The sequence below is a fragment of the Giraffa tippelskirchi genome, chromosome 9, assembly GCF_054371585.1.
Source record: "Giraffa tippelskirchi isolate mGirTip1 chromosome 9, T2T-mGirTip1v1.2.pri, whole genome shotgun sequence".
In the NCBI taxonomy this organism is placed as follows: domain Eukaryota; kingdom Metazoa; phylum Chordata; class Mammalia; order Artiodactyla; family Giraffidae; genus Giraffa; species Giraffa tippelskirchi.
In genome coordinates this window covers 126,428,658-126,717,015 of record NC_137283.1, presented here as the reverse complement: position 1 = coordinate 126,717,015, position 288,358 = coordinate 126,428,658, and the positions used below count along the sequence as shown (strand labels likewise).

Below are 288,358 nucleotides of genomic sequence, written 5' to 3'. Positions count from 1 at the left end.
GAGCACAGAGTCTCAGCATCTGGACCACCAAGGAAGACCCACCAACTTTCTAGTTTTGAAAGCTGCATGTCTAGGGCTATACTGGGCCGCACAAGGACCAAAAAGCCTGTCCCCACTCCCTCCCCCACAGGCAGAGAGCAGTGGAAGCACCAGGCTAGGTAGAGGGCTTTACGCAGAACATGCAGGCTCCAACTCTCACCCCCTACACAAACCCCCACCTCACTGCCTCAAGAAGGAAGTGGCAACTCTTCCACTCTGTGGGGTGTCGTTTTGTCAAAACAGCCACGGTGGTCCTGCGTGCGTGCTTAGTCACTCAGTCACGTCTGACTCTTTGCAACCCCATGGACTGTATAGCCCACCAGGCTCCTCTGTCCATGGGATTCTCCAGGCAAGAATACTGGTATGGGTTGCCACTCCCTTCTCCAGGGGATCTTCTTGACCCAGGGATCAGACCCAGGTCTCTTGCATTGCAGGCAGATTCTTTACCATCTGAGCCACCAGAGAAGCCACAGTGGCCCTACTCTCCCCCTGAATCTCAGCCCCAAGAATGATACAGGGAGCTTTAAATCTTCCCTGAGGTATAGGATCAAGTCTAGTTGCCCAGTTTCAAAATTATGAATAACCATGATCTCTGTTAAACACTGTGGAAAAAGATACATAAATGAAAGGTATGAAACAGAACCCGTGTCTCTATTAGAGCTCTTCCTATTTTCTCCATCAAATAAAACTTTTCTATTCTCCCAATTTTCAGTCGCCGTCATTTGTAACTTTAACTATCAGAAAATCTTTCTTTCAATTGTGAAAATAATTACAAGTTACAAGTCCTTGCTCTGTCCCTAATTACTCTGGAAGAATAACTCTCTCCAAGCCTTGGTTTTCCCATCTACAAAATGAGAAGGCTGTGTATAGCTTCCCAGCTAAGGTCCCATTCAGCACCAATATTCTGGAAATCTGTGAGAAATGTGATTATAAGTTATACTAATTTAGCCACAAGAGAGTATAGTCCTTACAAACTTGAAGTTCCAATTATTTGTATCTAACTTGACAGAACAAAATTAAACTTGGCTTGCCATGGGGGAAAACCATCATCTATACTAATTCTATTTTCTCTTTTGGAGGACTTAATGGTCCATTCATTTATCAGATTTTGGTAAGTGTTTATTCAGTTCACTTCAGTTCAGTCGCTCAGTTGTGTCCGACTCTTTGCAGCCCAATAGACTGCAGCATGCCAGGCTTCTCTATCCATCAGCAGCTCCTGGAGCCTACTCAAACTCATGTCCATCGCGTCAGTGATGCCATCCAACCATCTCATCCTCTGTTGTCCCCTTCTCCTCCCACCTTCAATCTTTCCCAGCATCAGGGTCTTTTCAAATGAGTCGGTTCTTCACATCAGGTGAACAAAGTATTGGAGTTTCAGCTTCAGCTCAGTCCTTCCAATGAATATTCAGGACTGATTTCCTTTAGGATAGACGGGTTGGATCTCCTTGCTGTCCAAGGGACTCTTAAGAGTCTTCTCCAGCACCACAGCTCAAAAGCATCAATTCTTTGGCATTCAGCTTTCTTTATAGTCCAACTCTCACATCTGTACATGACTACTGGAAAAACTATAGCTTTGACTAGACAGACCTTTGTTGGTAAAGTGATGTCTCTGCTTTTTAATATGCTGTGTAGGTTGGTCATAGCTTTTCTCCCAAGGAGCAAGCATCTTTTAATTTCATGGCTGCAGTCACCATCTGCAGTGATTTTGAAGCCCAAGAAAATAAAGTCTGTCACTGTTTCCATTGTTTCCCCATCTATTTGCCATGAAACGACGGGACCGGATGCCATGATCTTAGTTTTCTGAATGTTGAGCTTTAAGCCAACTTTTTCACTATCCTCTTTCACGTCCATCAAGAAGCTCTTTATGTGCCAGGAACTCTGCCAACCACTGTTATCATCTTCACAACACATGCCCATGTTTCTAGGATTGGTGCATTAGTTGAGGTAAAGCTAGCTGCTGCAACAGATAAACCCACAGCTATCAGTGGCTTGCAATGAGATATTTGTTTCTCACTCACTTGAAGTCCCAAATGGGTATTCCTAACTGGGGTGGAGGGAAATGTTCTTCAAAGTAATGATTCTGGGGCTAAGGCTCCCCAATCTTCGGTCTCTGCTACCTTCCAGACATGGCTTATTAGTCACAGTTCTCAACTACCTTAATCTGGCAGAGGGGTGAAAAGCATGGAGGTTTTCTTAAGGGCTACTATTGTAAATGGTCCTCATAACTCCTGCTTGTATTCCTTTGAGTCTCCTCAGTCACATGATCATGCATCACTCCAGCAGGGAGGCTATTTGCCCAGGAGGAAGAGGAACAGCTTGCTCATCACCTGTCATTCTTTGCCTCAACAGGCATTAGTTCCATTTTGAAGATGAGAAAACTGAGGCTCAGCGAGCAAGTGGCAGCTTCAATTTTTAAACCCTAAACCCTTGAAGTGAAGTGAAGTGAAGTGAAGTCGCTCAGTCATGTCCGACTCTTTGCGACCCCATGGACTGTAGCCTACCAGGTTCCTCCATCTATGGGATTTTCCAGGCAAGAGTACTAGAGTGGGTTGCCATTTCCTTCTCCAGAGGATCTTCTCGACCCAGGGATCGAACCCAGGTCTCCCGCATCGTAAGCAAGACGCTTTACCGTCTGAGCCACCAGGGAAGTCCAAACCCTTGACTACAATACAAATGCCACATTCACATAAACGCAAGGGTATTATACTTGTGAATGCTGTGATAGTGAAACCAGAAAGAGAAATTGATAAAGCACCTTGTTAGGGAGGGAGATTAACCTTGCCTATTGGAGGACGTGGGGGCTTCCCAAGTGGCTCAGGTGGGAAAGAACCCACCTGCCAATGCAGGAGACACAGTTTCTATCCCTAAGTCAGGAAGATCCCCTGGAGGAGGAAATGGCAACCCACTCCACTATTCTTGCCTGGAAAAATCCCATCGACAGAGGAGCTTGGCAGGCTATAGTCCATGGGATCGCAAAGAGTCGGACACAACTGAGTGACTTAGAACAGCATTGGAGGATGTGAGGGTCAGAGGATCAGAGAAGTTATTAATAGTAAACCAGTAAGACCAGCCAACCAGGCAATGGCTAAGCTGGGACTCCAAGCCCAAGTCCTCTTTCTGCTATGCTCCCAGATTGCCTTACATTCCATCTTGAATGACAGAAAGGTGTTTGTGGGCCCACAAGAAGAGGCAGGGCACTGCAGGCGGTAGAATGGCATGGATAAAAGTCTGCAGGCAAGATAAAGCCTCCAGAGACAGAGCCAGTTATTTCGTGTGGTCAGTTATCTGTTACTAAGGCAATCAAACTGTCTATAGCCAGCCCCAAAGTAGATAACGTCTGTGGAATATTATTTCTTGGATAGCCCAACTGTTATATCGTCTGTCATTTTTTTATATTTGCATAAAATTGAACTTTATGGTTCTATGATAATAAAATCCTTTCATTTATACTGTGTTCCTACCCACTAAGCTTTCACTAAGATGTACTCTTTTATGTTACAGCTATATACTTGGATTAAAGCAGTTACAGGTCCATCTAATTCCACATTCAAATAACTGCCGTGATCAATTTTTATTTTCCACACTTTCCCTTTTGACCCATTATCTCATTTCTCCAAATGGCTCTACGATCATTTGCAATGCCTGGCATTTGGCTCTATGTATAGGTGCTGACCTATACGTTTAATAGTTGTGCACATCAGCCTGGCTTAATCTGTGCTATTCATCATTATTTGCAGCCTGATTAAAGTCATGAATCTCTAAAGTATAACTATGTTTTCAAGATTGTCATCTAAATTATGTAAATAACAAGCCCCATAATTAGCTCTCTTCTGATGAGTTTCCGTTCAGGTTCAAAGTATGTTCATCTATATTTATCACGTTCAAGGTGTGCCTGTCTCCCAGACAGCAAGCCTGTGAAGGAGGTGAGCCTCTCAGGTAAGAGTGATGCCAGCACCCTGACCAATACAGCCTGCCCACCATCCCTCCTCTTCATGTCAGCTCACACACTTGCCAGTCCTCAAGGCTGGAGATTCTTTAAGGCGTGAAAATAGCTGAATCCCTATTTCTCCTAACAACTTTTCAGGATCTTAAGGTTGACCACCATGTTTCTTTTGCCATATTGTTTCTATTTCTAACAGGGATAGCTTTTCAGATCCTTCTAGAGAAATTCTTTTGTATTTTTCACCTTCACTCGGAGATAAGAAGAAAACCAAGCAACATCCCTTTAACAATCAGGGGTTATTGGAGCTTCCCTGGTGGTTCAGTGGTAAAGAATCCTCCTGCCAATGCGGGAGACAGGGGTTTGATCCCTGATCCTGGAAGATCAAACATGCCAAGGAGCCACTAAGTCCATAAGCCATAACTATTGAGCCGGTGCTCAAGAGCCTAGGAGCCACAACTACTGAGCCCACATGCTGCAATGACTGAAGCCCCAGTGCCCTAGAGCCAGTGCTTGGCACCAAGAGAAGCCATCTTAATGTGAAGCCCACACACTGCAACTGGAGAGTAGCCCCCACCCACCACAACCAGAGAAAAGCTCGTGCAGTCAAGAAGACGCAGCACAGCAATAAATAAATGAAATTATTTTAAAAAACCATAGGCTGTTCTTTCCAGCAGGATGGGAGTAGGCTTCCGAGCTGACCTTTGGCAATCCAATCATTGGTATTGTTCTCGGCAGCCCCGTGGAATGAGTACATGTAACCTGGGTTCGAATCCTGACTCTGCCACCTATGAGCTGCATGACAGGTCATCTCTCTGAGCATCAGGTTCCTTACCTGGAAAATAAGGTAATTACAGTCACCTTCCAGAGTTGTCATGAGATATAAGGGAGATTAATGTATATCACATGTCCTGGCAGTGCTCCCCCAGAGAAGCCGTGTTACACAGTGGTTACACACCTAGATTCTGGACCAGAATCCCACTCCACTACTTTCAGTGACCTTGAAAAACTTAATCAATTCTTCTGGGTCTCAGTGTCTTCACCTCTAAAATGGGCATTATGATAGCATCTATCTCATCAAATTGTTTTAGAATTAAATGTTTTGAGATTTAAATGCTTTCATCCACACAAAGCATCCTTTGAGGCCCAGGACAGATCAGTCAACAAACCATATTGACTCCATGACACTGTCTACTAAGTGCTGGCCTGGTATGGTGTGGTATGGTAGCATCTGCGTCGCAAAGTTCTTCTGCCAAAGATGAACTGCCCTGCAGTTCACAGTTGGGATTGGCTCCACAGCCAAGGGGAAAGGGTGATGATTAGACAACTGGACCAGAGAGGAAATGAGGGACTGCTTCCTGGAGAAAGAGACTCTTGAGCTGGACTTTAAAGCAGGATTTAAAACACCTGAGGGGCAAGGGGTAGGGGCTCTATCCATAGTGGCTGTTGGGTTTTCAAGCCAAATTTCTCACATTTAATAATGGAGCTCTATAATAAAGGCAGAAAATAGATTAGTGGTTGCCAGGGATGGGAAATGGAGTGTGACTGCTTATGGATATGGAGTTGCTTTGAGAGGGTAATGAAAACATTCTAAAATTAAATAGTGGTAGTGGTTGCACAACTCTGCAAATATACTAAAAGCCAGTGACTTGTATACTTTGAAAGGGTGGATTTTATGGTATGCAAATTAAATCTCAATAAAGCTGTTATTTACAAAATAGAAGAAAAATGAAATACTAATAAGATCCTATCTGTTCTGCCTGTCCCCCCTCCAGCCTTGGGAACTGCCAGGAAGCAGATGTGTTCCTGACACAATGCCACAAACCATGAGGACAAGCACAAATATTAACTGATGATAACATTTTTTCATCTAGCTCAGTAATTTTCAGCCATGTGTAATTTTGTCCCAAGGGACATTTGGCAATGTCTGGAGACATCTTTAGTTGTCACGACTTGGGGGTGGGGGTGGGATGCTGCTGGCAGTTAATGGGTAGAGGCCAGGGATGATACTAAACACCGCACAGGGTACCAGGCAACCCCCCCATCACTACAACAGAGAATGATCTAGCCCAAACTGTCAACAGCGCCGAGACTGAGAAATTGGATGGATAAAGCCAAAATTCTACAGATTCTTTTTACCATCTCTTTTCAAATGTAAGTTTATTTTTAAGACACAGAAATGAATATCTAAAGCAATTCAAAAATTCTCTCTCCAAAGAATTTTTCCCTATATATGATTGTAGCCATAATATCCCGGTTTCAGTTTGTTCTAGATTCATAAGGAAAATGGGCTTTTTCTGTAATTTCCTAGTTTATTCCTCTCTTGAAAGCAAAACTAGGTAATATCTTTATAGGAATATGATATTTTCACTATATAAAAAGTTTGTATGTTCGATTCAATTAGTCATCCAAGTTTCCTAGGTATTTCTCTGGGCACAAAAGCACTTTTTACTTAACAACAAGAACAACAAAATGTCGCTTTTCCCCTTAAAATGAAATTTAGAAGAAAAATATCTTATTGGGAAAATGGAAGTGTGTGTTCATCTTGAGGGAGGTGTCAGAGACAGATGGGTGAAGAGAAAGGGAAAGAAGCTAAGTCTGACTGAGTCTGACTCAGCCAAGTGGTCCTAGGCAGGTCACTGTTCTCACTAAACCTCAGTTTTGTGTGCGTGGGTGCTAAGTCTCTTCAGTCGTATCCGACTCTTTGCAACCCTGTAGCCCTGTAGCCCACCAGGCTCCTCTGTCCACGGAATTTTCCAGGCAGGACTACTGGAGTGGGTTGCCATGCCCTCCTCCAGGGAAACTTGCCAACCCAGGGATCAAACCCTCGTTGCTTACGTCTCCTGCATTGTCAGGTGGATTCTTTAACACTGAGCCACCCGGGAAGCCCCACCCTTCTGGGTTACTATGAGTCAAATGAGATCATGCATTTCGGCACTAAGCCCATGCTCAGGGATGTGCCCCACACCCCCATGCAGCCCTTGCTTTGGGCCAGTCTGGACCACCTGCCTCACCCCCAACACACCACTACCCCTCCACACTCATATTAGTAAATACAGGACCCATTGCTACTTAGCCAGCACTAGTGGTAGTTTCTAGAAATGGCATTAAGGAAATAAGTTTGCCACCAGGGATGGCTCTCTCTATTGTCTGGCCTGGAGTAGGGCTGTTAGGCGACAGCAACTGTTACCTCCAAGGTGAGTGTCTGGGGACCCCACTCCCACCCCGTCTGCTCTGAACTCACAGGCAGTGCATCTCTAGAACCCTTCCTTTGAATGCCAGGTCTGCTGAGAAGCACCTAAGGGTGGGAGAGGGGGCGGCAAGGGGATGTCATTCATGCTTATGGAGCATCTACCAAGAGCTTGCCCTGTGCTAGGCACTTCCCATCATCCTCTCATGCGACTCTTTGCAGTGAGTAACCATGGTCATGATCAGGACCTGTAATGATTGCTAGATTACATGCTCAGCACTTCACATGTACTGACACATCTTAATTTTACAACAAACATATGTAGAAAATAATGTCCCCATTTTATAGGCGAGAAAAATGAGGCACAAATGGGTGAAATAACTTGCCTGGAGACACAGGAGAGGTGAGTCAGACTTGTACCTTGTACACCAAGGGATTTCACACCACACCACAAGCATCTGCTCCCCTTCTCCTGACCCACTTTACTCTAAACTGGCTCCTTTCTGTTTAACAGTGACCTACTTCCAAGGTGAGAGTTATAATGACAGGCTAGCATGGCTGGAGTACTGTCCACAGTTCTGAAGTTACAGGACTAAGTCTGCCTGTCTCTAGATGGACTGTGGAATGCCAAGAGTTAATTGTAGGGGGCTCAAACTTAGATGCCAAATCCAACCTAAGTCAAAAACATACTTAAAATTGGAAAATACTACAGTCTTAGCCTTTAAAGTACGTTTAATTTTTAAATGAGTCAATCATACTGGCTTTCCATTCTTTCGAAGGTAGAGAAAATTTTATAGTCCTTCATAAGCCAGTTTACCCCTAGGTTAAAAAAATTCACCATAGCTTTCTCTGCATATCACTAGAGCCCTTGAGCATCCTGATCTGTACCCCACTATCCAGGAGAGTTCTAAACCTAGGTTTGTATTCAAGTGGACCCAGGGGCCCTTTTCTACTTAGATCCATTTTCTTTTTTTCAGTAAGTTGTGTTTTCATGGACAATCCTAGATTCAATATGGTGCCTCCATACATGCCAGGCCAAGAAATGATCACCTCTTAGGACACCTCTGGGCTGTAATTGATTCCCATGGTCAATACAGTCCAGACCCTGAACCCAGAAATGACCTTTGAGAAAATGGAATGTAGATAATAGAATGTACCAAATAGCCCAATATTTCATCACATGTCACAGGACTAAAAATAAGTGCAGTAAATGATACATCACTAATGAATCATCCATCAGAGATCCACCCAAATGACATCTTCCCTCTGCTTAGAGTGCCTGTTCCTTTTCCCTCTCATCTTCATCTTACTCAGGATTCAAGAGATACAGCTCAAATGCTTTTTACCTTTGGGGAAATCTTCCTATACACCCACTGAATTAATTGTTCCCCTTTCTGGATTCTGAAGCACTCTGTACTGACAGCAACACCTACTGTACCTTGAAATTACCTGTGTAGGTCTGTCTTCTCTACCAATGAGCTTAGGGGGGACCCTGTGTTGGCTTATCTTGGAGGCCCCCTGCCTGTCAGTACCTGAAGTAGAGAAGCTAGTGAAGACCTTTGGGAGGAAGTGGAAATAGAGAAAGGAAGAAAGAAGAAAGTATGTAAGGGGAAAGAGAGAGATAGAATCCAGGAACATGGAGTCCATACAAGTAGGAGTTTTCCACAATGAGAGGATGGTGAGATGGAGATTGTATTAGCGTCCCAAGGCTGCCACAACATATTACTACAAATGTGGAAAGTTAACACAGAAGAAATTTTTTCATTACCAGTTTATGAGGCCAGATCTCCAAAATCAAAGTGATAGCAAGGCCACATCCTCCCCAGGCTTTAGGGGACAATCCCTTCTTGCATTTTCCAGCTGCTGGTGGCTCCTGGGGCTCCTAGGCTTGTGTCACAGCTTCAGTCTCTGCCTCTGTTTCCTGTGACCTTCTTTCCTGTTTGTGTCAAATCTCCTTTTCTCTTATAAGGACACCAATCACTGAATTTCAGGTCCACCCTAAATCCAGGATGATATCATCTAAAGATCCATAACTTAATTACATCTGCAAAGACTTGATTTCCAAAGAAAGCCACACTCATAGGTCCCAGGTGTTAGAATGTAGACATATCTTTTGAGGGGGCCTAATCCAACCCATCTGCTCTGAAACTCCACATCTTCAACACCCCCAACTCCCACCACCACCCAGGGGTTCCCAGAGGAACACATTCTATTCCCAGACTTCCCAACTTGGTTCACTGCCCCACACATACAGAAATGGTATTTCAGCATCACACTGGAGCAGAGATGCAGCCGCTCATGGCCTGAGGCCACCACCAAAAAGATTTGGCTGCCCCCAGGCCAGCTCCATGGCTCTGAGCTGAGGGTATCATTATCTCGGCAACCCTGTGACCCATTTCCAGCCCAGCGGCAATGCTCTGTAAATACGTAAGAGTCACAAAACACAGAGTCACCACCTCCAATCTCCTAACATCTAAAGCTGACAGGAAGCACAAAAGCAACATTTCCCTCCTGGGAGCCCCCTGCTTCTTTTTCTTCTCCTTCCTCTTCTTCTTCTTTGGCATCCACCCACCAGTATTTCTTGCTCTCCTGTCTTGGCCTCTGAACGGAAGAGAGGAAGCAGGCCGGTCTCCCCCTTCGACTGTGAAATATCAGAAGGGGTCAGGAGACACCCCCTCTTCCCTGTGAACTTTCCCCTCCCAAGTGGCATAGATCTTGCCTTTGTGGCTCCAAGCATAGTTTCAAGCTTATCTTTCACCTTCTCTCATTATGCCCACCAGGTTGGTAAGGGTGTGCAGGGCATGCCCAAGACCAACAGCAGATGGGTGTTCTTTATTCTTTCACCTCTGTGTGTGTATGGGATGGGGGCAGTTATGTGGAGAAGAAGGTATGATTTTCCTTTTGGTGGAACCATTCTATCCAGCCCCAATATGGGATTCAGAAAAAGGCCTTTCCTAGATAGAATTCACTTCACATCTTTATTTTGTATTCTGACAGTGAATGGAGAGTAATCTGTCCTTCCTGAAACACCCTAATCAACTAACTTGGCCAAGTTCTTTCCTAAACAAACCCTGTGCAGCTTCCAGTACTTTTTCTGCAAGAAATACAAAATTAGCTGCTTTGTGGTTTGCTGGTGAGCTCTGAGACCTTTATTTCATTATTAGGCACTCCCTGGCCTACAGGAAGAACTGCCTGGAATAGCTAAAACTGTGTATTGTTGAAGTTCATTTTATTTCATTTCTGTGCTTGCTTCCGTTGGTGATCTCGAACATGGGCTGTGTACCAAAACGTTACCAGAGGGGGAGAAACACATGAATAAGATGATTACGATGGCAAAAGAACCCAATTCATTTAAAATACCCCACATTGCTTTTCAGATTTAATCATTCATTCTTTCATCCGTACAAGGGTGGTAGTCAGTGTTGGCTGATCTTAAGGATAATCAGTGAAATTTTCTGGGAATATATTCTCAAACATGCTGCAAAATATATGTGGCTTAGCATTCCATATTCAAGTGGGAAGGTAGTTTTCATAAAAGCAATTTTTACAGAAAATATTCAGGCCCTCATTTACAGAGCTGGGGAGGTCATTTTGGTGAGTCAAGTCAGTCTGCTCTTGCTGGGCTCTTGTCTCAGCAAGGACCCTGACAACCCTAGGAATTTGACAGGGCTCATTTGCAGCTTCAAAGACAGGAACTATTTAAATACACAGCGTTCACAGCAGCTGGAGGTAAGGAATTGCAATGATGCTGACACTTTGCCCCTTAACTCAGCTGTGAGTCAGAGCACAAACTATCACAGTGCCAAAATTTTCAAGGGATGACTTTAATGTTCCTCCCTGGATTAAAATGGACTGTGCATATGCTTGTCCTACTGCCCAATACCCCCCTGGAGTAACTATATAATTTATCATCCAAAAGTGAACACCTCTGAGAATGAAAGGGGCCTCAGTTTTAGCAATTTATCAGGAAAAAAAGGCATAAAATCAAGACTATCCCAGGCAAACTGGGAAGGACAGTCAATCCTGCTTCTCTCTCTCCCCCTAGTCCTGATTTCATCCCTGGACATTTACCCTTCATCCTCCCACCCCCAGTGACCTTTTTGATAGCAGTGGAGGTGATGTGGGGGGATATTGGTGGCAGCCATCTCCACAGCCTCTCTCCTCAACCTCACACTCAGATCCTGCCATTGTCAGTATATGAGATGCCATCTATTGATACCATTGTCAATACATGAAGATGGCTGAATAGTATGTATGGAATATATGTACACAGGAAGATATGCAACTCCCAAATGTATGTGAGGAAACCGCTCTGTATCTTCACTCTACTCCTCAGTTGCCAGCACCTGCCTCCTTGCAGGACTAACCACCTCACCACCACCAGCTCCTTCAAGTCACTCATATCATGGAAGCTAGAAGCACCCAAACTTGCACTAAGCAAACAATACTTAGAAAGTCTTCCAGTTCTCCAACATCTAGCCTTGATGACAGAAATGGATTTAGAATCATAGACTTGGAAGAACCCTGGAGAACGTGGCTACCCCATCCACTCATCTTAAAGGAAATGGTTTCAGTCACAAAAGAAGACATTTTGTTGCTAGAATTTGTCTAGAGATGGAGCTTCCAAAGTCTAGTTCAACAAGCCTGTTCTCATATTTGCCGACGTAAGCAACCGGCATCTCCTGTTTCATATGCTCTGCAATTTAGGGAGCAGTTTCATGCATATGCTCTTGTCTGCCAACCTAAAGGATTCTTTGTAGGACAACCCCTTCTCTGCTCTTTTCTTTCTAGCCTTTGTCTTTCTTGTTCCAATTGGTTTCATAATTATCTTTGGTTAGATAAACTGTCCAAGAGAGGATTTAGGAGGGGTGGTTTTCCTATCTGATATTTCTAGACCCTGGATCTCTGACTGATAATGACATCATAATGTTCATGGTTTTCCATCTAAATGCTATTCCTCCTCACTTGGCCATAGACACCCCTTTACCACTTATTTTAAAATATGGATTTTATATCTAGAGCGTTCAATGTTATCATGTCCTGGGGTTTTATCCTACTTGGTCTTTGACTTCTAACCACTCCTTGGTGTAGCAAGGACATTTGGATTCAATATTATCTCACTCTGCCTTAATTAAATCAATCAAAGAAAAAGATATCAGAAAGCTAGTTACAAGCAGAAAGGATCTATAAGAGCTTTGTCTTGGGAGATCACATGATGCTTTTCACTTGCTGGGCATTCAATACATTTGCTGAACTGAGTTAATTTCAAACCCAAAGTGTACTTTTTAAAAAATGTTGAAACATATCTGTAGTGTCTCCAGTGAGAAGAACCTTACCCGAGAGAGACTGGGTGCATTTCATCATTAGGAAAATTTTGCTTTGTGGTTACTCTTATGAGATGTTGGACAAAGCTCTTGACTAGAGGCCAAGGTCTGTGACCTTAAAAAAAAAATCACTTCACCCCTCTGGCTTTGGTGTCTTCATTCAAAAATTGCAGAATATAAACTCACACTCTAATTTCTCAAGTCATAAATTCCATGATCCTACTCTTCTACTCAGGTAAATAATGCATTTCCTTAAATTCTTTTTTACTTTTTAAAATTTTTATTGGATTATAGTTGATTTACAATGTTGCATTAGTTTCAGGTGTACAGCAAAGTGAATCAGTTCTACATACACATATATCCTCTCTTTTTTAGATTCTTTTCCCATATAGTCCACTATAGAGTATTGAGTAGAGTTCTCTGACTATACAGTAAGTTCTTATTAGTTATCTGTTTTATATATAGTAGTGTGTATATGTTGATCCCAATCTCCCAATCTATCCCTCCCTCCCTTTACCCCTGGTAACCATAATTTTGTTACCTACCTCTGTAACTCTATTTCTGTTTTGTAGATAAGCTCATTTGTAACCTTATTTTATAGTCCATGTGTAAGCAATATCATACAATATTTGTCATTCTCTGTCTGACTTAACTTCACTCATATGATAATCTCTAGGTCCATCCATGTTGCTATAAATGGCATTATTTTGTTCTTTCTTATGGCCAAGTAATATTGCATTGTATATATGTATCACATCTTCTTTATCCATTCCTCCATTGATGGATGTTTAGGTTGCTTCCATGTTTTGGCTACTATAAATAGTGGTGCTATGAACATTGGGGGGCATGCATGTATCTTTTTTGAATTACAGTTTTCTCCAGATATATGCCCAGGAGTGAGATTGTTGGATCATAAGGTAGCTCTTAAATTCTTTTTTTAAAAAATAGTGTCCATGTGAAACACCTATAGAACATGTAAAATTGCAAGCAACAACATAAATTTACCATCCACCCATATTTAACACGTCTTAAAATTTTTCCATATTTACATAAAATTTGCTCTTTAAAAAAGAAAACAAGAAATAAAACAAGATAAATCCATTTGAGGTGCTGTTTGAAGACTTTCCTGATCCTTTTCCACCCCATCTCCCTAAGAGCTTAACACTGTCTTAAGACTAGCGTTTTTTTCCCCCATCATTGTTTTTATGCTTCCATGATACATGCACTATCTCACATTTCAAATCCCTACCCTCACTAATCATTTTTGTTTTTCTCTTGGGAGTTCATTTTGATTGATAGCCAACTTCATTTATCTATTTGCCCTTCCTTGTCACTATCCAAAAGTATATATTCTTGAAAGGGAAAGAAAAACTTCATTCAAAATTCCATAACTTAACTATTAAATTAGAATAACGTTATGGAGAAAATTATACCACTTTGCAGTGCAGTTTCTCTAAAGAATCCTTAACAACTTCTGCTAGTTGCCCTTGTCCAATGGAGAAACAATTTCTACAGAATGTAAAATAAAGAATAATGGTTTCATTTCATTTATAACCAGTGTCCTTTGGGAAAGCTCACAAAAAGACTTGGTAAATACTTAGATGGACTGGTAAATTTCTCATGCTTATTCATCAACCTTGTCTCTCCTACAAGGTAAGCACTGGGGAAACCTCTGTCTTTCAGAGTGTCATCAAAAATACCAGCATGTAATAAAAGTTCTGGAGCAATAGCAATGACAGTCCCTGCTCTGGATATAAGGCACTGGGGAAAAGAGGACCAAGGCAAATCAAGACAAACATTAACCTTTCCTTGGACTAGAACCACATACCCTATGATTATGCAACAAAAAGAAAATTAGAGTCAGCATTATTATATACCCTTCAGCTAAAAATGGTTGAGGGTGATAATGATCACTTATTTTGGAACATCTTACATTAATATTAGCATACAAAGCAATATTCCAATGTCCAATGGAAATTGTAGCTTTCTGCATTTTATCAATATTGCTGCTGTGGGGTACTGAGAGTCCAAGTTATTTGATAAAATTATGTAAGTCAATGAATGGTCAAGCTAGGATATGAACTCTGATGGGGAGAATAATATTAACCATTCAAAGAAGATCTTACTTTTAGGCAACAGAAAATATTTCTAAAGCAAATGAATTACTATGCATCTGAAATAATGAGCAAATTAATTCCCCATTTGGGGAACATCTGCCAAATTGGTAGACAGCCACCTGGGAAAATGGTCCCTGTCTAAGATCCTAAGAGACTGGAGCCATGTGAGGAAACTCAGATTAGTATCCAATGAAGTGTGTCAGACTGAAGCGTCTTGTTGTGAGGATGTTAAACTATGTGCTTTTTTCCATTTGAGACTCCAACATCAAAATCCAAAAAGAAAAGCCTCTTTGAATACCTTCCCCATCTTACTAAGAAGGTATGACAAAACACCTGGGGAAATCAGAGATGATGAAGGGAATTTCGTGAGCATGAAAAAACAATCTTTGCCCATGAGGCACCGTTACCGATCTAGAAAATAGCAAAGGAAAATTCCAACATCAAATGCAGAACTTGGTATATTTTCCTCCTACTTTCCCTGTTCTCCTGCACAAAACAAGCATCTCACCACTATTCTTAACAGTTGGGGAAACTATCACTTAAAATATTTAACTATGATATTGATTTCATCTCTTTCTGCCATCATTTTAAGAAGAGCTAATATTTATTGAGTAATTCCTTCATGGAAGGCACTGTGTTAAGCACTTCATATGCATTTTTCCCTATGATCTTTATAACTTGTGTTAAGTGGTGTTTGAGGGATGGATAGATAACCCAGTAAAACTCCCTCTAAGTAAAACTGCATAAAGTAAAAGACCACATAACAAGAAGCCCAAGGCTGGATTTAGGTAAGGCTCAATTCAAGGCTCAGTGCAGGGCCCACTGTCTTCTCTCACCATTCCTTCACTTTCTCTGGATCAGCCCTATTCTCCACTTGGCTTGTATCTCACAATTTCAAGATGGTAGCCAGTAGCTCCAAAACTTTCTTCCTCTCAAATTCTGATCTAGTGGAGAAGTGTCTACCTCTAATCCTGAATTCTCAGCAGAAGTCTCTGAGTTTTGAGTGGGACACTTGCTGATCCCTGCATCAGTTGCTGAGGCCAGGGAAAGCAGACACTATTCTTTTAGGCCCAGTATCATGATGCATCTCTGAGTAGTAAAGAGAAATCCCACCCAGAGCCCCTAGGCTGAGAGCAGGAGAAGGAGTAGTTCCTTGAGGAAAATTCCAGAAGAAGGAGTAAACGCAGACTGGAAAAATACCTGGTGTATATAGAATTTATAAGATAGGATAGAAAGATTGAAAATATTCTAGGAGGAGAGACATGGCATGATGCAAAAGTGTAGAGGGAAATAAATGTGGTTTGTGTCTAAGGAGACAGAGTTCATTATCTCAGCAGAATTCAGCAACTGAGCAGTGGAGAAAACACCAGAAAAGCAGGACACATCTGAAGTGTGGAAAGCTTTTGATTAGACCTTGGATTAGATGGATGTTTAGGTTTGACTCAATAGGCAACAGAGTCATTGTATAGACTTGGAGAAATAAGATAAAAAGTAATTGTGAGGACATGGGTTTTCTGGAATACCAGGAAATTGGACACAGAAATGTGATTCAGAAACACCTAGGTATTAACTCTGCTTTCATTTATGCTCCATTCTGAAGTCTTGGCCTTATTGATGCCAAGTTTTGCTTAAGGACAAGAAGAACATCAAGGATGTATATAAACATTCCCTTAAGTGGAAACTCTCTGATACTTTGGCCACCTGATGCAGTGAGCTGATTCATTGGAAAAGACCCTGATACTGTGAAACATTGAGGGCAGGAGGAGAAGAGGATGAAAGAGGATGAGATGATTGGATGGCATCATCAACTCAGTGAACATGAGTGAGCAAATTCCCGGAGTTGGTGAAGGACAGGGAAGCCTGCTGTGCTGCAGTCCATGGGGTTGCAAAGAGTCAGACATGACTGAAACTGAACAACATAAACTATTAGTGTGAATTTTTCTGACCATTGATACAATGTTTGAGATTAAAAGAGCTAAGTCTTAGTAGAAAACAAACTATGGTTACCAAAAGGAAAAGGGGGATGGATAAATTAGAAGTTTGGGATTAAAAACATATACATACTACTACATATAAGATAAAAAAACAAGGACATACTGTATTATAGTAGAGGGAACTCTACTCAGTATCTTGTAATAACCTATAATGAAAATAATCTGGAAAAGAACATATAATATATATATATAGATAGCTAAATCACTTTGCTGTACACCTGAAACTAACACAACATTGTAAATAAACTACACTTCAATTTTAAGAAAAGAGCAAGGTCTTAGCAACAATTGTGTTTTCATGATCTAGGAAGAACTAGACAATATTGCTGGTGACTTCAGGGCACCATTAAGTATTTCAGGGACCAAGAGAAGCTGCACTGATGTATGCTTTACGTGTTCTTCCCCGGCGTGGCCTCAACGATTGCAATAAAATTGTTTATCTATTTAATAGAGGAACTTAATGTAACTTCACACCTGGGGGTAGTGTGGGGAAGTCTGTGACAGGGGAATGTATGCATATATGAGGAGGGGCTTTCTCCACCAATCCACACCCTCACAGAGCCATCACAGTTTGTGTCAAAAGTAGGATTAGCACAGAGACTCTCCTGTTCCCATGTTGGTCACTGGAAGGGATGCTGAGAGGTTAAAGGAAGGAAATCAGAGCAAAAATACCTGGATACAGACTGCCTAGTTCTTAATAAGAGACTGTGAATTTTTGAGGGATATTTTGAAGAAGAGGTGTATTATTAAATCCATCTATTTCTTTACATTCAACAGGACAGCCCCAGTGGATCATTTTAAAAGTCATTTCTAAGGGCAAGATAACCCAGAGCATCATTCTCTGGCTTCTCCTAAATACGCCAGTCCTGGCATTGGGGAGGAGTGAAGATCCCCAAGGATAAGGAAAGACTGTGAACCTGGAGGGTTTCTCAACTCGGTCATCTGGGAACATAGCCTGAAGGATCCTCATTTCCACTAAGCAGAAGTTGGAAACTGGTTTTGGAAGTATGAAGGGGAGCACATGGGACTGAAAGGTACTTTAGCTCACTTCAAGCTACAGGGAGCGGGGGGAGTGCCCAAACTAGGGCAGATTAAGACGATTCAAAGCATTTCAAAAAAGACTTCCCTGGGTGGTCCAGTGGTTAAGAATCTGTCTACCAATGCAGGGGTCACTGCTTGGATCTCTAGTCCTGGAAGATTTCACATGCCGAGAGGCAACAAAGCCAGTGCTCCACAACAGGAGAAGCCTCCACGTTGAGAGGCCTGAGTACCTCAACAAAGAGAAACCCCAACTCCCTGCAACTAGAGAAAGCCCGCCTGCAGCAATGAAGATGAAGCGCAGACAAAAATAAATAAATAAAATTTGTTTTAAAAATGCTTTAAAAAATATCTTTACTGACCTTCTCCCCCACCAAAAAAAAAAAAAAAAAGTGGTCAAGGAGAACACTGTCTCTGATTTTAAAATCTTCACTGTAAGCTTCTTCAAGTGTTTGCAGATAGCTCCCGCAGCATGCAAATCTACCTCAGGCCGAATTTGAACTAATGTTCTAGGAACTGATTGGATTAAATTTTGTATTACGAAGTTTCACATTTTTCTTAAAGAAGGACACAGCATTTTTAGTAGTGAAAAAGTGAGCTGCTGCTTTCTGAAATTTGTACCTGAAACGAGGATGCACAGGTAACCTGATGCAGTGACATATTTGTGTGTCTGGGGAAACATAGGAGAAGAAAGGGACAGAAAGCATCATTTTCAGGATGTTCATGGTTTCCAGTGATACCAAATTTACATGGTTTCAAGGTCTTCCCTTGTGGCTCAGCTGGTAAAGAATCCACCTGCAAAGTGGGAGACGTGGGTTCGATCCCTGGGTTGGGAAGATCCCCTGGAGACTGGAAGGGCTACCCACTCCAGTATTCTGTCCTGGAGAATTCCATGAACTGTATAGTCCATGGGGTCGCAAAGAGTCAGACACGACTGAGTGACTTTCACTTTAGACTTTCCCTTGTAGCTGAGTTGGTAAAGAATCTGCCTGCAATGCAGGAGACCTGGGTTCAATTCCTGGGTCAGTAAGATCCCCTGGAGAAGGAAATAGAACCCACTCCAGTATTCTGGCCTGGAGAATCCCCTGGATAGAGGAGCCTGGCGGGCTACAGTCCATGGGGCCGCAAGATTTGGACACGACTTGGTGAGTAAACCACTACCACCACCAAGACAATTCAGCTAAAGCATTAAGTACAACTTCTATGTTTTAAATGTGTTTCCATTTGGGTTGGGCTTCCCTGGTGGCTCAGCAGTAAAGAATATGCCTGTAATGCAGGAGACTCATGAAATGTGGGTTCAACTCTTGAGTAGGAAGATCTCCTGGAGGAAGAAGTCCATAGGGTGGCAAAGAATTGGACATGACTAACCACGACACTTTGGCCACCTCATGCGAAGAATTGACTCATTGGAAAAGACCCTAATGCTGGGAAGGATTGGGGGCAGGAGGAGAAGGGGACAACAGAGGATGAGATGGTTGGATGGCATCACTGATTGATGGACATGTGTTTGGGTAAACTCCGGGAGTTGGTGATGGACAGGGAGGCCTGGTGTGCTGCGATTCACAGGGTCGCAAAGAGTCAGACACGACTGAGCGACTGAACTGAACTGAACTGAACTGAACTGAACTGAAGCACGACACAGCATTTGGGTCATTCCTCAGGTCCTTCATTTAGTCCAGCATTTGCTGGACTAAAGTCAAAGGTGATAAAAGGAGAATCTGGCACTGTGCCTAGAATCTCCAAAGAAGGAAATCTTAGAAGAGCTTTTCCTTCCTTTGGGGTCACCTTAGAATCTTGGCTTGAGGCAACAGTCTCTTTGGAAGGTAAAGGGGTGATGTACAAGAGCTTCTCTCTTCTTCCTTCAGGAAAATGTAGGGAAATGCAGTGGGAACTGAATAGTGTGGAAGTTGCTGAGGTGGGAGGTGAGACATGGATACAACTGAGCACTGGGAGAGGAAAACACCAGTGTCTTTATTAGAAAATAAGTCTTTTGGGAGAGAAAAACCAAAGGGAGTTGGGGCATAGAGACCCACTGGAAAGATTGTGTGCGGTTACTTGCAACACTAGCAGGAGGGACAGAGCCAGATAGATAGGGCAACAGGGGGTTGTGGGTGGGGAGAGGCCCTGGCCAGTTGCTCCAGGAGAACCCCTATCCACCCATCTCCCCATCCCAGAGAAATCAAGATGGCAGCTCACACCCAGCCCTGACCTAAACAAACTGGAGGAGCCAAGCAGGGAGATGAAATGAAGTCCACTGAGACTTGACTAGAAGAAGATGAAGAACTCCTCAGTTTTTGAACAGAGAGGATAGGAGACAAAACTGCATGCTTCCACTGTACTGTTCTCAAACCTGGGTGAAACGAGCCCATAGGGGCCCACACTTTAGAGGGCTCCATATGCTGGTTCACTGATGCATTTTCTGGTACACATTGTCTGATAACAACAAAGGCAAAAACAAATAACTGGTTAGCTACCTAGGATCAAGAGGTGCACTTCAGTCAAATAGATTTGTAATCAAGTCTTCAGATCAAAGTATTAAAACACCTCAAAGAAAACAGGAATACACTCATAGTCAGAGGGTGGCCCGCCCCATGACCCTGAAAGACTGGAGGCAAGAACATTCAGGGGCCCCAAGGCCTTGACTCTGTTCTAGAAGACAGTGGTCTTCCAGAGTAAATGCGACTATTCTTCAAGTGGAAATGCATGGCTGCTTGAGTGACACCTTCTGGAACGGTGATGTGAGCTCAGGTCTGAGGTTTATGCAGCAGTAAGAATTGATGGGTGTGTGGATGGTGTCACCAGCAGCTGTGTGTCCCACAAGGAACCTGGGGCCACAGAAAGCCACCCAGAGATGGACCATTTCTTCTGCCCTGTGTCCCCTCCCATCACTTAAGACTTTGTATTCTTGGCTGATCAAACCAGGAAGCTACTAGAACCTCACTGTGAATGTGAGTGTGTTGGGGGTGAGGGATCTCTTTAGCCCATCTCTAGTTCTCTTGAAACATTATATATGTTCCCTTAAACAATGTTACCTGAGCAAAATGACTGTAATTTCTGGAGCAAGAAGTTAGAAATCTCTCTGATTCACCCTCTAGTTGTTTCAAACATAATGCTATTCACCACTACCTAAAGTGCTTCTGTTTCTCTGACTAAAAAGTAAAGCAGAGCTTACAAATATTTTTCCCTTCCATCTCAAAGGAGGCTGTGAAATTTAACTAGAAGAAATTTATGATCTCTGATTAAAGGTACTCATTAAGTATAATTGTTATCATTACCTGAGTCTATTTCTACTTTCCTCATTTTTTATATTTAGAGATGGCATGACATGGTCCACAAGCACACCAGGGTTAGCATCCTTACTTACTTGCCTGCATACCTGGGCCTGTCCTGGGCTAGACGGTGGATATTTCAAAGCCTTGGGTCTCTGGGCACTGGGGCTCACAGCAGCCCTAGATCCCAAGCTCCTCTCAGTGGAACTTTCTGACAAGCATCAAGTTCCGTTCCAAAACAAATGTACCAATAGTTGGCTTGCTGTGGGTACAATTAGTCACTTTCTCGGAATGAGGAGCAAAGGGCTAATTGTTCTGCAAGTGGACAATTGCTGCTGTAATTATTAGCCCCTGTAATTTTTCATCCATACATAATTGCACATGCAGATGAGGAGCGCCTGGGCCGTCTTCTTGCAATTCCACCCATGAGGCCGCTCATTGTTATGCTCCGGGTTTTTTTCCACTTGTATCGGTCACAGTTGGTTGTGCTTCTCCGTGATTGTCTTTTCTTACTCGGTAAAATATCAATGCAAAAGCAGTTTTTAAAAAGTTTTTCCAGAACAATTTAAATACTGAATCAGCCCTCTAGTCACTGGGTTTCTGTTAAATGTAACAAGTATTTACAAAAGCAAGTTTCTGGCTGAAGTTTATGGAATCACAGAAAAAAATGATTCCCCCCAGCTCCCAGTATCTGCTCCCCCATGCAGTCTCAGGCCTTCTCAAAGTCTTCAAGAAAAGGAAAGTCACAGTCTGTCTTTGGATCTTCAATTCAGTGTACAACACTCTAAAATATCCAAGTCTTGTGTGTTCCCAAACTGAACTCAGGAGTTCTAAGATCATCATGGCAGTGGTAAGTTCACTGTTAGTTTTTTGGAGCATAATGGACCAAATTTGTTATACCTACGTTTTTAGCCAGAAACCATCTATATTAGGTTTTCCATGTGAAGTTTTAAAGAAAACGCTTTTGAAAGTAGCTGATCTTTCTCCTGAGGCACTTGGCCAACATCCACCTAGCTTCATTTCACTGCATCCACTAACCCTCTGCCCATGGCAGAAATGTATCCAGGTGATAGAGGAAGTTGTGGATAAGACTTACCTCCTTCCAATTTGCAAAGTTGTTTGAGAACTCCTTGTACCGAAGGGCATCCCACTGTCCCCTGTTCCTGGAGCATGGCTGGAGGTCTGAGACAAACACGTTTCCCCAGCACCCACAGTGTGGCAGGCTTCTCTTCAGATGAAAGCTCTGAATACTCAGGAAAATTCTTTTTAGCTCTGTGAACTCTCCTAATGCAAGAAGTCACAAAGCATGGTAATTCTGGGAAAGGCAAGATTGATTTAAAGGATTTGGGGAGAATCATGCCATTAGGCAATGCTTTTGATTTTTCTTTTTCCTATTCTTTCACTGGTTCCAAATGAAAATGAAACTCTCTGAAAGATATAATATCCACCTGCTGAAGTTGAGAAATAGGCTCCGGTGAAATCATTTGCTATTAAGGTAAACCTGCCTGTACCTAGACAGCAGATGTGCACCTATCTGCCTGCAGAATCTTCTGGAAGTCTCAAAATAACATTCAACTGCTCCCTACCTCAAGACCCCTAAAAGCCGTGACCTGAATCACCCCCCACAACCATCTAAGAATGTTGATAACCACTGCCAAGATCATGCACTGCATTTCCAGCACCCAAATCCCCCTTGTCTCCTCCTCAAAGGGGATCCCAAATGCATCACATTTGGTTTTTTTATGAGGCTACATTTGCCAGTCAGCTTCAATGCAAGCCCAAGTGCTTCAACAGCATTAATAAAGGGGTGGTAATCTCAAGAGCCTTATTTTTGTCCCTACTGTTCACCCCAAAAGGAAATGTGCTTCTTACTAATAATACAGGACGTGACCAGAGCATTCAGGATATTTATCTGTTCCTAGTTCATTTGCCAAGGTTGATGTTTCCCGTCAGAGCTCTTTTAGAAAGGCTCAAACCATTAACCTCTTTCTCACTTGCCCTGATGAATGTCAAGGTCTGGCAATTTTTGTTCAGGAGATTAAACCAAAGACCAGACCCTCCTCCCCCAATACACAAACCAAATTAACACATAATGATGATGAACGCTAACATTTACTGAGCCGGGTGCCAGGCACTGTTCAGTCCTTTACACCTGTTAACTCATTTAATATTCACAATGACCCTGTGAGGTAGATCCCATTCCAATCCCCACTCATCCTTGTGGACACTGAGATTTTTATCATTTCAGTCGGTCAGTCGTGTCCAACTCTTTTGTGATCCCACGGACTGTAGCCCCCCAGGCTCCTCTGTCCATGAGATTTCCCAAGCAAGAATGCTGGAAGGGGTTGCCATTTCCTTCTACAGGGTGGACACTGAGATACAGAAGAGCTAAATAACTCACCCGAGGTCACATAGCTGGTCAGGACGCAGCTCTAGAGTCACTGCTCTTCCTGTTGTTGTTGCTCCATCACTAAGTCAAGTCCAACTCTTTGTGACTCCATGGACTGTAGCATGCCAGGCTTCCCTGTCCTTCACTTTCTCCTGGAGTTTGCTCAAACCCATGTCTATTGTGTCGATGATAACATCCAACCATCTCATCCTCTGTCCCACCTTCTCCTCCTGCCTTCAATCTTTCCCTGCAACAGGGTCTTTTACAATGAGTTGGCTCTTTGCATCAGATAGTCAAAGTATTGGGGCTTCAGCTTCAGCATCAGTCCTTCCAATGAATATTCAGGGTTGATATCCTTTAGGATTGACTGGTTTGATCTCCTTGCTATCTGAGGGACTCTCAAGACTCTTCTCCAGCACCACGGTTTGAAAGCATCAATTCTTCAGCATTCAGTGTTCTTTACGGTCCAACTGCACCTCCGGGTGGATGCTGTTTTATGTTTTAAGGTGATGTAGACTGACCCATGGGCTTCCCAGGTAGCTCAGCTGGTAAAGAATCTGCCTGAAATGCAGGAGACCCAAGTTCAATTCCTGGATTGGGAAGATCCCCTGGAAAACAGGATGGCACCCCACCTCAGTATTCTTTCCTGGAGAAACCTCATGAACAGAGGAGCCTGGTGGGCTACAGTCCGTGGGGTTGCAAAGAGCCAGACAAGCACAGCACAGCACAAGCTGATCCATTGTCCTCCAGTTGGTATCAAGGACCACAAGGCTAAGACAGGGCCATCCTGGCTTCCCCTTATTCCTTAAGACCCATGATCCCCTTCTGCCTCCTCTATAATTTAGCTCATTTATGGTTTGGCTGAATTCTGACTTCTAAATCAGAAGTGCTAAAAAAAAAAAACTCTTGGGCTCTGGTCCAATATAGATTCTTCCAGATTCACTTAGAAGTCTCTGAGTCAGTTTACAATAGAGCACATGTATTAGACAGACAAGCTCATTATCAGATTGCATGTCTAAAGAAATAACAAGTAGCACACAAGAGCCCATCACATTATATTTATCACCATCAGGCATTTGTCAACCGTAGTCACCAAGTCACTGGTAATCTTCCATGAACCATGCAATGTAGCAAGCAGGAAGGCAGCTAGATAAGCCTTGCTGCCATGTACTTCAATCTCTTGTGACTTGACCCATCTCCATATACCATATATTACTGACTTTTTTCATTAATCTATCATTTAAAATTAGTTTTCAAAAACTCTTAGCCCTTGTAATAATCTAATGAACACTCATTTGTTACAGTTTTGTTTGTTTTTCAAACAAAAGCTACATTTTAAAAATTGTTTTACTCCTTTTTACTTTTTATTTTATATTGGAGAGTAGCTGACTAACAATGTTGTGACAGTTTCAGGTAGACAACAAAGGGACTCAGTTTTATATATATACTTGTATCCATTCTCCCCCAAATTCCCCTCCTATCCAGGCTGCCACATGACATTGAGCAGAGTTCCCTGTGCTATATAGTAGGTCCTTGTTGGTTATCCATTTTAAACATAGCAGTGTGTACATGTCAATCCCAAACTCCCTAACTGTCCCTTCCCCCCACACCCTTCCCCTCTCAGTAACCATGAGTTCTATCCTGATAAAAAACTTATGCCCTCATTTTTAATGCCTTCAGTAAGCTCTGTAGATGACAAGGAGCTGAAAATAGAGTTTGGCACCGAACAACATTCTATAACATGAAAATGCTTCCCTTGTGTAAAAAAAAAAAAATTGTCACAGGCAACTTTCTCTACATTCAGTTTGATAACTAAAGCCCAAGAAAATACAAAAAGGGATGCAGATTTCTGTTCCTCGTGTTTTCCTGGATGCGTGTCCCCATCACAGTCCCTGTCTTCCTGCTGTCAGTAAAGCCCTAGCCTGGCTGATGCCCACCCACCCACTCACCTCCCAGCTCAAAATCTGATCCAAAGGAGGGGTGGGCTCAGGAAGACCTACACTCGGAGTGAAGAACAGCATCACTCCGGGGACTTCCCTAGTGGTCCAGTGGTGAAGACCCCGCACTTCCAGGGTGGGGGACACGGGTTTGATTCCTAGTCCGAGGAGATCCCACGTGCCTCAGAGCAGCTAGGCCCGTGTGCCACAACTACTGAGCCTGTGTGCTGCAGCTACTGAAGGCTGAATGCTCTGGAGCTGTGCTCTGCAACGGGAGAAACCACTGCAATGAGAAGCTCATGCACTGCAACTAGAGAAAGCCCACAGGCAGCAACGAAGACCCGACAACCAAAAATAAATAAATAATTTTAAAAAAACAAAAAAAACCCAGCATCACTCTGGGTTGAATTCATAGTGAAGAGAAAGTCACTCAGTCGTGTCCTACTCTTTGCAACCCCATGAACTACACAGCCCGTGGAATTCTCAGAATAATGGAGTGTGTAGCCATTCCCCAACCCAGGGATCAAACCCAGAATTCATAGTAGTTTTTTTTTTAATTCATTTTTTTATTGAAGGATAATTGTTTTACAGAATTTTGTTGTTTTCTGTCGAATCTCAACATGAATCAGCCATAAGTTACATATATCCCCTTCCTTTTAATAGTGAGCTAGTTCACTGTATTTTTTAGGTCACAGAATGTTTTCCACCTTAGAAACTTTTAAGCAATATGTAAAACATCTTTCTGGGTCCTTAGCCTATAGCCTTCCAAGTTTTCTTCTCATAACTGGTACTGTTTCTCCTCAGAGTCATTAATTCAAGGAGAAACCAGCAATCTGCCTTTAGTTTAACCTTGCTGGTTTCCAACTGAAAACAAAAGGAGAAGAATCCAATGTTTGGCCAATGTCCCTTGCCAGGAGAGTTTTCAACAGGTATGGCCACTCTCTGAAGGCCAAGAGATGTAAATTTCAAGCAACAAAACGGTTTTCCTCCTGCCTTGGGCTCCCCTCTGGGTCCTGAAATGACTGTTTAACCAGAGACTTACATATCAGAGTAGATGGTTTTTTTCCTACACTCCAGGCCAAAAAAAAAAAAGAAGCTCCACCTCAGGTTTATCAAAAAGGCAATTTCCAGCAGTACTTTAATTAAATGTTAACCTTTCTGTGAAGAATTATAAATCGCATTGGCACATAAACGTCAACCGACGACATCTGAGACCTACACTGAACTTATGTAATGTTGCCAATAATAAGTGTGTCTATTTCAGATGTCAGTTAAAAGTTCAAAACCTTGATCTGTGGGCGCCATCAAAAAGAATGGTGAGAGCTCTACACTAGGGTCCTTGGGGAGAATTTCCAGAAAGGTGACAGATTTTGACCAGAATTGAAGCAGACTTCTAGCCTAAAGATCTGTTTTCTTTCTGTTCTCCTGGGCTTCCCAGATGCTTGGTGAAATCTTAATAATACCAGACATGTTTACAAGTCAGACTCAGTCCATTTTAGAGTCAAGATTTATAATGCCCTTTTCTCTTTCTTAACAAGCTGACACCGTTCACCTTAGAGTGATGCGATTGCTGGTTCTAATCTTCCAAATTCCTCCCAGTCTGCTGACTAGTAAGAAATGGCTTTCCCTTCCATCCGACTGACAGATGCCATAAACTGCACATGATTTTGTCAGCTCTGAAGTCAGGGCATCGATAACTTCCATGGGGACAAAGCTGATAATCATCTCTCAGTATAAAATTGTCTTTTAGAGAATATATAAATGTGAAACTTTCCACGATGTCAAGAACAGCATTCAAGACCACCTCCCCCATTCTGACAGAGTGTGACAGTCTGGCGTGGACATTTGTTTTCAGGCCTGTGCCTCCCGCAACCTGTCTCCCTCTGCCTCATTGCAGGCAAGAAACGGGGCTGCACGAAGTGCTGGTTGGCTGTCCTCTTAAACCCCGGGGCATCATCCTGCCCTGGGAGCAAGGCCTGCCTCTCCAGATCGGGCCTTCACATCCTGCCCTCAAATCTGCTGACTCCGAGGAATAAATTATTCATCTCTCTCTGGCCCTATCTGTTTTTACAGAGATTTCTGTGACAGAGCCTTGACAGGAGTAATGTTCACTGTGGTGGTTTGTCCACAGAAATAAAGGGGAGGCCTGAGGAGGACAGAGGGAAGCCCCAGCATGACTCCAGAAAAGCATTCCACGCCATCAGCAACATCAACGTAGGGAAATATTCTAACAAAGGAAATAAACAGAGCTGTAGGGTGTCTGTACTGGCTGGAAGTTGCTGGAAGAGTCTGTTTTCCCTGGTCTAAGGCTTGGACAGGACCACGTCCTGGCTTGTCAGCAGAGATCCTGGCCCTCTAGACATTCTTTCAGCTGGTCCCATCAGCAGAGAGCCTGGACTACTTGCCCTTTTTGTTTTTTTGTTGTTTTTTGCATTTTCTCCTCGCAGCACACCTCTGCTCTTCCTGTTTCTTTTAGCTTAGGCAGAGCAGACTACTAGAGGATTACTCTGAGTGAGGAGTGTAACTCCATCCCAGGTCCGGGTGCAAGCAGGCCGAGCTACCCAACTCCTTGGCAGGGGAAGGGAGCAAAAACTACCAACATCTTTGAAAAAGATATCCATAACAACCCTTACCCAGGTAGAAAATAAGGCTTGCATTAGGTGAATGAATACATCCCATTCGTTGTGGGGTATAGAGGGGAAAGGCTAGTTTTTCTTGGAAACTATCAGGGCTGCCTGTGCAGGCACCAAAATAATCAGTAAAATCCTGAGTATCATCAGAGCGACCCCCTGGCTCACCCCTTGGCTGTGACGTGTGCTCCGAGAAGCATCGTAGCCAAGAAGCGTGGATGTGACAGGGATGCAGGAAAGGAGGTTTGGCCATAGAGGCCAAGGAGAAAACGCAAACAAAAAAAAGGGGGGGTGGGCGGCAGCGAGAAGGCCAGGTTCTCTCTTGATAGGACCAGCTGACAGAATGTCTAGAAGGCCAGGATCTCTGTTGACAAACAGGGAATGAATTCAGAAGCTTGAGTTTTTCTCAGCCCAACTCCCTCCTGGAAGCTCTGACCGTGAGATGAGGGAAGACGCCGCTGGCCCTGGATAGGTTACATCCAGGAGGCCCCTGGCCCTAGGTTTGCTTATTCTTGTTTGTCTTTGGGTCATAAGGGCACAGAAAAGGGAGGGGATGGGGGTGGACACTTGGAGCTCTGCTCTTGGGTCTTAAAGAGTCTTTGTGGCGTTTCTCTGTGACACCTGGGTCAGGATGTGGCTGGACTCCCAAGATATATTAAACCCCACAAGCCGTTCTAACCAAACCTGGCCCTAGCTCGTGGGTCCACAGCTGCTGGGTGAGGGGTCCTAGACTGAGCTCGGGGCGATGTGGAAGGGGGTCATTCTCAGGATCTGGCATTTGAGATATTTTTACTGGAATTTCTAAAATCAAAGTGATGCCTCTGCCTCCTGAAACAAGAATATCAGGTAAGGAAAGTGATGGAACCTGTGATCTGGGTGTCACTGGGTCCATGTGTCAGGATCACAACCAAGTGCTCAGAAGCAGGGCTTCCCTGGCCCCCAGATCTGGCACAGGAGCCCCGCATAGCCCTGATCCAGGCCCAGGCCCCAAGCTCGGTGTTGGGTGGCCTCACTCCAGGCACCCAAGGACCACTCTGACCTGTACTCAGCTCCCAGGTAAGGGGCTACTCTTGACCTGGGCAGAATGCGTGTTGAGGGGAAGGGGACTCCATTTTGGGGAAAGAGGGGAGTGAGGAGGTAGGAGAACATGAGGGACTACTAGGGAGTGAGGAATGCATATTGTGGAGGAAAAAGCACTAGGCAGCCAGTCAAGCTCCCTTAGTGATTGTAGTGACTGATGGGGGGCCCAGCACAGTCGTGCGGCTCCCGCAGTGCACAATGGCACCACCCCCCCAGCCCCCAGAGGCTGGGGTGGAGGTGGAGCTGCAGAGGCTGCTTGCCTGGGCCTCTGTCCTCCACCCTGCCCAGGACTGTGTCCACCAGGAAGATAGGGACCCATTCGTATTCACACAAAGATGCAGCAAACACAGATGGACAGCCCTGGGCTTCTCAAAAAAGGACACTCAGGACATGTCACAGGAGTGACTGTGAAACAGCTGATGAAAGCACACGCCATCTCCTTCCTCTGGGGAACACGGGGTAGCACACAATAAGCTGCACCTCTGCCTGGGTTTCACTGGCCCAGCACTGGCTCCGCAAAGCCACATCCTTGGCTGGCCATGGGGGAGAGCACCTTCCATGTGCTGGGCTTCTTATCCACAGGGCAGGGACCCACCTGATGGGGCTGGGCATCAGACCCTTGCCTTCCTCCCAGTCTCACTGAACAGGACCAGTGCCTGCAGAAGAGAGCATCATTTGCCTGACCAGGGCAGCCCGCCCCCTTCTCTCCCCACCCATAGGCATAAGAATCTCCCCCTGCCATTAAGCAGCAGGCTCCCAGGGGACAGGGGGTAATCCCCTCCCTGTGGCCGCTCCGCAGGGATGACATCTAAGAACCATCCAAAGTGCAAGGGGATTGACCCCACTCTGCAGTGTGCTTTCTGCTTAATAGGAACAGCTGGTCAGTGAAGTGTTTGCTAGCAATTTAACAAGGCTCAAACAGCAAGAGGCATCTGCCGATAAATCAAAAGGGAGCGCCCGGCTAAATGAGGTTTAATTTAAATTCCTATCTCGAGCCGAGAGAGGAGCGTGATTGTGTCTTCCAGTTGTATTAGTAGCAACAAGGCCCGGGCCAGATCCGCATCAACGGGAGCTCGCCCCGGGCCTCCTTGGGGTGTGATGGCCCCAACGAGACTAAGTTGTAAACCCAAGCCAACTGTCGAGGGGGAGAGGGAGGGCGAGAGGAAGGAGATGAGGTGTCATTTCTTCTCTCACAGAAACAGAACAAGCTTCGCTGCATTCAGAAGCCATAAAACTCATCATGGCCAGAAGCACGTACACTGTGGTCGCCCCATCAAAGCAGAGGGCAGGGGCCCCAGAGCAAGGGGGCAAATGAGCCTGGCAGGGAAGGGGGCTCATTCCAGGGAAATGTCACCAGTTAGGGCTGTGGTGACACTCAGTCTCTTCCTTCTCATTGTTTCCTGGCACATCGACTCTGTAACCTACACACACGTCCTCCTCCACCTTGAGCTGTGCTCAGCCTTGCACGTCCACCTGTGAACCCCCAGCTCCCAACAGACTTCACTCTCCCCTCCCTACACATCCCATTTCCCTTTAAAATTAGAACCTCGACTTCACATTAGGCAAAAAGCTGGCTGCTGCCTAACTCTCTGCCATAGCCTCAGGAAGTCAAACCATGGGTCTCTGAAGATTTGTCCTTCGAGGAGTCTTATCCTGGCCACCCTGCTCCCACGTTTCATTTCATGGGGGCCAGAGAAGCCCTCCCCATGGACGGGGTCCGTGGGTGTGCTACGAGCTCTGTCCCCAGGACCTATTAGACAGGAAGAAAGGACTGGGATGAAGGAGCACGTGGCCCCCTGCTCGCTGATGCTAATAGTACAGCTTCAAGTTCTCCATTCAATCCTCATGCCTTCATGTTTCCCAAGGCAAAATCTATCCTCTTCCTCTGCTCCTTGCTCCTCTCAGTTATACTTCCTTATTTTGCTCTTCAAACACATCAGCCCCTGTTCTCTTGAAATCAACACATGTTCAGTGGGGACAGGGCACCTGCCATAGCAATCTCGTTCCCTTTTGTAATAGGTCCCAAGACTGACAGGCCAGGGCAGTGCTTCACACAAAAGGGCATCATTTAGAAATTGTGTTTGGCAAGTAGTAATGTATTTTTTCTCTCACATTAAAGTTCACAGATGGCAGTCCTGGGCTGGCATGGCCATGCACATCAGGAATGAAGACTCCTTCAATTTCTTGGTTCTGTATCTTTTTTTTTTTTTTATTAAACTATAGTTGATTTTTACAATATTGTTGTTAGTTTCAAGTGTTCAACTTCAGGTTCTTTTCTATTATAGGATATCACAAAATATTGAATATAGTTCCCAGTGCTATAAGTAAATCCTTAGCGTTTATCTATTCTATAGACAGTGGTGTGTATCTGTTAATCCCATACTCCTAATTTATTCTTCCCCCTCCCCTTTCCCCATTGGTAACCATAAATTTGTTTTCTGTGTCAGTGAATCTGTTTCCGTTTGCAAATAAATTGATTTGTATTATATTTTTAGATTCCATATATAAGCAATATCATATAATATTTGTCTTTCTCTGCCTAATTTATTTCACTTAGTATGATCATCTATGGCTTCCCTGGTAGCTCAGCAGTTAAGAACCTGCCTGCAATGCAGGAGGTGAGGGTTCAATCCCTGGGTCAGGAAGATCCCCTGGAGAAGGAAATGGCAACCCACTCCAGGATTCTTGCCTGGGAAATCCCATGGAGAGAAGAGCCTGGCAGGCTTCAGTCCATAAGGTTGCAAAAGAGTCAGACATGACTGAGCGACTAAACAACAACAGCAACATGATCTCTAGGTCCATCCATGTTGCTGCAAATGCCTGGTTCTGTATCTTTAACCTCTGGCCTTCCTTCCTGAAGGTCCTCTCATGAGCAAACATTGATACTGGAACACCAATGATCACATTTGAATTCTGCCCCCAGCCTAGGGGCTGAAGAAAGAGGAAAAGACTATTGTCTTTTTTTCAAAAGGCATTTCACAATTGCCTGTTTTATAAGTTTTCCCAGAAGTCTCATTCAATAACCCTTCTGTGTATCTCATTGGCTAAAACTTAGTCACATCACTCCACCTAGATACATAGGAAGCTGGGACATGTGGTCTGTTAGTCAAGCACATTGCCACCTCCTACATCAACAGGGTTGCTTTTACAAAGAAATGTAAAAGGATTTGGGCTGGCATTAGTAGCCTCTGCCACCATGGACAGCACCTGGATTTCACCTTACCAGCTGACAAGTCTTCCTATGAGGTTCTACGGTTGAAGTGGTAACACTGGGATTTGGTGACCAGACAGTCTGGGTGGATTCTGTCTAAGCAGCCTCTCAAAGTATGTTGTGACTATGCCAGCTGGGATGGAAGTCTAGACACCATCACAAGACCCAGCCTGATTGCAGATGTTAACAATGGTTTGGCTGCAGTTCTCCAGAAGACAGGATCTTTGCCTCTTGGGCAAGTCCACCTGGAACATCTCTCAGCAGCTTGGAGTCCAGCCTTCAAGTTGCTCAACTTGGTGGTCTCTTTTTAAGGAGTCTGTCGGTATGGTGTTATACCCCTGAAGTCATGTCTCTGTAAGTTACTCCTTCCGTTCCTGTGATTCATGTTGGCAAACAAATATCTAAAGTAACACTCTTCATTTATCCCTCTAAGGGTCTCACAGTCCTACGTCAGACATTTCAGAACAACTGATATGGAAATTTACATTGGCCACTTTGACTCCACTTTGAGCTACTTAACACAATTCAAAATAGCTTAAATCCTAAAAGTTTCACACAAGGTGAAGAGGAATGATAACACAAGAGAAATCACCTCATAACATATACTTTCTCGTGATACTGGACGGGGCAGTGAGCTGCCCTCCCAGTCAGCCATACCACATGAGGATCAACACTTGATACACTTACAACCATCCTGTACCCAGACAATTCTGCTTTTTCACTTTCAATACAGTGTTCAATGTCATTAATACATGAGATAGTCAACACTTTTATTGTAAAATAGGCTTTGCATTAGATAGTTTTCTCCAACTGGAGCCTAATGTGAGCGTTCTGAGCACATTTAAGGGAAGCAAGGCTAAGCCATGATGATCAGTAAATTAGGTGCATTAAACACATTTTTTTTTACTTAGAAGATTTTCGACTTTGATGGGTTTAATCTGGATGTAGCCCAGTCATAAGTTGAGGAAGATCTCTACATTGTTTTACTGTCAAGGTAAATGAGTTCTTGATATATTCTAAATTGTAAGTTCTCTGTCAGATATAGAATTTGCAAACATATGCCCACTTTCACCACTTTTATCCAACATAGTACTAGTAGTGCTAGTCAGACCAATTAGGCAATAAAAAGGAAAAAAAGGCATTCAAATTAGAAAGTAGAAAGTAAAATTATCTCTGTTTGCAGATAATATGATTTTTATGTAGAAAACCCTGTAAAGATTCCACATACACACACACTCACTGTTAGAACTAATAAATGAATTCATCAAAGCAGCAGGATGCAAAGGCAGCATGCAAAAATCAGTTGCATTTGTATATGCAAACAAGGAACAAGCTGAAAAGGCAATGGTGAGCAAAACTAAATCAGCAAGAGCAGAAAGAGGAGGAAGTGAGTCCCTTCATCCCTGCAGATTTGTGGGGAAGGAGAGTGGTTTGAACAGCTCGGCCCAGGACTGACCATCGCCACAAAGCCAGCTCTTCATGAGGCCGTCTGGGTAAAGACACCCAGCCTTCAGGAGACCAAACCTTCTGCCAAAGCACAGCCACCTTCCTGAACAGCCAGGCACACCCTACAGAGTAAACACATGGTGGCAGCCGAGTGGCCTGACTTGCTGCTCGAAGGAGAGGTGGTTTCTCTCCTCTCCTTCTGCATTAGCAAGTGGATTCGCATTTCCACTGTTTATGTGTCTTGAAAGCCAACATGTTCAGTGTGTTTTGAGTGTGGAAAATGATCAGCCCACAATTGGCACGGTGAGATTATTTCTCAGCGAAGCATTTCCTCCAAGACTGAGCTGCCGTTTGTACAGTTTTGTTACCGAAGACCACACGTTACTTGGCTGCTGGGGAACAGAACAGAAGTAAACTGATGAACTTTCTCAGGGACGTGAGAACCAGTCTCAGTGCCTGGTGAGAAGGAAAGCTGGCAGAGAACACCCACCTGCTTCCCTGTTCCCCAGGCTCCACCCACGTCTGCGCCCCGGCAGGGGTGAGGCTTAGGGTGACTGCCACTCACACACGTGCCCCTTCACCCTCTGTCTGCTCCCCAAAAGGCCTTTCTGCTCCTACTCCAGCTCAGAGTGGAAGGGCAGAAAATGGCCTTTTTCTGAAGCAGATCCCAAAGGAGTCTAAACTGTGCAAAATATGTGGGCGTATCCTGTTTTAGTTACCCTAGGAGGGGTTCAGCTCCTCCCACACATTCCTGGTGCCTCTCCCCTTCCCTTCTTCCATCTTCCTGGTCTTAGAATGTTTTCCTGAGGGTTAGGCAGTAAGCTTAAAAGGACACACACACACAGTAGTGAAAGAAACATAATTGGCGTGCATAAGCTGCAAAGTGAACTTTTGTGTGATATTTGGTGATTACGACCCCATGGGTAAAGGCTTGGACTCAGGGTACTGGGGGATTTTTACACAAAAGGGGTAGATAGATGGCACCTACCCATCTGGGTGAGTATATGGGTAGATGAATGACTGGGTGGATGGATAGCTGGGTGGGTGGATGGATGAATGCAAGCATGAATGAATGGATGGGTGGATGGATGAGTGGACAGATTTGATAACTGGGTGGGTGGTAGATGGATAGATAGATGAGTGAATGGATGGGTAGTTGGGTAGGTGAGTAGATGGATGGATGGGTAGGTGGGTGGATGAATGGATCAATGAGTGAATGGATGGGTGGGTAGGTGGATGGATGGGTGGATGAAGTAAAAAGAGAGCCACAGCAAGCTCCATGGCCCTGTCCAGTGAGTGGGTTAGGGGAGACCGACAAGCTTTTCTGTCTCCAGTATCCTGTAGGAAAATCTGGTTCCTCCCTGGCCGGGCTTGGAGCACCCTTGCCCACACTGACATCTGTGTCTCTCCCTTAGCAAGGGCATGGTCTCTCCCAAGGAAAGAAGATAGTGATAGGAAAAGGCCCTCAGCTGATTAAAGACACAGAGCTATTCAGTTTCAAAGCCAACATCAACCAACTATCCGTATTCTTACTTCAAAAGTAACTCATCAGAATAGAAAGAAATTCTATGTCCTGGCCCTGCAGCATCTCTCCCAGTTCCCAGCAAGGACGGAACTCCAGTGACAGATCCGCATGTCAGGCACCAACAAGGACAGAACTCAGGTGACAGAACCGCGTGTCAGGCAGAGCCCCTTCCCATCGCAGGACAGCATCTTTGCTCTCTTCTCACACCCTGGCACCTGCTGGGCTTCCCAGAGGACGGGAGCCAGGCTGGGATCTGGGGTCTGTTTCCAGGCCCCCAACCCGAGGTCACTGGTTCTGAGGCATCAGCCAGCAGGACCCTTGATGGGATCGGAGTCATGCAGGAAAGAGCTGGATGGCACGAGCTCTGGACAGGGCCCGTTGTCCTCACCCCGGTTCACCAGGGAGCCCTTCAGGCTTCAGGTCAACTCTCCTCCCAGTCTTCTTCCAGGTTATGAGCTGGTAGGTGAGGTGGGCTCATGTTCCCAGGGGGCTGGCCACTGTGTCCTGTGGGGTCTTCTGGGGAGGAGCTCCCACGCGTTTCCTTTTCCTTCCTCCTCTTTCCATTAGTTCTCCAATCTTACACTCTTGTCTTAATTCCTTCCCTCTTTCCAGCATCTGCTGGATGGTGGGGATGGGGCCAATCTTCCCTGTGAAACTTCCTTGCCTGCCCTTCCATGCTCCCAGCATCCCATTGCTGGGCCCGGCTTCCTCCTCTGCAAAGAAGTGACTGGGCCAGATGCTGTCTGAGCTTCCTCCCAGCCCTAATGTGTTCTTTTAAAGGGTGAGTTCTTCCACAGATCCTCAGAGCAGAGATTGTGCTGCTAACCTCTTCTAGGTCCCATGGAGACCCCAGACTGGAAACAGAACCATCCATCCAGCTCCACGCATGGGAGCCATCAGCCACCAGCTCTGGACATTCTCATTTAAAGTAATTAAATTTACATAAAACTTAACATTCTGTATTTCAAATAATCTGAAAAAGTATATATATATATATATATATATACACACATATATATATATATATATATTCACACACACACATATATAGCTGAATCACTTTGCTATATACTTGAAACATTGTAAATCAACAATACTTCAACAGAAAAAAATTTTGGAACAAACTTTTTTTTTAATTCCATATTTCAGTTGTGCTACCCACTTGTCAGCTACCGAGTAGCTATGTGTGGCTGGTGGCTACTATATGGGATGGTGCAGAAAAGCATTTTGTCAGCAGAGGAAGTTTCTCCCAAACAGTCCTAGGAGGCAGGCAGGCAGCCTGTGTGGAGGCCAGGCGAGAAGCTGAATTGGACTGACCTCTACTGCACTGTATTCATTAGGAGTTAGTCACCCAGGCAAGTCCGTATTCAAGACAGGAATAGTGTTCAAGAATTGTTGGGCATGTTTTAAAATCTGTACAAAAGGTAACTCTGGCAGGGCCAATACACAGAATCTGACATCTACTCCTGCTATGATCTTTTGTTTTAATTTTTATTGGAGTATAGTTGACTTACAACATTGTGTTAGTTTTAGGTGTACAGCAAACTGAATCAGTTATATATATACATATATCCACACATTTTTTTTTTAAGATTCTTTTCCCATATAGGTCATTACAGAATACTGAGTAGAGTTCCCTATGCTATACAGTAGCTTCTTATTAGTTACCTATTTTATATATAGTAATGTGTAATTGTCAATCCCAATCTCCCAATTTATCCCTCCTCCTTACCCCTCCAGTAACCATAGTTTGTTTTCTATATCTGTGACTCTACTTCTGTTTTGTAAATAAGTCCATTTGTACCTTTTTTAGATTCCACATATAAGCGGTATAATATGATATTTGTCTTTGTCTGACTTACTTCATTTAGTACGACAATCTCTAGGTCCATTCATGTTGCTGCAAATGGCATTATTTCGTTCTTTTTTATGGCTGAGTAATATTCCATTGTGTATATGTACTAAATCTTCTTTATCCATTCCTCCATCATTGCTTCCATGTCCTGGCTATTGTAAACAGTGCTGCAATGAACTTTGGGGAACACGTATCTTTTCAGATTATGGTTTTCTCCTGATATATGCACAGGAGTAGGATTGCTGGGTCATATGGTAGCTCTATTTTTAGTTTTTCTGAGGAACCTCCACACTGTTTTCCACCTGTACCAATTTTCATTCCCCCTGACAGTGTAGGAAGGTTCCCTTTTCTCTACACCCTCTCAGGCATTTGTCATTCTAGGTTTCTTGACAATGCCCACTGCCACCTCGATCTACATCCTTCACACTATCCTGGGTCCTCAAGGTAGAGATGAGAGCATCTGTCAAGACCCTGTTCATCTCACACCCACATGGCACCAGGCCCTGTTGACTCAGCCTCTCGAATTTCTTTCAGATTCCTCAGTTCCTCTTTGTCCCTCCTGTTACTGCTTCTGAATCACTGCTAATCTCTTTCCTCCTTCCCTGGAGTACGGAGGCCACCATTGGAATACAACTCAGACTGTGCCATGGCCCTTTACTTACCATGGGGCCTTGGAGACAAAGGCAGGCTAGAACACAGGACTATTGGCCCCTGGGGCTGGACACCTTCCACTGCCCTCACAGCCTGGAGGGTAAATCTCTGGATGTTCTTGGAAGGCATTCTCCCCCAAGAGGCCTGGGACAGAGTCTCTCTGCCTCTTTACTGCAAGGCTCCAAATATGGTCTCTATTGCTGGATTTTTGCAAACAAATTGTTGCTAGAGAAATAAATGGCCACTTTTATTATTTTCTTAATTTAAATTCACCATTTAAATAGGCTTTGCCAGATTTCTGGTTGTCATCATCTCATGAAGGAACTATTCTTGCTCTTAAGGAACTTCCGTTCTAAAATTATACAAGACACAGACAGGGAAGATAGACACACACAGAGAGACACTAGGCTTTTCTTTTTTTGGTAAGGGCTGGGGGGAGAGCAGGGAAGGGAGAGAAAATAGAAAAGGATAGAGAAAGATCAGCGACTGTTTGGTGGATGAAAATAGCAGGAGAGACAGCAATGAACTTGATGGGCTCTGTCCCCGAGAAGAAGGGATTTCGAAGCTGCGTGGCTATTTATTTATTTTTGCATACAGAATCAGCCATTTTATGCAACTGATAAAATCAAGGACAATTAGACCAAATTGAGCTTTAATTTTGGATTGAAAGTGTGATTCTTCCACCAAGAACTCCCTCCCACAACATCTGAAATTACTAACTAGCTGTGGAAGGCACCGGGAGCCATCACCCCAGATCAGTGTGGGCTTCTGGCTTGTCAAAGATGTAGACACTGATAAGATCCACGTGCTCCTGCAGGGGCATTAGAAAGTCTAGACGGCATGCAGATTAAGGGCACACTTCAGGGAGCATTATTTAAACCACTTGCTTATTTACAGTTGATTTCATTTTTCAATCAAAGAAGAAAAAGTGACCCCAGAACTCCTGGAGTATCGGGCTGCTGGTTGTGGGTTTGGGAGGAATGAGGGGGTAGGGATGCTGGTGGCAGACACTCCAATCAAAAGCTAGATTTCCCTTACAATTTCATTCTTCAAAATGTACTGAGCTTCCCTTAACCTTAAAACCAACAGAAAAGAACAAAAACAAACAAAAAAACAGAACCATGCTATCACCTCTTTTCTCTCCCCTACGTATCTGTTCCTTTGTTAACCTGGGCCATGGAAATACAACATCCAAGTTAAAAGTTCGGAATCTTTGACGTCAGATGGTCCGGGGGTGACCTCTCTCTTCACATGTCAAGTGAGTTCTCTCTGACCCTCGGCCTATGGCTGCTAAGTGCCAGGCGATGATGTTCTCGATTTCGCAGTGTGTGGACAGGATAATTAGATGATGTGTGGAAGGCGTTTGACTGGCACAAAGTTGGGGTTCAGAAATCATTTGCCATCATTATATTTATTCCAGTGGTCATACAGCCTCTAGGCTCCTTTCTGCTAATGATTTCCCCCATCTTGAGGAGACTGCCCTTCCGAAGGCTTGGTCCCCATCAGAAAACTGAGAGATAGGGTCAGGGTGGGTGTTCCCACTGTGAGGAGAGGGGGACCCCACCCCATGCATGGGCCCTCTAGGCCAGGGAAAGGGAAAGACCCCAAGTGCTGCAAGCAAGGCTGGGGGTGGGGGACAGAATTCATCTCTGGCTTGTCCCTTGGATGGGGATGCTGATGCGTGAGATGTAAGGCTTGCGACTTCCTGGAAGGGCTCGGGGACCACAAGAGCCTGCAACATGAGAGACTCCTGAGCAGCGGATGCACAGCCAGGCCTTCAGAGTCCGCTCTAGGCTGGTGTCTGGGCTCAAAACTCGTGACCAAACCCAATTTCAACTTTCCCTCCATCCTCTTTGAGATGCCTCTGACTCTCCATCAGTCCTTGGGTTTCCCTCTTTCCTGCAGGGGAGGGCAGGGCAGGGGGTGAGTGAGCTCCTGGTGAGGACACTGGACAGATGTTGAAAGGAACTGGACAGAGGGAGGGAAAGGAAGACGCTGGAGGATTTGTGCTCAGCCTTCAGAGGGCTCCCAGAGGGGTCGAATTCTTTTGTGCAACTTTTATAGGGCACAGCTCCTGCACAGAGGGGCCCATGAAGAGGGGGAGGAGGGGGTTCTAGTTAATGAGAGACATGGACACAGGCTGTACTGGGAGCCCACCAAAGGAAGGGTCAGTAAAGGCCTCAGGAGAAGGCAAGGTCTGGACCAGAATCGGGGTTTTCTCAAGGAGGCGATGGGAAGCCCCACAATATGTTGAACCCAGTGAGTGCCACAGCAGGATTGCCTTTCAGACCCGCCAACGCCGCTGCCTCACTCCCAGGATGCCCACCGGGGCCTCTCTGCTCACATACCCGCTGCCACGTCTCTGCTTCGCAGAATTGAGGAGACTCAAGGCAACATTTTTTGTTGCTGTTCATGCCTTTTCTTAGCAATAGAAGCAAAACAGACTCATCTTCCATGTGACCCGGGGTCCTTTAAAATGTAGTTTTATTTTTAATCAAAGTGGCATTTCTCCATAGATTAGGAAAGCCGGACGTGGACACAAGGTGTGTGATAGAAAACAGCTGTCCTACTCCCTCTGCCTCCCTCCCAGTTCTCATTCCTCAAATGCAACAAATACAATTCCTCCTTCTTCTGCTCTCCACCTCCCTGTTTGCAGACAGCATACATAGAATGCTTTTTATTTTCTTTTTTAATATTTATTTTATTTGACTGCATTGGGTCTTAGTTGCAGAGTAAGTGGGATTTAGTTCCCTGACCAATGATTGAACCCAGGCCCCCTGCATTAGGAGTGCAGCGTCTTGGCCACTGGACCACCAGGGAAGTCCGCTTTTTCATTTTCTTCAGTTTTAGATTCATTGTGGAAGGTTGTGCCGTTGAGACAGCCTGACACCCAGGACCTGGGATCCTTTTGAGGCACCTGGACAAACATGTCCTTGAGCAACAAAATGCAAAGAAACTATAAGGGATCAAAAATAACTGCTTGCATGGGCATGCACAGTTGGGGCAAATTATGGACAAAAAGATACAAAGAGACCAAAAAACCCAAACTGCTACTTCTGAAGAACCTGGAGGAAGAATAGGGTATTGCACATGGCTCTGCACACACCACCACCAAAGGGGTGGGCAAACCACCTAAGCTACCCCTCCAGCCCAACCCTGGACACACCCTTACCCTCACCCCATGTAAGGAACTAGTCCCCCCAACCCCGTGTAGCAGCAGGGCCCCCAAAAAGCCTTGCCTGAATTTCATGTCTGGCCTCTTTGTCTATTGATTAAGGAGGCCAAGAACCCTGGTGGGTAGCACCATCCCTCCCAAACACATAATCTGCCTCCTCTCCATTTCCTCAATATAGTGATGTCACGCTTTTAGCTAAATTAATGACTAGTTTAGTGTTTCCAGCACAGCTGAGCCACTTTGTAAACTAGAACAACATTTTCTTTTGTTTCGCTTTTTGTTTTCCTGGAATTAGTCATTGCCAGTTGGCTTGATTTTCCCGTTAACTAAAGAATTCACCTGCCAATTCAGGAAGTGTAAGAGAAGCAGGTGTGATCCTTGGGTCAGGAAGATCCTCTAGAGTAGGAAATGGCAGTCCTCTCCAGTATTCTTGCCTGGAGAATCCCATGGACAGAGGAACCTGGTGGGCCACAGTCCAGGGGGTCGCAAAGAGTCAGACACAACTGAGCACATGTGTATTATTAAATCACTGATTCATTCCCAGCCTCTTCAGTTGAACACCAGTTTCCTTAGTACCTTCAAGCAAAGCAAGCCTTCTGTGGGACCCTTTCTGCCAAGCCCTCTTTCTTTCTGGACCCTCCCTCTCCTGCTAGGGTGGAAGACACCGCTCTCTAGGCAGCTGCCCAGGTGGCACGTAGGGGCTTCTCATTCATTCTCCACCTGAAAAATCCCTTTGCCTTCAGAGGGCCTCTTGGAGACGATTATGGGATGCTTCCTCCGGTAGAAGAAGCTACACAAAACTTTTTTAAAAACTGGAACAATTTTGAATTCCCCCTGTAACTACACTAGAAACTACTCTTAGCCACACGCATGCCTTGGCTTTCTGAGGCTGCAAAATGGAATCCCCTCTTCAGTTTTAAATCCACTAAAGTCTCTGCTCTGCCAGTCTGATTGCTGCAAGGGCATAGAACATATGCTGCTGGCATTTTTTTCCAGGTGCACACATGGTAATTTAACTGAATGCTATCATAGACTTTCTAGGTGAAAAAGCCTCCTGGGCTTGTTTTAATGAATAGATAAAGCTCATTTGTAATTAGTACATTTAGTCGTTAATATGTAAATGAGGCCTGCTGGTATCTGTAATTAGCACCAAATTCTTGACAGGGAAGGATGCTGCCAAAATATTGTGTTGACCAAAAAGTTCGTTCGGGTTTTTCTGTGCAGCTGTACAGAAAAAAACCAAATGAAATTTTTGGCCAATACAATACTTAGGAAAGTCTGTAATCTTCAAAGTCTCCAGCCACTTGAGGGAGGACCTCCCAGACCTCATCTCCAGCCCAGCCTCCTCCTCTAGGCTCCCCTGCCCGTGTCCAGCTGCCTGCCAGACCCTCCTCTTTGTATTCCAGGAGCATCTTGAATTAGTCCATCGCTAAACTCAAGTTCTGTTCCCTCCCTACCCTTGCAGCCCTTTCTAAGAAGCCCAGTCCTGGGTTACAGCCATTGTCCTCCCCTCACAGTCATCCCACCCAGCAGGCTCCCCTCATTGGGAGCCCCCGCTCCAGAAATACAGGCCTCCTCTGAGCTCACTGCTGCCAGGGGCTGAGGGGGTGGTCGGGGAGGGAGAGGGTGGAAAGGGCCACCGTGTCTTTCCACGGTCTCCCCACCTCCTTTCTCGAGAGTCCCATTCATTTCCCAGGTTTCAGCCAAGCATGATTTTTCCAAATCACCTTTTTACAGCTTTCAGGTCTGAGGTTTCAACTCAGCATAACCTGAGGACATGCCAAGATTCCCCACTCCCCAAATCCAATGTAAGCACCATGCCCCACCAGCCTCCTCCAGACCCCAGACTATCCCCTTGTAGTGTTTAAGCACTCAGCAAGGTGTTTGCTTGTTCATTTGTCCACCTCCCTTCTTAGGAACATGGATGTGTTGCTACCCTCATCAACTAACACACAGTAGATCATCAGCAAATACTCTCAAAAGAATGACTGAGTGAGTGTTCTCAGATTATTTTTTTAATTTCTCCATCAATTCTTGTTATTTGATTATTTTGCCTGCAAACCGACACCCACCCTCTGCATGCAAGGGAAACCTTTGTCTTAATCTTGTTTGATTGATCTTGAGCCGCAAGCTCTAGTATCTGGTCTTATTGCCGCTGCCACCCTGACCCCACTCCCCGCCCCCTTCCGCAGGTACACGCACAGCTCTGGGAACCTGGGTGGGACGGGGGCTGGGCCCCTGCCCAGGGTCAGGAGGGTGAGATCTTCCCCTCTCTGGGGCTGTGACACCTGGGACCAACCGGCCCCCCTGGCCGGCCCGGGTGGCTTTGGAGCTGAAGCCAGAGCCTGCCTTCCTGGCCCCCCACCCCCCAGCTCTGCCACACTGTGTATGATTTTGTTGCCTCCATCACTCACATCTGCAGCCACCGGCCCCCAATGCAGATTAAGTCCTTTGAAGGCAGGCTCTGAAAGCCCGAGGAAGATATTCTCTTTGGTAGGAACATTTGAAATAACATCTTTTCAAGTGTGTGGAAGATTGGAATATGAATAGGATGGGGGTGTGGTAGGAAGGGGTTGTGAAAGCAGGGGGCTGGGGCCTGCAGCTTGGTCTATTCTGAAAGGGGTGGCCCTGAAGCTGGCTTTCTTTTCTCTGCAAAATGACAAAATCACTGTGGGGACATTTACAGCCTGTATCTCTGACATTTTTAAATCTCCGACATCATCACAAAACACCATAGCATGTGCATTGGCAAGGGAAAGGCTTTGTGTGTGGGGTTGTCTGGAAGATACCAACGGAGTCGGGTTAGCTCTGTCAAGACTGCTCTCTGAGTTTCTGGGTCACCAAGACATTGGTTATAGCCTTCTGGGCGGCATCTGAATCATGTGGAAGGGGGTCGGGGGTGGGTGGAGAGGACCAAGTGCTTCCTCACAAGTCACTCCAGACGTGGCCAGCATGTCAGGCTCATTTTGTCTGTCCCTCTTGGGAGGGACAGGAAAGGACAGCAGTGGAAGTCTTCCAGGTGCAGGATGCTGTCATGGACTGAACCCAACCTTCACGGTAAATGAAGGGGCCTCCATTTTTCATGCGCTAGGAATACAGTCCAGCAACCCCGGGGGCTCCTGGAGCCTTTGGCTCTGCTCCTTATATCCCCTAGCTCCTTGGGGTGGTGACTCAATGGACAAAGCTCATGAACAAGCACTTGGCCTGGAAGGCAAAGGAACAATAACCCCAAAGTCCCAGTGAGGAATCATTTGGACACCTGTAAATAAATCACCCTCCTTCCCCATTGTCTACACGACAGCCATCATGATATCAGCCTCAATGTTTGTTGCCCAGTCAATACTTCTTTAGGAGCCAGTGTGATGCCAAAGTCTAGCGGTCCACACACATTTAACAACAACGCCCAGCAAAGATGCCAATCACAGGATGCCTTCCGTCTTGCTGAATATGCTATTCCTTGCACAGAAGAAGCAAAAAGGAGGAAGAAAAGAGGCTGGAGCCCTGCAACAGGATTAGCCAAGCTGGAGTCTAAAACAGACTCTTCAGCACAGGGCAATCCTAGACTGTGTCCTCTAGGAAGACCACATCACTGGCTGGTTCTGGGATAGAAGTTTTAAACCAGCTACGCTGTAGCTTTGTACCGACAGATGCATCACCTCCACATCCAAGAGGGATGCTGAGTGGTAAAACCCTAAGTGATGTGTGTGGGTTGCTCTTCCATTTGGAAACAGGAGACAGAGCCAGCTTTGTATCCAGGATTGCTTCTCCGTCATCTTTACAAATACACACAAACAGGTCTGACAACTTGTTTGGTGCCAAGCATAAGGGAGGATATTTTGTGTCAGTTACCCATGTAAGGGACAGTTACATGACCTCTGGTACAAGTATGCACGAATACCCCAAACTTGTCCCCAGACTGCTTCGGTCCTTAAGCTTTTTGGTTTGTAGAACTCTTTGAGTATTAATTAGGTAGAATCTCTGAACTCTCGTTCCAGAAATAATGTTCAGTTCAGTTCAGTCGCTCAGTTGTGTCCGACTCTTTGCGACCCCATGAATCGCAGCATGCCAGGCCTCCCTGTCCATCACCAACTCTCGGAGTTTACCCAAACCCATGTCCATCGAGTTAGTGATGCCATCCAACCATCTCATCCTCTGTCGTCCTCTTCTCCTCCTGCCCCCAATCCTTCCCAGCATTAGGGTCTTTTCCAATAAGTCAACTCTTCACATGAGGTGGCCAAAGTATTGGAGTTTCAGCTTCAGCATCAGTCCTTCCAATGAACACCCAGGACTGATCTCCTTTAGGATGGACTGGTTGGATCTCCTTGCAGTCCAAGGGACTCTCAAGAGTCTTCTCCAACACCACAGTTCAAAAGCATCAATTCTGCGGCGCTGAGTTTTCTTCATCATCCAACTCTCACATCCATACGTGACCACTGGAAAAACCATAGCCTTGACTAGATGGACCTTTGTTGGCAAAGTAATGTCTCTGCTTTTAAATATGCTATCTAGGTTGGTTATAACCTTCCTTCCAAAGAGTAAGCGTCTTTTAATTTCATGGCTGCAATCACCATCAGCAGTGATTTTGGAGCCCCAAAAAATAAAGTCTGACACTCTTTCCACTGTTTCCCCGTCTATTTCCCATGAAGTGAGGGGACCAGATGCCATGATCTTAGTTTTCTGAACGTTGAACTTTAAGCCAACTTCTTCACTCTCCTCTTTCACTTTCATCAAGAAGCTCTTTAGTTCTTCACTTTCTGCCGTAAGGGTGGTGTCATCTTCATATCTGAGAAATAATGTACCTATACACAAATTTTGCTATAATTTTTCCTATAATTTCTCTGGAAACCAGGGATCTTTGGAGCTCATTTATAGACTTCAGGTAAAGATCCTGGGTTAGGAGTTGACAAAAGTCCCTCCAAAGAGAAGATTCTTCACTGAAACTGGATAAATATTGAGTTCTCTCTGAAAACATTATAAACACATTATAAATGATTGGTTTTATTAAAATTCAAATTATTGACTTCTCAGAAATGTCTCTGCTGATAAAGTAAGATATACCTGGGGCATGAAGGAGGAAGGCGGTCTCCAGGGAGCAGGCTGGAAGGAACTGTTTTTCTCCAGAACACACAGTCCCAGTTGCCTCCAGAGACTGTCTGAGCTAGAATGCATCACTGATATTTTCTTGGGTGTCTCGTCTGCTTCTGATAATTTATCTGAGCAGTGTGCATCAAGGGTGTGTTTAGTGACAGTGTTGGTGACAGATTTCGTGCAGATTCATTCACCCGGGTGTGATTTATTGCCCACTGGCTGTGCTGTGATTTCGTGCAGCTGAAATGATTCTGGGGGTGGGTAGGGGCTGGCTCCTGGTCTCCATCTGTTTGGTTGCCACCTTTCCCTTCCCCAACACCCCAGATGCACTCTTCAGGGTGGTCACCAGAACTGGAGGTTTTAGAAATCACAGTCTAATCCAAATTCTTAGCTGGGATGTGGAAGGGCTGGGTTTTCTCATTTCTCCCAGGGCAGCTAAAACAGCGAGCTGCTTTCCAGGGTATTGGCTGGCTCCAGGGAGAGCTGAGAAGGGGGAACCAGGCCACCCCGTTGGTGGGCAGTTGGTGGCCTGCTGGAGTGGGAGAGACGCTGAGAGCCAGTGCAGTCTTGGCTTTGCAAACTCTACAGGAAGGCAGTTTTTCTTTTCTTTTAAAAATATTTTATTTAGGGACTTCCCTGGTGGGCCAGTGGCTAAGACTCTGTGCTTCCAATGCAGGGAGTGCTGGTTCAATCCCTTGTCAGGGAACTAAGATTTCGCATACCTTACTGTATCGCCAAAAGACAAAAAATTACATAAATTAAAAATTTAAAAATACTTTATTTATATTTTATTTCATTTTTGCCCCTGCCATGCGACATGTGTGATCTTAGTTCTCCAACCGGATACTGAACTCATGCCCCCTACACTGGAAGCACACAGTCTTAAGCACTGGGACTGCCAGAGAAGTCCTAGGAGGCAATCTTCCTAATGTCCACAGAGGCACCGAATGGGTGAGCAGGGTCCTAAAAATGAACCCTTCCTGATGGGTATGATGGTGGGCCCAGCTCAGGGTGGAGGAGGAGGTCCTGGGAGTGGATCCCTATCTGACAGCTGCCCAGGACTGAGGAGCCACTGTGTAGACAGACAGGAGAGGGTCCCGCCATCTGCTCGGCGCTGGTATTTGGGACAGAGGTTTGCTGTAGCATCAACAGGACTCTGGCCTCTCCGGGGAAGGCACTACTTCTCTCTAGGACTACTGGAGTTGGTGGCAGATGTAATCAATAATCTTTCTACTTACAAGTTGCCACGAATCATTTTCCAGGGATTTCCTATTGGGCACCTTGTCTTCTCAACTGAGGGGCAAGTTCCAGAAGAAGAATTGTGTCTTTTGTTTTTTAAGGTCCACCTACGGCTTCATGGACAGAGTCCCTGGGATTGCAAAGAGTAGGACGTGACGGCGGCTAACACTCTCACTTTCACTATGGCTCCAAGGCTGGCCCTGAACTTGTGGAATTCAGGTTCTCTGGCCACATGCCTTCGCTCATTCAGTCTTGAGTCCCCCTAAAATGCAACTCTGTTCACCAGCGAAATCTGAAGTGACCAGAGTACACACCACCATGAAGACCCACATTGAATGGGTCTTTTCCACAAGGTCATGTGGAAAAAAACAATGAGGGATCAAGTCCCAGCTAGACCTCCTCTGGATCACATGACCTTGGACAAGTCACTCAGTTTCTCTGAGTCTACTCCCCTGAGCAATGGGAGTGATGATAACAGTTCCCCACAGCTGCTGTCAGGGTTCAATCATGGGTTAGATGTGGGTTTTGTTGTTGTTTAGTCGCCAAATTGTGTCCGACTCTTTTGTGACCCCATGGACTGTAGCCTGCCAGGTCCTCTGTCCATGGGATTCTTCAGGTAAGAGTACTGGAGTGGGTAGCCATTTCCTTCTCCAGGGGATCTTCCCAACCCAGGGATCAAACTCGTGTCTCCTGCATTGGCAGGAGGATTCTCTACCTGGGAAGCCCAAGACTCACTAGAAACTTCTCATCAGTGTTCACTCTAGACTATGGCCTTTCCACCAGGAAGCAGCTTCCCAAAGCCAACCCAGAGAACCTCAGCCTCTCTTAGACCTCCACAGCATGTGTACCCTCATAGCTCACGATTCTTCTGCCTGTGTCATCACTCAACTGTGCAATATATAGTAGCTGTCTACCCCTACCCCAACCCTCAACCTTAAGACACATTCACTTTTTAAACAAAATTTGTTATTTTCCTTAGTAAGGTAGAGCCAATTTATAATAGTATATGAGTTTCAAATGTACTACACAGTGGTATACAATTGTTAAAGGATGTATTCCAATTATAGTTATTATAAAAACTTGGCTATATTCCCCATATTGTATCTTTATAACTGATCTATTTTATACACTAGTAGTAGATACCTCTGAATTCCTTACCCTCCTTCTCTCTCTCCACTGGTAACCAAGAGTTCTCCATATCTGTGAGTTTGTTACTTTTTTGTAATTTTCACTAATTTGCTTTAAGATTTCACACATAAGTGATAACACACAGTATTTGTCTTTCTCTGCTAGCTTATTTCATGTAGCATAATACCCTCCAAATCCATCCATGGTGTTGCAGATGGAAACATTTCATTCTTTTTTATGGCTAAGTAGTGTTCCACTGTATATGGATACCACATCTTCTTTATTCATTCATCTGTCAATAGACACTTAGGTTGCTTCCATGTCTTGGCTACTGTAAATAGTGCTTCTGTGCACATGGAGATTAGGATGCATATGCCTTTTCTACTAATTTTTTGTTATTTTCAGATATATGCCCAGGAGTGAAATTACTGGATCATATGGTTTTCCTATCCTTAATTTTTTTGAGGAAACTCCATACTGTTTTCTGCCACCGTGGCAGCACCAGTTTACATTCCCACCAACAGTGCACGAAGGTTCGTTTTCTCCAGGTCCTCGCCATACACATTCATTTTTGTAAGCTTCCCAGGGCCAAGTGGACTTCTAGTTCAGATTTACACATACCAGAGCCTCCAGCGCATAAAGGATTAAAGGACCACTGCCTGAACTGAATCATTTACTGCCGTGGAATAAATATTCAAGTTCTAAGAAGAAAGTCACACCAAAACACACAGTGGCGATGTTTCAAACTTGAAGATTTCCTCTGCAACAAAACTCTGTTTTTCTATCAGCAGCAGGCTTAGCCAGTCATGTGAATAATTTTAAACAGCCTGAAAAATTACCATTGATTTCAAAGCATTGATTTTCTGCACCACAGTAACACATTAAATCTCTTTTCAGAAAAAGACAAAAGAGAACTAAAAGAATAAACTTTCCCTCCAAAGGATGGGGGTAAGGGGGTACTTATACAACAAAATTAATTTAGTAATTTGCCTATTTTTATAGTGGATGACCTGTGAAGGACATTTCTCTTCTATACAAAAAACCCTGTTATGTAATAAAGCTCTGCTGTGGTCCCAAAGAAGGGGGAGCTGACATGTCACTGGCTACCAGAGTGACATTGCGTGACACAGACAACAGGGCCACCTCCTCTGCCCGAGGCTCTGGAACCTGGGGGCTGGTGGGGGAGCCTTGAAACTGCCCACTTGGGTCCAAGCTCCCCGGCTGTTTGCATCCATAGGCGATTACCTCCCAAGGCAGATGTTACGCCTCCAAGTCTGGGTCCTGAGTCAAGTCAGCTCTTGGTTTGACTTGTTTTGTTATTTAAATGACAGGTTTAGAAAAGGAGTATTGCTTCTCAATTCAAAAGAAGAAATCTCCTCGGGCATATGTGTGATGATCTAACCACCATTCATAATTTTTTCCAAGCCAATCTTGTTTCTGTGACCTTTAGTAATCTTGTTATTCCCAGCAGAAAAAGCTCAGAGCTAAAACAGTCTCATTATAACTTAGTCTTTATACTGAAAAAAAATTTTTTCCCCTCTGTCCTTCACTTCACTGTCCCCTGAATGCTCCTCTTTCCCCCCACAAAAGAGACCCTGAAACTTCCATACTTGGTTTCAAGCTGAAAGCAGATTTTATTTATTTATTTATTTTTAGAACGCATCAGTTAAATCTGTTAATCTTTTTTGAGTTGAAGGACTGGAAGAAATCACACATCGTTTCTGATGTGATATACCCATGGGCGGTTTTGCATCCTACCCAAAGATAGCTCAACTTCATTTTAAGATGTTTTGCCTTCTATGGCAATCAAAATCAAACTTTCTTAAGTAGACGTGTGTGTGTGGGTTACGTAACTCCTGTCAGCAGTGCCTGCGGTCTTTGCTTGACCTTGGATGAACAGCTAAGCCTTGGAGGCGGGTGTGTGCATCAAAGCTGCCTACAGGCACACAGGTACCCCAGGTTGCTCAAGCTCCAGGATAAGAAGAGGGTAAACGACAGTCACCTCTGGGCTATGTATAGGCTTTGTGAAAGGTCACATCGTCTGCCTAATTGGAAGCAACTTTCTTTCATGACTGTTTTTATCTCCACAGGGAGAAATGTCAAGTGAGCTGGGAATTAAGAAGTCAGGGAGCCAGCTGTGCAACCTTGTTAAAATCACGTTGGACTTTGGGTCTCACTTTGCTTATTTCTAAAATGGGACCAGATACGTTTGAAGGCAACTTCCGGCTCACACTCAGGCTCTTGCTTTTTTCCTGGGAAGATCCCAGGAAGTGCGCAGAGTACAGGTAGTCACTTCCCCCTAGTCAGATGTCATCCAGCCAGCCTCCTGCATGTCTTTGCTTTTTTCCTGCCACATGAACAGCATCTGGGTTCTCACCCCAGGGCAGTGTCTTTCTTTCTGCCCACACCTCCATGGGTTCCCTCCAGCCCTGGCCACCTCACCACCAGCCCCCTCCACTGGATCCCATCAACAGTATGTCTGGGGTAATATATTTGTAACCAGGACAAGCTTTGGGAAAACCTCTGTTACTGTTCCTAGGAAAGTTGATTGTGCTTATTATCACAAACTCTTAGTTTCCTCAAATTTTCCACTTACTTGTTCTCCTTTTATGAAACATGATTTTTCCCCAAAATGCAACCCTTTTAAAGGAGACCATTGCATTCATTCAAATGAAATTATTCAGGACCTACTATTTGTTGGGCTCAAGAAAAGCTTGTTGAGTGAATAAATGAATGGATAAATGTACCTTGCTGGGTGCTACAGGAGATTCAGAAACAAGCTCTCTCCCCAGCCTTTAGGAGGATGGTCTATCTATGGCAGTGGAAAGGATTAAACACATACAGAAATAGTTGGAATACAAGCAGTGCCAATATTCATGGTATGGTAACACCACCTGGAAATACTGAAAGCTAATACTACTTGAGGAGAAGGCAATGGTACCCCACTCCAGTACTCTTGCCTGGAAAATCCCATGGACGGAGGAGCCTGGTAGGCTACAGTCCATGGGGTCGCTAAGAGTCGGACGACTGAGCGACTTCACTTTCACTTTTCCCTTTCATGCACTGGAGAAGGAAACGGCAACCCACTCCAGTATTCTTGCCTGGGGAATCCCAGGGACGGCGGAGCCTGGTGGGCTGCCATCTATGGGGTCGCACAGAGTCGGACACGACTGAAGCGACTTAGCAGCAGCAATACTACTTGAATACTAGTTGGGAAATAGCCACTTCCCTAACTACCCCCTGTAAGCGTCTTTCCCTTCCCAGCCATCCTACCTCTTGCTTGGAATCCCCAAGTGTTAGTCACTCAGTCGTGTCCGACTCTTTGTGACTTCATGCACTGTAGGCCCATCAGGCTCCTCTGTCCATGGAATTCTCCAGGCAAAAATACTGGAGTGGGTTGGAATCCCCTGACCTCACCCAAACCTAGCAATCAGGGAGGGTTAACATCTGAGGCTTGGCAGGGAGCCTCAGGTATGCTGCTGCAGAGCTGATCCGATTGGTCAGCACCTTGCCTAACTAACCAGTTAGTTAATATTTGAAATATCTCTACTGAATGAGAAAAGCTTAGGTAACTGCCAAATAATAACAACAATAAAAATAAAAGTGAAAAAAGAAAAATATTGGGGAAGTTGTTTCCATTCTCAACTACAGTGATGGGCATCAGCCAAAAGAGGGCATTACATTCCCTGGCCACAGAGACCAGATCAGGAATGAGCAAATGACCAGCCAGATTAAATGGGACGTAACAAAACTTTGACTGGGACTGTTGGTAGAGAGATATTTGTTCTTTACGATGGATGTGAACTAAGATGTGATTCTTGAGAAACCATGGGCTACCACATGAAGCTCAATGATGGTAGCAGTTGAGTGAAGGGAAGTTCCTAGATCAAGCCACTCCTGAAGTCAAGCATGCTTTGGAGACTTCAGTTATCTAGAGTAGGTAAGTTTGGTTTTCTGTTACTGTATAACAGAAAAAGTCCTGATACTGGGATGAGGCAGCAAAGGAAATACAGAGTAAGAGATAAGGAAAACAGTGCCTGTCATTCTCAGTTCCCTTCTTTCTTAGCTTTTTGGAGCCAGCTCTCCACGATCCTGGAATTTTGTCCCTTTCTTCTTTGTCATTTCCCAGGCCATCAACCCCTTCTGACTTTTACTTGATTTCCTACCCAGTCTGGGGTAAAATTCTTTACCCTTTTAACCTTCTGTTTTCACCTTGTTAATCTCTAACTCTGGGCCATCAGAACAACACTCTTAGCTCTTTTCCCATCATGGCAAACTCAGAAAATAACAATCTTTGAAGGACACCCTGGGGTTAACTAGAGATTTAGGGTGTCTTTATGGGTCTTGGGGGGAAAAGTCTATTATGTTTTTTATATTAATAAAAGTAAAACACAAAGTCCCAGGGAAAATGGAGATTTGTATTAAACTTCAAAATAAAATCTTTTCAAAATGTTAAACAAGAAATTGGAGCTTTCTTCCACGGACATGACTTTTTTATATCAGTTTTTACACTACAAATGCTGTCCTCAAACCCTGATCAAAACTTTTTAATGGTAATCTCTTCAACTTTTTTGGGAGTCCCTATCAATGAGAAACTACACATGTTAGAAATTAAAAAATTATAACCATTTTCTAGGAACCTTTCAAAATGTCAACTGCTGAAATTATATTTAAAGAACCAAATAGTGCTTTCTCTTTTCAGTTCTACGTATAAATGTCTTGTGATTTCTTGCTGAGATCTCATGATAAAACAAATGAACTCTGAATCCAATAGGATTATTTTTAAATCAATTATTTCCAAATAATGAGAAGTCCCAATGTACAGAATGCACGTGTATTTTTAAAGCAATCTCCTTGTACCTTAAATGAAGACTATCACAATAGATCATCAGTCATGGTGAGAGCTTCTGCTGTGTGGCCAGGGGGGGTTCTAAGTGTGCTATAGCAGTGTGGACCCTCTTGGCCCCGAGGATGACCAGGTGGGACCTGGACTATAGCCTTCAGATGAAAGTTGCTTCTGGGCTCCTGCAGGCAAAAGCACAATGATCAACATCAAGGACTGTGATGTACGATGCTTTACTATAGAGACTGGGAGAGACCGGCTACGCAGCATGACTACTCAGCCTGGACAGAGGGCCCGTGGTGTTACCAAGCACACAGCCGCTGTGGCTAACTAATCAAAAGAAGCTCCTGAGAGGGCTTTAGCATGTGGCACTAAGTGTCTGCCTTTATGTATGTCAGATGCTTGAGTCCACTAGACGTATCATCACAAACTGAACACACCCTGTGTAACCACGACCCCATGGAATGGTAATTTATCTGTTGATATAGAGTGAAAGTTGCTCAGTTGTGTCTGACTCTTTGCGACCCCCATGGACAGTAGCCCTCCAGGGTCCTTTGTCCATGAGGATCCTCCAGGCCAGAATACTGGAGTGGGTAACCGTTCCCTTCTCCAGGGAATCTTCCCATCCCAGGGATTGAACCCAGGTCTCCCACATTGCAGGCAGATTCTTTACAGTCTGAGCTACTAGGGAAGCCCATCTGTTGACATAGGTTAAACCTCAAACCCCTCCACCTCCATTTCCTCCTTTTTTCTCTTGCTTTTTCCTTGATCCCAGCCATCACCATCATCCTTCTGAAGGTCACCTAGAAATCCAAATCAAGGATTTTTTCTCAGTCTTTGACTCTTCATGACTTTCCTGGAGCAATCAGAGCTATTTTTCTGCCTCTTCCAGCAAGAAACATTTCTCTCCCAGGCCAGGACCAGGAGGTTTTGTGTGACTTGTTAAGGAGACTTGAGTGTGGCTCCTCTGTCCATGGGATTCTCCAAGCAAGGATACTGGAGTGGGTGGTCATACCTTCCTTGTAGAGCCCTGAAGGCTCTAAGAAAGCACACACACACACAGACTGGGCTAAATGGAGTAGGGCCAGGTTTCAAAGAAGCAGTATTTGTAATCACATTAAAAAGCCAAGGCTACTACTTTTGCTTTTAGCATTTTTCATCTTTGAATGCTCAATAAAAATATTTTTGGCAAAGGAAAAACAAAACAAAACATGTCTCTCTCTTGGCTCCTGTGGGCTGTACATTCTTGAGTTTCTTTATCTTCCACCCACTAACATAGGGGTGGCTCTGACCCTCCGGTACTCCAAACCTTCTACTCCACTGTTTCTACCATTACTACTGTGTGGATGAATTTAAAATCTTGCTAGTGGTCTACTTGTCCAAGTTCTAGTTCTACATTTCTGCCTTCTCTTTGGACAATTCCATCTAAATCTCCTGATGGCCCTTCCCACTCATCATGCCTAGAGGATGTTTCTGCATTCCAGGTCCAACTCAGCTCTTCCTTCTCACTTCCCTGCTTTGGTTAAGGGCACCACTATCCCCCAACTCGGCTTCAACCCTTGAAGGTAAACTTGACTTCTCAACTATTGCTGAATCCTGATGATCTCCCTCTTGAATGCCTGTCACACCCATCTCCTTGATTTCGGTAGATGTCACCCTATTCTGTGTTCTTTACCTCTCACCTGGATTACTACAGTAGCCTCCCAACTGGCCTACCATCTTGTTTTTTCTGTCTTCTGCCACTTTTGGCAGATTATTACCAGCTAATTTCAGCAAAAACTCACCTATTTTTTAATTTTTTTAAACTTCCATGTTTAAAAGCTTTCAATAGCTCTTTATTGTCAATCAAATTTAGCTTCTTAGCCTGACTTTCAAATCTCTTCATAATCTGTCCCCGACCTATCTATGTAATCTGAATTTATTTATAGATTCTAGAAATATTTATTGAACTCCTATACTTTGTGCCAGACTGGCCGAGGTGCTGGACAAGCAAACATATATGTTAGATCATAACTGCCTGTAAAAAAATTAATTCAGGTAAGGAGATACATGGTGATGGGAGAGGCATTTTATTTTCTTATTTTTTAGTTTTTTGGCCACATCATGAAGTGCATGGGATCTTAGTTCCCCAACCAGGGATTGAACCCACACTCCTTGCATTGGAAGCATGGAGTCTTAAACAATGGACCACCAGGGAAGTCAAGGAGAGGCATTTTAGATGGGATGGTCAGGAAGGCCTTCTGGATGAGGCGGCATTTGCCTGTAGAGACTTGAATGAAGCAAGCATGAGCCTTAAAGACACAGAGGGGAAGGGCACTTCAGGTAGAGGGAAAAGAAAGTTCCAAGTCCTTAAAGTCAGAGCATGCTTGGCAAATTGGAGAAACAGCAGAGGGGGCAGAATGGATGAGCAGAGAGGGCAGAATGGATGAGCAGAGAGGGCAGAATGGATGAGCAGAGTGAACGAGGAGGAAGAGAAGACATGAGAGAGTGGGGCCTCAGGGTCAGGTTATACAGGCCTGGAGGATGACGGTGCATTTAGGATTTAATCCCGAATGAGGTAGGAGACACTGGAAGGTTGTGAGTAGTAAAGTGACACGTTCTAAAAAATATTACAGACAGCCATGGGGAGACTGGATCGGGGAGGGGATGAGGGAGAGTGAAAACTGAATGATCAGTTAGGAGGCTACTGCAATCATCCAGGCAAGAGATGAGATGAGAGGTTTAGGGAGGGTGGTGGTGTTTGGTCACTGTGTCCGATTCTTTGCAACCCCATGGGCTGTAGCGCACCAGGCACCTCTGTCCATGGGATTTCCCAGGCAATACTGGAATGGGTAGCCATGCCCTCCTCCAGGGGATCTTCCCAACCCATTGGCAGGCAGGTTCTTTACCACTGAACCATCCACGTCTCCCAAAGATAGGAGACATCATTAAATTCTGGCTACAGTTAAGAAAGTAGTGCTGGCATCTGCTGGTGGATTGGATGTGAAGTGTCAGAGGAAGAAAAGAATCCAGGATGATTTTGAAGCAACTGGAACAACACAGTTGCCATGAACTGGGCTCCATGAGAAGCAGGTGGGAACAGAAGTTGACAGGAGGAGGAACGTTTAGTCTGGGGTATATAAGTTTGAGGTGACTATCAGGTAGCCACATGAAGACGTCAGGTTGTCAGTTGGATATCTGGGCCTAGAATTGACAGGAGCTTGGGCTAGAAATAAATGTGGAAGTTGTTTGTGTGTAGATGGCACTAGTGTCCAGAGAGTGGGAGTAATCTCTTATAGACTATAGACAGTGGCCAGTGGACTAAGCCTGGGTCACTATCATATGCAGAGGCTAAGGGAAAGCAAACAAAGAGACTACGATGGCCTGGAAACCAAGGGCAGAAAGGATTCAATAAGCAGGGAGTAGTTTAGGGATTGAATCACATCCCCTGCAGTGGAAGCACAGAGTCTTAACCATTGGACCACCAGGTAAGTCCTAAGGAGGGAGTAGTTTGTGGTTTGTTTAAAAATAATTGTGTATATGTGTATGTTGTGTATGCACACGTGTGTAATGGAGGATGGGAGGCTAGCTTGTGCAGTCTAAATATTCATAAACAGAAATTGATCGTTGCTGAATCTGGGTAGATGGGAGTTCATGTTATCATTTTCCATATTTGTGTATCAGTTTGAAATTTCCCATTAAAAAGAAGGAATGAAACAAAACAGGGAGAGAGAAACTGAAATGCTGATGGCACTGACGGGTCAGTTAGGAGTGGATGGGACCTGTACAGTTAGTGGTGCTGGTGATGAGAGAAATCTCAGCAGGGAGGAGAGTCTGTTGGTAGTGGGTTCAAGAGAGATGGGGTGGAAAGGAGTGAGTACCATCACCTCCTTCTGGGAATTCTGTGGGAAAGGGGAACAAAGAAGTGGGTCACTAGCTGGAAGGAGATCAAGGGGCCAGAGGTGGGTGGGGGGGTAGGTGAGCTCAGGATGGAGTGATTATAGCTGTATTTCCTACCACTGTCCTGCACAAAAGCTCTAGACACATGCCCGGAAAGCACCGTTCCCCCAACATTCTCTGTCCACACACCCCCCCCCGCCCCCGCCATTCATCCCACCCATCCACCAAGGCCTAGACCAGCTCCCACTTCTGGCATCATCCTAATTTTATGTGATGTATCCGGGTGTACAGTTTCAACCCACAGGCAGAATTTTTAAGAATTCATTATGGGAAAGCTTTGGCTGTGTGTGTAGTTGGAGTGTTGGTAGCCCTCAGCTTCAGTGTGTGTCTGAGCACACTGTGTGTTTATGCTGTAGATTCAAACTACACAACACTCCCCTGACAGCCTTCAGAGGGGAAGCAGAACTTCTGCACAAATGGGGAGGTATCTTATTCCTTTAGATCCTGGAAAACAGCATCCGATAGTAGCAAGAAGAGTATCTTCCACTTGCCTTTTTCACTCTAAAAAACATGGCTAGAAGCACGGTTCACGCTAAGGGATCATGGACTGGTATTTATTTTTGAAACTAACTGAAAAGCCTCAGCTGTTACCCAAGGACTTCTCTTTGAAAACATCAGAAGTTGGGAGGGAGTAAGTGGGTGGGGAGAAGGAGCCTTCTAGTTTCAGATGTGGCAATCTCCATGAAACTGCACTGAAAAATAAGACGTGATGAAAAACACTGCTTCGCTCACACCTCCTTCAGAGTGTATCACAGTGAGGAGACCAGGGCAGCAGTTCTGAAGATTCTTCCTGCTGGGAAGTTTACCTCAGAAGTATTCATTTTCAGTGTAAAAGGCAAGAACAGACAAGACACTTTTAATCAGGATTAAATACAAGATGCATCAGAGATGGACTGTGAAGAAATTCTTAAGAAACAAGAGATGTTACCAATGCCTCTGTGAAGATGAGAAGGCTAGAGGGACAAACAATGTTTTTGTTCCTATGCGGCTAAACTGAGGGAGAGAAGAATAAACAACACTCGTTTTTAACTGGATCGTAAGTTGATTTTCAATGTTGTGCTAGTTTCAACTGAATCACTGTGCTATACACCTGAAACTAACACAACATTGTATATATACATATATTCTTCTACAAATTCTTTTCCCTTTTGGATTATTACTAAATACTGAGTATAGTTCCCCGTGCCATACCAAACACGTGTTGACTGAGTCTCAGTAGCACGAACAGAAAGGCATGTGAACCTCGGACCCCTAATTATCGCTGGTGCTCACTGTTGCCAAGCCCTGTGTTACGTATGACCGAGTCCCTCCACTCACGAAGCCGAGGGGAGACCATCACAACACAGGGTGACAGCCAAGAGGCCACCTGTGGTGGAAAGGCCTCCCTGATCCTGGAAGTAAGGGAGCTTGGGGCTTTCTGACAGAAAGAACCATGAGCAGAGGTTCCCGGGTGGAGAGAGGTAGAGAGCTGAGACAGCCAGGAGCCATACCACGGTGAGACCCAAACCTGGACATACAGGCAGAGACCAGTCACAGAGGGCCTTTGATGCCAGGGAGCTCTGACAGTTTCAAAAGATCATTCTGGTGGCAGCGATCTAAAGGGAAAATAGACCATGTGCCAGCTTCAAAGTTGTGAAAATTGGTGACTCTTATTGGTGTGATGTGCTGTCAAAGCCAGTCTGTTTTTCTGTTATATTCAGCTACGCTTATTTTTGTACCTCCAAGAGAGGTGAGGGTTTTGTTCTATTTGAGTATTTTTAAACATTCAGCCAATTTCCTTGTTCACCTATGCAGCTTAGATCACAAGAGCACAATGTAATCAAGCATGGTGATGTAAGTGGATGGTAGTTACTATGAAAACGATCTTCAGCTATGGAACTGGGACAGCTTCTTCCCCTGCAGTTACAAGCCCCTGCCTGGATTTTCACTGATGCAATAGTTCCCAACACTGGTCTATGAAAAAGTTTTCACCAGTTTGGGGTTAAATGCAGAGGCAATGGACAGTGTGGTGAGACATCCGTAAAACAAACTCTGTTCTATGTAATTACATGTCTTTTCTTTGAAATTATGTCCTACTTCCTTTTTGGGAATTAAGATTCCCTTTACTTTATGAAACAACGGCAATAGTTTTTTTGTACACATCCTTTCATGGCAAAACAGTTGGCAATGCCAGGTCTGTGCAGTGATTTTTTTGAAATGTGACATTGTCTTAGAAGCCTGGGAGGCCCAGCGGTCACCTGACAGCAGAGTCTGGGGAGAGGACTGGCACATCTGGGTTGACCAAGGCTGATACTGACCTGCCAAAGTGTCAGAGTTGACAGCAAACTATGCGACAGTCAGAAAACATTGGCCTAGTGTGTGACTTAATCACTTATTTGCTCTTAATTGCATCTTTGGAATTAAGCATCTTAATGAGGATTATTAAACTCCTTTTCATGGCCTCTGTGTCACTCACATTTAAACATTTTTTAATTTAAATGTGACTTAGTAAGTTCCTAAAAATGTATTTACTTTCCTGCTCCCAACTTCATCTTACTTTGGAAAGAGTTGCTCATAACCTATTACCTGCTAGCACCGAAGAAACAACTTTACAGCTTGGGACCCTGGCACAAAAGCAGCCCTCCTCACAAGAGCTGTACCAGAGCCTTTCAGCAAGTACTTACTACACAATAAATTAGGACAGCAGAGCCTGGTGTGCTGCAGTCCATGGGGTCACAAAGAGTTAGACATCACTGAGTGACTAAACCACAAATTAGGTGAAGGAGGCGAAAGACTTATGTTTGGTTCTCAGCTTATAACTCACTAGCTACATAAACCTTGGGTCAAAGCTTTCTCAACTGCAAAATGAAGTTGAGACGGTATCTCCCTGAACAAAGTGCTTGTGTTTGGGGTTTGGTGAATATTCCACAAGGGTGATACTGCGATTACTGTGAATACAGGATATTCACAAAACACTAGCTTTTACACAAGAATCACGTCAGACCTGAAAAGGTTCTTTTTTATCATCTGGCCCAATCTTGGCACTTTATAGATGGGGATGGGGAGAAACGAGTCCTAGAGCGGACAGAGATCCAACGGGAGGCAGAGCCTAGACTTGGTCTCTGGGTCTAGCCCAGGGTTTTCTCTAACACATTAGTTTTTCCTACCTGGAAGTATTTGATTCATAATTTTCAAGTTTCTTGGTTTCTCAGGAAGAAAAATAGAGGATTGTCCAAGTTTTTATGCTAATCTCAAGAATGCAACAAAACTAGGTGGATGTTGAGGGGCATCGTTGACAGCAGCAGGATCTGATAAAAGCAACAAAAGGGACACAAAAGCATCACCAGTAAAACAAAATAGATATACTTTCTGTTATTTTAAATCAGTAGTTTTATTACAATATGCACTGACACACAATTAGAGAAGGAATGTCCTGACATTTTCTGAGCATTTCACGGAAAGCAAATGTAACCAGCCAGGCAGTCGAGTCTTCCACATCTTTTCCAAACATAAAGCAAAATCTTTTATCTGTGATAACTCAGGAAAGTAAAGTTTTCTTATTCTTGTCTATAAAACTTCAGTGTCAGAAAACAGTTATTAGGAAGTGGGCTGAGACAGGAATTATCTCCTTCATGACGCCCCAAATCATGCCTCCAGACTTCCACCCCGATGATTTTCTGGATGACTTTTTATGCCACTATGGATGGTAATGTGTTCAGGGGCTAAATGGGATCTACTTACTATACATCACTACAACTGAAAGGGAAAGATAAATTAAGAAAATTAAGTCCTGGAAAATGCACAAAGGCAAAGAGAAAATATGTGGGTGTACTGAAGATGAGATGCTCTTTTCACGTAACTCATTTAAAAGGTTACAATTACCATAAACATTTTAACTCCATTAAAGATTGCTGACAAAGGCTTGCTCTCACATCAGCAAAAGGCTTTACATGGGCTTGGAAGAAAGCATCACACTGTGTGAAAAGAGCCACTAATTCTGGTGAAGCAGGTGTCAGACTATCAGGAGTTGCACAGGCTTTTCAGACCCATTTTGTACAAGACACCATGAAACCTTGACCAATTTCCACCTTTCAGTAGTTGCAGTGACAATCAGATGTTTTTATCCCTGTAGCACTCAAACACACAAAAGTACTCTAGGAAAGAAACACTAAAATGGCATTTTGAATAAATTCACATTACATAACTTGAGAACAATAAAGGGAGAAGCCCAAGCATGACTCTAGTATTTCATATAGAAAAGCACTGCAGGAGAAAACCTTGTTTAAAAACATTAAAACTCGAATGAATGGAAATACACTTTTGGTTAATCTGTGCTGTTTCATATAGAAATCCTATCAGATATTCAATCTACTAGGTGACTTGTTTGGATTTTCATGTCTCACTGTCTTAGTAGAAGAATATACACTGCTGCCTATACTCACATATATGCATTTACATATATAAAATTCAGATCATGAAAATTTGTTTTAAATACACATACTTAAAACCTGTACCCTAAAAATAAATACACTGGCCTCTAGTAGGCTAATTCTCAAGAGTTCTTGACAAACCAATCAGAACACAGTTTCTCAACAATGGCATGTGACCAATTAGCCACTCTTTAAATCCATTATCTATCAGTAAATGTGTTAAAATTCAGATGTACAACCGAAATAGCATTCCCAGAATAGAAGATGAGAGAAAACTCTGGCTTTGAAAATAAATGTCTTGGCTTCCTTCATGTTTAGTTCCTACAGATGTCTAGTCTTTGCCTCTGCATTTATCTAGCAGTGGGAGAGCATTTTCCAGTGACAGCGTTCTCTTCCACTGACATTACCTTCTAATCAAAGGAGTCAGCTGTCATTTCCTTTGAGGTTTTGTGTAAAGGAACTAATACAATATTGTGTTTATATCTGATATCACTCCCATCATCACAGTGAGTTGTGTATTTTAATGTAATTTACAATGTGCCAATACCACCGAGGTAAGGGAAAAGGAGCCCTGGCATTAAAAAAAAAGCCTCCCAGAAGAACAACACACACAGGACTGGGTGGTGTATCTCTGTTTTATGAAGTGACTCAAGACTGCTGCCAGAGCGGACAGACTGGATATCTGTCTGATACTGTAGTTCAAACAACAGAAACAGATGAAAAGACTCGATATACTTCCTTTAGAAAGGATGACATTCACAAAATGGAGCTTTACTTTTTTACTTTTACAGTTCCAAAACAATTTCTTAAAATGATATAAGCCAGACCAAGTTGTTTAATACAGTACAATATTTAACAACTTTGTCATTTGGTTTTGAATACAAGAATTTCAGAGATGTAGGAAATCCATGATAATAGCAAAAATGTTTAATGCCACTGCCTAAATGTTTTAAAAGGAAAATCTACCACAGTTGAAATACAACTTCTAAAAAAGACAATGTTCTATGCACTCACAGTTTCAGATTGCTAACTTTATAAATTAAAGCAAAAGTTATCCATATATAAACAAGGCCTCTTTTTCATTGATTTTGATCTCGTTTAAACGTTTAGATATTTAAACGTTTAGATATTTCAATTTCGGATTCCACAAGGTAAGGCTGAGTTTATCAGATATAAATAAAATGTTTAAGTCCATGATGTATTGTAGCACTGAGGAAACAAAAACATCAAATATTTACAGACTGGCTACAATACTTTTTCTTTTTTTTTTAAGTCAAATGTGTATCAACATCAAGCCACACTCTTTTTGCTTTTTTTTTTTTAATTCTCTGGTTGCAAAAAATGGGACAACAGCATTTTTTCTCACTCATCTTTCCTCTCAATCCTGAAGTCAGAGGCAGGTCTTTAGGTCAAAGGTCTTTTGGGAGGTGGTGGAGGCATGAGCTCTGTGTCTGGGTCCAGATGATGCTTTCGCTTCTGTCCTTGAGAAGCTGCTGTACATCTGTCAATGAACTCGAAGAGCATCTCTTTGGTGACAGGGTTGGAGATACTGTTGCACACAGCTGTGGAAAAAGGGAGACACGTGTCTCGTGTGAGGGTTCATGAAGGGAGCTGACTCGCCCCAGGGAGATGAGGACAGGAGAGGTTTCCATCCCAACAGGCTAGAACATTCCATCTTGCCGTCGTGGGTGACTTGCTGCGAATTAAACTGTGCTCTTCTCTCCCCCACCCCTGAAATGAGTGCATTGTTGGTGGCTATACTTTTCCTTTTTTGGCAGAGCCATGTGGCTTGTGGGATCTTAGTTCCCAGACCAGGGATCTATCCCACGCCCCCTGCATTGGAAGCACTGGACCCCCAGGGAAGTCCCTCTGGTGGTCACTCTTTACTATTAATTCTAGACCAAAACATTTAAGTATTTGGGTTTAAGCCTGTCTTCACCACAGTTTTCATTCCTTCCAAACAGTTTGTATTGCATATTGATCTCATGCAGTGCATACATTACAGTCCATGTATACAGTTTCTAAAGAAAACACATGCTGTGTCCTTCAACCTTTCTCTCTCTCAGAGAGAAGTGCACGCTGTGACGTGTGTAACACAGCACACTAAGGCTTTGTTGTAGCTGGGAAAGCATAGTTTTCTTTATTTTAGTAACTTGTTTGAAGCAAGGTATTATAACAAAATGACTATTAAATAAGCACCTTTTCTTATGTGATCAAAACTATTTACTTACTTGGTTTTAGAAAAAAAGACATGGGCTTAATTACTCCTCTTTTTTGAAATTAACTCATCCTGTCTGAACACAAATAGTTCTAACAAGAATCTTTTGAGTGTACAAAAGTAACTTTTAAGCTGCAAAACTCAAACTGGCAATTTCTTTATTATCTCTTAAGCTTATCATACGACCACATCAGCACCTTCACTGACTGAGCACTCTTAAATTTCACAATCCCATTAACCTTTAATCCTGGTTTGTTTGTTTGTTTTCAATTCCACTAAAAGCTCAATCCAGAGTTGCCTGAACTAGTAGTTTACCTTATAAAAATAATTAATGCATGCTGCTCCTCATGAAACAAGCTTACTACTCTGAATTCCCAAAGCAATCACACTGTTCCCAGAGCACATCCTGAAGATAACATACCAAACTTTTAAGGTTTTCATTGACTTTGTTCTCCATTGTTTATAAAGCTATTTTAGGAGCTGGAAATTACATTTTCCCCTGCTAATTCTGTCTTTTACCATCTGGCAAATGATGGTTTTTAGTGTTTTGAACAGATCTGCAATTACCGTGGTTTTTGTTGTGGTTGTTGTTCAACAAATTCATCTTGTTCACAGCTCACCTTCCTGCCCTTTAAACTGCTCCCCTGGGCGCCTGGCAGGAGCCCACAGGTTGAAAGAGGACTGGAGTCACAGGGCACAGATCTGCCACAAGCCCTCTTGTGTCTGGATGACCTTCTCCCCTCTGAGCTGAACCGCGAAAGAGGTTAGTTCTAACACCTTACTTCTTTTGGGGGGTTTCATGTACCATCCACTGGGAGGCTGTCATACTCACCCATGGCAGTGTTGTAGGCATTAGGAAAGCTTTTATCTGTTCTCTGTCTCATAAAGACCCAGCTGTTGTTCTCGAATTTGCATTCTATAATTTTGTTGTCATACTGTTTTAGCTCTTTTGTCACCTGTTTTAAAAGAGAATTGAGGAAAATATTTAAGTCATTTGACAGGCTTCTTGCCTCCATTGCGTGACAGATGTGTGAGGGGATGCCAAAAACACCTCAGTGGCTCGTCACATGGAGCTCTTTGTCATCTGAAGCATCTAATCAAGCCCAAGGATATGGTACTCACTCCCCTGTACACTTGCTGATTAATCTGACATCTTATAAATAGTAGTGAAACCGGCTGTCAATATATAGCAGTTAAAGGAAGCTATGCAGAAACCAGCCACTCCTGGGCCAGGTGCAAATATGTTAACCATAGGGACCAGTGCCTTCAATACTGTCTGTGTCCCTCTGGCTTTCAGAAACTGAGTATCTGCAAAGGTTTCAAAAACTTTCAGAAAGGTCCTGCCATCTAAATTCCTACGTCAGAACCTAAGAAATCCCCTTTACTGGTTAAGATAAAAAGTTACACACAGAGAGTAGACATTAGGATCTGATTCAGGCAATGTGCATCCTAAATATTTTGCTTTTCAAGCAGTGATAATTAACCAAAAAGCTCATCTTTAGGCTGTTTATTTACCCTTTTCATCTCCAAAATGGTATGAATTTAGAGATGAAGCTGCTTTTGATATTAGCTGGTGGGGTTTTTTGGCTACTTCACCTCAGATGATTGAATATGGATTACAACTTACTCTATCAAAGCTAACAAGTATCCATGGCAACTGTAGAACCTTTAAAGAGATATTTCATCGGGCTGTGAGGATGGTTTTCATAAATAGGAATCTAAGCTTATCTTTGCAATTTTCAAATCAAATGCCAGTCATAGTAATATTTTAATTCTGTCCTCATCTTTCACAACTAACAACTTTTCCTCACAATATGGAAGATTGCAATCAGTTAACTTCATTAGCATTATTTGAAATGCTCTCCTTTTTCTACCCACGTATTCACTACCACCTAGGAATATGAAGGGAAGCAAATTTTTAAAAGACACTGTCAATTCACAGAATAGGCAGCACGTGTTTTCATAAAAACTTTCAAATTGTAGTCCTTTTCCCTTCTTCAGTATTACAGCTGATTGGACTACTTGCATTTTCAACAAATCTCACAGGACCAACACATTTCAGTGTGCTGGAACCAGACCTGCCCAAGAAAATTATGTTCTACTTAGTTAACTTGATAATTTATTCTCAAATATTCATTATTCTAATCTCAACTCCCCTCCCTCCCTTCTGACGGATCTGTACCTTACTCAGGTACAGGTACCACTTACATTACACCAGAAGCAGGGTCTAACAGGTAGGTTGCTAAACCTTTCAGATTCTTCATTTTCTAATTTCTTAAATGGGCAATGGAGTTTCTAAGGCACCGGGACACTGGAGCAATAATAAATGAAAGTGTCCGACACACAGTAGCCCACCAGTAAAATTCTTACATGAATATAAAGTCAGGAAATGAAACATTACTTGTAAACTTTAAAAAAAACAAACTAAGCAAATTCACTAAAGAAACCAAGATGACATGAAAAGATACACTTTGAAAGCACTTGTCAAGAAAATTATATCATGCACATTTATAAGAATGGCTTGTTATCAATGTGCAGTCTGTACTTTTACTCACTACTGATCACAGTACATCTTTATCAAATAGCTCATCATTCTTGTGTTCCTAGTATCAGATTTGCTATAAATTATGTGTTGCTCAATCTGACTATAGCAGTTGGGCTGTATTATTAAGTATCTGTATCTGCCTGAATTAACACTTTGGGAAACAGGGCTTTCCAGAAAATCACGCACCTGACACTATGCCAACCTAAATGTATTCCCATGTTCAAAAACAGTACATTGTTGTTTATTTACCACACCAATAATATTCCCAAAACAGACACACTGTACTCATTTGGTCAGATAATAAAATATATCTAACTGATAAACACAATACATCCCATATGTGTATAAAGACAGTTTTCACTAATGGTCAGGTCAAAAGAATGATTGGCATACAGGGAAGGAGTTTAATTTTAGTATCTAAATTCTAATTTGTTACTATGACAATAATCATCCTCAGCCAATCCACATTATTATTTACTAAAACAGGATCTGGTTAGGCCTTTTATAATCAGCTCTGCTATCCTGTTTTGAATTAATGAGAGCGTGCAATAAGAATAAAATATTTATAAATCAAGATTTCACATCTGTACCCATAATTACATTGGACTAATGAGATTTATTGGGGGTTTTTTGTGGGGGGAGAAAATACAGTATTTTATACTGAAGAAAATAATTTTTTTTTTCTTCTTGTCCATCTTATTGAGTACCACACTTTTGATACCATATAAATCTACCAATAATCTGGTGTTAAGAGATAGTCAGATGAAACCAGATCTAGCACCTCTGAAGACTTCAGATTAGCAGGTCAAAGGTAAGACTTGGAACAAAGGGCCCAAGACAGAAGAAGACAGAACCACAGCTGTTCTTCTCTGTATTTTTTTTCTTTTTTTTAAAGATGCAACATAGTTTAATCTCAAAAACACTATGCTGAGCAAAAAGAGCCTGACACAAAGGAATATATACTGTGTGGCTCCTTTATACAAATTTCAAGAACAGACAAAACTAATCTAAACTGATGTAAAGAAGAATAATGGTTGCCTGGAGGACAGATCCAAGTGGTAAGGGTATTGACAGCATAATAGTAGCATGTAGGAAATTTTAAGTGTGTTGGAAATGTTCTAGAGCATCATTAAGGTAGTTGTTACACAGATGAATATGTTTTTTCAAAACTCATCAAATTGTTTAGCAAAATTTATGCATTGTATTGCATGTAAATTACACCTCTATTTTTTAATAGAATACTTTTTGTAACCTAAATGCTGGCCATGGTACCAAGTCACAAAAGGCGAACCATCAGTGTTGGCTGAACCAACCTGCACCGAGCAGGCAGATGAGTTTCTGTCTCTAATGGTGGAGTGCAAGCCTCTAAAATTTATTGTCCCTGCTCTGTGAGAGCTGTCTTGTTATCAAGAGCTCATCTTTCTTTTCTAGAGAGACTACAAAGAGGAGAGGGATTTCTCTGAACTAATTTGCTCTAGTTCAGTTCAGTTCAGTCGCTCAGTCATGTCCGACTATTTGCAACACCATGAATTGCAGCACGCCAGTCCTCTCTGTCCATCACCAACTCCCAGAGTCTACCCAAACCCATGTCCATCGAGTCAGTGATGCCATCAAACCATCTCATCCTCTGTCGTCCACTTCTTCTCTTGCCCCCAATCCTACCCAGCATTAGGGTCTTTTCCAATGAGTCAACTCTTCGCATGAGGTGGCCAAAGTATTGGAGCTTCAGCTTCAACATCAGTCCTTCCAATGAACACCGAGGATTGATCTCCTTTAGGATGGATTGACTGGATCTCCTTGCTGTCCAAGGGACTCTCAAGAGTCTTCTCCAACACCACAGTTCAAAAGCATCAATTCTGCGGTGCTCAGCTTTCTTCACCGTCCAACTCTCACATCCATACATGACCACTGGAAAAACCAAAGTCTTAACTAGACGGACTTTTGCTGGCAAAGTAATGTCTCTGCTTTTAAATATGCTATCTAGGGTGGCCATAACCCTCCTTCCAAGGAGTAAGCGTCTTTTAATTTCATGGCTGCAATCACCATCAGCAGTGATTTTGGAGACCAAAAAAATAAAGTCTGACACTGTTTCCACTGTTTCCCCATCTATTTCCCATGAAGTGATGGGACCAGATGCCATGATCTTAGTTTTCTGAACGCTGAGCTTCAAGCCAACTTTTTCACTCTCCTCTTTCACTTTCATCAAGAGGCTCTTTAGTTCTTCTTCACTTTCTGCCATAAGGGTGGTGTCATCTGCATATCTGAGGTTATTGATATTTCTCACGGCAATCTTGATTTCAGCTTGTGCTTCTTCCAGCCCAGTGTTTCTCATGAAGTACTCTGCGTATAAATTAAATAAGCAGGGTGACAATATACAGCCTTGACGTACTCCTTTTCCTATTTGGAACCAGTCTGTTGTTCCATGTCCAGTTCTAACTGTTGCTTCCTGACCTGCATACAGGTTTCTCAAGAGACTGGTCAGATGGTCTGGTATTTCCATCTCTTTCAGAATTTTCCATAGTTTATTGTGATCCACACACCAGATGGTCAACACCGAAATCAGATTGATTATATTCTTTGCAGCCAAAGATGGAGAAGCTCTATACAGTCAGCAAAAACAAGGCCGGGAGCAGACTGTGGCTCAGATCATGAACTGCTTATTGCCAAATTCAGACTTAAATTGAAGAAAGTAGGGAAAACCACTAGTCCATTCAGGTATGACCTAGATCAAATCCCTTATGAGTATACAGTAGAAGTGACAAATAGATTTAAGGGACTAGATCTGATAGACAGAGTGCTTGATGAACTATGGACAGAGGTTCGTGACATTGTACAGGAGACAGGGATCAACACCATCCCCATGGAAAAGAAATGCAAAAAAGCAAAATGGCTGTCTGAGGAGGCCTTACAGATAGCTGGGAAGAGAAGAGAAGCGAAAAGCAAAGGAGAAAAGGAAAGATATTCCCATCTGAATGCAGAGTTCCAAAGAAAAGCAAGGAGAGATAAGAAAGCCTTCCTCAGGGATCAATGCAAAGAAATAGAGGAAAACAACAGATTGGGAAAGACTAGAGATCTCTTCAAGAAAATTAGAGATACCAAAGGAACATTTCATGCAAAGATAGGCTTGATAAAGGACAGAAATGGTATGGACCTAACAGAAGCAGAAGATATTAAGAAGAGGTGGCAAGAATACACAGAAGAACTGTACAAAAAAGATCTTCACGACCCAGATAATCATGATGGTGTGATCACTCACCTAGAGCCAGACATCCTGGAATGTGAAGTCAAGTGAGCCTTAGAAAGCATCACTACGAACAAAGCTAGTGGAGGTGATGGAATTCCAGTTGAGCTATTTCAAATCCCGAAAGATGATGCTGTGAAAGTGCTGCACTCAATATGCCAGCAAATTCGGAAAACTCAGCCGTGGCCACAAGACTGGAAAAGGTCAGTTTTCGTTCCAATCCCAAAGAAAGGCAATGCCAAAGAATGCTCAAACTACTGCACAATTGCACTCATCTCACATGCTAGTAAAGTAATGCTCAAAATTCTCCAAGCCAGGCTTCAGCAATACGTGAACCGTGAACTTCCAGATGTTCAAGCTGGTTTTAGAAAAGGCAGAGGAACCAGAGATCAAATTGCCAATATCTGCTGGATCATCGAAAAAGCAAGAGAGTTCCAGAAAAACTCTATTTCTGCTTTATTGACTATGCCAAAGCCTTTGACTGTGTGGATCACAATAAACTGTGGAAAATTTGCTCTAGAGACAATATAAAATAACAAATATCCTTAGATTGAGAAGACACCAGTAAGCTGGGTTTTAACTTTTAATTTTGAAATAATTTTAGATCTACAGAAAAGTTGTAAACATTGTACCAAGAGTTCCAGGATTCCCATCACCCTGCTTCCTCTAATGTTCATATTTTGCATATCACAGAACAGTTATCAACTTTGATAGGTTAACAATGATACAACACAATCAGCTAAACTTGATTCAGACTTCATCAGCTTTTCCACTAATGTCTTTATCTGCTCCAGGAACCAATCCAGGAAACTGCATTGTACTTAGTTGTCACGTCTGCTTAGTCTCTTCTGACCTATGACAGCTTCTCAGACCTTCCTTGACACACTTGAAGACTGCTAGTTAGATATTTTGTAGAAAGTTCCTCAGTTTGGGATTTTCTGATGTTTTCTCATGATCAGACTGAGGTTATAAATTTTGGGAAAGAATGCCAGAGAGATGACGTACCCTTCTCATTACATAATATCTAGGGGATAGATAAGTTCTGGGGCTTCCCAAGAGGTGCAGTAGTAAAAACTCCTCCCACCAACACAGGAGATGCAAGAGAGGCAGGTTTGATCCCTGGGTTGGGAAGATTCCCTGGAGTAGGAAATAGCAACCCACTCCAGTATTCTTTGCCTGGAAAATTCCATGGATGAAGGAGTCTGGCAAGCTATAGTCCATGGGGTCACAACATGATTCCTTACTGGTGATGTAAACCCTCATCACTTGGTGAAGAAAGTACCAGCCAGGTTTCTTTACTGTAAAGCTAGCATACTCTATTAGTTATGAGGCACTATGTCTAGCCCTGATCAAAGATAAGGGAATTCAGCCACTTGCTTGAAGGAAGGGTATCTAAGAATTTGTGGACATTTATTAAAGGCATCACAGAAATCAATACATTTCCTGGGAGAGAGACTTTGAGGCTATACAAATATCCCTTTTCTTCTTAAAAGTTTCACTCATTAATTGTAGCATTCATCCGTGAATCTTGCCTATGACAATTATTACTGTGGTATTCTAATGGAATTTTCTACCTTCTCTATTCCTTATACATTTATTATCTGGATATCTTCTGTAAGGAAGATTTGCTCTTCTCTCTTATTTATTTGCTTATTTGTATCAGTAAGAACTCATGGATATTTATTTTATTCTTTGTCTTATCATAAACTGTTTTCACTTCATTTTCTTGCTCAAATTTTTCTGGTTTCGGCCACTGGGAACTCTGTCAAGTTGGCTGCTGTGTCCTTTTAACTTGCTTCCACTTTTACTTACTTACGTAGTTTTAGCATTTAGTCCCTGGCAACACAAGATAACCACTCCAGTCTCCTCTTTTATTTTCTTTGCCTCAGCTCTAGAGTCAGCCATGAATCAGTTAGCTCTAAAGTCATCCTCTACCAGGATTTTATAAGAAAAAAATTTACTTTTTAATAGTCCAGACTATGCTAAAAAAGTATTAACACACACCAATTGCTTTGGTCAGAATTTAAAATTACTGAGAAAAAGAGAGGGAGGGGGGAAAAGAGGAGTGAGTGTGAGAGAGAAAAATAGTAACAGTGAGACTCTAAATATGAATATCTGTTTATACTTAGACATTTCCACCCCATCTTTTGTGAACTGCTATCTGGAGCTAAACTAAGTTGACCACTGTTTCTTTTCTGCACTTAAAATTCTACTCAAGCTCTAACTCGGTAGTGTGACAGAAGGTGAATTTTTAAAACATATGTCAAGGAGATGAACTCAAAGATCTTATTTCCATGTATGCAACTTTGGTATCTAATACTTATGAATGAAGGCAGAGAAAATAAAACAACAAAGAAATTGAAATGAAATTATAAAAGTTTTCCTTGTGATGTCAGAACAAGACAATCAGCTCAAATCTGAATCATTAGACAATCTTTTAGAACTACTACCTTATATAGGGCCTTGATATATTACTTTTAGAAAGTGCATCCATCTATTGGAGGAAATAAAACTCTTGACAAGTTACCCTTTCTAAAACTATGCTACACTTAACCACTTAAAAAAAAAAGTTGCTCCATTAAAATCAATTTGTGTTTGTACTTTTATAATGAAGAACTACTGGGTAAATAACACACCTCACATTTGCTGAGTTAGAAACACAGTGACAGGAAGCCTGTCTCTCATGAATAGCAGGGTCTTCAAGCCCTCCAATCTGGAGTTCAACTAATGAAAGCAGCCAATAAAAAGGAAGTAGCTAGAACTCAGTCTTATCTATCCCACGGCAGACAAGTCCAGGGTATGAAATCACCACTAAACTACAGATTACTACCTCTTCATAAAATTAGAGTTAGTTACAGTTACTATTCAAAATACAATAAATCTTCATATAAAATAACTGGGCAGATAAAACAGCATGTTAGTAGTGATTATTAGTAGATGCTGGAGTTAGGAATGACTTATTTTCTTCCCTGTGCTTTGCTGTATTGTCTGAACTTTCTACATAATGCATGCCTAACTTTCATAATTTTTCATGAAAAATTCCTAAAATAAACTATGTTTCATAAAAGATGGTAAACATGAGATTGTTTAAAATGTAGAAAAAAATGTCAATTAAAAACAGAAGTAAGGGGGTTCAGGATGGGGAACACATGTAAGCCCATGGCTGATTCATGTCAATGTATGGCAAAAACCACTACAATATTGTAAAGTAATTAGCCCCCAACTAAAATAAATAAATTAAAAAAAAAAAAAAGATGGAATAAGAAAAAAAAAAAAGAAGTAAATCAAATTATGTCACCCCCTTATTAGAGGCTTCCCATTACAGAGCACTAAATGACACAGCCCCTGTTTATCTTTCTAGCTCTCATAAATTATCTTCGAGCATCCCACAACTTTTCCTCTACCTTGTTTATCATTATCTGATTATTTGTTTAATATCTGTCTGCCACAATGGTTAATAATTACTGTATACTTAATAGGTGTGGAGTACTTTCTAAGTGCTTTACATGGATTCATTTATTGAACCATCACAACAACTCTAGGAAGTATCCCCCCTGTTTTCAAAGATAGGGAAGCAGAGGCAGAGAGAAGTTAAGTAATTTGATTAAAGACTCACAGTCATCAAGAAGCAGAGAAACACTGCATCCCTATTAGGTTTTATTCCAATCTCAAAGGTTTTCATTCCATCCCTGTTAGGTGTTCATCCCAATCCCAAAGAAGGGCAATGCCAAAGAATGTTCAAACTACCGCACAATTGCACTCATCTCACACGCTAGTAAAGTAATGCTTAAAATTCTCCAAACAAGGCTTCAACAGTATGTGAACTGAGAACTTTTCAGATGTTCAAGCTGGATTCAGAAAAGGCAGAGGAACCAGAGATCAAATTACCAACATCTGCTGGATCACAGAAAAAGCAACAGTTCCAGAAAAACATCTACTTCTGCTTCATTGACTACACTAAAGCCCTTGACTGTGTGGATCACAACAAACTGCAGAAAATTCTTCAAGAGATGGGAATACCAGACCACCTGACCTGCCTCTTGAGAAATCTGTATGCAAGTCAAGAAGCAACAGTTAGAACCAGATATGGAACAATGGACTGGTTCCAAATTGGGAAAGGAGTATGTCAAGGCTGTATATCGTCACCCTGCTTATTTAACTTATATGCAGAGAATATCATGTGAAATGCTCGAGTGGATGAAGCACAAGCTGGAATCAAGATTGCAGGGAGAATTATCAATAAGCTCAGATATGCAGATGACACCACCCTTATGGCAGAAAACAAAGAGGAACTAAAGAACCTCTTGATCAAAGTGAAAGAGAAGAATGAAAAAGCTGGCTTAAAACTCAACATTCAAAAAACTAAGATCATGGCATCCTGTCCCATCACTTCATGGCAAATAGATGGGAAAACAGTCGAAACAGTGACAGGCTTTATTTTCTTGGGCTCCAAAATCACTGCAGATGGTGATTGCAGCCATGAAATTAAAAGACACTTGCTCCCTGGAAGAAAAGCTATGACCAACCTAGACAGCACATTAAAAAGCAGAGACATTACTTTGCCAACAAAGGTCCATCTAGTCAAATCAATGGTTTTTCCAGTAGTCATGTATGGATGTGAGAGTTGGACCATAAAGAAATCTGAGTGCTGAAGAAGTGATGCTATTGAACTGTGGTGCTGGAGAAGACTCTTGAAAGTCCCGTGGACTGCAAGGAGATCAAACCAGTCCATCCTAAAGGAAATCAGTCCTGAATATTCATTGGAAGAACTGATGATGAAGTTGAAGCTCCAATACATTGGCCACCAGATGCAAAGAGCTGACTCATTGGAAAAGACCCCAACGCTGGGAAAGATTGAAGGCAGGAGGAGAAAGGGACGACAGAGAATGAGATGGTTTGATGGCATCACCGACTTGATGGACATGAGTTTGAGCAAGCTCTGGGAGATAGTGATGGACAGGGAAGCTTGGCATGCTGCAATTCATGTGGTCGCAAAGAGTCAGACACGACTGAGCAACTGAATTGATTAGGTTTTATAATCTCAACATGAATCTAATGAGGTTTCAGATGTAGACACTGAAGCTCAAAGTATTTAAGTAACTTGTATAAGGATACAGAGGCCAATTTGTTTTTGTATCAAAATTCAAATTCTAGGCCTCCGTGAGTCAAAAACCTGTGCCTTCCTTCCCCCTAAGAATCTAGCCTCCAGGTTGAAAACGTATTACAGGAGGCAAAGGTAGACTATACTTGAGAGAGATTTTACTTCTTGTGTAATAAATTGTAATTTAAGTAGTCATTTCCAAGGATTATATTCCACTTGGGAAAGCCTGTGGGTGGGAGGCAAAGTGACGTGTGACAGATGAAGGGCGGGAGAACATAACGTGCTGGTTTGAACCAATCACGATGTCTACCAAGTTTCTTTTTTCTGCACTTTTCAAACGCCTGCCATGTTGACCTGCATCAATCTCTGCTGTTTGCTATTCTGGTTGCGTGAGCACGAACCACAAATCATAGCAAATTGCAGAATTTCTCAATCATTAAGAATTTACAATAGGTTAATTTTAAAATGGGCTGCACTTCACAGCTGCAAAGCTTTTGTCTGATTTCTCGACCAAATGAGAAGCCATTATTGGACTGAAGACCTTTCCATGGGCATGACCAGTCAAAGGAAAAGGTCATGTGTGCAGAACAGGCAGTTCTGCCAGGTAAGGTGAGGTAATGGTAACGGTTCACTAAACAGAGAGCCACACTCTATGGCACAATGTATTGCTCTGTTTAGTACCAAGCATGATGAGAATTTATAAGTAGATCATGGGTTCAGTGCATGCTTGGGATAGTAAAAATGATACAAAACCAAGGAAAGCTTTACAAGCTACTGGCATACCTCAGTTTACTGTACTTTGCTTTATTTCACTTCATAGATACTGCATCTTTTTTTTTTAACAAATTAAAGGTTTGTAGCAACACTGTTTTGTCAGATGCTGATTAGCATTTTTTAGCAAAGTATTTTTAAATTAAGGTATGTAGATGTTTCTGGACATAATGCTATTACTGAAACACTTAGTGAAAGTGAAAGTCACTCAGTTGTGTCTGACTCTTTGCGACCCCATGGAATTCTCCAGGCCAGAATACTGGAGTGAGTAGCCTTTTCCTTCTCCAGGGGATCTTCCCAACCCAGGGATCAAATCCAAGTCTCCTGCATTGCAGGAGGATTCTTTACCAGCTGAGCCACAAGCGATGCCCAAGAATACTGGAGTGTGTAGCCTATCCCTTCTCCAGCGGATCTTCCTGACCCAGCAATCGAACGGGGGTCTCCTGCACTGCAGGTGGATCCTTTACCAACTGAGCTATCAGGGAAGCCTACTAATAGACTACAGTTTAGAGTAAACATAACTTTTATATACACTAAGCACCCAAAAAATTCATGTGACTGGCTTTATTGCGATTATTTCGGTGGTCTGGAATCAAACACCAAATATCTCCAAGGTCGGCCTGGATCATTATTAATGTGAGGAGACTAAAATGCAATATGCATGTCTAACACTTTTTCTTACTAAATAGTTGTAAGTATGAAGACACACTTAACTGAAGGTGCTTGTTTTTTAAGATGTCTTTCTCACAGCCAGTGCAAATAATGAATAAACTATATTTGTCAGACTGAGTTTGATTAATGGTCCATCTACTGGCAGTAACAAACACGCAACTTAAAATCATGTTAATGGTCATTAAATATCCATGCATAACAAAGTTCACAATATACTGGATCTTACATTTGAGCTAGGAAAGTCACTAAAATGTCAATGCTAAATCCAATTTACTTCATTGAGTCCTCCATTTACTTTCCAAGGACTTGCTAATGATTTGGACCCAATAACGTTTATTTTTTATTCTTTAGTAATGCAGGCTGATTACATATAACTTTATCTCTTTCCTCTCACCCATTTTAAACCCAACTATTCAACCCTGCCCTTTTGCTGAGACCTCATGGAAACTGTCCTCCAGCTTAGATCAATGCAGCATGTGGCAATAAACCAAAATGCTACCATAATAAGTAAAGATTTCCTTCCTGTTCTGCTTACCACTTAGAGAGAGAGAGAGAGAAGGCTGACATTCTTCCCTTTTGATTATCTTCCAGAATAAACTCTTGTTTTAAAATGGTCTGATTTGCTCTAGTAGCACTAACAGGCACCGAACTCCACAGACCCACGACGCCTGTGAATCTTTAGCTCGGGGACACAGAACTCCTTAGTTTAGTGATAATGCTCTGTGGTGACTGGGACCCATCTGAGCAAACGAAGTTTTCCAGAATTCTGTTCTTACAAGTTGGCACCTCAAGTCAGGGCAGACTCTCACTGAGACTCTCCGACCACAGTAACTGTAACTTTGCCATGCACACCGCATTTTGCTTTTTATATATGCTTTCTCAACAACTGTATTTCTTCTTCTTTGAGAAAGAAATCCTGGAGTTATTGACAAACAGATTATACAAACACAAAGTGACAATATACTGCTCTGAACCCTAGAGTTCTATTTTGAATCTCTATATACCCTCTGAATGACATTCACAACGAATTTACTTAAATCTGCTTCCTCAGCTCCAGGTATTGGAAATATCAGAAACCACTCAGAAGTTGAAAGTTTGAAAAGTTAATATAAATTATGTTTATCAGTTGTCACAGTCCTTAAACACCTTCCTTAAAAAAAAAAAAAATCTTTGTTACCCCTCTAAAACATACTACAAATATCTTTCATAAAACCCAGTATTTTGGAGTTAACAGGAAACTTGGAGATCATCAAATAAAACACTTATTCTGAAATATCCAAGTACTAAAGTGCATCCTGCACTATCTCTATGAATTAATGTATTTTTATGAGTGTGAACATTCATGCTTTGAGGTGGTTATAAAACCAGCAGAAAAAGCAAATTCATTACTTTGGTAACTTGCACTCAAGACTAATTTAATACTGTTACCCAAGTTACTATTTTTTTTAATTAATTTTTATTTGAGTATAGTTTTGGCTTCCCTGGTGGCTCAGCGGTAAAGAATCTGCCTGAAATGTAGGAGACCTGGGTTCGATCCCTGGGTCAGGAAGATCCCCTGGAGGAAGGCATGGCAACCCACTCTTGTACTCTTGCCTAGAGAATCCCATGGACAGAAGAGCCTGGCAGGCTGCAGTCCATAGGGTGGCATAGAGTCGGACATGACTAAAGTAACTAAGCAGCAGCAGTTTCTGCAGTACAGCAACTAAGATATTTATTTTCATTCAGGGATATTTACTTTTAAAATTACTGACAGATTGTTTTCCTTCACCAGGAAAGGAAAGGGAGAGAACAAATAGTTTTTGAATACCTGACATTGCAGTCAGCACTTTATGCACATTAGAAGGAAATGGTGACCCATTCCAATATTTTTTCTTTTAGCAATACAGGTGTATTTTATTTCACATTTTATTAGCAGGAAGATGGGCAGAAGAAGACAAAAATAAACCACTAAAGGGGAAATTGAACACAAAATGCTTCAGATAATCTTTTCTCCAAAGTTAAACTGAAGAAAAACATCTAAAATTTCAGTTAGGAAAACTATTAAAGTCAGATGTGTTCTGCTGGTTTCAGAAGAGTTGAAAATTTCATCTGAATCTTTGTAAATGTAAACCTTTTTAAAAATCAGGATGGGGGTGGGGTGGAGAGTTAATTTTCAGTGGAGAAATAACATTTTCCCCTTCAATCACTTACTATGTATTTTCCAAACATAAGGAAACCAGCAAATAATTACTGGGACAGAAGAAGGGACTACAAAAAAGTCTGGCCGACAGAAAAGAACTCTGGAATGATGTGAAATTGAAAGTGGGGAAGACTGTGAGAAGCAACAACAGAATCCTGATGATATACTCTGTCTACCTAGCCTCAAAAATACACAGACCTGAAGAGCATCCAGAGGCCTCTGCTAGAATCAGAAGGACCGTCAAATTGTAGGGTGGTTTCTGAATTCATGTTACACCAAACAGCACAACTGCACTCACAAGGTTGAGACCTGAGCCTGAGACCTCCACTCCCAAAAGCAATCAAGTGCTCAAGGTCTCCTGTGTTTTGTGTTCTTGGGACAGAGCTCTGGAACCAGCATCTGAGTTTCACAAGTCAATCTGAACTATCCTAACGTCCACCTCCTAGGAAATCAACACACAGCCCAGTCTTTTCTGCAACTGTATTCTCGTCAGAGGCAAACCTAGCCCTCAAAAATAAAACCCCAAAGGGCTGAGAGGTACAATCTCCACCTGGCTGTCTGGCTTCCCGCCACTCCAGTATTCTTGCCTCGGAAATCCCATGGACAGAGGAGTCTGGCAGGCTGCAGTCCATGGCGTCACAGAGTCGGACACAACCTGGTGACTAGACAACAACAAGGATCAGAAAGTTTAGCTAATTCTCTCAAGGCTGTTTTGAGATCTGGAGCTCTGCATCATACTGTCTCTTGGAAATATCTAGAAAATTCAACATGCTGGAGGAAAAGAAAAATTTTATTGTTGTTCACTCCTAATCAAGAAATTACTGAAGAACTAAACCAAAGAGCTAATGGAGTATACTTTGCAATCACCATAAACTACAGGGGACAGTGGATTCCTTTAGGTCACATTAAGTTTACTGTAATAGAAGCTTCTAAAATAGATATAAAAAAACACAGGCTACATGTGAGAAAAACAAACAAAAATGAGCAAACAGACAAAAAACTCCCCAGCCTCCAGTGCCACAGGCTGGCTAATAGTAGTGTGGAGAAAAGAGGCCTGGAAACAAGTTACCAGGAAAATCTCTAAAGTGGTGAGAAGACGTGGAGAAGGAGACAAAGGAAGTTCTCAGTGTCCTAAGCCACGTCTGTGAAATGAAGATAAAGTGCTTTTCAGCTGAGTAATATATAACAGAGAAGGATCTCAGTGATAATTAGAGCTAAATTTTTAGGGGGCTCCAGTGATATTCTGTTATGTGATTTTCAGTCTTTTCTGTCATGGAAACTGGTTTATCTGGTTTTATTTTCCCACCTCATAGGGGTAGGTAGTGTGGGATCTTTGCAAAGAATTACGCATGTATGTAAAATGCACAAAAATACTATTATGTAAAGATTTCTACATTTAGAAGGATCCGATTGCCTGATTTGGGGGAGATCAGCATTCACAACTCCTGAAGGTTACATATGGAACTAGATTCAAGTTCTCATTTAGTTTCCTCCCTCCTCGACTCCCACATTCCCTTAGGTTTTTGTTCTCGTCTGGTCCTGATGAGGACAGTGGCAATGTCTCCTCATGGGAATAAAAGACAAAAATCAAAATTACGCAGGCAATCCTCCCCCTACCCCACGCATGCACACTTGTCTTTGCACATTCACCAATCAACTGCTCTTATCAAGCTTCCAGAGAGTCTATTCTGAATAAGGTGGCTATGGTTGCCTGCTAGGAAGGAAATTATTCTCTGGGCTGTAGCACTAAATTACCTGGAATTAAGTATGAAGATATAAGGTAGGTGGCTTTTTACCGTTCCTCTAACAGGTACCTAGCACAATCTTGGTGCTTCATAAAAATAATACATCAGGTATGTGGCATGCTTGGCAGGAACGTTTTTAAATCATATGTTATAAGACGTCCTCACACTAGTGTGCCTCCCTCTAATTCTAAGTCAGCGCAGCCCTGCGACTACAGAAATCACCGAGCAAGTCTCTGACAATGCTCCTCCCACCAGCGCCAACCTGTGCTGGTGCCAACTTTTAGGCCAGGACACCTGCCACCCTGAGTGCCCGTGGCTTCCACTGTGGTGTTTCATTGTGCCAGAAGCACGCTTGCTACTTGAGGGTCTGCTCTGGCCAAATGACAATACAGGAAGGATGCCTGTCTGGGGGTTTATTCATAACTGGAGTGTTAGAAAGTAACAAGCTGAGAACACTCCATCGCTTGCTTTGCGTTGCCAGCTGCCACAGAAGAAGGGTGATCGTCTCCTGATCCTGTCTGTGCCTGGAGGCTCCAAATTAACACTGCTTTAACTGTCCTGCCACCACACTTCAGGTGTTACCACTTCTTTTCCATTTTTGCTTTTGAAATGTTCCAGGAACAACAGAACCCCATTCATCTAACTGGTGCCAAAGTACAGTCATGCTCCCCCCACTATGGTGTTCAGTGGACAGTCCTGTCCTCTTCTGTCCGTAGGAAAGGGTGGGGGTGGGGATGTTAAGTCCCTGTTTTACCACTTGCACAGCAGAGTCTGGAGTTTCCCCAGCAGATGAATGCTGTGTAGCCCTGCTCCAAAGTCTGCTGATTGCAGAGCAAACAGCTGAATTTAACCCCAAACTAACCATGAAATATGAACTCTGGGTTAAACAGGTTGGCAGCAATTTGGTAAATTAGGCAAAGTGGTAGAGTGAACTGGGATTTTTTATTTTTAATCTGACATTAAAAGGAAAAGTAACTCGTTCTTAGTTTTATTTCTTTTTGCCCACTCCTCCATCCCTCCACTCCGTTTTTTCCTTAAATAACTTTTTAGAAATCAAAATCCAGCAGAGAACAATTACGTTAATAATGCTGGGAAATTTGTTTGCTTTGTTAAATTGGGCTTCAAAAGCACTTCAGCTTACATTTGTAATCACAAGTAATGCCTGTTCTTATATCCATTTAAAATGTTTACTCTATTACAGCTTATTATAAATGTGAGTCTCAGATGCAGCACCATGGCTGCTCATTTTCCAGGACACAATTTTATGATAATCATATGAAATGTATTCATGTGTCAACAGCCCTGCCTAACAATGCCCCAAATGGGGTTGTTTGCAAGACTGTGTTTCCAACAGACACACAGTTCTGTGCTCCAGGACATTAAGAAACTGCTACAAGCAGACAGCTCTCTATTTGACTATTTTAACTGAGTTTGTAAGATAAACTCTTTTGCTACACTTAGCTCAGTTTAACTATTATGATCTCAGAAAACAGGTGAGCTCCAACAAGAAAGCTGACCCTAAATACCTACACATGATGGGATAAATGGGTTCAGTTACTTTTATTTTATGTTTGGAGTCTCTTTCTGAGCCACCTTCAAGTGCCAGAGGTGATGGACTGGAGAATTCTTCTGTACTTGATGTTCCCCTACTGCACACAGTGATGAAAAGCTATGTGGAAGATACTTTTTGTCACCCTGGCATCTCATAAAGGAGTAAGAGAACACTTACAAGATATGCAGATCCAAGAACTGAAAATAGAAAACGGGTCCAGAGGGGCCCCTCGCTTTCCAATATTGGTTTCTCCACACAGTCACACCTTCCTCACTTTTGTGACAAGTAGCCCATATAACTGGCTAGTTCTAGGGGTTGCGATCTCAAGCAAGTTTTTCAACTCAGCATTTTTTAAGGCTCTATTAAACAGGTACTAGGCCAAGTGCTTTTATGCTCTTTGCATGTGGGCTAAGTCACTTTAGTCGTGTCCTACTCTGTGCGATCCCATGGACTGTAGCCTACCAAGCTCCTCTGTCCATGGGATTCTTCAGGCCAGAATACTGGAGTGGGTTGCCATGTCCTCCTCCAGGGGATCTTCCTGACCCTGAGATTGAACCCATGTCTCATACATCTTCTGCACTGGCAGGCGAGTTCTTTACCACTAGCACCACCTGGGAAGCCTTTATGCTCATTATTTCATTCATAAGATGTGTCCACATGCAGTGGATCATCTGCTTTCTAGAGGGAGGAGCAGCCAAGTACTGACAGAAAGTAGGATCACATGGAAATAAGCCATATATTATTTTTTGCTTCACTCTTGTTTCTCCTGCTAGGACCACCTCTCTGAATTAATAACAGGTTTGTACAAATGCTTAATCTACCTTAAGACAATTCACTTTTTACAGCTGAGTGCTTTAGAAAGAGTACCAAGTCCAGAATCTTGGCTAGAAGGGAGCATAAGAGCTCACCTAGGCCTCTTCTCTTTTTAGACTGAAAACAACGAAGTTCACAGAAAGCCTGCAATTTGTCCAAAGCACACGGTTCTGTAGGGGCAGAGTCAGAATGAGGGTCTGGACTCCCTGCATTTCAGTCTTGCCCACTGACCCTGTGGTCTACGAGGCAATCCTTTACCAGTAAACTGGGTAACTTAGCAGGTCAAATTTTTACTTGCAGTCACACAAGTTTCACCAAAGAGGAGGAAAATGTCTGACCCAGTTTATCTAATATAATAAAAAATAATTTATATCCCAACCTACTATGGATACACACACACAAACATATCTCATAAAACAATTTATATCCTGACGTGGTACACTTTGCTGTTTTTCCTTCTATGTCATTCCATTTCACGAAAATCAAAAACAAAACTGGTTGAGATCCACGTAACTGCTCTCTAGACCAAGCACCAAAGTTAGGAAAAAACTTCACGGAGTATATTAAGAAAATAATAAATTAATTTCAAACAACTAACAAGGAAGTTAAGGGAGGCATTTTACCATTTCTGGTCTTGAAGTATATGAAAAATGGAGGCCGACAACTCTCAGGGCAGCAAGTTGGACGCCACTTTATGGCTCCTCCACCTTCCCCACTTCCTCTCCTTTCCCAGAGTGATACCCCTTGGAGAGGCTGCCCTACGCCAGGCAAATGCTCTTACCCATCTCTCCCATGGCCCCTCGGCACAACATGCTGGCCTAGAAGAGCTGAGGCTTGACTTTAATAATTTCAGATGACATTTCCTTAGAGAATTGAGTTTATTCTGTCAACTCCTGAAATATCACGTGATTTATTATTTCAGAATGTAATTTCTTCCTTCTGTTTATGTTCCCCTTCATTAGATGGTAACCTCCTTGAGCAAACAAAACAAGGGTCCTTGTTGCATTCAGAGCTCACTGCACACATAAATAGTGCTCGATAAATGTTAAGGAAAAAGAAGAAGAAGAAGAAAGTTGATATGCATTATACAAAGAATTTATAGAAATGACATCAGATTTTGAAATATTCCAGCTGTTATTAAATGATTTTCATCTCTTGGACTGATCAGGCTCTCACATCATCTTTGCTTCCCCTTTGGCTAACCACCTCTCTTTAATCAGAATTACTTTCTCTGGGAAGCCTGCTCTGACTCCACAGACTCTGCTTCATTGATATGCTCTCACAGTATCTTATTCTTACCCTTATCTTAGAAAAATAGCCTACTGAATTCTCTACATGTAAGACTTAACAGTAAGCTCCATCAGGATGGTGCTTTAATACAATACCTCTCATGCAGTATGTCCTCCATTAAAAATTTTGCATGCAAACATGCATGAAAAGTTCTGTACTTCTGAGCTGAAAACCAAACCAAACCAAAATTTTATAAACCCAACCTAATGACCTGATCCTATGGGTAATTAGTATATGCATCAATCATAGTTTTCTGAGCAGAAGTTCCTTTAAACCATGCTGCCACATAAAATTAGGCTTCTCCTTTGTGGCTGTGGTTACAATTTCCAGTGAAAGAAGAAATAGGATGTCAGCTATTGAGGAGAACTGAAGGGGGAAACAGGAAGGAGAAAATAAGCAAACACAATATCTACCATGCATTTTCATGTCAGATGGAAAACAAACATACAAAATAGTTAAGGCATCCCACTCTATCATATTCATTATAAACCAAAGTTTTCTGATTCCTAAAATATGAAAGATGATTATGCATCCACCCAGTATTTATCAATATTGTTTACAGCAGGAAAAAAGATGAATGTATCATTCCTTTTTGTATCAAATATACAAGTAGAAGCACTAGAAAAATACACAGTGTAAATATGCAAATTTTAAATAAGTAATTCATTTACATAGCTAAAGAGGAGAGTCAAAAAGCTAGTTTAAAACTCAAAATTCAAAAAACTATGATTATGGTATCTAGTACCATCACTTCATAGCAAATAGATGGGGAAACAGTGACAGACTTTATTTTCTTGGACTCCAAAATCACTGCAGATGGTAACTGCAGCCATGAAATTAAAAGATGCTTGCTCCTTGGAAGAAAAGCTATGACAAACCTAGACAGTGTATTAAAAAGCAGGGACATCACTTTGCTAACAAAGGTCCATATAGTCAAATCTGTGGTTTTTCCAGCAGTCATGTGTGGATGTGAGAGTTGGACTATAAAGAAAGCTGAGCTCCAAAGAATTGATGCTTTTGAACTGTGGTGCTGGAGAAGACTCCTGAGAGTCCCTTGGACAGCAAGGAGATCCAACCAGTCCATCCTAAAAGAAATCAACCCTGAATATTCATTGGAAGGACTGATGCTGAAGCTGAAGCTCCAGTACACTGGCCACATGATGGGAAGCACTGACTCATTGAAAAAGACCCTGCTGCTGGGAAAGACTGAGGGCAGGAGGAGAAGGGGATGACAGAGGACGAGATGGTTGGATGGCATCATAGACTCAATGGACAGGAGTATGAGCAAACTCTGGGAGATAGTGAACGACAGGAAAGCCTGGCACTGCAGTCCTTGGAGTCTCAAAGAGTCAGACACAACTTAGCGACTAAACAACAACAACTGACAGGAACTCAAACATCTTTATAAACATTAGCCCTTCACATTTTCACGAGCTAGTTTTACAAGATTCCTATTTTAAACAGTGACTTAGGACCCATGTAAATAAGGATAAATTCAAAATAGTTTCTGCTTTCCTGTCTGCCACTCAAAAGTGAGCCTACATTTCTTTCTTAAAATAATTTTCCATGTATTTTCCATAATAAATCTTAAGTAAGATCTCCATAAAAATTTCCTATAGAGAACAGACTTACGGACACTTTTTTTCTGTGTTTAGGGTGTGTGTGTGTGCATGTACACATTATGTACATGATAGGTATGTTTATGATGTGTGTATACATTTTTTTTCAGATTTTAAATATCAAATCCAGAGTTTTTAGAAAGTATGTAGCTAATATTTGGATATTAAAAAAAACAACCAAAACAGAGACGGAGTAATAAATCAAACCTTGCAACTGAGTCTAGGAACAGAGGTTCCTCTGTCATTTTTGAACCTTCCAAGGCCTAAAGATGAACAAATCTCAGCCCTCAATTCCTCTGTCTGGGGCCACATCTAGCACCTGCCCTGCAGAATGAGGAGGAATGTCTCATCAGACCACTGTCTGTCACATGAGCACTGCTGAGCTTCTCGGAGCAGATTCAATGCTTTCAAGAAAGACAGTATGGTTGCAGCATCTCCCAGACCTGCCTTATTCTGAATTCAGCTCATTAAGGAAGGCTGTTCTAAAGAAATTCCAGTTTATTATTGCCAGTGAATACATGACCCCTTGGTAAACTAGATCAAATTCATAACGAAGGGCAGACATATGCTACCAAGAGGCCACAGACTGTGTTTACAAAATTCAGAGAGCTAGTCATGGAAGGTTTCAAGCTTACTTTCTCCTGACTCCAAAGCTCTTAACCGTGTGATCTGAATAGAATTCTCAAAGCATTTATTTTATATGACTTTGAATGTGTTCACCTTCCTTTTATAAATCCTTAAAGTAAAAAAACCTCATAAATGACTGCCTTTTAATTTTGGTTAAAAAGAAACTAGAAAACCAGACATGATTTACTGAAAAAACATATTTTTAATTTAAAAAGCTGTTTTAAGACAAAGACAAGAACCCCAAATCTCATACTTAATCCTGAGTTCCTTCCAACATACCACACTACTTCTTTTTACTTCTTTAGTTAACCATATAGCATGCAATTTAAGGACAGTTTGGTACAGTATTTTCCTCACCTTGCTAGATATTTGAGACAATTTAGGAAAGAGTTCTATAAAAGAATATGAGGAACTGTGGATTAGGTAGAACTAGAAGAAACTCTTGGATTCTGGTGCTTTTGATACACGGGTGTTGTGCTACGCACTGCACAAGCATTAGGCTCTATGCTACGTCCCTCTATGCTGTTCAGTTTGTAAGCCACATAACCTGCAGCACAGTGCTTAGAATCTGCCAGATGGTTGCTGTTGGTCTGAATGAGTTAACCTATGTAAACCGTTTGGTACAGATATCAGGGACCGCGATTCTGTTTGCCTGCTTTCCTGTTATGTTCTGGGGTTATTCTGTACTCAACGTATGTGAGGAAAATATGATTATGTATTACATAAACAGAAGAATTCTTCTTCCATTCTATTTATGTTAACTTCCATGTTAAACAGGAAAATAAAACTAAATAAACTGAAGAAACTAAACCCCATGCAGTTCACCCTGACTTATTCAATATACGCTTCACTGAATATGCTTTATATAGCATATATATGTGGCGGTGGTAGTGGTAGTGGTTGAGTTGCTAAGTCATGTCTGACTCTTTGTGACCCCATGGACTGTAGCCCACCAGGCTCCTCTGTCCATGCAATTTCCCAGGCAAGAATACTAGAGTGGGTAGCCATTCCCTCCTCCAGAGGATCTTCCTGATCCAGGAATCAAATCTGCGTTTCCTGCATTGAAGGCAGTCTCCTCCATCACAAGCATTTTCTCCACTGCTGAGCCACCAGGGAAGCCCCCTTATAGCATATATATATGCTATACTTTTATATAGTATAAAAATATTAATGGTACTAGAGGAAGGCAAATACTTGACTATTAGGTTTACTTTTATTCTATTGTCAATTCGAATTGGAAAAGGCTGGCTTTTCCATGAGGTTATTTATAAATTAAAACTAAAGCCATAACTGGCTTTGAAACAACACCTTGAGTTCAAAATCAAAATGTCTCCTGAAGTTAGACCCTGCAGCACAGATGGGAACTCCTAAGCACAGTCACATGCTCTAGTTTTTCACGAGAGGTGTATCAGGTTTCCAATATTCAAGAAACAGACCTGTGGTGTTAGTTATGTACTCACGTAGTTTCACATGTCAAAGTTCTTCACATGAAGGAAAAAGTCAAAAGAAAGTATATCAGAAGACCCTAATGATCTGGATCCCAAAGTTGATAAAAGACTAAAGCCCCTATTTGTAATGACTCGCTACAAGCTTTAGAGATGAAGTGATGTGGGGGTAGAAGGAAACATCATTTTCTAAAATGACTTTTATAAGCCTGATGCAAGATGCTTTATCCACACCATTCTACAGAATTAGGCAATAACTCTAAGGAGGAGACACTGTCATTCCTATCCGATAGATGAGAAACCAAGGTACATACACCGGATGAGAATCCCACCAGATTCGTCTAGTTCACGAGTCTATCCTACGGTTCAGCGATTGGTTTGCTTTTCAGTTGAATGGCAAATCATCCTTGTGCATTTCAATAGATTCATGAAAAAATTTCCATAAAGATTTCTAAAATGTAATTATGAAAATTAATCCCATACCCCATAAATGGCATAAACATGTCTCACACACCAGCCTGCCACATTTCTCACAATTAAATCTCAGCAAAAAAAAAAAAGAGCTAAAACAAGCTAAAAAACTGAAGGGTTCTATTCTTTTTGATAAGATATATCTTTTTCCTAATCTTCCAGATTTCTCTATTGGTTACATAGCATAAGCAATTTTCTCACAGGAAATCTCTTGTATTTATAGCAAGCTAATTACTCTCTAGAAGTGATTGTCATATGTATGTGGATGGTTTTGGATTCAATTTTGTCAATAGCTGGGAAATTAATTCATGTCTCATCCCATGCAAGCCTTATGTTTTAAGAGATTAAAAACCACTGCAAAGATTGATTACCAGGGAATTTCTGAAGACTACCCTTAATTTCAGTTCAGTTCAGTCGCTCAGTCGTGTCCGACTCTTTGCGACCCCATGAACTGCAGCACGCCAGGCCTCCCTGTCCATCACCAACTCCCAATCTACTTCCTTGTGGGTGATACAATCTAAGAGACTGTTTGCTATTGTCTATGCTATGCAGCTCAATGTTCCATCTAATTGTGAGGGGAAATATCTGTTTATTAAAAATAACACCTTTATGCTTTGAAGTTTAAATTTAAAAAAAAGTTTACAGTTTAATAAATGTACTACATTGACACAAAGACAAAAGATTCCAGCCAATAAAATGCTTACTAATCTTATATACCAAAAGCTACAATATGCTATTTACTACACAATGACTGTTTTCTCTCAAGAGAGAAATATAAGCAACATTTTGCAAACTTCATCTTGTTGAAATACATTCCTGTCTGCTGAGCTTCTTATTTTGTACCAGCAAAAGTGAAATATACCACTTTTGCTACTGTCACACAAAAACTATTTAAATGATTACCAATTTTGACTCTTGCTCTAATTTTTTTTAGCTGCATGCAGTAACACACTTTCAAAAAATGATGTCAGGGATGTCTCTTTACTATAGCAAAATATTAAAATAGATAATTGGTGTTATCAATGTATGGTGCACCCCTGAAGAATAATATGGAGAACATCTTTTTAGAAGAGGTGACATCTACTTCTTTATTTCTTTATATTGAGTCCCTCTAAAGCACATGATACCATCATTATAAAGGCCGCTAGCAGTTATGAGGGTTTTGTATAAGTAACCTTAAAAAGTTTAATAGGTTTCCAGGACCATTCATTAACATTCAGACCACCTACTATTCATCTACTTCAGTGGGTGGGATACATACTTTCTCAATTCAAACATGGAAAGTTTCAGTGGCAAGTAAAGATCTACATATGCAAAATCTTAAGTTAAATAAAAATACAGGAAAATAAAAGATTTCATAGACAGTATAAGATTATTTGCCAAGTACGTGACACAGATCATATACTATTTCCAGAAAGAAAGGACTGTTCCTTATCAGAAATGGGCTCATACTTCCCTTACTGTTCTCACTGTATATTCTTATGGCAACCCACTCGAGTATACTTGTCTGGTAAATCCCATGGACAGAGTAGCCTGGCAGGCCACAGTCCAGAAAGGTCACAGAGAGTCAGACACGACCGAATGACTGAGCACAGCACACATACACACCTTAAGTTCTTGAAAAGGCAGATTTTTTAATTTTTCATTTCTGAATCCCATCACAGTACTGAAAGACACCCAGCACTTGGCACAAGCTCAACTGATGTTTATTTGAACATCTGAATAAATCAATGACTGAAGACAATGACAAAGGTGGTGAAGACAACAGACTCAGGGCCAGGCAATGTTCTAGGTGCCTTGTGTGCATTAACTAATTTACTGTTAGTTTTTTCTTGGTATTACCATTAAGAGACCAGCTTGCCCCCACTCATGTAACTCCTTCATGCCCTTCAATTTTGGGCTTAAATTTGACTTCTTTAGGGAGGTCTTCCCAACTCACTAGAAAAAGATACAAACCCTTGCCCTCTATCCAAATAACCCTTTATCTTTCCTATCATTATAGTCATCACTCCTGAAGACCTGATTCAGTCAGCAGTCTGGTACATTACACAGTAAACTTCACCAAGGCAGGGACCAAGTCAGTCTTATTCACTGCTCTGATCCCAGTGTCTCTCCAAGAACTTGGCACATAATGGGTACCTAATAAATGTAAGTTTAATGACTGAGTGATGCAGGTAGTCATTAAATGTTCATATCAAAAGTAACAAAAAAAAAGCAAATCTGAGATGATTTGAAAGAGTCAATATAACTGTCCAGGAGGCATCTGAAGATTCAAAACTGTGGTTTAAGAGAAGAATGAGAGTGATCAGGAGGCCACTGCTCCATGGCTATAAATGACCACATAAAACTGTGGCATTCTGGATGACTCATTTCTGAATACATATTATTTGTATATTCAGGAGAACCCAGCATCTTATGTTTAAGTTGTAAGCCCCCAAAAGAAAAATCAGAAAGGGGCCTTATCAATTGTAAAATTAATTAAGATGAAACCATTCTTCAAGAGGCTCCTCTTAATAAGAATATAGTGCCATTATATAGTGCCATTATAAGTGCCTGGAACCTGCCATTAGCATATTTCTAGTTTGGTAGAAAAGTTTCCAGTTTATATTGAAGCTATCCTGTGTGTTTTCTTTGAAATGACCACGGTGAAGCTGAACTACACTTGACACCATGATTATATACCAGAAGCACTCAGCCAGCAGAGTTGAGCTTTGCATTGTAGAGATGAGGGAAGCATCTAAATCTGCAGATGTACCTAAAAGAGGTGTGTGGATTATAAACCACACTGCACTACTGCCGCAACAACAAATATGAAAACTCCTGCAAAGCACTGACTGACAGGAGAAAAGAAAGCAGAATTGGTTCAGTCACTTTGCTTGAGAAACTTGAAGATACACATGTGTTTTGGGAAAAGTATTGTTAAGTTCCAAACCTGTTTTACATCACTTGGGGTGGCTGTGAGTAGTGGTGACAGAGACATCAACGACTGCCACCGTGAGGAAAAGAGACGATGAGGAAAGGCAGCAGTGGGCTCACTGAAGAAAAGAAACCACTGCAGATAAAAGAATGTCATTTCTGAGCAGAGCTGCTGACGCTTTCTGACTTCTTGGCTGTATTCACACTTATACAACCAGTAAGCAAAACTACATTCAAATGTTTAGGATCATGAGAGCAGTATACATAATTAAAAGAAGAAAAGGGTAAGTTTGCAGGCCGTTCTAGCGAACAAAATGTTACAGTAGTGCAGTACTGTCTTGAGGCAAACACAGCAGAATTAACACCTTATTAAAAAAAGAAAAAATATGAATGCAATAACAATGAATGAAAGTACCACACTTTTCTAGGAGGATGTCTAGACACCTTTAGCCCCACTGGTCAAAGCTTATGGATGTATATAATTGGGTGCAAATTAAGGTTATTGATTTAACAAGTTTAGCTCCTAATGTTCCCTAGAAAACTTGGCACTTTTTAAGTTACTGACAGATTAAAAAAAAAAAAGCAGCAAGAAAGGAACTGCCAGAATTTGAGAAATAATAGTTGACAGCAAATTACCAACCCCAAAACACCATCATCCTGGGCCACTTTCTGAAGCAATAATTGGTTTAAGATGGTTTGGGCTTCCCAGGTGGCGCTAGTGGTAAAGAATTCACCTGCCAATGCAGGAGACATAAGAAATGCAGGCTCAATCCCTGGGTCAGGAAGATGCCCTGGAGGAAGGCATGGCAACCCACTCCAGTATTCTCTCTTGCCTAGAAAATCCCATGGACAGAGGAGCCTGGCCGGCTACAGTCCATACGGTCACAAAGAGTCAGACATGACTGAAGCGACTTCGCACGCAGCACATGCAACTGGTTTAAGAGGGATTAACAATCCCTGAGGCTATCACTTTATTAAAGCATAGGCAAATAACCCAAGATGATACTCAAAATAAAAGTTATGTCAATTAAAGAACACTTTAAGGAGATAGAGATACTTTCAATGTATCAAAGGGGAAAAATTAACATAAATGCTTGCTTAGAAAAGCTACACAGGAAAATTTTCATTAAATGATGAAGATATTGGGTAACCGAACTCTTCATTGTCTTGCATTTTATAGAGCTTCCTCTATTCAATGCACAGTTGTGTGAGTTGACTCCCTTGGAATACATGATCAACATCTCCAATGGAAAATTTAAATTAGCAATATTTTCACAAAAACAGTGCTGTAAAGAACAAAGAGACTGGGCTTAGGGAGTCAGGAGAACCTGAGTTCTGATCCCAATTACAATGTATCATTTACTGGTTGCATGACCCCAGGTTAAGTTATTTAACCTCTCTGTGTCTTGATTTTCTCATCTGTAAATAGAAATAGTATTTACTTTATAAGACTTATAAACATTAGGAGGTATAATACATCCTGTGCATATAATATTATCTGCTGAATAAAAACGGTTTCTTTTGCTCTTCATAAAAATACCTTATTTTTTTTTCTATTCCTAGTACAAGCATATGCTAGCATTCCATTTATGCCAGAGCTGTTTTTGTATATTATCACTGATCTTCACAAAAATATTTAATTTTAAAAATAATGTCAAAGGTTGTTATTTCCAAAAGAAAGAATATATATATAATCAGAAATACGCAAATTCTACTACTGGGTAGTATATCACTAGAGTTCAGGTTTCTGCTTCCAGATTACTGTGTAGAAACATTGAAGGAAATGTTTAATGAAAATGGTGCACTAGAGGAGCTAGATTTTTAGACTTATTTGTGTATTATTTGTAAACAATTATTTAACTCAATAACCCAGTGTAGATGCTATGTTTTTAAAGTCAAAATCTTGAAGATAACTCTCTAAGTAAGTTGTGAATGCAATAACAAAGGGTAATTATCACCTTCTGTGGAGAAAAAGGTATTATGAACTGATTTCCTTCTCACAATAAAAATCTGCATTGAACAAACCTAAAGCAATCAATCAGTTGTCTTCCAGAATACAGTCCCCCCTGTGAAAACTGTCTAACAGACTCAGGTTTAATCTTAACTTCTCAAGACACACAAAAGGAGATGAAGGTAACTGAAAAAACAACTATGGAAAGGCAAGATCTTCCGTGTCCTGAACTGTCAGATTCAAAAGTATAATCAGTCACATTAAGAAAGGGTCTCTAGAGCATTCACTTCCTGTCACAAATAGTAGTTCCACTTGAGCAGGAAGAGAATGACGGAAAAAAAAACAAATAGAAACATTAACTTGAACTATTTTTATATTAGTTCCACTTCAAATAATGTGAAGAAGATATAAAAATATTTTACTACCTGACAGTTATGACTTTAGGAACCCAGGACCCTTCTGTTATTGGCCATGACAGTGAGCATTATTGTTAGTTACTTTAGCTGGGCCTAAAGAAGCCATCTGAAATACTCATGTGAATCACCAAGAAAATGTCAGTTCTTGATGGTGAGGTTGGTTCTCACCTAAAATTTTCATGTTTCTCTAAAAAAGTATTGGGTCCCCCAGCCCAGTTCCAAATTAAAACTTCTTAAAATGGTCTGTATAGTTTCACTGATAGTGTGGCTGTTTTTTATTTCTGTTTTTTTAATTCTCTTAACACTGATTTACCTCTTCAACCCTGTCTCGGATTATGTTCTTAAATAAACTTCTGCTCTTACACTCAAGGCAAAACTTTTGCAGCTCCACTCCACGTTCTGTGTCCTCTGTTTCCTTAAAACACCTGTCATCCTCCTATTCTTACAGGAAACAGAGAAAGACAAAGTCTCAATCTCTCTCTCACACACACACTATTATACACAGTTCTTATTTACTTTATAAATCTCACTTTAACTGCCCCAGCCCACAGTTCTGCCTCAACTTTTGATATTTATAGCTAAGTTCAAGCAAACACATCACTTCTTACCTTTCATTATTTATCTTTTTACAAAGAGATTCCTTTCCATCTCACCAACCAGACTATTAATAGGTCGGGGGCAGATAAAATATTTTTTAAGTTTTATTGTATTTTTTAATTGAAGTATGGTTGATTTACAATGTTGTGCTAGTTTCAGGTGTACAGCAAAGTGATTCATTCATTTATATATATATATATAGTTTTCTCAGATTCTTTTCCTTTATAGGCTATTACAAAACATTGATAAAATATTAATCTTTATATCCTTGCCTTCACCAAAATACCTGTACACATATACCTAATCAATGCTGCTTTTTGATTAGCAGGTAAATTCTGTGATACGGAACGGATAAGAGAATAGTATGTATAGTCAAAGGGATAGAGAACTGTCAGCATTAGAGGGATGTGGGAGGTAGCAGGAATGAGGGGACAAGAGTATGGGAAAGCCCGATGGAATTTACCTTTGCTACAGTGGGCAACAGGAAGCCATTCTTGGTGATGACTTAAAAACAAACAACAAAAAAAGCAAACTAGTATGTAAGGTTCTCAAGGCCCAAAACAGGTCACTGAATTTATGCCAGAGAGCATCAAGATGCCTACAATAGAAACTATCAAAGAGTAGGAGGTTTGGAGGAAGAAAGTGACATGGCTCTACCTCAAGTCACTCAGAAGAGGTGACCATTAGTTAACCGCCAACATGACTGAGTGAAGCAGAGGCCTGGCCCTGAAGGAGGCAGATCTATTAAGGACATCTGTGACTCCACCAAGAATGCTGCTGCTGCTGCTGCTAAGTTGCTTCAGTCGTGTCCGACTCTGTGCGACCCCATAGATGGCAGCCCACCAGGCTCTGCCATCCCTGGGATTCTCCAGGCAAGAATACTGGAGTGGGCTGCCATTTCCTTCTCCAGTGCATGAAAGGGAAAAGTGAAAGTGAAGTCGCTCAGTCGTCCGACTCTTAGCGACCCCATGGACTGTAGCCTACCAGGCTCCTCCGTCCATGGGATTTTCCAGGCAAGAGTACTGGAGTGGAGTGCCATTGCCTTCTCCCCACCAAGAATGAGAAGAATTCAAAAGAAGAGACATGTCTTCACTTTTTCTCCCATTTTCCATAATTGCATTGATTTAATAAATCACAAAGGCTTTTGAAAATTCTCCACAGACTCAAGATTTTATTCATTATGGATAAGAAGCCCTATGAGGGCATGGGAGTCTAAATTCTTTTAACAGGATAAAGAGAATGGAATAATTCATCACTGTTAGTAACTTACTCCACCAATACAATGTCTGCCTTTTCCTTGCACGGCCCCATATCACTCCAGAAAACTCCACTTTGTGACACTTCATGACCTATATCATATGCATGTTGCCTTATTTCATTCATCCTTTGGCTAAATCATAACCACCCTGAGAACACCTCTCTGCTTATTTTCACTGTCACTGCTTTCTACATCATTCAATTACCCTTGTGCTATGCAACCAACCTACTCATCCTGAAACTTAGAAAACATCTGTTCCTTCTCTGCAATTCTGCTCTAGTTCCTTCTGTGGCTAAAATCAGCCCTGAGTCATCAAAATTCCTCCAAGATACACTGATCTTGAAAAACATTAAAATGCTTTAATTCCAGCTATGCTCACAAAGCATACTCAACTTTGAGTCAGAAAATGAGAAACTGTTTTCCACTGTATTTAGCAAAACTGTCACACCCGGTGGAAAAAAAATCTTGCAAAGGAGGTACTAACTTTTTCTTTCTGAGCTAATCAAAGCACACAAAATGCTCAGGTGATTTGTTTATATACCTGATTTCTTCCCAGCTGGTTCGTAAAGAAATAGATTGCTAGAGACTATTTCAAATTAATAACTGTATAATACTTTCACCCAAATCTCTTGGATATTAAGAAGTAATAAAGACAAAATAGAAAGCATTTGCTACAAAAGAAAAACAACAAGGAAGGTGAGCCTCTCTAAAGCCTTTTTAAAAAGTCATGGCCAAGGAGAAATATATGACACAATAAACTCCAAAACAGATGCTTTGGGAACAAAAAGGAAAATACTCCACAACTAGATCAGAAGATATTGTAATTAGAAGCCTTTTAATATCTTAGCAATTCACAAGTGTTCTCAATACAAGACTCTCAGCTTTTACTACTTACAACTAATGAGCATAAACACTTAACAATGACTGAATAGGTAGCAGAGGTAAGATTGTAACTGTGCTCTTTATACTCCCATCTCTTTATATGTAAATAAACCACAATGACTCCATCTTGATCCTTGTGGTAGAATCCCATTTCCTCTGGTCAAGTAATTTAGTCTAATCTGGGTCTTAACTGGTATTATACCAATTACAGGGATAATTCTGGCCTGCTGTACAAGCAAAACTCAGAAGGGTTTCAAGAAATAGAATAATATACTATATATAATGCAACATAAAGAGTAATTAGCATACTACATAGCACCCACTAAAATAATACTCCATAGGACACAATATAATATAAACTATCTGTTGTCTTCTATGTCTTCCTGATCTGTAAAACTGAAAATGCTAAAAGTACCTACACTTTACAGGCTGTCTGAGAATTAATTAGAGTAGTGCCTGACACTTGGTGCTCAATAAATGTTGGTTATGATTTTTATTTGCTCGATAACAGTACTAACTGAACTAGCTGTTTATGCTTTTGGTTTTAAACAAATATATTACCCTGTTTTCCTTCTTTGTGTTAGAAAGTTTTCAAATACTGACAAAGCATTAAAAAAAAGATTAGATATCCAAAGGGAGAAACATGGTTGTAACATTTGATAAAATGCAAAAAAAAGAAAAAGATACATTAGAGGTACATTTAATTTAAATATTCTTCAATACATTTGTTTTTCAAAGTTTCAGCCTCCTTTGTCTAAAAAAATGTTTTATACAAAATGAATTTTCCACTAGACAACCACTTTTATTAGTTAAAACCTAGAAAGTCAAATCTGATTCTAAAATATTGCAACCTATTGAGAAGAAATTTTGGATAGCCAAATAATCTAGAATGTCATTTTATGTGTCTATCTACAAACATTCTATATGGATTAATTTTTTTAAAGATATATGATGTGTGTTCTATATTGTGAACACACAACAGAACAGTATCACAGTATTGTTCTGATATTGTGACTATTATCAGACTTGAATCTTAGCAGAAAACGATTAAAAGTACTTTAGTACTAGAAAGAATATATTATTTCAGCAGATGAGATATTACTTGTGAAGCTATTTCCTTGTAGCATTAATGTTATGATCTGGTGACACTGTTGAAAGAATCCAAATGGTATCATATTTACAACGTTCAATTTTTAATAGTTTCTCCAAACCTTACATTTCATTTAGTATAGTTTCTGAATTTTCTGAACTACAAGCTTGTCATTTTTACTTACTGGCAAATAATTCTAATAAGCAAATGAAATCTGGAGACGTGAAGAAAACAAATATGTAGCTCACTATTTAGAAAAAACTATTTAAAGAGATACTTGGATTTATTTGACCGCATCTTTAAATACCTGTTTAAGACAAAGAAAACCCTCCTACCCACATCTTATAATATCTACTTCTGACAAAATATCATTTACTACAGTAATCTCAAATTCCTGAAGGTGCTCAAGGTAGTAACTTTAATAGTGCTGATTACAAATCATTGGCAACATTAATGGATTTGTATTATCTAGGCTCAGAGCTTCATAGTTTGTTACTTGAAGAGTCAACAAAGAAAACACCAAACTGGAGTGTTCCTAACTGCCTGAATCACAGCCATGTAACTCTTGATATGGTCTTTATTGCTACCTCTGCCTTGGCAGGGGGGGATAGAGGATTACTGAAACTTAGGCAAGAGGACAAGCAAATATGCCTTCCCAATTGGCTACTTACTGGAGAATTCTTTTTCTCTTTTTGTGGGAAGAAAATAAAATATATAACTTTCAGAAGTCTATCATATAATCTAGATCAGAAACCATGGCATTTGTTAGAACTATGACCTCAGCAATAGTCACTTTAGATATGATCTTTTATTTACATGGTTATCAGTGCTTTTGAAATTCTTTTTAGAAGTAAAATATTCATAGGGAAAAAACCCAACAGGTTAAGAAACACTGTGTTATTTCCTTTCACCAAAATAGGATGTCTGCTGCATTATGAATACCTAAATACATGATACCATTTTCTTTTCTGAGAACATTTCAAAATTAAAAAAAAAATTGCTTCGTCTTTTTCTCTCTAAACCACATTTGTAATAAGAGTCACATTGATATGACAAATCTGGTTTTAAAAAAAAAAACTAGAATATGCTAAAATGACTTCTAATATTTTTCTATAAAGTGTCTAACTCAAGAGAGATTGAAAGTAAACTGGAATTTCCAGCTAAGAAAAATGCTAACTTTCTTAATTGGAAAATAATTTGAGGACTATTTTTAAAACGTTCTCAGAATAATGTATTCATGACATCTACATTTCAAATAAAGCTACCATATTAATAATAATTTACAACCACAATCTTAAATTAGAAAAATTAATTTATATTGCCTCAAAGACATCCCAACTCAAGATACAACAAAAATCAGAAAATAAAGTTTTAAGGCAGTAAATATATATGCAACTAGAACCAAAGTTTTAAATACTTTGATGAACTTCATGGTAGGTGATTAAAAAACAAAAAAATTTACACAACAACCAAATAAAACACAAGTTCATAGATACAGAGATGAGATTAGTCATTGCCACAGGCAGTGGGTGAGGTGGGAAAAATAGATGAAAGGCCTTAAAAGGTACAAACCTCCAATTATAAGGGAGATAAGTTCTGGTGATGTAATCTAACAGCATGGTCGGTCAGTCAGCGCTCAGTTGTGTCCAACTCTTTGCGACCCCATTGACTATACAGCATGCCAGGCTTCCCTGTCCATCACAGCACGGTGACTATAGTTAATAATGTGTATGCATGTGTGCTAAGTAGCGTCAGTTGTGTCCGACTCTGTGACCCTGTGGATTGTAGCCTGCCAAGCTCCTCTGTCCATGGGATTCTCTAGGCAAAAACACTGGAGTAGCTTGCCATGTCCTTCTCCAGGGGATCTTCCCAACCCAGGGATTGTACCTACCTCTCTTAAGTCTCCTGCACTGGCAGGCAGATTCTTTACTACTAGCGCCACCTGGGAAGCCCACAGTTAATAATACCATATTGCATATTTGAAAGTTACACCATATTGTATATTACCTGAAAATTGCTAAAGAGTAAGGGCTTCCCAGGTGGCCCAGTGGTGAAGAAACCACCAGCCAATGCAAGAGACGTAGAAGATATGGGTTTGATCCCTGGATTATGAAGATCCCCTGGAGAAGGAAATGGCAACCCACTCCAGTATTCTTGCCTGAGAAATCCCATAGACAGAGGAGGCTGGCAGGCTAGTCCATGGGGTCATAAAAGAGTCAGACATGACTGAGAGACTAAACATACATACACAAGGTGATGTATATTAAGTAGACTGACTGTAATGATCATTTGCCACGTATACAATATCAGATCATTACACTGTATATCTGAAACTAATATTATGTTATATATCAACTCTACCTTAGTAATAATATAAAAAAAATACTTGGTTTTCTAGGCATTCTTCAATAATACTGTTAACAAATATTTATTTAGTGCTTTTACATCTTAGGCACTAGGTTAACTGTTGAGGATACAGAAGTACACAAGACACAGTCCAGCCCTATGGAATCCAAATTCTTATAGGTAAGTTTTTTAAGGACATGAAGGTAAGAATACTGAAACTAAGACATGTATGACTACAGGCCTGAAGTGTTACTCAATCCTGGCAATAACATAGCCAAAATGGCCTTGGTAAAAATGGCAGGAAAACTAGTTATTGAATACATTTTGGAACCCTAAGTCTGCAGTTTCTATATGACTTGTTGGTAACAATGCATGATTTTAAACATCCAGAAAGTTGTAATATGGACTCACACAGAGCCCAGCAAGGGCCATGAAGCACTCTGGTAGCAAGTACACAAGATAAAATGCTGTCAGAGACTTAATAGCTATTGCACAGAAGTAGAGAGACTTTTGGCTTTTACAACAGTTAGTGCGTTTTGTTTTTTTTTTTAAAGCTTCTTTCACTTTTTGAATCCGCTTTCAACAAAGAAATATTCATGCCTGCTCTGATTACGGCAATATGAGACACTGAAAATTTATCTCTCTGCTCACAGTGCAATAGAAAACTTATTCAATGAATATGGCACACAAATCCACAAATCTAGATATGCTTCCACTGCTTTCTCTCAATTTCTTACTCATCTGTTTCTTTCTGTTTGTTAATCTAGGAGGAGCTTAACTTAATTTCTTTATCTTCAAAATACATTAAATCATTTGAAAGACTGAGTAGGTGTGGAAGGTTCTCTTTTGCTCTTGAGAATTACGGTTTTGTTGAAACAGAAAGAAGCTTTCCTTGGCTCCATAAAACACCTTAACTCCATTCTCAATAATCTTTTCCTAGGCTCTCTTCCTCCCTCTCCCCAGCAACCATGATGTCCCCTCCAAAGCCAGGCCAAGGGCTAGCATCAACTCAGGGGCAGGTAAGCTCTTCCACTCTCCTATATTGCATCAACGTGGCAGATGGCAGCATTAGCTGGACAAGTCCTACCTCGCAGCAGTGCTGGTGAGTCGTGACCCATTTTCCAAGGAGAGAAGTTAACTGAGTGTGCCGAGACCTACATTTAAAAACTAAGTCAACAGAAAAATAAACAGAAGAGAATGGAAAATACAGTGGCTACATCACACTTCTTTTGGAACTTTGGTTTATGTTGTGTGTATATAAATGTGTGTATGTGTATGTGTACTGGAACTCAGTGACAATAACAGTCCTACAGGTTCACAGTGATACGTATAGAAGCCACGAAACCAGAATACTCAGTTCTACAGCCTGCATCTTTATCTGATGTAATACTTTAGCTACCTTAGAGATTGAAGAGTCTCAATATTAAATAATTCCCTTTAGTAAAAAAACATTGATCTAACAAAGCTAGTGGAGATGATGGAATTCCAGTTGAGCTATTTCAAATCCTAAAAGATGATGCTTTGAAAGTGTTCCATTCAGTATGCCAGCAAATTTGGAAAACTCAGCAGTGGTCACAGGACTGGAAAATGTCAATTTTCATTCTAATCCCAGAGAAAGGCAATGCTAAAGAATGTTCAAGCTACTGCACAATTGCACTCATCTCACACACTAGCAAAGTAATGCTTAAAATTTTCCAAGCTAGGCATCAACAGTACGTGAACTGTGAAACTTACAGATGCTCCAGCTGGACTTAGAAAAGGCAGAGGAACCAGAGATCAAATTGCCAACATCCACTGGATCACAGAAAATCAAAGAGGATTCCAGAAAAGCATCTACTTCTGCTGCACTGACTTTGCTAAAGCCTTCGACTGTGTAGATCACAAAACTGGAAAATTCTTCAAGAGATGGGAATACCAGACCACCTGACCTGCCTCCTGAGAAATCTGTATGCAAGTCAAGAAGCAACAGTTAGAACAGGACATGGAACAACAGACTGGTTCCAAATTGAGAAAGGAACATGTCAAGGCTGTATACTGTCACCTTGCTTATTTAAATTATACGCAGAGCACATCATGCGAAATGCGGGACTGGATGAAATACAAGCTAGAATCAAGACTGCAGGGAGAAATATCAATAACCTCAGATATGCAGATGACACCACCCTTATAGCAGAAAGTGAAGAGGAACTAAAGAACCTCTTGATGAAAGTGAAAGAGGAGAGTGAAAAAGTTGGCTTAAAATTCAACATTCAAAAAACGAAGATCACGACATCCGGTCCCATCACTTCATGGCAAATAGATGGGAAAACAATGGAAACAGTAACAGATTTTATTGTGTTGGGCTCCAAAATCACTGCAGATGGTGACTGCAGCCATGAAATTAAAAGATGCTTGCTTCTTGGAAGAAAAGCTATGACAAACCTAGACAGCCTATTAAAAAGCAGAGACATTATTTTACTGACAAAGGTCCGCATCATTAAAGCTATGGTTTTTCCAGCAGTCATGTATGGATGTGAGAGTTGCACTATAAAGAAAGCTGAGCACTGAAGAATTGATGCTTTTGAACTGTGATGTTGGAAAATACTCTTGAGAGTCCCTTTGACTGCAAGGAGATCAAACCAGTCAGTCCTATAGAAAATCAGTCCTGAATATTCATTGGAAGGACTGATGCTGAAGCTGAAACACCAATACTTTGGCCACCTGATGGGAAGAACTGACTCACTGGAAAAGACCCTGATGCTGGGAAAGATTGAAGCCAGGAGGAGAAGGGGACAACTGAGGATGAGATGGTTGGACGGTATCACTGACTCGATGGACCTGAGTGTGAGCAAGTTCCAGGAGTTGGTGATGGACAGGGAAGGCTGGCATGCTGCCATCCATGGGGTCACAAAGAGTCAGAGATGACTAAGCGACTGAACTGAACTGATTGATCTAGTGAGCCAAACATTTTCTAAAACACCATCAGTCAGTGAACAAACAGAATCCATTTTCTTAGCTTTTTCAGTATTCTCTAAGAGAGACCCCATCTCTTTTGGGGTCTTTTTTGCACCTACTGCATATGCATATGGATACAAACACCAATCCTGTATTTCCTGGGTTGTAAAGAGACTTTTAAAAATTGAAGCTCAGAAAGCTTAGAGTATGAGATTGTGACTAATGACACCCAGGCCCTCAGCAGGGACGGAACCGGGCATGAGGCAGAGAATAACTCAGCTGTACTGATTATAAAATAACTGCTTCAAGATAATGTTTATATTCCTTACTTTTCACATATGGCTGCTGCATGGAATTCATACTTAAAATACAGAAGACATCTTTCAGCTGTTCTGCGGTGTCAAAGTGGAAACTGTACGTGACTCAGCCTCACAGCTTCACACACTTCTTGGGCTGAAAGGACTGCAAGAGGCAACTAATATCAAGCCTGGTGGGGAGGGACAGGCCTGTGGCCTTGAGACTCTCCATAACAACCACTGAGTTTGATTAAAAGTGATGCTGACAGACTTCAATCTTTCTTTGTTTTATGGATTCTGGCTGCTAAGTGGAGCCTCCAGGACTAGAGCCCTATGAGAACAGCACTGAGATTTTTATCAGACTATAAAATGCTTTAGAAAACAACACTGAATAATAGGTATAAAATGTAAACTATAATTTAAACTTGACCATGTCTATAAAAATAAACTATGGATAACAGGATTATATATACACTGAACCAAGATAAAGGTATTATGCAAAGACATAGAGAAATAACCACCCCAAAAAGGTTCTGACAAGCTGAAAGCATATGAATAGGAATTAAGTAAAATTTTACTTTAATCAAAATGTTTCTTTTGAATTTCAAAGACTGAATATAACGATATAATGAAATCTATTTCTCACTTAAGAAAACCCTAAGTCACACACAACCCAGTACATTTAGAAACTTATCTTAATCTCAATGATGGTGACAGAAGTTAGTATTGGATGAAGGTGAAATGTACTTCATTTATAGCACTCAACAGTAGCTGTGGCTATGTGAGACAATTCTTTTCTTACCCTGTATTACAACTCATTATAAGATGATCAGTGTTTTATTTAGTTTATCATATTTTAGGATAAAATAAGAGAATAATCATGCGTGTTTAAAATCAAGTTCTTCAGATGGCAAATTTCCCATGAAAACTTAAGGACTAAGCTTCTTTGAGAAAAGAACCTTCCAATGACTTTTAGAAGATGTTAGGAGATACAAAAGGCAAAGTTGGAATAACTTCCTCTAAAAATAATGAAACCTGAAACTAGCATATAGAAGTACTGGTCTAAAACTACAATGAAGTTCCATGTTTGTACACATCTGTATCTAGGGTGTGAAGAAGGGAGGGAGAGAAAGACGGTTGTAACAATTCACATTATATACTAATAGTACCTACATCTATTGTCACCCTATAGCAAATTTCTGAACTCATTTAATACTTGTCCAAATATCTATCACCCTTTTTGTGTTTTTCTTTTTCTTTCTGATCTTTATAAATTGGAGCTCCTTTTTAGAAATACAACCATGAAATGTCTCTTTAACAAATATAACCTCTAACACCATGCCACTCACATTTAGTCTTGTCATGTTAGTGAAATGAGAATTCCTTTTCTTAAATATTCAAATGAACAAATTCCTATCTTGATTTATAAAAATTTCAACTAATATTCTGTTAAGAAAAGCAAAACCATTTCCATTTATTAAAGGTTATATCTGATATCTATGTCATATAATATAGTATCACTACATTTAAAGAGAGAAAAATACTGGTATTTCATGACCAAAAGAAGTCAGATACAAGGCAAGGGGCAGAGAAAGAAACTTAAATTTCTAGCCTAATCTCAAGCATTTAAACTATGATTTTTTTTATTGTTTTCCAATTAACTTGTAAGCATTCTACTTAGATAGGATCTATATAGCATCTTCATAAAAACCACAGGAATTATAAAAGAATCTCAATAATTAATGAGGATAAGAAATCCTTTCATAGCATATGAAAGAAACCTTTCCCATGGAAACATCAAAGGAAAAACATGCCCTAAAATAATGGACTTTTTTCTATTGAGTTGATTATCCAGGCATAAAGGGTTGACAAAGGATTGACCTCTGTCACTGGGCTTGACAGAAATGGCCTGAATAAAGAAAATGATATGTTAATGGATCAAGTGAGTGACGGAGGAATCACCCTCATACATACACTTATGTTTCTGAGATGACATGTAACATACACAGACACAAACACACACACACAAATTCTACCCTTACTTAAATGTATCACATAAGTCTCTCACTTTTTCATTATTTCAGTTCTAATAAGGGGAAAGAGGATTTTCCAAACCAGTGGATAGGAAAAAAAAGTCGGGCTTTTAGAAATGTTTCTGCTGAAACTTATCAGGATTCCTGGCTTTACTGTAGAATTTGGTGAACAGGATAGTGAGGGAGGTTTATGAAGAGACTCTTGCCAACTCCACTTGTGTTCCACGGATGTTAAAAATAGGAAAAAAAAAAGAAACAAAGTACCTGAATTCCTGTCATTACTTAGGGAATCAGAAACATTCAAGTGGGTTCAAGACTTAAGATCTTAACATGGACTTTTGAGAGTGTCTTAAGTTAAATTAAGGAAGGTATTTAAAGAAATGCTGATGCTATGGTAGCTAAATAAGGTATTTAATTTAATAATGTCAATAATGTGACTAACCTCCTCAGTATTACTTATCTTGTATGTCCTATTCAGGCTCAGTATACTCTGAAAAAAACCTTTGTTTTTCAAAGCATAAAAATATGTCATATACACAGGGGGAAAGGACTTTGAAAAGAACAAACTTGGAGGATTTACACTACCTGATTTCATGACTTATTCTAAAGCCACAAAAATCAAGACTGTGGTATTAGTGAAGGCATGCAGTATAGACACATGGGACTTCCCTTGTGGCTCAGCTGGTAAAGAATCTGCCTGCAATGCAGGAAATGCTGGTTTGATTCCTGGGTTGGGAAGATCCCCTGGAGGAGGGTAAGGCTACCCACTCCAGTGTTCTTGAGCTTCCTTGGTGGCTCAGATGGTAAAGAATCCACCTTCAATGCAGGAGACCTGGATTTGATCCCTGGGTTGGGAAGATCCCCTGGAGGAGAGCATGGCAACCCACTCCACTATTCTGGCCTGGAGAATTCCATGGACAGAGGAGTCTGGCGGGCTGCAGTCCATGGGGTCACAAAGAGCTGAACATGACTGACTAAGCACAGCACAGTATAGACACATAGGTCAACGGAACAGAATAAAGAGTTCTGAAATAGAGATTCACACACACACATATGGTGAACTGATTTTCAACTGAGATGCAAAGACACTTCAGTGGTGGAAAGGATAGTCTTTTTTAACAAATGGTTTTAGAACAACTGGATATTCTCATGTCAAAAAGGGTTGGGGTGTAGGAGGGACAATATTCCTCTTTACCTTGAACCTTGCATCACATACAAAAATTATTTCAATTAGATAATAAATCTAAATGTAAAACCCAGAACGATTCCAGAATGATACACAGAAGAAAAATCTTTCTGCCTCTGGGCTAGGCAAATGTTTCTTAGATCAATATTAAAAGCTGGAGCCATGAAAAAAGAGTAATAAACTGAATTCCATCAATACTAAGAATTTTTGCTCTTTGAGGATCTTGTTAAAAGAAATCCCATATCTGATAAAAGACTTACATTCAGAAGATACAAAGAATGCTCACAACTCAATAGTAAGAAAACAAACAAAAACAAAAAATGGCAAGTTTTTGAACACACACCTCACTAGAGATGTATAAATGGCAAATAGTACATGAAAAGATGCTCAACATTATTAGTCATTACATAAGAGCAAATTAAAACTATAACAAAATACTATATATCTACAAGTACGCCTAACTGAGAAAGACTGACCATACCAAATGTTGATGATGAAATGGAGGAACTGGCACTCACCCTGATGGTGGGAAAACACTTTGGTAGTTTCTTAAAAAGTTAAAACACAACTACCATTTAACTTGGGCTTCCCTCATAGCTCAGTTGGTAAAGAATCCGCCCGCAGTGCAGGAGACCCCAATTCGATTCCTGGGTCAGCAAGATCCACTGGAGAAGGGATAGGCTACCCACTCCAGTATTCTTCGGCTTCCCTTGTGGCTCAGCTGGTAAAGAATCCGCCCGCAATGAGGGTAGACCTGGGTTCGATCCCTGGGTTGGGAAGATCCCTGGAGAAGGGAAAGGCTACCCACTCCAGTATTCTGGCCTAGAGAATTCCATGGACTGACTATACAGTCCATGGGGTCGCAAAGAGTCGGACACGACCGAACCACTTTCACTTTCACCATTTAACTCAATCATTTTGGTGTTAGGTATTGACCCAAGAGAAATGAAAATATATGTCCACACAGAGACTTGTATACAAATGTTCACAGCAGCTTTATTTATAGCAGCCAAAAAGTAGAAACACCCCAAATGTCCCTCAATATGTAAAAGATAGAGAAATTGTGCTAAAACCATATAATGAAATATTACTCAGCAATAAAAAGGAATGAATTACTGAAGTGTAACAACATGGGTAAATCTCAAAATAATAACTGAATCAAAGAAGCCAAAAGAAAGAAATACAGTATGATTCCATTTAGATAAAATTCTGGCAAGTACAAATTAATCCATAGTGATTAGATCAGTGGTCACTTGGGAACTGGAGGAGAAAAAGGAAGGGGAGGAGGTGGGGGGAATTGAATGGGCACAAAGAAACTTTTAGGGGTGATGGATATGTTATTTGTCTTGACTGTGGTGATGGTTTCACAAGGGTAAGTGTAACTGGATGTCAAACTGTACAGTTTAAAAATGTATATTTTCTTACATGTCTATTATATACCTCAATAAAGCTGTCAAAAAACTCTACTGGCAAATAGGGTAATGAAGCTCTAAATTGTACTCTTCTTAACTAATCACTAAATTGTACTGGTCAAATTTATATGGGCAAGATTACTAAACTAACTGATTCACTGAAAAGCTGAAGTATTATTTCAGCAGAGATATATAAAAGCAAACAAAATTAATAATTCACATTCCCCAATATTTGTGATAGTTACTTGTAGGATTTTAGTGGGTTCTGGAAGAATGAACTGTATCTAAGAAAAAATGTTAGAAAGTGAACAATCATACCTTGATTTGTGCAAAGGGTCTTTCATAACCTCCAACATAGAGAAGGCCAATGTTCTGAGGAAGCAACCTACAAAGGAAAAGAAAAACACTGTTTATAAAATATTCTTCCTTAAATATAAGGTTGTATAACTATCAAAATTTGCATTATAAATACTTAATATGAAAAAATTAATATCTATGCAACTACGCTTGTCTTTTGCATGATGGAACAGTAACCAGCAAAGGAATAATTCTTATACTTCAGAAATGGTGGATAAACATTGAAAATGGCAACTTAAATGTAAAACAATCCAACAAATTAGTAATTCTAGCAAAATCACTCCATAGAAGAGAATTAAGCAATGCATAGATTTAAAAATCTGTAAGTTCAATCCAAGAAACACTCTGTGTTTCTATACCACACACTATGGAGACAATATTAATACAAACCTAAATAGTTCACTTCCAAAATCTAACAGGAAAACCAGACACACAAACAATTAACTACAACAAAAGGTAGTCTCTGATAAATGCTATTACAGAGGTATTTATCATTGCAAAGTAGTAGAGTGAGAGGTACTTGTTATGGAGGGAGCTGGAGAAGCCTGAATAGGTGGAATTAAGGCTTAACTCTGATGGGTGGGTAAGGCAAAGGGAAAATTTTATAAACTAAATCCTGAGAATGCAGAAGATTTGAGACAAAAAGGAAACAAGTATGGCTCAAGTAAGGGATAAGTTAGCTGGAGATGAAAACCCAAAGAAAGCTTAAAATGGGCCATGAAGAATGTCAGACTTCACATCTTTATTTCATAAGCAATATTTATTTTTTTGTACAAACAATAAGTGCACATAAAAGTGAAAAACCATCTAGAGGGTGGGGATAAACTGGCTACCTTTCCTGCATCCTTCCTTCCTATTTAAAGAGGTCTACCATTCTTGACTTCCAGGGGCTTTCCTAGTGGCTCAGCAGAAAAGAATCTGCCTGCAATGTAGGAGATGCAGGTTTGATCCCTGAGTGGGGAAGATCCCCTGGAGGAGGGCATGGCAACCCACTCCAGTATTCTTGCCTGGAGATTCCCATGGACAGAGGAGCCTGGCAGGCTACAGTCCCTGGGGTTGCAAAGAGTCAGACACGACTGTAGCAACTGTGCATGCACACATCATTCCAGACTACATGAAACATTATGAATAAGGAAATACCATCATTAGAAGCACGCTGTATCAGGGCTTCCCTGGTGGCTCAGTGGTCAAGAATCACCTGTCAAAGCAGGACACGTAAATCTGATCCCTGATCCAAGAAGATCCCACATGCTGTAAAGCAACTAAGCCTGTGCACCACAACTATTGAGCCTACGCTCTAGAGCCTGCGAGCTGAAACTGCTGAAGCCCATGTGCCCTAGAGCCTGTGTTCTGAACAAGAGAAGCCACCGCAATGAGAAGGCCACAAACTGCAACTAGAGAGTAGCCCCTGTTCACTGCAGAGTGAAAAAACCCTGTGCAGCAATGAAGACCCAGAAGAGCCAAAAATATAAAAAAATAAACATTAAAAAAAAAAAGACCTATATTTGCGGAGCATGTAGTCATGCAGGGTATGAGAAGCTCATAAGTAAAGTAGCTACTCTACGGTGTCTTACAACCATTGCCACCAGGTGACAGTGTGAGTAGCTGTGTTATTACTGGAGGGGAGAACATGCCAGCCTTGACATATGCCAGTCGTGTCCAACTCTTTGTGACCCCACAGACTGTAGCCTGTCAGGCTCCTCTGTCCATGGGGATTCTCCAGGCAAGAACTCTGGAGTGGGTTGCCATGCCCTCCTCCAGTGGATCTTGCCAACCCAGGATCTAGGCTCAAAGAACCTAGAAGAGAAGGGAAAAATTTTCCACCCCTACATTAACTTTCCATTAACTTGGTCTAGTAAGACTAACAGAGCACATTTTTAAAGCATCTTTGATTTTATGAATTAGGTAAACAGGTATTCCATCTCTCAGGAATATCCTCTGTTCCCTACATTCTTTAAAAGCCTACAAAGTATTAAAGGCCACTAAATGTTACCGCTTAGTTGTGTCCCACTCTTTGCGACCCCCCCAGGCTCTTCTGTACATGGGATTCTCCAGGCAAGAATACTGGAATGGGCTGCCATTTAAGAATGCTAATAGCAGATAAACACAATAATAAACCAGTTTATCAAAAAGCTACTTAAGTTTGGAATGTGAATCTTACAGTAATACATTTTAACATGTTGTTGAAGGTTATAAATGACTAAAGGCATATTTGTTTACTGGATGCAAGTAGAAAGCATGAGAAATGTCCCCAAATGTCTCAACTGGGAAATGGAGAATTTCTTCACCATCATTTGACAAATAAGAAATTAATCAAATCAACAAAATTTTAAATCACTCACAAATTGCTAGTATCACAAATTTAATGTTAGTTATATATAGCAATGGTAATTTATTTCCTATATAACAAATGTTCACAAAAAGCTTGATAAACTCCTTTTAGAAGTAAGAATAGTCACTTCATACAAATAGATGCTAGAAAAGGAAGAGAATAAAAGCTGGCTGACATTTAAAAATCAATATCTCTAATTACTGTGCATATGCATTTCAGGAAGCATGCCAATATACAATTTAGTGTCCCCCTCCTCCTCCAACTTGACTATCTAATAACTACCTTCTAAACAAGAAATATCTTAAATATGTTAGTTACAAAGCATATATATATTTTGCTTTTTAAATCTTGTTCTTTCTCATTCATGTACATATTATTCCTTACCATGAATTATACTACCACCTTCATTTGAGTGGGTTTTAATATGTACCATAATTTAAAGGTTGGCTATGTGTAAAATAATTAATACTCTGAGAACAAAAATTCCAACTTATAAGATGGAACATTTCTTAAAATGCTTTTACCTTTCAAAAAATTATTTTGCCAGATTGTATGCATAATTATTGTCAAATAATAGGCACCATTTCATTATGACAGGGTACTCATATGTTATATAGCAATCACATTTTAAATCCCAGAGTAAAGGCATTAATTCACCATTGATAGATGCACTTAAATGTGTATGTTAAAAAGTATGTGTTAAAGTAAAAACCCTGACTCATTTAGCACCAGGTAATTGTTTTGCAACTTCTGTTAGGTGAATATTAACATAATCTTTATGCAAATGCTAATAACTCCCAAAATATTTGCTTATAACCAAATGCTTCTACAATGTGGCTACCAAAGAAATTTTTGGAATAAGAAGGCATTATTGGGAAAAAGAAAGAAAATCTATTAGAGCTTTTGAAAAAACTAAAGATAGGCAAGACTGATGTTCATTTTGCTTCAATTTCCCAAATACAAATATTAACATATATCTATTCTGGAAAGAAAGCTGCAAAATTATTTCCAGAAAATTTTCTCACATAAAGGAAAAATAAAACTTGGCAGGTAATAGAAAGAACATCATTTAAAAGAACCTCATTCATCATCATTCAGTGATGATATATCAGGCTTAGAAAGAACTGCTTTGAAAGGAAATTGAGTCTATAATTATTTCAAATTAAAAGTTTAAAAAAAGGCAAAGGGGATCTTTCTAAAAATAAGCTAAATAACTCAAAATTAACTGTTCTGTCTACAAGCCCTAATTACATTACCCACTAACTGATACACTTTTCAGCTGCAATAAAATACTTTGAAAAAACTTACAGTACATTGAATACTGACTGACTTAAATAAAACCCCACTTCTAAACCAAAGAGCAAGTTCCCCAAAGCACAGACTATATCCAATACATTTAGTACTAGGAAAAAAGAGAAAGCCAGTGCACTTAGAATAGGATCAATAGGGCCCTTCTGAGTTTGAGAAAATGTACATTATTGAGAAGGCCTACATTATTCTTTGAGACTTGTAATAGAATATAAGTAAAAGCAGCATATGCCATTAGGCACAGATAAAACATGAATGAGCAAATGAATGAGTTTATTATTATCCTTAGACTTTTTATAGCCTACACTTTTCTGGTTTGCTTTATAAATCCTGGTACAAGAGTAACAAAATGCTCTAGTGCTTCATGAAAAAACAAAAAACCACCACCATCACCTTTAAATAAAGAATCTGTGTGCCATTAGAAATAAATTACCTGAACATGATCTTTGTGAAATATACACTGACAGAAATAACACAAATAATAAATAAGACTGGGGAAGGATAAATAAGATGCTGAAGTAAACAAAAGAAAGCTGAATCATTTTGCAAACGTATATACGAAGAAATGCTGTTAAGCTACTGCTATTCAGAAAATAAATACCAACAAAATGTATAAGCATATACAGATGAATAATATAGCACATTAAGGGAGCAACTTCAGAAAAGAGAATTTTGGCACACTCTGTAAGTCTACAAATAAAAAGAACTGTATATAAATATAAGTCCGTGAGTTCATAAACTTGTTTCACACAGGGGTATGGGTTAGTAATTATGAAAATACATCATATGTATATAAGAATTTAAGAAACAAACAATAAGGAGATGCAGATTGCTCAGTGGGCAAAGTTATAAATAAGAAAAGGGGAGAGGCTAGAGTGAACATAATGATATTGGATTAGAATCAAGAGGTATCAACTGGAACTCTTGGCTTTTAATAAATTCACAGATGGATAAAGATATAAATATAAGTGTGTGTGTAGGTGCATGTCAGTATACAATATATTCCTAACTCTGACAACTGACAGGGTCTGTAATGATACCCAGCAGCAACAACCCTGCCGAGGACCTTGATTTGTGTTTCCAACCATTAATCTTCACAAATTAAAACAAAAACATTTGGCTCTTTAGAGAAAAGGTTGATTTCTGGACTGAGGAAGGAAAATTATAAGAGCCTAGAACATCCTGTGGTACCACGAAGTCAGAAGGTACGGAAAAGTGATGACAGTGCACCAAAAACTCACAGAAGCTGAATTGAAGGTGTTCCCAACGGCCAAAGCCAAAACAGCAAAATCAAATCAGAGTGCTGGCTTATAACCCATGGAGTGAATTATTCCTAAGTCCTCACTAATATGAATAAGTATATCAGGAAGAAGGGACAGTGGTTCTTTACATTTCAATCCCTATTAATGCACTGAGAAAGAAAGAAGGAAACTGAAATTCACCATATTTGAAATATTCGCCAAAATGAAATTGAAAAAACGTCACGATAACTATTGCTGCAGGCAAAAACCACTGAAAGATACTAAAACTAGAAAATGAAGGTAGGATGAGAAACATGACACTTGCCTAGTCTCAAAGTTCCTCCCCATAAAACACTTATTAGTTACAATACACACACACACACAAATACACACAAACTTCAGGGTACAGAAATTCAGGAAACTAACTAACCAAATAATCAAAATTATCGACATGACCGTCTTACCTGCCCTGCCCCCACAACACAATGCACCTAGAAGGACACTCTATCACTTCCATGGTGTTCTTCCCTAGAAGTATTCCCCTCAAAAAGATCAACTGAAGGGGCATTCTTTCTGTTTATTGACTATGCCAAACCCTTTAGCTCAACATTCAGAAAACTAAGATCATGGCATCCGGTCCCATCACTTCATGGGAAATAGATGGGGAAACAGTGGAAACAGTGGCTGACTTAATTTTTATGGGCTCCAAAATCACCACAGATGGTGATTGCGGCCATGAAATTAAAAGACACTTACTCCTTGGAAGGAAAGCTATGATCAACCTAGATAGCATATTAAAAAGCAGAGACATCACTTTGTCAACAAAGTTTTGTCTAGTCAAGCTATGGTTTTTCCAGTGGTCATGTATGGATGTGAGAGTTGGGCTATAAAGAAAGCTGAGCACTGAAGAATTGATGCTTTGAGCTGTGGTGTTGGAGAAGACTCTTGAGAGTCCCTTGGACTGCAAGGAGATCCAATCAATCCATCCTAAAGGAGATCCATCCTGGGTGTTCACTGGACGGACTGATGCTGAAGCTGAAGCTCCAATACTTTGGCGACCTCATGCGAAGAGTTGACTCATTGGAAAAGACCCTGATGCTGGGAAAGATTGAGGGCAGGAGGAGAAGGGGACGACAAGAGGATGAGATGATTGGATGGCATCACCGACTCAATGGACATGGGTTTGTGTGGACCCCAGGAGTTGGTGATGGACAGGGAGGCCTGGCGTGCTGCAGTTCATGGGGTCACAAAGAGTCGGACATGACTGAGCGACTGAACTGAACTGAAGGGGCATTCTATATAATAACTGACTAATATTCTTCAAAAAGTGTCAAGAGCATGAAAAGTACAACTGAGGTACTGTCACAGATTATATTAAGATTATATTAAGGAGACATGAAACCAAACATAAAAGAATATAGGGTTGCATTTGTGTAAGTTTCAAAATCAGGCAAAACCAAACCCCAGTGTTTGGAGTTGGATACCTAAGTAATAAAAGTATAAAAAAGAGCAACAAAGCACAGATGTACAGACAACGGTCATCTTTGGTAGGAGAGAGAAGCTTGTGAATGAGAAATAGCATACTGGAGGCATCTAGAAGGCAATGGCACCCCACTCCAGTACTCTTTTGCCTGGAAAATCCCATGGACGGAGGAGCCTGGCAGGCTTCAGTCCATGGGGTCGCTAAGAGTGGGACACGACTGAGCGACTTCACTTTCACTTTTCCCTTTCATGCACTGGAGAAGGAAATGGCAACCCACTCCGGTATTCTTGCCTGGAGAATCCCAGGGACGGCAGAACCTGGTGGGCTGCCGGCTATGGGGTCGCACAGAGTCGGACACGACTGAAGCGACTTAGCAGCAGCAGCAGCAGAGTGCTGGCAATATTTTCCTTCTTGTTCAGAGTAATGGTTAAATGTGTGTTGGTTACAGAAAATTTCATTAAGTTGTACATTTATGTTTTATTTACTTTTCTGTATATATATATTGCGACTTAGCAGCAGCATATACATATTTATAGTATTAAATGTATAATACTATAAAAGGTCTTTATATAAAAAGCACAAAGGAAAAAAAAACAACACAAGCAATCAGTAAGAGAATAATACTGACTCCTAAATGAGGGGTACAGTACTAATTGGTATATCAACATATGTTAATATTCCTGTATAAATAAATGAATGTTTTAAGAGATGAGCTTCTAGGGAATCCACAAGTCACTCTATCCCCCTCTTAGTGCATGCATGTGTGCTAAGTTCCTTCAGTCGTGTCCAACTCTTTGCGACCACATTGCACTGTAGCCCACCAGGCTCCTCTGTCCATGGAATTCTCCAGGCAAGAATACTGAAGTGGGTTGCCATGCCCTCTTCCAGGGGATCTTCCCGACCCCTGCTTAGTACTGGAGCTACAAATTCTATGGAATAAATATAATATGAAAACAGAGAACTCACATATCTGGGCATGATGGTATAATGGTTTTAAATAGAATGACATTATAATTTTTTTTAAAAAGAAACACAAGTGAATTAAAAATGTACAGATAAAATTCCTACTTCCAGCCAAGGATAAGGGTAATAAGAACTGAACTAGGTCTTACTCCCTCTAACCAACTAAAAACACGATGTCGTACAATGGTTTTCAGAAATTGGTCAAAAGGTAGCAAAGGTCAGTGGTACCCATAGAAAGGAAACAAATATGTGAGTCCTACCACTACCCCAGCTTACCACCTGGAGCTTTCAGATCACAGTGTCCATAAAGCCTAACACACTTACTATCTGAGTCTCCGAAGAAAAAAATTGCCAACCCCATTTCAAGACAGATGAAAGCAGACATCTATGAGAAGACTTGTACCCAAGTCTCACAGCAGCTTTATTCGTAATAGCCAAGACTGAAAACATCTCAAATGTCCATTCACACACAGGTGAAGAGATAAGTAAATTGTGACATAGCTATACAACAACAGGCTACTCAGCAATAAAATGAAATTGACTATTGATATATGTAACGATATGGATGAATCTAATGTTAAAAGAAGCAGGGGGAGAGGGGACACACGTATTGTGTGTTTCCATGTATTTAAGATTCTAGAAAATGAATACCCAACAGCAGTGGTTGCCAAAAAAGGGAATGAAGGGTGTTGGAGGAGAGAGGGAGAGGGGGATTAACAAAGGGAAGGAGGAAACTGTGGAGGGTGATGGATATGTCCATCATCTTATTCTAGGAGTGGTCATTTCACACTCAAAAATCTAATAGCACACTTAAACTATGTACAGTTTATCATATATCAATTACTCCTCAATAAAGTTGTAAAAAGTAATGTACAAACTTCACCTTCCAAATTTTACTAAATATATTTTAAAAAGAAAGTCTATAAATGTTCACAGGCCATATCGCAAACTGAGTCTATGAATAATTCTTAATCAATCCACCCTGATCATTCTAAATGGCAAGTTGGTGTTTTTGAAGAACTGCCTGTGCAAACAGGAAGCAGAATAGTCTGAAAAGTGGATTTTAACAGGGAAATCATTTAACATATATAGTTCCCCACATGCTTTATTATCTACTGATCATAAGAATTATGCTATAGTTTACTTCTACCTACAAAAGAAGAGAGAGGAGAGTGATTTATATAGGGATTAGCCTCCAATCTAAACATCTGAAATTATGTGAACATCACCATATCCATAAATTTTCACCTTTTTGAAAACTGACTCCAAGATGTATACATAAAGCACATTTGTTAAAAGAAAAATAAGTGACTAAAACTTTCGTTTCCTGTATTGGGAAATTCTGAATCTTCTTTTATTTTCTCCCTCTATTTTTGTTGTACAAGTTTCCCTTGAATACTCTGCATAAGACTTTGACCATCAGCCCTCTGTTTTCCCCTGGGAAAAAGTAGGAACATTATGCTAAGGGGCCATTTTTGCAGAAAAGTACAAAAGATGCCGTGGAGACAAGAAACAGAGAAATTTAAGCTGAGTGGATATAATTCACAATTCCATTTTTTTCTGTCTAAATTATAGCACCATGTCACATATTACCAGCTATTTCAATAATAGCTATGATCAATCAAAGAGAGAAATGTCGTTTTTTAAAATCACCGACCCCAGAATGACTGAGACTGTTATATTCTACACTGAAAAGAATTACTGCAAATCTGAATTTCAGCTTCATAGAACTCTCCACAAAATGCTGACTGACACGTGAACTGTGAAAACTACCACAAACTGCCTAAATGTCTCCATAGATAGAATATACTTTATATTGATTTTCTCTTTACTATTAATTTTAATTTGAATACTCTTCTAAATATTACATATGCATCCCTTTTCTTAAACTATAAATTATGGTAGATATTGAATTAGTATTTTTTCACTGCTAAGGTATAGCTATCTTTATTAAGTAATTAATTCTTCATCATTTCTTATGAAAGTGCCTATTTTGAGTTAATAGACAGTTCCTGCCTTAATTCAGTGTATTCTTTTGTTCAAACAGAGTAACTTCTGACTGGCTTAGTTTATAAAGCCCTTGAAGGAACTTTTTACCTAGTTGAAGAGCTCATGTAAAAGGATTTGAACTATAACAATTCACTTTAACCTTTATTTTGATATCTGTTCAAAACACATTGATAACTAATGAACTATTTTTAATTCAAATTTAAAAGGGACGAGAATACTATACTGCACATCAATTATCTGCTTATAAATCAATGTTTATCCTTGATATATACCTTGATCAACTAACAAAGGTCAACATAATGTGTGAGATAGTTTAACTTCAGTAATGTAACAACCATAATGTAGTCTAAGTATATTTAAGATGAAGTTCCAGAATATCATATGCTGGGCTGACAACAGGAAATTATGAGATATTCATAAGTAAGACATCACTGGATAGTGTTGGCGATCCTATAAAGCATGATACCCAGGTAACATACCATGTTACCCAGCTACCTAGGACCATATTTTATAAATGACTGAAAGACCCTCATGCCTTTACAGTGAAATCAATTTGATTATTCCCCCAAAACAAGATAGAAGTCTGAAAACATTATGCTAAGTGAAAGAAGCCAGTTACAAAAGGACAAATATTATATATTCCACTTATATGAGGTGCACAGCACAGTCAAATTCATAAAGACAGAAAGGAGAATAGCAGTTACCAAGACCAACGTGAGAAAGGAACAGATAGTTACTGTTTAATGGGTACAGAGTTTCTGTTTGAAATGATCAAAAAGTTCTGGAAACTGACAATGGTGATGGTTGTACAACACTGGGTACTTAAGATCACTGATTTGTAGACTTAAAAAATGGTCACAGAGGTATGTTTCATGTTATGTATATTTTATAACAATTTTAGAAAGTCCCAAAATACCATTCCTAAAATACAAGTCTATCAACAACTTCAAACATTTTTCTCTTCGTGATTTCCAAAGAGATTGTTCCAGACCTCCTCCTGTCTCTAAATCTCCTTAGATCATCCCTTTCTCCTCTCATTCCAAAAAACACCTCTCATTTTTCATTGAGTGGAGAAGCCTCGGTCTTGAGGTACCAGTTTATCTATTTTCCAATTCATCGGTATTTCTATACATACATTCTTAGCCTTCCTTCTCATCCCCTTGCTTAAGCTGTCCAGCTCTCCATTGACTTAATACCTTCCCAACTTCAGAAGCCAAATAAACAGAGGGAAGTGCTTTGGAAGGGACAGGCCAACAGATTAAGATCCCTGTAGCTAATACCGACTGCATTAAAAAGGACCTACAGATCTTGAAAAGTATAAGCAGGAATAAGGATCTATCTAAAACTGAGCAGATCCCACACTGCTCACAACAGCTCCAGAGAAAGTCCGGGATATATATATTTTTTACTATTATTATTTTTTTTAATTTTTTTTTAATTTTTTTTTTTTTTTAATTAAAAAAAAATTTTTTTTCTCTTCTTTCCTTTTTCTTCAAGTCCTCTATTACACCTTTAAATTTCATTTTCATAACCCACTATTAACTTGCAAAAAAAAAAAAAAACCCTATTTTTGAAGCAAACTACATACATATATCTTATACCTTTTGTGTTTTTTTTTTTTTTTAATGTTTTTTTCCTGTTCTACATTTTTTTACTGTTTCTTTTTTTACTGTTTTACTGTTTTTTTTTCTTTTTACACTGTTCCCTTTTTTCTTTTTTTTTTTTTTTTTAGATTGTAAGTTTTATAAGAGTCTAACCTCTACTCTAGATTTTTAATCTGTGTTTTACATATTTGATATCAACTTTGTACATTTAAGAACCCAATCTTTAGGACCCATTTTTACTCAGGAGTGTGATCACTGGCCTGATCACTCTGTCCCCCTATTGATGCTCTTTCTTCTCCCCCAGGGAACCTCTATCTCCCACCCTCCTCCTTCTCTTCTCAACCCAATTCTGTGAATCTCTGAGGGTGTTCTGGGTACCGGAGAACACTTCAGGAACAGGATACTGCCCAGATCTCTCTCTCCCCTCTTAATTCCTCCCTTTCTACTCATGCTCACCTCTGTTACCTTCCTCCCCCCTCTCTATGTATCTCTGTGAATCACTCTGAGGGTTCCAAACTGTGGAAAGCACAGAGGGAAGTGCTTACTGGCTAGATTGCTCTCTCCACATTTGAATTCCCCTCTTCCCCTCCTGGTCACTACAACCCACCCCCCCCACCTCATCTCTCCATGTAACTCAGTGAACCTTTCTGGGTATCCCTCACTGTGGAGAATCTTGTCACCATTAACCTAAAAGTTTTATTATTGAGGCTGTATGGAAGGAGAAGTCTTGAGGCTACTGCAAGAATAAGACTGAAAGCCAGGGGAAACATTAATTAATAAGAGACCATCCAATAGCCTCCATAAATTCACTGAAACCAAGCTCCACCCAAGAGATAATAAGTTCCAGAGCAAGACATACCACGCAAATTCTCCAGCAACGCAGGAACATAGACCTGAGCATCAATATACAGGCTGCCCAGAGGCACACCAAATCCATAGACATCTCAAAAATTAATACTGGTCACTCCATTACACTCAAGAGAGCAGAAATCCAGCTCCACCCACCAGAACACCGACACAAGCTCCCCCAACCAGGAAACCTTGACAAGCCACCTGTCCAACCCCAACCGCAGTGAGGAACCTCCACAACAAAGAGGAACTTCATACTACCAGAATACAGAAGGGCCACGCCTAACACAGCAATCTAAACAAGATGAAAAGGCAGAGAAATACTCAGCAAGTAAAGGAAAATGAGAAATGCCCACAAAGCCAAACAAAAGAGGAGGAGATAGGGAATCTATCCGAAAAAGAATTTAGAATAAGGATAATAAAAATGATCCAAAATCTTGAAAGCAAAATGGAGTTACAGATAAATAGCCTGGAGACAAAGATTGAGAAGATGCAAGAAATGTTTATCAAGGACTTAGAAGAAATAAAAAGGAATCAATATAGAATGAATAATGAAATAAAGGAGATAAAAGACACTCTGGAGGGAACCAACAGTAGAATAACGGAGGCAGAAGATAGGATAAGTGAGGTAGAAGATAGAATGATGGAAATAAACGAAGCAGAGAGGAAAAAAGAAAAAAGAATCAAAAGAAATGAGGAAAACCTCCGGGACCTCTGGGACAATATGAAACGCCCCAACATTCGAATCATAGGAGTCCCAGAAGAAGAAGATAAAAGGAAAGGCCATGAAAAAATACTCGAGGAGATAATAGTTGAGAATTTCCCTAAATTGAGGAAAGAAATAGTCACAGAAGTCCAAGAAACCCAGAGAGTTCCAAACAGGATAAACCCAAGGCGAAACACCCCAAGACACATATTAATCAAATTAACAAAGATCAAACACAAAGAACAAATATTAAAAGCAGCAAGGGAAAAACAACAAATAACACACAAGGGGATCCCCATAAGGATAACAGCTGATCTTTCAATAGAAACCCTTCAGGCTAGAAGGGAATGGCAGGACATACTTAAAGTAATGAAAGAGAATAATCTACAACCCAGATTACTGTACCCAGCAAGGATCTCATTCAGATATGAAGGTGAATTCAAAAGCTTTACAGACAAGCAAGAGCTGAGGAAATTCAGCACCACCAAACCAGCTCTCCAGCAAATGCTAAAGGATCTTCTCTAAACAGGAAACACAGAAAGGATGTTTCAACACGAACTCAAAACAACAAAGTAAATGGCAACGGGATCATACTTATCAATAATTACCTTAAATGTAAATGGGTTGAATGCCCCAACCAAAAGGCAAAGGGTTGCTGAATGGATACAAAAACAAGACCCCTATATATGCTGTCTACAAGAGACCCACCTCAAAACTAGGGACACACACAGGCTGAAAGTGAAAGGGTGGAAAAACATATTCCATGCAAACGGAGACCAAAAGAAAGCAGGAGTCGCAATACTCATTTCAGATAAAATAGACTTTAAAATAAAGGATGTGAAAAGGGACAAAGAAGGACACTACATAAAGATCAAAGGATCAATTCAAGAAGAAGACGTAACAATCATAAATATATATGCACCCAACATAGGAGCACCACAATATATAAGGCAAATACTAACAAGTATGAAAGGGGAAATTAACAATAACACAATAATAGTGGGAGACTTTAATACTCCACTCACGCATATGGATAGATCAACTAAACAGAAAATTAACAAGGAAACACAAACTTTAAATGATACAATAGACAAATTAGATTTAATTGATATTTACAGGAGTTTCCACCCCAAAACAATCAATTTTACCTTTTTCTCAAGTGCACATGGAACTTTCTCCAGGATAGATCACATCCTGGGCCATAAATCTAGCCTTGGTAAATTCAAAAAAATTGAAATCATCCCAGCCATCTTCTCTGACCACAATGCAGTAAGATTAGACCTCAATTACAGGAAAAAAACTATTAAAAGTTCCAACATATGGAGGCTAAACAACACGCTTCTGAATAACCAACAAATCACAGAAGAAATCAAAAAAGAAATAAAATTATGCATAGAAACGAATGAAAATGAAAACACAACAACCCAAAACCTATGGGACACTGTAAAAGCAATACTAAGGGGAAGGTTCATAGCAATACAGGCGTACCTCAAGAAACAAGAAAAAAATCAAATAAATCAACTAACTCTACACCTAAAGCAACTAGAGAAGGAAGAAATGAAAAACCCCAGGGTCAGTAGAAGGAAAGAAATCTTAAAAATTAGGGCAGAAATAAATGCAAAAGAAACAAAAGAGACCATAGCAAAAATCAACAAAACTAAAAGCTGGTTTTTCGAGAAGATAAACAAAATTGATAAGCCATTAGCCAGACTCATCAAGAAACAAAGGGAGAAGAATCAGATCAACAAAATTAGAAATGAAAATGGAGAGATCACAACAGATTCCACAGAAATACAAAGGATCATAAGAGACTACTACCAACAGCTATATGCCAATAAAATGGACAACTTGGAAGAAATGGACAAATTCTTAGAAAAGTATAACTTTCCAAAACTGAACCAGGAAGAAATAGAAGATCTTAACAGACCCATCACAAGCACGGAAATCGAAAGTGTAATCAGAAATCTTCCAGCAAACAAAAGCCCAGGACCAGACGGCTTCACAGCGGAATTCTACCAAAAATTTAGAGAAGAGCTAACACCTATCCTGCTCAAACTCTTCCAGAAAATTGCAGAAGATGGTAAACTTCCAAACTCATTCTATGAGGCCACCATCACCCTAATTCCAAAACTAGACAAAGATGTCACAAAAAAGGAAAACTACAGGCCAATATCACTGATGAACATAGATGCAAAAATCCTTAATAAAATTCTAGCAAACAGAATCCAACATCATATTAAAAAGATCATACATCATGACCAAGTGGGCTTTATCCCAGGAATGCAAGGTTTTTTTAACATCCGCAAATCAATCAATGTAATACACCACATTAACAAATTGAAAGAAAAAAACCATATGGTTATCTCAATAGATGCAGAAAAAGCCTTTGACAAAATTCAGCATCCATTTATGATTAAAACCCTCCAGAAAGCAGGAATAGAAGGAACATATCTCAACATAATAAAAGCTATATATGACAAACCCACAGCAAACATTATCCTCAATGGTGAAAAATTGAAAGCATTTCCCCTAAAGTCAGGAACAAGGCAAGGATGCCCACTTTCACCACTACTATTCAACATAGTTTTGGAAGTTTTGGCCACAGCAATCAGAGCTGAAAAAGAAATAAAAGGAATACAGATAGGAAAAGAAGAAGTAAAACTCTCACTGTTTGCAGATGACATGATCCTCTACATAGAAAACCCTAAAGACTCTACTAGAAAATTACTAGAGTTGATCAATGAATATAGTAAAGTTGCAGGATATAAAATTAACACACAGAAATCCCTTGCATTCCTATACTCCAATAATGAGAAAACAGAAAGAGAAATTAAGGAAACAATACCATTCACCATTGCATCAAAAAGAATAAAATACTTAGGAATATATCTACCTAAAGAAACAAAAGACTTATATATAGAAAACTATAAAACACTGATGAAAGAAATCAAAGAGGACACAAACAGATGGAGAAATATACCGTGTTCATGGATTGGAAGAATTAATATAGTGAAAATGAGTATTCTACCCAAAGCAATCTACAGATTCAATGCAATCCCTATCAAGCTACCAATGGTATTTTTCACAGAACTAGAACAAATCATCTCACAATTTGTATGGAAATATAAGAAACCTCGAATAGCCAAAGCAATCTTGAGGAAGAAGAATGGAACTGGAGGAATCAACCTGCCTGACTTCAGACTCTACTACAAAGCCACAGTCATCAAGACAGTATGGTACTGGCACAAAGATAGAAATATAGATCAATGGAACAAAATAGAAAGCCCAGAGATAAACCCACGCACATATGGACACCTTATCTTCGACAAAGGAGGCCAGAATATACAATGGAGAAAAGACAATCTCTTTAACAAGTGGTGCTGGGAAAACTGGTCAACCACTTGTAAAAGAATGAAACTAGAACACTTCCTAACACCGTACACAAAAATAAACTCAAAATGGATTAAAGATCTAAACGTAAGACCAGAAACAATAAAACTCCTAGAGGAAAACATAGGCAAAACACTCTCCGACATAAATCACAGCAGGATCCTCCATGACCCACCTCCCAGAATATTGGAAATAAAAGCAAAAATAAACAAATGGGACCTAATTAAAATTAAAAGCTTTTGCACAACAAAGGAAACTATAAACAAGGTGAAAAGACAGCCTTCAGAATGGGAGAAAATAATAGCAAATGAAGCAACAGACAAACAATTAATCTCAAAAATATACAAGCAACTTCTGCAGCTGAATTCCCGAAAAATAAATGACCCAATCAAAAAATGGGCCAAAGAACTAAACAGACATTTCTCCAAAGAAGACATACAGATGGCTAACAAACACATGAAAAGATGCTCAACATCACTCATTATTAGAGAAATGCAAATCAAAACCACAATGAGGTATCATTTCACACCAGTCAGAATGGCTGCTATCCAAAAGTCTACAAGCAATAAATGCTGGAGAGGGTGTGGAGAAAAGGGAACCCTCTTACACTGTTGGTGGGAATGCAAACTAGTACAGCCACTATGGAGAACAGTGTGGAGATTCCTTAAAAAACTGGGAATAGAACTGCCATATGACCCAGCAATCCCACTGCTGGGCATATACACCGAGGAAACCAGAATTGAAAGAGACGCGTGTACCCCAATGTTCATCGCAGCACTGTTTACAATAGCCAGGACATGGAAGCAACCTAGATGTCCATCAGCAGATGAATGGATAAGGAAGCTGTGGTACATATACACAATGGAATATTACTCAGCCATTAAAAAAAATACATTTGAACCGGTTCTACTGAGATGGATGAAACTGGAGCCCATTATACAGAGTGAAGTAAGCCAGAAAGAAAAACAACAATACAGTATACTAATGCATATATATGGAATCTGAAAGATGGTAACGATAACCCTATATGCGGGACAGAATGAGAGACACAGATGCATGGAACAATTTTATGGACTCTGAGGGAGAAGGTGAGGGTGGGCCGTTCTGGGAGAATGGCATTGAGACATGTGTATTGTCATATGTGAAACAGAGCACCATTCCATGTTCGATGCATGTGACAAGGGCTCGGGGCCGGGGCAGTGGGATGATCCAGAGGGATGGGAGGGGGAGGGAGGTGGGTGGGGGGTTCGGGAAGGGGAACACATGTAAACCCATGGCTGATTCTTGTCAATGTATGGCAAAAACTATTACAATATTGTAAAGTAATTAGCCCCCAAGTAAAATAAATAAATTTATAAAAAAAAAAAAAAAAAAAAAAAAAGAGCTGGACATGACTGAGCAACTGAATTGACTGAAGTCCATTGCATCAGTGAGGTGATTCCTCTTTAGTAAAATTTCTATTTTACTAATGAGGAATTTGAGGCACAAAAATAAAGAATATGCTCAAAGCACACAGTTAATAAGATTTAAGCCCAGACAACCTGGTTCTAGAATCTGTGCTCTAAACTATGCTATACAAATAATAAGGTTATTCTGCTCACTATAAGTTACTGACATTGTTGTACTCCAGTGTTTGCACTCTCCAGGATACAGACAACCTTCGTAATTCTAGCTTTTGACAATGACTACATTTTTTGGTTGTAGATTATTTAAACCCACAATAATTTTAAAGCAATGCAACAGCTTTCTGTATTGTATCTCAATACAATGTAAACTGCTAAGATGTACACAAGTTATTTTAGGCCATGATAAATCAACATTAACTTAATATGTTCAAATTTTCAGAAAAGATACTACAAGAATTAAAAAGACCAAATGTCTGCAAAAAAAAAAAAGTTGTTGCAGACATTTTCAAAGATTGGTATTTATATTATACCTGTCAAGACATTCCACTCCATCTTAACTTTGTAGAAATATTTAGGAGAACAAAGAAAAGAAATTAGCTTGCCTTCTGATATTTTAATATTTCAGTCCCACTTCACTAGTCACATGTTATGATTCTTATGATTCAGAGACATGGATACACTCCTCTCAAACTATTACAGGCATATTTCCCATAATGCTCTCTGACATATCACATCTAACATAAGCATTAGATACAAACTCATTTACTTTGTGAAAACTGCTATCATACATAACATTTTCTCCATGGAAAAAAAGCATATTACTCCAGCTAACTGAATAATACATATTTAATAAAATATTTATCACTTTATATTTCATATTAAAATACTCCATTTTTGAAAACTGACACTCATGTTACATAAATAAATCATGTACCTACACCAGTGTAACTTGCTTAATCCTGTAAGAAAAGTCCTCTTAAATGCTAACACTTTGGTATGTTTTAAAGAGGTACTAGAATAAGAGATAATTCATTTTTTTTATAAGAAGACATTCCAAATAGGTAAAATTAAAAAATATATACATTAAAACATACTAAGAATAGAAGCAAATGACAAACTACTAAATTATACTTTGTCATATTTAATTGCAATAGACAAATAAAGGAAAAAATTAATATCATTTTTAATACTTAGCAAAATGGTCATTCCACATGTAGCCTCATGTAGCTTTTAAGTCCTGCTAAGAACCGCAATCTTAGAAAGGCAAACAAAATGACCTTTCAAAACTCAATGAAACAATCAACAAAATCACACAAGGGTTTATACTTCTTAACTAAATATCATAAATAGAAATTTAAGTGAAATAGAGGATTTAGTAATGAAGCAATTTCACAAATTTCACTTTATCTTTGAAGTCTTATTTCCAAAGAACCATATCCACTTATGTCTTTTAAGGGAAAAAAAAAATGCATGCAGCCCCATCAGAATTAATCTTTCAGCCACCACTGTTTAGAAGACAGTTGGTATTCTCCAAAGCACTTCCAGAAAGACATACAAACATCAGCTTGCATGATTATTGATGTGGAGGTTCTAAAGCGAACTGGCAACCCAGAATACCTGTACACCCAATAATTCATCAGGAAGAATAATAGTCTTGAGCTTACTACTCAGCAATATTTATCCAAAGATAGTGTTATTTTATATATACGAGGGGAGGTAGAATGTGTTTGGGGGCAGTTTCCAGAAAATATTAATAATATTTATTCATCTTATTAGTAATTAAGTGTTATAATAACAACATTGTGTTGAGAATACTGGGTAATAATTAATAAATGGTTAACTGATATTAATATTAATATCAATGCATAGCTAAGATTGATAAATAATAAAGATTATTCTTCCTGACAGATATCCAGCATCAGTTCAGTTCAGTCACTCAGTCGTGTCCGACTCTTTACAACCCCATGAACTGCAGCACGCCAGGCCTCTCTGTCCATCACCAACTCCCAGAGTCTACCCAAACCCATGTCCATCAAGTCGGTGATGCCATCCAATCATCTCATCCTCTGTCGTCCCCTTCTCCTCCTGCCCCCAATCCTACCCAGCATTAGGGTCTTTTCCAATGAGTCAACTCTTCGCATGAGGTGGCCAAAGTATTGGAGTTTCAGCATATCCAGCATACAGATATCCTCGATTACCAATATTATTTCTTTTATCTAATCTTCTACATTATTCTACAGACTATATATATTCTACCCAATTCTATAGTCAAAAGTTATTAATCTATCTTTGGATTAAACCAGATCAACAGAGAGTAAAATACCTAAACAACACTATTTGAGGTCCCAGATTGTTGTTCTGGCTAAACTGTACTTTGTTATTAAGCCACAAACTCTTATTTACAGACATAAAATATTAACTACTTTATGTTTTAAAAACTGATATATGACTTAATAAACTCTCTTTTTAGTTAGGATTCATCACACTACACAGTATTGTTATTTGAAAATGTATAATCTCTTAAGAGGCTTAATCTTCTGGAATCTGTATTCACATAACTCATCGTCTACCCTTCATTCCATTAGCTACAAAAAAACAAACCTGCAATTTATCTTTGGCTAATAAAAAGTGCATGCATTTCATGGCATGCACTGGTACACTTTTACGCTTTCTGCCAATGTTATCTTATATACTTTCTCTCTAGAATTTCCTTGATTAAACATTTCTTGTTTTGTTATCATGCATTTACTTACATAAGATGCCATAAAAAATTGTGGAACAAGGTAAAATAAAACAAGGCTTGGGAAAAACAATGAAAATATTTATTAATGCTAAAGCATGTTTTTTTTTTTATTCTAAAGTAGCAACCATTGATGGAGGAGGAAATGGCAACCCACTCCAGTATTCCTGCCTGGGAAACCCCATGGACAGAGGAGCCTGGGGTTGCAAAAGAGTCAGACATGACTTAGCAACTAACAACAACAACAGCCAACCAATGAAGTCACGTATGAAGATTAACCAATACATGAAATTAACAATTAATAGACATTATGAAAAATTTTAATGAAATTCTGCAATTAAAACTCTACCCCAATAAGGTATAAATAAGTTTTTCCTATGCAAATGCAAACATGAAGCAGTTTCCTTCAAAGGAAAAATGGCTTGTTTAAAAATATTCAATAATAATAATAATATCTTACATTTATAATTCACTTGACTGGATTATTTTCAAGTAAAATCTATTTTTACTTTTACATTTTAACGAAGTTCATTGTGTTAATATTAGAAATAACGTTTTTTAAGACTAAAATTGGCCAATTTTAAAGGATGCTACAAAATGTGAGCTGTAATATATCAAAGAAGTAATCTGGGAAAATGAGATAGATTTATAGTATACATATATAAAGTATACTAGAAAAGTATTTTACTTTATTTTGAAGGTATATGTAAAATACCAGATAAACAGTGAAGCTTTATATGATATAAACATTTATGTAGACATCTGTTTTCATAACTTCTGGGTAAATACCTAGGAATAGTAAAAGTATTATTACATATAAAAATGATGGGGAATCAAAGGTGCATACTTACCCTTCTCCTCCCATTCTTGTTATTTTTAGGCGAAAATCCACAGAATTCAGACTGGGAGGCTTCCATTTCAAAATATCATCACATCGACCAGGTTTGTATTTCTAAAGTGAATGACAATGAGGATAATAGTTAATAAGAAGCTAAAAATTATACATCTGATATACTAAATATAATAGCAATTACTTTTTATTAAGCAAAATCACTTCTTCTTTTAATATAATCTTTGTTAGCATCAACTGATGAGTGAAGTTAGGTATCGTCACTCATGAGTTAGATGGGAAGATCCCCTGGAGAAGGGCATGGCAACCCACTCCAGTATTCTTGCCTGGAGAATTCCATGGACAGAGGAGCCTGGCGGGCTAAAGTCCAAAGGGTCACAAAGAGTCACACATGACTAAAGCGACTTAGCATGCACACACGCTATTCGTTAGATATCAACCACCTTACGGATAGCCTTTCTCTCTTCCCTGCCAAAACACATAGATACTTGTTTGTGAAAGTTTAAAAAAATAATGACACATAGATACTTGTTTGTGAAAGTTTCGAAAAATAATGAAACCTGTTATTCCCTCCAGTTTACTACAACTTAAAGGAAGATTGGTCATTTAAAAATAATCGTGCTTATTTAGCTCTTTGGCCCACTTTTTGATTGGGTTGTTCATTTTTCTGGTATTGAGCCTCGTGAGCTGTTTGTATATCCTGGAGATTAATTCTTTGTCCGTTGTTTCATTTGCTATTATTTTCTCCCATTCTGAAGGCTGCCTTTTTACCTTGCTTACAGTTTCCCTCATTGTGCAAAAGTTTTTATGTTTAATTAGGTCCCACTTGTTTATTTTTGTTTTTATTTCCATTACTCTCACAGGTGGATCATAGAGGATCTTGCTGTGATTTACGTCAGAGTGTTCTGCCTATGTTTTCCTCTAAGAGTTTTATAGTTTCTGGTCTTACATTTAGATCTTTAATCCATTTGAGTTTACTTTTGTGTATGGTGTTAGAAAGTTCTAGTTTCATTCTTTTACATGTGGTTGACCAGTTTCCCCAGCACCACTTGTTAAAGAGGTTGTCTTTTCTCCATTGTATATTTTTGCCTCCTTTGTCAGAGATAAGGTGTCCATAGGTGCATGGATTTATCTCTGGGCTTTCTATTTTGTTCCACTGATCTATATTTCTGTCTCTGTGCCAGTACCATACTGCCTTGATGACTGTAGCTTTGTAGTACAGTCTGAAGTCAGGTAGATTGATTCCTCCAGTTCCATTCTTCTTTCTTAAGATTGCTTTGGCTATTCAAGGTTTGTGGGGTTTCCATACAAATTGTGAAATTATTTGTTCTAGCTCTGTGAAAAAAACCACTGGTAGCTTGACAGGGATTGCACTGAATCTATAGATTTCTTGGGCAATATACTCATTTTCACTATATTGATTCTTCTGATCCATGAACATGGTATATTTCTCCATCGATTTGTGTCATCTTTGATTCCATTCATCAATGTTTTATAGTTTTCTATATATAGGTATATTGTCACCCTGCTTATTTAACTTATATGCACAGTACATCATGAGAAACGCTGGGCTGGAAGAAACACAAGCTGGAATCAAGATTGCCGGGAGAAATATCAATAACCTCAGATATGCGGATGACACCACCCTTATGGCAGAAAGTGAGGAAGAACTAAAGAGCCTCTTGATGAAGGTGAAGGAGGAGAGTGAAAAAGTTGGCTTAAAGCTCAACGTTCAGAAAACTAAGATCATGGCATCTGGTCCCATCACTCCATGGGAAATAGATGGAGAAACAGTGGAAACAGTGTCAGACTTTACTTTTTTGGGCTCCAGAATCACTGCTGATGGTGACTGCAGCCATGAAATTAAAAGACGCTTACTCCTTGGAAGGAAGGTTATGGCCAACCTAGATAGCATGTTTAAAAGCAGAGACATTACTTTGCCAACAAAAGTCCGTCTAGTCAAGGCTATGGTTTTTCCAGTGGTCATGTATGGATGTGAGAGTTGGATGGTGAAGAAAGCTGAGCGCCGCAGAATTGATGCTTTTGAACTGTGGCGTTGGAGAAGACTCTTGAGAGTCCCTTGGACTGCAAGGAGACCCAATCAATCCATCCTAAAAGAGATCAATCCTGGGTGTTCATTGGAAGGTCTGATGTTGAAGCTGAAGCTCCAATACTTTGGCCACCTCATGTGAAGGGTTGACTCATTGGAAAAGACCCTAATGCTGGGTAGGATTGGGGGCGGGAGGAGAAGAGGACGACAGAGGATGAGATGGTTGGATGGCATCACCGACTCGATGAACATGGGTTTGGGTAGACTCCGGGAGTTGGTGATGGACAGAGAGGCCTAGCGTGCTGCAATTCATGGGGTCACAGAGAGTCGGACACGACTGAGCGACTGAAATGAACTGAACTGAACTGATATATAGGTCTTTTGTTTCTTTAGGTAGATTTATCCCTAAGTATTTTATTCTTTTTGTTGCAATAGTGAATTGTATTGCGTCCTCTGTTTTTTCACTGTTGGTGTATAGGAATGTAAGGGATTTCTGTGTATTAATTTTATATCCTGCAACTTTACTACATTCATTGATTAGCTCTAGTAATTTTCTGGTGGTATCCTTAGGGTTTTCTATGTAGAGGATCGTGTCATCTGCAAACAGTGATAGTTTTACTTCTTTTTTTCCAATCTGGATTCCTTTTCTTTCTTTATCTTCTCTGCTGCTGTGGCTGCTAGGACTTCCAAAACTATGTTGAACAGTAGTGGTCAGAGTGGGCACCCTTGTCTTGCTCCTGATTTTAGAGGAAATGCTTTCAGTTTTTCACCATTGAGGATAATGTTTGCTATCAGTTTGTCTATATGGCTTTTATTATCTTGAAGTATGTTCCTTCTATGCTTTTTGGAGAGGTTTTTTTTTTTTTTTTTACCATAAATTGGTATTGAATTTTGTCAAAGGCTTTCTCTGTATCAATTGAGATAATCATATGGCTTTTATCTTTCAATTTGTTATCTTTCAATTTGTTAATATCATACTGATTAATTTGCAAACATTAAAGAATCCTTGCATCCCTGGAATAAAGCCCACTTCGTCACGATGTATGATCTTTTTAATATGTTGTTCGATTCTGTTTGCTAGAATTTTGTTGAGGATTTTTGCATCTATGTTCATCAGTGATATCGGCCTGTATTTTTCCTTTTTTGTGGCATCTTTGTCTGGTCTTGGTATTAGGGTGATGGTGGCCTCAGAATGAATTTGGGAGTTTACCTTCCTTTGCAATTTTCTGGAAGAGTTCGAGTAGGACAGGTGTTAGCTCGTCTCTAAATTTTAGGTAGAATTCACCTATGAAGCCATCTGGTCCTGGGATTTTGTTTGTTGGAAGATTTTTGATTACAGGTTCAACTTCCATGCTTGTAATGGGTCTGTTAAGATTTTCTGTTTCTTCCTGGTTCAGTTTTGGAAGGTTATACTTTTTTTAAGACATTTCTCCAAAGAAGACATACAGATGGCTAATAAACACATGAAAAGATGCTCAACATCACTCATTATAAGAGAAGTGAAAATCAAAACCACAGTAAGGTATCATCTCACGCCACTCAGAATGGCCACCATCAAAAAGTCTACAAACAATAAATGCTGGAGAGGGTGTGGAGAAAAGGGAACCCTCTTACACTGTTGGTGGGAATGCAAACTGGTACAGCCACTGTATGGAGAACAGTGTGGAGACTCCTTAAAAAACTAAATAGAACTGCCATACGACTCAGCAATCCCACTGCTGGGCATACACACTGAGGAAACCAGAACTGAAAGAGACACATGTACCCCAATGTTTACTACAGCACTGTTTACAATAGCCAAGACATGGAAGCAACTCAGATGTCCATTGGCAGACGAATGGATAAGGAAGCTGTGGTACATATACACAATGGAATATTACTCAGCTATTAATAAAGAATGCATTTGAATCAGTTCTAATGAGGTGGATGAACTGGAGCCTACTATACAGAGTGAAGTAAGTCAGAAAGAGACACACCAATGCAGTATATTAAAGCATATATATGGAATTTAGAAAGATAATAACATGGGATGACCCAGTGGGATGGGATGGGGAGGGAGGTGGGAGGGGGGTTCAGGATAGGGAACACATGTAAACCCATGGCTGATTCATGTCAATGTATGGCAAAAACTACTACAATATCGTAAAGTAATTAGCCCCCAACTAAAATAAATAAATTTACTTAGAAAAAAAAAAAGAAAGAAGAAAGCTAATAAGAACAATCCTATATGCAAGGCAGCAAAAGAGACACAGATGTAAAGAACAGACTTTTGAGCTATGTAGGAGAAGGCGAAGGTGGAATGATTTGCAAGAATAGCATTGAAACATGTATATTACCATACGTAAAATAGATGACCAGCACAAGTTCGATGCATGAAGCAGGGCACTCAAAAGTCGGTGCTCTGGGACAACCCAGAGGCATGCAGTGGGGATGGAGGTGGGAGGGGGGTTCAGGATGGGGCTACACAGGAGCACCTGTGGCTGATTCATGTCGGTGTATGGCAAAAACCACCACAATACTATGAGGTAATTATTCTCCAATCATAATAAATAAATTAATTTAAAAATAAAAAAGATAATTGTGCCTTTTTATTCAGCTTTACTGTGGGATGATTCAATTCACAATGAATACAATTAACTAATGAATTTGACAAATGGATACAATCATGTAAGCATCACCAGAATCACAATATACAGCATTTCAGTCAACCATCCAAAAGTTTCCTCTTGACATCTGCAGTCAGTTCCCTGTCACCAACTCTCCAGCAACAGTGACCTTCTTTCTACCACTATAGTTGTGCCTTTTCTGAAATACATGAGAAATTCATAACACAACATTTTGCAATACACTGGCGTACATATTAGTAGCTTGCTCCTTTTTATTAAACTGAGCAGGATTCCATTCTACATATATACCACACAATGCACATTTACAAGTTGATGGATATCTGGGTTGCTCCTATTTTAGGCTATCATGAATGATGCTGGTCTGAACATTGGTGTGGACATCTGCTTTCATAACTTTTGGGCAAATATCTACCTAGGAATAGAATGGCTCTGTCATATGGTAAAAGTATGTTTAAATTTATAAGAAACTGTCAAATTGTTCTCCAAAGTGGCAGTGACATCGTCCATTCACAGCTGTAACATATGAGAGATAACTTCCTCTGAATCTACCCCAGGACTAGGTATTGCTGGTCTTATAAATTCTAAAATAAATTCTAAAGCATGTCTCATAATTCTGATTTGCATTTCTCTAATGACAAAAGATGCTGAAGATCTTTTAATTTGCTTATTGGCTACTACCTGTGTATCTTCTTCGGTGAGGTACCTGTTCAAAATTTTACCCTTGTTTTTCCTGGGTTATCTCCTTATAATGGACCTGTAAGAGTTGTTTATATATTCTGGATAAATAGCCTTGTTTGGATAGATGTTCTGCAAATATTTTCTACCAGTTTTTGTCTTGCCTTTTCATTTTCTTAACAAAATATATTTCTTCTGAATATATTTTAATGAACTCAAATCCTCTATTTTTTCCAGCTTTACTGAGGTATGATTGAGAAGTACAAAATTTAAGGTCTACAACGTGATGTTTTGATATATGTATACACTGTGAAATGATTACCACAATCAAGCTAATAAACATATCCATCATCTCAGTTACTTCTTTGTGTGTAAAACCATTTATGATTTATTCCCTTAGGAAATTTCAAGTATATTTTATTATTAACCACAGGCACCATGCTATTCCTTAGGTCTCCAGAACTTACTCATCTTATAACTGAAAGTTTCTACTCTTTGATTAATATCTGCATAACCACCATTCCACGCTCTTTTTTTGTTTGTTTTAAAGATTCCATATATAGTGAGAGCTTATTTCACTTAGCCTAATGTACTCCAGGTTCATCCATGTTGTCACAATTGGCTGAAGTTCCTTCTTTCTTAAGACTGAATAACATTCCACTGTACATGTATATCATTATTTTCTTTATCCATTCATCCTCTGACAGACAAGTTATTCTCACATCTTGGCTACTGTGAATATTGCTGCAGTAAAGATGGAAATGCAGGTACCTCTTCAGGATGTTGATTTTCTTTCTTTTGAATACATATCCAAAGGTGGGCCTGCTGAATGACATGGCAGCTCTATTATTAATTTTTTGAGGAAACTCCATGCTATTTTTCATAAGAGCTATATCAATTTACATTTCTACCAATAGTGCAGAAGGGTTCCCCTTCCTCCACTTTCTCACCAGCATGTTATCTTTTCACTTTTTGATAACGGCCACCCTAACTAGTGTTAGGTAATATACCAGTGTGCTTTTGACTTGCATTTACCTGATGATTAGTGATGCTGAGCATCTTTTCAAAATCATCAATTTTAAACTTTTATAATTTGTCCTTTTTGTGCCCTTTTAAAGGAATCTTTGCCTATCCTAAGGTTACTGAAATTTTCCACTACATTTTCTTACAGAAGTTTTATTGTTTTCTTATTTTTATGATCCATTTGAGGTTAATTTATCTGGTGTGAAGTAAGGGACTGTTCACTATTTGACAGATGGATATCAAAGTGATACAGCACCATTTGTTAAAAGACTATCCTTCCCTCACTGAACTGCCCTGGCATCTTTGCCAAATATCAACTGCTTATGGATACAGATATATTTCCATTCTTGCTAATCTGTTGCATTGATAAGTATGCCTTTCTTCCTGCTTATACCATACTGTCTTGATTACTATAGCTCTATATTAATTATTAAAACCAGAGTACACAGGTCCTCAAACTTTGTTCTTCTTTTTCCAAAGTCTCTTAGCTAATGCAGATTTGTATTTCCACATATATTTTAAAATTACCTGGTCAATCTCGATGAAAATAAGTTTATTAGGATTTTAAGCAAGAATACAGCGAATCAATAGATCAATTAAGGTGAAAAAAATCTTAAAAATACTGAATCTTTCAATTCACAAACACTGCCAATCTCTTTAGTTAGGTCTTCTAAATTTCTCTCAGTAGTGTTTTGTAGTTTTTGGTATACAGGTCTTGCACAATTTTTGTTAAATTTATTCCTTTTAAAGTAATATTTTGGTGGTATTATCGATACAAAAATCAGTTGTTTCTATACAACAGCAATGAACAATCCAAGAAGGAAACTAAGAAATCAATTCCATTTACATCAAAAAGAAAAAAAAAATACCTAGGACAAATCAACATTCATGAAGGCATTATTCAGAATTGCCAAAAGGTGGAAACAACCTAGGGTTCCATCACCATAAAAATAAACAAAGTACACTATATACATACAATGGAATATCATCCAGTAACAAAATAAGAAAGAATTTCTGATACATGCTACAAAATGAATGAACCTCAAAAACTATGCTAAGTGAAATAAGCCAGACACAAAAGGACAAAAATTGCGTGATTCTACCTACATGAAATATCCAGACAAAGGACTGAGCAAATATCACAGGAGAGCTAGCCGGCAGTGGACCAGGCCATGCCCCACCAGAGGCAGGGAGGCTGGCAGGCGACAGCCAGAGCTGGACAGAGAGGGGAAAACTCGGCCCCAGAGACGGTATCCTCTACCAAACTGCGAGCAGGCTCCCAGTTGCTAACCAAGTCTTCCTGGGATCCTGGATGGTTGACATCTGCCAGGAGGTTCGCATCCAGAGATCATCTCCCCAGAGGAGAGACACGGCACACCTGAGATGGTGCTCCCATTGCACACCCAGGAAACCAAGCGGCTGGGACCGGGAAGGTGATAAGACGCACCGCACCTGGGGAGAGTGCGCTCGCCAAACACCTGGTCGCCTGAGCTGTTTGGACCTGGGAAAGGCACAAAATGCAGGCCCAACCGAGTCTGCACCTTTGTGGAGTACCCGAGAACCTGAACTTGAGCGGCTTAGACCCGGGAAGTACACACAACCCAGGGCCCACCTTAGACAGTTCCCCTGCACAGCAACCTGGAGCCTGCGCAGTGTAGACTGGGAAAGCATACATGCCGTGAGCCGGGGCAAACCCAGTGTGACCCAGACACTGCGAGCACTCCCCACACACGCCAGTGATATTTGTTTGCAGTGTTCCTCCCTCTCCGCAGCACAACTGAACAAGTGATCCTAAATAAATGACCACCTTCACCCCCTTGTGTCAGGGCGGAAGTTAGATACTGAAGAGACTTGCAAACAGAGGAAGCCAAAATAAAGAGGGAACCGCTGTGGAAGTGACAGGTGCAACAGATTAAAACCCTGTAGTTAGCACTGGCTACATTAGAAGGGACCTATAGACCTTGAGAAGAAGTATAAGCTGGAACAAGGGACAATGTAAAACTGAACTGACCCCACACTGCCCTCAACAGCTCCAGAGAAATTCCTAGATATATTTTACTATTATCATTTTTTTTTTTTTTAATTTTTATGTTCTTTATTACTCCTTTAATTTCCATTTTTAAAACCTACTATGACCTTGCAAAAAAAAAGACCCTATTTTTAAAGCAAATTTCACATCTATTTTTTTTATAACTTTTGAGATTTTGTTTTGTTTTTTTAATATTGTATTTTTGAGAGTCTACCCTCTACTCTAGATTTTTAATCTTTGCTTTTTGGTATTTGTTATCAATTCTGTACCTTTAAGAATCCAATCTTCAGTACCCATTTTTGCTTAGGAGTGTGATTACTGGCTTGATTGCTCTCTCCCCTTTTGACTCTCCTTTTTCTCCCCCAGGTCACCTCTATCTCCTCCTTCCCATTTCTCTTCTCTGCTTAACTTGATGAATCTCTTTGGGTGTTCTGGGCTGTGGAGAACACTTAGGGAAGTGATCACAGGTTAGACTGGTCTCTCTCCTTTTGACTCCCCCTCCTCTCTTCCTGGTCACCTCTATCTCCTTCCTACCTCTTCTCTTCTCTATAGAACTCCGTGAACCTCTTTGAGTGTTCCAGACTATGAAGAGCAAATAGGGAATTGATTACTGGCTAGAGTGCTCTCTCCTCTTTTGATTCCCTCCTCTTCTCTTCCTAGTCACCTCTATCTCCCTCCTCCCTCTTTTCTTCTCCATGTAACTCTGTGAACCTCTCTGGGTGTCCCCACTGTGGAGAATCTTTTCACCATTAACCTAGATGTTTTATCATCAGTGCTGAATAGATGGAGAAGTCTTGAGGCTACTGTAAGAATAAGACTGAAAGCCAGAGGCAGGAGGCTTAAATCCAAAACTTGAGAACAACAGAAAACTCCTGACTCCAGGGAACATTAATCGACAAGAGCTCATCCAAAAGCCTCCATACCTACACTGAAACCAAGCTCCACCTAAGATCCAACAAGTTTCAGAGCAAGACATACCAAGCTAATTCTCCAACAATGCAGGAACATAACCCTGAGCACAAAAATACAGGCAGCCAAAAGTCACACCAAATCCACAGACACCTCAAAACCCACTACTGGACACTTCATTGCACTCCAGAGATAAGAGATCCAGCGCCACCCACCAGAACACCAATGCAAGCTTCCCTAACCAGGAAACCTTGACAAGCCACTAGTCCACCCCACCCACAGGGAGGAACCTCCATAATAAAGAGGAACCACAAACTTCCATCATACAGAAAGGCCACCCCAAACACAGCAACCTAAACAAGATGAAAAGGCAGAGAAATATTCATCAGATAAAGAAACATGATAAAAGCCCACCAAACCAAACAAAAGAGGAGGAGATAGGGAGTCTACCTGAAAAAGAATTCAGAATAATGATAGTAAAAATGATTCAAAATCTTGAAAACAAAATGGAGTCACAGATAAATAGTCTGGAGACAAGGTATGAGAAGATGCAAGAAAAGTTTAACAAGGGCCTAGAAAAAATAAAAAAGAGTCAATCAATAATGAATAATGCAATAACTGAGATCAAAAGCACTCTGGACAGAACCAACAGTAGAATAACTGAGGCAGAAGATAGGATAAGTGAGGTGGATGACAGAATGGTGGAAATAAATGAAGCAGAGAGGAAACAAGAAAAAAGAATCAAAAGCAATGAGGACAATTTCAGAGACCTCTGGGACAATGTTAAACACCCCAACATTTGAATCGTAGGAGTCACAGAAGAAGAAGACAAAAAGAAAGGCCATGAGAAAATACTTCAGGAAATAATAGTTGAAAACTTCCCTAAAATGGGGAAGGATATAATCACCCAAGTCCAAGAAACCCAGAGAGTCCCAAACAGGATAAACCCAAGGCAAAACACCCCAAGACACATATTAATCAAATTAACAAAGATCGAATACAAAGAACAAATATTAAAAGCAGCAAGGGAAAAATAACAAATAACTCACAAGGGGATCCCCATAAGGATAACAGCTGATCTTTCAACAGAAACTCTTCAAGCCAGAAGGGAATGGCAGGACATACTCAAAGTGATGAAACAGAAAAAGCTACAACCCAGATTACTGTACCCAGCAAGGATATCATTCAAATACGAAGGAGAAATCAAAAGCTTTACAGACAAGCAAAAGCTCAGAGAATTCAGCACCACCAAACCAGCTCTTCAACAAATGCTAAAGGATCTTCTCTGGACAGGAAACACAGAAAAGGTTTATAAACTCGAACCCAAAACAACAAAGGAAATGGAAACGGGATCATACTTCTCAATAATTACCTTAAATGTAAATGGGTTGAATGCCCCAACCAAAAGACAAAGACTGGTTGAATGGATACAAAAACAAGACCCCTATATATGCTGCCTACAAGAGACCCACCTCAAACCTAGGGACACATACAGACTGAAAGTGAAGGGCTGGGAAAAGATATTTCATGCAAATGGAGACCAAAAGAAAGCAGGAGTAGCAATACTCATATCAGATAAAATAGACTTTGAAGTAAAGGCCATGAAAAGAGACAAAGAAGGACACTACATAATGATCAAAGGATCAATCCAAGAAGAAGATATAACAAATATAAATATATATGCACCCAACATAGGAGCACCACAATATGTAAGGCAAATGCTAACATGTATGAAAAGGGAAATTAACAGTAACACAATAATAGTGGGAGACTTTAATACCCCACTCATACCTATGGATAGATCAACTAAACAGAAAATTAGCAAGGAAACACAAACTTTAAATGATATAATGGACCAGTCAGACCTAATTGATATCTATAGGACATTTCACCCTAAAACAATGAATTTCACCTTTTTCTCAAGTGCACATGGAACCTTCTCCAGGATAGATCACATCCTGGGCCATAAATCTAGCCTTGGTAAATTCAAAAAAATTGAAATCATCTCAAGAATCTTTTCTGATTACAATGAAGTAAGATTAGATGTCAACTACAGGGAAAAACCTATTAAAAATACAAACATATGGAGGCTAAACAACACACTTCTGAATAACCAACAAATCACAGAAGAAATCAAAAAAGAAATCAAAGTATGCATAGAAACGAATGAAAATGAAAACACAACAACCCAAAACCTATGGGATTCAGTAAAAGCAGTACTAAGGCGAAGGTTCATAGCAATATAAGCCTACCTCAAGAAAGAGGAGAGAAATCAAATAAATGACCTAACTCTACACCTAAAGCAATTAGAAAAAGGAGAAAGGATCCCAGGGTTACTAGAAGGAAAGAAATCATAAAAATTAGGGCAGAAATACATGCAAAAGAAACAAAGGAGACCATGGCCAAAATCAACAAAGCTAAAAGCTGGTTCTTTGAGAAGATAAATAAAAGAGACAAATGATTAGCCAGATTCATCAAAAAAAAAAAAAAACGGTAAAGAATCAAATCAACAAAATTAGAAATGAAAATGAAAAAAGCACAACAGAAAACACAGAAATACAAAGGATCATAAGAGACTACTATCAGCAGCTTTAAGCCAATAAAATGGACAACTTGGAAGAAATGGACAAATTTCTTAGAAAAGTATAACTTTCCAAATCTGAACCAGGAAGAAATAGAAAATCTTAACAGACCCATCACAAGCACGGAAATCGAAACTGTAATCAGAAATCTTCCGGCAAACAAAAGCCCAGGACCAGATGGCTTCACAGTTGAATTCTACCTAAAATTAAGAGAAGAGCTAACACTTATCCTACTCAGACTCTTTCAGAAAACTGCAGAGGAAGGTAAACTTCCAAACTCATTCTATGAGGCCACCATCACACTAATACCAAAACCGGACAAAGATGCCACAAAAAAGAAAACTACAGGCCAATATCACTGATGAACATAGATGCAAAAATCCTTAACAAAATTCTAGCAAACAGAATCCAACAACATATTAAAAAGATCCTACATCATGACCAAGGGGGCTTTATCCCAGGGATACAAGGATTCTTCAATATTTGCAAATCAATATATGTGATACACCACATTAACAAAATTGAAAGATAAAAACCATATGATTATGTGAATAGATGCAGAGAAAGCCTTTGACAAAATTCAACATTCATTTATGATAAAAAACCCTCCAGAAAGCAGGCATAGAAGGAACATACCTCAACATAATAAAATGTTAAACCCACAGCAAACATTATCCTCAGTGGTGAAAAATTGAAAGCATTTCCTTTAAAGTCAGGAACAAGACAAGGGTGCCCACTCTCACCACTACTATGCAACATAGTTTTGGAAGTTTTAGCCATAGCAATAAGAAAAGAAAAAGAAATAAGAGGAATCCAGATTGGAAAAGAAGAAGTAAAACTCTCACTGTTTGCAGATGACATGATCCTCTACATAGAAAACCCTAAAGACACCACCAGAACACTACCAGAGCTAATCAATGAATACAGTAAAGTTGCAGGATATAAAATTAACACACAGAAATCCCTTGCATTACTATATATTACCAATGAGAAAACAAAGAGAAATTAAGGAAACAATTCCATTCACCATTGCAACAAAAAGAATAAAATACTTAGGAATAAATCTACCTAAAGAAACAAAAGACCTATATATACAGAAAACTATAAAACACTGATGAAAGAAATAAAAAATGACACAAATAGATGGAGAAATATACCACGTTCATGGATCGGAAGAATCAATATAGTGAAAATGAGTATACTACTCAAAGCAATCTATAGATTCAATGGAATCCCTATCAAGCTACCAAAGGTATTTTTCAGAAAAGTACAACAAATAATTTCACAATTTGTATGGAAATACAAAAACCTCGAATAGCCAAAGCAATCATGAGAAAGAAGATTGGAACTGGAGGAATCAACCTGCCTGACTTCAGGCTATACTACAAATCAACAGTCATCAAGATAGTATGGTACTGGCACAAAGACAGAAACATAGATCAATGGATCAAAATAGAAAGCCCAGAGATAAAGCCACAAACCTATGGACATCTTACTTTGACAAAGGAGACAAGAATATACAATGGAGAAAAGACAATCTCTTTAACAAGTGGTGCTGGGAGAACTGGTCAACCACTTGAAAAAGAATGAAACTAGAACACTTTCTAACACCATACGCAAAAAAATACTCAAAATGGATCAAAGATCTAAATGTAAGACCAGAAACTATAAAACTCCTAGAGGAAAACATAAGCAAAACATTCTCTGACGTAAATCATAGCAGGATCCTCTATTACCCACCTCCCAGAGTAATGGAAATAAAAGCAAAAATAAACAAATGGGACCTAATTAAACTTAAAAGCTTTTGCACAATAAAGGAAACTATAAGCAAGGTGAAAAGACAACCTTCAGAATGGGAGAAAATAACAGCAAACAAAGCAACTGACAAACAATTAATCTCAAAAATATACAAACAGCTCCTGCAGCTCAATTCCAGAAACATAAATGACACAATTAAAAAATGGGTCAAAGAATTAAACAGACATTTATCCAAAGAAGACATACAGATGGCTAACAAACACATGAAAAGATGCTCAACGTCACTCATTATCAGAGAAATGCAAATCAAAACCACAATGAGGTACCATCTCATGCCGGTCAGAATGGCTGCTATCCAAAAATCTACAAACAATAAATGCTGGAGAGGGTGTGGAGAATGCACAACCTTACACTGTTGGTGGGAATGCAAACTAGTACAGCCACTATGGAGAAGAGTGTGGAGATTCCTTTAAAAACTGAAAATAGAACTGCCATATGACCCAGCAATCCCACTGCTGGGCATACACACCGAGGAAACCAGACTTGAAAGAGACACGTGTACCGCAATGTTCATTGCAGCACTGTTTACAATAGCCAGGACATGGAAGCAACTCAATGTCCATCGGCAGACGAAAGGATAAGGAAGCTGTGGTACATATACACAATGGAACATTACTCAGCTATTAAAAAGAATGCATTTGAATCAGTTCTAATGAGGTGGATGAAACTGAAGCGTATTATACAAAGTGAAGTAAGTCAGAAAGAAAAACACCAATACCATATATTAGCACATATAAACAGAATTTAGAAAGATGGTAACGATGACCCTATATGCGAGACAGCGAAAGAGACACAGATGTAAAGAACAGATTTTTCGACTCTGTGCGAGAAGGCGCAGGTGGGTTGATTTGACAGAATAGCATTGAAACATGTATATTATCATATGTGAAACAGATCGCCAGTCCAGGTTCCATGCATGAGACAAGGTGCTCAGGGTTGGTGCACTGGGATGACCCTGAGGGATGCAATGGGGAGGAGGTGGGAGGAAGGGTCAGGATGGGGAACACATGTACACCCATGGCTCATTCAGGTCAATGTATCGCAAAAGCCACTACAATATTGTAAAGTAATTAGCCTCCAATTAAAATTTAAAAAAAGAAAAGAAATATCCACAGTAGGCAAATTCATAGGGACAGGAAGTAGATCTGAGGCACCAGGAGAAGCGGGTAGAGGCAGTAGGGGAGGAGGGATGGATGGACTGGGCAGAGGGAGAGTTATTGCTTAATGTTATAAAACTTCTGTTTGCAGTGATGTAAAAGTTGTGGAAATGGTTGAACAATACTACCCATGTAATTAGAGAGACTACAGAGTACGTGAAAAAAATGTTTTAAATGTATTCTAGAAACACAGTAAAAAGAAAAAATCTTTTACTTGGGTGGTTATATACTTAAAGAGGAATGAACACTGTGAACTTCAAATAATGAGTAATATTCACTAACACAGACTTATAGCAGAAAGTAAATATGAGCAAAACACTCGGGTAGAAAAATATAGACTCCCCTGAAGGAGAGGAAAGTATGTCAATTCAGTGAGGCCATATTATGAGAAAGATAGGAAGGAAAAACTGCTAAGTGTACTCACTACTAATATTTTTTTAGAAATAGAAGTCAAATTGCATTCTAACAGATTTTTAGAAATTTAAAAAATGCAAAACCCTAGTCATAGGATCACTTATTTGAAACAGAAGTCCATATAATGACAAATTTAGTGTATCAAGTTTTGCTAAAGAAAGACAATCACTGGAGTTGATAGAAAAAATATTTTTTCTGTAGCAAATTTAAGAACATAATACACGCTATTTTCTTAAGTCTTGTATTTAAACCTGAACAAATATAAAATCAAATATATAATATTTCAGTGGAAGTTTTCATTCATTTATTTGCCCTGAGGCTCATTCATGTAACACATATCCTTCAGAATGATCACAGATAAATCTCTTTATATTTACTGAATATAAATATTTTTATAAATGTTAAAATTGCTAAATTTTCCAGTTATGATCCCATTAATAAAAATAATTTTAAAAATTCAGTATGTTTTCTAATAAAGTCTAGCTGACAGAAACATTACAGACCTTTTAGTAGTAAGAGTAGTTCTCTATAGTGATGAAGGGTAAAAAAGGATTGAGGGGCAGAAAGGAGTGTCAGTATCCCACACCAACCCTACTTACAACCTCTGCCAAGGAAATGTCATACTTAACAAACCAACCATCATTTACTTCTGTTCCTTATTTATTCATATGACTAGTATGAGAACACTTAGAAACCAATACCAATCTAAGTTCTTAAATCTAGGAAATGTTAAAGCTAGGATTGTACAGCTTTAAAATATTTCTTGCTTGCTAAGTCACTTCAGTCGTGTCCAACTCTTTGCAACCCTATGGACTGTAGCCCGCCAGGCTCCTCTGTCCATGGGATTCTCCAGGCAAGAATACTGGAGTGGGCTGCCATGCCCTTCTCCAGGAGATCTTCCCGACCCAGGAATCAAACCTGTGTCTATTATGTCTCCTGCACTGGCAGGCAGATTCTTTACCATTAGCGCCACCTGGAAAATCCCAAAATATTTTATAATGGGTACCTAATAACTAATTCTAAAAATAATTTTAACGTAATGCTAATTGTAAAGTAGATACTAAGGATCCTTTACATTTTTCTCTCTGGAAATCCTCCAATGGAGAATAGATATACTAACTCTTCCATTTTTACAAAGCAATAGTTCAGAAACATTAGCCATTCCTCATCTGACTTGATACCAAACCATTTATGTTAATCTGAAATACTAGATTTGACATGACTGAGAATTTCAAAGCAGTTTTATGAAAGTTAATGAAATGCCTGATAAAAATTTTTAGAAAACTATATTTTTAAAACATTGCAGTTCTCAATTATTGAAAATAAATGCAAAAGCAAAAAAATTTCCGTGAGTAAAATGTATTTAAATTTCTATTAGAACATAAATTCCACTTCAGTAAAATCATGTCTAATCATATGCCTGCCAAACAATTAGTAAAATGCTCAATAAATACTTGATAAACAATAAAAATAATAAAGTGAAAAAATTTTTAACTTATTTTAAAACATTAGCCTCAAGTATATTTAAATGTGGGCTTCTCTGGTGGCTCAGACAGTAAAGAATCTGCTTGCAATGCAGCAGACCCAGGTTTGATCCCTGGATTGGGAAGAACCCCTGGAGAAGGGAATGGCTACCCACTCTAGTCTTCTTGCCTGGAGAATTCCATGGACAGAGGAGCCTGGGTGGGCTACAATCCATGGAGTCACAAAGAGTCAGATACGACTGAAGCAACTTAGCACAAGCACATATTTAAATTTATGTTTAAACAGAATATTTTAGATTATGAAATGACACATCACTATTTATAAAAGATTATGTATATCAATAACTATTAAAACATCCTTCTTTCAAGTTCCTCAAAATAATAAGGGAAAAGATATTATATAATACAGGGATTTAAGACTTTTAAAATAAATATTTGTGAGTTATCAAACTTGAAATACAGAATCTTGCTAATATAGACAAGGGTACAGAAACATTCTTCCAAGCTACATTTTACCACATGTAATTAGAGCATAATGCATTTTAATTTCATTAAATTCACCAGCATGCATCTAGATTAAAATAATTATCAAAGGTATATTTTTTTTCATTTTTAAAAATTTATTTATTTTAATTGGAGGCTAATTACTTTACAATATTGTAGTGGTTTCTGCCATACACTGACATGAATCAGCCATGGGTGTACATGTGTTCCCCATCCTGAACCCCCCTCCCACCTTCCTCCCCATCCCATTCCTCTGGGTCATCCCAGTGCACCAGCCCTGAGCACCCTGTCTCATGCGTCGAACCTGAAACTAACACATATAATACTTAGTTTTATAGAAACAAATCTGATTTTACCAGGTGAACTGTCAAATAAAAAATTAGATAGATTATATCTGAAAGCAAGTATCAATATTACCCGAGATGTCCACTATTATCTTTAAAAAAAAAAAGCAAATGTCAGGCAAATAAGTAATATGTTTAGGAAAGTGTTTACCAAACGAGAGCAGAACTTGTCTTAGAGGTAGAGGACGGCCATGTGCCAAAGAAATCCTCTAAAATAGATAGGAAAACAAAATGGAGGCATAAGTGATATATCTGCTGTATAAAGCAGTGGTTCTCAATTAGAGGTTTTTACCCCCCAGAGGATGTCTGGCAATGCCTACATGTTTGGTTGTCACACTGGGGAGGAAAGGGTGAGCTACTGCCATCTAGTGGGCAGAGGCCAGGGATGTTTCTAAACATCCTACAATGTACAGGGCAGCTGCCCACAACAAAGAATTATCCAACCCAAAATGTCAATTGTACCAAAGTTGAGAAACTGATCTAAAGGAAGCCAGTAGTAATAACAACATAGAGGACAAGATATCTGGTTCTTCTTTACCTCTACTAACTTCAAGATTTCAAGTAAATTCTAAGTCTGGGCTTCATCTATCTCACTTAGAAAAATGTAATAATAGCATTTTGCTTGCCTAAAAACAGCATTTGTAGACCAAAGATACCTTAAAGACTTTGCAGTCCATGCTACTCATTCCACTCATTAAATGTGAGCAGTTTCTTTATCATAACACATATTCCAGGCCCTACACTGAAGCTAAGAAAGAGCCCTGATCTTGCCATATATTAGTTTTATTTTTGCTGTTATTCTAGCATTTAGTTTTAAAGGAAGCAGAAAAAACCTTCTTTGGTAATTCTACTGACATAAAAGTAAAACAATTCTAGATTTAGCAACTTGGTTATATCCTTTGCCCAAGTTTCACTGAGATGCAAATAACAAATATCTATTTTGCAAAATAAGACACATAAATACCCTGTATGGAGGAAAAATCCTTAACACTAACTACCTACTACATGCCCAGTACCTTACTAGATGGAAAAGATACAAATTCTCTCAAGGAACTGAGTTCAACCACAATAAGACTTTTAATATAAACTCCAAGAGCATCATAGAGGCGCTCAAATGAATATAAACAAAGCTGCTGAGCAAGAACAACAGAGAAACACCAAAATCAGGGGGCAGGGGTAAAGGAAGGTTTCTTGAATGCACTAAGAAAAGTGCATGAACTGAATTTTGAAGAATAATAAGGTTACAAGGAAGTTCTAGGCAATGAGACCACAAATATACCTGAGTTGAGGGGAAGTTTGCTTAAGTTTTCTGAGACTAAATTAGCTTGGTACTCTATGCTGTTCTTATTGATGTAGAGGAAAGAGTCCATCACCTAAAAAAAAATAACTCAAGACAACCACTTGGCATTTCATTTCTAAAAAGTCACAAAATTGGTAGAGACCAGTAGGGAGAGCTATCATAGAAAGAAGCAAGGGAAGAAGAGAACTGCATTTTCAAAAGCTTGTTGACATTTCTCATTTACTTATAAAAGTTTTCTACCTTATGGAAAGTGAAGTTGTGATTTGAGGGTGAGATTTAATATTAGAGAATTCATGCAGTGTCTTGGATTATTCACGGTGCAAAAATTACTCAAAATACATTCATATTACTATTTTTACTATTTGATTCACAAGTCTAATTAATTTCTTCTTGCTTCTTGTTTTTTTAATATGCTTGCAGCAAACTCTTTGTTTTACAGATAAGGAAACTGATAACCAGAATAGTCCAACTTGTCAAAAAAATGCCCAAATCACAGAAATCTTTCCATTATTTAAAAAAAAAATTATATATATAAAATTTGTCCAAAAGCAAATAATGGAAGATTGGGTTGGAAGGTCTCATGATCTAAAACTGTTTCAAAAGGAACCAATTTTAAGTCAGTTGTTTTCTAATTACTTTTAGCCTCTTTTTGTGTGGAGTGGTGAGTAGGAGGGACAAACAACTGGTAATGCCCTGGCCAGTGGGAAGAGGGAGTTCAGACAACAAAGTAAACTTCAGCACCTAAAGCACTTACCTCATCTCTCCCACTCAGGCACCGGTGAACCAAGAGTCCTGTCCCATCTGTAGCTCAGGCCCCATCTCCCAGTGCACTTGCCGCTACTCCCTGGACCCACCAAAGCGCCTCTGCCACTCCACCAGTCTGCACGTTTCTCACCTTGCTGCTGGGCCAAGTTTCTTCATACAGTGTAAGCCCTTGAGGGCAGAAACCCTGCCTTTATACATTTTTAGTACTTCTTACTCAGCAATACAGTAGTCACCTAATTGATTAAAAACAAGAGCCAACACAATACAAAAATTTCTCAGGATTAATTCTGCCTTAATAACCAAGACTACCGCCATCTGGTAAGTCAGCAGATTTCGCAGTGTTTCTCCTCTTCTCTGGTGGACACAAATCCGAATACAAGTCATCTACTGATACGGGATCAAACTCTAGATACGAGTAATATCTGCAGCCTAGTCACTTTATTGGAGAAGGCAATGGCACCCCACTCCATACTCTTGCCTGGAAAATCCCATGGACAGAGGAGCCTGGTAGGCTACAGTCCATGGGGTCGCTAAGAGTCGGCCACGACTGAGTGACTTTACTTTTCACTTTTCCCTTTCATGCGCTGGAGAAGGAAATGGCAACCTACTCCAGTATTCTTGCCTGGAGAATCCCAGAGACGAGGAGCCTGGTGGGCTGCCATCTATGGGGTCGCACAGAGTCGGACACGACTGAAGCGACTTAGCAGCAGCAGCAGTCACTTTATACATCTAGTACGTTACCCTTCTTTTTTGCTAATTTGTGCTGCATGTCATTAAAACAATTATCTCTGCTCCTAGTACTGGTATGAGGAAGAGCATTGTAAGAACACAGGGGAGAGACACATTCACCGAGTCACCCAGGCTTCCCCAAGAAGCCACACCTAATTTGATATTCAAAGGCTGAATGGGAGTAATACAGAAAGGAAGAAAACAGTTTGTTGCAGAAGAAACAGCTGGTGTAAAGATGTACTCATTATAGTATACTTCAATTTGCACTTTTATAAAACAAACCAGTTTACTAGCAAAAAGCCCCACTGAAGTTCTCAATGAACTTTGACGATGAAAGGAAAATTTATTCTAAATCGACAAAATGCTATGTTTTTAAGTATTTCCTCCTAAAAGTTTGAACTGCCATAAGCATAAGGGATGGGGGTGTCAGTAACAAGTCCTACCCTTCTGCTGATTCCAATACATCCAAGATGCTCAAATTAGATCACTGACAAAATATACATTAAAATATATGGCTGGACAAATTCTGAAAAGCAAAGTGCAAAATACTGTGCTACCTTCCTTGAAAAGTGGAGTGAGAATAAAAATGTACTAACAAATTTATATTTACTTATAAATACATAAAAAAACTTTGTGAAGAGAAGTTAAATACAACAGAAGATAACTGAGGGGGGGAGGAGAGTGAGGAGACTTTCTTCTCCATATTTTTCTTACTGCATGTTAAAGTTTATTATCTGGTTAAAATTAAAAATATATCACTGTAAAACATAATTTTAAAAATATCTACCATTAATATTTAAAATTAAACATAAATTATTTTTAAAAAGGAACTACCCCTAATTCATTGTGTTTAATATGTATCATTATATGAAAATTGATTTTGCACTTTATATAGTTACCCTCTTGCAATTCACTGATTCATTTTTGTGAAGTCCTTATTTATGTTTACTTCTACTTTTCTCTGCTACCAATATATCATCATTAGCAGTGTTTTTTTGTTGTACAGTAACATTACATATCTATATCTAGCAGAGACTGATTACAAATTATTCACCTTTAGCTGTTTGTCAACAAAATTTGATGGAAAAGCAAATGTTTTATTTATTAAGAAAGCTAGAACAATAATATTCTTCTCTTTTTTTCCTCCTTAAACAAAAAAGCAAGCTAAGAATATTTTGGTGTGTTTCAAAAGTTGAAAAAGAAAAAAAAAAATTAAAAATACCAAGGTGCATTTTCTTCCTTGGCAGTTCACTATTAGAATTCTTTGGAAATTATATATTTTTCAATAAAAAATAATATATTGGGGGAAAGGATAGAATGACACTTTTCCAGTCTGCCAGGAAACAGAGCCCTTCTTCAATTGAAGACCTATCAAAATATGCAAGCAAATGTCATGGCAACAGAAGCTCTCACCATGGTAACATCATCTCTGCTACAGAGGAAAACCACTCTAATTCGTCATGTACTTCAAGACAAGACATTAAACTAATTCCAATTTTCATTTTACAATCTATCCATATCATTCAATATACCTGGCAGTAGTAAAGATTTAATAAAAACATTAATATTTTACAAGAAAGCAATATTAAAATCAAAGCTGACTCAATTTACATGCAAACTGATTAATTTGAGAAACATAAAATCAAGCTGATCCACCATACATAAAATCAAGATAGTGATGAAAATACAAAAAGCAAACAAACAATTCTATCACTACTGCTTGAGAATACTCTAGATTCAACACAGAAACAATTATATGTTTTACTAATCACAATATAGCTGGCAGTAAAACAAGAAAAAGTCTTTTATAATCAAAGAAAAGATTTTAAGTTTTTACTAGCATGTATATTTTGCAATTCATTGCATATAATCCTGTTTTTAGTGAGGGATTATTAATGGCACAAAAATTCTTATCTAGAAACGTGTCTCCAGATGACAAAAGTAAAATCAAATACAATTTTTAAATGGTTATAAATTAATCAGTTACTACTACAAATAAAAATTTACTATGCTACATAAATTATTAAAATTCTCTTGCAAAAGCTTTAAACAAATAAGCATTATCAACTTTGTAAATTAACTTGAAAGATCTAATATCTGCCAAGTAAAAGATCTACTACCTATAGCATATTAAAATGCCAAATGGCCACCTTAAAATATTCAGTTTTAGGTGACAAACTGAAAAAGATTAGCAATTCAAAATGCCAGTGAATATGACTGATTCATGTTGACGTGTGACAGAAAACAACAAAATTCTGTAAAGCAATTATCCTTAAATAAAAAAATAAATCAAAAAAAAAAAAAAACAAAATGCCAGTGAAATCATAAAACTGAAAACCTTATATGTAAGAATCTAACAGAACCTATTTGGTTTATGGTGTAGACTATAACCAGATGGAAAATTCAATTTGAAGATACTTCTTTTTAAAAATCATCACCTCAGCATGATCAAAGTTTGAGCCTTAACACTTAGAAAGAATAGAGTTTTATATTAAAATAAACAGTCAATTTTTTCTTTGGAGAAAATACCCATTTTTCTCAAAATATTTAAATATTTTAGCAAATATAACATACTTCAATTTACTTAAAACACTGTTGATGAATAAAGTAATATAATTGTCACCTTTAAATAAAAATATCAGTTATTTTCACATCAGCAAAACACAGAGGGAAACAAAAAGGCAGCATGTGATAAGAGAGTAAGCTGGCTTCAAATCTAGGCATGGTCTTTAACATAGAAGCAAGGGGAAAATCGCTAGAGATAAAGGAAGAAGATCACTCTGAATGCAGTATGATGAAGACAGGAGGATGACAAAATGGAAGCTGTAGGACCAGTTAGGATGTTGCTGCAGTGGTCCAGGCAAGAGGCAATGAATGACAAGTCAGACTGGAGTGTGGCAGTGGTAATGAAGAGAAAAGGGAATAATTTAAGAGAGATTTAGGAGCTAAAGCAAGACTTGGAGATGGATCAGATGGATAAAAGAGGGGAAGGTGTCAAGAGGACATCTAGATTCCTCACTCAAGTAACTACATTTAAGCAACTGAGACAGGAAATGTCAGGAAAAGATCATTGTGTAGTCTGTATGTTGGTTTGTTGTTTGGGGAATACAACAAATGGAGTTCAGCTGTAAGGTACGTTGGATTTCTGGTGTTTTTGAGAAACTGAAAAGGTGATATCAGGGTAGGCAATTAGATAAACAAATCTGGAGCTTAAACAAATCAAAACTGAGTCACAGGCTTATGAGAGATAATCGAGCCATGGGTGCGAATGAGACTTCCAAGGAGAGAGTGGAGCTTGAGAAAAAATGAAGGTCCAGCATACAGAGCCTTTAGAAACTCCAAACTTTGATAACTAGTAGAAGACGGAGACCTTGAGTGAGACGGAGAAGAAATGGCATGAGACTGAAAGGAATCAGGAGTGTGTGATGTTTCAAAAGCCATGTCAGAGAGTATTGTAAGGAAGTGTGGACAGTGGTACAGACTACTACTAGATAATCTAGCAAGAAAAAGGCTGAAAATGAACTTGATTTTGTAAGGAAGAAAGATCACTGGTGACCTTTCAAAAAAGTAGCTGATTCAAATGGTATTTACATAGATGAAGCCCTTTCTAAAACACAATCATCCAGAAGTACCATATATAAAAGAAATAAATCAGAACTGTCATGATATAAACAGAATGCATATAAACAAAACATGTAAACAGAATGCTTATGTAGTAACCTATACCTGTACATGGTCCCCTGAGGCAGTTCACAGAAACCCAGAACTTTAGAACTTCATGTTTTGAAACCAGTGGGCTTAGAGTGATAATCTTACAAGTACCTTTTCAGCTTCGATTTTCTATAATTCTATAAATACAATTTAAGCTACTTTTTTAAAAAATTGAGGCTTTCCTGATAATTAATGACTGCTGTGTTTTAGTGAATACCAGATACCAATACGTTTCTTTATAAACACAAAGAAATATCCTAGTATTGAGTTGTATGAGCTGCCTGAATATTCTTGAAAATAATCCTTTGTCAGTTGTTTCATTTGCTGTTACTTTCTCCCATTTTCAGGGCTGTCTTTTCACCTTGCTTATAGTTTCCTTTGCTGTGCAAAAGCTTTTAAGTTTAATCAGGTCCCACTTGTTTATTTTTGTTTTTATTTCTTTTACCCTAGGAGGTGGGTCATGGAGGATCTTGCTTTGATTTATGTCATCGAGTATTCTGCCTATGTTTTCCTCTGAGAGTTTTATGGTTTCTGGTCTTACATTTAGGTCTTTAATCCATTTTGAGTTTATCTTTGTGTATGGTGTTAGAAAGTGCTCTAATTTCATTCTTTTACATGGAGTTGTCCAGTTTTCCCAGCACCATTTATTGAAGAGGCTGTCTTTGCCCCACTGTATATTCTTAACCTCCTTTGTCAAAAATAAGGTACCCATAGGCACATGGGTTTATTTCTGGGCTTTCTATCTTGTTCCATTGGTCTATATTTCTGTTTTTATGCCAATACCATACTGTCTTGATGACTGTAGCTTTGTATAATCTGAAGCCCTCGTTCATTGCAGCACTATTACAATCACTAGAACATGGAAGCCAACATAGATATCCATCGACAGATGAATGGATAAATAAGTTGTGGTACATATACATAATGGAATATTATTCAGCCATAAAAAGGAACGCATTTGAGTCAGTTCTGATGAGGTGGATAAACCTAGAACCCATTATACAGAGTGAAGTGAATCAGAAAGTGAAAGATAAGTATCGTATTCTAATGCACATGTGGAATCTAGAAAAACGGTACTGAAGAATTTATTTACAGGGTAACAATGGAGAAACAGACATAGAGAAAAGACTTATAGACATGGGGAGAGGGGAGGAGAGGGTGAAATATAACGGAAAGAGTAACACGGAAACTTACATTACCATATGTAAAATAGACAGCCAATGGGAATTAGCTGTATGGCTCAGGAAACTCAAATAGGGGCTCTGTATCAACCTAGAGGGGTGGGAAGGGGAGGGAGATGGGAGAGAAGTTCAAAAGGGAAGGGATACATGTGTAACTATGGCTGATTCATGTTGAGGTTTGACAGAAAACAATAAAATTCTGTAAAGAAATTATCCCTCACTAAAAAAATAAATTAAAAAAAAAAGAAATATCCTAAGCTTTATTTTCCTCAATATACCATCAATTAGCTTTACTTGTCCTCTTTCTAATGAAAGTTATAAACTAAGTGCGGTACTGGATGTGTTACAAGGTTATGTCTCTGAAAAATAGAACATTAAATCAAAACGCGAATGAACTTTCTTCTAAGTCGGTGTTTGGGGTTTCACCCTCAATAGAATCATCACTTTAATATAGTACCTTTGTTACTCTTCTTCAATATTTTGCCAGGATTTTTTTTTTAGCACTAGTAATATCTTCCATCTTTTATTCAACTGCAGTTCCCTCACCATAATTACTGTAATGAAGCAGCATTAACTCCCTGCTAAGTTGTAAGTGTGCATGTGTGCTTAGTCGCTCATCCATGTCCAACTCTTTACGACCCTCTGACTGTAGCCTGCCAGGCTCCTCTGTCCACGGGGATTCTCCAGGCAAGAATACTGGAGTGGGTTGCCATGCCCTTCTCCAGGGGATCTTCCCAACTGAGGGATCAAACCCAGGTCTCCTGTATTGCAGGCAAATTCTTTACCATCTGAGCCACCAGGGAGGCCCCAGTTTCAAGTAACTAGCACCAAACAAATGAAAGCCAGGAGTTTTCACACAAGTAGAAGCACCAAGAATCCTCTCCATTTTTCGCCCTTCATTTGCCTCTGGAATATTTCTGTAGCATTAGAGAACAGACTGAAGATTATTAATAAAAGACAAGCTTTGTCCATCCCTGACCAGCACCTTCTCTCTGCTCTATGTAGCTTCCCTCAAATTGCTAAGTTGGTTATTCAAAATAGTCCCTTTCTTCATTTACTTGAATTTTTGGCTCAAGGAACCCAACAGATGCAATACCACATTGTGAGAAGCTTGGAGGACTTTCTGATAAATGTGGTGGATTAAACACGTGCATTTATATCCACTTTGATTTGAAACTTCACTAAAATGGGAGTTACAGGAAAGAGATATCAGTAGAAAAGGAAAAACAGGAGAGCAGACAACAGCAGAAAACAACCTTTTTGAAAACTAGAAAGTAGATGAAATTAATAAAGACTGAATGTGAAGTGCCTGTGGGGAAGGACAGGAAGGCAGAGGAATTCCTGTCGGGTTCCCCAGAATGGGCTACATAACATATGGAATAGATATGTACCGAGAAGGTTGCAAGGGGATGAAAAGGGAAATCTGGTACTGGCAATAGACTGGGTAAAAATCATTCATGGGTCTGAACCATGAGTTTATTAACAGAATGAAACATCCTAATTCCTGTTATAGTTAGATTTTACTTCTTTCAGTCCAGGGAGATTAAGCTTGGAAAATACTGGAACTTAAAGATCTAAACTGTATCGTCCTAAAACTTTCTACTATTTCTGTCCCTAGCCTCTAACTCTCCTTCATCTCCTTCTCCTTCAATGACATAAGATTTTTCCCTCCACCTGCTTGACAAGTGGGATGAAGACAGAAGCCAATCACATACCATCAAATTTGCAGTTTTACTAAATAGTAGAGCATACATACTATAGTATTTAATACATAATGTTTGAAAATATTAGTCCCCTTCTCTTTACCCCAGGTACCTAGTTTGATGTCTCTCTACATAACTTCACAATTAGTCCACACCCTTATTTCTAAGGAGAGAGTGAAGGCAAAATGCAGCTTATGACAAGGTGTAGCACATAAAATGCAACTCTTTCCTAGAAGAGCAGTGGTTCTCATACTCGAACACACATCAGAGTCACTTGGACAGCTTGTTAAAGCACAAATTGCTGGACTCCATTTCCCAGTGTTTCCCAATAGTAGGTCTGGGGTAAGTGACATTTACAACAACTTCCTGGGTGGTGTTAATGCTACCTTGTTCACAGGTCACAGTTTTGAGAAGCATTGCCCCACAGGGCACAGGTTCTCAAGTGAAGGCAAATTTGCCTTTCAGGGGAAAGGAGTCAGTGAATGTATGTATGTGTGGTTGTCACAACCTGGAGGGGTGAGAGGGAGAGGTAATACTGGCATCTAGTATGTACAGACCAAAGATGCTATGAAACATCCTACCGCACACAGGACAGCTCTACACAGCAAAGAACTATGGGGCCAAAAATGTCAATAGTGCAGAGGGTAAGAAATCTTACCATAGAGTAAAACAGAATTTACTCCAAATATATGATTTGACCATTGCGCTGGTGAAAGGTTTTCAGCGAGTTTCAGAAATCTGACATGGAATAAACACACAAAGAACTGTGTTTTTCTTCAAAAATTGATAACTCTGAATTTTACTCATCTGTGACAAAATGAAGTTTTAAAAATAATTAATACTGACAAGATATATTGGGCTACAGAAAGAAATAAGCATTTATTTACGTAAGGTTATTGGTAGATTTCTAGTAAAGAAGCATAAGTTAATGTTCATCTTGCATGAGTAGTAAGAAAACTAATTATAATAAAAGACTAATAACTTCCTTGAAAAATAAAATGATCAGTTGTATTTATTTCCTAAGATAAGTCAAAAGCAGATAACTATTCATTTTGCTATAATATATATTTAATATAAAGGAAATACTTTATTTTATAATGAACCATTTGTTTTAAGGAAAAGCTGATTATAGCACTAATCAATCCTAAATAAACATATCTAAGAAAACTGTACTTTATATATACATGCATGTGTGTACATGGATATACATATATACATGTACATGTACACACACACACACACACACACACACAGACAAATATACTTACTCCAGTGGGCTGGAAAATAAGTCCATCCATTTCATGGCTGACTTCTTTGGCAAAATTTCCTTCAAGTAGCTATAAAATAAATATACATATTTTTAGAAATATAATAATCAACACAAAAATCACTTTTAAAGTTTTTAAACTTTTTCTAAGCTTTATAAGAACTTAATACATAAGCTTTAAAAACTGAAATACAAAATGGGGGAGAAGGGTGATCCAGAGGGATCTAGGCTAATATACTTTAAGATTCTTTTTTTAATATATGAAGATTGCCATTACATGGCAGGCTAGATATCTCAAACAACAGTCCTAACTGCAACAACCAAAATGATGGTAAAATATTCAAAATATATTTTTCCTTCTTCTAGTTTTATTAAGATATAATTGACATACAGCACCATATAACTGTAAGGTGTACAGCATAATGATGTGACTTACATATATCATGAAATGATTATCACAATAAGCTTAGTGAACATCTATCATCTCATGTAGATACAAAATAAAAATGTATTTTTTCCTTGTGATGAGAATTCAGGATTTATTCTTACTAACTTTCATATATAACATACAGCAATATTAACTATCTTAACTGTGTTGTACATTACATCCCTAGCTCTCATTTATCTTACAAAGGTGGTCAAAAAGTACCAACTTCCAGTTATAAAACATAGTTTTAAATTCACCATGCTGAGCCAGCATAAATGTAGCAAGATAGAGAGGCCAAAACCAAAATGACTGTAGAAACTCTGGGAAGCAATAAATAAAGGGAATAAAAATAAATGTATCCACAAAGGAAGAGAGCAGAACATCCTGCTTGGGGATAGGTGGAGTGAGATAAGATTCTCCGAGAATCTGTAACTACAAGTTAGCTCACAGATGGGGATGGCACCTTCAGAATGCATTATGTGTGTTTTCCGCAAAACCTCAAGCAGAAAATTTAACCTTTCTTTCTGTCCTACTTTTGCCTCATTTTTTGTCTTTATTGTATTTTTTCAAGCAAAAAATTGCACTGCAAGGAATACACACCATCAAATACAAACAAGTTTTTTCAATGCCATATCTACTGAAAAGCAGAGTTATAGGCCCAATGCTCTCTAATTAATCCTGAACAATTGTTTTAAATGCTTCTCTTCCACAGACTTTTATTATTCTGAAAAACTGAACATGTGCATCACTGATGGAGGACCTAAACACTGATTTCTGAATCTTAGGAAAGAGAACAGAAGATACTTTCACAGAGCCAGGTAATAACACTGTTAGCCAGAATCTTGCCAAATGACATAACATTTAGGAGAGTTCTAGGATTCAAATATATTCCACCAAAATTTTGGATCTGCTGTGTGTTATCCAATCAAAATCTTTCATCACAATCATATCCTCTTAAAACCGCTACAGTGAAAGGGAGATTTGCATTCCAAAAGAGACAACCAAGATTTCCAGTATATTTCACACGGCACAAGATCTGTGATTCTCTTCCCAAACTGTGACTTCATTTTCTCTGCCATTTCATTCCTTGAAATCTGCAATTTCTCTAAACTGGGAGCAGTCCAGCAAAGAAAAGTAAGAGCTATCCTACTTTCTAACCACTTTAAGACCAATTTGAGCTTGAATAATTTACATTTCCTTAAAACGGTAATGTTCTTTAGTCAAGCTCATGTGGACATGAAATCAGAGGCTGAGGGGGAGGGGAAAATGAGGCGTTAGTGTTTGATGGGTACAGAGTTTCAGTATGGAAAGATGAAAAAGATCTGGAAATACATAATAACAATGGGTACACAACAATGTGAATGTACTTAATGTCACTGACATGTATGCTTAAACATGGCTAAACAGTCAATTTTATGCATGTATATTTTACCACAATTTTTTTCAACTGTAATGCTCTTGGTGTTTTCTTTCTTGTAGTGTTTTGTTGTTTCCTCTTACTACAACATTAAGACAGTGGGGAGCTTGCAGTGAGACTCTTAGAGCCATACTACCTGGAGTTTGGCAGAACAGGTAAAAATTTCAGGACAGACGTGAAATTGATCTCTAATTCATTCATAGGTTTAAACAACCTAGCCACGTGAGGAGGAAATTTGCCTAAGTAAAAATTCAATATGGATTAAAAGTACTGATTTTTTATAATGAACTAACTAATGGGTAAACGTTCAAATAAGAAAAAGATGTATAATATTGATACATCCTGTACTTCATCAGGTGAGAAAAGGTAACCTAATTAAATTCATAGCACAAATCCTGCTGAGGAATGAAGCAATGAAAACAAAATGCCACAATCATCTTTATAAAAAGTATTTTTTAAAGGTTAAACCATTTGTTCTTTTACGGCAGGTACATCATTTATGGCACGTAAACATAGCTTTTCCATTCTTAGAGCATATTTCTCCAATTCAAATATTGGATTATCCGTGTAGATAAAGTATATATTGACAAGACTCTAGATAACATGATGCTACCTGCTGCAGAAATGGAAGTAACTTCCTTTTTAATTTTACTCTAACTTTTTAAGAATCAGAGAATTTAAGGGACTATGAAACTTCTTAGGTCAAAATAAGAAATACTCCTTGTTTTCACCCATTTTATTCCCTGTTGATTACTCTAGACAATATTTCTTTCTTAGTTATTTACAGTATCACTTATTATATATTAAAAGACCTTTATAGTATAAAACTCTTTAAACTATAAAGTACAAACACTTTATACTTTATATAAACACTTTATACTTTATATAAACACTTTATACTTCATATAAAGCATAAACACCTTATAAAGTATAAACACTTTATAGTATAAACTGTTTTTGTGCTTGGTTCTTTATATATATATCATTCAAAACACACAACCCCTCATTAGGTGTATAATTTTGAATTTTGTATTATTATTCATTTCACCAGAAAATGAAACTGAGGCCATCAGAAATTAAGTGACTACCTTCAACTCACTGAAAAGACCCTGATGCTGGGAAAGACTGAGGGCAAGAGGAGAAGGGGACCACAGAGGATGAGATGGTTGGATGGCATCATCGACTCAATGGTCATGATGCAAACTCTGGGAAGTAGTGAAGGAGGAAAGTCTAGTGTGCTGCAGTTCACGGGGTCGCAAAGAATCCGACATGACTTAGCAACTGAACAGCAACAACAGCAGCAGCAGCTTCAACTCAGATAGCTAACAAAGTAAACTCATTCAGAACAGATTTCAATTAAGATGTTAATTAAAAATAAGAAAATAACCAAAGAAAGTCTCTGACTCTCTAAAGCAAATGCCCTAAAGACTTCTGAAACTTCCCACATACATGCTCCAATCATCATTTAAAACTTACAGACTTTAAGTGTACTGTAGCACATGCTACATGAATAAGATACATACAAAGGAAGATAAAATTCTTGAGGTGGAGGGAATTATTTTTTAGGGATAATAATTTTATTAATATATATAACAAAGAAATCAGATATGTAAAATAATGTTAAATTTAAAATATTGCTTTTTTGGGTCATAAATTCTGAAAGAAAATTTATCTAAACTCATTACGAACATCTTCTATACATCAGTATCATTATCATTAGAGCCAATATTTAAGTCACTTAATATATTAATATATTTCCATTACTTTCACTGTTGTCTCTGAGTTATAGCATACTTCAATTCACACAGGAGACTATCACTGCAAATGTTATCTCAAGCTACAGGTACTGACTTGAATAACACATTAGAAAAGTGCCCTCCCCAACCATTCCTTAGGTCTGTATTCATTTTCCTGAAAGTGTTCAGCATCTTTACGGTTATCTTTAAAAAGCTGGTTTATGGAAAAGTTCCACTTTTACTTACAATGTAAAACTTGTCTAACCTGACAATAAATTTTTAAAAAGCAGACAATCAGTAAAATCATAGCTTTTGTTAAAGCCATTAGCAGACTGAGGTCTTCAGGAAACCAAGTAAACTGAATTCCAAGCCCTCCAAAGAAAGATGAAATACATCTTTCACTTTTGGAAGCGCGTAAGAGGAAAAACTGGAAGTCATAAAAGCAGGTATAGAGAAAACCTGAAAATTTGATCAATTTTTAAAAACCAAGTGTGAGTTAGTGTAACAGTTTTAGAATCCCTGAAAGCCCCAAACACAAGAGGAATCCAAACCTACTCACTAGCTCTATTCCTCAGGTTTCTATTAGGATTCACAGGAAAGACTGGGGGCAGGGCAAGAAAGATGACAAAGCCTCATCTTAGTTGCAAACAGACATAAAATCCTTCCCAGACCCTACCTGATATGAAATAAAGGCCATCTGAGGATAAAATCGTCTGCAGCTACCCTAGTGTCCAGAAAAGCCTTGGTCCAAGAATATTACATTGATAAAAAGCAGGAAAACTTGCTCCTGCCAAAACATCCCATCTGTGCAAAGCAAAACGGCTGCCAAGAGGGAGAGGTCAGCCCACTGATGGGAAGGAAACCCATCTCTGAGACTCAGGTGCCCAGGGTATGCTTAATACCAAGGCTTCAGGTTAAGAAAACACTACAGCACTACAGTCCCCACAAGTCAGGCAGTGAGTGACAAGAAATAGTAGATTACATATTAGGGAGAGTGCAAGAGCACAAAAATAGACCACTACATGGTATAGACAAGCAGAGTCCACTGAAAGCTACAAGCGAAGCAGGAACACTGGAGAAAACCCATCTTATACCCCAGGCCTTTCAAGTAACAGAAGTCATCTGTTTAAGGAATCTGAAGTCTTTGGAGCACTGAAGATAACTATATAGCAATACAAAGTGAAAGTCACTCAGTCGTGTTCAACTCTTTGCGACCCCAAGGACTGTAGCCTGCCAGGCTCCTCCTTCCATGGAATTCTTTAGGCAAGAATACTGGAGTGGGTGGTTGTTGCCTTCTCCAGGGGATCTTCCCAACCCAGGGATCAAACCTAGGTCTCCCACATGGTAGACGGATTCTTTACCATCTGACAATAAAACCGATCTCAAATACAGAACAGATTATCACCCACTATCCCACCTCCCACAAATGAAGCTTACTAAATGTAAAGAAGGAGAGCTATGCACATTACTAAGCACAAAGACATTTACCTCAGTATCTATTGCTCATATAGAAAAAAATGCCCAGCATCCAATAAAAAACTATCACAAACACATACAAAGGAAGAAAAAATGACCTACATCCAATAGATAAGGTAATCAATAGAAGAAAACACAGGGATGGCCCCTATTTTGGAATTATCAAGCAAAGATTTTAAAATAATCTTCACATTTTAAAGGAAAAGGTAGAAAACATGAATGAGCAAATTGGAATTTCAGCAGAGTTAAAAAAAAAAAAAGAACAAATGGAAATCCAAGAAATAAAAACATAATATCAAAGAAAAAGTATTAATCAATGGGAATGACAACCAATGAGATTATCAACAGACTGGATATAACAAAGAAAAGAATCACTGAACTCAAAGAAGAGTATAGCACTTTTTCCAACTGAAACACAAAAAGACAAAAGGGGAGATAGAGGGGTGGCAGGGAAGGGAGGAGGACAGAACTAGGAATAAAAGGGCAAGGGTGAAGAGGTCTTTAAAATACAGACTACACATAGAGAGAAAAATCAGTAAGAATATAGAAGACTATTACAACAATGAAACCTGACCTATTTAACATTTTATAGAAAACTGTACCCAACAATAGGAGAAAATATTTTTCTTTTTTAAGTGCATACAACACTTCTATATAGGTCAAATCCACACAAAGTATGCTCTCTGACCACAATGAATTAAATTAATTAAAAGTAAGAGAAAAATATCTGGAAAATCCTCCAGTGTTCAGAAACTCCATAACCAATTTCCAAATAACTCAAGAATAAAAAGAAGTCAAAAGGAATTCTTTAAGTATTTCAAACAATGAAAATGAAAATGAATATCCAGTAGATGGATATCTGACAGATACAATTGAACAGTGTCACTGGAAAATTTATTGCACTAAATGACTAATTAGAAAAAAAGAAAGGTGACAAATTAATGATACCAACTTCCACCGTAAGAAACTAAGGGCAACTCTAGAGAATTCAGGAACTACAGATACCAGAAGGAGCCACTTGGGTTGAGACTGTACATCCAATGAAGAAGACCACACCTACTAAGACCAAGACCCAGAAATAGTTGAAGAAGGCACATCTATGGCTCACAGACGGTGGAGGTGATGAAATGTCTTAATGAGGCATCTCATTAGTTTTTAAAGATGGCAGCTGTGGTTAGAAAGCAGTAAATCTGAATCTAAAATATTAAAGGAGTAATAGCTAAGGATATGGAGAAGGCAATGGCACCCCACTCCAGTACTCTTGCCTGGAAAATCCCATAGATGGAGGAGCCTGGTAGGCTACAGTCCATGGGGTCGCTAAGAGTCGGACACGACTGAAGCGACTTAGCAGCAGCAGCAGCAGCTAAGGATAAGTTGCCAAAGTGAAAGTGACTACATCAGAAGAAAGTGTCACTGAGCTGAAAATTTCAAAGAAATGGAGAAGCCAGGGTTATAAATAGAGCAAACCAAACACAGAAAAGTTGAGTACGACAAGTAAAATGACCAGTCTTTGAGAAAAGAGTTTAAGTTAGGCACAGCTTCTAGGGAAAAAGGAATAGTTACCAAGCAGCCAAAAGGAGGCTGAATACACTTAATTAAAATAGAATGGTTTGAAAGGCTAAGTCTTATTTTAATAACTTAAATATCAGATAATTTTAAAACTCCCTTTGCTCTCCATTTGTCTCTGATATTATATTCCAAGATAAAATGTCCCATACCTTTAAGTTAGTCTGTTTTCTTTCCTCTTCTATCTTTTCAGTAAAACTTACGAATTGCACTTATTTTTTATGTAAGAAGAGCCAAGTTTTTCTTAGAAAATCTTATTAGATGATAACATCTCAATAAAAATAAAATTTCATCCATTCTTCCTTTAGGAAGGTATTTCCTGACTGCCTACCAATGCCAGCAATCCAGTTAGTATTCAGGATACTACGAATCCAATGATGATATAAACCTAGGCCGATATGCCTAAACAAGACCTTAAATTTAATTTAACAGTAAAACTACAAATGTAATGATGTAATCAGCTATTTCTTCCTGTCAGTTTTTATTCAGAAACACAGTTCTACTTAAATTACCTAAGATTTGGGTTTTTAAATCACTTCTAATAAAAAAAAAATTAAGATATTTTACTTTAAAAATATTTAACTACAAAACCTTGGAGAAGCTTTAAGGTGGAATATGTGGTGAATTATCCTAAAGAGCCTAGGACTTCTTTGGCCCTATCACCCTCAACATGCTCAATCTCATCTAAAGATCCTAGGATACACTTTCAGAACTGCAATTTTCTTGATTCTTTTCCACTAGATAAAATTAGAAGATAACCAGATAAAAGGTAAAATAGTAGGTAAAATAGCAATGCTATGGACTGCAGCCTGCCAGGCTCCTCTGTCCATGGGATTCTTCAGGAAAGAATACTGGAGTGGGCAGCCATTCCCTTCTCCAGCAGATCTTCCAGACCCAGGGATCAAACTCAGGTCTCCCGCAATGCTGGCAGATTCGTTACCATCTGCCACCAGGGAAGCCCCAAAACAGTAGACATAATTTATCAAACAGTTATTAATAAAGCATGACAGTATTTCACAAATGCTTACAAGATTTAAATGTGCTTACCTATGAGTATTATATCTCATTACCTGAATACACTGCAGAAGGCATGTAATTTTCCATTAACAAAGACTGGGGGAACTGACAAAGATTATACCAGGTGATTGACTCTGGATTGATATTTTATATGTTTATGAATCACAAAGTAATTGGAAACCAAATCATTATAAATGCATAAGCAGAGAAAGATAATACAAAAGGGCTTGAAGTTAAAAACATGAGAAACAAAAGAGAAACTGTAAAGTTACAAAGCATAGAAAAGAACCTTTAGAAATAAGGAAAATGATAGCTTAAGATAACAATGAAGAAGGAAATGAATCTACAGTAAAATTGGGAATGCAAATTGGCAACATTAATTCATCATAGTATAAAAAAAATTATTTTCTTAAACAAAAGATTAAACTATCTCTACCTTTCTGTTCTGGACTATTCTACTCACAACAGATATTTTCTGGGTAGATCTTCTCCACATAGCCTCAACTGAGAACACTCAATACAGTAGCTTCTATCTGCTGACTTTTTTAAATGTGCTTTCATAATTCTCCTAATGCTCACGTTTTAGTTTTACCAATCCCCCAAAATGGAAATTTCCACTCACCTGGATATTACTATTTATTCTTTTTCATTCCCAAAGTATAACTCTTAATTTAGGTAAAGATTATTCAATGCTTCTGTACCTTAAATACTCCTCTAATAGCAAAAAAAAATCACTCTATAAAACACCTTTCTTGCTCACCAAAAAGCCAATATTGGGCTTCCCTGGTGGCTCAGTGGTGAAGAATTTGCTTGTCAATGCAAGAGATATGGGTTCGATCTTTGATCCAGGAAAATTCCACATGCCATGGAACAAGTAAGCCCGTGTACAACAACTATTGAGCCTGTGCTCTAGAGCCTGGAACCCCAACTACTGAGCCCACATGTCAGAACTACTGAAACCCTTGCACCCTAGAGCCTGTGTTCCACAACAAGAGAAGCCACAACAATGAGAAGTCCATGCACCACAACTAGAGAATAGCCTCCACTCACCACAACTAGAGAAAAGTCCTCACAGCAGCAAAGACCAAGTACAGCCAAATATAAATTAAATTATTAAAAAAATTTTAAGCCAAATTCACTCTTTTTTTAAAAAACAATGACTTGATTTCTGTGTTTTTCTTTTTAACCAAGGACACCTATTCAATAATATCATTAAACTTAGCTAATCAAAATATAAATACTAATAACTTCTGGAACACTATCATTGGCTCTTTCATTAACTCACATTATTGCAATTAAAATTAAGCATAATAGTTCAAAAAAATTATAGTGAATCCCACTTGAAAAGTTAGAAAATCTAAAATCAAAATTTCTCTAGAAAATAGTTTATTTTTTTCATGGTTGTTCATCTTATTTCTACCAAAATTCCTTCATAATTTCACAAAGTAGAAGCCAACTCACTCTCATGAAACAATCAAAGTTATTTTTGCCAGATTTCCAGTTTTTCTTTTTAATCTCAGAATGAGGCATCAACATACATTCATTCAGTGTCAATAACTGACAGTCACTCTATCAAATGTTTGAAATTTTAAAAGAGATCCATCAGTTTTCTCCTGGAAGGGCTAGTGTCAGATCCAGTGTGGAGGTCCCAAACTCAAATGCCTTAGAGGTACCAGGCGATGAACCTGAAATGGACTGGGTATAAGATAACCAGGACTAGTGAACACTATGACAAACTGGAGAGCACATCTTCATCTAGAAAGACAGTATTGTGCTCGCTTCAGCAGCACATATACTAGAAAGACAGTATTTTTAAGGTTTAAATGAGCTTAATCTTTCTGGGGCCTACCAGTTTATGACTTCTGGGTAATATGGACCTAAATACACATAAAATAGTCATTTTACAGTCAGTGCTTTTAATAGAGGTGCTTAAAGCCTTCTGAGAGAACAGAAAAGTAATTATCATTTCATCTATCATCCACGGTTCTATACAAATGTTTATTGAGTACTAATTATCCATGGGGGCTGGGGTGAAGATAGGAAGAACAGAAGGAGCAGAAGGAAGAGGTAACACATATAACACCATATGCCAGACACTGCTCTAAGCATTTTACATATACAGTTGGCTCTCTGTATCCACAGATGTGGAACTCACAGATACAGAGGGCCAATTCTACTATATTATTTTATAGAAGGGCTTAAGCATCAAGAATTAAAGCATCACAGAAGTCTTGGAACCAATGCCCTGCAATGAATATTAATTCATTCTAGCCTCATAAGAATCTTATAAAGTTAGGGACCATAATTATCCCCATTTTAAAGGTGAAGCTTAGAACTTGCCCATGGTCACAAAGCAAGAACCTAAAATTTCAAATCATTCTGCCTCCAGAGTCCACATTTCTGATGGCTTTTCTAAACTAGGCTATCACATTCCCAGATATCTCCTAGTGTCTAGTCTATATACTCCATCAACAAACTCTCACAGCACACTGCACTCCCCTCCATCACAAGATGTTCCTGTTTAATTGTCTGATTACCAAATTGAGCTGTGGGCTGAGGACAGGGATCACATTTTATTATCACTTTATCTTCAGCATCTATTATACTAACCTGGTGCAGAGTAAGCTCTCACTTCAACAAACATGTACTGAATAAAAATGAAGTGAACAGCACAGTGATAGGATTGACTTTAAAAAATTTTTAAGAGAAGTTTAAAAGCTACTGGTCTAATGTATACATACATTATTAAAGGAGTAAGATTTTTTAAAAATACTAAAACCATCATTCATAGTTAATAATTTTCTCACAAACCATCCCTTACTACCTTCATAATTGCCAGTGGGGACAATTGAATCTGGACAATAGGATCCTAACTGGTCTTCTTATTTGTAGGCTAACTTGCTCTCTCTAAACTACTTCAATTAACTACTGCTAGAATTAACTTTCTGAAACAATTTGTTGTGTCACAGTCACATGTAAAAATCTTTGAATGCTCCTCACTGCCTAGGGCCCAAATTCCCTTAGCCTGGTTTTTAAAACTCTTTTTTTTTTTTTTTAACCCCAGAGCAACCTCTCCTAAAGTGTTTTCCAGAATGCTTGTCCAGACTGCAGCTGGTACAAAGTATAAGTGAGTATTTCCTTCATGGGTAGAAAAACATGATGTACTAATTTTGGAAGAATCTGAAGCACTTTTGGAAGGAATACATGGATAGAATACATAAATAGAATACATAAACACATGATACAAAAAAATTAAACCAAACTACTAAGAGGCTAGTGTGAATGTCACAAGAAAAAGAACAAAAACTAGAGAAAGATATCAACGAAAAGACCAAAAATTTGCAATATGTTCATAAAGGGAAACCAAATTTATGTGTAAAATATAATTTAACACTTTCAAACAAGGGACAGTGTGGTAAATTGCAGAACAACAGATCCCATTCAAAAATATATCCTCTGTTTGAACAGGTATGTACTAAAGAATTTACCTTACCCAGAAAGAGGTCTGGCCTTTGGCCTCTGCTACTGGGAAGTAATCTATAGACCCTTGGAATATCCTGCCTGACAAGAGTATCTTCGCTTGCCTGCAGGGATGGTCACTGGAAAGTCTAACAATATGATTTATGATGTTTGAAACAAGCCACATCAGTTCCAGCCTCCAGAATAACTGGAGACTAAATGTATTAGCCTGAACCTCTGGGAGGGACTGAACACTCACTAAAGGGGAGCCATGCTGGTAGTATGACATTGATCCACAAGGTAAACTCTGGACACCAAAAGCTTGGGTAAGCTTTCCTGACTGGCAATACTCTGAGTCTGATCACACATCTTAGCCTGGAGTAGGAAACACTGTCTCTGACTCCCTGAAGAGAAGACAACCAGAAGGTTCCCATTTGGGCCACTCCAGATTTTGCCCTACTAGGCTTAGGCTCTTATCTTGGCTGGATTTAATTTGCATCCTCTTGTTAGAGTAAAACTTAATAGACTCTTCCTTTGGCTGGTTTTAACTTCTATCCTTTTGATACAATAAAAGCATAATCATCACTATAGTGCTTTTCTGAGTTTTAAGGCCTTCTAGCAAATTACCAAATCTGAAGGAGTCCCTGGGTGATCCCAGAATTGATAACTGACTGGTCTGAAGTAAGGTGGCCCTGGAGATCCCCAAACTTGTAGCCAGTGTCTAAGTAAGGGCAGTCTTGTGGGGACTATGGAGTTGGCCTGAATTCATTACAGTAAGTTTTTATCACTATATTTCTTGAGGTGATATAATTTAAACTGTCCTCAGAGTCATACCCCTCAGCAGGAAAGCACCTGACTTGCCCTGTTAGGCATTACTGCCAAGAGGCTATTCAAGAAGTGGCAGACTACAGAATGATGCCACAGTGGCCCTGTTGGTTAATGGGTAAAGGGACCCAGTTAGCCACCATAGAGGAGCCTTTAATAGACATAGAATATCTCTGAACAAGGACAACCCATACTAGGATGGCAAATGGCATTTATGAAGTACCAAAAAACAGAATGAGATCCTGTTTTCCACAATGTAAACAGCATATAACATTTCCTCTATTCTTTATGTCAATTTCAAGATGGCACAGAAAGTTCAAAATCATATAAAAATAGAACCTGCAGATTTATATCTAGACTACTGGATAAAATACCTCAGGTCACAATACTGTGGACTCACCTATACTTCAATAAAAAAAGATATTTCAGGAACAAAATAGCAAAAGTGCTATACCTCTGTTGCAGTGGTTGTATTTCCTATAATTACTGTTGTTAATTTATGAAAAATTAGTTAAGACTAAGCAAAGTAGATTTTAGGTATTGGAAAACTAATGGATTTAAACCAAAAAGCAGACAATGACTGCAGCCATGAAATTAAAAGACACTTGCTCCTTGGAAGAAAATCTATGACAAACCTAGACAGCATATTAAATAGCAGAGACATCACTTTGCCAACAAAGGTCCATCTAGTCAAAGCTAGGGTCTATCCAGTAGTCATGTATGGATGTGAGAGTTAGATCATAAAGAAGGCTGAGCGCCGAAGAATTGAGGCTTTCAAACTGTGGTGTTGGAGAAGACTCTTGAGAATCCCTTGGACAGCAAGGAGATCAAACCAGTCAATCCTAAAGGCAATCAATCCTGAATGTTCATTGGAAGGACTGATGCTGAAGCTGAAACTCCAATGTTTTGGCCACCTGAGAAGAGCCAACTCACTGGAAATGACCCTGACGCAGGGAAACATTGAAGGCAGGAGGAGAAGGGGACAACAGAAAACGAAATGGTTGGATGGCACCACCGATTCAATGGAAATGAGTTTGAGCAAACTCTGGGAGATGGTGAAGGACAGGGAAGCCTGCAACACTACAGTCTATGGGGTCACAAGGAGTCAGACACGGCTGAGAGACTGAATGACAACAAATCACCATCCTGAATTTATTACCCTTGTTCCTAAGCATATAAAACTATGGGCCATTCAAGATTCTACTTAAAAATAACATTAAAAAAAAAAAACAAAACAAACACCTCTTTGGGAACCTCCTAGAATCAGTAATAAAATCTATTCTACTTGTATCTTGATAAAACACTGATTTACAATACACTAAGATTTAGAAAAGGTGACCCAGGTATGTGGGTATCTAAAACTTCATTTTTTGCTTTCCCCGAATAAAATCAGTCTAAAAGATGGAGGGAACCCACAGCTCAAGCTGGGAGAGGTTCTCACTATTTCCAAACAAGAATACAAAGGTCATGTACTCCACACCATAAACAGTGCTGGTCTAATATGCCTAAAAGGAATCCTAAACATAAATAAGGCTTTCCCTTAAATTCCTGTCTTCTCAGACAATAAAAAAAAAAATCCAGGTATTCTGAACTTCCTGGTGCCATACATCTGGACTTAGTATAGTTAATTATCTAACCTCAAACAGCTAGAATTAAAAGCTACTACATCCTTGGTTCATTTACAGTTTTGTTTTTCTGGTCATTCCATCATAATAAAGGGGTAGCCATATTTTCTTCCCTCTAGTTGTTTAAAAATAAACAACAACACATTCTTAAGCTTATTTCTGAACATGAACAATGACTAACTCATCTTCTCTCCATCCTCCTTCACCATCCAAGTCTATCTTCCAACCTGCGTCCCCACAACCTATTAGTCTTAAAATATTCTGTCTGTACAGAAGATGATTCAATATTTGACAGTTCAATTTCTCTATTTAAATATAATCTCTGTGAAGCTAAGTATCATGCCTAATTGTTCGTGTATTTTAAGCACCTAAAAACATAGTCAAATATACTATCATTAAAGAAGTTAATAGACTGAAGAACATAAGTTCAAGGTGTCAGGTTAACCAAAAGCAGTAACTTTATTTCATCCAAGTGGAATCAGATCCAGTCATCCTAACGCACATTTACGGACAAAATAAGGCTAAGAAATTAGCAAACAATTCATTATGTCTATGATAACACAGTTTAAAATAGTGCCATTGTGTTGCAAAAACTTAATCAATAGGAGAAAATAATTTTGGTAAATACATACTGAGAATAATTTTAATAAAATTAAGTTGTAACTCCTAAAACCAGTAATAAATATAATTTTGCAAAGTTTAATCATTCTTTTTTAAAGAGAATCCTACTTAAGTCTCCAAAACCATTTATGTGACCAGATATTTTCTTTTCCTTTTCAGGTTCACTGTAAATAGAAGAAAAGTAGACTTCCCTCAAATTTGTTGTCGATGGGTAAAATTATATCCATGGTAAAGAGTTCAAAAAGGATGATATAGGACTTCCTGATTGGTACAGTGGTTAAAAATCCACCTCACAATGCATGGGTCACAGGTTCAAGCCCTGGTCTGGGAACTAAGGTCTCATGTGCTGCGCGGCAAGTAAGCTCACGAGCCACAACTAAAGAAAGCCCATGTGCAGCAACAAAGACCCAGGACAGCCAAACATAAAAATAATAATAAAATTAAAATCAAAAAGACAATGGTACACTTCCTTTAATATCTTCAACTTATTTTCTTCTGGTTTATAATTCAACAAACATGGCAAATTACTGTAAGATTTTAACTTAGAAATATATAGCTGTTACTATAATACCTATAAACTAGAGCAAATATTTAATAAGAGTACTGCTTTTCCTTACCTTAGTTCAGTTCAGTTCAGTCACTCAGTCGTGTCCGACTCTTTGCGACCCCATGAACTGCAGCACGCCAGGCCTCTCTGTCCATCACCAACTCCCAGAGTCTACCCAAACCCATGTCCATCGAGTCAGTGATACCATCCAACCATCTCATCCTCTGTCGTCCCCTTCTCCTCCTGCCCCCAATCCTACCCAGCATCAAGGTCTTTTCCAATGAGTCAACTCTTCGCATGAGGTGGCCAAAGTACTGGAGTTTTGGCTTCAACATCAGTCCTTCCAATGGACACCCAGGACTGATCTCCTTTAGGATGGATTGATCAGATCTCCTTGCAGTCCAGGGGACTCTCAAGAGTCGTCTCCAACACCACAGTTCAAAAGCATCAATTCTGCAGCGCTCAGCTTTCTTCACCGTCCAACTCTCACATCCATACATGACCACTGGAAAAAACATAACCTTGACTGGACGGACTTTTATTGGCAAAGTAATGTCTCTGCTTTTAAATATGCTATCTAGGTTGGCCATAACCTTCCTTCCAAGGAGTAAGCGTCTTTTAATTTCATGGCTGCAATCACCATCTGCAGTGATTTTGGAGCCCAAAAAAATAAAGTCTGACACTGTTTCCACTGTTTCCCCATCTATTACCTTAAGTATCCTCCAAAAGTATATTTTTATAAACTTTTAAATGATACCACCCTTATGGCAGAAAGTGAAAACTACAGAGCCTCTTGATGAAAGTGAAAGAAGAGAGTGAAAACGTTGGCTTAAAGCTCAACATTCAGAAAACTAAGATCATGGAATCTGGTCCCATCACTTCATGGGAAATAGATGGGGAAACAGTGGAAACAGTGTCAGACTTTATTTTTCTGGGCTCCAAAATCACTGCAGATGGTGACTGCAGCCATGAAAATTAAAAGACGCTTACTCCTTGGAAGGAAAATTATGACCAACCTAGACAGCATATTAAAAAGCAGAGACATTACTTTGTCTACAAAGGTCTGTCTAGTCAAGGCTATGGTTTTTCCAGTGGTCATGTATGGACGTGAGAGTTGGACTATAAAGAAAGCTGAGTGCTGAAGAATTGATGCTTTTGAACTGTGGTGCTGGAGAAGACTCTTGAGAGCCCCTTGGACTGCAAGGATATCCAACCAGTCCATCCTAAAGGAGATCAGTCCTGAGTGTTCATTGGACGGACTGATGTTGAAGCTGAAACTCCAATACTTTGGCCACCTCATGCAAAGAGCTGACTCATTTGAAAAGACCCTGATGCTGGGAAAGATTGAAGGCAGGAGGAGAAGGGGATGACAGAGGATGACATGGTTTGATGGCATCACTGACTGAATGGACATGGGTTTTGGTGGACTCCGGGAGTTGGTGATGGACAGGGAGGCCTGGCGTGCTGCAGTTTATGGGGTCACAGAGTCAGACACAACTGAGCGACTGAACTGCACTGAACTGAGAAGATAAAGGGGTTTTAAACCTTTATAAACCATCCTTTTTTTTTTAATTTCTAAAATGACTTCTTAGCATTTCAAATGAACTATAGAAAAGAGAAAGTTGTCAAGAGGAAGGTTTGAAGTAGGAAGAGTCTATTACACTAACAGATACAGCAACAGAGAAGGCAAGGTGTGGCTCAGGGATTAAATAGCCCCAAGAAGAAAGAATGAAAAGAGCAAGTTCTAATAGAGGTGCTTGAAGAACTCATGCATTGAATAAAACATGTTCCATATAACCCTCATCCTGATGGTAGACTCTCATAGAAATTTAGAGCTATTTCCAAGACTTTACTTTTTCACTTTGAATAAAGAGCTCTAATCCTTGGTCATCATATCCATCAGCTACTCTAACTTTAACCTTAATTGTTCAATGCTATCTATCAAACTCACAACAAGGACTTCAGCACTTGGATCATGATCATCTTCATGTATGCCACCATCCTACAGGTCCACTTATATATGGGTTTTTTGTAAAATAAATATGTACTATAGTACTCTATGATCTACAGTTGGTTGAATCCAAGGATGTAGAACCACAGATAAAGGGGGCCGACTGCAAAGTTTTTTTTGGAATTTCCAACACCACGGAGGGCCGGAGCCCCTAACCCCCATGTAATTCAAGGGTCAACGATATTCTGTACTCATCTTCTATCATAATAGTACCCTGTCGCTTCCCAGAAAACACATATTAGGATTAGTTCATCTGTGACTCTACAATCAAATTAAGCTCTTCAGTGCTTCACTTGCACCCCATGAAGTCATCGTCACAGACCAAATATTCTATGACTAAACATCATACAATATATAGTCAAACATATTTACTATTGTCATAAGTAGTAAAGCACATAAAATAAGAAGCCCCAGTTCCCTGTTCCTAGATATTTTATAAACTATTTTAAAATTTTATTGCAATTCGTCAACAATGACACAATGATATTTTACTTTTGGTAAGACTGGCCCTATTTGGGGTATAAAAATGACTAGATGTGCATTCAATAACCAAGGGATATAATCTAAGCAAATATATATATATATAGATAAATATAATGAATATCCCTAGTTTTCCTAATCCACTGCAAAAGGTTACATTTTCACAACCATGTCCCAGAGTCCATTCTAACTCTTTCCAGTTCTTAGGGGAGAATTGAAACACATATTATAGGTTTTAAGAAAGTCTGGAATTGTTAATTATTTACTCTTTGAGCAATGTGATGAGAGTTGTGAGGTTTTTTCTTAAAAAAAAAAAAAAAGATGTACTATAGACATTACTTTTAAACTCATATGCTGGAATTAAGTACCCTCCGTCATTTCAACAATGACCAACAGAAGGTTCACTTAATTTTCTATGTAACTGGAAAAGATAAAAGCTATTATTTAACCTTAATCTTTCATCCTAAAATTCTAATAAAACTACAAGGTCAGACATTGATACCAAATTTCTGGCTCATACCAATGAAAGTTCCACACTTAAAAAAAAGGAGGGGGGTTCAGTTGAATTTGAAGATATGTGATAAGTCAATCCTGTGCCTTTGTTGAGTGTGAAGTCACTCAGTCGTGTCTGACTCCTTGAGACCCCATGGACAGTAGCCTACCAGGCTCTTCTGTCCATGGTATTTTCCAGGCAAGAATACTGGAGTGGGCTGCCATTTCCTTCTCCAGGGGATCTTCCCAACCCAGGGATCGAACCCGAGTCTCCTGCATTGCAGACAGATGCTTTACCGTCTGAGCCACAAAGATTAATAGCCTTTGTTAACCTATAGTAAATTCACAACCACACCTGGTTAGAGGAATTAATCTATCAGACTTTTTTTAGAAAAGAAACCACCTCCTAATCACTTTAGGGACAATGATTATTTTTTCCTTCTGAATCTATTGTACTAATACCTATCTCCTGAATGTTAATGGTAAAAAAAGAATTTAAGCTGCTATTATGGGCAAACAGATGGAAATTTCCCCATATTACAACTCTGAGTCCATAGAAATGTTTAAAGTATTTTTGGTACCAGATATAATGATCTCTTTATGTTTCAGTGAACAAGATTTACTACCCCAAAAGAAGCTACCTGGAATAATAAATCTTGAGGTTCACTATACAAAAGCAATTAAGAGCTCTCTTTATTACACATTACTGTGATTTTCTTAAATTCTCCTCTGAAATGGTAAATGAATGAGACTGAAAGCATCCATTAGGCCATATTCAATTTCGGTGATGAATGACGTATTAATAGACTAGATAGTACAAAAATGAACAACAGAAATATAAGAATACATAAAGTTAGCCCCATTTCATCTTGCATCTGCCTTTAAACCTAAATAGTTTTACCATTATGTCTGTAATAACATAAAAAATGAGGCATAATCACTGAAAACCTCTATCTGTGAAGAACAGTTCTTCACATTTAAGCAAAGGTTTTTTTCCTTCTCTTCAACCACAGCTGCAATAACAAACTCTCAAAGGTACTTTTTCTTTTACTATTATACAAACAATACAACGATAAAGTCATGTAACATTTGTATATATAAATAACACATCTTATGGCTAGATTTTCTGTATGAACTACTAGTCTTAGACAAACACTTAAGAACTATAAATTTATACTTAAGGATAAAATAAGAAAAGAAAGAAAAGTAAGGTAATCTTAGAAAATTAATCTGAATGCCAGATGAACTACATACATATATATATATATATATAAAACCTAAACTTCCTAGCTAGTAGAGTATGCAAGAAAATAACAGATGAATATTTATAAAATCCTTATTAAACTAGATGAGTATAAGCGCTTGAAAAATTAGGTGCAGTTAAAAAAAGTTTTTGTATTCTGTTTAATCCTCTCAAAAGTTATTAGAAATCTTGATATTTATTACTTTCATCCTACACAGAAAACATTTTACTTTCAAAACAGTAAGAAATCATTGTAAAAATATTTTCCACAGAATTTTAATAAAGCAGTCAAACTGGACATTAGAGAGTAAAATGACTCCAAGCAGAGTAAAGCAAAGAAATTATTGCTAGAAACTTTTAAGAGATTATTAGGTCTTTGTTTTTCCTCATTTTTTTTTCTTTTTTCCTGTTTTAACTAAAGTGAGATAAAAGGAATGGAGTCTTGCTTAACTTATTTTTTAATTAATTTATTTTAATTGGAGGTTAATTACTTTACAATGTTGTAGTGGTTTTTTAAATACATTGACATGAATCAGCCATGGGTGTACATGTGTCCCCCATCCTGAACCCTCCTCCAACCTCCCTCCCCATCCCATCTCTCAGGGTCATCCCAGTACACCAGCCCTGAGCACCCTGCATCGAACCTGGACTGGTGATCTATTTCACATATGGTAATATACATGTTTTAATGCTATTCTCTCAAATCATCCCACCCTTGCCTTCTCCCACAGAGTCCAAAAGTCTGTTCTTTACATCTGTGTCTCTTTTGCTGTCTTGCATGTAGGGTCATCGTTACCATCTTTCTAAATTCCCTATGTGTGCGTTAATATACTGTATTGGTGTTTTTCTTTCTGACTTACGTCACTCTGTATAATAGGCTCTGGTATAATAGGCTCCAGTTTCATCCACTTCATTAGAACTTATTCAAATCCATTCTTTTTAACAGCTGAGTAATATTCCATTGTGTATATGTACCACAGCTTCCTTATCCATTCATCTGCCGATGGACAACTAGGTGGCTTCCATGTCCTGGCTATTGTAAACAGTACTGCAATGAACATTGGGGTACATGTGCCTCTTTCAATTCTGGTTTCCTTGGTGTGTATGCCCAGCAGTGGGATTGCTGGGTCATATGGCAGTTCTATTCCCAGTTTTTTAAGGAATCTCCACACTGTTCTCCATAGTGGCTGTACTAGTTTGCATTCCCATCAACAGTGTAAGAAGGTTCCTTTTCTCTGCACCCTCTAGAGCACTTATTGTTTGTAGACTTTTTGATAGCAGCCATTCTGACCAGCATGAGATGGTACCTCACTGTGGTTTTGATTTGCATTTCTCTGATAATGAGTGATGTTGAGCATCTTTTCATGTGTTTGTTAGCCATCTGTATGTCTTCTTTGGAGAAATGTCTGTTTATTTCTTTGGACCATTTTTTGATTGGGTCGTTTACTTTTCTGGAACTGAGCTGCAGGAGCTGCTTGTATAATTTTTAGATTAATCCTTTGTCAGTTGCTTCATTTGCTGTTATTTTCTCCCATTCTGAAGGCTGTCAACTCACCTTGTTTATAGTTTCCTTCATTGTGCAAAAGCTTGTAAGTTTAATTAGGTCTTGTTCGTTTATTTTTGCTTTTATTTCCATTACTCTGGGAGGTAGGTCATAGAGGATCCTGCTGTGATTTATGTCAGACAGTGTTTAGCCTATGTTTTCCTCCAGGAGTTTTATAGTTTCTGGCCTTACATTTAGATCTTTGATCCATTTTGAGTTTATTTTTACATATGGTGTCAGAAAGTGTTCTAGTTTTATTCTTTTACAAGTGGTTGACCAGTTCTCCCAGCACCACTTGTTAAAGAGATTGTCTTTTCTCCATTGTATATTCTTGCCTCCTTTGTCAAAGATAAGATGTCCATAGGTGCATGGATTTATATCTGGGCTTTCTGTTTTGATCCATTGATCTATATTTCTGTCTATGTACCAGTACCATACTGTCTTGATGACTGTAGCTTTGTAGTATAGTCTGAAGTCAGGCAGGTTGATTCCTCCAGTTCCAATCTTCTTTCTCTTGATTGCTTTGGCTATTCGAGGTTTTTGTATTTCCATACAAATTGTGAAATTATTTCTACTTTTCTGAAAAATACCATTGGTAGCTTGATAGGGATTCCATTGAATCTATAGATTGCTTTGAGTAGTATACTCATTTTCACTATATTGATTCTTCCAATCCAGGAACATGGTATGTTTCTCCATCTATTTGTGTCATTTTTTATTTCTTTCATCAGTGTTTTATAGTTTTCTATATATAGGTCTTTTGTTTCTTTAGGTAGATTTATTCCTAAGTATTTTATTCTTTTTGTTGCAATGGTGAATGGAATTGTTTCCTTAATTTCTCTTTCTGTTTTCTCATTGGTAGTATATAGGAATGCAAGGGTTTCTGTGTGTTAATTTTATATCCTGCAACTTTACTATATTCATTGATTAGCTCTGGTAGTGTTCTGGTGGTGTCTTTAGGGTTTTCTATGTAGAGGATCATGTCATCTGCAAACAGTGAGAGTTTTACTTCTTCTTTTCCAATCTGGATTCCTCTTATTTCTTTTTCTTTCCTTATTGCTGTGGCTAAAACTTCCAAAACTATGTTGAATAGTAGTGGTGAGAGAGGGCACCCTTGTCTTGTTCCTGACTTTAAAGGAAATGCTTTCAATTTTTCACCACTGAGGATAATGTTTGCTGTGGGTTTAACATTTTATTATGTTGAGGTATGTTCCTTCTATGCCTGCTTTCTGGAGGGTTTTTATCATAAATGAATGTTGAATTTTGTCAAAGGCTTTCTCTGCATCTATTCACATAATCATATGGTTTTTATCTTTCAATTTGTTAATGTGGTGTATCACATAGATTGATTTGCAAATATTGAAGAATCCTTGTATCCCTGGGATAAAGCCCACTTGGTCATGATGTAGGATCTTTTTAATATGTTGTTGGATTCTGTTTGCTAGAATTTTGTTAAGGATTTTTGCATCTATGTTCATCAGTGATATTGGCCTGTAGTTTTCTTTTTTGTGGCATCTTTGTCCGGTTTTGGTATTAGGGTGATGGTGGCCTCATAGAATGAGTTTGGAAGTTTACCTTCCTCTGCAATTTTCTGGAAGAGTCTGAGTAGGACAGGTGTTAGCTCTTTTCTAAATATTTGGTAGAATTCAGCTATGAAGCCATCTGGTCCTGGGTTTTTGTTTGTTGCAAGATTTTTGATTACAGTTTCAATTTCCATGCTTGTGATGGGTCTGTTAAGATTTTCTATTTCTTCCTGGTTCAGTTTTGGAAGGTTATACTTTTCTAAGAATTCGTCCATTTCTTCCAAGTTGTCCATTTTATTGGCTGATAGTAGTCTCTTATTATGATCCTTTGGATTTCTGTGTTGTCTGTTGTGCTTTCTCCATTTTCGTTTCTAATTTTGTTGATCTGATTCTTTTTTTTTTTCTTGATGAGTCTGGCTAATGGTTTGTCTATTTTATTTATCTTCTCAAAGAACCAGCTTTTAGTTTTGTTCATTTTTGCTACAGTCTCCTTTGTTGCTTTTTCATTTATTTCTGCCCTAATTTTTATGATTTCTTTCCTTCTACTAACCCTGGGGTTCTTCATTTCTTCCTTTTCTAGTTGCTTTAGGTGTAAAGTTAGGTTATTTATTTGATTTTTCTCTTGTTTCTTGAGGTATTGTTTATCTTTTTTTAATCAACCTTAATTTCCTAAAACCATTCAAGATCGATGCCTTGCTTGGTCTAGCTAAATGCTAACTACATATACCCCTCAAGGGAACATAACTACTCATGAGAGAAAGGTATGGAGTGGAGAGAGGCAAACAAGCAGGAAATGAAGACAACTTAGTAGAAATAACTTAGCAGAAACAGAACTTGCAAATGGGAGATAATCCAAGTTCAGGCTTGGTCATATGAAACAAAATAACAGGGAGTTTACTACAGAAGACAGCTATGCAAGTGTGATGGCAGGAGGTAGATGAGAACTCTGCACCTTCCTTTCAATTATGTCATGAACCTAAAACTGCTCTAAAAAATAAAGCCTTTTCAAAAGATAATAATAATATATTAAGACTAAGTAGGGCTTATCCCAGGAACAAAAGAAAGCTTCAGTGTTAAGATATATTTCCGTTTAATTCATAAAATAAATAAAACTAAGCTGGAAAGAAAACTATATTCTATCTATAGATTTACAGTAGATAAAAAGCCATTTGACAACACTGAACACCTAGTCTCGATTAAAAGTAAAATAATAAACAAAAACAAAACGGAGAAAAGAGAAGTCAATGAAAACACAAAGGCCTACAATAGCCAAAACAACTTCAAAAAAGAAGTACCAAGTTGGAAGATTAAGTCTGTCTGATTTCAAGATTTATTATAAACAAAAGTAGTCAAGACACTACCACCACAAAGACAGATAAAACACATCAACTGCACAGAACAAAGCATTTAGCAATAGGCCCAGACATACATGACAACTTATTTTTTATAAAGATGCAAAAGGAACTCAATGAAAAAAAAAAAAAGGATCATCTCATCAATACTTGGTGCAGGAACAACTGGATATCCAAATGCAAAACAAACAAAACCTATCAACAGGCTAAAAATAATTCTAATGTCTATGACTATGGATTAGTTAAGTAAAGTATGGTATAATGATAAGATGGAAATCTGTGCATCTATAAAAAAAAGATTGGAGGAGATCTCTATGTCCCAAAACTGGCACAAAGGAGACTCAAGATAAATTTTTAAGTTAAAAAAAAGGCAAAGTATAGGAAAGGAAGTTAAGAATCACCTCCTGGGTAAGGGTGGTAAGAATATAAATAAATGTACTTGCTTGTATAAAGAAATTCTGATGGATACAAGAAACGCTGATAGCAATGGTTACTCTTCTAAGATGATAAATAGAAACTATCTATTGTTTGACTTTAAAAATTTTGTTAACCATATTTAACCTATTCATAGAATTCTTTTTTAGCTGGCCTTCAAACTGGAAATGCAAATAAAATTGTAATTTAAGAAACTGCTACTTATTAATACTATTTAGGATGCTGCATTCTAACATCTATGCATGTATATTAAGTTAAAAATTGAACAATTCATTATCCCTTCACTAGTTTGACGGATCAAATTAGACAAAATGAAGAGGCTGTTTATAGAGCTTGTGTTAATGAAATTCTAAAATCACAATTATGTTCAAGATTTTATGACAGAAATAAAATTCTACTACTTTCTACCCAAAAGTACGCATTTTTCAGAATTATAAATTCTGTTTAAAACTATCTAAAACCTAGCCTTCCTCATAAAAATGATACATATTTCCCTGCTGCAGGAACAACTGGATATCCATATGCAAAATGAACAAAAACCTATCAACAGGCTAAAAATAACCCTAATGTCTATGACTATGGATTAGTTAAGTAAAGTATGGTATAATGATAAGATGGGAATCTGTGCATCTATTAAAAAAAAGACTGAAGGAGATCTCTATGTATCAAAACTGGCACAAAGGAGACTCAAGATAAATTGAATGCCGCATCATTCATAATATCACTACTTTATAATTTCCATTAACAAAGATAAAAATAATGAGAATCTCCAGAGCAATAACCTGTCAACTGTAGCTACTACTCTATAACTGGTGTTACCACAGCCTGCTTTAGACCTACTCTGCTATAAAACGTGCTTTCCCTCTGTATTCCACAACCCTACACTTTGGTAATAGAAACTGAGAACAAAAAATAACAGTAATAACTAAAAACGGAAGGGAAGGGGACTTATATTTAAAATGCCAAATATTAGAACTGCTTTAAAAAAATTTCCTACGATAATTTCAAAGCAGGATTTCATAAGTACAAAGGAAAATAAGAGCCTCATGTTTTTCTAGTGAAAAACTACATGAGAAGTTGTTCAACATAACTGCTTAAGATCCCTGAAGAACAATTTTCTAAGCATTTCTAAGCAGCACTGATTCTGACTAATAAAACTACACTAAGACACATTTTCTTAAACACTAAACTTTGAATTATGACAGCACAAGCTGTCAAAATGGTCTTTTAAAAAAATGAATGCAAACTAAAAGAATCTGGCTTCTGCTCAACTTTTATGCTGTATTAATAATTTAGAAAATATTTCTATAAGGGTACATAGCTCCAGTTAGCAGATTTCCATGAAGGGTGTGACCTTCTCTAAATGTTAACATTATCCTTACCCTACCAACTGGGCAGGGCACAGAAGTGTATGGCTCTTATAGGCACCCCATTCCTGCAGCCAAAACAGACAGAAAAGGCAAGCAGTGAACTGTAGGAAGGCTGTGGCAGCAGAAGTCAACCAACGGGACCATGCCAAGCAGGCATTATGCAAAATGTGAAAGTGGAATGGTAAGTTTGTATCTGTTGAGAAAAAAAGATAGGCATTCAACAGTGGTAAGGTTATTGTTACTATTATATCCAAGGGCTAATACCAAATTGAGCAGACTTGAGCAGAAGCAGTTCAAATACAACACAAACTTACATCATCCAACATGTGAGATTATACCAGAAAAAAATTTAAAACATGTAATTGCTCATGTTGCTTTATTTCCTGTATTCTTCTATCTTAACCACCCCTCTTCTGAAACATAATAATTCCATGGTGCATCTTTACTGTCAAATACTATGCAGCAGTTACAAATCTCTTTGCATGACACAGAAATATTTCCAAGTGAGTATTTCCAAGTACTGTTAAGTGAAATAAGTTCCAGAATATTTAGTTATGATGCATTTTCAGTGTCAAAACAACAAAAAAGCAATAGCAAAAGAAAACTCTCCGTGTGTGTATATATATATCCACATGTAAATCAGTTTTTTAAATAAGACTACACACTAAACACTGTTGACCTTCAGAAGGTCTAACAGGTGATTTTCACTTTATATAATTCTATACTCTTCACAGCTTTTTAAAAAACATACACCAACAACCATGAATCAAATACTATTATGAGAAACAAGAAACAACTTAAGTTTCCATCACTAAAATCTTACCAAGATAAAGTAGATAAACAACAAGGACCTACTGTACAGCACAAAGAACTATATTCAACATCATATAATAACCTATAATGAAAAAGAATATATATACATATATATGTAACTGAATTAATTTGCAGTACACCCGAAATTAACACAACATTGTAAATCAACTATACTTAAATTAAAAAAAAAAAAAGAATCTTGTGAATGTGCAGACTTGAGAATTTTACATGTCTGTCCAAAACAGTGCTATATTCAAGTAACTTCTGGAAAAATCAAGACGAGGGCCTCTAAGTGTCATTCATATTCCTTTCACAAGTTAAATTTTGATACACTATAAGTACTAATTAGAAAAATTTACCTTTCTTGAAGCATAGATGTCAAAAAATGGCTTATTTCTCACACTGAATGGTTCTTGTGTTTTGTCAATGAGCCCTGTCTTCATTTTTTCATGTCGAGGATTTATTATTTCTCTTTCTATACACTGCAGACGGATATTAAAATCACAATCTCCAACCGGCTGTGCCTGAATTAAACCAGACAATTATTTAAATTTCAACACTAAAAACTATTGTATCAGCATAGTTATTTAGGCTGTCACACTATACATAGCAGTCTATATAAACAGCATCCTTTGGAGTTGCCCAGTGCACAGCCTGCACCACCGTACATGCCAGCGCTGATAATTAGACTAATGATAGAAGCATACCTAAACATGCAAATACACATATACAAAATTATTTAAATTATAAATATATAAAAGAGTATAGGAAAATGATATAAATCTCCCCAAATACAAATTTTAGATCCAAAGCTTTCACATCTGAATTAAAGTATATATAATATACTCACTAATCACTTTTATTATTTATATGAACTAGCAAAACCTGCATAAAAACTAAAATCCAAGTAGGTAGGAAAGTGTATGTAAACAACAGACCAAAATAAGCAAAAAAAAAAAATCATCATTTTGTTGTTTAAAATGCTAACACCTTACAGCCATCAAGAAGTAGAAGATATTTATTAAAGAAATACATTACCAACTCTGAAAACTAATAAAGAACAAAGTTTATAAAATATATTCAAAAAAGAAAGTAATCTGCTCCTCCATATGTATATACACAGTATATATATCATGGTATACATATATGATGGGGTTCCCAGGTGGCACAGTAGTAAAGAATCCACCTGCCAATGCAGGAGACACAGAAGACATGGGTTTGATTCCCGGATCAGGAAGATTCCCTGGAGGAGGAAATGGCAACCCACTCCAGCATTCTTGCCTGGAAAGTTCCATGGACAAAGGATGGGCCACAGTCCATGGGGTTGCAAAAAGCTGGACATGACTGAGCATGCACGCAGCCAGAGGCGTATGTATATGATATATATACATAGCTTGAATGATGAAATAAAAAGTACATGCAATGCTTTTGCATGAGTTGAGGGTAGGGGCCTGCCCTCTCCTAACTGGATATACAAATATAGCTATAACACTTCACTTGGGTGACAGTAATGGTCCAGATAAGCAGCATCACCTCAACGGGATACCAAGTACTCTCTTCTTTACTTCACAATTAGATACCCTTCCCAGCATTTTGCCTATCTTTTCTGCCTTCTTCCTCTTCTCTAATCTATATTACTCAACCTAACATTTACCCAGCCTACTGTTTACAAAGAGGTGGCAACACTTGTTTAAGCTGTGAACATTAAATACACCTCAAGGATGACTTTTTCTCTACTTTGGAAGGATGACAATTTTGATATTCGGCAAAAAATATGGAGCAAAACAAAGTGAATGAGAGCTAGATATGAGGTAGAATATATTCCCTTTATATAAAGGCATACAGCTGTTTGTAACAGATGTTTATTGAGGAAATGGTAGTTAGTAAATAACCATGTAGTCCATCTGCAATCTTTTCCATGTCACCTATGTCATCAACAAGGTTAAAATACCTAAAATGTCAGGTTCATTCATTAGATGAGTTCAGACCCCTACAAATTACAGTGAAACAAGCAAGGCTTCTTTTTAAGAAATAAAATAAGAAGTCTAAAAATTATAGATAGAAAGTAAGTTCACCTTCAAATCTGTGCTACCTGTCATAAAGGAAGTTCCTGATAGATATGTGTTGAATTATGGAGAATAGACTACAGGAAGCACTCAATAACTATTGACTTCTCAATAGTCTTCTGTTTTGAGTTCTTTCATACATCAAAACACTACCCACACTGCCAGTGGAGCTATCTTTCAAAACAATTAAAGTATGATCGTATCATTAACATAACTAAAACCCTCCAGTAGTATCCTATTTTATACAGAACTGAGCTAAAATGTCTTATTCAAGTAATCTGGCCCCCGACCCATCAATCCATTCTCATTTCCTGCTACATCCCACATCTCACCACACATCAAGTACGCAAATGTCCCGACCTCTTAGGCTCACTCCTTCAAAATTAATGTGTCACTTTCTCTGTCTACAACTGCACACTTCAAATGACTCAACTATACCCACGGTAACCTGGATTATTCTCACCTCTCTGCTACCTCTCATATATCTCCCATATACTTCCCTATTTCTAATATCTTTGATATTATAATACTTTTATAATCATTTCTTTAATTTACATCCCCATTCGTAAGTGCACTTCAAGTTTCTTTTAATTTTGCATTCAATCTAAACACATATCCTAACAACTGTGTATAATATATGCATATTAATCTCTAATAAGTTGCATATATACACAACTGTATATTATAAAACAGACAAAAATTGAATAATAGATTAAGAATAAATCTTTCTTCAATTCCCAATGAACTGTTGAGGAAGTAGCCTTTTTTGGAGGTCAGTACACTAAATCATGACCAGTGGTCATGTATGAATGTGAGAGTTGGACTGTAAACAGGGCTGAGTGCAAAAGAATTGATGCTTTTGAACTGTAGTGTTGGAGAAGACTCTTGAGAATCCCTTGGACTGCAAGGAGATCCAACCAGTCCATCCTGAGGGAAATCGGTCCTGGGTGTTCACTGGAAGGACTGATGTTAAAGCTGAAACTCCAGTATTTTGGCCACCTGATGCGAAGAGCTGACTCATTTGAAAAGAACCTGATGTTGGGAAAGATTGAAGGCAGGAGGAGAAGGGGAGACAGAGGATGAGATGGTTAAATGGCATCACCGACTCAATGGACATGAGTTTGGGTAAACTCCGGGAGTTGGTGATGGACAGGGAGGCCTGGCGTGCTGCGGTTCATGGGGTCACAGAGAGTTGGACACAACTGAGTGACTGAACTGACTGACACTAAATCATAAATTCCCTGGAGGCAAGAAATCATGTCCTAGTCTTCTGTGTATTCCTGATACCTAGAATAATACTTGACATATGAAAAATTATCAATGAGATTATTGCTGGACAAAATAGTAAACTAAGGGATTAAAAAGTTTTAAACTACTGTCTCAAACAAGTTTTTCTCATAGTGACCTTGATTTGATAAATCAAAATAAACAAAGTGGTTAATCATCAGTGAAAGTGAAAGTTGCTCAGTTGTGTCTGCCTCTTTGTGACCCCAAGAATTCTCCAGGCCACAATACTAGAGTGGGTAGCTGTTCCCTTCTCCAGGGGATCTTCCCAACCCAGGGATCAACCCCAGGTCTCCTGCATTGCAGGCAGATTCTTTACCAGTTGAGCCACCAGGAAGCCCTAAATGAAACCATCAATGAAAGCTCGGTGGTATATTTAAGAATTAACCATATGATGCTTTCAATTATATCTTATTATCAGAGTGAAAAATGTGACATTAAAATCAATGAAAAATAGTAACAGGCACTCAATAAATACTTAATGAATGAATGATTATAAACCTAGAGATGAAAACCATGAATTCATCATTTTTACAGCAAAATATGGATGAATTTCCTAAACAAGACACAAAAGCACAAACTTTGAGATCCGGTGACTTTGATTTCACTAAAATGAGAAAAATTCTGTGATATTAATTTGGAAAACATACTGTTTGCCACAACTAAGAATGGATTAGAATCCAGGAAGAATCCATAACTATTAGAAGATTTGAACTTGCAATTAAATCACAAAAGAAAAATTCAAGCAAGTAAAAATAAACATGAAATATGCTCAATTTCAAACTTCACTAGTAGTCCAGTGCTTGGGAACCCACCTGCCAAAGCAGGGGCAAGTGTTAGTCACTCAACTGTGGTCGACTCTTTTGCGACCCCATGGACTGTAGCCCAACCAGGCTCCTCTGTTCATGGAATTCTCCAGGCAAGAACACTGGAGTGGGTTGCCATTTCCTTCTCCAAAGGATCTTCCTGACCCAGAGATCAGAGCAGGGTCTCCTGCATTGCAGACAGATAGATTCTTTACTGTCTGAACCACTCACCAGGGAAGCTCAGGAATGTGGGTTCAATCTCTCGGAAGATCCCCCACGTTGCAGGGCAACTAAGCCTTTGCACCACAACTACTGAGCCAGCACTCTAGAGACCGTGAGCCACAACTACTGAAGCCCACAACACTCTACACTCCGTACTCTGCAACAAAAGAAATCATTGCAATGAGAAGTCCGAGCACCACAACTAGACAGTATCCTGCTCTACTGCAGCTAGAGAAAGCCTGCACCCAGCAATGAAGACCTAGGGCAGCCCAGAACAAATAAACAAATAAGTAAAAAAAAAAAAAAAAAATTGAAAATTAAAAAAAAAGAAATATGGTTAACTTCTTTAGTAACCAGGGGAAAACAAAACTATCCAGTTGCCAAAAATCTTAGTCGGAAAATATCAACTGTGGTAAAGTGGTACAACTACTTCTGAGGGGAATTTATCAGCACAACAAAAAAGCTGTAGTCACTAATGCAATCAGAATCTCCCTGAAGTAGGGATGAGGGACTGCATTTTTTTAAACGCTTCCCAGGTGATCATGGCTTCCCTGGTGACTCAGACGATAAAAAATCCACCTGGATTCTTTGACCTGTATGTGGAAGACCTGGATTCAATCCCTGGGTTGGGAAGATTCCCTGGAAGAGGGCATGGCAACTCACTCCAGTATTCTTGCCTGTAAAATCCCATGGACAGAGAAGAGAAGTTTGGCAAGCTACAGTTCATGGGGTTGCAAAGAGACACTTCTGAGCAACTAAGCACAGCACAGGTGATCATATCCCAAGAACGAGAACTGTCTTAGAGAAGCTTGGACACATGTGCACAATAAAAGGTATACAAAACTGTTCCATGCAACACCAGCATAACAGCAAAGTATGGAAACCCAAATGACCATCAAAGAGGGGAAAAAGATGAACGCTGTTTATTCATACAATGTAATAAAATACTAATTAATTAGAGTGAGTAAAGGTATTAAAAACATTCATGGGAATAATAAATAGCAACTTCAGGGTAGAAGCTGCTTCTGGATAAGGGGTGGTCATGAATGGAATGAGAGAGGTTTGCATAAGAAACTTCTACTAAATCTGTAATGATTTATTCCCTATTAAAAAGAAAATGGAGTAAAACTGACAATGTTAAACTTCAACAAACTGGGAGGTCAGTATATGAGTATTCCTCCTATTATTCACCATATTTTTGTGTGCTCTAAAATTCATTTTTTTTTTTTTTAAAGAATTAGAAGGCTGTTGTCTCAGACAAAGCTCCCAGGCAAATAAGTGACCCTACACTGAATAATATTAAAGCAGAGCTCATTATCAAGAGGCAAAGGAGACAGTGTGCCCCCAATCACAAAGAAACATGGCCATCCCCACTCTTTACATCTCATTATGGGCCACTGAACATTATCCAAGATTGGTGACGAGAATAATTCAATCCTGGGATGCATTACTCTTGAGAAATATAGTAGTCCCAAAAAGAACAAAACTAAAATTTGGTTTCTGACCTTCAGTTTCTCAAATTTAAAACTCTGTTTGAAATAGAAATTTAACAAAAAATGAGATATGTAATTGAAAATTTCTGAGAAAAAGTAATCTGGATTAATGCAATCCTGAATCTTAATACTGCAATTTAAAATGTATATCCCCCAAACCAGAACTTTTTAAAAATTTCGTTACAAATCTTCAAAGCCTTAAAACTTAATACTTTTTATCCTCAAAGTCTTAATTGCTTTCAGCCTGGTCTGAATACTAAGTGATTATGCAATTTGAATAACATGTCTAGAGGAACAATTATACCTTTTCATGGATATACACTATTGAAAGAACTTCTTGCATTTATAGAAGTCATCTTGTACTGCCTAAATAATTTAGTCATTATACCATAATTCAATATTAACAGGCAAACAGATTATAGGTAAGTCTAAAATTGTAGGAAACAGGTAGAGAATATAGTTCCTACTTTTTTATTTATTTACAAAAGGTAGTTTTACATTTTGTTTTCTTACTGCATCTTTCTGCCTCCATATTATACAATCAACACTCATAGTCAGTTTCTCTCTTTTTTTAAGTGATAGACAGTAATAAAATTTGAAGACTTTTTTAAATCCAGTACAAGATAGCTAAAATTGACAGTTTTCTATCTTACAAAATAGTGTCTTATTTTATCACAATTAAATTCACTTGAAGTTCCTAAAGAATCCAAAGACAAGAAATGTACAAAATGTTAGGTAATAAACAGTTAGAAAAGGAGATATAAAAGTATTAACAAGGTATCAAATGAGTAACTTGATAAGAGTCATCATTTTTCTTTCTTACTATCTCTAAGGTAATAATCCTTTTTGTTAAAAACCAATTATCTCAGTGACAATTTTTATTTTATAAGTTACAGAAAGTACTTACATTGAATTTAATTATGTCATATATCAAGTATCTAGGAACAGCCTGTCCATTAACTCTGTCAATAATCATTTCCTTGAAAGAGAAAAAAAAGGTAAGTTTATTCATATTTTAATAGCAATTTCTTTAGTTTGATTAAAATATAACAGTCATACAAACTAGTACATAAAGCATAAATACACCACTTGATGAAATTTCAAAGTGTATACACTTATATGCAAATCAAATCTATAGACTGTCAGCACCTCAAAAAGCCCCATCATGAATATATTCTGTGTTGCAATAAAATCATGACAATATTTCATTATATTTTTTATATGTGAATTACTATGCTACATTTCATGGTGTTTGGATTACTAATCAACTATTAGGAAAAAGAGACTACAAATTTTAAATTCCAAATATCAGGAACATTTAAAAAGTTAACTTTGTTAAATCATTATTGTTTTACGTTGTGTCATATGCCAGTTACTTTAATCATAAAACCTATAGGTAATAAATCGTACCCTTATTATAGATAAAATCTTCATGTGACCCATACAGTCTTTCTTGGTTCCATATCCCTCTACTATGATCAAAGGAGAAGTGCAAGAGAATATGATATCATACTCCATTAAGTGAAAAGAAGTTAAATTCCACACACTGACAGAAAAGAGATAAAGGACACTAAAGGGTAATTATAGGTATAAAAGTAAAATTTTTTTAATTTTATTTCTTAATACTAGGTTTTAACCTAAAATTCTTTTTCTTCCCTCATATTCTTCCTAGGAAAGTAAGCAAGCTATTTGTTATCTAATTTCATGATGAAATATTCACACAAAACCATTTAAAATTACAAAGAATACATTGATTTAGGACAGATATATTTAAGGAAGTATTACCAACTGGTTTCTTTCTCAAATTTTGCTTGCTGCACTACTGACATTTATTTATGGTTATCATCTTGAATGTAACATGACATGAATCACTTCTCTTACTTTAAACTGCTTACTGAAATATTTTTATTTAAGTATCTGAGAATTTTATGAGCCAACAAGGTAGTACCAATAACAGGTTTCAATTAATCTTTTCAAAAATGGGTGGATGGAAGCAACCTAGATGTCCATCAGCAGACGAATGGATAAGGAAGCTGTGGTACATATACACAATGGAATATTACTCAGCCATTAAAAAAATACATTTGAATCAGTTCTACTGAGATGGATGAAACTGGAGCCCATTATACAGAGTGAAGTAAGCCAGAAAGAAAAACAACAATACAGTATACTAATGCATATATATGGAATTTGAAAGATGGTAATGATAACCGTATATGCGAGACAGAATAAGAGACACAGATGCATAGAACAATTTTATGGACTCTGAGGGAGAAGGTGAGGGTGGGACGTTCTGGGAGAATAGCATTGAAACATGTATATTATCATATGTGAAACAGAACACCATTCCTTGTTCGATGCATGAGACAAGGGCTCAGGGCCGGGGCAATGGGATGACCCAGAGGGATGGGATGGGGAGGGAGGTGGGTGGGGGGTCCAGGAAGGGGAACACATGTAAACCCATGGCTGATTCATGTCAATGTATGGCAAAAACTATTACAATATTGTAAAGTAATTAGCCCCCAACTAAAATAAATAAATTTATTAAAAAAAAAAAAAAAAGCATATCCCAAAATGTCCTTTTTTATTTAAATACTTGTTAACAGATTTTCTTTAATCAATTATGTGGAGCTATTTATGAAGAAAACTTAACTATATTAAAGTTCAAATATTAGAAGCTGACTTAAAATGAAAAATAACATTATGTAAAAATGGTTGGTATGCATAGATAATTTAGGAAAAGACCTTTGATTATTTTTTTCATTTTTCAATTGATCTTTGATTATTTTTGTTTTAAACTGTTAAACTATACGCTTATATTTAAAATCTATACTTGTGTATTAACTGTACATTTAATTGTATGTAACTTTACTTTCTAGAATCCATCATTCCACATAATAAAGTGACAACAGTCTGTTTACAAAAAAAAAAAAAAATGGGTGGATGGAAGTTAAGCAGACTTACAGATTTAGAGAACAGACATCATAGAACTTCCCTCTCAAATTACCTGATGAAATGAGTAAATATGTATATTCTTCAAACATTAAAAATAACAAAAAAGAAAGTTTGTTATCAGCAAACAAAACAAGTAAAAAGGAATAACCAAACCAGTAAACTTTAAAAACATGACAGCCATGGAAACTACCAAAATTCTGGTAAAACAAAAAGGCACAGCAGGATTCAACCTGAAGCTCACTAAACCCCCAAAAGCCCTCTTCGTAAATGACAAATTCTTGATAACTGTCACTATTACACACAAATATAGAGAAGCAAACTCAGTGGTTATTCTTGTCTTTTTCTCCTCTTTAGACTGAAGAATAATTGAAATAGCAGAACACTGTGCCTGAAATAAAGGCTACAGGACTCCATGCTGAAGAAACAATCTGAGAGTTACTAGAATAAACTAGGGCTCCCAACTAGCTGAAGAAAACTTTCACCCACAGTTTTTAAAAGAGAATAGAACCCAGGGATTCTAACAAAAACCCAATACCTAGGTTGCATTCCTCCCAATAACTTCTTCATCACAATGTCCCCCATCCCTACAGCTGTCACTTATTGCCCTAGGGAAGAGAAAAGTGAGTAAACATAAAAAAAATTTAAGTCTAAAACTTAGTTAAGAAAGCTGAACTGCGCTGGTAGTGGAATTGTAAAATGGAGCAACCAGTACAAAAGAAGTACAGCAGTTCTCTCAAAAAATTAAAATTAGAACTACAACAGGACCCAGCAATCCCACTTGTGGATATACATCCAAAAGAATTAAAAACAATATCTTGAAGAGATATTTATACACCCATTGTATATATCAGCATTATTCCAACAGCTAAGAGAAGGGACCCAAATGTTCAACAGATGAATGAATAAATAAATGTGGCATGGACAGATTGTGGGATATTATTCTGCCTTGAAAAGGAAATATATCACATGCTACAACATGCATAAACCTTGAGGACATTATGTTAAGTGAAATAAGCCAGTAACAGTAAGACAAATAACACATGATTTCACTTATATAAGGTATCTAAAGGATTTAAATTCATAGCAAGTAGAATGGTGACTGCCATAGGCTGGGGATAACGAGAAGCTGTTTAACTGGTAGACAGTTTGACCTTTACAGGATAAAAAAGGTCTGGAGATCTGCTGCACCACAGTGCAGTTACCATGACTGAACTGGATCCTTTTTAATCACACTTATAAATAAAAATTTAAAATAAATAAATAAAATCTAGTGAAGAAGGGAAAATAGATTTTCTCTTATGATCAAATTTTAGAAACAGGGCCTAGATTTACCCTCCTGCATGAAACAACCTAAGAATGAAAAAAGGGGTAAACAGTCTAAAGTTCAGTAATAGGTGGGACTTACGGTTTCAACGGCTCACAGTCAAAGATGATGCTAAAGACTTGGCATGGCCCAGATATACGGAATATTAAGTTGAGTACTTTGAAGAACCACTGAGAGTTTTAATAAGAGGAAATAACTGTGGAAAACTTGGGGCCTTCAAAGCTTATCTCAAAGATAACCCATTCTTTGAAATGCTTTTAGATAAGGCCCACTTGTTTCTAATTACCATAGTACATCTAGGTGACAAAATGTCCTGGAATTAGCAGCAGTGGTTGCACAGGGCTTCCCTAGTGGCTCAGCAGTGAAGAAGCCACCTGCCAAAGCAGGAGACACAGGTTGTATCCCTGGGTTGGGAAGATTCCCTGAAGAAGGAAATTGCAACTCCCTCCAGTATTCTTGTCTGAAGAATACCATGGACAGAGGAGCCTGGCAGGCTACAGTGCATGGGGTCACAAAGAACAAAGAGTCATATACAACTTAGTGACTAAACAACAACAACAAAGTGGTCACACAATCTTACAAATACAAAAAACCATTAACTTATACACTTTTAGAATGGTGAATTATATTTCAACTTTCTTCAGTTCAGTTCAGTCACTCAGTAGTGTCTGACTCTTTGCGATCCCATGAATCGCAGCAGGCCAGGCCTCTCTGTCAATCACCAGGCCTCTCTGTCAATCACCAACTCCCTGAGTCCACCCAAACCCACGTCTATCAATTCGGTGATGTCATCCAGCCATCTCATCCTCTGTCGTCCCCTTCTCCTCCTGCCCCCAATCCTTCCCAGCATCAGGGTCTTTTCCAATGAGTCAACTCTTCCCATGAGGTGGCCAAAGTATTGGAGTTTCAGCTTCAACATTAGTCTTTCCAATGAACACCAGGACTGATCTCCTTTAGGATGGACTGGTTGGATCTCCTTGCAGTTCAAGGGACTCTCAAGAGTCTTCTCCAACACCACAGTTCAAAAGCATCAATTCTTCAGCACTCAGCTTTCTTCACCGACCAACTCTCACATCCATACATGACCATTGGAAAAACCATAGCCTTGACTAGAAGGACCTTTGTTGGCAAAGTAATGTCTCTGCTTTTTAATATGCTATCTAGGTTGGCCATAACCCTCCTTCCAAGGATTAAGTGTCTTTTAATTTCATGGCTGCAATCACCATCTGCAGTGATTTTGGAGCCCAAAAAAATAAAGTCTGACACTGTTTCCACTGTTTCCCCATCTATTTCCCATGAAGTGATGGGACCAGATGCCATGATCTTAGTTTTCTGAATGTTGAGCTTTAAGCCAACTTTTTCACTCTCCTCTTTCACTTTCATCAAAAGGCTTCTTAGTAAAAATATGGAACGCTTCACGAATTTGCGTGTCAACTTTCTTAATAAAGTTAAATTTGAAAAAGAAATCCAAAAATCAGTTCTTAAGATGAAAGGAAAAGGAAAGAACCTCTGGCATACAGCCTATATTAAATGTGAGCTATATACGTGTTGATTATACACATTCTATAAATACAGCCATAACAAAATGACTAAAAGGGGACTTCCCTGGTGGTCCAGTGGTTGAGAAACCACCTGCAATTGCAGGGGATCTGGGTTCAATCCTTGCTCTGGGAAGATCCCACATGCTGTGGGGCCACAGCTACTCAGCCCGAGCACCCTAGAGCTTAAGAGCCACAAGAGAAGCCACCACAATGAGAGGCCCAAGCACCACAACTAGAGGAAGCCCAAACAAGCAACAAAGACCCAGTGCAGCCAAAAATAAAGTACATACATTTAAAAAAAAAAAAAAAATGACTAAAAGGAAATACATCAAAAGGTTAAAACTTAATCTCGATAGCTGAGTTTTCTTCTATTTTATAACATACAGACTTTCTAAAGTTTTAACAAGTATGCATATACTTTTATAAAAAATTAACAGATGAAAAGATATGTCATTTTCCCAAGAATTTTGTTATTAACTTTAATGATTAACTGTTATATTCTCCTGTATTCTCAGTATAAAATTGATTGAATTTTACTGATTTGTTTCAAGTGAATTAATGCCATATTTCTAAACTCCAATTTTCCACATTTTGTAGGTCAAAGAACATAATTTAGAGAGCAAAACAAAAGCCTCAACACTCATATCTGACAGCCAGACAATTACGTAGTTTGAGTTATTCTTGGATTTGGAATTTTACAAAAACAATTTGCAAATGAAAATGTAGAAGAAACAGAAAACTAAAGAGGATTGTTTTAATTAACTAAGTGGAAAAACAGATATGGTAGCTATAATTCTGATCCAAGTAAACTGACTTCATGAATCATATTGCTATTTTTAAATCTCATAAGAGTCTATTATGTTGCTCTCAGTTATCCAAGTTTGGGGTGAAAATAAACAGTATTGCTAAGTTAAATCTGCACAGGGTTAAACATCTAAATTTTAAGCATTATTTCTACCTGGAATACCCTTGGCTCATGTCCAACCAAAATCTCTTTCTATAGAAATCCTCCCATAATCTAATGCCAAATCCTTTATAACCATCTTTAGTTACTAATTAGATATGATTCATTTCTCCTCTAAACCACCCTAGAACTTGTTTTAAATACCCATCTTCAGATTACCGAGAATATCACCTATCATTCTCCATCCCTCCCCAAAGGTACATTGTCTCCAAGGTGAGGCCTTCTCCTCAACCTTGTAAGCACTGCCTGCACTCTTTGGCAGGGCACATGACAGGAATGAAAAACTACACTAAACTTTGGCAAACACTATAACTTAAGAATCTTTTTCTTTCTTTTATTTTATGAATCACAATGCTAAAAAAAAATGTAACTTAGATAAAATGAAAGTAACAAAAATCAAAATAAATGTTCTTATTGTTCCCATGAACTAATTACCACAGCTGTGGTGTTGGTGATGCAGATTATGGACAGCACAACTCCAGGGGTGCCTGTCACATCAATCAGGACAAGAATGGCACACCCTGGAGATGTGCAGTGAACAATATTTCCAATCTTATGCAGTGGCTCTGTCAGCCACAAGGGGTGTGTGTGTGCACATGCACATACAAATATGTTAAAAAGTTTACGTATGCATGTAAAGTATTTCAATACACACATTGTCACAGGAATGAAAATTTACTAGTAGCCTCACAGAGTATGCAGTATAGGTAATTGTGACTATAGTTACTCTTTGTTCAGTCTCTGTTTGCTACTCAGTCTCAACCAACTATATGCCTTTCTTTCCTTTTTTCTTAATCTTTAGTACCTGGCCCAGTCATCCTCTCAACCTGGACTGCTATCATCACTCATTAGGCCCCATCAAAAACTTTCTTTGATCTCATATCCACTGCTCTTTTCCACACAACCTCAAACTCTCACTCTCTCTAGGTCACATCCTTAACCTTCTAAGCACTTAAAACTATACCTCATAAGTGACTAATTCAAACCATCTCACTTTCCAATCACAGCCATACATCTTCTGGCCAGCACAAGCCAATATATAACTGGTAAATTTTTTAAAAAGCACATGAGATGGGGGCAATAAGCATTCAGGTCACTTAGAAAGTGGTACTCCCTCTGTTAAACAAACAAATACATATTTTATGCAAGTGGTTTTCATGAGGGTATTTCTATCATTGAGAGTTTAAACAAACATTCACAAGCTACTCCCTAGTCTTCCAATATCTACCTGCTAATACAACTCCAAACTAGAGGAGAAAATTTCATCTTAAGACAGAAAGCATTCTCATACAAATTCCAGAGACTATTAGTCAGATATAATTTAATCTACCTCACGAAAAAGGTTCAATGTTGAAAAAAGTGAAGAAATATTAAAGACCCTGAGTAGTATCTCAGTAGAAAAGAGACTTAAAAGTTGTGGGAAGTCATAAGAAAGATGTAGAGTTCCTTTTCCCTCCAAAGAAAAATAGTGAAGGTGTGGCAGACAGATAAACCACACAACCAAACAGAGCAATGAGAAATATAAATAGTGCAGAACCAAGCCTACCAGAGATCACTCTGCGACTTGCTGTACAGAGTGTAACATACTAGTTCAGCCTACCTTTTCAAATAGCCTTGTTCACCCAAAAAAAGAATAAAATCTAAGTGGTAAGCTTCAGAAGAGCCAGAATATTTGGTATTCTTGCACTATCAGACATTAAATTGTATGCTAAAGTTATAGCATTTAAGTCAACCTAAAACTACCACTGAAAGTCCTAAATATTAGCGGAATAGGAAAGTGAATCAAGAAACAAAGATATACAGAAATCCTATACATAATTTAAAAATGACATATGTAATTTAAAAGGAAAGATAAGATTAGCTGACTGATGCTGGGGCAATAGCTTAGATGTTGGGAAAAACATAAAACTGTATCCCTAGCTTACTCCTTTTACCAAAATATAACGTGGATAGATCAAGTATTTAAATATACAAATGAAATCATAAAAGTATTAGAAGGACACACAGGTGAGAGAGAGTAAGAGAGTGAAGTCGCTCCGTCGTGTCCGACTCTTTGTGACCCCATGGACTGTAGCCTACCAGGCTCCTCCGTCCATGGGATTTTCCAGGCAAGAATACTGGAGTGGGTTGCCATTTCCTACTCCAGGAGATCTTCCCAACCCAGGGATTGAACCCGGGGTCTCCCACATTATAGGCAAATGCTTTAACGTCTGAGCCACCAGGAAGTCCAAAGACAGGTGAGTATTATAGTAATTCTGAAGTAAAAATATCTCTTAAAATGGCACAAAAGCCAAATATTAAAAACCAAAGTGTTTACTCTATATTAAAAAGATAACTAATAAGAACCTACTGTATAGCACAGGGAACTCAATACTCTCTAATGATCTACATGGGAAAAGAATCTAAAAAAACAGTAGGGGTGTGTGTGTGTGTGTGTGTATAACTGATTCACTTTGCTGGACACCTAAAATGGACACAGCACTTTAAAATCAACTATATTCCAACAAAAAATTTAAAAAAAAAACAAGGTGTTCATAATTTACCTACATCAATTTATATTTGTGCCACAGAAAACATTATAAAACATTAAAAAACACATTTTTTCAAAATATGGGTCATAAAGCAATATCCCAATAAACAAAACACCTAGTAAACCAGTAAGAAAAAGATGAATATCCAATAGGAAAATGTATAAAAGATCTGAATGGGCAACTCACAAAAGAAACACCCTAACTTTGTATCATACTAAATACAGTAATAAGTAGAAAATGTTAAACCTCCTTAACAATTCACATAAATTAAGAGGTAAATATCACTATGTGCCAGACACTATTATCAGCACTTTATAACCCATCCAACTTAATCTTCACAGCAGCACCAAGAACTTAGCCTAACTTCATTACAGATGAGGAAACCAAGTAAACGATAGTAGGGCCCTCATGTCATAACTTATGGAGCCAATCAGGTACCATCAGTTAAAGTCAGGGCTCTTAACCACTGTGCTATATTATCCCCTAAAATGAAAGAGTCATTTAAACTTAGAAGATTTTAAATTTTCAAAATCCAGTATACAGATCCTTTACATATGGTTGGTAGAACTGTACATGTGTTCAAACTTTCTGGAAAGAAGAGCAGTAATCATACATGTCAATGTTTAAAATGGGCAATGCTCTCGAATCCAGCATAGTCACCACAGTACAGTACAGCCTGTTACTGCCCCTTCCCTGGAAGGACTGCTCCTCTTGTACTCCAAGGGGTACCGCCACCAATGAGCTCCTGGCCTCCACCATTACTCTTCCTTGGATTTACACGTAACTCAGGCCAGGCCCTCTGGAATCTTCCCTGGGACTGATACATGGATACTAGGAGAAAAAGTTCCCTCTCTGCTTGGATTGCAATGCAACTTGCCTCCCACATGGAAAGAACCTTCATGCAGTGAGAACGGACAAGTAAAGCAAACAGAGAAAGACAGTGCCTAGCCAATATCACTTGAGTCCCCAGATCCAGTCTGAAGCAAATCAAGCTGAAATCTAATTATTTGTGCCAATTTAGTTCTTGTTTCCTCAGTTACTTTAAGATGGACTTCAATTACTTGTAATCAAAAGATTTTTAAATGCATATTACAGTTTCATTTCTAAGAATCTTAATTATAAAACTGAACAATTGTGAAAAGAAAAAGGTATAAGGATATGCATTCTAGTGTGTGTTTTAATACAAAAAGCTACCAAAAAATCTAAATGTCCACCAAAAAAAGACTGGCTGAATTAATTATAGAATTGTTTGCAAACTGGCCTGATTAGAGTCACTTGGACCCTTGTTAAAATAAAAGTTGAAGAGGAAGCTGACAAATGCATAATTTACATACAACACAGCATTGTAAAGTAATTTCCCACCAATTAAAAAATAAATTAAAAAAAAAAAAAAAAACTACCTTGACCCCAGGGAGAGTCTAATTCACTAGGTCTAGGACAGGCTATCATATTTTTTTCACTATTATCCCCCATCATTTTCATAATCAAGATAGTGTGAAAACCCCAAATTACAGTGTTTACATATACAGTGGCCTATTACTCAGACTTTTATATGAAAAGGGTCCAAAACATATTGCTAAGTAAACAAAAGACAAGTTACAAAACACATTCAGATCTTTTCATGCAAAATTATGTAATAACTATCCATGTGGGTACATATTTGACCAAAGCACTCGTTTTCAACCAGGGCAGAGGTACCTGTATTCAGAATCTTACTGGGACTGGAAGGATTCCCAACTTCCCCCAGAGATCCTGATACATATACTGTTTAAGAATCTCTGTTTTGAGTTACTATTACTAATACGAACATGAATCCTTCAAAAGCAGGTGTAAGACTGAACGTTTTGGCACAGAGGAAAGAAACTCTGGAATAATGTTTATCAAAATGATAACAGAAATTACTCCAGTAGTGGGTATTCAGATGATTTTTACCAACTTTTTTGTATTGTTCTGTATTATTTCAATTTTTATTTACAATGAATTAATACTTTTAGAATCGGGGAAAAGAAAGCTACTCCTAGGAGAAAGATAAAATATTTTTAACCAAGTAATTTTATGATTATTAAATATATATTTTCTGAATGGGAAAATTCTTAACAGTTTCCAAAATTCAAATGTAAAAGTACAGTGGCTGCTTTCAAAGGCACAATCCTCTTTCAATAAGAACTATCAGTCCATATAGCTAAACAGCCAAGGGAAAATGTGATATGTCATTGTGCTCATGCTCAGTCACATCCAACTATTTGTGACTCGATGGACTACAGCCTTCCAGGGTACTCTGTCCATGGAATTTTCTAAGCTAGAATAATGGAGTGGGTTGCCAGTTCCTCCTCCAGTGGCTCTTCCGAACCCAGGGATCTAACCCACGTCTACTGTGCCTCTTGCATTGCATATGGATTCTTTACTACTGAGCCACCAGGGAAGCGTGATATGTCATATCACACAATTAAAATTCGATCAACAAGTAAAACCATAAAATAAAATGAATCTTTTTCAATCACAAAGAACAAAAAAATTAAGATTTAATTTTGCTTGCTTACTCTGTATCTAAGACAACAATCAAGTGACAGTAAGTGTAGGAAATAAAATAAATGAAATTTAACATCTTAGTAAAAACCAGATTCAATTTTTTAACTGTCAACTATACATCAATAAAAAGAAGTTTTTAAAAAACTGGATCTGATTCTAAATTTCCTGTTTAATTATTAAAAATATACATTTACTTCCACAAGAAATAAAAACAGCAATGTTTGATTTTTTAAAAAAATATGACTTACCCCATCTAAGAGAGTATTTGATAAATGCATACGGAGATCTTTACGAAATGGAAATTCCAGATTTGAAACATGAAACACTGAATTATCTCTATCAATCATAAAAACTTCATTTGTGCCATCAATCAACATCATATACCTGTAAACGAAACATTAAGAAAGGAATATTAACAGTATAATTTAAGAATAGGGTCATAAGAAATAACAGTTAAACTGTTTTTCCTTAGACTTGCAATAGCTACCTGGAATAATGTTCACCAGAGTGCCCCCTCCACCATCATTCAAATTAAAGTACCATAAATAATAAATTTGGGTTTTTTTTAAGTTTTTGCTTCCTATAAAAAACACAGGGTATACAGAAATCAAAACTTTTTATGAAAACAATGTGACATTCAAAAGCAATCTTATAACCCACCTTAGGAGAGACGCATTCTCTAATTTTTATTAAACTTCAGACATCAAAGTTCATAAAACACACAAATACACATATATGTAATTATTGCATTTTACTGGCTCAACAGCTATACGGATTAGGTGCTGCTGTCTCCACTTTGCAGTAGGAAAACAGAAAGTAAGTGATCATCAAAGGCCCAGACTTCAACGTATCCAGGGTCCCTTCTACCATACAACAATAAGCAGAACAGCTAACTCCTTTCTCTGAATTAATATGATGATAAAACCAGATCCCACCATTTCAGGGACAACTATCATTCATTACTATCGAATTAAAATATTTTTTAACACAAGTTCATAAAAATGTTCATTAGTCAATCATTTCATTTCATTAGTCAATCAATATATGGGGGAATTTATATTCCCCGGTGGCTCAGACAGTAAAGAATCCACCTGCAATGTGGGAGACCTGGCTTGGGAAGATCCCCTGGAGACTCGAATGTCTACCCACTCCAGTATTCTTGCCTAGAAAATTCCATGGACAGAGGAGCCTGGCAAGCTACAGTCCATGGGGTTGCAAAGTGTCCGACACGACTGAGCGTCTTTCATTTCACTTCACTTCATATACATTAAAATGACTTTGGTCATTAGTCATCCTTCCAATGATCAAGTTACTATCGACACATTTATTGCTGTATTGATGTAAGTTACTGCCACTGACTCCCAACTAGTGGATCATCAAGAATGGAGGACTTTTGCACACCATATAAAAAAATGAAATCCAGATGAACTCACAGTTTAGGAAATTACAGACTGACAGGCTATACTACCAAACAGATAGCAGCAAGATTTGGGGTGAAAATGGAGACCATATCCAAGCACCAAACTCTTCAAAGAATGAGAAAAATTTGACAGCAATAAATTAGAAAGTTGAAAGGCATGAGCTTCAAAGGAACAGAAGAATCACTGTGTTGTTTAGTTTGTTGTTAAATGACACAGTGGAAGAATAATAGTCCGGATGTACCACTGAGAACGGAAGAGAACGTGGATCAGTCTGTCTAATCTCCTACTCATGAGGCAGATGAGAAAAAAAGCAGCAGCAACTGAAAGATGGGAGGTGAATCAAGTTAAGGCCAGGGGATAAAAGAAATGTTCAATTGAAGATGTGGAAGCAAACACACATGGAGGCTATTATACCAGAAGACAATTTGTTTCCCATAAACAAGTGTTCTAAGAAAACAGAGACGTGTTCAAGGAGAAGGGAAAGGGAGGGCTGAATAAGGGAACAGAAGTGCATGACAACAGACTGAAGAGCAGAAAGACAGACCAAAGGGGAAGACATTTGGGGACTGGACTGGAAGCATGCTGTTACTAGTGTTTTCAAAATAATTAGTCCCAGCAGGCCCCTGGGGAGGAGGTAGAGGACTCCTGCCCTTGCTACATATTAAAAGAGTGGCAGCCCTAGGAGATGAGGATTGTGAAGACTCAGGCTGCACTTGGAAAAAGAAAATCAGCCTCCATCTAGACTGACAGTGCACCTGAGAGGCTCAGACCAACTGCCGAGCCAGCAGACTGGCCAACAACAGCAATACTCAGCTCCCAAAGCCCTCCTGCACGTGCTTCCCAAAAGCTGCAACTCCTGGTAGAATCTAGTCTTCTTGAAGAAGTCAACCTTGGGTGGTGTTTCAAAGAGAATTTAAATCAACATAAGAACAGGTCAAGTAAAAAGCCTTCTGATACCTGCAAAAATGGTACTGAAGGCACAATCTATCATGTTGTTTAAAGACCTAGGCCAGCACTTTGCAAAGTTTATTATTAACTTTTAGTATTTCCATGGCAAAATAATCAGGAACATTTAAGGTTGTAAGAAAACATACAAGGAATTACTCAGTTTTCCAAGTTATTAAACTTTTTCTCCAGTTTAAAAAAAAGACAAAGAAAAGTCTATTAATTTAACTTAGCCCATTATTTCCTAAACTTATTCCAGATATCTGTTAATATCTGCAGAACTAGTATTCCATATTTACAATCTGAGAAAAGTTGGCTTACGCTAATGAATTTCAGAATTCAGAAAAAAGAAATAGTTTACCGCTTCTGATCATATGATGACAACAGAAATTATATCTTCCTCTTTGGTGGTTACCCAGAAGCTCAGAATTAAATATAGTGTTCAAATAGAATAAGTATTAAATCCTAGGGTGCTGGTACATTTGCTTTTTCTGTCATAATTATTCTCTATTCATTTTTAACACATTTGAGGTAAGTATACACACACATAAATATATACGTATATACATCTTACTATCAGACTTTGCTTTTTACTTCAAAATACTATCTCTGTATACTTATGCATAAACAGATTTAAAAGACCAAGGAAGAAAGGGCTTTAGAAGATGGAATTCACTATAAAAGATTGCTCATGGGAAACTAAGCATGCATCTACAGATATATCGTAGAAATTATTTAGCAGTTGGTATTCAGGGAGTCTTCTGCACATATAAATTTTCAGGCTTTAGAACAAAAGTTTGAATTCCAGTCATTTCAAATCACACACTCTTTTGTTATGTGACACCCACAAAAAGTAAGAAGTTATTTCATGTTAGGGAAGAAATAAGGAATGTGGAAATATTTTCATATCACTCCAAAGTCTCTGAATGAATAGGTTCTTTAAAAAAAGGAAACCATCCCATGTACCAACAGATGCTGGCTTAGTATATAATGATGGTTCTACCTTCAGTGGAAATGGGTCACTAATGCAATATGATTTCTTATTAATTATGACATAACTTCAATTGCAAATCTAATATACAGGATTACTAAATTATTTGTATAATATCCATTCTCATTAAAAGACAAAAATCAGTAAGAAGTTTCACTGAACTAGAAAGCACTGATTCATTTTTTATATTAAAGTATATATACCAAAGCCATATAAATAACAGCAAAGCCAACTGCATTCATTCACTCATTCAGGCCATGCCGCAAGGCTTGCATGATCTTAGTTGCATGACCAAGGATTGAACCCATGACCCTTGATGTGGAAGCGCACAGTCCTAACCACTGGACCCCCAGGGAAGCCTCGCATAAACTGTTTTATGGTAAATACCGTTTGAGACAGTCACTGAGATGTGAGGCAGCTATTCAAGTAAAACCACCAACTGCATATTAATACAATTCAGGAAGTACATAATTAAAGAAAAGGATAACTGACAAAAAAAAAATGATAACTAATAGCATCTTAAGAATTTTAATTCACACTTCTAATAGTAGACTCAGGGTAAAATTGTCTTTAAGTATCTTATAATTTAAATTTATCACCAATATCCATTGATACAGAAAGCGATTCACAATATATTAAATGAAGAAAGAGCAAGTTAAAAATTCGAATGTATGAGTATGAGGGGTAGGGAGATAAAACTCTGAATAGTAAAACAGACAGGAAAGCCTATACCAAAATGGTAAGAACTGTCATCTCTACGTAGAATTATTGATATTTGCTTTCCTCATTATACTTTTTTGTACTTTTAAGAAATTAAAAAAATAAGCACATATTGCTTTTTCAAGCCAGGGTGGGGGTGAAAATTAAAGCTACAGAAAAAAACAAAAAATAGAAATACGGTCTGATCACAGTCTAAACATTTTTCCTTTGGCAATAAAATAAGATGGGATGTTAAAAACCTCGGTCCGACTCTTTGCAACCCCATGGACTATTCATATTCAGTCCATGGAATTCTCTAGGCCAGAATACTGGAGTGGGTAGCCTTTTCCCTTCTCCAGGGGATCGTCCCAACCCAGGAATCGAACAGGGGTCTCCTGCACTGCAGGCGGATTCTTTACCAACTGAGCTATCAGGGAAGCCCAGTCATACCACAGCAGCTTCAAAATTAGCAGGTATTTCTCTTCTCCTATTATAAGCACTCCCAGTGGGTAATGAGAAAAGTTGACTCATTTCACCATCTCTATCCACTTTTACCAATTCCCATCAAACTAACTATAGTTTTTTCTTTTTAAAGGATTAACCAATTAATTTTTCAAAATACTTACTCATGAGTCAACCAGGTATCAGGCACAGATGCTAGAAGTATAACAATAAACAGCACAAGTTCTTCATCTAACCTCATATGGTTTTATACCCTTAGCAAGAAAACAAGACATTAAACAAATAATCCCAAGCATAATAAGTACTCATAAGGTGAAGTTGTTGTTGTTCAGTTGCTGAGTCGTGTCTGACTCTTCTGCAACTCCATGAACTGCAGCCCACCAGGGTCCTCCATCCATAAGATTTTCCAGGCAACAATACTGGAGTGGGTGCCGTTTCCTTCCCCAAGGGATATTCCACCAGACCCAGGGATTGAACCCTCATCTCCTGCGTTAGCAGGCAGATTCTTCACCAGTGAGCCACCAGGGAAGTCCCAAAGTGAAGCACAAGATGCTATAGGAGCACACAAAAGGTACAACCCGCCAGAGTGCCAATGTCAGGAAAGGGATCCCAGAAGGATTCTCATGTAGCTGATAACAACAGCAGGTTATAATCACTTAGTGAGCAATGACTATGCACAAAGGAAAGTCAAAGTACTTTATGTTAACTCAATTAAGTCTTAAAACAATCTGACCATGTAGAGAAAATTATTCTGCCTGTATTCCTGATGAGGAAACTGAAATCACACTCAGTAACCTGCTCAAAGCCATAAAGCTGGCAAAACACCAAAGTTGTTATTAAAACCTAGACAAGAGCCTATGTCAACAACCTCTGTAGTATCCTGCCTCTGACCTGCATTGTGCAAGAGTAAACTAAACACACATTGTGGGGGGTGAAGGGAAAAGGGAAGGGGATAGGGGTGTGTTGTGAGAACCAGTGCTTGGTACACAGTCTGCCAGGTGCAATATCCTTGAGACAAAAACAGAAGGTTTATGCTCTGGCAACAACAACAAAAAATTCAGAATACGGAAGCATAGTGAGAAAGAAAGATAACCTGAGACTAGAGAAGTAGTCAAGGACTCGGTGATTAATGAAAACTATTTTTAGCTTTATTCTAGAAAGTGGAAAATCCCTCTTTTGAGACAAACAGAAACCATAAAGGGTAATTCAGACCCAAGAGATGTAATTCAGGAAACTGGTTACATAGATATTGGGAAGATGAACAGGTAAGAAGGGAAAATGAAGGTAATCAAGAAATGAGTAACTGCAGGAGGTACTCTACCCAGAGGTCTGTGGAAACAAAACGGAAGAGGCATGTTAGCAGAGGCCAGGAGTTTGGAGGATGGGCACTGTGAAACATGGAAGAGGTGGGGACATCAATGGAGCTCAGGGCTCAAACCTCTAAGGAAGTGGCACCAAATGTCTAAGACCTGGACCTTTAAGGAGAGGAGCCCAGCATCTCCAGTTTTAGTCTCTACAGAGGAGTACAGAAGGAGGATGCTTAAACTGCTGAGAAGAAACAGCGTCGGGGGTGAGGAAATGCAGGTGGCACTCCTCTGCCTAGAATGCACCTACAGCAGCAGGTACCTCTGAGAGGGACCAGTACCATAGATGCTGAGATTGCTAAAAGCTGGGGGCGAAGTGAAAGTTGCTGCCACCTGCTGAAGGGATAAAGAAACTAACACTAGGGAAGTCCCTTCTCTCACCTTCCAAATTCCTGCTAGTGCTCCCCATGGTAAAACTCAACAAGACGAGAGCTGACAAGCAAGTCTGAGAAACACAATTTGCACAGTTTAAAAGGGTGGGCTGGGAGCTCAGAAACAGCAGGTAAAGAAACAGCAGACCACTGAAATGCTTTTAGCTAAGTAATAGCACAATCTGATCTGCATTTTTCAAAGTTCACCCCCATTATGTGTACTCTTCTAAGGTAGGAACCAATCTGTAGACCAGAGAAATTATGAGGTTTTTACATTACCCCAAGTGGGAATGCAGTGGCAATGATAACTTAGAGGTATAAGTGGATAAATTCAAGACATGAAAGAGGCAGACTGACAGGATACTATGCTCCTGACAGGCAGTGGGGCTGAGGGGCAGAAGTCGAGGAGGACTTCCAGGCTTCTGGCAGGAGGAATGGGTGCACTTGATTTACTGATCCATGGAGCACTGGAGGAGGAGTCGCTGTTCAGTTTAGTTGGGTGGAAGTGATGGCATATGGACTTGGAGCTTTTCATTTTTACCCTGGAAACCAAACTGCCCTGATTTTCTCTATCCCTGTGTCTAACAGGTTGGAGGCAGGATCTAAGTCAGACAACCAAACGCTCCCTTCTCAAAAGTTTTAACTTGAGTGACAGTGAGGCACAGGAATAGTTTAAAAGTGATTCAGAGTGACGGCAGAGGCATCATTAGCAAGTGACAACGGTGGCTTCCTCTTCCAAGTGTTCCTGTGCCTGACCCTGGCTCTGGTCCTTACTGCCTGATGCTGCTGCTGCTGCTAAGTCGCTTCAGTCGTGTCTGACTCTGTGAGGCCCCATAGACGGCAGCCCACCAGGCTCCGCCGTCCCTGGGATTCTCCAGGCAAGAACACTGGAGTGGGTTGCCATTGCCTTCTCCAATGCATGAAAGTGAAAGTGAAAGTGAAGTCGCTCAGTTGTGTCTGACTCTTAGCGACCCCATGGACTGCAACCTACCAGGCTCCTCCGTCCATGGGATTTTCCAGGCAAGAGTACTGGAGTGGGTTGCCATTGCCTTCTCTGCCTTACTGCCTAGCCTCCCTTGATTCTTACCAATTTTCTGAGACTAGTTCTCCTCAGAGGTCAGCCTTCCAACATATCCCTTTGCTTACATGAGCCAAAGTTGATTTCTACTGCTTATAGTCGATCTAATGCTAATGGATATGCTGGGTTTTGGGTTGCTTTTTTTTACATTTTGCCTATTATATACAGTTGAATTCATGTTAAGTTAAATGTGCACATGACAGAGCCCCACTGCAGTATGTTCCCCAACCTATCCTTAATACCAACGGTTACATGACACTAGCTCTTTACACAATAACCACATGCCAAAAGACATGCCATCTATTTCCTGTCCTTGATAACTGTACATTAAGCCCAAAGTTTACCTTCCCTTGTATCTTTTCTCCCATAAGAATTCATTGCCAAACCTCTACTGTTTCTATACCAGCTACACTGCCTCTCATTTCTATTTCCAAAAGAATTGGTATACAGTCCCTGAAACCTAATTCTCAAGATCGCAGAGAAATAAATTCAGCTATATTAAAATTTCTTATAAAGAAAATTCAGTTTAGAGCCACTTCCCCATATACAATTATAAACCTTCCTGACATAAGAGCAGTTGGTCATACTCCCGCAGACCCACCAACACCTGTCAGACCTTATGTCAGAAATGATACAAGAAAAGCTGAACTGCTAAACTTCAGCTTTCTTCCTTCTTCATATGGGCTTATGAATGCTTTGCCTTTTTCTCTCACTAGCTCACCACTCAGTAAATTTGATCTTTGGTAATCTTTTTTGCAAAGTATATCCATGTCCTCTTTACGCCATTTTCCCCCATTTCTTTCAACTCTTAAAGAAAAGGGAAATGTATGTTATGCATATTTTACCACAGTTTTTAAAAATGAAAAACAAGAAGTTACAGTCATGACTTTTCACCTAGACCAAATAAAAAATCAGTGTCACAGAGTCCCTTTCACAATCTCTATCATACTCTCAATCTATCTCATCTTACAAAAATGAAATACATTTTCTCAGGAGAGTTTTTAAACAAGTCAAAACAGAGTTTTTATAAATGTCTTGTATTTGTTGCAATATAGTTTGTTTGGTTACCTGTGTTGGAACAGTACATATTGTCACTTTTCACACAGTAAGTAACTTACCTACCTTATAAGCAAGCTTATAGGCTAGGCTCAGAACCTAACCACCATTCAGACTAGAATTCTGTGGAAACACAACCTAAAGTCTACCAACTTAAATTAAGGAATCTCAGAAAAAGGTTTCAGATAACTTAAAACATCACTGTTTGTACTGCTTCCACAAAAAGACCACTATCTGATGATAAAACAATGTAATCCTACACATGAGCTTTGCTTCCAAACAAAATGGCTATAATCTGCTTATCTGACACAAACATTTCAACCTCTGAAAACAAAAAGTATCTGAAGGAAAAGTATAGCTTTACCTAATCTCACCTATCCAGAAATTCAAAGAACTCAATTAAGGTCATTCTTATTTTCACATTAACAAGTCAAAGAGAACATACACACAAACAGTAACACTACCACTTAACCTTTTTTAAATGTTTTATTTCTGCTGTTAACAATCATTGAAATGAAGGCACAGTCCTAACATATTCCTCACAACTGGGAAGACTCAGTTCATAAAAAACTATTAAAATTCTCAGACTTCCCTGGTGACTCACTGGATTAAGAATCTGCCTGCCAATGCAGGGGACAGCGGTTCAATCCCTGACCTGGAAAGATTCCACATGCTGCAGAGCAGCTAAGCTCATGTACCACAACTACTGAGCCCATGCGCTTAGAGCCTGTGCAACAACGGGAGCCACCACAATGAGAAGCCCATGTACCACTACTAGAGAAAGCCCATGTGCAACAAAGACCTAGTGCAACCAAAAATAAAAATAAATAAATATTATTTAAAAAGGAAACTATCCAAATTTTCATTCAACATTATAGAAGATTCCAACCCAACAGGTATTTTTATCTTGATGTATTGATTCTAAAAGCACAACAGACTTCTTCAAAAGGATTAGCTTCTTTTTAATCTTCATATCACATCAATTTAAATTCATGAAACAGATGTGATTAAAGTTCTATAGTCTTAAATTCACTTTAAGCCCACAGCTTCATTCTATTACGTGATCACTTATATACACACAACAGTAATTAAACAGACATCTTGTATTATTTAATTTTAAATTGCAAAGCCCATTTACTTCCTCTCCAATTTAATTGTCAAACTCTGATCTTAACATGTTAATTGTAAATTAAATGGCAGGCCAAAAGCATATGACTGAACATTTGAACAGTTTGCCAACATTTAAATGTCTTCTACATATGAATAGTCATCTTTATTTTATATGTTGTTTCTACAGCAAGTTTTCCACTATGTTATGTTCATCTAAGTTTTGTTTAAGCTTGGTACTTGGTAAACTTTGTCTATGGAAAAATTATCAGTCAAAAAATTTTATCTCAACTTACATAATTCATCACAAATAATTCTTGAAAACCTAGGGGTACCTACCATGAAAAAAATAATCACAAATCATCCAAGCCTTCTCACCAAAATACCATGTATGCCTATTTCTATTAATAGACAGTAATAATTTTTAAAGCGTAGATGTTTCTATTTCAAGAAACCTCCTTCAACCAGCAAGACTTAGTCTCGCGCAAAGCTTAAAAATCAACACTGCAAAAGACTCTGGCAGGCATGGGGCCCAGTATCAGTCTCTGGATTCCTCCCTCCCACTTCACAGAATTAATGACACATAATACAAATAATCAAGTTTTTAATAAGATTTAGAGTAAAGTTTTTGTTCCAAACCACCCAAAAGTTTAAAATTTTAATTTTCTTATTTTGTTTTCATTAAGAGTGGTACCAATGCTATTATTATAGGCTTTGGAAAGAAAATTCCAGTTTCATAGCCTGTAACACCAGACTCTCAATCAGTGTTTGCCATCTAGACTGCTAAAAAACAGGGAGGCATCTAGAACCAAAAATCCCATCAAATATTATAAAATGATTGTAACAGTTCAACCCAAAGGTATATGCTTTAACTTCAGAACTGTAACTGCCCTACCCTTTCTCATTTTGCCATCCTCCACTGCTCAGAAATACATACATGCCTACTGCCAAGCTTTTGTGTCTATAAAACTGCATCCCGTCCTAAAATACATTATCCTGAAACTCTTACTCAAAACTCCCTTTCATGGAGTCTCTCATACTCTAAATAACAGGTCCTATTCAACTCATTCTATCCCTCCAAGTTTTCTAAAACTTGTAAATCTAGTATGTACCACCTCTGGTAGAAAAGAAAGCATACAGCAGGAGCAAGCAGGAGCCTTAAAATTCACTTTAAGGAGTTTCAACTTTACTTTTAATTGAGCTCCTTTAAGCTAAAATGTAACAAATATTAAAAAAACATAAAATAATATACAATGTGTTATTCACTAGTGAACACTAGTAGTATTAAAAGTATTTTATTACAAGCCGTTAATTATTATATATATAGCAAATATATATATAAATATATAGCAAATAGGAGTGAAGATAGCCATAGGCAGAACAGAAGGCCCCTACATAGAAAGATATGTGGGAGGCCACTGTGGAGGTTAAGACATTCCAGACAGGCTCTTTCTAGCTATGTGATTTTGTACAAATCACTTGATTACTTTAAAATGCAGTTTCCTCATCAAAAATTTCTACCTCCTAATGTGACTGCAAGAATTAAATGAGTTAGTACCCCCATGCTCAAAGTAGCATTATCCAAACCAGCAACAGTGTAGAAGCAACGCAAGTGTCCACTGACAGGTAAAAGGATAAACAAAATGTGGTATATATATTAAATGGAATGTTATTCTGCCCAAGAAAAGGAGAACATTTCTGAAATATGCTATAATACAAATGAACCTTGAGGACATTATGCTAAGTGAAATAAGCCAGTCACAAAAAGATAACTATTGCATGATTCTACTTCTTTGAGGTGCCTAGATTAGTAAAAAAAAAAAAAAAAAAAAATCAGAAAGATCAAAAGTAAAATGGGTGGCTACCAGGGGAATGGAAAATTGTCACTTAATGGGTATAGACTTTTAGTTCTACAAGATGAAAAGAGTTCTGGACATGAGTGGCAATGATGTGTGCAAACATTATGAATGTATTTAACACCACTGAACTATATACTAAATAATAGTTAAAGTGGTAAATTTTACATTATGTGTATTTTACCACCATAAAAATTTTTTTAAAAAATGAGTTAATACATAAAGGATACAGAACTGGTACATGGTAATAAAAATTAAGTTAGTGCTACTACATTATGTCCAAGGCACACAGTAAGTACCTAATTAAGGCAGGATATAATTATTAATACTACAACTATTACTTTGCACAATCCAAACAAGAGTTGAGGTCACTGATAAACAAAGACTGGATAAGAGAGAAAGAATTCATTTCCTGTAGGCAGGAAAGAAGAGGACATCTCTTCTGAATTAAGAGGAAAAAGATAAGTGAACCAGAAATTTTGAACTGGTAGAAAAATAACCCTTGGTAACTCCGTGTGAAGGTTATTCACAGCCCACAAACTCAAGCTTATAAGCATATTTACACAAAGGGAGACAACAACTACAGTAAACAGATTCTTTTAATTTTTCCATGAAGAGTTAGAACCCAAGAAAATTTTGTAAAATCAGAAGCTACACTACCTAAGTGAGCAATAACTCAAAGAGCTCAAATAAAAGAACCTGTATCAGGTGCATGTCTCAATCTGCCTAGGAAACTGTTTTCTAAACACTAAGATGATAAAAACAAACCTGAGCCTAAAATATGCCAATGTACTGAAACAGCTTCTTAAGATTTACTAACAAAAATGGTATATATAAGTAAACACACGTAACTCCAAAAGCTATTGTACATAATGGAAAACTATCACAGTTTTGTCCCAGTCTAGCACATCAAATAAAAATTAGTAAAAGGATAATTTAAACAAAATTATACTTAAGGGAATTCCCTGGCAATCAGTGGTTAGGACTCCACACTTTCACTGCCAAGAAAATGGGTTCAATCCCTGGTGGGGAACTAAGATCCCACAAGCTGAACTGTGTGTCCAAATTAAAATATATATGGATACAGATATATATATAATACACATGTATGGGGCTTCCCTGGTGGCTCAGTGGTAAAGAATCCACCTGCCAGTACAGGAGATGCAGGAGACAAGTTTGATCCCTGGGTCAGGAAGACGCCCTGGAGAAGGAAATAGCAACCTGCTCCATTCTTCTTGCCTGGAGAACCCCCATGGACAGAGGAGCCTGGCGGGCTACAGTCCATGGGATCGCAAAGAGTCGGATTCAATTTAGCAATGAGCATGCACACACATATACATGTATATATCTCTCTCTATATATAGATATAATTCTTAGAAACATGCAAAAGAAGAACTTCCACTAAAATGCCTGTTCAAAAGTTATATTCAGTAGATTTTTCCTCTCTTAGTCACAGAAATATTTTTGTTTGGCTTCTGACTAGGGTAAAAAGAGCAGAGAGGATTCAAAAGAGAAGAGAAAGAAATAATTAAGCAAGATCACAAGTTAGTTCCAATTACAATCTTCTGGTTTTCACATTTTACATTAAGGAACTTCTTTTTTATTTTTGGATTTGACTCCATGGACTGTAGCCAGCCAGGCTTCTCTGTCCACGCAATTCTTCAGGCAAGAATATTATAGTGGGTTGCCATTTCCTTCTCTAGGGGATCTTCCTGCCCCAGGGATCTAACCTGCGTCTCCTGCAGCTCCTGCATTATAAGCGGATTCTTTACCACTGAGCCACCAGGGAAGCCCCCACCTTAGGCAACTTCTGAAACTCATTGTTGCCTAGACTAGCTGAATAAATGCCAATATAACCTACTTTCAGTAAAAGTGTTCACAAAAGACCCCAAAAAGGTTCACCTAACAGTCCTTGAATTATAACTGAAAGTGGGAAATAAAGTGTTGCTATAGGGTCTCCCTGTGCCTTCTGCCAGAACAACCTTTGAGGAGTCTTGGCAGCACTGGCTCTCTGGCTTTTCTTCCTCCAGTCACAGAAGTAGGTTGGCTGCTTCTCCTTCAACAGCAACTGTTCTTCAAGTGTTCGCTTCCCTGCCTTCTGTATCTCTACAGAGTGCTCTCTGTTCATACCATACATATTTCAAAAAATAGATCCTTTAAGTACCTCAAAGGCCACCGGGCTAACCAACTGATAGAGCAATCCCAGGTGACCTTAAACTTCAAGAAGATTGAGATAAGGGAACTCCCACCTTACAACTTCTTAAGAATAACTTAAGAAGAAGTAGGAGTTGGTATAATAGTCAAAATTTAAATCAAAGACTCATGGTTCAGCTATCATTAAAACTCTGACATGTTTAAAAATATAAACTAAGGGTTTAACCAGTCACCAGTATAATAATTTTCTTCCTGTAGCCTAAACACCTTACTGCCTGATGGCCAGAACTGGTCAAGCTCAGGCAGGCTGCTTCCACCTCGTGACATCCTTTGTGCTATTCCTCTTGCCCATGTTACTCACTCTTCACTAGTCATCCTCCTCCTAAGAACTCCTACTTTCTAGAATCTATGTCACATCATTTACAGGCAATTATATTTCATATTGTTCTCTCATGGATTCCCATTTTAATATCGCAATTAGATTTTCAACCATTTAAGGGCATGAACCACATCTTAAATGTTCTTTTTTTAAATAGGTTCAAATTTTAAAAATAGAATTTTACCATGACAATGGAATTCCTCTTCAGAAAGTCAGAGTTTGGTTTATTTTAATGAATCTATTAATTTGGTAGAATGTGCAACTATTAACAACACTTACCAAGCACTTCCGACGTGTTAAACATTATTGTAAGTGCTTTAGATGAAATTACTTAATCCCATAACATCTAGGAGGTAATTATTATTGCTATCTCAATTTTTCAGATGGCAAGTTGGAAGACAGAGGGGTTATATAACTTTCCTAGGGTCACATGACTAATAAGCATGGAAACCTCAGGATTTGAACCCAGGTAGTCTAGTTTCAATACCCAAGCTCTTTACCACTATACTATATTGCTTCTCAAAAATAAACCTGTTTTTACAAGTTAATATATTAATACATAAACATTCTTGTTTTTAGAATTTTATTACATTACTATCTTTATAGGTCCTTGATTCTATTGACTATACAGAATATCTAATACAGGCTCACGATCTCTCTTATTTGAAAACTTTGGATGTATTTTATTCTAGATGTCATTTCAGTATTTTGAATTTTAAAAAATATTTAGACAAATTAATCCTAAAATGTATTTTAAAAAATTGTTCTTGTTGTTATTTAGTTGCTAAGTCATGTCTGACTTTTTTCCAACCCCATGGACTGTAGCCCACCAGGTTCCTCTGTCCATGGGATTTTCCAGGCAAACATACTGGACTGGGTTGTCATTTCCTTCTCCATAGGATCTTCCCAACCCAGGAACTGAACCCACGTCTCCTGCACTGCAGGCAGATTCTTTACCATTGAGCCACCTGGGATGCCCAGGTGGGTTTTACCTATTTTTTAAAAATTTTAAAAAATAGGTAAAACTAATTTTCCTCTCAAAACTTTATTGCCATTGAAACTGACCATACACTGTGATAAATAATGTGGTGGTTTCAAGTACACATTCAGAACAGCTACCATTTAAAACTTGCCAAAAATTAAAAATTTTCTATAAAACAAGCAGTATCTTTTTTGTGTGTATTATTTATACTAGAATAATGAATCTTTAACTATTTTAGCTAAAGGGAGAAAAAGACCTAACCTATAAGAAACTTGAAATAATTTTACTTTTAACATAGACATTATACTTTATCATACATATTTTACTATAAAAATCCCATGGTTTTAAATGTTTAATAGATGAATAGCACCACTAAGATTATTTTTAAGAAAGATAAATAAAAACACATGTAGAAGATGCGTAACATGTTGATGTTTCATTTTATTTAATACTGCTTCATGCACATACAAAAATATAAGTATGTAAAATTACATCTAAGTGCACCAAATGCTTTAAATGACTTTTAATTTCCTCATCTGTTATTAATAGCAGACCCTTCCCTGGTGGCTCAGATGGTAGAGTCTGCCTGCAATGTGGGAGACCTGGGTTCAATCCTTGTGTGAGGAAGATCCACTGGAAAAGGGAATGGCAACCCACTCCAGCTTTCTTGCCTGCAGAATTCCATGGACAGAGGAGCCTGGTGGGCTGCAGTTCATGAGACTGCAAAGAGTTGGACGTGACTGAGCGATGATCACTTTCACTACTATAATAGTACAAAATGTTTAAAGGACCACACTATTAGAAATCAACTTGTTTCCACTGGTCTTTGTTTATGTTCACATAAAAGTACCAGGAAAAATTTTGGATACAACAATCTCAATAGCTAAATACTGTAGCTAAACACTGAGACTACAAAAATAAATATAATATGGACTCCCTGCACTAAAGCAACTACCAAGGCCAGACCAATACCGTATTTTGTACTTCTAGCCAGTAGGTTACATTTTATCAAGCTAATATAACACTTAAGAGACTTAAGGACCATTTTAAATAATTCATGGGGATACAATTAGTTCTCTGCCCATGCAAAAATATTTTCAAAATTAAATTTCCTAAAGTTTAAGACATTACAAAAATAAAATGTATCCAAAAAAGCTCACCTGCCAGCAAAAACAGCAGCAACCAGCAGAGCTGGGCTGAAAGCCAGGAACATACTGTACAAAGATGGGCTGCATATAAAATCTTCAAACCAGATCTCACAATTTAAAAAAGAGCTGTCAGAATTATTCATTTTCAATTTCTTTGCCTAGTTCACAGATACCAGTGCCTGGGGGGAATCAGATTACCATTAACATGCAAAAACTGAATATAGTTCCTAAAGAAAGTAAAGATACTTTATGATACATGATTTCTGAAAAAGAAAGCACAGAGATACAGAAATTTCTTTCCCTAAATATAGTGAAGTGAAAGTGAAGTCGCTCAGTCGTGTCCGACTCTTTGTGACCCCATGGACTGTAGCCCACCAGGCTTCTCTAACCATGGGATTTTCCAGGCAAGACTATTGGAGTGGGTTGCCATTTCCTTCTCCAAAATATAACTGGAACACATATATCAAAATCACTACTCTTCACATGCTATGTACAAGTCCAACAACTGTTCTACCCTTTGGAACATTAATTTCACTATCTAAAATAGAAGAGTTACATTCCAACACTGAGTTTTTCTATAGACTCCTTTGCTTCCAACACAAACAACTGACAGTAAAACCCATATGGGATAAAATAGAATCTTCAAATCATCCTTTCACTTTTGCAGATTCCAACATAAAAATATCTGTTTCCTGAATCAAACAAAACACCGTCAGGGACTTTAATGTGGCTAATTGGTTTTTACAAAAACAATTCCAAAATGATACTACAGAGTCATCTACAAATATAATTCAAATATTTGAATCTGAACACGGCAACATTAAGGAACACAGCAACATTATCAAACCTCCATGCTTTCAATACTGCTGTAAACATGATTCCCTAATCCTTACTAAATTCTTAATAATGCCAAGCTAATATTTTTGGATGTATTAGATGCACAATGCATTGGATACTGCATCACAAAATAAGCCTGAATTAAAGCTGGTCCTCTGCTGCCATCTAGTGCAATCACAAAATGCCAAAACTAAACCAAAAGTGACTGGAAAAAAATACTTTGGTGATGAATCTGTATAATAAATCATTAAAATAAACTAGTTCAAAATATGGTCCTTAAATCACTGGAGATAATGCTATAAAATATTTAATAATTTACTTTAAAAAATGTGAGTCTCTTACCACAAATGCATAGTGGAGGATACAGATAGTTCATTATAATGAGGATATCTTAGATTATAAAAAGATTTCTACTTCTATCTTAAATATCTTGGAATTTCTTGGATCACTTGCTCTAGGGGAAGCTGGCTGCCAAGTAGTAACGATGTTCAGGCAGCTATTTAAGGACACATAGAACTCCAGAGTTAGTATGACGATTACTTTAAACTGAAGACATTTGACATTCAAGAGATGCAGAAAGAAGCCTCCCCACAAAAGCAGAAACTTCTGGAAATGAGGTCACCAGAAATCATCTCTTTGGAGCATATTCAGTTCCAGAAATGAGACTGAGAGTGAAATTATCTTAAATCCCCTCTCTGGGGGAGTTTTACAGCCATGAGGAAGATGGAAAAGACCAATCACACTAGCATAACGAAGATTATCATCAGCTTTCCTATCTCCTGTTGCTATCCTAAAAACAGGTTTTCCTAAAGAAACCCATCTGTTCTTCCCATAGAAGAACTTTACTAACTTTAGTCATTTAGCGAGTCACTTCTTTTGTGCACTCGCATAGGGATACAAACAAACTTTGTTTTCACTCTTCTTTCCCCAGTTTAATCCAGACTCCCGAACACTAAACACAAGCAGGTGCAAGACGTTTTTCCTCCCCACCCAGTCTATGGACAGGCCCACAAGGCAAGGGATGGAGGCTCCAGGCCAACAATCAGCAAAGAACTGAGGCTGCCATCAACCACATGAGTAAGCTTGTAAGTGGAGCCTCGAGATGACAGCAATCCTGGCCTACTGCTTCACAGCAACCTCATGAGAGACAGTGGGCTAGAACCACCCAACTAAATCGCTCCCCAGAACTATAGATGTTAAATGTTTGTTGTTTTACGCTGCTAAATTTGGAGGGTAATCTTGAGGTAATCAGAGGCAACTCATTGGAAAAGACCCTGATGCGGGGAAAAATTGAGGGCAGGAGGATAAGATGGTTGGATGGCATCACCAACTCAATGAAATGAGTTTGAGCAAACTCTAGGAGATAGTGAAGGACAGGGAAGCCTGGTGTGCTGCAGTCCATGGGGTCACAAAGAGTCCAACAGGACTTGGCGACTGAACAACAACAATCTTGAGATAATCTGTCAGGTGTGAACAGATAACTAATATAACAAACATCAATGAAGACAATGAAGAAAGGAAGGAAGAGCATCAGCAGATGAAATACTACAATACATTTCTGCTGGACAAGAAACAGATGGAGAAATGCTAAGAAGCATAGTGAAAGAGTAGCAACAGCTACAAAAGAAGCTATTTTACAAAATCCCAAAGAAGATCCAGACCCAGAAACAAACATCAACTAACAAGAGTAACAGTATGGACAGAAAAGAAGAAATTGGTTATTTTTAATTATGTAAAACAATTAAATCCCCACAACTCACAGAAAAGACATACTAGTTAACCATTTCCTAAGCAATCAATCAATAAAACTGGAAGGCCCTTCTTTTAAAAAAATGAACCAAACCCTAAGGTAAAGCAACTACCACATGGGTAATGGTGCCCAGAAGCAAAGACTTCTCCATACAGTAGGACTGAAGGTCCTCCAAGCACAACTGCTTATTATGAAGCAAAGCTGTCAACGTGACAAACCCAGCCCATGCTCACAAAATTTCTTTCAAGCAGTTTTTTCTGCCTCCTTTTCAAATGCAGCCAACCAAGGATCACCGTACATTTCAGGAAAACCAGAAACATGAAGAAGAAAGATGATTCAAAATAGAGTAACTCTATGCCTTCCAGTTAGTATTCTCATAAGAAATTCAAAATGGTATCATGTCCATAAATTAAGAACAGGTTGGCATAGAAATGTATAAGCAGACAGGAAGAATGCATGTACTCTTGAAATTTAAAAACATAAATACTGAAATTAGTAATTCATTAGAAGTATAGAAAAAAAAAAAATGAGAAAGCCTACTAGAAAGCTGAAAAACAAGACCAGCAGATGAAAAGTATGACAGAAAAGATTAGAGAAGAAAAAGAATCTAGGCGGTATAACAACCAATAGTCTAAAGGGGGAAAACAGAAGGGAAAAATGGGAGGAAATAAAATAGGAGAGACAAAATTACACTGAATGGAAGAACTCAGGTTTTCAGATTCAAGTGATTACCAGGTGCCAATGAATGGAAAGGTTGGGGGGGGGGGTGTAGACCCACATAATTAGTCATCCACTGGTCCACTGAAAAAGTTCAGGACAAGAACAAACAGAAAATTCTAAAAGTTTCCAGGGGCAAACCATGTACAAGGCACTAGAATCAGAATGATAACACAACTTTTATCAGTGGCAGAGGTTAACAGAAGTTAAGGTTTTTGTTATTCTGAGGGAAAATCATTTCTAATCTAAACTTTTATACACAGCCGAATTACTAAACTCAGGACCAGAGGAATACCATTTTCATACACCTAAGCATGCTTATTGGAGAAGGCAATGGCAACCCACTCCAGTAGTCTTGCCTGGAAAATCCCATGGACGGAGGAGCCTGGTGGGCTGCAGTCCATGGGGTCGTGAAGAGTCGGACACGACTGAGCGACTTCACTTTCACTTTTCCCTTTCATGCATTGGAGAAGGAAATGGCAACCCACTCCAGTGTTCTTGCCTGGAGAATCCCAGGGAGAGCGGAGCCTGGTGGGCTGCCGTCTATGGGGTCGCACAGAGTCGGACACGACTGAAGCGACTTAGCAGCAGCAGCAGCAAGCATGCTTATGGGTTACTTCTTATACATACTTTCTTAGGAAGTGACTGAAGGAGGTACTCCTGCAAAATAAGAGAATACACCTAAATTTAAAAAGAAAGGATGGGAAGAGAGGGCGGGGAAAAAAACATGGAATCCAGAAAGCTAGATCCAACCAGATAAAAGCTGGGAACAGAGCTTTGTACAGAGGCCAAAAATCACAGAAGACTATAAAAGAGAAAAAAAGTCTTTGGGATAACAAAAAATAATTCAAAGAAGAAATAAAATGAACAAAACTTTGAAAAAACTTGATTATAGGGTAAAGGCAATGACTAGAGTAAAAAAGAACCTATTTAAACTTGACAAAAGGAACATTCTACTTGAAATGGCAGAGAAGGCATGACTTTGAACTCTGGACAAAGTGGCTATCTTTAGTGGTCAGCTCCATCCTAGCACTTGCTCTCAATGGATCTTGGTTGAGAAATAAGCAAACAACCTTACCCTGATTCCTTTGCCAACTCCCTGCAAGGAGACTGGAAAAAGGGGGAAGGGAAAAAAACCTATTGATCTGTTTCTGGCAGCATCTCAGGTGGCAATGAAGGCAGCAGCCACAAGATGACAGCAGGGCTCTTTAGGGTAGAACCCCCAGGGAGTGGCTGCTGGCATACAATGGTGAGTGGTCCCAACAGCAGCAGCCACACAGGCAGTACTTCCTCCTGCTGCTGGGCAGCAAGTGCTAACCAGGCTCCCACCAGAGGCAGCAGCAGCTCACTGAACCCCTCTCACCCTTTTGCTTTCTTATTCTCAGAATGTCTTTGTAATCAATTCTATGTATTAAGTCCCTATGTGTTAGAAATATCAGAGTGATTTCTTTTCACATCATAAAAAAAGGAAATACATTCCTTTCCACTAATCTAAACAACAGTTCAGTAATTTAAGTATTTTTCACCATTTAAATCAACCATTACAGAAAACAAAAAAACAAAAACCCTATGTTTAACAAACAGCATGTAAATGTAAACAGAGTTGACAATATTAAAGTTAGAGCTAATGTAAAGAAGTAGATGGAAGACCTGGAACTCTAAAGTTTACATCTTACAAGAGTTAAGAAATACTGGGTCATCCCTAGCAGTCCAGTGGTTAAGACTCCACCTTCCAATGCAGAGGGTATGGTTCAATCCCTGGTTGGGGAATTAGGATCCCACATGCCGCTCAGTGTGCCCCAAAATAATCAATTAATTAAAAAATAAAAGAATTAAGAAATACTATGTAAGGGTTATTAGAATAAAGGGAAGATTAAATATAGAGGCATGATAAGTGAGGAACTAACAATAATAGTTTTATCTATGATAAGAAACTAGAAGAAAGAACAGACGGGCACAGAGAAATTGGTGAGCCACATTCTCATGACCATATTAGAAACTCACCTAAAGTTAACTAATAAACATCAACATAAACATGTTACTCACAGATTTGAGGATAATCACAGGTTAAATTAAAAGAAACAAAAAAAGAAAGGTTAAAAGTGGTTGCCTTAGACCTTGGGAGATATCACAGGTTCACTTCCAGGCCACCACAATAAAGCAAATATCGCAATAACGGAGTCGGGGGTGGGTAGTGGTTGCCTTTAGGGAGTAAAGCTGATAGAAAGAAAAGGGTGATGGAGAAGTGAATTCCATCATAAGCTTTCTAGTATTACTTGATTTATTTAATCTGAAACAAGGCTTACCTTAATAAACAATTTTATTTTAGTCACCTAATAGAAAAATGTTTAATAAAACAGAAAAATATTTAGGATGCACTAATTATAAGGTATAGACATATTCATTGATTTTGACCTAATTAAGAGGATTTGAAAATCTTTCAAGTTAATAGAAAACTGCAAAATTATTGTTCATTGCACAAATCATGTAATCAGTTCCAATACTAGTAAACAAATCTCATGAATCTATCTGTTCTGAGGATAAGAAGCCTCTGTTGGTTATTTTAACTAGTTACTTGCAGATTAAGTAGCTCTGTTCACAATGAGAATACAGAGTATCATTAGACTTCAAAGTGTAAAATCAAATTGTATATTATTTGCACTAATTACCATGACTATTAAGGTTATGCTTTTCAGAACTTCATAGTCACACACAAATTAAATATGTAAAATACAATATCCTTTTAACTGGTCTTCCATGAGAGAGGGTAAAAAGCCACATTGATTTCTCAAGATTTACCTTGATCTGGAATAAAATTTTAAAGCCACGAAAAATGGTTTGGGCAGCACTTACATATCAAAGCGGCTGAAAGGTGTGAAAAACATTTTGATTTTTATAAAATAATCAGTCTTCATGAGAAGAAAAGATCAAAAGAAATATTCCAAAGGCTTTGTTTATTTTACATTTGTCCCTTGACATGATTGATTACTTCCAATTTTATTTTATATAGAGCACACCTTCCTTAAAAAAAATTACAATTCTTTCAAACATTTTTTCATTGATTCACAAACTCTTTGTGAATTTTCTTTTTCAGTCAACCCAGCACTTACCATTTCTATAATAATGAACTAGAGCATGTGAGCAAATAACCAGTTCTTAAAGGATCATGAAATTGTGAGAAAAATAAGTATGAAAATCCCCTTAACACCTCATCCAGGTAGCTCATACCTCACACTGGTAGCTCTATAGCTGAGATGGAGTAGGGGGCAGATGTCCTCTATTAAGGTTAGTAGCATTAGGCAATACTAAATAACAAGTGTGTCTGTATCTCTTCTTTATTCCACCATCACAGGTAAACATCCATCTAGGATACCCATTATTATACTCCTAAAATCAAAATGAGCACTCATATTTCATATGGAATATCAAGTAATGCTCCTAACCAGGTCTTTGTTACCTCTCCTTATTTATTGTGCTTTTCACTATACACAATTTTACTACATCTCTTACTACATCTTAAAGCTGCTTCAAGGTCAAGAATTGTATTTTGCTTTCCTACAGTGTCTTGTATTGTCTTTGAGATCCTCTAATTCCTAAAGTAGCTTCACAGTTATCTAGTAAAGCAATAAATATTATTTCTTCAAAGATACAGATTTTGCCATTAAGTGAAAGTGAATGTCACTCAGTCGTGTCCGACTCTTTATGACCCCATGGACTATACAGTCCATGGAATTCTCCAGGCCAGAATATTGGAGTGGGTAGCCTTTCCCTTCTCCAGGGTATCTTCCCAACCCAAAGATCAAACACAGGTCTCCCGCACTGTAGGCAGATTATTTACCAGCTGAGCCACAAGGGAAGCCCATTAAGTGAAAGGGTCAAGGCAATTCCAATTACCATCACAAAGCGATTTGAGGGAAACCCTATAGCTTTCTACAGCTTATAACAGAACAGTATATATCATATCCATTTATATGGAGGATCAGGCGGTTTTTTATCACTGTTAATATATATATATATGTAATATATATGAGGAAACAATGGAAACAGTGAGAGACTTTATTTGGTGGGCTGCAAAATCACTGCAGATGGTGACTACAGCCAGGAAATTAAAAGATGCTTGCTCCTTGGAAGAAAAGCTATGATCAACCTAGACAGCAAATTAAAAAGAAGAGACATTACTTTGCCAACAAAGGTCCGTCTAGTCAAAGCTATAATTTTTCCAGTAGTCATATAAGGATGTGAGAGTTGGGACTATAAAAAAAGCTGAGCACCAAAGAATTGATGCTTTTGAACTGTAGTGTTGGAGAAGACTTTTGAGAGTCCCTTGGACTACAAGGAGATCAAACAGGTCAATCCTAAAAGAAATCAATCCTGAATATTCATTGGAAGGACTGATGCTGAAGCTGAAACTCCAATACTTTGGCCACCTGATGCGAAGAACCAACTCATTTGAAAAGACCCTGATGCTAGGAAAGATTGAAGGCAGGAGAAGGGGACAACAGAAGATGAGATGGTTGGATGGCATCACTGACTTGATGGACATGAGTCTGGACTTGATGGACATGATGGACACCAGTCAGTCTGGGAGCTGGTGATGGACAGGGAAGCCTAGTGTGCTGCAATCCATGGGGTCGCAAAGAGTTGGACACGACTGAGCAACTGAATATATACATATATATCACTTAATATATAAATATATTTTATCACTGTTAATATATATTTTCTCCTCATATATTTGACTTCTATAGCATAGCTCTATTTAAATACATATATATTTAGGAATATTAACAAAAGGGATTTTTATTAATGTTTCAAAGTTTCAGATACTCACTACCCCTAGAATATGGACAACCTCAAATTTTAACCAGGGATTGCTCTTATGTTTGCAACACAGGTTTCACCTGTGTATGTTCTGTTTAGCTCTATGAGTTTTTGAGCCAAATTTGGTAATGAATTCAGTTGATTTTCATTCTTAAGTAGTATTTCAGAGACAGTATCTCTGTTAATAAGTAGTAACTCTCATATTGATAAGTAGTTTAATTAAAGAAATTAATATTTAAAGGTCCTTTTTATCCTTTAGTAAGTCCTAAAGATGTGACTAGCTGACATCTATTTCAAAAGTTTGATTTTAAAGTATTAGACTTTTGTCCTATACCCACTTTTATTCTTGTACAGTAACTACCCCACACCCTAAGGGAATTTTGAATAGATTCTGGGAAACTAAATGATGATTACCAAGTGAAAATGATTGCCCATGGAGTCTGACACAATAGTAACAATAACATTTATTGAACATCATGCTAACAAGCATTTTATATGAATCTCCTTTAATCAATTAATGGACAAATCCTCGGCTATATCCTTAACTCAATGGCTGCCTAAACATTGCTCTTGGAGAAGGAAATGGCAACCTACTCCAGTGTTCCTGCCTGGAAAATCCCATGGACGGAGGAGCCTGGAGGGCTACAGTCTATAGCATCGTGAAGAGTTGGACATGACTGAGCAACTACACTTTGACTTTCAAACATTGCTCTGGTTTACATCGCTGATTTTTAAACTATGTTCATTCAACAGGGCACTAACGGCAGTGGTTCCTGGACTTGGCTAGAAATCAGAAGTAGCTGGGGTGCTTCTGAGAACCAAATTCTCACAGCTGACTGAAGCCTACTGAATTTGGATCTCTGGATTTTTTTTCTTTCTTTTTTTTTTAAATAAAAGCTTACTATGATGGTAGTAGGGGCTTCCCAAGTGGCTCAGTGGTAAAGAATTCGTCTGCCAATGTGGGAGCCACAGGGTTGGGAAGATCCCCTGGGGGAGAGTACGGCAATCCACTTCAGTTTTTTGCCTGGAGAATCCCATGGACAGAGGAGCCTGGTGGACTACAGTGCATGTGGTTGCAAACAGTGAGACATGAGTTAGCGACAGAGCACACACGCACACATGATGGTAATACTATCACAGTGGTGAAAGTGAAAGTGTTAGTCGCTCAGTCTTGTCTGACTCTTTGTGACCCTCATGGACTATATAGCCCACCAGGCTCCTCTGTCCATGGAATTCTCCAGGAAAGAATACTGGAGTGGGTTGCCATTGCCTTCTCCAGGGGATCTTCCCAACCCAGCAGTCTCCTGCATCACAGGCAGATTCTTTACCGTCTGAGCCACCAATGTAACCCAAACATCCAGTGGCATCTGGAACGTGCTATCCTAAAAATTTCCATGGTGACTTTAAGAGGCCACCCAGAATACAATCCCACATGCTGCCCGAAAATGGTCAACAACCAAAGCAGCCCCACTTTTGTCTATTTCAAATAATGGAAAGTAAGATTTGAGCTTAGAGAAGGAGTAAGAGTAAAATGAGTTCCACTACTTTCTTTTTTTAACCAATTTACTACCAGATATCATCAACTATAACTTTAGATCAATAAACAGTGTTTCTGATCAACTTCTAATCACTCCTTGTTTGTCTCCCTTCTCCATGAAGGGAACATAAGAAAGGAACACAGGAGTTACAGCTTTCTTGTGCTCCTCCCAGACGCAAAAATACTGGCCTTGCACCCTCACCGTATTAATAGGTCTAATGAAACTGTTAAAAAAACAGGACTGGAGTCTTCAAATGATGAAACCTGGTTTGGGGTTATCATCAGAAATATGGTGCTAAATTTTCATTAAGTTCCAAAATGAGCTAACTATATAATGAAGAAAAACAACATTAAATCATATCTTAGAAGCCCAAATTCTAAAATACAGAACAATGAAGGGGGAAAAAAAGAAAGCTACAGAAGACCAGAGTTGTACTGTCAATTTTGCCTCTATCTAGTTACAAGATTAAAGCAAATATTTTATTTTCTGGATTCCACCCCCCTCAAACATATCCACAAACACACTATGTCTCCCTAGAAGAGTTCACAAATTAAAAATCCTTTCCAGGTATAGCTTTATTTACAAGTGAGTTTCTAAATATTAGATACAATGTTATGGCCCTAATTAATACTTACTAGGAAATAAGACAGAAGTAAATTTTTATTAAATGTAATATTCAGTCAAAGTTGTTATATATCATAAAAGAAAAAAAACTACTTACTTTGTGATCAAAAGAAAATTAGGGCTTAACAGAAATTTATATCTGCTCTGATATCTTCCCTCAAGAGGAACTAAAAAACAGCCAAGTGAACAAATCTAAATTATAACAGTATAACATCACTGATTTGTTAATAATTTGATTTACTCATTTTGTTCCTAAACAACACAAAACATCATCTGTTTGCAGTTCATTGAAAATTATTCCAGAGATATCTAAAACCTCTTTAATATTCCTCTCAGTATATAAAACTTTTTTAGTGTAGCATCTCATTATTCTATCCACACTATTCCTGTCTGAACATTCAGTTCCACTCACTGGAATAAACATCTGCTACAAACATTATTAGCGAGATACATATCAAAGGATCCAAGCAAGTTACTAACTACCTGGGGTAATTACACTGTTCTGTATAAAAACCATTAGAGCAGTAACTATGTTCAGAAGCTCCCTGAACATATTATAGATAGTTTATCTACATAACAGCTATTTCTACAAGTCACCAAGTATTTGTCAGAACAAGTATAGCATGACCACATGTCTAGCACTCAATTATAACAAAGGCATAGGACATTTTTATGAGGGAAAAAAAATACAATTTACATTTCAAGTGTATACATTTAGTGAATTGCTTATATAAAAACTCAAAACCAGGAGCTAAACAATAACTACAATGAATTATGTATTCAATTTTTCTTAAAGCAAGAATTCTTGTATATATATGTGTATTACATATACATATATATACACATATAATACACATACATAAGTATGTGCGAGAATATCAGTAACTATCTTTTACTGAGTGTCCACTGTATGCTAATTGTTTGGAATTACTTTATTTAATCCTTTTACAGCAAATCTATTGGGTAATGGATTGCCATTATCTTATATAAATCCAAATATTTTTCTTAGGGTCATCTAGCTTTATCCTACCCTATGGGTCATGTTCTTGAACTATGCTGCTGCTGCTGCTTTTGGCTAAATGGTTTACGTTTTTGTTTGGAAATTAATGTGACAGAGAGTTGTCACATTAAAAATCTCAAAAATTTCACAACCATCACAAGTGTTTCCATAACTTTCATGCAAACACACTGGCAGCTTTTCAATGATTAATTGATCCAATAAACATTTACTGAGTGTTCATCACGTGCCAGGCACTATTCTAGGCACTGAGGACACAGTGGTTAAAAAGACAGAAGTCTCAGTTCTCAAAAGGTTTGCTTTCATTATGGCTATCAATTCATTAAAAGACTTTTGCTTGTCTATTACAAATTATTCCCATAGCATTACATACTTCTTATGGCAAATATACTTTGAGTTACTTTCTTTTACTTCATTATTGGCATTATAATAGTAGTTACAAAAATATTAATATTAACAGTAAAATCAAGCTGTATTCACTCCGTATCTCCACAGGTATCTTTTAAGGTCACCACAAAGTTAAATGTAGATGAAAACAGCATGATAAAAAAGATATAATTATCACTTTGACATTCAAAAACTGTCATAAAAATCAAATGCAACTTATATCATCTTCAAAATAATCTTCAAAAACTAAAATATGAAAAGAGGACCTTAAAGAGATTATTTTTTCCCATTTTTACTGCAGCATTACTCATAATAGGCAAGATATGAAAATAACCTATCCACCAACAGATGAATAAAAATGATGTATGTAAGTATGTATATATATATATATATATAATGTATATTACACACACACACACACAAATGGATAATTATTCAGCCATGAGAAAGAAGAAAACTGTCACTTGTGACAACATGGAACTCTAATTATTCTAAAAGACTTTCTTCATTATGAAAAAAGTAATGACTTCTATATTAATATTTGTTAAAGTAGTTATTTCAACTAGTACAAAATTTGCTTAATGAATAAATACATATATAGCAAAGCCATATAAAGTAGATTACAAAAAAAAAATACATTTGAATTGGTTCTACTGAGATGGATGAAACTGGAGCCCATTATACAGAGTGAAGTAAGCCAGAAAGAAAAACAACAATACAGTATACTAATGCATATATATGGAATTTGAAAGATGGTAACGATAACCCTATATGCGAGACAGAATAAGAGACACAGATGCATGGAACAATTTTATGGACTCTGAGGGAGAAGGTGAGGGTGGGACGTTCTGGGAGAATAGCATTGAAACATGTATATTATCATATGTGAAACAGAACACCATTCCTTGTTCGATGCATGTGACAAGGGCTCAGGGCCGGGGCAATGGGATGATCCAGAAGGATGGGATGGGGAGGGAGGGGGGTGGGGGGTCCAGGAAGGGGAACACATGTAAACCCATGGCTGATTCATGTCAATGTATGGCAAAAACTATTACAATATTGTAAAGTAATTAGCCCCCAACTAAAATAAATAAATTTATAAAAAAAAATAAATAAATTAAAAAAAAATTTAAAAAAAAGTAGATTACAATCGAGAAAAAGTTAAATGGTATTGAGGAAGCATAAAACTTTTACTAATCAATACTTTTAAACTTAGGAATATGAAACTTGAAGCTAAGCTCTGTTGTAAGAATAGAACCTTAAGAGTGGATAAAATTACAAAAAGTATTAGTAAGGATCAACAGAAAAAGAAAATCTATCGAAGGAATAAAATATAGAATGAATCAGAGGACTTGGTAATTTTTAGATTATAAACTCATAATACATCTGTTAATTTTAGAAGTGCCCAACAACCATTAAAGACAAGATGGTGGCAACAGACATACCAAAAAGTACAATATTAGTAAGAAAAAATACTTTCAGATTTAAATCTGGTATAGATTCATGTCAAACTAACATAAATCTGAAACCAAATATTTAGAAAATGAAAGAGATAACTGTAGTAGACAACAAGAATACTAGCAAAACAAAAACTATACAATATATGAAACAGGCTTATTTTGCTGTTCCTGTCACTCCCAAAAGTACAAACCTCTCACAACAAAGCAATATTTTTCAAGCATTCAGGCTATTTAGTATAACTTTTTTTTTTTTTCCAGAAGTCTAACTTACCGAGTACCATCTGCTTTCCAGCTTACTTTATACGGCTTCTGCTCCAAAAGTTTAATGTTTTGCTTGTCCATGGAAACAGGCTGTGCTCCAGGGAATCCAGACCTTAATGAAGAACACTATATCACTATTATGGCTGGTATCCATACAAAGCAATACATGTCTTAAACCAATCTCACACGAGTCACACATGTAGCACAATGGTCTCCCAATCATGAAATTAATATCAGTTGGAGAAATATCAGCTTTCACAAGAATGCTAACAAAACGTTATCATTTTCTTGACATCTTAAAATGTGAGTTAACAAGATCCTAAATGCCACTATGAATTATGACTCCTGGGCTAATTTTTAAACATTAACATATATGATCTAAATAGTAAAGCACATATATTTACAAGTCTTTTACTTCAGGAAGAAGTTTAAGTCTTGCCTTAGTTATCTTACATTGCTCTAGACCCCATACTTCTCCATCATGACACTGCCAACTTGGCATAACTCTGCAGGGTTGGCAAGTTTCTGCTCAAAAGATGCCCAGAAATGACAAAACAGGAGAAATTTAGGTAGAGATTAAGGTACACTGGCAAGGGTTTAACAGAACACTAAAACTGACATCACTTCATCATCACTTGCAGCTTTCAGTTAAAATTATTTCTAGTTGATTGATCTGTGTGTCCCAGTCCAAAAGTTCTTTATATTAGGAATTTTTAACAATAACCCTATTTCATCATGTTCTAACTGTATTACAGTTTTCTGCCACAGATGGCAAAGACCAACAGGAATGACCATAGACCAAGACCTGAGAGCAACAGATAAGAGCCATGAACTCTCTCCTGAATACTCTGCTATGAAATGTCTTAGCAATATCTTCAATTCATGGTAAGGGGTAGAGTATATTTAAAGCTGATTCTTCTAGGTTTCTGATGACAGAAAAACTGGAAAGTGAGGCTCATTCAAGTTTTACCTCTTCTTTCTTAATAAAATCATAAGGGCAACCAAAACTAATCAGCAACAGTAGAATCAAACCCACAAAACAAATACCAGAAAGTAACAACAGTAATTTTCTATTCCTCTAGAGAAGACATGTAAGTCACCTAATTTTGACTCAAAAATCTAGTTATTACACTGTTTATCTTGAGAAAAATCTGATAAACTTTTGCTTGACAAAAAACTCTATGTAAACACAGAAACTTCATGGAGCAAAGAAGCTATGTCACTGTTTGCATTAATGTTAAGTACTGCAGAGTAAGAATAAATTTTATTGAAAACTTTAATTAAAATTTAAAATGCTTATTACCCTTCCCAGCCACAGAATTGATGACACTTCTGCTGTACCTCTCCTAACTTTGGTTGAGTTGTTACTTGAGTTACACCTTTAACAGTTACACCCTCCAGAAAAATAGCACCCTGAAAATAAAAGGAAAAGAAAAATACATTAGAGTTCAAATCCATCTACAAAGACTAGACGGAATGATAGATTCATTTATTTTCAGAAATCTGAGTAAATATATGCAACAAATAGTCTGCTACAGGAGGTTCTATAGACTTCTCTGGGATTGTACACTAGTTTTCCTTAATCCAGCATATGATTTTCAATGTAAATATACAGCCCAGTGTCTGTATTATGCTATCAAAGCAACCATGGTCACTACTCAGTAATCATAACAGCAATAATAATTTACCTACCATTTACTCAGAGTCAGGCAAAGTACCTGGCATTTTACAGCTTCTCTAACCTTTATAACAATTCTGAAAAAAAGACTGCATTACATTTATTTCATAAATGAACAAATGAGGCATAAAGATTTTATGCAATTTATTCAAATGGTAAAAACAGAATTTGAACGCAGGTCTAAACTATATCATTCACCAACGATTCTCACTGAAGAGGATGGGAAGTTGTGTCACTAATAGAGCTTGGATTTTGAGATACACACCTATAATATATACCTTTGTAAACTAGAATAAGACTATAACAGTAGACAAAATGGCTAAGCTATAGTCATTGGATGTATCAACATAAAAACTAAATATTACTCATCACTGAATTTTTTTAATACAAAAGCTTTTGATTTATTGTTTAACAAACATACACGGGATTCAGTAAAGGTTACTAACTGAATGAGACCTAATGCATATATTCTCTACTGCTTTGACACACTCAAATTCTAAATGATTTCCAGATAATTAGTTAGGATTGAACACTTAGTACTTTTTGTTGGTTAGTCACTCAGTCATGTCCGACTCCTTTGCAACCGCATGGACTGTAGCCCACCAGGCTCCTGTGTCCATGGGATTTCCCAGGCAAGAATACTGGAGTGAGTTACCATTTCCTTCTCCATCATCCCTGAAGTTTTAATCTAAATCCTTTAACTCAGAACTACAGAAAATGTATTATTGTATTTCATAGCAAATACTTTTAAAATATCACAAAGAAGTGAAGCAGATGGAGAATTTATGCATCAAATAAAGAACACTCCTGGAAATTTTAGATACTAAAAAAATTGTCTAGATTCACGTTACAATTACTTTGCAACCCGTAAGAGGGCTGGCATCAGTCTCAAGAAAAATCTATAAAACTCTAGCTGTTAACGTAAATAAGGAATAAAAAATATGGTCTACAAACTGCAATGATCAACCTTCTGGCAAAGACTTGGCAACCTGAACTATTTGGGAAGGGAAAAAAAGAACACAATGTTTAGTACATACACATCTAGAAGAGTCCTAGGTCAAATCTAGAAGAGTCCTAGGCCAATCCAGCAGACACTGATCCTACTTTCTGCCCCTCGTTCTGAATCATATTTTATAGTCATTTAAAATGTCATCTACTTTGTTTTCCTTCAAGGGAGGTTCCATGAGCCAAAAGATCAAAAAGTACCATTCCTCTCCTATTATACCATAACCTCTCTTTATCAGCCAATGAAGTTTCTGTTTTAGAATCATTTCTCCATTAAATATAATAACTAAAGACAGTATTTTCAAAGGAAAACTTAACCAACTGGTTGTTTTTTCAACATATTTAGTTACTGAGATACTCAAATAACTTCAATATCCTGATAAAATATCTTATATATATTAATTAAAAAAAGAAAGCATCTTTACTCTGAAAGTACTAATAGCATAAATTTTTTTAAGTTTTACATGAAGAAGGTATCCAGTTTCACTTATGAGCATATATTTCCTAAGCAAAGGCAAAAAATCAATGATAATTTCTGAAAAGCAAAGGTCAAATTAGCATAAATTAATCCTAAAAACACAAACACTACATTTGAACAAGCTAAATTTTTTAATTGAACAGAATAAATAAATATTGAGCCTCAGTACAGATACAAAGAATTAATCACTCTTGGCTCTCTGTTAACTATCTTCAATCTCAACTAAAATAAAAGAAAACTGAAAGTTTTCTAACCATGAACTTGCCAATTAATTACATCCACACATGACATGCCTGTCAACCACACTGTTGACATTACCCAAAATTCAACTCTCCAGTCACCCTTCCTCTCTGATGGTCTTGTCCTCACTGCTTCTGAGCCCCTTCTTGGTTCATTTTATCATTAATCACCTTTCCAATGTAAACCCTGGAATCTCTTTTTCATAAATAACCTTCCCTGCAAACTCAACCTTTTTCACAAACACCCTATATCCTGTGTCTTCACTGGAAGCTAGCTCTCCACCAAGAAAATCACTCACTTTTCTCTTAAATGAAAACCACTCATTCTCACACTGCCCAAGTCCCATGGGGTAATGTAAACAATTCTCTTATATCCTCACTGCTCTCCTGGCCTCTTTCTAAAGCTCCTCTTCCATTCAGGCTAACTCAATTCAGCCATTAGCAGTCAACTAGACATCAAGTAGGGCAGATATCCACTGTGGCTGGTTGCATAAAAGCTCTCTTTGTGGATGGGATGTCTTCCCCACCCACAAGGAAATAGGCAGCTGAAATTTACTGAGGAAAAATCACAATCTCAGTGCAAAGGATGAAATTTCCCTGCTCTTGTTAAAGACCAATTTCTATCTGCTCATGAACTCCACTTCCTTCAGTCTCCTCAGAAATTGCTCTACCATTTCTTCCTCTATGATTTCAGGTATTTTCAACTTCACTGATTCCACTAGTTCCTTATCCTCAAGTAATATCTATGCTTGAGTTTATTCCATACTAAAAAGTCTTTCCTGAATATGTCTGCATCAAGCAATCACCCTCAGTCTCCCTTTTTGATCATAATTAAACTGCTCAAATCGGAGAAGGCAATGGCACCCCACTCCAGTACTCTTTCCTGGCAAATCCCATGGACGGAGGAGCCTGGTAGGCTGCAGTCCATGGGGTCGCTAAGAATCAGACACAACTGAGCAACTTCACTTTTACTTTTCACTTTCATGCATTGGAGAAGGAAATGGCAACCCACTCCAGTGTTCTTGCCTGGAGAATCCCAAGGACAGGAGAGCCTGGTGGGCTGCCGTCTATGGGGTCGCTAAGAGTCAGACACGACTGAAGTGACTTAACAGCAGCAGCAGCAGCAAACTGCTCAAATAGTGTGCACCAGTGTGTAGAAAAGAGTTAACATAACAGGACTGCTTGCCAGGTGGGCCTCTGGATGGCATCTGGGAAACGACTTTCATTGCTCTCAGTCAACTGATAAGGCTGGGTCATCATGCCTAAACTACCTGAACAGACAATAAAACTTATGCTGAACAAATGCTTGCTTCTGGGATTCTGGAATACTGATACATGCTAGGTACACGCTGTCTGCATGACCAACCATAAATAAAAACCTTAGGCACTGAGACTCTAACAAGCTTCCCTAGACAGCAACATCACACACACGCTGCTGCATTTCCACTGCTGAGGGAAGAGTGAGCTCTGTATGATCCCTTGTTGGAAGGAGAGAGCATAAGGAAGCCTGCACATGGACTCCTCAAAACTCCACTTCTTTTTTTCCCTTTTGATCTGGATATTCTTAGTACATTGCTGCACTAAATCTTAGCTCTGAGTACAACTAAGTATATGTTGAGTTCTAGCAAATTTTCAAAAGCAGGGGTGGTACTGTGAACCCTTAACACTAACTGTCTCCTTTTTCTCACCTCCCCTTAGTTTCTTAAGATCACTAGTCTGACCTGGCTCTAGTGTACCACAGAAAATAATCCTCAGAAAGACACTTCCTATCCTTACTATATTTGTTCCCTCTGTGACTTTTCATACTATTAAATCATTCACACAGGTCACTACCTAAAACTCTAACCTATTCCTCATATTTCTTTGTCCTTTTGTGCTACATGCAGGAAAAATTTCTCAGCTGGATCTTCCAGTTTGATAATTTCCTCCAGGCTGCTAACTTCAAGCTGCTATCAAACCCACCTCCTCACTTTTTTCTTTATTATTATCATTTCCAAGTTCTCTAACTGGTTCTTCTTCATAATAGCCTGCCGTTATTTTATGGATTGATGCCTTCTCTTGTCTTCTAAAGAAATGTTCTGTTTGCTGCTTATAAACTATTCCCTCTGGTGCTAGCTAAAAGGAATGAGGCAGTTCTGTATATACTAAGAAAAGATATCCAAGTGAAAAAAAAAAACTAACATTAAATACATTTATGTTAACAACAGATAGGAGGAGTCAGGTCAAAACTGAATAAATGTATGCAAATGCATAGAAAAAGTTAGTATCTAGAAGTATAATCAAAAAGTAGAGTGGAAGTGGGAATAAAGAGGTAACTTTTAACCCTATACACTTCCAGATTTTCACATTTTTATTTTACAAAGAAAACTGACCTTTACGTCACTTGTGGACACTCTAAAAGAGATAGATAACTAGACAGGTAAGTAAAAGGGAAGAAATTCTTTTAAGATGATAAAAATGCTAGTGGTAGGGTGAAAACTAAAAGATTATTTGTTTCCAAACTTTCTTTAATGTAAGATACTATTTTTATAAATAAAAAATATTTACCAATTTTCATATTTACTAATTATGATCTGAAAAGAAGAAAAACCTACTAAAGTGCATAAGGCTTTGGAGTTTTCTTTTTTCATAACTCTACCTTTGGAAGTATAAATGCAAATATTCTTGAAAACCACCATGTCCTCAATGTCAGTCAGAAATCAAACCTAACTGCTTTCTCAAAAAACAGAGAAGGGAAGCTTGCTGCTTTCGGCAATGACAGACTAGCTTATTTAGACCAATTGTGCAGGCATGAGAAAACACTACACAACAAGTTAAAAGTACCTGTTTTAAGACATCAGAGAGTTATAAAGGTGGTAAGGACCTGAAGCCAAGAACTCAGAAAGAATGGAATTCCAGAGAGATGTGCTAGACAGCTGGCATAATTTTTTTCCTCTAGGATTTTCCTCTATAGGTACTGTTTCAAAAAGAGTAGCTGAGAGGGTAAGAAACTGAACAGAACTTTCAGCATTTATCACAAGAATGGGAATACAAAAACTAGAGTACCAGGCCATCAAGGAAGAGAGGTCCTGCTTAATTTTCCAAGCTTTCAGTTAGAATTCCCAGAGGGCCACACTCTAGGAATTGAGGTGAACCAAAATCAGACCAGCTCTCAAACAGCCCAGTTTTTAACAGTTCAATTCCAGACTGAGTTAAGATTCTCTACTCCTATCTTGTGTAGGAACAAAAGTAAATCTTCTCTGAAGGAAGGTAACAGGGTACAGAACCACAAATCATTTCCGTAATTTTTCATACATAATATCTAGCTAGCAGAAATACCCAGGTATAAAGCAAAAAAAAAACAAAAAAACTACAATTGACTAAAAATCAAAAGGACACAAGAAGAAAAACAAAAAAAAGACCCAGAGGATAGCTGCACATTAGTTACCTCACATGGGCTTTCAAACAGGCTTAATAAATGCAAAAACCTAAATGACAAGATGCAGAATCCCAGTAGAGAACTGAAAGTTATTTTAATACTCAAGCTGAAATTCCAGAAGTGAAAGTAAAATAACTGAAATTAAGAACTCAATGGATAAATTTAACAGCAGCACAAAGTTAAAATAGAGAATTAAAACACTTGGTCAGAAAAAAATATCCAGACTGAAAAAATGAAACAAAAGGATAGAAAATACTGAAAAGAACATAGACAACATTTTAAGAAATAATAAAATACAAAAGGCCTATTGGGTAGAAGGAAAGAGACGAAAAAACTGACTTAAAATAATATTTGAAGAGATAATGGCCAAGAATATCTAAAATTGATATAAAAAAATCCAACCATAGATTCAAGAGTCACTGCAAGTAGGAAGCTGGAAAAATGCAAAGAAAACCACAGGTAGAAACATCACAGTAAAACTGCTGAAAATCAAAACGAAAAAGAAATTGCCTTCAAAGAAGCAACTTCTCAAAACAAATGCATTATAGAATAATATCTTCAACATGCCAACACAGAAGTCAAGAGTCTGGGTTTCAAAGAACAACTGTTCTTCAAAAAGATGGGGAAAATAAAGGCATTTTCACACAAATGTGAAATGTGTCACCTCAAAATATATAAAGCAAAATCTATCAGAACTATAAGGAGAAATAGGTAAATCCATAATCATAGTGAGGAATTTTTAAACACTCCTCTTAGTAACTGACAAAACAAAACAAGACAAACCAGGTTTGGGTTTGCTTTTATTTTATGCCATTTTTTCCCCCTAAAGAAACATGCACTTCTCTGCTAGTTTCCTCTTACGCCATTGGAGCTCTTTTGCAACAATAAGGATTTAATAGGACTTAATATTTTTAAATAAATGTCATTTTTAAAACACTTTCTGCTGGCAAAGAAAAATAAATGCTGCAAACTTAACTCATTTTGTAAAATAGTAGCTGTTTAAACTTTTACACTTTTAAATACTAGATCATAATTCAAGAACACATTAAGCATATGCTTCTAATTAATGTTATTTTAAAAAATTCAGTTAAATTCCCTCATAAAAATGATATAAGAGGGTAATCATCTATGTGTTATGCTAGTGGACTTTCTTTAGAATATGATACTTATTTTTCCAGAGATGTGATTCAGTAATTTCAGATATCTAAATCCAGAAAATAAGTTAGACTAAAAAAAATGTTATTTTTGAAATTAGTTTCATGTTTCAAAGCAATTTATACACTTGTTAGTGGTGACAGAACGTTGAAGTTTGACATGTGTACACATTAACACAATGTTTTCCAAACAAGAAACTGTAAGTACCAAATAATTATATTTTATGATTTACATTTAAGGCATTTTCTTCCCTGCCTGTGAATCAACACCTACTAAGAAATGAGTTGTGAGGTTTACTGCTTACTACTCAACCATAGTATCCCACATACCTGAATGATTAACTTTATTAACAATTAATTACCACCACACTTTTCCTAACTTTCCCCTTTGGCCTACAACATATACTTCTGTATGTACAGTCACAATCAGCATTTTTCTTCTCAATATATCTCCTATCCCCCCAAGAAAAGAAGGTAACACCTAATGTTTTTTGTTAGGCCTTGTATTTCTAGAAGATTAATAGGAATTGCTTATTGAAGAAATAACAGTCTTCTGAATTCAACTTTACAGAAAAATATGAAAATGCCACCCATGGAAAGGAGAATTTATGTATAAAGTTATTTTAACTATGGGACAAGTTTGTAAAGCACTAGTAAAAATATTCACTTTATATTTAGTTGGAATCTCACAATCTTTTGCAAAGAAACAAATTCTCAATCTAACATCTAACAGTTCTTTGGTTTACCTAAGAAACAAAAGCAGGATAAATTTATATAACTGAAAATTTTTTGTTGAAAAGGCAAAGATCCATGGCTATCGAGAATCTTTGGGAGGACTGGAAACTCTCCTGAATGCTTGGTGGTGACCTAAATGGGACGGCAATCTAAAGAGGGGATAACTGTATATGTATAACCGATTGACTTTGCTGTACTGAGGACATGAATACAACATTATGAAGCAACTATACTCCAATAAAAATTAATTTAAAAAAAAAGTCTTTGGGGGACTTTCCTGGTGGTCCAGTAGTTAAGACTCCACACTGTCACTGCCAAGGGCCTAGGTTCAACCCTCAGTTGGGAAACTATGATCCCACAAGCCATGTGGTACAGTCAAAGAAAAGAGTCTTTGGAAATAACAGGAATAGAGAAAACTTACAAATCCAGCAAAACAAACATAGTCAACATTCTATTTGCATAAATTTCAATAAGCCTGTAGAGGAAAAAGGTAAAGACTATAATAATAGCTTTAAACATTACCAATTTTAAACGTTCTTTTCTCCTTTTACCAAAGGAGGCGCTTGACCCAGGTTCTGATTCCTTTTTTCCATCCTCGTCCTCATCTTCATCTTCATCATCCTCAAAACACCAATCTGGCAATAGAGGTGGGGGTGGTGCTTCCTCTATATCACCATAGCGACGAAAAAGTTCTTTCAAGTAATCACCCTTATAAATTCCTGGTGGTCTGGCTTGAGCAAAAGTAGCAACTGCTGCTTCAATACTATGGAAAATAAACACCATGCAATTTCCTCACTACTCTCCATTTATGCAGTTTATCAAAATTCTCTTATTATATTTAAGGCTATTAAAACGAAGTATAATAGAGGTTTATAAAATGGATACATCACAATCCCTACTCTCAAGGCATTCAATCTACTAAGAGACAAATCATTGTGAAACAGTTTTAACGCAAGGTACATGGTATTTCCTAAACTCTAAAGGTAAACTGCAATGAGTGTAATGAGGAGACCTGGATGGAGTCTGTAAAGAATTTAAGTAAACCCTTAAAGGTTGAGGTCTGATTGTAACCGAGAACATCAATCAAGGAAAAGCAACATGAAAATAAAGTAAAAGAATGCTTGTTTTTCAGGAACTTTCAACAGACCCAAGCATTAAGAGCACAGGTCATCAGAGCGAGGCTAAGCATAGGCTGAGTCTGACGTAGCGGTCGACATAGCGTAGAGTTACCTTTTAGAGCATCTGAAAGGGCAGAAAGGCCCCCAAAATACCTTTCTATTTAAGACTATTATACAAAGCATAACAGAAGTTTTATAAAATGGACACACCACAGTCCCTACTCTCAAGGCATTCAATCTACTAAGAGACAAACCATTCTGAAACCAGTTTTAACATAAGGTACATGGTATTTATGGTATTTAAGCTTTTTCTAACACTCAGCAGCTATTTTTTTAAAAGGCACTTAAAAATGAAATGAAAAACAACAGTAGTAACCTCCAAGGTGAAAACATATACAAAATATTGGGAGAACTTGTCTCTGATAATTCTGTAAGATGTGAAAAAAAAATTTGGGAAAGAAAATGTATAGTATTTGGGATCCATAAGCACTCAACGTGCTACTTGGTAGAAAACATCAGTAATGAATGGTATTCTAAAGATTAACCAAATCTAAAATAAAAACCACTGAAATCATGTTAATCATGACTTCACAAAAAAGCCTGGAAATATAAAATGCTAAAACTGAAAAAAAATCAATAAAATTTTTTATCAATTACTAAATATGTCTTCTTTCACTACAATAAGAAACAAATACCTCCAATCCATTTTCTCCACCAAGAAGGCACATATGAGGAAACCAGTGCGATTGAAACCATGGGTACAATGAACACCTAGAAAATAAACCAGTTTTGATTTAAAATTACAAATCACCTCAGAGGCCACATTTCACTTTAAAATTCGAACCTGCAAACAAAACATTTCAATCATTTTATAAAATAACCATATTTTTAAAACTTAGCCCTCTCTTATAACTATTAAACCTGTCAGCTTAAATTGCTTGGAATATAACATCACACTAGCTAAAAGTTTAAATATAACATATTGATTTACTAATTACAACTGTTTCTAAGGTCTAAAGTTTTATTTCAAAACTAAAAGAAACAAACATTTTAAATAAGGAGATATTTCATCAAACTCTAAAAAAACACATACACACCCACACAGGACACTTGACTGGATACAGAAACTGATGAATATACAGTACAATAAAAATAAAACTACTTTAAAGTTCTCTAGAAACCAACTGACTGTATCTTTATATTAGCCTATAATCTTTCAAAATAGACTTTTAAAAGGAAAAACTGCTGAGAAAAAGAAATTTATTTTTGTTAAGCTTTTTTTCAGGACATATTCCAGGTAAGTATGGTTCTATCTTTATAATATGCAAAGCTACAAATGAGCTTCATAACTTCCAAAAATGATTGCATTCTCAAATCATTTTAACTACTTTGAAAATGTAATAAAAACGAATTGGTGTACATTACTAAATTATGACATTTCAGAAAATCTATTTCAATGGCAGCTCAACATAAAATAGAGAAGAAGCATCAATGAAGCAAGAAAACCAGTAAGGAAATCATCCCACTAATCTCTATGTGAGATTAGGGTTTGACTGACAAGGGTCATGGTGATGGGAATAACACGGAGAGGCAGATGGAAGAAACATTTAAGGTAGAATCTGCAATCTGAGGGATGAATTACTGTCAACACTGATAGAAAAGATGTAGAAGGAGTCTTCAGTTCTGACTTGGATGACTAATTAAGCAGCAGTACCACCCACCAAGTTATGAAATACAGGAGTTTGTATCAGTATACTGGGCAACACAATGAGTACAGTTGGATGTGCAGAGTCAACACAGTGAGCACACTTGGACATGCAGAGTTTAAGGTTCTTAACAGGAAGTCCCCTGGTGACCCAGTGGTTAGGATTCGGCGCTTTCACTGCAGAGGTGTGGGTTCAATTCCTGGTCAGGGAATCATCCCTATGCCCGGTGGTGTAGCCAAAACACAAAAAAGGGGGGGGGGGAGTGTTTTCTTACGAGACTCAAAAATATCTGGAAATAGGGTAAAGAGCTTCACAGAGAGGTCTAGCTGGAGTTGTGGATTCAAGAATGATCAGCATATAGTCAACTACAGAAGGTGTCTGTGGTGTGGATAAAATCACTAAAAATGGGTAGAACATGAGAACATAAATAAAGATGGAATCTGAGGAAAACTAACCTTTCAAGAATAAGTTGAGGGGGTGGGAAGGCATAAAACAAGACTGAAAATGAACTTTCATAGCATCAAGAAAATAAAGAGAACATGAACATGGGGTCATGTTTACCAGAGAAAGAAGAAGTCCCAAAAACTATTTAAATGTCACATAAAGATTAGAACTGAAAGTCGCTATTTGTTTAGAGGGAGGACTCCAGATTGCAATGAGGTGAATAGGAATAAACAGATTTGAGTATCAATCTTTTGGAAAGTGTGCTGGGAAGGGGAAGGGGACATATAAAACAGCAAGAAAAGGTTTTTTGGGGGTAGGGTAATATTTTAATATAAAAGGCTTAAATACATTTATAGGCTGAGAAAGATCTGGTTAATTCACAGAGGTTGAAAATAATAGAGAACAAGGATATAACTGAAATGAAGCTTCCTAAGAGATTTAAAAAAATAATAATAAAGAGATCAGCCTTGAACAAAAAAAGACACTCCTTAGAAATAAGCTGCTATAATCATGAAACTCTATAAATTCATCATCTCCAGTGCTCTGTAAGAAAAGGTGCCTCAAAAATTATGCAAAGATGTCAGTTTATGTAAACAAACTTTTTTATTCAACATGTATCAACACAACGTGTAAATTTCCTTTCTACTTTATATTTGAGACCAATTTAAGCAACAAATACTTTAATTTTTGGAGAAGGAAATAGCAACTCACTCCAGTATTCTTGCCTGGGAAATCCCAACAGAGGAGCCTGGCAGGCTACAGTCCATTGGGTCTCAAAGAGTCAGACATGACTTAGAGACTAAATAATAACACTTTAACTTTAGATATGTTCCTCATCTACACCACTACTATTTTTGCATCTCTTTAGAGCAAGTATTGTCACGAATAACATATGTAAGAATAATTGCAATCAAGTGATTAAGTCATGTGATGATACACAATTTAAGTACCAGTGCTCTTTTAATATTATTTGTTAAATAAGTACATAAAGTTGTACTTTATTGTTATACTTCAAAGCATTAATAAATGACTAGATTGTTAAAGTAAGAAAAGCGTGAAGTAAGAAACATTATAAAAACCTTCAACAAAACAAATCTCTATAGAAAAATATGGAAGATTATGTATCTGATTTTTTTTTAATTTCATTAAATAGGTATACTACAAGCCTAACCTCATGTCTTCAATGTTTGGGGGGTGGGGAGGGGAAGCATTTGTTTTCTTTCAGTTTTCCTCCGTTCATTATGAGAATGGGTCCATCTAGTGGCAAACAGAGCACAGTTTATAAGTAAAGATTAGCTCTTGATTAACTATTTCAAGTCACTTCTTATTCAAATTTGTCATCATTTTCTACTCTAAGCTAATATAAGGAAATAAATTTATACAGAATCTCAAAAAATACTAACATCAATCTATATATTAAGGAAAAATAATAGTCTTTTAAAATCTCAAATCAAGAAAGGAAAACAATCTCCCCAACAAAAAGAGAGAGAATTGCGCTTTAACTATAGAAATTTACATACTGAAATGACTATAAGTATAAATTAGGAAGAGGTGACTTATACAGGACTGGTGGCAACATGGTTTTCTAAATACTGCCTGATCTCAATATACACAACTTCCTTGTTATCTCACTAGTCAGATAAACTAATTTTTAGGATCAGAAACGTTACCTGATGAGTCTAAATAAATGATTCTCGACTGGGGGTGATTTTACCCACCCCCCTCCCCAGAGGACATCTGGCAATGTCAGGAGACTTTTTGTTATTTTTTTGTTATTTTTTTGGCTGTGCTGGTGGGGTGGCACTAACACCTCGTGAGTAGAGGTCAGAAACGCTGTTAAACATCCTACGGTGCACAGAGAATCCCCGAAAATAAAGAATTACCCTATGCAAAACGTCAACAGTGTGTAGGTTGAGACACCTCTGGCCTAAATGAGCAAAAAAAATAAGAACAGCAAGAGGAAACTATTAATTATTAAGAACTTATTACGTGTCAAGTAATCTTAAAATGTTTTTATTTAATCAAAAGAAATGTTTTTTTACCAAAATTCACATGCGCTACTCATAAAAATATATATTCGAAAAATATATATTAGAAAATCTGAATTTATAACTAGAAACACCTAAAATAATTAGAGGCATTAGTTAAGTTACATATCTATTAGTCTACCATTTACCAAGAAATCAGTCGTTTCTCTTTTAACAAAAAACAGACTTTATTTTTCCAGCCCACAAAATTCTTATCCTCAATTTTCAGCACATGCAAACAAATGCACTATAGCTCCATACATAATCTCTTATTTGTAATTACAATTTTTAAAAAAGCTCTTAAAAATTAAGATTTTAGGTAGATCATCTGGGGACAAAACCTGACCTGAACTGATGTGACGTTATTTATAGTCTATTTTTCTCACTTAGTGTGAATGAATATTCATTTATTTAACTGCAGAAACGTTTGTGTGTTTAATTATGGAACGCTCTCTATACCTAGATTATTTCTAAATACTACTTTCCACTTAAAGGAACCAGGTTCCTTAGAGTAATAACTGATTCCATGTCTGGAAAACATGTTATAACAGAAAACAACAAAACTATCAAAGACTGATGAAGTGCTATCAAAAAGATACAGAAATCAACTTGAAGGGGCTCCCACTGGCCTAGGATAAAGCAATTTGGGCATAAGAATAAATATTCACTATAAGTGATTTAAATATATCAACTACACAAAAATTCTTGAGTTCAAACAGATACTTCAAAAAAAAGAAAATAAGATTAATCAGTCACCACTGGATATTGGTAAGATACCAATACATTATTCTGGAAATTGAGAAATAAAATAATCAGAAATTTAACTTGCCTTCCAGTACAAACTGAGTTTCAGGATAATCAAATTGTTGAGAAGGAATAGTTCTTTGCTAAAGAGGAATTCCAGCTAATCCATGAAGAAATTAGCCAATCAGAAAAATCACTGTTTTGCAACTCCTAATGAAATATTGGAAGTAGGTAACAGTCATCAGTAGATTAAAAATAAATCAGGTAAAACAGATGGAAACGTCTGTAAGAGAGGAAACAACATGCCACCACCTGTACCTACTTACTCATCTTTGTACCCCTAAAAGTGGGTCCACCAGACATCACGTGCTAACTGATGTAGCGTAAAAGGAAACATACGACACCAACTATGAAGTATTCTTGCTTAAAACATGTAATTATGCCTCTTGTTTTAACTACCAGTTTACAAGACAAACAGGGGAAAAGGAAAAAGTTAACTAATACCATGAGGAGGCACCCAGGTAAATCCAGATAATGGAACATTTTATAGGACAAAGACCTGGTTTCTCCAACAAACTGATAGCATTTAAAAAAGAGAGAATCATAAAAAACAAAATGCAATATTTGGATACTGTTGGATCCTGGTTTGAAAAATCTAACTTTAAAAGGGGATTTTTTAGATTATTAAGGAAATCTAAAAGTAGACTAAGTATCAGATGACATTAAGGAATTTCTCATTATTTTGTTTGGTATAAATGCATGGTGGTTATAAAAAAACAAAAATTCTTCTCAGAGATGCATAGTGAAACACCTTTAGTGAAATGACACGGTATCTGTGGTTTGCTTTAAAACTCAGAACAAAATTTGTTAGGAGGAGGAGAGGAAAAATGAAAAAAAAAATTAGTAAAATGATAGTTACTGAAGCTGAATGATGGATACATAAGGTGTCATTTTACTATTCCCTCTACTTTGGTATGGTTGAAAATTTCCACTATAAAGAAGAATTAGGGGGTACTGCCCCCAGGGATTATGGGATTATGAAGCTGTAGTTCTTGAGCAGGTCAGTGGTAAAGACTCGGCCTGCCAAGGCAGGAGACACAAGTTTGATCCCTCGGTCAGGAAGATTCCCGGGAGAATAAAATGGCAACCCACTCCAGTATTCTTGCCTGGGAAATTCCATGGACAAAAGGAGCCTGGCAGGCTACAGTCCTCTGGGGTCTCAGAAGAGTTGGACAAGGCTTAGCAATTAAAAAACGTTTGAAGCTTCTATGTGTTTCAAGAACTCTGTATCTCCACTAAGTCTACAGTATCATCCCACAACTAGGCTAAATGCATGTACTGACGTCACATCAGTTAACTTAAAGATTTTTTTTTAAAAAAATCAGACTAACTTTGAATATAAATGTGTCTCACTTTTGCCATGCCATCAATGTCCCCTGGTGGTCACAAGTATGCTTCAGCAAGAATGTGAGCAAGACTGATGAAAATTACATCTCAAAAACATAATTCAAGGCAAAAGTTTCCACTTCAATCCACATGAACAGAATCACTGTCCAATGATATAAAACAAATAATATATAATAGCACAGTTATAATTTTAACAACCCATAAAATACTCAATTTAGAAATTTTTCCCATCAGTTCTTCCAAGAATTATTGTTGTTCAGTCGCTAAGTCATGTCTGACTCTTTGCACCTCTATGGACTGCAGCACATCAGACTTCCCTGTCCTTCACTATCTCCCAGAGTTTGCTCAAACTCATGTCCAATGAGTCAGTGATGCCATCCAACCATCTCAACCTCTGCTGTCCCCTCCTCCTCTTGCCCTCAATCTTTCCCAGCATCAGGGTCTTTTCCAATGAGTTGTCTCTTTGCATCAGGTGGCCAAAGTACTAGAGCTTCAGCTTCAACATCAGCCCTTCCAATGAATATTCAGAGTTGATTTCCTTTTGGATTGACTGGTTTGATCTCCTTGCAGTCCAAGGGACTCTCAAGAGTCTTCTCCAGCACCACAGTTCAAAAGCATCAATTCTTCAGCGCTCAGCTTTCTTTATAGTCCAACTCTCACATCTGTACATGACTACTAGAAAAACGACAGCTTTGACTCTGCAGACCTTTGTCAGCAAAGTGATGTCTCTGCTTTTCAATATGCTGTGTAGGCTTGTCATAGTTTTTCTTTCAAGGAGCAAACATCTTTTAATTTCAACACGGCAGTCACCATCCGCAGTGATTCTGGAGCCCAAGAAAATTAAGTCTGTCACTGTTTCCATTGTTTCCCCATCTATTTGTCATGAAGTGATGGGACTGGATGCCATGATCTTAGTTTTTTGAATGTTGACTTTTAAGCCAGCTTTTTCACTCTCCTCTTTTACTTTCATCAAGAGGCTCTTTAGTTCCTCTTCGCTTTCTGCCATTAGAGTAGTATCATCTGTATATATGAGGTTGTTGCTATTTCTCCCAGCAATCTTGATTCCAGCTTGTGATTCATTCAGTCCAGCATTTTGAATGATGTTCTCTGCATATAAGTTAAATAAGCAGGGTGACAATACACAGCCTTGACGTACTCCTTTCCCAATTTTGAACCAGTCCGTTGTTCCATGTCTGGTTCTAACTGTTGCTTCTTGACCAGCATACAGGTTTCTCAGCAGGCAGGTAAGGTGGTCTGGTGTTCCCATCTCTTTAAGAATTTTCCACAGTTTGTTGTGATTCACACAGTCAAAGGCTTTAGCATAGTCAATGAAGCAGAAATAGATTTTTCTGGAATTCCCTTGCTTTTCCTATGATCCAAAGGATGTTGGCAATTTGATCTCTGGTTCCTCTGCCTTTTCCAAATCCAGCTTGTACATCTAGCTTGAAAGATTTTGAGCAGCATTGTAAAAGTTCTGCATGTAAAAGTTCTGCAACTGTACAGTAGTTTGAACGTTCTTTGGCATTGCCTTTCTTTGGGATTGGAATGAAAACTGACCTTTTCTAATCCTGTGGCCATTGCCAAGTTTTCCAAATTTGCTGGAGTACTGAGCACAGCACTTTAACAGCATCATCTTTTAGGATTTTAAATGGTTCAGCTGGAATTCCATCACCTCCATTAGCTAGTTCGTAGTAATGCTTCCTAAGGTCCCTCCAAGAATACAACTGGTCAATTTATCAATTTGAGAGTATTAATGTTTCTGAAATCATGACACCTAATTCCAGACATTAAGTCTTCTTGAATTCTTCAAGTACATTTAGCATTTACCCCTATAATGGCTTATCTCAAATGAAAAAAGTTTTTAATTATTCAAATAAATGTTCAATATATTGTTCAATGCTATTTTAGGCTGTGAATCTTCTAGCTGTATCCTAAATATATGCATACCTGTTACATATATTCATGTGAATGTGTAAATATAAACACATACACATACCATAATACGTCATGTAGTCCCATACTATTGTTGTTCTACTAGATAAAGTGAATACTGTATAATATAAATGATCTGCTTCCATCAGATATGTAAGCTGTTTCCAGGGTTTTTTTATTACAAAGGAAGATGTGATAAAATTTCTTTCACATAAATCTTTATGTGCATCTATGACTTTTTCCTTTAAATAAATTCTTAGATGTGACCTTGATGAGTCAAAGTATATGAACACTTTTAAGGATCTTTAGAAATCACCAAAATGAAAAAAAAAAAAAAAAAAAAAAAAAAAAGAAATCACCAAAATGGCCCTCCAGAAAGGCTATATCAATTAGCACCTTAATTAACAATGTATGAGTACATCTATTTTATCCAATCCTTGACATTATGATTTTTTAAATCTTTGCAAATTTGATTGCGGAAGGTAACAACATATACTTTAATTTGTATTTCTTGTTAACAAGGGAGAATGAAACTTTTTTCATGTTTCTTGGCTATCTGTATTGCATTTTCATTGTTTTTCATATTTTTCTATGGATGAATGCCTCTTTGGCCTGAAGAATTATAGAATCTTTTTATAAGAATATTCTTTTTTTTTATCTTATCATATATGTCTCAAATATTGCTCTCAACTTGTCAAATGGCATTTTGCTCCGTTTTGTTTATTTTATAGCACAGAAATTTTTTTCACTTTTATGTGGTCAATCTAGAAACCAGTGTTACACGTAATTAGAGATTTGGACCTTGGTTCAGAAACTGATTACAAACTTGGCTTAAACAGTTATTAGACATGTGAACAAGGAAAAACTACTTAATTTCTCTGAGACTCAGTTTTCCTATTTGTAAAATAGGGATACAGCCACATACCACAGGGACTTGTTATGAGGATTACAATCATTCATTCCTTCATTCATTCATTTATAGTTTCCCACCAAGTCTGCCAGGCAAATAACAAGCATTCATTAATCCCAGTCACTACCATAATATTATCATGAATAGACAACATTTTAATTTTTAATAGCAGTTCTCAATAGACTATTGCCTTAATAAACACTTCTTGGCTATTACTTAAAAAAGAAAAAAAAAATTTCCATATCAACCCATTTGGAAAAAGAGAATAGAAATCCAATCACAAAATAAGATGTTCAACAGTGGCTAAAGTAAAGCCAAACATACCAATAAGTTCAGGTGGGTTTCTTTCATTAAACCGCTCACACAGACGAATAAATGTCTCAGTATTCTCCGTTGTAGGGCACTCGCCATGTCTAGTAATACAGAAACATTTTGTTTTTAAGTAGAGATGACAAATTTCAGCAAAAGGTTTCAATATTAAAGACTCTTAATGACTTACCCTTTACACTGAAGTTTTATATATTTGATTCCTTCTTTTTCTATGTCATTTCTGTCATAGAATCTTGAAGTATTTGTCAGGTCTACCAACAAGCCCATTTTAACCTTAGGCAAAAGGAAAGAAAGATTTCCTAGTAACTGAATCTGTTCCAAAATAAGTTGACTGAATGGCAATATTCTGGGCCAGTTCATTCATCTACACTGAAGAAGATTTTATGTTCACTCTGCCAACATATTAACAATGAGTCTATCACTTATCCAAGTCTTACTTGAGACACAGAACTTAGGCACTGAATGAAATAAATTAACCCCAAACAAATGATGAAACAAGAATATAAGCAAAACAGATTCCACTTCAACATTACAAAAGCCTACCTAAAAAGCAAATACTGATGTAGTTTTCTACATCTGTCACTCCACCTATGATTTATTAGAAGTAGCTAGAACAGGGACAGCATTTATCTGAAATACACCCAAACTCAAGCTCCAGAGGCACCCAAGAATGGATGCTTTTGAACTGTGATGTTGGAGAAGACTCTTGAGAGTCCCTTGGACTGCAAGGAGATCAAACCAGTCCATCCTAAAGGAAATCAGCCCTGAGTATTCATTGGAAGGACTGATGCTGAAGCTGAAACTCCAATACTTTGGCCACCTGATGCAAAGAGCTAACTCATTTGAAAAGACCCTGATGCTGGGAAAGATTGAAGGCAGGAGGAGAAGAGGGCAACAGAGGATGAGATGGTTGGATGGCATCACCGATTCAATGGACATGAGTTTGAGTAAACTCTGGGAATTGGTGATGGACAGGGAGGCCTGGCATGCTGCAGTCCATGGGGTCGCAAAGAGTCGGACATGACTGAGCGACTGAACTGAACAAGCTCCAGACACACATCAACTCAGCATTCCAGCAGCCATCACCAAAGTGAGTACATAGGGGAATAGCATGTACAGTCAAAATGCCCTTGGGCTTCCCTGGTGGCTCCACGGTAAAGAATCCACCTGCCAATGCAGAGACACTGGTTCGACCCCTGGTCTGGTCAGTATTGTCAAATGAGTAATAAATTTTCTTAAGTTATATTGTATGGAAAATGTTATTAATACAGATATCCTAGAAATTATATGCAGTTTCTAAAATTCTGAATTTTAGAAATTCTAAAATTCTATAATTCTGAATTATGTTATTAGTCATAATGCTAGTTACTATCTCAAAGTGTTACCTATCACAGCAAAGTAACCAAGTTACTTTGGACTGTCATCAGATTTTAAGCATGCCATTTTAAGCCTTTTTGTCATTATAGACAGCTCTGGTTTCTCTCTGATGCCTTTGCAAAAATACCACCTCTTCAAGATTTACAGAAAGGACTTTCTAAGATTAAATTAAAATTAACTAGGTAAACAAATTTTGTTATTAACAGTAAGCTGGTATCAGACTGGAATTTGGTTTTCTCTGTTAAGAGAACAAAGTTTTCTTTGTTTGATAACAGACTATATGAATTTCTTTGCTTTTAAGTGATTTATATATGTTTTTAAAATCTTTTGTTACTTTGGTAAAGTATATAAATATTACTTCACAATGATCTATGAAGATTGTGGCACCCACAGATAAAGTTCATTTTGATTCTACAAAAAATTAACCCCTTCTTGTCAGCCTTTTTCTATCCTGATGTCTTTAGGACCCAGCAAGAGTTTACTCCTAAATCAAGGAATTTAAAATGGTTAAACAATAGCTGTAAATGAAATAGTTGGGGCTATGGGAAATTCAAGATGGCTGCTTGGCTTTTCCCAGCTCCTGACAAACCTTATTTTTTACTTGATGGGATAAAGCTTTCCCTGGCTGTAGGGTTAAAGCCCTCACAAAAAAATTTTATGTTTCACTGAATATTAAATTCTAGTTTCGCTAATTGAGATCTACGTTAACCAAGACTCACTTCCCAGGCAGTTCCTTGCTGTTATGTTTTATTGCTAAAAAGTTTAATTGAATTATCCTAAAGCTTATCTCAGTAATCTTTCTTTGGATGGAGATCATAAACCTCATGAGCTATAACCAAGGGACATAAAATTCATGTATCTAAAAAAAAAAAAAAATTCATGTATCTTTCAATGAACCATATGCTAATTGGAGCTTATGGCAAAAACGACAAGACAAAAGAGTATCCCTGGGTTTCTGGATTAGGAGATTTCCAGAGGCCAGAAAGAATTACACTAAGAGTAGTCAATTTGCTGAATTATATGCAGTATATGAGGCTCTAAAACAAAAAAAGTTAACAGAATGTCATTCTAACAGAATGTTAACATAACAAGACTCTTGCTTGGTAGCCAATGGATTAGCCACAGGTTTGACTTTGTGAACACACCAAAAATGTGGCAATGTGGGAGAAAAAGCAACACACAGGTGGGCTCAAAATCAAGGTATTTCCTTTACTATGGATCTCACTAAATATTTTACAATGTCCAATTTATCAATATATTGAACACAGATGCTTACCACAGCTAGTCAAAGGACAATTGGCATGTGGCAAGCTGCCTGGGCAAATATGGCAAATTGACTATATTGATCCATTAATTTGAGATGAAGGATGTCAATATGTGGGTACTGCTATGGACACCTATTCTGGATATTTAGTGGCCATTCCCTTCAAGAAAGCCAATTCCACTTCAAATTCAGAGGGACAATGGATCACATTTTAAAGGTAAGTTAATACAAGAGTTTGCCCAGGAATATAATATACAATGGATCTTTCATATTCCTTATTATCCTCAAGCTGCTGGTTGGATTGAAAGAATGAATGGTCTGCTTAAACAGCAATTAATTAAACTTGGAGAGGGCTCTTATAAAAACCAGAGAACTAACTTTAAATACTTCCCTTAACATTTTAAATAATAGACCTATTAGAGAATCAGAAACTCCTTTGATGAGAAAAACTATTCCAAATTTACAGATTCATAAAACAGACTTCTATCCTGAAACAACTGAGTATTGGGAAATTAGCCCAGGAGCACTAGCTCTTTTCCAAGCTACTCCTGAGACTGCCGGATTGGATTTGTACTCTTTATCTGAACAGAGACTTACAAAAAGATTCATATGTGCTATTTCAACTAGTATTGGAATCGAAATGCCTCCCAGGCACTTTGGGTTAATTAAGAAATGCTCCTATTAAGCGTTTAAAGGAATCTGTGTCTATGCAGTAGTTACAGACCCAGACTACCAAGGAGAAATCCAAATAATTTTACAAAATGAAGGAAAGGATGAAAGGATGATCTATTTATTATAAACATGATAGAATTGACCGACTCCTGATTTTCCCATGTGTAAGTGGTAAGTACAAAATGAGAAGAACCTCCCACATTACTAACACAGATGATGGAGGGTTTGGGTACACAAATGAAATACATGCAACTAGAGCTAAAGTCTGGGTGAAGCAACCTAACGGTCCTCCCGTATTTGCTGACATGGTTGCACAAGAGAAGCATAACACCATATTAACTGATGATCCCCGGACAAGAAGAATAGCAATATGTGCTGTTAACACATTGCTATGCTCATGAACAGACTATTCTTGGAAGCCTGACTGTAATGTGGATTGTCATTCACACCTCAACCTTCAAGGATATGCTACAATTAAAAGAAAAATATGAAGAAAACTATTGGGGAATCTTCAGCTAGAGAAACACAAGCCAGACCTGAACTCAGGATAACTTCATGTGCCCAGCAAACAAGGCCTTTTCTTTCTTAACTTTGACTTTCTAGGTACAAAAGATTATACACAGCACTGATAAGGATATAGCTCAAGTCTTAACCATTAACGCTAAATGGATGCCTGCAACACTAAAGCCACATGAACTTAATGTATGACAAAGACTTTTAATAGTTGTTTAATGACTCAGTACTATTTCAGCTGCTGTTGTTTAGTTGCTAAGTCATGTCCGACCCCATGGACTGTAGCCTGCCAGGCTCTTCTGTCCATGGGATTTCCCAGGCAAGAATACTGAAATGGGTTGCCATTTCCTTCTCCAGGGGATCTTTCTGACCTAGCGATCTTCCCCACCCAGGGATTGCCTGCATTGGCAGGAGGATTCTTTACCACTAAGCCACCAGGGAAATTCAACATTTCAGCTACACCGAACTAAATCCTAAACCGACATGTGTGATTGGACTGTCTGTTCTATACAGCTGTTATATTACCTTTCGCAGAAGGATAAGGTCCAAGGAATTTTAATGTCTGCTAATGAATATGCTAAAGAATCTCTTGATGAGGGTGAAGGAGAGGGAAAAAGCTGGCTGAAAACTAAATATTAAAAAAACTAAGATCATGGCATCCGGCCCCATTACTTCATGGCAAATAGAAAGGGAAAAGGTGGAAACACTGCTTCTAGGTGGAAGTCTCTGCCAAACACAAAGACTTGAATGCCATAATACAGCTTCTCACAAGTTAGAATTAGCACCCATATTGTTTGTCTCTATGTCCAAAATAAGAAGTGAAAAAAAGATGGGGATGAGCAAGAAAATGTGAATTCTCTAAATATATATGAATACTTAAGCTAAGAAAACCAAGAAACTGTATTATGAGACTTAGCTGCACTGAGTCCATATATATGTGTACATGTATAAATGTGTGTCTGTGTGTGTGATATGTCTGTGTGAATAATGTGTTTGTGTTTTTTAATGTATCTGCCTATATACACATATACTCATATTATATATACATAATCATTTTTCCTTATAGATTCCCAATCCATGAAATAAGGATAATAACAGTATCCACCTCATACAGTTGTTGTGAGATTTAAATGAAGTCCTTACTCTGTGCCAAGCACTATTCTATGCTTTACATGCATTACTTTTATTTGCAAATGAGGAAACTGAAACACGAAGAAATTAGGTAACTTGACCACAAAGCTGTAAGTGGCAAACTAGAATTCAAACCCCAGCGAACTGGCTTCTAAGTCCAAGCTCTTTAAATGCTCTGCCTAGGAATATTTAATGCTCTACAAATGTTAACTATGACTTTCAAAAATGTATATTAATAATGAAGATAAGAATTAAAAGTTTATAAGTAAGCTAAAATAAAAGATATAAAATGAAGAACCAAACTACACCAAGAACAGGGATAAGTAACAGGTTATCAAAAAGTAAGTGGCATGTTTACTATCCTGTAACAGGAAACTCGCATGTAATGGGCACCAACATTTGCTGAATGTACTAACTGTTGTTCAGTCGCTACGTCATGTCCAACTCTTTGCAACCCCATGAACTGCAGCACGCCAGGCTTCCCTGTCCTTCACCATCTCTCAGAGCTTGCTCAAACTTATGCCCATTGAGTCCGTGATGCCATCCAACCATCTCATCCTCTGTCACCCCCTTCTCTTCTTGCCCTCAATCGTTCCCAGCATCAGGGTCTTTTCCAATGAGTCAGCTCTTCTCATTAGGTGGCCAAAGTATTGGAGTTTCAGCTTCAGCATCAGTCCTTCCAATGAATACTCAGGATTGATTTTCTTTAGGATTGACTGGTTTGATCTCCTAGCAGTCCAAGGGACTCTCAAGAGTCTTCTCCAACACCACAGTTCAAAAGCATCGATTCTTCCACACTCAGTCTTCTTTATGGTCCAACTCTCACATCCATACGTGACTACTGGAAAAACCATAGCTTTAACTATATGAACCTTTGGTGGCAAACTGATGTCTCTGCTTTTTAGTACACTGCCTAGGTTTGTCATAACTATTCTTCCAAGGAGCATTCAATACTAGACCACCACTTAAAAGAGGAACAATGGTAGGTGTTATGAGTTGCATTATGTCCCCTAAAAACATATTCAAGTCCTAAATCCCAGTACCTATGAATATAACCTTATTTGAAAGAAGGTTATAGGGTCTTTGCAAATATAATCAAGTTGAGGGCATATAGGGGAATTCCCTGGCAATTCACTGGTTAGGACTCCAAGCTTCCACTGCAGGTTCAATCCATGGTCATGAAACTAAGATCCTGCAAGTCACATGGTGTGGTCCAAAAAAATTAATTAAATGAGGTCATACTGGATTAGGGTGTCCTTTTAAGTGGGAAATTTGGACACTGACACACACAAGGAGGAGGCAGAGACAGCTAAAGGAGCTGCAAGCCTAGGAATACTGAGGCCTGCTGGCCATCACTGGCAGCTAGGAGAAAAGAATGGAAGAGATTCTCCTCCAAGACTCCAGGAAGAGTCAACCTCTCCAACACCTTGCTGTGGAATTTCTAGCCTCCAGAACTGTTAGAGGATAAGTGTCTTCTGTTTTAAGCCACCCAGTTGCTGGTAATTTGTCAAAGTAGCCCTGTTGTTGGTGTGTTAGCCGCTCAGCCGTGTCTGACTCTTTGCAATCCCATGTACTGCAGCCCACCAGGTTCCTCTGTCCATGAAATTTTCCAGGCAAGAATACTGGTGCTGCTTGCCATTCCCTTCTCCAGGGGATCTTCCTGACCCAGGGATCGAACCCAGGTCTCCTGAATTGCAGGCAGGTTCTTTACCATCTGAGCCACCAAGGAAGCCCAGAAACTAATATAATCAGTGTGATGTCAGAATAACGTAAAAATTACGTTTCGTTTAGAAAAATAGTTTGGCACTTTTCTGTAAAACTAACCATGTGCTCAACAATCTTAGTCTTGGGTATTTGTTCCAGAAAAATGAAAACTTAACATTCACATAAATACCTGTACATAAACCTTCACAGCAACTTGATTCACAATACCCCACAACTGGAAACAACTCAAAGTGGCTAAATGGTTACTTAACCATTCAGTGGGAGAAGAATGGTTAAACTCTGGCACATCTATACAACTGAATACTATTCAGCCATAAATAATAGCACAACTTTCATCGATTCATGCAAAAACCTGGAGGATCTCAGCAGCATTATGCTTAGTGAAAGAAGTGTATCCAGGAGGCTTCCCTGGTGGCTCAGTGGTAAAGAATCCACCTGCCAACACAGGAGACGTGGGTTCAATCCCACATGCTGCAACAAGCAACTAAGCCCGTGAGCAACAACTGAGCCTGTGCTCTAGAACCTAGCAACCACAACTGCTGAAGCCCACATGCCTAGAGCCACAACAAGAGAAGCCACCGCAATGAGAGGCCTACATACTGCAACAAAGAGTAGCCTCCACTCCCTGCAACTAGAGAAGGCTTGAGTGCAGCAACGAAGATCCAGCACAGCCAAAAATAAATTTAAAACAATTTTTTTAAAAAGTGTATCCTGAAAGGTCACAAACTGTTTCATTCCATTTATATAATATTCACAAAAAGACAAAACTACAGAGACAGAGAACAAGTTAGCAGGTCGAACTGCACAGAACTTTACACACATAAACACAAATGAATGCACATAAACATTGGTAAAAAACTAACTTATAGCTCTACAATCCAGTCAACAATACTGTGCCAATGTCAATTTCCTGGCTTTTGATATTATACTACAATCACATAAGATGACACCATTGGGAAAAACTGAGAGAAGGGTTCATAGACTCTATGTACAATTTTTGCAACTTGCTCTGAGCTAATTATTTCAAAGTAAAAAGTTTTATTTTAGAAAGCCATCTGAAAAACAAGAAAGGGATCAAGTATGTTAAATCAACATCAAAAATGTTTTGCTTCTTACCTTCAGACTCTTCAGATAATTTGAAAGCATACTAGGATGGAATCGATTTTCTTCAGCAACTTGACTGTCATATCTTGGTCCTAACATTGTTTTCAGAGGTAAGAATCTTCCTAAATAACATGAAGATAGGTAATAATTTTCATTAAGGAAAAGGTTCTGGGTTAAAACTCTATAATTAGCAATTCTCAAAATCACCTTCTTACAATATCTTTAATGGAATTGTTCATAAAATACTCTCAACCGGTACTATACTTTCAAAGGGCACTACATTGGAACTTTTAAGGACAACATATATTCTAGAAATCGACAATTGACTATAACAGCAAAAGAAATTACCAGTAAATGGAATGTCCAGAAAGTCGTTTAAGTTCTAAACCACTATATTACAAAGTTACTGCCTTAAAACCTTTAAAGATATAGTACTAGAAAACTGATAATGAAGTAAATTATATCAATTCTTTGAAACTCCTATTACGCTTTTTTAATATGAAATTGGAACTTCTGATGCCGAGCAGAGCCCTGTGGGGCTCCTGGGCATGGAGGCCTTTTTGTCCCCCATTCCTTAAAGGCAAGACTCATGCAATCAAGATGGTCATCAGAGGAGAAGCAGCAAGGAAACCACCTGAGGCAAGATTAAGGGGAGTAGAAAGGTTCCTCAAAATTAGGAGACCACCTAGGACCTTGCACACACCCTAATCCTGTCAGCAACCCCACCCTTTTGAAACTTGAAGGAATGAAGATTGTTACTGCCTTGATAATTACCACATACCCCTGTCTGACTATCTAACCTCTCCCTATTCAGGGAAGGGGGACATAGTTTTTGAGGCACTAGCCTATGTTCCCCCTTTGCCTGGCAAAGTAATAAAGCCACTCTTTCCTTCTCCTCCATAACTCTGTCTCCATATTTCTGTTTGGCATTGGTGCACAGACAGCCAAGATTTTGCCAACACTTTCTCCACTTTACAGACCTTATCCTACATCCCAGAAGAAGAATCAGGTTCAGCATACTAACCAAAATCACTCACCAAACAACTATCAGTGATTCTACTTTCAGCAAAACTAACTTTTTGGCCTTTTTTTTTTTTTTGAATCACCATGTAAACATAGGGGAAGTCATCTTATAAAATCAATTTTTAAATCATCTATTTCAGCTGACTTATATTATAAAATCACTAAGTATGAACTTCTACCTAAAATCATATCTAAGTGAAGTTATTTTTATTTTCCACAAAGAGTGGGATACGACTTAGCAACTGAACATTTTCTACAAAACCACTCAAGATCAACAGTAACCTCCATGTTGCTAAGTCCAATGGTCAACTCTCAGTTCTCAAAAACAGATCATTTTTTAACTCAGAGGGAGTTCCTGAATCACTTTCTTCACAAGGCTTCCAGGACACTACATCCTCCCATTTTTCTCCTCTCTCTCTCTGGCCTCTCCTTCTCAGCCTCCTTTACTAGCTCCTCCTTATCTCCCTGGCCCCTCTATGTTTTGTCCCCGGGCTCTGTCTTTATACCTCCTTTCTTTCTACACTCACTGCCTTGGTGTCTCATTTGGTCTCACAGGTTTAAAAGCCATCAAGGCACTACTGACTCACAAACATGTAACTCTGTGCCAAAGTTCTCCCTTAACTGTAGAATCAAATATCAAATCACCAACCTGACTTACTAGTCTCTACTTGATGTTTAACAGATGTCTCAGACTTGGTATCCAAATCTGAACTCTGAATTTTCAAACTCCTCTTATGGTCCTTCCCATTTCACAGCAAATGTAACACCCTTTTTTTAACAGTTTAGGCCAAAAGCTGTGGAGTTATCCTTGATCCATCTCTTTCTTACACACTCCACATCCAATCCATCAGCAAATCCTATCAGATCTGTCTTCAAAATACATCCAGAATCTGACCACTTCTACCATCTCACCCAGATTATTATACTTCATTTAGTTTATTTACTAGATATTTATTAAGTGCCCATTATGTAACAGGCATTATTCTAGCTGCATGGAATATATAAGTGAAAAGAACTAAAAAAAAAAAAAAAAAACAGATAAAAAATCCCTGCCCTCATGAAGCCTAATTTCTGTTAGGCCTCACAAGAAACATAAGAAACACAAACAAGAAACATAATAAATAATAATAAGGTACATTAGAAGTTTCATCCCGTTACACCTCTCTTCTCATCGTCGTCTCAGAGATCTCATCCTATTTCCTCTACATACCCTTAACCTCTGTGCTCCTCCCCTAATGCTCAGTCACACTCTCCTGAGAAAAACCCAGACCTAACCTGGTGGCTCAGATGGTAAAGCGTCTGCCTGCAACGCGGGAGACCCGGGTTCAATCCCTGGGTCAGGAAGATCCTCTGGAGAAGGAAATGGCAACCCACTCCAGTACTCTTGCCCGGAAAATTCCATGGATGGAGGAGCTTGGTGGGCTACTGTCCATGGGGTTCCAAAGAGTTGGACATGACTAAGCAACTTCACTCACTCACAGATAAACCCAACCACCTGATTTCTTTGGGCCTACCCTTATGCAGCTCAACTCCTCAAGAAAATCTCAGATGGGTGACAATATAAATTATAATCACCAATTTCAAAAGCAATCTTCTGTTTCACATCTTTTTCTCATTTTTAAAATAGACTAAGCTCTACTCCTTTTTCAACTGATGGCTTCATGCTATACATTACTGAAAGAAAAGGTAAAAAGAAGCAACTTTTTATGTTTAACACATACCAGACAATGTTTAAAACACTTTACATAGATTTATTAATTTACTCCTAACATAAACATACATAATGTTATTTTCCCCATTTTACAGAGGAAATCAAGGCAAGAGAGATTAAATAACTTGAAAACTGTCACACTTCTAGTAAATGAGAGAACAGTGATTCAAACCTAGGTGATCTGGACATGGGGTCCACAAATATAATTGCTATTCAACAGTACCTCTCTACCACTGGGTGGAAACTTGCCTCACCTCTATAGTTATAAACCTTTCTGTCCATTTTCTCTTTCATTTTCTCTTGAGTCCATTTTCTCTTTCATCCTCTGTCCTTCCTCTCATTAAAGGCAAATCCCCTCCCTTCTGCTCTGGATGCCTTTCCATTTTGCCTTCACAAGGACATCAACCTTTCCTCCCTTCCAAGTGGTTACCAACTTTTCTAATATCTTACATCTTAGCAGTATCTCATACATCTGACTCTTCTTTCCTTCTTGAAAAATTCTCTTGGCTTCCATAACACCAGATTCTTTTAGTTTGAGGAGTTGTTTGTCAGAGAAACTAGCATTACTTATCCTGACTAATCAAATACCATGTTTTTAAATACTGTCTTTACACTAATGATCCTTAAATGTATATCTACAACTCAAACTTGTTTGAATTCCAAATCATATATCCAGCTGTGTACTTAACATCTCTACCTGTGCAATCAGGATCTTAATACCTCTTCCAACCTGCCTTCCACTCCTTCCCCCAACAAGCCCTAATGGTACCAATCATCCCACTGCATAAGCAGAAACCTAGGACTGTTTTGACTTCCCTTCTCTCATTCTAAATTCAACAATCCAAGTCCTGTCTATTTTCCCTCTTCGTTGTTGTTGTTGTTATTGTTGTTTAGTGGCCCGTTGTGTCCAACTCTTCTGTGATCCCATGGATTGGGATCTTCCAAGCAAGAATACTCGGGTGTGCCACCATTTCCTTTCTCCAGGGGATCTTCCCATCCCAGGGATCAAACCCTCGTCTCCTGCATTGCAGGTGCATTCTTTTACTGCTGAGCAACCGGGGAAGCTCATTTTCCCTCCTTAATTCTCTCAAATCAGCCTGTGCACACTAGCTGCTTCAGTCGTGTCCAACTCTTTGCAACTCTATGGACTGTAGCCCGCCAGGCTCCTTTGTCCATGGGATTCTCCAGGCAAGAATAATGGAGTAGGTTGCCATGCCTCCTCCAGGGGATCTTTCCATCCCAGGGATTGAACCGGCATCTCCCGCATTGCAGGCAGATTCTTTGCTGCTGAGTCACCAGGGAAGCCCACTACTCTTCAACTCTACTTCTAAACCATTACCATTCTTTCACCTGGACTACCATGAAAGTTCCTAAATAGTTTTCCCACTTTCATTCTTGCCTGTTTCATCAAACACAGAGCTGTCAAAGTAAGCTTCTTTAAACTGAAGTCAAATCATCTCACCCCAATGTTTAAGAAATGCCAATGGTATGCCCGTGCACTTTGAAAGTATATAAATATTAAAATCCCTTATCACACCCTAAAGCCTTTAGGACCTGACTCAAACTCTCCATCCTTATATCCATATCCTCACTTTAAGGCTGAGATCTCTCCATCATCCTATCCTGACAGAAATCTTTAAAACAAAAACAAAACAACAACAAAAAACCAACACTATATCTAGCAATCTTTTTCTGGGGTCACCCTGTGCAACTTGTGGGATCTTAGTTTCCTGACTAGAGATCAAAACTGGGCCCTCAACTGTCAGAGGAAGATTGCCAGAGAATTCCCTCTATCTAGCAAACTTCTATTTATTCAAGATAACTCACATATACTTTCTCTGGGAAATCTTCCTTGATCCCTTTCTTCATCCCTAACCTCAAACAAAGAATTGGGTTTATCACCTCTAGTATCCCATAATATTCTATAATAAGAGTCATTACTGCACTTGTTATAACAGAAATTTGTTTAAAAATGATGGTTTGCTACTTCCATGAAACTACATGCTCTTTAAGGTGAGGGATTATATCTTAATCATCTCCAAAGTCCCAAAAACCAGTACAAAGTATACACGAATATTTGCTAAGTAAAATGACTTCAAAGTCACTATTATTCTCATAAGACTATCATATTTATAGTCCCAGTTAGTTCTCAGGAAATTCTTTACACATAGTATACATAAACTGTTATTTTGAATAATCTGCCTTTAAGAAATGAGAAGCTAGTTATCTTCAAAGTGTTCACCTAAAATCCATCACTCAGAAGGAGAAAAAAAAGAATTCTTTAGAAATAAAGCCTCAGAAGGAGAAAGGTCCTATATCCAGGAGCTCTCTCACTGGAAGTCTGGTTTAAGTAGAAAAAGGGACTTCAGTGGGGAACAAATTACTTTTTATAATTAGTACCATCTTCTTTCTGATTCAGTAAAATTATGAACTTGGGTAGTACTAATAAGAGTTGGTGATGGACAGGGAAGCCTGGCATGCTACAGTCCATGGGGTCACAAAGAGTCAGACACAGCTGAGCAACTGAACTGAACAAGAGTCATCCTAATGTTTACAATGAGAAAATTTAGCAGTCATAACACATTTTCCTAAATGTGCAAAATATCAAAGAAATTATATGATAAGCATGAATTCCTTTTCTAATGAGAAAAAAATAAGAGGAAGAAAATAGGTAGAAATTGGGAATATGAATGATTCCCTATTTTTCTCTGAAGCTTACAATAATATAGCTAGCATTTCTTGTTCTACTACTATAAAACACTGCCAACTCTGCATTATCTAAAATACACAATGTGTCATGAACGCTTCTAGGACACAGAATTTTAAGGTAAATTCAGAGAGATTTATCAAGAATTTTATGTTGTATTCCCTTTACTTTTTAACAAGGGTCACAAGTCAAAGCAGACCTGATTACCAGTAAAGATCCAGTTGGTTGTCAGGAGGCCTGAGGTTCTGTCCAGGGCCCACAGCTGCTCAGATGAGGTGAGTTTAGTGACTCAGTGAGCACAATAATTAAAACTCTAGCTTTTGGGGATCAAAATACTCCAATACAATAAAAAGGAAAACTTTTTTATTCCTGACCCTTCATCTCCAGAAGAAGGAAAAAGAAAAGAAAAGCACACAACTCTATTTCTTAGAGTGGCATAAAGCTGTCTGGGGCTTAGCGCTTCACCAGCTGCTGTCCACCTCCAGTCGGTACATACATGTGTCCCTTTACCTACCAAGAAGTCAGTATCCTGATATTTGTTATTGCCATGAGCAGACTACATTAAAATTCTGACTTTTAAGCTGTTTCCCTAATTTCAAATAAAAAGCAATTCTCTTTTGACAAGATCTTCTTTATGATTTTGTTTTTCTCACAAATAAGTGTAGCAGGTAACTCTAATAATAAAGTATCCAGGAAACATGCGCCAAGTTAAAAAACAAGTCAGACATCTAAGTTCAGAGGTTTCTTCATAACTCTATAGGGGGGAAAAATGTAAAAAAAAAAAAAAGATTCAATACTAAGTTAGAGATAACAAGCGAAAAAAAGTCAAAATGTCTGAAGAGTAAGACCTATAAAGAAAAGTGTAAAGAACTGTAATCAATTCATCTAAAGAAAGTACAATGACTATCAAGTACAAGTGAAAATGCCTATAAAAATGGTTAGAACATAAAGAAAATTATTTCATTTTTGTTAAGGAAAAACATTTCCTCACCCTAAGACTTGTTTAGATTATCTTTCAATAAGACTTTTATCCTTCATTTATATGGTTTTACTGACTGAAGATTTAATATAAAATGTGAAGAAAAGCTGACAAACCAGAAGAATCAGAAAACATGAACTAACAAATGACTACGGAATCTTCTCTTCCAACAATTTAAAAGAACTAGGTAGACATACTAAAGATGTGTACATAATTAGTAAGCATGCACAGTTTACAAAATCCTTTAATTTTGTTTCAAAACATCGTCTAGAAAAAGCATTAGGTTGAAGTTAATTAAAATTAAAACTTTAATTCTTCAAAAGAAACTTAAGAGCATGAAAAGGCAAGTCACAAACTGGAGAAGACTCTGAAAAGCATATGAAGCTCCAATATTTTGGCCATCTGATGCAAAGAGCCAACTCACTGGAAAAGACCCTGATGCTGGGAAAGACTGAGGGCAAGAGGAGAAGGGGTAAGAAGAGTATGAGATGGTTGGATGGTATCACTGACTAAATGGATGTGAGTCTGAGCAAACTCCAGCAGATAGTGAAGGACAGGGAAGCCTGGTGTGCTGCAGTTCAAGGGGTTGCTACGAGTTGGATATGACTTAGCAACTGAACAACAACAAAGGACTTGTATTTACAACATATAAAGAACAGTAATAACTCAAAAATAAGACAACCCAATTTTAAAAATCAGCAAAGGAACTTCCCTGGTGACCCAGTGGCTAAGACTCTTAGTTCCCAATGCAGGGGTCCTAGGTTGTATCCCTGGCCAGGGAACTAGATCCTACATTCTGCAACTAAGAGTTTGCATGCCACAGCTAAAGATTCCACATGCCCCATCTTCTGATCTCCAGTGCCACACAAAGATCATAGATTGCGAGTGCTGCAACTATGACCCTGCACAGTCAAATAAATAAAAATAAATATTTTTAAAATCAGCAAAAGAAGATACGTGAACTACCAAGAAGCGCATGAAAAGATGCTCAACATCAAACCACAATAAGAAAGTACTAAACACGTACTGGGATTGGTAAAGAATGAGTAATATTAAAAAGACTGATCAAATCAAGTGTTAGGATATGGAGCAAAGAAGAATCCTCATACTGATAGGCAGGAATGCAAAATGTTATGACTTTGAAAAGAGTTTGGCAGTTTTTTGAAAGGTTAAACGTACACCTACTGTATGATCCATCCCTCTCCTAAAGATTTACAGAGGGAAAAGAAAACATATGCCCATACAAAGAACTGCACATGAATGTTCATAGCAAGTTAGTATGCAACAGCCAAAAACTGAAAACCCAAAGGAGCATGAACGAATGAATGAATAATCAAATCTAATTTAAACTGGTGTAGCTATAACAATGGATTACTACTTGGCAGTAATAAGGGATGAGTTATAGATACACACAAGCACACGTGTAAATCTCAAAATAATAATGCTGAGTGAAAGATGCCAGAGATCGTCCCCAAAAGAGAGTATGTTTCCATTTATTTTAAAAATTATACAAAATGCAAACTAAATCTATAGTGACAGAAAGCAGATCACCGGTTGCCTGTAGAGGGAGGGATTATCAAGGGCTCGAAGAAACCTGAAGAAGTGATGATTATGTTCACTATCTTGTGTTTCATAGGGGGTGTGCGGGGGCGCATTTGGTCAAAATTTATCCAACTACACACTTGAAATTTAAAGTCTGTTGGGTCAACCTCAAAGATGAAAATGTCCTCAAAAGTCATTCTTTAAAAAAAAATGATTTTAAAAAACTAAGCAAAACAAAAACCTCTACTCTCGGTGTGGATCAATTTCACCGCTGGGAACTGCCTTTCCTCCTCTTAAGCCTTCCTTCATCTCAAGACCGACACCCTTCCGAGAACCCTGAAAGGTTTACAAAACTCTTGACTAAGCTTCAAAGTACTGCCCCTTGAGTTCTTGTGTCCTCAGTTCCGGCCACACAGAAACCTCCTATCTACCTTCCTGTTCGCAACATTTAGCCTTACTGAAGAGTGACAAGTGCCCCTATTCCCTCCAGCCCAGGTTCCCAAACATTCATCCACGAAGCTTCATCGGAGCGAGTACATCTCGGTCCTGAAACACCACTAACCGAAAGCTGCACCCCTTCAGCCCACCCCCGGACCCGCGCGGGGACTCGAACACCCCGGTCCCGGTTACCTGCCACCGGCTGGCCGCGCCGCGGACAGTTCAGCCACCGCGGCGGGATCTTGTTGTGAGCCATGTCTTGGGGCCGCGCACAGCCGCCCCTCCACCAACGCTCGCCGCGCCTAGCCGCCGCCTCCTCGCGGTCCGCTCTGAGCCGGAGGTCTGAGGTACCGGAATCCCGGACAGTGTCCGGACCCCTGCCGCTCGGACGCGGGTAATGTCAGCGGCGGCGCGCCACTTCCATTCAGGCTCAACTCTAGGCGAGCCCACAATGCACCGCCACTTCCGCCCCCAAAGGCCCCACCCACTTCTTTCCGAGGTCAGAGGTGAAAAAGAGACGCTGGCGGAGAGATGGGAAGGAGTTAAGGCCGAGGCGAATGAAAGGGGCGGGTCTTCCCTCGCCCCGCCCCGCCCCGCCCAGATTTCGAAGCGCTCTGTGGGCGGCTTTGCACAGGCTCAACTGCCATAGTACGGGATACCGCAGAACTACCGTTCTTTGCATTTCTGTCTAGACAGCCGATGGAAACCCTGGAGAATGAAAGGAAACCAAGCCTCTTTCCAAGCGTAGAATGGTCTGCAGATTTCGTTAAGTCATCTGTTTACTGACGAAAGGGGCTTGCCCGCCGCCGTCATACCCCAAGAGCCTGATCGCCCTTTTTTTCGGCCAAGTTTGGCGTCCCGGCAGGATCTGGGTTTGATTGGGAATTTGGAAAGTTCTTCCTGACTTGGATTAGCGGAACAAGCTTTAGAGAAACTCTAAGGGCGAGAGATTGGAGCACCAGAAATGAGGGATTTCTCTTTGGGGGTGTGCTTCTAGGGATCCATGAAGCATCTGAAATTAACCCCAAAGCGTGTTTTATGAGTTTTGTTTCTACATTTCTGGAGCAGTTTTATAGTGTATTTGGGAGTCTCAAAGTTACCAACTAATGTGTGTAATTGGCAAAGTCAGGAATTGCTCAGTGGAGTACCGCTACGTGGCAGTGTTCTCAATTTGGCTTACCAAATGGTCTTTCCTTCGAGTTAAGCAGGTGCGATTGGAAGCATCTTCCAATTCCAGGCGATTGGAAGCTCATTTTATTTTATTTTATTTTATTTTATTTTGCAAGGAGAAAATGAAACTTTATTGACAGAACTTTAACAGTCAAATATACAACATAAGAACAGCACAGATGGTTTCAGTCTATCTTCTTTCAAGCAAATCGTCGCCCTTCACCTGCTTCTGGCATTTCAACAGGCTCTATATTTGACGCAATCTCCTCCTAGACATCAGGACCATCTCCACCTTGACCCCCAGTCTTTGCCACAGCCAATTCCGGGAGATCAATTTCCAGGTCAGAATCATTAAAAAAAATGCATCAATTCAGCTGTAAAACCTTGACAGGCACGCGGCAGCTTCTCTTCACCACGATCCACTGGATGCTCTTCATTTACTTCCTCCTTTGCAGGTGTGATATCATGAATTTCAGCTGGTGGTTCCCCTTGTTGAGGTTGCTCAACACTGGGCTGCTGGTCAACCACAAGTGCATCCAGCTGGAAGGACTCTTGATCTATAGGTCCCAGTGTTGATGCCACTTGCCCACTCATATTTCTCCCTGGTGACTCGAAAGCTCATTTTATAAACTATGTCCTGTAATAAGACTTTCTATAGCTACCAGACTAATTTAGTTAAAGTATTGAATATAAAGCTGGATGCTGGAAAGTTAATTATAGTGTTAACAGGTTGGTTTTAAATATCAGTGCTGTATTTGAACTTCAAGAGAATGTGGTTTAGGGCAGGGCAGGGAATGCGTGTTAAAGCAGTGGCCCCCAACCTTTTTGGCCAGTTTCATGGGAGACAGTTTTTCCACGAACCAGGCTGGGGAGAGGGGGTTGGTTTCAGGATGATTCAAGTGCATTTCATTAATTGTGCACTTTTATTTCTACTGTTATGACACTAACTCCACCTTAGATCATCAGGCATTAGATCCTGGAGGTTGGGGATCTGATGTTAAAGTGCTGGTGAGAAACTTGTGGGACTGCTCAGCTCCCAAATGCCTGGACCCTCTCAATATGATCAGAATTCTCCCCAGAAATAGAAAGGGCTATCTCTGTTTGCTGCTGCTGCTGCTAAGTCGCTTCAGTCGTGTCCGACTCTGTGCGACCCCATAGACAGCAGCCCACCAGGCTCCGCCATCCCTGGGATTCTCCAGGCAAGAATACTGGAGTGGGTTGCCATTTCCTTCTCCAGTGCATGAACAGGAAAAGTGAAAGTGAAGTCGCTCAGTCATGTCTGACTCTTAGCGACCCCATGGACTACAGCCTACCAGGCTCCTCCGTCCATGGGATTCTCCAGGCAAGAGTACTGGAGTGGGGTGCCATTGCCTTCTCTGTATCTCTGTTTGAGAGAGCCTAAATTAGTTGGCACTCCTGGTCTGTCTGGCTGTTACATCTGTTCAGACCTTTTAGTGAAAGTAACACTCCTCTGCTGACAGGAAAAAATAAGACTCAGTTGCCTTACAAACCAGCAATCTGCCCAGATGATGGCCAATTCTAGTGTCTGCTGGCAGAGTGGAGTTGGGAGCAAAGAGGAGGTCAAGACATGTAAATGAGAATGTGCTTGTGGTTACAGAAAGCCAGGGAGGGCTCACGTTGGTCACTCTGTGGGCATCTTTTTCCTCTTGGAGAACGGCAGAGAGGTGAGAGTAGGGGTAAATAAGATTGAATTTTCCCTGTTGACAAAAAGGAAAAAGACTTTCTTTTTCCTAGAACAGTTTCTTTCAAAAACTTTTTTTGTAAATCCTGCCCCATCGCTTTGATACCTAAATATAAGTCTTTTGAACATCTCAATAAGCCTCTTGCCTGCTTTACAACTCAAGAACTTTTCTCAGGGTCTGGAGAGCCTCCTCTTTGTAAACAGGAAGAAAAATAGCACCCCTTGTCTTCTTGTTACCATGGGAATTTAACCTAAAGAAAGCAGAGACATTACTTTGCCAACAAAGGTCCCTACAGTCAAAGCTATAGTTTTTCCAGTAGTCCTGTATGGATGTGAGAGCTGGACCATAAATAAAGCTGAACGCCAAAAAATTGATGCTTTTGAACTGTGGTGTTGGAGAAGACTCTTGAGAGTCCCTTGGACTGCAAGGAGATCCAACCAGTCAATCCTAAGGAAATCAATCCTGAATATTCACTGGAAGGACTGATGCTGAAGCTGAAACTCCAATACTTTGGCCACCGATGAGAAGAGCTGACTGATTGAAAAAGACCCTGATGCTGGGAAAGATTGAAGGCAAGAGCAGAAGGGGACAATAGAGGATGAGATGGCTGGATTGCATCACTAACTCGATGGACATGAGTTTGAGCAAGCTCCAGGAGTTGGTGATGAACAGGGAAGTCTGGAGTGCTGCAGTCCATGGGGTTGCAAAGAGTCAGACACAACTGAGTGACTGAACAGCAACAACAACACCTGGTTCCAAGCTGTAAGTGGCAAAGATAGAACCCATGTCTCATGTCTTCTACATTGATAGGTGGGTTCTTTAACACTAGTACCCCCTGGGAAGCCCTCTCTATGTGTGGCTATGTCCAAATTTCCAGTCCATCCATTGGATTCCGGCCCACCCTGATCCTGTGTAAACTTACCAAGATTCTATTTGCAAAAACCTATTTCCAAATAAAGCCGCACTCAGAAGTACAAGGTTAGAAATTAAACATATCTTTTGGGACAATTCAATCCATAACATCCACCATGACCTCTGGAGGCACATCCAGACTTGCAGAAACATAAACCCTTCTGAATCCCAGGAATTTGGCTGCTCTATGTCATCCTTTTTCAGAGAACCATTCCGTTTTTCTGAGAAGTCAGAGACTGAGAAACAGACCTTAAAAATCACCTTCCTTGTCCCTCCCTTTTTTTGAATACTGCAAGTGGAACCCAGCAGTATCCTTCCTGGGACAGACCCCTCCCACCGTGTCCTCTGCTTAACCTCCTCTCTGAACATCTCATGTGCATTTTCTGAGTTGTTCCACAGATGCTAAAACCCCCATCAGCGGAACTACCTGGCAGTATGGTGGTTAGAGCTTCCCGCTTCCACTGCAGAGGGCGCACAGATTTGATCCCTGGTCAGGGGGCTAAGATGCTGCAAGCCTCTCAGAGTAGCCAAAAAAATAAAAACCCCACTAAACTATTATAATAACATAGAACATAACAGTACATTATGACTAGAGCATGTAACCCACTAGACCTACAGGAAAATGAGGATTGATAATGTTAACCCCTGTAACATCAACATCAGCCAATAAGAAAATGGTGCATAAGCTGACCACATACCCTGTGACTCCCCTCCCTCATCTGGCTACACCAGATCTTAGTTATGGCATACAGGATCTTCCAGCTGACATGAGGGATCTTTAGTTGCGGGGTTGTTTTTTTTTTTTCTGGTTGCAGCATGTGGGATCTAGTTTCTTTGACCATGGACTGAACATGGCCCCCTGCAGTGGAAATGTAGACTCTTAACCACCGGACCACCAGGGAAGTCCCTCACCTTGCCTTTAAAAGTGCCTCCTTGAAACCCGTTGGGGAGTTTGGGCTTTTTGAGTACTAGCTGCCTTGGACTCCATGTCTGGTGCCTTACAATAAATGCCTTTCCTTCATCACAACCTGGTGTCCATAGATTAGTTTTTACTGTGTGACAGAGTGGACCAAGTTTAGTTCAGTAGTACTAGGAGATTCAGGGAATGGGATATCTTGAGCAAACTCAAAATCACCTTCCATAAATTAACACATTGTAAATCAACTATACTTCAGTTTTCTAAAAAATTATTCAGTTGTCTAGAGCTTAAAGCCTCATTGCCTATTTATGATTAGTTGTCCTTCATGTTTTTATTTCCTAACCTGGGCATATTTACAGGGTTTGATTCTGGTTTACTTCTGTAGGCCCTCTTGGCATGAGAGACACACATCAGTCAAATGGCCTCCTTAACTGTTTAATTGTAAAACTGTTTAATTAATTTAACAACATCAATTCCCCAAGAAAGTCTCAACATGAAATGACTGCAGTTCCAGGGTTGCAAATATATGCCCAACTCTGAACAAGTCACATCCTGCATACAAGGATACCACATCTATTTTCTATAAATCAACTCAATCCTGATTCTGAATTCCTTTCTGTTATTAATAAATAGGTCATGTAGGAGAGGAAAAATAATGTTCCCTCTACTTTTCTTGGCTGAGACATCCTGTCATAAAAGACAAGAGGGAAACAAACAAGGTTATTAACATGGACATCTCACATATGGATGTGGGATACCCAGGGAAGCTGAGAGAGCCAGCACCGTAAATACTAACATCTTTAGCCAAAGACAAAAGACAGATGTTGGGGGAACAGAGAGCCTGTGGTAACCCAAGGACGAAAGAGCAGATAAAACCAAGGAGGATCTTGGAATGCAGGAACAGGAAAACCAGACTCTTATTGTCCTTCCCTCCCCCATCTTGTAACTATTAATGGAACAGTATAACCTGTCTCCCCACCCCATAGGGAGAAAATATTTGCCCTACTCTTCCCCCACCCAGTATACATGCCTCATCCAATCAGCAAATGACCCGCAAGACCTCTATCCCACTGCTTGTACCCTGGGTATTAAAGTGGACTAAGGACCCCTGTTCATCATCAATTCTCCCTTGAGTTGGGCCACTGTTCTAACAGCGTCTCCCATTCTAATAAACTTTATTTCCCTCTCATTCTGTCTCATGTCTGGAAATTCTTTTCCAACCTGCACCCAGACCACAACATTTTTGGTGGCCCATATGGGGACTTGAGGTCTCTTCCCCACCTCCTCACCTCTCCTTTCTCATAGGGACCCTCTGCAAACAGGCAAGTGCTGTGAAAGCAACAAAGAAACTCTGGCCAGGGTTACCCTCTGGTGTGGTCCAAAGGCCCCACTGCTCACTGCGCCCCAGTAGCTGCCGCCCGAACGGGTGAGGGTCTCTCCTTTATCTTCTTTCCAACTGAGGACTAGGCCAAGAAATATTCAAAACAGAGACCATCATCCCCTGGCCACCACCTCCCCGATAGGATTGTAAGGCGAATTCCTCAGGCTTCTTCCCTATGACTTTCACTTCTTTCCCTTTTTGGTCCAGATTTATTGACAGGAGCCTAGGTGTTGCCTCTGAGCCATACCCCACCCCACCCCCCGCCAAAAAAAGGCCTCTGAATGGCACACCAGCTTTTGCCAAAAGCAGGGAAAGGACTCAGAATTTCCTTCCTCCCTGTCTCCCGCCCCCCTCTGTCTCTCTCCATCAGATTTCTTAGATGATGCGTACTCGATCTTTCATATCCACATGATTTCTAGCAAAGGATTCTGAGGTTCCCTTTGGTCCAGGTCTTTCTCCTATATTCGAAAGCCTGAAGGATCAAAAACTCTCCTTTATGATTCAAAACCAATTCTTTTTGCATATGCAGTTAAAAACAACTAGCTTGTTAAAAAGCCTGCCTAAGGAAAAGCTTGAAGTTAACCCTTTCCATGACCCTGAAATACACAGCCCACTTTGCCTGAGACCTCATCCTTGGGCATATTAGAACTTCAAAAAAAAAGGGGAGGGGGAGTCAAAGAGACATTTTAATTATCAAGTGGCAAACTATGACATCTCTGTCAGTCTGGATTTATGTATGTCTCAGTGTGTGTCTTTTGGTGTTTTGTTTTTTTTTAACGTTGCTGAAGTTGTAAATGAGTTCTAATTTAATTGGCCTAAAGAAAAGTAAGTGCTTACAAATCAGACAATTCTAAATACAAGAGAAGCTAACCTAAATGAATTTCAGATTCACATGAACTGGGAAATATTCAATATTAAATATCTAGTATTCATGTTTGTTTGCTAATCTAATATAGACATGTCTAAGAGCCATTAACATTAAGCATATTGTCATTGTTCTAGGTTTATTATAAGTTAAATATTGTTATATTGTTATATCTGTTACAAGTTTGTCAGCAAGGAAAGTACCTTGAGTGAAGAAACTTCAAAAAAAATGTAAATGAGATATGAGCTTTTGGACAAACTCTATTAAGAATAATTATACTTTAGAAATGTCTGTCTAAAACAATCTCTCTGGAGAAGGAAGGGGCAACCCACTCCAGTATTCTTGCCCGGGAAATCCCATGGACAGAGGAGCCTAGTGGGCTACAGTCCATGGGGTTACAAGAGTCAGACATGACTTAGTGAATAAACAATATATACATACACACATATATTTATCTGTATTATATCTATACATTATATATAAACAATGTGTATGTGTATACACACACAGACAAGACAAAATTTGTTATTTAAGTTGTGAGATCAAAGTTTGGAGACCACTGCTCTTTTATTATTTTTTGTGTGGGTGTTTTTTTATTGAGGGATAATTGCTTTACAGAATTTTGTTTTCTGTCAAACCTCAACATGAATCAACCATAGATATACATATAGCCCCTCCCTTTTGAACCTCCCTCCTATCTCCCACCCCATCCAACCCCTCTAGGTTGATACAGAGCCCCTGTTTGAGTTTCCTGAGCCATATAGAAAACTCCCACTGGCAATGGGAAATTTAACTTTCCATGTTACTCTTTCCATACATCTCACCCTCTCCTCCCCTCTCTCCATGTCCATAAGTCTATTCTCTATGTCTGTTTCTCCACTGCTGCCCTGTAAATAAATTCTTCATTACCATTATTCTAGATTCTGTATATATGCGTTAGAATATGATATTTATCTTTCTCTTTCTGACTCACTTCACTCTGTGTAATAGGTTCTAGGTTCATCCACCTCATCAGAACTGACTCAAATGCATTCCTTTTTATGGCTGAGTAATATTCAGAAAACTAAGATCATGGTATCTGGTCCCATCACTTCATGGGAAATAGATGGGGAAACAGTGGAAACAGTGTCAGACTTTATTTTTCTGGGCTCCAAAATCACTGCAGATGGTGATTGCAGCCATGAAATTAAAAGATGCTTACTCCTTGGAAGGGAAGTTATGATCAACCTAGATAGCATATTAAAAAGCAGAGACATAACTTTGCCAACAAAGGTCCATCTAGTCAAGGCTATGGTTTTTCCAGTAGTCATGTATGGATGTGCGAGTTGGACTATAAAGAAAGCTGAGCACCGAAGAATTGATGCTTTTGAACTGTGGTGTTGGAAAAGACTCTTGAGAGTCCCTTGGACTGCAAGGAGATCCAGCCACTCCATCCTAAAGGAGATCAGCCCTGGGTGTTCATTGGAAAGACTGATGCTGAAGCTGAAACTCCAGTACTTTGGCCACTTCATGCGAAGAGTTGACTCATTTGAAAAGACCCTGATGCTGGGAAGGATTGGGGGCAGAAGGGGATGATAGAGGATGAGATGGCTGGATGGCATCACCGACTCAATGGACATGAGTTTGGGTAAACTCCGGGAGATGGTGATGGACAGGGAGGCCTGGCGTGCTGAGATTCATGCGGTCGCAGAGTCAGACACGACTGAGCAAATGAACTGAACATTCCGTTGTGTATATGTACCACAACTTCTTTATCCATTCATCTGTCAGTGGACACATAGGTTGCTTCCATGTTCTAGTTATTGTAGATAGTGCTGCAATGAACAATGGGATACCTGTGTCTTTTTCAATTTTGGTTTCCACAGAGTATATGCCTAGGAGAGGGGTTGCTGGGTCATATGGTGGTTTTATTCCTAGCTTTTTAAGGAATCTCCATACTGTATTCCATTGTGGCTGTATCAATTTATATTCCCACCAACAGTGCAAGAGCATTCCATTTTCTCCACACCCTCTCCAGCATTTATTGTTTGCAGACTTTTTGATGATGGCCATTCTGATTGGTGTGAGGTGGCATCTCGTAGTTTTGACTTGCATTTCTCTAATAATGAGTGATGTTGAGCATCTTTTCACGTGTTAGCCATCTGTATGTTTTCTTTGGAGAAATGTCGAAGTCTTTTTCCCACTTTTTGATTGGGTTGTTTGTTTTTCTGGCATTGAGTTGTATGAGCTACTTGTATATTTTGGAAATTAATCCTATGTGAGCATAGACAGCACATTAAAAAGCAGAGACATTATTTTACCAACAAAAAAATAAATAAATAAAACAATCTCTCTAGATTTTGGTAACCTGAATTTCTAGGGTAGTGCTAAACTAAGTGACAGAAGTTTATTGAATAGCTAGGTCATCTCCAAATAAAATAAGATTCTGAAACATTCGCTACTTAACACTAACTTCCTCTTACACAGAAACTAAAGAGACTTTGGACTACTAATGAATAATGTTTGATGCCATCCTGAGATGTTCTCTATAAGAAAGCAAATGTTTTTTTAGAAATTGTCACTGGTATTTTTGTTTACCAATCTATAGAATGCTAATACAAAGGTCAGTTCTTGGTTGCTTAAGGAAAGTACAATGTGTGTGTTCAGTAAAGAAGGTATGAGAAATGAAATTATATTTTATGAAGGGAAAAAGAAGTAGGTTTGACTTATAGGTGGCTGTTTCAGAATGGGAGAACAAAGTAATGGGTACAGAAAGTGATAAGAAGGTTTTATGGAAAGTAGACCCCAAGGGAAGAGTTTTGTGTATAAATAAAAGTTTTCTTAAGATGTTGAACTGCCTTTGATAATGGATTTTAAGTTTCTTTACCTTTGAAGTAATCTGTTCTATGTTTACCTTTGAAATCTTCTTTTGTTAACTTTGGCTAAGTGAGTAACTATTGTTTCATATTGACTTATATGATCCTATCTGACTGAGTGTTATAAACCCTTTTGATATTTATTGAAAACACTTCCTAAATCATTTGACTTCTAGCTAACTTTGGGACGCTTCAGAGAGCCCCTGAAACATGCCAAAAAGAGCTATTAAACTACCTGAGTTCATTTGACATGTTAAGTTACTTGGGAAGTATTGTTAGAGGATTTAAACAAATACTTAAAGATTCAGATTTAACCTGAATCTTCTCAGGTTAAATTGTATGGTTGATGTTACTTATATAGCTATCCTAGAAATTATGTGAAATTCATTAAAATCTGATATGTTCTGATATGTAAAGAAGCACAGGCTGGACTCAAGATTGCCAGGAGAAATATCAGTAATCTCAGATATGCAGATGACACCACCCTTATGGCAGAAAGTGAAGAAGAACTAAAAAGTCTCTTGATGAGAGTGAGAGAGGAGAGTGAAAAGGTTGGCTTAAAGCTCAACTTTCAGAAAACTAAGATCATGACATCTGGTCCCATCACTTCATGAGAAATAGATGGGGAAACAGCAGAAACAGTGTCAGACTTTATTTTTTTGGGCTCCAAAGTCACTGCAGATGGTGATTGCAGCCATGAAATTAAAAGACGCTCACTCCTTGGAAGGAAAGTTATGACCAACCTAGACAGCATATTAAAAAGCAGAGACATTACTTTGCCAACAAAGGTCCCTCTAGTCAAGGCTATGGTTTTTCCAGTAGTCATGTATGGATGTGAGAGTTGGACTGTAAAGAAAGCTGAGTGCCAAAGAATTGATGCTTTTGAACTGTGGTGTTGGAGAAGACTCTTGAGAGTCCCTTGGACTGCAAGGAGATCCAACTAGTCCATCCTGAAGATGAGTCCTGGGTGTTCATTGGAAGGACTGATGCTGAAGCTGAAACTCCAATACTTCGGCCACCTGATGCGAAGAGCTGACTCATTGGAAATGACCCTGATGCTGGGAAAGATTGAGGGCAGGAGGAGAAGGGGACGACAGAGGATGAGATGGCTGGATGGCATCACTGACTCGATTGACATGAGTTTGGGTAGACTCCGGGAGTTGGTAATGGACAGGGAGGCCTGGCGTGCTTCGGTTCATGGGGTCACAAAAAGTCGGACACAACTGAGCGACTGAACTGAACTGAACTGATATGTAAAATGTTGTCAGTTATAATTAGTTATCATGTTAAAGTGTTACAAGTGACAGCAATGATCAGGCTACTTTGTCAATTGCAATTTAATTAGATTTTAAACTTGCCTTCTATGGTTTCACTCTCATGCCTTTAAAAAAATACTGCTAGTTCTTCAAGATTTATGGAAAAGACTTTTCTAAGATTAACTGATGAACAAATTTTGTTTGTTTGTTATCTGGTAAACTGGTACCAGATTGGAATTTAGTCTACTCTCTGTGTTAAGAGAACAAAATTTTCTTAGAATGAAGCTTTCAATAACAGATTATGAATTTCTTTGCTTCTAAGTGATTTATATTTGTTTTTAAAATATTTTGTTACTTTGGTAAAGTAAATAAGCATTATTTAAGATTATGGTACATGTAGACAAAGCTCATTCTGCTTCTACAAAAAATAAGCCCCTCACAATTAAACTTTTGCTATCCTGATGTCCTTAAAACATGACAACAGTCTACTCCTAAATCGGGGATTTAAAAATGGGTGAACGATAGCTGTAAAGAGTCAGGGCTATGGGAAATCCAAGACTGCCACTTGGCTTTTCCCAGCTCCCTAACAAACCTCATTTTTATTTGATGGGTTAAAGCCTTCCCTGGCTACAGGGTTAATACCCTCATAATGAAAAAAATCATGTTTCATTGAATATTAAGTTTTGTTAATTGTTAAACTAAGTTTCTAGTTTTGTTAAGTAAGGTCTAGTGTTTACTAAGACTCACTTCTGAGATAGTTCCTTGTTGTTATGTTATATTGCTAAAAGGTTTAATTAAGTTATTAAAAAAGACACTCTACCTTTGTATCTAAAGCTTATCTCAGCAACCAATCTTCAGATAAAGATCAGACACTCCTTGATGTACAACCAGGAGATTAACACCAGGCTATAGTCATTTACCAAATGAAGTCAGATGACCTGGGGTATACCTGGCTATACCTAATGAAAGTTCTTGATTTAGATTCTTGCTTGTGACTTTACTAATAACTGCTAGCTAACAGTGTCAGACTTTATTTTTTGGGGCTCCAGAATCACTGCTGATGGTGACTGCAGCCATGAAATTAAAAGACGCTTACTCCTTGGCAGGAAGGTTATGGCCAACCTAGATAGCATATTTAAAAGCAGAGACATTACTTTGCCAACAAAAGTCTGTCTAGTCAAGGCTATAGTTTTTCCAGTGGTCATGTATGGATGTGAGAGTTGGACGGTGAAGAAAGCTGAGCGCCACAGAATTGATGCTTTTGAACTGTGGTGTTGGAGAAGACTCTTGGGAGTCCCTTGGACTGCAAGGGGATCCAACAAATCCATCCTAAAGGAAATCAGTCCTGAATATTCATTGGAAGGACTGATGCTGAAGCTGACACTCCAATACTTTGGCCACCTGATGCGAAGAACTGACTCATTTGAAAAGCCCCTGATGCTGGGAAAGATTGAGGGCGGGAGGAGAAGGGGATGACAGAGGATGAGATGGTTGGAAGGCATGACCGACTCAATGGACATGAGTTGGAGTAAACTCCAGGAGTTGGTGATGGACAGGGAGGCCTGGCATGCTGCAGTTCATGGGTTCACAAAGAGTCAGACACACCTGAGCAACTGAACTGAGGCCTATTATTTCACATATAACAAACAGTATTAAAGATGTATATATTAAATCATTTCTCCTCAATAGTGAGAATTTGGATGTGCTTCAGTTCAGTTCAGTCGCTCAGTTGTGTCCGACTCTTTGCAACCCCATGAACTGCTGCAAGCCAGGCCTCCCTGTCCATCACCAACTCCTGGAGTCCACCCAAACCCATGTCGATTGAGTCAGTCATGCCTTCCAACCATCTCATCCTCTGTTGTCCCCTTCTTCTCCTGCCCTCAATCTTTCACAGCATCAGGGGCTTTTCCATTGAGTCGACTCTTCGCATCAGGTGGATGCGTTTATGTTAAGAGATAAAACTACTGTAGAATTTCTGATAATTTCCCTGAATCTGAAAATTAAGGCCTATACCACATTTGGCCACTAGATGGAGCAGAACACTAGGAAATGCAGCCTCACCGTGTTTTGGTATCAAGAAAGTAGGTCAGTGAGTCAGGTTCTTTAATTCCACATGTGGGTGCCAATTTCAAAGGGTGAATTTGGCCCCGGTTCACCAAATTCATATTAACACAGACCAGCCTAACCATCGAGATGATTAATTAAGAGTAACTAGCAGAACACCTGTGCCGGGCAGCTTATATAAGTATTTTTACTGGAAAATATGAAAAATTAAAAGGGGGGAAAAAAACTGTCTTCTAAACATTACTGTCAAGGCATGAAGATTTTTAGAGATATAAATAACAATCTGCTTCTGTGTGCAGTAAAAAACTTACCTCTACTGTTTCAATTATGCAGAACATTGTCTGCCTTTCCATCAGAGAATAATAAGCCTTTTCATGTGAACAGTGCCTTGCACAAAATGTTTGGAGATTTTCTGATATGAGTTAAACCTTACAGTTCTGTGAGGCAGACATTTCATAGATGAGCAGACAGGCTCAGAGAGGTTCAGTAACTTGTCCTAAATAGCACAGCCAAAAGCTAGAGAACCAGGCTGTGTAGTGGTGAGCAATGCTGGAACCACCAGCAGAGTCAGAAACCTTTGTTCTTATCCAGTCTCTGCCTCCCATGCCTATTAGAGCTTGAGGGAGAAAATCACCCTTAAAATCTCGATTTCTGTTTTTCCATTTGAAAAATGATGAGATGGTCCCTAAGACAGTGTACCTTAAATTTAAATGCATTCAATCTCTGGAGATCTTGTTAAAATGCAGATTCTGATATCATAGATGTGAACTGGACCTGAGGGTGCATTTCTAACCAGCTCCCCCAGTGATAATTACACTGCTGACTGGAGGACCACATTGTGGAGCCTTCCAATTTCGGGCAGCTAATAACTAACATGTTGGCTTCCCAGGTGGCTCTAGTGGTAAAGAGCCTGCCTGTCAACACAGGTAGATATAAGAGAAATGGGTTCAATCCCTGGATTGGGAAGACCCCCTGGAGAAGGGAATGACAATCCACTCCAATATTCTAGCCTGGAGACTCCCATGGAGAGAGGAGCCTGATGGGCAACAGTCCATAGGGTGGCAAAGAGTTGGACACAACTGAAGTGACTTAGCAATGACTAACATCTGCAAGGGATGTGCCAACAGTAAGAAATGAGCAAGCCATATATCTGCAATAATGCCTGCAGTTTGGTAGCTATTTGAAAGGAACTCTATTGCCTGATATTGATCTATATTTTATGTGTCTAGATTAGTTGGAGCCTAGCAGATCCTATTGAAGAATGCAACTGTTATTCCACTTATCAGCCACAATTTCCTTATCATTTTTGTTTTTTATTGCTGATTGATAGCATAGCTGGCATCTCAGATGGAGTCACCCCAGATTTCCTACATGACATCTGATATGAAGCCCGTGTGTTATATCTTTGCAAAGCAAAACCATAGTCTCTACCTAATTACATGCTGGGACACAGATAAGCATCCTATTTCCTGAATAAATAACCTCAAGATTTTATACGCTCTCCATCCTGGAACATGCTTTAATCTCCACATGCTAGGGAGTTAGTAAACCATACCATGTGCTTGAGACCCAATTGTCTGAGAGATTTAGCATTTGTTCTATGCAGTGCTTTACAATTTATAAAAGCATTTTCACCTAACTCATTTGATCCTACAAAAATGTGGTGAATTAGATAGGAAAGTTACCATTTTCCCTATTGCGGAGAAAGAGACAAAGTCTCCAGAAAAATTGTGAGAGATAGGAACACAGCCAGGATCTCCTGACTAACCCCCAAGCGCCTTCCACTGCACGACACGGCTCTTCTACTCCACCTCATGTTCAATGTACGTGTGAATCTGTGTGCAAGGAGTGAGTTGATGCTGTAGGTGAAAGAAAAGGAAATAAGGAGGTGGGGTAAGCTTGGCATCACTGTGTTAGAAGAAACTAGGAAATAAGAGTAAAACATTGAGGCAGGTTGATGGCTAGGAAAAATCTGAAGTTTCTGGTGACCTATTTAAAAACTCCAGGTTTGATTTCTACAGACCCACAACTTCAAAGGTCATTGACTCTTTCTAGAATGAATGTCTTAAATAAGGCCCTAGTTTTAGGCTCAGCAAAAGTCCACTCAAGCCTAATTCATTCATCCTATTCCAAAGTCTACTGAATGCTGACTGCATGTGAGAAAATTTAGGAGATGTAAAGATGAAGACACATTCTTGGGCCATAAAAAGTTTCTTATTTAATGTGTCTGTTAGTCACTCAGTCGTGTCCAACTCTTTGTGACCCCTTGGACAGTAGCCCACCAGGCTCCTCTGTCCATGGAACTCACCAGGCAAGAATACTGGAGTTGGTTGCCATCTCCTTCTCCAGAGGATCTTCCCAACCCAGGGACTGAACCCGAGTCTCTCACACTGCAGGTGGACTCTTTACCGTCTGAGCTATCAGGGAAGCCCAATGCTGCTGCTGCTGCTGCTAAGTCGCTTCAGTCGTGTCCGACTCTGTGCGACCCCAGAGATGGCCACCCACCAGGCTCACCCGTCCCTGGGATTCTCCAGGCAAGAGTACTGGAGTGGGTTTCCATTTCCTTCTCCAAGGCATGAAAGTGAAAAGTGAAAGTGAAGTCGCTCAGTCGTGTCCGACTCCTAGCGACCCCATGGACTGCAGCCTACCAGGCTCCTCCATCCATGGGATTTTCCAGGCAAGAGGACTGGAGTGGGTTGCCATTGCCTTCTCCAGAAGCCCAATAGAGGGGGCTAATTATTTCAATTACTCATGGACTGATTCATTTCAAAATATGATGGTGCACCTTGCTACATGCCAAACACTATCCCAGGTGGAGAACAATGACAATGGATAAGACAAAGCCCTTGATGTTTTATTTTTCCATATGAGAAATGATGAGATGGTCCTTAAGGCAGTGCACCTTCAATTTAAATGCACTCAGTTTCTGGAGATGTTGTTAAAAGGCACTCTCTGATATAATTGGTCTGGAGTGGGCCTGAGAGTCTGCATTTCTAACCAGTTCCACTGGTGATGATCACGCTGCTGATTGGAGAACCACACTATGAAGTCTTCCCTGACCTCAAAGACTTCACTTGGCCAGTATTGTTGTTGCTGTTGTTGTTCAGTCACTCTGTCGTGGCAGACTCTTTGTGACCCCATGGACTGCAGCATGCCAGGCTTCCCTGTCCTTCACTATCTCCCAGAGTTTCCTCAGACCCATGTCCATTGAGTCGGTGATGCCACCCAACCATCTCATCCTCTATCATCCCCTTCTCCTCCTGCCTGTTAGAAAGCATCAATTCTTCGGCACTCTGCCTTCTTTATGATCCAACTCACATCCATATAGAATACTGAAAAAATCAGTATGATAAGTGCCACAATGCAGGGTGACGAGGTCCCAGCTTTCCATAGAATCATAGAGAAGGGCATCTATTCCAATCTTGAAGAGTCAGGAGAAGCTTTCAAAAGAGACATTTAAGCTGAGCCAAGCTGGGGTAGAGGGGAAAACATATGTACACAGTCCTAGAAGCAATGCTATATGATAGATATTTAATAGCCATCTCTCTAGGAGTAGGTGAGAAGGCCCAAATTTGTGGATTTTGCCAATTTCCTTGATATAAATATTCCCACCATGGCTGACTTTGGGCAACTAACAGGACATCACTGAACACACGATTGGGAGAAGATGCACACCAAACTCACAAGTGACTAAAAATCCCCTTCAGAGCATCACTGCCTAGAGGTCATATGATGCTTCTCGGGAATTCCAAGCAGTCCTATGGGGCGGGAACTCACTGTGTGTGTTGGGAGGTGGGCAGCAGGCAGGGGAGAGGGGTGCAGGCAAAAAAGGGAGAGAAGGCTGGAAAGGACCACATGCCATTTTAAACAGTTTGGGACTTCATCCAAAGGTAAATATGGAGCCACTGAACAGTTTTAAAAGGGAATGACCTTGGTGAGAATAATACCTGTAGAGTGATGGAGCCTGAGCATAGTGTTCTGGATGGGAATAAGAAGAGATGGAGCAAGCCTGGGAGCGGAGGCAGTGAGTCCAGACAATATCTACACTTTCCTGCTAAGCAAATCAACCAAGGATGAAAGCAGACCTGTTGGGTAACTTGCAGCCCCAAGTCCCTGATTCAGAGATTTTTTTTTTTAACGTGAAAGAAAAAGTGATTGCCTTTAAATGAATATGACAGGGAATTCCCTGGCAGTACAGTACTTAGAACTCCGTGCTTTCACTACTGGGTTAAATCTCTGGTTGGGGAACTAGGATTCCACAAGCCATTTGCTTGCTGAACTAAGATTCAACAAACAAATGAATGAATATGATAAAGAGCCAGTAAAGAGAAGAGGAGACCGCTGATGGAGGAAGGTCTCTGAGAGCAGGTAAGGATGTGACCCCAAGTTCAGATGACCTAGTACAGGGTAGAGTAATATAAGGACCATGAGATTAAGGACATGTAATTAATGCTAAAATACAATCCAAAGTAGTGCTTGGAGGACTATCCTCTTGTCCATTCTACTCAGTGCTGCCTCGCCAGCGCCTGGAACATGGTGAGTGATAGTTGCTCAGTCATGCCTGACTCTTTGCAACCCCATGGACTGTAGCCTGCCAGGCTCCTCTGTCCCTGGAATTCTCCAGGCAAGATTACTGGAGTGTGTTGCCATTTCCTTCTCCAGGGGGAACATGGTGTGTGCTCGGCAATTATTTGCCAAGTGAATTAATGCATGAACAGCTAAGAGGAACTGCTGATGAGACCCATGCTTTGCGCCAGGTCTGTGAAAATGATGGTAATGTATATGCTCTTGAATTCTTACAACTGCTCTGAGAGGTGGACAATTTTTCCCACTCTACAGATGAGGAAAGAAAGGTGTAGAGAGATACAGAAATGAAGGCGTTCAGGATACGCCACCCCAGAATATATTGCTTTGGTATGATGGTCATTTTGAGCTTAAGGAATTTGTGAAACAGTTCCTCTCTGAAAGGTTCTCCGATCTTCCCTTTTCTACTTAAAAAAAGAACAAAGTTTCCCAGGAGGAAGTTGCCCTCGCTGTAGCAGGAAGAGAAGAACATCCTTGTCCCCAGAGATGGCGAATCGACACTGAAATGTACAATTGGTTTGTACAAACAAACATACTGAAATAACCCTTTTCTTCCACAAATTCCCCTCATGGTTCTCTTAGTCACTTCCCCATGACGCTCTGCCCCAGCCCAGCCTCTTTGGTCATTTCCTCAAAAGTTATCATTTCTTTGTCTAAAACCTACAAAAGCTTCTTGCTTTGATCACTTCTTTGGGTTGTCCTTCTCTTGTAAAATTTGATTAAAATGTGTACACTTTTCCCTCTGTTACTATGTCTTATGTCAGTTTAATTCTTAGGCCCAGTTGTAGCCCCTAAGAGAATGGAGAATTTTTTCCTCCCCTACAGAAACTTGCCCATAATTACACAGGTAATGAGTGGCAGATGTGTAACTTAATCCAGGTCAATCTGATTCAAATTCCTGCTTTTTAACAATGACGATGATTTTAAATGTCTGGCTTTTACACATTCTGTCATGTTGCCATTTTACCGTATTCACAAAGTACTGATGCCTGAACTCACCCCAGACCAACTGAATCAGAATCCCTGGATGTGAGACACAGGTATCAGTATATTCTAAAATTTTCTTCAGGTGATTCCAATGTGCAGAGAAAGTTGGAACCTATCTCATTAACTCATTTCCTAGTTTGAGGCTACAGATCTTTTCTAGCTGCCATTGTATTTTGAAGGAAAATCTTTGCAAATACACCAAACAAAACATTTCACTTTATTTTCATCAAGTCAGTAAAGTACCAGGCCTACAGTAAGCATCCTGTAATTGGAGAGTGTTCTCTAAAGCACTAAGTTAATACCTTTATAAAGAAGTAGTAAATATTTGAAGTAAAAATTGAAAATACTTCAGAAAGAAAGAGGAAAACTTGTGCTACCTGACGTCAATAGAATAAGTATAAATACGCTAATTACAGAGAGACAGAAGATAGCACTTAAGCATGCAGCGTGTGGCACCATAAATTCCAGCTCAGTGCTCACTAACGTGTGACCTTCAGCAAGTTAACCTCTCCATGCACTATCTCCCTCTCCTTTACAATGGAGTTGCTGATAGTACCTACTTCCTGGGATTGTTAAGAGAAATGAAATTAGTTAATATGTGTAACCACATGGAGCACGGAAGCATTTTGTGTCAGTCAGGGTTCTAATTGCCTATCTTTTCCTCCCAGAGTAAGAAAATTTTTGTCTGTTTTCTTCCCAGCTGTATCTTCTGTCCTTAGAACAGAGCCTGCTACCATGTGGCCTTCCATCAATGCTTATTCTTGTTATTTTAAAAATAAGATAATTATGTACAATAACTGTCCAGCCTGTGTGTGAATGCCACTCAAAAATATTCACTGAATCTAAAACTAAAACTACAAACTTTACTCATAAAACATGTTATGACATCATACTTTTGAGGAACTTGGTAAACCACTCTAAAATGAAGAAACTGATAGCACCATTTAAAATATATGATTAGATAGTCAAGCCTTAAATTTTACAGGTTATCATCCAAATAATATTGACCTTAGGTTAGAATAAAAATATGCAAAAATAAAAATGATTCAATATTAAGACTATAGAATCACAATGACTTTACCCTTTTTCTTAGTTTTGTTATCACATCATTATTTTATAGGCTACCTGTTTTCCCCACTGATATTAACTTCTCAACAGCAATTGAGAAGGAGAAAGAAAAGATAGGAAATATTCCAACAACTAAACTGCACTGAATAGTTTAATGTTTCCCTTTTAATGGCTGGAAATTTCTCATGACACAGCTCTGGCCACTCCACGACTTGTGAAACAAGTAATTTAGGAAGCTAGTGCTTTATGAGCAATTCATAGCCCTTAAGGAAGTTGGAACAATGAAATGTACACCATGCCTATGAGTCATTCCTCAGATACTGGCATTTTGTTTCAACAAGCCTCTGTAATGAGAAAAAAGATTATCATTTCACACAAGCTTCTGAGGCCTGTTATCACTTTGTAGATTGAGTAACCCTTGGAGACAAGGCAATCTACTGGCCTAACAGCCTGGAAACAGCTTCCAGACCAATCAGCTCCCTGGAAACTGTTCTTGGACCAATCAACCACCTAGAAACAGTACCTGGACCAATCACTGTTTTCTGAGGACTATTTCTCCCAAAACCTGCCACTGCTGCTTTGCAAACCAAAGAAATAAAATGTACCTAAATTATTTCTATGCTGACCTCATGTGTCTCAGCCCTTTTGACAGCCTATTTAACAGGTACCTGGAACTCTGTGCCCCTCAGTGGAATTTATTCTGTAACGAATAATTTTTTAGCCATGTCATATCCTTTGTGGAATGAGGTAAGGAATAAATACATTCAAGAATATATCACGTTGTACACTGTAGTGGTTTTGATGTTATTTTATGAGTGTTTTTTTTTTCATTCAAACTAGGTGGTTGTCAACCTTGGCTGCACCTTCAAATCACCTAAGGAGTTTTTAAAATCCTGATGCTCAGACCTACCCCTACATCAGTTAAATCAGAATTTCTGTATCAGTATTTGTTAAAGTTTTGCAGATGATTCTTGTGTGCATCTTAAATGGAAAGCAACTGCTTGCCTGGAGCTTAACTAGATTAGAAGTTCTCCAAAGGCAAGATGATTTCTTGTGTTTTGCTTTATTTCACCCCATGCAGCCTAGTACAGTTTTTCTACCCAAACTAGGAAACTGGTTGATAGTAAAAACACAGGCAGTTATGGACAGATATCTGGGATTTGAGGTAAGACCAGAATTATGTGATCCTCTGAGCACCAGAAGAAGTTTATAAGAGTTTGTTCTTCAGGGCTCAGATCTGTGTTTGAGGTCCAATTCTGTCACCACCCAAATCTCTGTCCTAAAGTAAGTTAATCACAAAATGAGGAAATAGAAGTATCTATTTGAAAAGGTGTCATAAAGGTTATGGAGAAGGCCATGGCACCCCACTCCAGTACTCTTGCCTGGAAAATCCCATGGACGGAGGAGCCTGGTAGACTACAGTCCATGGGGTCGCTAAGAGTCGTACATGACTGAGCGACTTCACTTTCACTTTTCCCTTTCATGCATTGGAAAAGGAAATGGCAACCCACTCCAGTGTTCTTGCCCGGAGAATCCCAGGGGCGGTGTAGCCTGGTGGGCTGCCGTCTATGGGGTTGCACAGAGTCGGACAGGACTGAGGCGACTTAGCAGCAGCAGCATAAAGGTTATACTATATGATGTAAGGAAAGCACTTAGCCTGACCTGTGATACATGCTCCAGAAATAGCAAACTAAGAATAAAAACAAAATGATTGCGATGGCCCACTTGTAAGAGTAATCCTTCCTAAAAGATGATGTGTGCCATTCATGGGGAAGTTGAGAAAGTAACTGCAGGAACAGTGTTCTAAATGTATCTTCAGGCCTGTTATTTAACTAAACAGAAATGTAATCTGATCAACCCTCCCGTCATCTGAACATTTCAAGTGACATTATAGTAATGGAAGTGTCATTGCCTACACGGACTCTGTAAAAAGAGAAAACACTATAGAGATAGAAGAAAAGAAAGGAAAAATGAGGGAGAGTTTATGGCACATGGCTAGCACTGTATGGGAGAAAGAACATACCTTCCATGGTGAAAGCATTTTTGACCCCAGCTCTGGGAGACTTTCCTGGATTATTAAAATAAGTGTGCAGTTACTCCAGCTACAACTTGATTTTCTAGAATCAATGAGCCCTTTTGGAGGAATTCCCTGAAGAGTATCAGGCCTTATTTAATTACACAGCCTGATGGATCTGAGTGTGAGAATCATAGAGAAGCCCCACCTTTTGTCCTCAAGAAACCCCTCTTAAAGTGTAGGGGGAAAAAGTTTTCAAAACTTCACCACATTTGCATGCTTCTTAGGTGGCGCTAGTGGTAAAGAATGCGCCTACTTAAGCAGACTTAAGAGACGTGAGTTCCATCCCTCGGTTGAGAAGATTCCTGGAGGAGGGCATGACAACCCACTCCAATATTCTTGCCTGGAGAATCTCATGGACAGAGGAGCCTGGCGGGCTACAGTCTGTAGGGTCCCAAATAGTCAAACACAACTGAAGTGACTTAGCATGCACAATCACATTTACATTCCAGCTTGTTAGGGCAGAAACTTCTCCTTTTGATTAACCTCTGTTAGTCACAATAATAATGCCACCTCCCATGTACATAAAGGATGTGATTCTTCCAGTATCTAAAAGAAGTGCTCCGCTATTGGCTTATGAGATTTCATTTTTGCAGAGATATAGCCCCTGCCCCTCCATCCAGCTAGGAGTTTCACAAATATATATCGTTGGTCATGAGTAAAATTGGAAATTTCTCCTACTACTACAAATATACAGGGAGGGATTAAACTTGCTATAAAACAGAAGGCCATTTTTATTATATCATCCAGGAAGTAAAGCATTATTTAATGAATTAGAAACTATTTTCTAAACCATGCCCTTGTGTCTTCAATGTTATTGCAGCCCCTTAACAAGTTTTTCATAATAAATAATACTCCTGTGGCTTGAGAAAGCTAATATAGCAGTACAGATGCATAATTTATTTCCCAGGACATGGATAACACAGGCTCAAAATTGTAATTTGTCACACATATATGCTACAAATGTGATTATATACAATGACAGTTTTTTTATACATGATCTAGTTCTTCCAGTCACATGTGTTATTGACATGATTGTCATTTTTCCCACTGGAGTCCCTTGACACTTTTTTTTGAAAACCAATCAATTGTAAAAATGTCAGTCCGCTTCTGGATTCTATTCTGTTCCATTGATCTATTTATACCAACATCACTCTGTCTTGATGACTGTAACTTTTTAGTAATTCTTGAAATCAGGAAATTCTGACAACTTGACAAGTTTGACAAAGTTCTCAAACTTTGTCCATTTTAAAGCTCATTTTCTCTGTCCTTTGAAATTTCACAAAAAATTTGACAAATCACCTTGTAAATTTCTTT

At 38.7% G+C, this 288,358-nt stretch overlaps 1 protein-coding gene across 5 annotated transcripts; it reads right to left on the bottom strand.

The window, feature by feature from the left end:
• Positions 1-62,220: 62,220 nt before the first annotated feature.
• Positions 62,221-265,651, bottom strand: RNGTT (RNA guanylyltransferase and 5'-phosphatase). 5 transcript variants are annotated; one of them, XM_081528556.1, is made up of 17 exons: positions 265,396-265,651; positions 256,816-256,925; positions 249,187-249,290; positions 249,012-249,100; positions 240,213-240,288; positions 238,922-239,162; positions 230,996-231,105; positions 229,703-229,804; positions 200,515-200,650; positions 189,330-189,401; positions 182,911-183,075; positions 156,575-156,643; positions 128,303-128,403; positions 107,381-107,447; positions 93,342-93,464; positions 64,507-64,630; positions 62,221-63,018 (listed from the first exon to the last, which is right to left on the bottom strand). In XM_081528556.1, exons 1-17 carry the CDS (start codon positions 265,457-265,459, stop codon positions 62,861-62,863), a joined length of 1,911 nt encoding a protein of 636 aa, XP_081384682.1. In that variant the 5' UTR covers positions 265,460-265,651; the 3' UTR covers positions 62,221-62,860. The 5 variants fall into 5 exon arrangements, 4 of the variants coding, with proteins under 4 accessions (XP_081384682.1, XP_081384683.1, XP_081384685.1 ...); XM_081528557.1 differs by lacking the exon at positions 93,342-93,464; XM_081528559.1 differs by lacking the exon at positions 249,187-249,290.
• Positions 265,652-288,358: the final 22,707 nt, after the last annotated feature.

What these genes read in the sequence shown, in the direction of transcription:
- RNGTT (XM_081528556.1), bottom strand. Translation starts at nt 265,459, where the DNA reads ATGGCTCACAACAAGATCCCGCCGCGGTGGCTGAACTGTCCGCGGCGC. An exon ending in ATAAAACTTCAGTGTAAAGG is followed by an intron (nt 249,101 to 249,186) that starts GTAAGTCATTAA and finishes CTGTATTACTAG; the next exon opens with ACATGGCGAGTGCCCTACAA. An exon ending in ACATCTATGCTTCAAGAAAG is followed by an intron (nt 156,644 to 182,910) that starts GTAAATTTTTCT and finishes TTTATTTTATAG; the next exon opens with CTACTTGAAGGAAATTTTGC.